Raw genomic sequence first — 215292 nt, 5'->3', positions numbered from 1 at the left:
ACTGGTTAAAGCTTCCTGGTTCACTGGAGCTGCAGTTACAGCATCTGAAGAATGTCCCATGTGTTATGACTTCCTGCTCTTGTGAATTAGGCTCAGATCTTTGAATTACCTTTATTCTTTTTGTGTGTGTGTGTGTGTCTATATTTAGCTTAATTTTTAATGGTCTACTAGGCTTCTCTGCAGTTAGCTAATGCAATCTGGTTCAATAGGTTACTGTGCTACATCCTCGTCTGATGCAGCTTTGCAGCTATGAGAAAGTGGGACCAGGGAACCTTCGTGCTTGGATTTGCACAGGGATTGTTCCATGCTACAGCAGTAGCAGGCATCTCTGCTATTGTTACTGATTACGTCCCGTCACGGAGTCCAGGTCGTATCCAAGCTTATGGGCCCAGGATTTCAGCTTGGGGTGGTGAGGATGTAGCACTGTGTAAGAGATACTACCATATATTGGCTGCAGTGACATAACAGTCTGCTCCAGCTTGCATCTTGTGCTCCTATGGGGGCTGGGGTTGCTGAGTAGCCTGAAATCTGCTTCAGCAGAATCTTGGCCAGTGCTAAGGGAGGCATTATGGGGCATGATATGGGAGAAGGGGGAGATGGTTTGCTTGCCATAGCCAATCTGGCTCTGATATATGGGTTTGGAAATGCATTGCCCTATTAAGGGCAGGCAAATGAGAGGGTGAAGACTTATAAATACCCCAGAGGTACGTGGGCAACCTGCCATCAGCTTCTGGACTCAAGAAGATGCTGTTTATACCAGCAGTCAATGTCAGTACATAAACGTATGTCCAAAACAGTAACTCCAGCAGGAAGAACCAAAAGGGGTTAACCACAATAAAAACCTCTCTTGGCATTAAAACAACTGAAGGAAAAAAAAATCTCTTCAGCATTGCCTTCAGCTTCATGTAGCAATACGTCAGAGAAGGAGCATAAATTCAGCAGGCTAATGGGGACAAAGGGTCATGGGAGTAGACCTTGGCAGATAAGCTGATGCAGGGAAGCCGGTCAGTACCTGGGTGGGTAATATATCACTGGTGCTGCAGAGTAAGAGGCCACCTCTACTGCAGCTGAAATGGAAACCCCTGCAGGAAGGGAGGTGGGGTTTTATGGTGACGGCGGGGCCACGCTGGTGTGGGGCAGTGGAATGGTGGATGTCTGGAAGTGGGGGGTTTGGAGGGGATGGTGCCTCTGTTTGTTCACTCAGGGAACTGAATCTAATCCCTAAAATCATCTCTTGATGTCAGCTGGAGTTGCTAAATTCAGGATTATTTGTCCAACAATTTGATCCCCCGAGAAGATTTGTTGCCTTGAGAAGTAGAACCTGTTTGTATTTGGGACAGCAGGCCATGGTGCAAGAAGCCAAATCTGTGCAAGAAACCATGGCTTGATTGTTCTCTGTTACAAGGTTAAATCAAAAAGGAGGTGTCACGGTATCCCAGCATGGCTGATATGGGAAGGGTCCTCTGGGCTCATCTGCCACAGCCTCTGTTCCATCAGTCACACCAGAGCAGGGTGCCCAGGGCCATGTCACAGAATCACAGAATGAGCCGGGTTGGAAGGGACCTCAAGGATCATGTAGTTCTAACCCCCCTGCCTGGCAGGGCCACCAAACATACACATTTACTAGATCAGGTTGCCCAGGGCCCCGTCCAACCTGGCCTTGAACACCTCCAAGGTCGGGGCATCCACAACCTCCCTGGGCAGCCTGTTCCAGGGCCTAACCACTCTCCTAGTGAAGAACCATGTCCAGGTGGCTTTGGAAGATCATAGGACCATAGAATGGCCTGGGTTGAAAAGGACTACAATGATCATCTAGTTTCAAGCCTCCTGCTCAGAGCCACATCTAGCCTGGCCTTGAATGCCCCCAAGGAGGAGACCCTGCTGCCTATCTACTCTATGTACACCTTCAAGAGGTGGTGTGTGTTGGTCTGAGTGCCTTGACTTTGATAGTAGAGCCACTTGGATTCTCGAAGTAAGGGTCCCTCGAAGTAAGGGTCCCTCAAAGTAAGGGTAGCTCTTGCATTTATGGTTTCTTGGAAATGATGCTGATATATGCTCTGCACAAGCACTGCTGTTGACAAGTATGTCTGATAGGGCGGTATTGATGTAATATGTAATCCATCATATAATTTATGTCTCATCCACAACTGCTTTGCCAAAGAAGCTGTGGATTCCCCAGTCAAGGCTAGGTTGGATGGAGCTCTGAGCAGCCTGAGCTGGTGGGTGGCAGCCTTGCCCATGGCAGGGACAGTCCTTAAGGTTTATTCCAACCCAGCCACTCAGTGATGTACATGGGGCTGTTCAGTAATTTAGTGAGGGGATTGCATCAAAATGCTGCTTTAAAAGTTGAGCCTTGGGACTTCTGTGCTTCCCTTGCAGCGGTATGTTGTTGTCTGACAGGCTCATAACCACCCTCTGCAGACCTCTGAAGCTAAAAGCGAGTACTGGGCATGGTTTATATGCCAACAGCTCAGGAAATTTATCTTGGAGGCCCTGAGCGATGCTCTTGGGAGTTTTTTTTTATCTCAGTGGGGTGGGGGCATGAATACAGAGGCTGGAGGGCAGAGCAAGTCCTTGCAGGCTGAACAGTACTACTGGTCTTGGCAAGAGAGTCCTGGGTGAGAAGCCATTGATAATTCACTTCCATAGCAGTCCTTCAGCTCCAGTGGGACCACAGTTGAGATGAGCTCTGTGCCTTTCTCTAGCAGGTCCTGAGAGTAGAGTTGGTTAGAGCTGTTGCTGAAACCTCTGAAAAACTTCCCCCTGAGCACTAAATTGGAAAATGAGTCCTCACAACCCAAATCAAAGGAGGCTTTATAAGTAGGAAGGAGGGTGGGGAAGACCCTCGGGGGCTGTGGCTTCCTCCTTGCTGTTAGTGTTGCTCAGTATGGCACGTACAGCAGAGAGGCTGCAGTGTGCCTCTTCTCCCTCCTCCTCCCATCAGTGCCACAGCTACACCCAGCAGCATGGCTTCCCATAATAGCAGCTATAACCGACCCTGTAAATCGGGCCTTGTAATTATGGGACCCAAGGTGGAACAGCAGGATGAACGCATTGGTCAAGAGTGACGGCAACAAAAGCACGTAAGTATGCTGAGGGGCCTCAGGGGATGCTGGAAAACAGTTTATGCTGGTCATCCTGGTGGTTTGCCCTAGTGGTGCTTTTTGCTTTTCTCCAATCATAGCTGAGAATCTGCTCCCTCCCTCTTGCCCTCCTCTGTTACCTTCCTGAAGGGCAGCCACCACTGCACGATGAGCATGTCTCCTCGCAGCAGAGTATGGAAGTGAAAACAGCTGCTCAGGTGTCCATTTCCATCTCCGTCTTCTGTGATCTACGTTTGCAGAAGTGTCCTGACAAAGAGCTCCAGCATTGCTCCCCAAAGTTCAAACTTTGTGCTCTCAGGCTTTCAGCTGTCAATAAACAAAGCAACTATATGCTCCTCCCGGATGAGTGCTCCTCTCCTGCAGCGAAATTGTTTGTTGCCATGGATATTGCTTAGTCTTGAGAGACATGTAACCAAAATGGATTTAAACAGACCCTTGTGGGTCAATATTTCCGTAGGAGCAAACGAGTGTCTTGAGGCTTCCTTAATTTCTTCTATTTGGGCATGTTGCAATAAGCGTAAACCTCCCAGAGTTTCAGCTGGAGGGGTAGTAGTTGTCCTCTAACCATCCAGGAATGCACTTTGTATATCATTTTTTTTTCTTCCAAATCCACGAGGATATGGGATCACAGAAGCCTAAAAGATCAGGTAGAGGTTTCTCCGTTGTTTGTTCTTGATAATTTGAAACTGCTTCTTCTTGCCAGCCCTCACTTCTTTTTTTTTCCCCCTCTTTTTAGAAGTGCCTTTCAGTCTGGGGTTTCCACGATGTGTCGTATTGCAGCTCATAAATGGACTTGTGTTCTGGGCAAACAATAGTTGTTACTGTTTAACACAGATTTGATAAAATTTGCTCATGACGACTGCAGAAAATGGGCAGCTCAAGTGAAGTTTTTGGTTTCTACCCAGGAGCAAAACTCCCACTCCCTGCCTTGTGAATTTCATTAGGTGGAACTAATTAAAGGGATGTGTCTTATTACTGAGATGAGAATCGGTCCAAGAAGAGTCCAGAGAGGTTTGTATGCTGCGACACAACTGCTCTGCTTTTAAATACCGCGAAAGCCTCGTGTCCTATTTAATTTGACATTCCTTGTGTTTGTTTCCCTTCATGACTCATAACACAACACTGGCAGCGGGCCTAGGAAGTAGGTTATGGGATCTGGCGTGGGGACACTGGTGGATTGTATTCCAAGTGTTGTGCTTACATTGCACCACCGGCCCTGAGAGCACCCAGCAAACTGAGTTTGTCCTGCCCTGAAGGCTGGTGGCTTCAGAAACTGGGGAACAGCTGCAGCCGCTGTCTGAGGCAGCCTTTGCTTTGCATTTAATCTGTAGTATCTATTAGCCTGGTTTGTTTGATATGAAACAGATTTGCTTTGTGAATGGAAAAATATGTCATGTGCTTCTGACATCCTTTTTATTCACCTTTTTTTTTTTTCTTTTTCTTTTTTTTCATTAGCTGTCACGTTTTGTTCTTAAGAAATGCATTGATTGCCATATAGAGACATACCATACAGAGACATCTCTGGATGGTGAGACAAGAGACTCAGTATGCAGAGACAAACTCTGCAATCCTCAGTCCATCACAAAACCAGGATGACCACGTGGTTGTTGACAGAACTTGCTTGAGGGTTCTGATTTCAATCCTCAATGGGAAGAAAGCACACTCATTTTCACATTGATGGGATGGGGTGGCTGGGAGTAATTGTGAGTGGCTCAGCTTCAGCTCTTGGTGTCTCCTGTGCAGAGCAGAAGCTCACATCTTCCCTTCCTCTGGCTCAGGCTAAAAGATCATCATGCCACATTAATGGACGCCAAAGTGAAAACACTAGTGGTATGTTTTGGGGAACATTGGGTAGTTCACCTCGTATTCTGGGGTGTTAGCTGATAGCTGGTTCACCTCATATTCTGGGGTGTTAGCTGATAGCTGGTTGAACATGAGCCCAGGTGGCCAAGAGGACTACTAGTATCTTGGCTTGTATCAGTGCAAGCAGCAGGGAGACCATCACCCCTCTGTTCTCAGTCCTGGAGAGGCTGTACCTTGAGTACTGTGTTCAGTTTTGGGTCTCTCTGTATGAGAAAGACATGAATGCCTTGGAGTATGTCCAGAGAAGAGCAATGAAACTGTGAAGGGTCTGGAATACAAGACTTATGGGGAGCGGCTGAGGGAGCTGGGATTGTTCATTCTGGAGAAGAGGATGCTCAGGAGTGACCTTGTTCCTCTCTACAGCAACTTGAAGGGAGGTTGTGATAAGGTGGGAGTCAGCCTCTTCTCCCAGGTAACAGCTACAGGATGAGTGGGAATGGCCTCAGGTTGTGCCATGAGAGATTCAGGCAGATGTAGGAAATAAACTATTCTTTGAGTGAGTGGTAGTGAATTGGAAGAGGCTGCCCAGGGAGGTGGTGGAGTCACCATCCCTAGAGGTGTTCGAACCGTGTGGATGTGGTATGGAAGGATGTGGTGAGTGGGAATGGTGGGGATGGGCTGAAAAAATGAAATTGAGCAAGTCGTTGACATATTACTTAGGTTTTTGCTTTTATCACATTGCATATTGGGAACAATGAAGAAAGGCAGCACTGTGGCACAAGCCAGCTGGAAACAGGCCCAAACCTGAAGCCATACACCCACAAACTTTCAGTCTCTTCCTCCTTTTAAACTGTGGATAAGATTTGACAAAGCTTGTGAAACAGCTGTCCCTTTTTGGAGGGGAGGAAATCTAAGATGGGAGCCATGGCCAAGGCTGTCACAAGTGTAACAAGCACGGATAGGCCTGACCCCCTCCTGCACCCACCCTGCTTCTCCATGTGAAGTCAATGAGTTTATCCAACCGAGGATTACTTATCTTCTTCCTCATTCTTCTCCCACAGGGAAAGGTGCTGCGCCACCAGGATGTGCATTAAAACATAAGTGCGCTTTGCTTTGCATGTTTTACCCAAGGTCAGAAGTACCCCACTGATTGCTGAGTTAGCGGTAGCAGCCTGTTGACACTCCAGTCCAAACCCAGCACTGCTCACTTGGGAAGACACATGTGACAGTAACTTATGCTCTTCTGCTGGATGGTGTGTTTTAAAAGTACACCTGGATAAAGAAATTATGTCCTATAAGCCATTTTTACCACCTCAGTGCAGTACTTAGGAATAAGAGCAATTCCTGCATTTCTGAGCCAGTAGGTCCATCCGTATGCAGCCTTGTCACACTGTTTTAAGTCACACACATGTCTATATGCGCGTGGTTTCAGCATGAGAGCAGGCTGTAAACTAGTTTAGCTGTAAGCTCATAAGAAGCTCTGTCTCACCTGAAGGCATAATCCTTTGTTTGTGACATCCCGACAAGTTACCGCTGGAAAGGATTATGGCTCCATGTGAGAGATGAACAGGACTGGTGGGACTTCAGAGGTTAAGAGGTGCTTTTTTTCCCATGCATTACAATCTCTAAGACACATTTATTAAAAATTAAAAAGTAATAATAAACTTGAGTGGAATTTTGCCCTCAGGAAAGCTCCTGAGTAAGTTTTTACGTGTTGCTGATGTCTTCTGTTTTATTTGGACCTTATCGCTTAAAAGAAATAGGTAAGCTACGTGATTTTCAGTGTAAGGAAAAATCTGACATGACAAAAGGTGTGTGTGCTTTGATCCTGAAGAAGCAATGATGAGTGGTGTTCATGCTGTCTGTAGGTTAATAAGCCCCACCAAGCTTTGCTTGTTTGCCAAGGTATGGGTAAGGTGTGCCTGGTAGCATTGAGGGGAGATGTCCTCCCTGTCAAGCTCTTCAGAAACCAAGTGGACGTGGCCCTTGGCACCCTGGTCTGAATGACCCTGCTGGAGCAGATGTGTCCAGATGTCCGTGCTGGTGTTTTTTTATGGTCCCATGTCCCTTTGGAGCATCTTCTAGTTATTCTGGAAAGCACAGCCTTTCCAGTGACCTGGCCCTGCTCACTATCTCATATTACAAATACAGACTTGACCTTGTGGCCTGACTCTGTCCTCGTATGTTCACGCCTGAAGGGTTCAACTGTAACACTATACCTTCCCATAGAAATAGGGTAGGAGGAGATTTCTTGGAAACTGCTGGGACAGACACCAAAAATAAAAGGCAACAAGTGGAGCTCCGCAGCCATGGTTCTGTTCTTCTTTGTTTGTTTTTCTGGTTGGTGTTTTCATGTTATCTTTTCCTCTTCAGGATGTACGTGGGAGGCTATAAACATATAGAGAGTCTACAATTGTTACCGTGGAAATGAATCTCTACTTTGTCCCTTGGCTTGTGGCTGTGCGCCAAGGTGTGTACCAGGGATTGATGCCCACGAATGGGGTTTTCTGCTGCTGGGCTGCTCCAGGAAGCCTCTTCCAGCTGTTTAGAGAAGGGTGAGCAGGAGTTTGACTTTCTAATGTTGATACTCCCTATGTGGCATAAGTGGAGATGCTGCGTAAAGACTGCGGACCTTTGTCCTAATTCAGGATTGTTACATCCCTGCCTCATTGTGATTTGCTTGGAACTTCCCGTGTGCCTGAGGCAATGAGTGACTGGGGGAGAGACATGGCTTGTTTTGAAACATGCAGTGAGGCATCATTACAAGGCCCAAAATACTCAAGTCTGGGAAGACTCCAGCCCAGAGACCCTCCCACATGGCTGGAGGAAGAGCACACAAAAAATTTGCTTGTGCTGGTTTTACTGAGAACACTACTTGTAGCTGTGAGCAAAACCACAAGATTAGTGATGAAATGCAACCTCTACTGCTTTTCATGGCAGAGTGCTGTAGCAGTGTATGGTTTTAATTACGGTGCTAGGACCCAGATCACCTCTGCAGGCATGCTGGGGATGATGCTTCCTGTGGATTCTGGGGAGCAAGTGGTAAATTAAGCTCCTGCCTTCCAGAGCTTGTTGCCCCAATTTTGTCTGGGGCTGGTGTACACTTGTGAACTCTGCTACTCTGAACTGACTCCAGAGTATCCATTCCGCTCAGTTTCTGGCTAACAAGAGATTTCTGGTTTACAAGAGGCCATGGGCAGAAACCAGGACACAGGATGTTCTCTCTGAACACTGGGAGCTCTTCTGTACTGTGCAGTGATGGAGCACTGGCACAGGATGCCCAGAGGCTGTGGGGTCTCCTCCTTGGGGATCTCCTAGAGCTGGCTGGATGTGGGCCTGGGCACCCTGCTCTGGGTGTCCCTGCTGGGGCAGTGGGGCAGGGGTTGGAGCAGAGGGACCCAGAGGTCCCTGCCAGCCTCAGCCATTCTGGGATTCTGTGATTTATGAGTCTGGGGAGAATAAAACAAGTCAGAAAGGTGACCAAGCCAAGTTTGTTGACTCTGAAGCTGGGAGCTGGTGCTACCAAGCAGTGTCTGCGTGTGATGTGTCAGGTCTTTTGGATCTGGGGAGAGAAGGCAAGGGAAGAAGACAGAGAGATTTTGCTCCACAAATATCTCTTCAACTCAGTGGAACAGCCCAGGCAGTAAAATGAGGCTAAACGGAAAATTATAGGGTAAATTTGCCCTCATAATTACACACACATAATTTGTTTCTTGAACAGAATTGACAGAATATAAACAAGTCTACAATGTGCCTCATTAATTGGAGATATTTTTTCTAGCAAGCCCCATGGAAATATGAAGTGGCTTCACTCTGCAATTTGTGATATAGTTTGCTATTAAATGCATTCAGCTTAATTGTGACAATGTGTCTCATTTTGGAAGCATTCACAGCCACTGTGTAAAAATAGCAGAGGACAGCAGAAGCGGCTCCCAGCACAGATGTGCTCCTCCATTTGCTGCGTGCTGTTGGAGCAGACAGGTGTGCAGGGTGGACCTAGGCTGCATAGCACAACAGCATGAAATGCCCCCAGAGGCATTTTGGGACAAGTGGCTTTCTACTCCCAGTGGCACTGCATGAGATAGGATGTCTGGTTTTGACTGCCTAGAGAGTTGTGGTGCCCTGTCTGACCTTCATCCAGCTTAGGCTTTCCATCTGTAGTCACAGTAACAGATCTGTGCATCTCTGTGCATGCATACTGCCTAATATTAATCATACCTGACCATTTTATGCACGAATTCCATGACCTCCCAACAATGAGATCATGCTGGGCTGCCATATATCAAACCCTCCCATCAGCCTGATGTTGACTTTGGCCATAGGGAGTCCGAACAATGAAACGAAATCGGTTCTAACCTTGACACATTGGAGCTTAAGGCAGTAACTTAAAACATTTCTCTCTACTAGGGGGTATAAAACCTTCTCTCTAAATGTACTGTTTGTTCTAATCTGTGTGCTTTAGTGTGGACTGAGTAAAGGCCAAAGGTGCTTAGGAGTATGATGAGCTCGTCCAGCTCAGAGGTCTTTGTTTTGAAGACAGAATAGAGTTGCCACATCCCCAGCCATAAGACTTTTACTTGGAACAACCAAAACAGACCTGCACAGCAGCTGAATTATTTGGCTTGTCAATCAAACTTCACGGATGCAGGCTTTCATAAGTCTGAATATGAGCGAAAAGTGATCATCCAGCCCTCTCCAAGTGCTCCACTCCCAGTGCTGGCAGGAGGCACACAGCCAGAAGAGGTGAACAGGAATGCGAGTTTGGGAGTGTGAAAATAGCCATTGGGTATTTCAGCACAAGTTGCCCTTAAGGTCATTGCTAGTGGTGTGGGATGGCTGTGCTCGCCCGAAGCAGCTGCTGGATGTGAAGGAATCTGTGATACATGATGAACTTGTGGCTTCACACTCTGTGGCACAAAGGGCAACTCTCATTCATGGTGGAAACAGCAATGCAGAGATAGCTGAGGGAAAAGGTGCCCAGAGGTCTTATCTGTATGAGTCAAGCGTAGTCATGGTTTGGTGATGATCTGTGAACTCAGTGACATTTGGCAGCGGGAAGTTTCACCCACTCTTAATCCAGCCTTGGCACAGCGACCCGCTGAGTGGTCTCTTGACTGAGACCTTCCGCACGCTTTCTCTGCACACGAGAGCAGCATGTCCTGGAGGACATCAGTGCAATTTCACAGTACATATTTCTCAAGGACATGCACCGTGATGACACGTGTCATCCAGCATCATCTGTGCCTGAAAAAATACGGCCTTCAAGAGTAAACACTTGGCAGAAGCAACAGCACGGGCTCAAATTTAGACAGGAATAATTTACGCTATGCAGACCTGGCATGCTGGAAGGGGGCACGCTCTCTGGAAGGCAGGGAAGGAAATGTGCTACTAATTTTGCGAGACAACTTCTTCCCTCCATTCATTTTCATTTTGCAGTTGCCAGACTTCCTAGTTCCTCCTAAAAGAGAAACATCTGAAGTTTGGCTTTGTTTAACTTCTGCTAGGGGAAGCGGAGAGATAAATCCCCCTGTGTGGTCCGTCAGCCTCTTCCAGAAGCTCTGCTGGGAATCTCACCCCAGCTTGCCACCTGCCTCACTATAGAGTTGTTTACATTCAGTTAACCCTCATTCTCTTGCCTCAGTTTCAGTACTTCCCTACCGCCGTTCCATCACCTCCTACTTTAGTCCTGATGCATCCTGGGCTCACTGAGAGGTGTGGAGATGTTGAGAGCCGCCACAAATGGGACACTTCTTGGTGCTGCATGGGGCTGGGCAGCACTGGGGCACCTGTAGAAGCTCAAAGAAGCAGGAGGAAGGGGTATTTCTACACAGTGGAGGCATCTGCGATCCAGCTGGGCTCTCCTTGCATGCCAATGAGCCCGTTATTGTTGCTGTTTGTTTGCACTTAATCTCTCCACACGGTATTAGCCTAAAGAGGCACCGCTCCGTCATGTTGCCATGCTACTGAGCTCAATGAGTCGGCTGCAAGGAGGGGCCAGGCTGTGCCTCCAAATAGTTGGAGTGCCTTCCAATCCTGGTGCGATGACCTGTGTAATGGCTGAGGTTCTCCTTATTCCTCCCTCCCACGGGGAATCTCATTACCCCTCAGTATGGATGAGAATCTCAGCTTGATTTTTGCTTTTCCGAGGGAAATACAGAAAGAACCTGTAGGAGCGTTCTGTGGACTTCCTCACAGGGAGGCCAGATTTCCATCCTTTGAGGAAAACACAGGAAGCCCTCGGTCAATGTGAAGCTTTGGGTTGCTATTTGTGAGCCCACTGTGGCAATGTATCCTCCCCAGAGGGTGCACTTGTGCAGTTGCACACAGTGTAGGAGCTCCAGCCCATAGGACCATCTCCCCACAGTCCCATTGGAGCTGTGCCTTCCCCCACCCCATGTGTCCCAGGGATGGCACAATTCTGTGGAGCAGGCACTCTGGCTTGTACGTGATTTGGAGGCCGCTGTTGCGATGCAGCCACAATGTCATCAGGCGAAATTCTGTCCAAGCCACATCCCATATAATTTTCTAGTCCTTGTTGCACTGCCAGCTTGTTTGTTGTCTGGTCTTCTAAAATCCCCAGCTACAAAGCAATGGGAAATGTGTTAAAACATAGAACGTGACAATGAGAAGAAGAGAATATTAAGAAATGTATGCTAGCAGAACTGCCCTGCACTCTGGAGATACAGGAAATTTCTCTCCTCATTTTGCCTCTCTTTTCACTGTTTGACAGACTGCTCCAAAGCTCATTTTCTGACTCTAGCTGAGAAGCCTGCGAAGGCCTCGGGAATGCCGTCTCTTTGTGAGCATTGCTTCTTTGTTTGTTTTCTCATGGCTTTGTGACTAGTGCCGAGGAACAGGAGGCGAATATTAAGGTCCAGCCCCAGTTGCATTCCCACCGCTCAGCTAAGGACGACTTCAGCTTTGCAAGAATTAGCCAGCATCCATGGGAATGTTTGTGCACCCTGACGGAGACCTGCAGAGCATTTAGATGTGCTAGGACTGAAATGGCCAGCTGACTTCCACTGCTTAAAAACCAAAGCGACGGTAGAAATTTCTAATGAGATAGGTAGTGACAACACCAGGAGCATGTCACAAGCCCATCCTAGCTCTGCTCCTGGACTGCACTCACATAGTTTGGCCATCTGGCACCTGAGCTTTCAGGAAGTTGAAATTGGGTTTTAATAATACATTGTACCGTCTGACACCACGACAGCTCACAGGAAACCTGCTTTGCTTGCAGCTTGTAAAGTGCAGCCTGCGCTGAATCCCAGAGCGGGGAGGAAATCTGCTATTTCTTTTCAAAGAGGTGTCAGGCACTTTGCTGTAAGAATATAAAGAAAAAATAAAGCAGGCACTGAAAGCAAATGACTTGGGTTTGTCATTTCTGTTTTACAAAGGAAGCAGCAATTAGGTGACAGGTGTGTAAATTTCCTAGGAACGCTGCTGCACACAAAACACGGGCTGACTTGAGTCTGTTCTTGGAAATCCTTTACCAACCCATCTCCTACAAGGAAACCATCAGACTAAACCCATCATTTCCTCTCGAGCTTTGAAAAGTTTTCTCTTTTTTTCCTTCCTTGTTTGTTCCTCCAGAGAAACTGAAAGGTTTTAAGACTGAAAATGTAATGATGGCTCTTAAAGGAATCTGAGTTTTAAAATTAGAGACCAACATAGAGACAGGAGAGATGAGTCATCCTAGCTAGTAAGGCTTGCTGCTCCCTCTAGGCTTTGTGGCATTCCATCCTGCGGCAGCTGTAAATCATCCCCACATCTGACCCATGCAAATCTTCATCTGTGGGCCTCAGAGCAGGGTGCATGGCTCGCATGGTAAAGGCTTCAAGTCCTACATTGCTGGGTATATTATTAAACACATGTTCAGCTTAACTAGCTAATACAGTCTTCACCTTTATAATTGGAGATAGTTTGAGGTATTTACCTGGGGGATGAATATATGCCAGGATGCAGTCATGAGGATCTCCTTGCAGCTTTTGTCATGCTTTTGTTAAAGGAGGATGAAAACATTGCTCTGTCCCTCTCTGTCCTCTGTGCTTGATGCAGCTTGAATCAGAGACCACAGTGTTGCACGTTACTTTGAGGTTTCACCAGGGCTCCCCACTAGGGCAGTAGCTGTGTCCAACCACCTCCACCTGGTGTATGCTGAGATCCTGATCTAGTTTAGGACTAGATGGACCTGGTCTGAAGTCTGAGCAATCAAACACTTCTGCTGTATTACTGACCCCTGATGAACACCACTGGTGACCAGCTGGATTTAACTCAATTCATCACTGCTTTCTGGGCCTGCCCTCCAGATGGTTTTCACTTTGCGAAGAGTACACCTGTCTAAGCTATGGGTTGCCAGCTTCTCCACCAATTGGTGTTCCTTGTCTGGTTGTGCATTGGCCACACCGGTGTGGAAGGGAGATGGTGTAATCCCTGAGCCATAATGTAGAAACTGAAGAAATGAGTGGATGGGGAGAGGGAAAGTGAAGGTACCCACACTGCCCTTTAACCCACCTCTCAAAGTATGTGACAGTCAGTAGCTCCCTGGGAACACTGGCCAATGGAGGATGGAGGAGATCTACAGCATGCCTTGCTATTTTATCTTTCTGAAGGGAGGAAAAATATTTTCCTCCTTTTGGATACTTTCAGTTGCTTATTTTCTTTTATTTTATCTTATTTTCCCTGGAGCTCTTCACATCAGTGATGATTGATATCCATGTATTTTAGGTGCATCAGTCAGCTTTTCAATCAGCTGTGCGTGAAGCCCAAGCTGACAGCTCTCTGCTATGACTGCTATGTGCAATTGGATCCTGCTTTGGCTTTCATTTTTATTTGGCAATGAAGAGGTAAAATAATTCACTATATATTTAACTTTATGAGGGCTCAAAGGCTGCATCACTTTGGCTTCACAGTGTCCTTATTGATGTTTATGGAAAAGGATAAGAGGGAGTACTGAATTTAGGAATGACTGGGTGTGCTTCTTCAGCGGAAGAATCAGCAGTGTATGTTTTATGATGTGGTACAGTCCTCCCCCAACTTTACATTCCAGGGGACACCAAAGAATCAGCACATCAGCTGTTGCCTTCTTTTATCCTGCTGATATCCTTTCTTCTCCATCAGTACCAACTACATTATCTTTTAGAGGTGAACTTTCTGCTCTGTGTTGAGTATATAACTGCAGTGACTTACACACTGATCTGAAGTTAGGGAAGAGCAACCTCCACTGTGTCTTTAAGGATTATCCTCTGGTTGACTCGAGCTGGGAGTCTATACCACTCTCTAACCCCCCCTCCTACGCAAACAAAGAGGAGGGGGAAATACAATGAAAAAGGGTTTAAGACATGGTTTAGTGAGAAATACTGATGGTAGGTGGATGGTTGGACTGGATGATCTTAGAGGTCTTTTCCAACCTTGGTGATTCTATGATTCTAAGGGCTGAGACAAGGACAAGGAGTTTGCTCACCAGTTACCACCATGGGCAAAACAGACTCACCATAGGGAGATTAATGTAATTTATTGTCAATTACTAACAGAGTAGAGCAGAGAGAATGTAAAGCAAACCCAAAACACCTTCCCCCCATTCAACTTCTTCTACCTCCTCTCCCTGAGCAGTGCAGGGGAATGGGGGATGGGGCCTGCAGTCAGCTTTTTATTAGTGATGAGGTACCACTGAATTATGCCCACTTCCCCAGAGCTGCTCCTGTCATGGTCTTTGCACAGTCTATTTTTGTGAAGCTGCCTTTTGCTGTGCAATGCAGAACTTTGCTTCTCGCTAGTTTAAACTGAATCATGTTTTTCCAGGGGATTTCCTCACTATATGTATTTTTAATTCTTAATCTATGCACTGTTACATGCAGCCTCTTTCAGCTTCGTAACACCAACAAATGTCCCTTCTGTTCTATTCCCAGGTTGTTTTTGGAGACGTGGAATACCATCAGACTGGGACAGACTGCACAGACCACTGCTTGCACGCCCTTGGAGCCTGACTGTGAGGTGAGACCACAGCACTGAACTACTCTACAACTATGATTTTCCAGCCACTCTTGTAAACCACCTGTAATAATCTAATATAGACTGCACTGTCCTTGCTTTGAAAAATGAAGATTTATGGCATCTATCAGTTTTCCCACTGTCCTGTAACAAATTTAGGTTGGTCTGACATAGCGCAATTAGATTGGTTTCATGCATGCTGAATTTGTTCCAGGGATGTTTATGGAAGTGAGGTGGGAATGCATGAGCTGCTTGACCTGAGTTAATCCTGGAGTCCCCAGGACCATGCAATGGGTGAAGTTTCCGCCCAGACTATATCATAGATTCATAGATCATGGAATATCCTGAGTTGGAAGTGACCCAGACTTTGAGAGCAGTGGGTATGAATTCATTGTGCTTGTGCTGCAGCAGGGTACCTACCGACCTGCTAGGCACTCACTAGAGCACACTAGCAGCTGTGTAGATGCTAGGGGAAACCTCAAGGCCAGTACACAAGCACTCAGCGTCTTCAGAGATCTGATGCCAAGAGCATGCTTTAGGTCATAGATATTTCAAATTTCTCTGCGTCATAAAATAGTGTGATATTTGACATTTAATTAAAGCAATTATCTTTCCTATCCATGCAGAGACGTGCCATAAATATTTTACTGGTGGAAAAGGACTAGGTGCTGTTTAACATGAAACACTGCATCAATTCTGGTGGCATAGCTGAAGTCACCTCCTTGTTTACCTGGACAAAGCCTGACCCTGAGTTTCTCACTGTGAGGCTCCTCGAGACCATGTGCAAGAAGAGATCTTTGGGGTTCTCCAACAAAACAATGTTGGGAGATGAGGGGGTAGGCAGTACCTGCAGCTTTCAGTTAGGTTTACTGGGAGTTTAGGTGTCCAGTGCCGTGGTTCATAAAGTCATAGTGTCATTAAGGTTGGAAAAGACCACTAAGGTCGTGCAGTCCAGCCATCAACCCATCACCACTGTGCCCACTAACCATGTCCTCTGTGCCACAGCTACTCATTCAGACTCATACCTGTGCTTGCCCACCTTGCATGTAGATTTGTATTTCCAAAGCACTGCAGTCATCCATGACATGGTGGGGATGGGCTGACGGCTGGGCTGCATGACCTTTGTGGTCTTTTCCAACTTTAATGACTCTGTGATTCTGTGTCAGAGAACTGGGCCTTGAGATATGAAAAAAAAACACCACGCAGCTGCCTGGCTAAGTGTTGTAAATGGGGGGGGGGGGGGCAAGCATACTTGTGGACCTGTAGGCAAAGAGGAACCTGCTGGCTGTGTCCTACACAGCTGTGATGTACTGAGGGCTTCTGAAAAAGATGCAGTTCTCCCCTTGGTGCCGCTTGGACTGTTTCCCTTTTTGTTAATCTCAGAGCATGCCTTGGGTCTGAGAGCACAGCAGGGAATACTTGGTGTGGGTAAATCCCTCTGCAGCTTCATATCTCTGATGCTCAAAGCGCTCTTCGTACAGCACATGCAAGAAAACAGAGTGCTTGTTTTTCATTCCCGATGTTTTCCCACATGAAGTCTAGGTACTTTCCCTTTATTTTTTAATGAAACCCTACTACATGGTGTGTTTTTTTTCTCATGTATTTTTCTCTGAAGACTGCAGTGACAATGACATGAAAGGCCCTGTGCAGCTCCAGCCATGACAGGTGTGCTCAGCTGCTGCTGGAGCTATGTGAGGCAGCTAAAAATAAGTGAAACCTCCAAGTTCTGGGGTGAATCCAGCTCCTTTGTATCTGCTGCAGCCAGAGAGGAGGATGGGGACTGGTGGCAGGGCTCTTCCCCTTGACATGCATGGGCTGGTGCATCCTGAGGGAGCTCTGCTTTCCATCGTGCCAGAGGCTGAGTTTGGACAAGCCAGGCAGTGTCCTCCTGGTGTGTGTGCCTCTGCACAAGCCTTCTGGTTATAATCTTGGGACGTGCAGAGATCACGCCTCAGCTATGAGAACAGCCCTGTTCCCACGTGAGAGGCTCCAGAACACGAGCACGTAGGAGCACTCCTTCCCTTCGAGCTGCGCTGTTTTTTGTCAAAAAGAAAAAGAAAAAAAAAGGAAAGAAAAAAGGCTGCACTTTTGCTTCTGCTATTGCTTAAGCCACTCTGCCTGATGCCAAGGACAGCTTGTGTTGAATTTCTAAGCACCCTTTCTGCACAGGCGTTGCTGTGAGTGGAGGGAGCAGCACCCATTCAGCCCTGCAGGCAGGTGGGTCCCTTCTGCAGCTCCAAAGTGCTGTACAGGGCATGTGGCACTGGGGTGGCTGGCTTAGCCCAGCCTTTCTACTGAGGTTTCCCTTCCTCTTCTCACATCCTCTGTGAAAATCCACTTCTTTTTTTTTCCCCCCCATTTATTTTTAATCTTTTTCTCTTTTTCCCCACGTGAAATATTTTAGATAAGGCTTGTGCAAAATAAAACCTAAAGTATCTGATCCTATTTAGCCCAAAGTGATTATTTTTAAGGGATAATTCAAATAGTGAAAGTTTAATTGTATTTCAGGGAACTGTGTGCCATTGTGGCACATTATTTTTGTACCTCACAGCTTGTGCTATTAAAAGATTGCAGCTGATACAGAGCGATATTTAATCAGATTACAGGGGCTCTGAAATCTCTTCATTGGTTAGTTATAAAATTTCCTATTAATTTTAGAGCGTTCCTGCTCACTTTCGAGGAGTCTAATAGAATTAGCGTGAGTGCTCAGAAATTATTTGGGGAGGAAGAGATATTTCATGTCGATGTCCTTACTCTGTCTTGCTCTAGCCCTTTTAAAGTGAAGTCCTAACTTGCATAATGTTGGGATGGGTATTGAATACATTCCGAAAACATGCTGGAGCACATCCTTTTAAATACTGCTGTCCTCCAGTCTGATGGCACCTCTCTTCACGGATGTGAAGGGCTTGACTGCATTCTCATTTCTAACTCCTCGGATGGCTTTTACATTCTGAAGGTGCTTCGTCTTGTCAGTGTTTTAATAAAGAGCATGGCAGGGGCGCAGGGCTTAAAAACATGAGTGATAACTGCATCTTTTCACCTGCTGATGCCATTAAAAATCAAGCTGAGGATACCGCCTGGCTGGAAGGAATCAGCTTCTGAGGGTGGGAGTCACAAACAGAGACAGGAGTAAGTGGCTGTTGCTTAAGAGAAGCACGACAGAGCCCATGTTATTGGAAAGAAATGCCTGTCGGAAAGGACATCAGATAAAGGAGTACTTTGCCAGCAGGGTAATTATGATCCATACAGACAATGTATTCAAGGCAAGATTAGATAACCTCTCTGGAAGTCTAACAAAAAAAAAACCCCACAAACAGAGAGATTTTGAAGATGGGGCAGGTAGATACACCAAATAAGAATGTCTGAGACCCTGTTCCCAAGTGCTTAGGCTTTATTTCAGGCACGTCTTGCCCATAGGCCCCAGGTATCTCAGCACAGCTGGCAGTGAGTTCTCCCCCTGCCCTTTGCCATCATGGTGGTGGATGTGCCCCAGCCTGGCCACTCAGCAGCACCCAAACATCGGTGCTCTGCCAACCCTGAGTAAATCATCAATATTTTGGTTTGTTTGTGACTCTATTTGCAGTCAGCATAAACATGACTTGTGCATATTCGAATGGACTGCACAGAGCTGCAATCAGAAATCCCATCGTGTCTCTTTACCAGGTTTTGTCAGACCTGTCTTAGCAGAGAAATATCCCTCACTTCCATTACATTTTGTTGTCACATGCCATAGAAGGCATTACTTTTGGAGTGATCCAAGACGATTTCTCTGCACTCAGTGAGGCTTAGGCAAGCCAAAAGGTTGGACACCTATGATTTATTTCATGGTGAGTCCTGCCTCTGAACCTGGCTTCTTGCTTCTGTTCACAAACTGGTGTTCACAGCCATGATTTTCTCCTTCTCTTTATGGAGAAAAGGGAACTTCAGCTGTGTTTAAAGAGCAGAGGTGGGAAGAAAACCCCACTGATGGCATATGCATGTTAGTTGTGGAAGTGATGGGTATCTAATACCAACAGTGAAGGAAAAAAGTTGCTTTTTTAATATATACATATATTTTTTCTTTTCTTAAAAGACTTCAGAAGAGGCTTCCAAAACAACTCTACTTTTTAAGTTAAAAAGCTGTTGGGAGTGGGGGAGGGAGAAAAGAGGAGGAGAGAGAATTAGCGCCAGCTGGATATGAAATCAATTTGGCATTTCAAAACAACAAAAATATTCTTTTCCCATTCATTTGATCTGGCACATCAGCACTCAGTTAGCGTGCTGGAAAGGAAACACCAGCAGGGACTGAATTGTCACTCAGCCCCCTGGAATAAGGACAGTACTGTGGGATGGGGCAGCAGGCAGAGCAGTACTGGGAAGGATGCTCATCCAATCTAACCTCTGTCTCTCCCCAAAGGAATGGAATGAGCTATTTAGGCTTGGGAGGTGGTGGGTACAGAATCATTGGGTATGGACTGGCTGTTGTTGTCTAGGTATGGAAACCCTAAGAAGTGTCCACTTGAGATAAGTGAGGCTCAGGGACAGCCTTCAGATTTGGGCAGTGCCTGGATGGTTTGGATAGAAGGTCTGTGGTGGGTGAGGAAGAGCTGTAAGCAAGGGGAGCAAACCTTGAGGTTGCATGAATTTCATTCCCACCCTGTCTTCTCCCATGTGGGTAGTAGGTAATGTCTGCGTAAGCCTTGCAGCAGACTATTTTATCTGTGCTGTATCAATGTTTATCTCATTTGCAGAGGAAGAAAACAAAGCTGGGAAACGAGCATTTCACTCCGAGGAGAAACACGGCTGTGAAGGGCAGATTTGACTCTGGGTTTCGGCAGGCTGTTCTCCAGCCATCTTCCATTCATGCTCCAGACATCACTGGGAACAAGAGCTAAACAGTTCCTGGGCTGTTTCATAACGCAGAAATGAGCCTCTGTGAGAGGTAAGACACTTCCCTTTCTTTGCTTGAAACATCATGAACTTTCAAACTTGGCAAGGCTCTTTCGAGTTCGATCTAATAATAAACCCAAACCTTCTATCGTACAAAAGCAATGAGTATGAACTTGCCTGAACTTGCCTCGGGGAGCTGAGATCCAAAGCTCTGTCATTCCTTCAAAAGCCATTCTCCTCTCTGCAAGGACAGGATGTTGTTGACATCCTCGCTGTTTGCTCAGCCTCCTTTCCTTGTGATGAAATCCCTCTATAGCGACTCTGGAGGTCCTCCTCCAGCTCTGCTTTGGGCTTACAATGTGCTGCCCAACTGAATCGCCGCTCTTTTCTATGAGTGATTTATGGAGACTCCAAGGACATTGAGACTCAGCACATTCTCTGTATTCCAAATGTTGGTGCATCGAGTGTGGTACTTTTCCTGCCAGTGGGAACCTGAAAGACCTGATGGGCTTTTCTGGCAGGACTCATTGCCCGTGGAAGGGATGCCAAGCCGCCTGCAGAGCTAGAGGAAGTACAAATAGCCATGTGCTCTGACCTCCATTGGGAGCCACGGAAAAATATTTTGACTTGATTTTACAGCTCAGTTTCTCATTAGCACAGTGCGAGCGCTTGACCGGCGATCAGAAATGCACTCGCTTGATTTGCATCATCTGCTTGGTTACCATCATTAGGCACAATTGATGTTAAGACCAAGAACAACAGGAAGAAAAAAAAAACCACAACCAACCCCACCAGGCTCAACCACCAGATTTAAGGCTGACTGAAATATTTCTTCTTTTATCGTATTTATTTTCTTGTGGTATGATGGCATGGTCTTATGTCATCGTGAGCTATTTCTTCTGAGAGAGAGAAGGGGAGTTTGCAATGTTTGTTCAAGCTCTCTAAATTTAAATGACTAACTTAAGCACATAATCTCCCTAGGCTGCCTATAAAAACCAATTGAGAAGGAAGGGCTCCTCTAGTGAGCAGTTCAAAGGCTCCTGCTTAAGTGAGCAATATTTTATTACTGTGCTGTGCAATATCACAGGTATTTAGGGCTACATTTCTGTTTTATCTTCTTGCATGCTCCATTTCTCCAGGATGATAAGTATAAAAAGGTCTCTGTGTATCTGTATTTGTTACATGCTGTATTTCACTATGCAAATCTCATCATTAATAGGGCTCAATTGAATAAAATAGGTGTCTCCCCTTCCCCCTCCTGGAAATCCTTTCCTCTATATCTAGAGGGTAAATGAATAAAAATGAAATAACAAACAAACAAACAAACAAACAAAAACCCCTCAGCTGCTGACTCTGAAGTCCGGTAGCTTTATCTATGCAGCAGTAGAGGTTGCTGTTGGGTTAGGGTCTAATGGGCCTAATCCAAAGCTCATGGAAGTTGGGAAGCCCATGATTTAGGAACCATTACACTAAATTATTCCCAAGTCCACCTTGCCCTACATCCTATTTGCAATGGGCACCACCAGTAGATGCCTCTGGTGAATGTTGGAATGGGTTTGCAATGGGTTAACTATGACATTTGGTCACATACTAACACTCCAGATAGAAAACAGCTGAAGTCAGGTCTGACGCATGAATGTTAGTTCCCCTTCTACATGTTACCTTAACATTAACTTTGCAAAATACAGGTTTTCTTGCTGCTGTATCTTCAACACCTTTAGAAAGGCAGTATTTTTGTAAGAAAAATAGGGAGAATTAGGTTAGACAAAATTACTGAGTACTCAGGGAGCAGTTATCAAGTGAATCCTGTCAGACTGGAAGGATTTATTGAGCTGCTTCTCTAGGGATATGGCCTAGATTCAGGGCTATTCAGCATTTTCATTAATAAAGTGGATGAAGGGATGGTGAGCCCCTTTGTTAGTGTCGGCTAAGAGCATGAGACACTGGGGAAGAGGGGATTAGTGCTCGGGAGTGCTCAGCAATTAGGAGAATGATCTGGAAATCAACAGGATGCAATTTAGTGAAGATGAGTACAAATCTGCACTTAGGTGGAAAGGACTAGCTACAAAAGTACAGGGTGGGACAGAGCAGCCAGGTGGCACTGGGAGCTGGGGGCTGTGATGGACTAATGGCATCTAACAACATGGCTGTGGAGGGAAGAAGTATTGGACTGGGCTGTTCAACAGGGATGCTGTGAGAGTTAATCCCTTCAGCTGCATCACGGGGACCCATTTCTGGCATTACACCTGGGGAAATATGCAGTCCCTAGGGGAGCACACTGCAGAGAGGATGTCTGCAGAGCTGTGCCTGTGGGGAAGGAGGGAATGCATTTGTTTTTAGCCTGGGGTAAGCAAGGCTGAAAGGAGACTGGATAACAATCTTCATGTTTGCTCAGCCTGCCAGAAAAAAAGAGGAAGGTGGTGAACTATTCTGCATCCAGAAATTATCCTCTGTGGTTTAACCACGATTTTGTGTGGTTAGGGGAAAAAATAAAATAAAAATAAAATGAAAAAGAGGGAGAGAGGAATTGAGATGGTAGATAAGTTGACTTTACTGCTTTACTTATGAATCACCTTAGGGCATAAAGCACATGATCAAACATAGTTGAGTTACTGTAGCTTAATGAGTTATTGCCTGTTGGCTGAACTATACTAATTAACCATGTGCATGCTCTTAGCGTGTCTCAATTGCCTGATAAAATAGGCTCACTTAAATACTTGTGTTTTACATTGCAGCCAGGGCAGGCTGGAAGCCTTGCTTAAGATCAGTGATTACAGCTCATGAAGGGGGACTTCTAAGGGCTGGAACCTTGTCCTTGGTTCTCAGCAGCTCTATCTGGGCATGTAAGAAGGGAGGTGGCAAGGGAGGAGAAGCAGAAAGCAGACCTGAACAAGTGAAGTGTGCTCATTCATAGGCAACAGGAAAGTGGCTCCGTATGTAGAAACACTGAGTTCTGTAAAAGAACCCACTGTTTTTTGTTTGGTAAGAAGCGTAATTTAAATATGTAGCATTAAGAATGCTACGGAACACTGCATGCTATCGCATACACACTTCAGTTTCTCCCTTGGTTTTTTAGTGTTTGACAGTATATTGTTCTTCTATACTCAGTTCCTCGTGCTCCCTCTGATTGTTCACCACCATAATGGCTGTTGTAGTTTCTCCTTGTTATGGTCCTTCTTCCTTTCACTGTGATGATGGATCGGAGCCTTCCTGGTGGTTTTAAGTATGAAGTATTTAGTGCTACAGCTTTCTTCTGATACACTTTCTCCCTTCCCACCTCCCATTTCTTCCCCTTCATCCTTCTTCTTTGCCCTTCATAGAGGTTTTCCCACTGATATCACTGGTTTGAATTACGTTGCTAAGGACAAACATTTGGATTTCACAGTGTTTAGGGAAGCATTTTGTTTGTAGCAGTATTTATGTTTGGAACCTATAAGTTGCCTCTTTGCAAACAACTAGCTCATATGCTTATAATATGCCATGAGGCATATATATTAGGCAGCAGACTGGCAGCTCTGCCTAGCAGACATGCTTGACAAGTGCCATGGGAAACAAAAACAGAGAGGTGTCCTTTCTTAGTTTGTTGCTGTTTAACAGACTCACATAAATTAGTCTGGAAAAGACTTGGAGAGTTTATCTCCTTCCTTTCTCTGCTCAGGGTGGGATCAAATACATCACTGCCCTGTCTGATGGGTGTTTGCCATGCTACATTCATTTGCTGCTGCAAATACTTTCAGTTTTCTGTAGGAAAAAAAATAATGCTTAAAAACTGAATAAAAATGTTTGACAACATAACTGTTTCGTAATCTAATTTAGTCTGAAGTTGATTGTTTTCCCTTCAGGACATAAATTTTTGCACTGGGAGAGAATCTACAGACAGCTGGAGCTATAATGCAACAGCAATGTGTATACTGCATTTCACGAGTGCCTGCCACACAAAAACAAAGTTTCAGTCACTCTTTTTCTAGTATATGAGGAAAGAGGTGCTGTTACACACCAAGCCAGTGGTAGGGCTTTGCTTTCCACACTCTGGACCAAGGATATAATGTGTGACTTAGTTGAGGTTGAAATTTTGTCGGGGTTTAGGGATTTTTTCTACAGCAGCATAAGGATAATTGATATCTGTGCAAAGTTCATATCCAGATGTGGATCTGCAATGGGGGAAAGCCTGTGGCCAACTGGAGCTGGCATCCATCTTATCTGTAGCATAACTGCAGAGAAATTTTATCTCCAAGCAGTCCTCTCTGCAGTCCTTTCAGTGCTGCTAATCCCCCTCTGGTATTGCCAGGGAAATATCAGACAATAACTGCTCCATAGAGATCTCCAGTGAAAGAGTCATACAAGAAGAACGTGAGAACTGCAGAGCAGACTGCATTTCCGGTTATGTTAGAGCGACCGTATATCTACAAGTAGCTGAAAATCGTGCTGCTAACACAATTCTGTCACGTCCTTCAAGAAGTACTGCTTATACGCACAGACCCCAGTACAGACAGATTAGAAAACAAACAAACCATTTTCTCCTTCTGCATGCAACGAAGAACTGTATGCAGCTTGAAAGTGAGATGGTGCACTAGAAAAATGATGTTTGAATGAGGATCTTAGTTGAAAGAAAGCCCATTTATTCTACAAGGAGTAGTGACCCTCTGAGGTTTATCCCTGCAAAAAACTACGGGTCTGGATAGTATTGGTATGTTCAGGAACAAGTTAGACAAATTTATGGACAGCTGAATCACGGAATCATAAAACCACTGAGGCTGGAAAAGATCATTAAGATCATCCAGTCCAACCATCAGCCCATCCCCACCATACCCACTAACCATGTCCCTCAGTGCCACATCTACGCTGTTCTTGAACACCTCCAGGGACAGTGACTCCACCACCTCCCCAGGCAGCCTTACTTAAATCATTGTGCAACAACATATAAAGAGAAAGGCAGGTGATAGCAAAACACAGCCTGGGAACACCTCGCTGTACCAGGCTGTGCATCTGGTTTCCTCATTTACTGCTGTAGAAGAGGAGAGGAGAGACGCGCCATCAGGCATACAGCCTGTCTACTTTTGATTTCAGCACATTTGGTGAGGGCTGGAGTTGTGATGTATTTTCCAGAGCTCACAGCATCAAATAATTCTCAGTAGTGTCACAAATATTGTTGTTTCAGGTTGTGAGGGATTTACAGACAGGAGCCAAAGACCCTTGAAATCGATATCAATAATTCTGCTTCTCAAGCCGAAGGCAGATCTCCCACAGCTGTCAAGGGCTGTGGCTTTTTATGTACCATTTATCCATGAAGAGGCAAGACCATCGTAATTAGCTGCTAATTGAGGAGTTTGTCTCTGAAAAGCACAAATTCAGAGAACAAAGAGCCAGAGAGGCTCATTTCTAGGGCTAATTGCTATTAATTCATAGCTATGAGTGGAAGGGCTCCCACAGTCCTGGGACTCCCTCTTGCCCTCTCCTGAAGCCGTGCTCTAAACAAATGCATACCAATCATAGAAAGCTCAGCGTGACTTGTACAGCTCTTGTGTGATACAGAAATTGTGCTGCTGATTAAAAATTACTATGATTTTTATTTATTTTTTTTTCAGCTCTGGTCTCTGTCTTCCAACTGCTGCCTCCAGGACTGCAGTCCTCACCCAGGCTCATGGTGAGCACCCAACCAGCCTTGCTACTTGCCCTCCTTTTCTTTCCTTTCCTTGGTCCGTGCACTAATGAACAGTTACAAACTCATCACTCTTTACACTACTTCAGGAATGGAGCTTTTATATTATAACACAGAATGGCCTGGGTTGAAAAGGACTGTGATAATCATTTAGTTTCAGCCCCCCTGCTGTGTACAAGGTTGCCAACCACTAGAGAAAGGTCTGCCATATCAGGCTATGCTTCCTACCACATCCTAAGCCCTTCTGAAGATGGCTCAGGCACAGCTAACTTCATGTTCCTCTTTGAGCTGCTCAAGTCCATTTATTTTCATAGAATTGTAGAGTTTCAGTTGCAAGGGACCTTTAAAGGTCTCCTGGTTTAACTCCTCTGCAATGAACAGTGATCCATGGCAGTTGCTTCCTCTGCCTGAACAGGGCTTCAGCACAGTCCCCAGCAGCCCTTCATGTGGTGCTGACACAGGCTGCAGCTTGCTGTCTCGATGCAGTCTCTTGAATGCCTTCAGGAGCCAATTTTATTCTTTAAGGACAGAAGTTAAACAAAATTCTGTACAGTAAACATCTCAGTAATAGGTCAACCTACAGCACTTATATCTTGAGATCACCTTCTTTGTGTTTAAACAACTTTCCAGCACCTCCCACTGCTTGAGGACTGAGTCAATAGAAGAGCGCTCAGAGAGGAAACAAACCAAACTCTTTGCTTACAGCAGTCGATGCTTTCAAAACACCTCTGTTTTTGGTTGCCCAGAGTCAGGTGCCTGTAAAATGAGCTTAATTTGAACACCTACCTTTGGAAGACCACATTTACTTCATATCACTTGAAGGTAGGGACCCCAAAAAAGAGCAAGATTAGAACTGATTTGGAAAAATGCAGGATAACACGTTCTCATTAGTGATGATCCTATTGTGGAGGAGGTGGCCCCCTGAGTTCTGCAGTGCTGGTCTCCCTGCGGAAGGATGTCTAACGAACCTTAGGAAATTCACAGTTTAATTGTGGGTGTCGGAAGCTGATGGTCCTAAAGCAGACAAGTCAATTTAACAGGAAAAAGGAGTGCGTGCTGCTCAGTAGTTGTGATGTGCCTCATTTGTGGCTCCAAATATAGTCGCATGTCTATATCTTTAGTTACCCACCGCTGAAAATCTGTTCTCTGAGAGTGTGTGCTGGGGTGCATGTGAACATGAGGTTGTTGAAATCAAGAGACTGAGCTCCTTTAGCACCTTTAGACTTCCTGCTGAAGGAAACTGATTTTCCAAAAGCAACTTGAATGACAGAGAGCTGGTTTGTACGAGGTTTCCAAATGCAGCATTGCTCTTTACTTAATGGCAAAATACCTCAGACCCCCTTCATGCAGCTGTTGCTCTTGCCCTGCCACCACACACTGGTGCAAGAGATCTTCCATGCACTGCTTCTGAAAAGGTCTCAAGTAGTTCCCTGTTGCCAAACAGCAGAATTTCCTTCCCTGCACACATCACATTCTTGCTGCATTGCCTGCAATCCTACCTTGAGCTGCTGCTTCAAAAACTGAGATATGATCTCAATGGGACTTGTGGTTTTCCATTAGGTCTCAGTGGCTCATATTTGTCTGATTTGTTTGTGTCTGCAGTGGATTACACCTCTTGTACTAGGTCAGGAAAGCTAGTTAAGTTGGACAGAAGTCCAATTTGAAAGACTTGAAAGCTCTTTGTATTTAACATTTCACTGACCTACTCTAGCAGAGCAGTCAGATGACCACAGAGCCAACTACTCCTTGGGCATCATGCTCCTGGCCTTAATGCTCTACCTCTTGAAGGCATGAAGCATAGTATGGAATTCAAACTCTTTACACAGGCTGCAGAATTTTCTTTAAGTGCCTACTTGGTGTTCTTATTTTGTGCACAAATGAACTGTCTGTTTGAGATTAGAAGTGGAATCAGAGATATCGAAGTACCACTACAGTGGCGCTGGGACTGCACCGTACCTAAGTGATACCATATGTTGGCCTGCTTCTAGCAGTTTGCTGTGTGACTACATCAGCTCAGTAGGGATCTGTCTGGAATAACAGTCAGGGTGGAAAAGAATAGCTGAAGAGAGACTCTTGGAGTAAATGCTGACAGAGCTGCTGAGGGGCAGCCCTAGAACCATCGTCTTTGATGGCTTTGTTTCCAAGCCAGGCAACCTACAGAATTGGTTACAACCAGGCAAGGAAGAAGACTGTTATAAAACACACTCAGGAAACGTCTTTGCCCTTCATGACACAGTCTGTAGGCAATGATTATCATCAGCTTTGGAGAAGGCACTCGGCCAGAATACCAAATACTTTGTGGTGTCATAGTGCCTGCCAGGGAACTGTGACCTGAGACAGGATAGAAACCGAAAGTTTGCAAATGGTTCCAAGTTTCCTATCTAAATCTTGTCTACTGTATGAAGGAGTGACGTAGATTTCAATGCCTGCATAACCCCTCTTTCTGTAGGACAGACAAACACCCTACACCCTGTCTGAACACCAAAGGCAGCAATAACAACAGTATCACTGCCAGCTTTGGACACAGGCTGAACAATCATCTAGCCACAGTGTGGTCTGTTGTAAAGGGAAATAAATCCAGTGGATTCCTTATAGACAGGCATGTGTGGAGCATGGCTGATGCCTCATTTGCAGCTTGTAATTACTGCAGTTATAACATTTCTAACTTTAAGTGGAACTCTCCTCGCGTTATTCCTGTAACATTTATTTCTGAAGTCTTTTGTTTGTTCCCCTTACAGGGCTCAAAATGTGTTAGGATCTGAAAGATATTGGATCCAGTACTGCAGCTGCCATCCCAACAAACATGTAAATAAAACAAGAATTCTGTGAATGGGAATCCGAAGCGGCTGTGGTGAGGATTAGCAAAGGATGAATCTGTCATTGTTCTCCTAATTGATAAAAGACGGACCACTGTTATTTTGAATAAAGCTGTTACCACACAAGCCTCAAGCAACTCAACAGAAGATCCTGCGTAATGGAGAACGTCTTCTGGATGTTGACCGTGTCCCTGTGAAGTTACTATACTCTGAGTACACAAGAGTTAGGAGCAGAGTAAGGCTCCCTCTTTTTAAGCTTAACTGTCCCTCCCCCAACTCAGAGGACTTGGAGCCAAAGCAAAGCATCCCTGTGCGATCTCCTCTTGTGGCAGCTTTTCATCCAGCGTTTCTTCAGCACCTGAACTTGATGTCAAGCACACGGATGTTTATAGCAGCAGCCAAGTCAGTTGTGTTAGATTACAAAGAGCTCAGGATAGCTTTACAAGGTGTACTTAGAAAGGTAGGTCCGTATTTACTCTGAACATCAGCACTTCAGTTGAATATCGCTGCACATTTAGATCGTATTCAAAACATAACATATAAAAAGGAGAAGCACACACAATGCGTCAGCATCATCCTAATGCAGAGGTCATTTTTTAGAGGACAAAAAGGAGGTGCCTGGCAACTCAAAAGAGTCATCTGTTAATTCCGAGGGGGTGTAAAGATGGGATTCAGAAGCAGCTGATCTCTGCAAGGCCTCTGAGCACATCTTTGCACAGACCTTACTAACCTGGCCTTCTTGGAGTTCCTAAGTCCAACCAATTGCTGAGCCCCACAGCCTCTCACAGATCATGTGTGCTACACATCCCAAATGGGGGTGGTGCCCTATGAGCTTTGGCCAAATTCCACTGTGCCAGCATTTGGAGATGATGTGTAAGGTGAGGACCAGCCTTTGAAGTTGAAAGGATGACAAGTTGGTTTAGATGTGGTACCTTCTGTCTGGTTGAGGAGAAGGAGAAATCCTTCCTGGGATAAGGAAGGATGAGAGCCACCAAAGAGCCTGGGAGGTTTTACTCCTATGCATGAATACTGTACACAGTTTGACAGCACTCAAAGTATGTTCTCATGAAGCAGCATGTCTTGCCTCCTTCCCAACTCCATCATGGAAATATTCATGTCCTCCCAGGGCTGCCAAATTTGCTTTTAATACCAGTGTATAGACTCAAAACCATACTACATCCAGTTGAAGCTGTCTTTTGGGTACAGGCTCTGAGGAAGTTTTAGGCCAACATGTACCAGATGACAAATGGCCATCTTTGAACATGAGCTGCTCTCCTTTCCTTCCTCCCCAAAAGCACGTGTATAAACAAACCAGCCCAAGGAAGAGGCTCTGATTTTCCTTGCATTCTTCCAGCTTGAATCTCCTGTCTTTTCCCCCATGTCAGTCAGGGGGAAAAAAAAGAAGAGCTCAGTTTGTTGTTGTTTGGCAGCTGCTCCCAATCCTGCATGAGAAGCGAGGAGGGCTGTGCTGGAGAAATCTGATTCCAGTGCCATGAGAACCTACAGGGAAACAAGAACTGCTGGATATGTCCAGAGGAGCCAAATGGTTGCAGCAGTGCCCTACAAGTCCAAGGGGAGCATTTGGTATGCTTTTAAACCGTCAGCATGAGTAGTTGGGTGGAATTAAGAGAAGGAAGCTCTCAGCCTTGCAATTGGGGAATATTTGTTAGGAGTGGAATTCACACTTCCTCAGAGCTCCCTAGGGTAAGAACAAGAGCGGTGTGAACTTTAGAAACTTAAACTAGACAAGACAAAGCCCCGGTGGGTGAAACAGTCAGTGATCCTGCTGAGGGGCAGAGTGAACTGCTGGCCTCTCATCATGTGTCTCTTCCATCCCTCACTTCTGTGATGCTATAAAAAAGCCTGACCCAATCCCGGGATTACACAAAGAATGCACTGCAACAAAGAGAAGCCCATGGCCTTTCTGCTCACCCTTTAGTGGTATTTAGGACCAGAAGAGAGGTTGGTCTGAATAGTCAGAATGACATTCCTGGCCATGTTTAGCAAATGCTATCTGGGTTGAGTGGAAAAATATGTGCCCTCGTGTTAGAATATTTTCTCCACGTTCTCTTTTATTCCAGGTGTTAAATGGAAGAAGTGTCAGCTATTGAAGCCATTCTTGTGTGTCTGAGAAGATATTTCTTTCTGCCCCTGTGTGAGAATGGGCCAGTCCCAAGTGCCGCTCTGCAATTAGGATATTAATAGCCCCATTACGCTGTGCTATCTAGTTTGCTTTAAAATTCACGGTGCAGTTAGATGATATTTGTTCATAACAGGAAAAGTACAGAGGTGCAGGAAGACTGAGTCAGAACAGAGCTTTGAAATGCATCAAGCAACCATTTAATTAAAGAAGGGCGCTCTAATATTGTGTTCCAAATGATTACTTATTTATATACTCCTCAAATAGTGCTATTTTTAAACTGGATTTTGAAGAGAAGACAATTTATATTTCGACGTACGGGCAGCCTTAAAGCTAAATGAGCTGCCAGCACTGCACTGCCCAGGAGGAGCAGGAAAAGAAAATACTCCACATCCTCCCTAGTTCTTCTGCTGCCTTCCATCACCATAGTGCCATTTGGAATTGTGCTGCTTAGGGTCTACAACCTTGCCACCATATCATTGAATCACTGGGGTTGGAAAAGACCACTAAGATCATCTAATCCAACCATCAGCACATCCCCACCACATCCACAAAACAATATCCCTCAGTGCCACATCTACATGGTTCTTGAACACCTCCAGGGATGGTGACTCCACCACTTCCCTGGGCAGCCTGTTCTGGTGCCTGACCACACCTCCTGCCAAGTGTGGGGATGTTTTCCAAATGCTGAATATTCCGTGCAATATAATGCTCCAGGGAACAAAAAGATGAGCCATGTGTCTTGATGCAGCTCTCTCCAGTTGTTGTAAGGATGCGTTTGGAGGTGTTGGTGACCATAAGCCTAGGTAGATGGATGGGAAGAACTGTGGGCTTTGTGGGGAGTTGTGCTTTCTGGTGAGAAAGGTGGATTTTAAGCTTGTAGATTATGAGCTTCCACAAACTGAGGTGCAGGCAGGACTTCAAGCTGAAATAAAATCAAAGGCAAACATTGCATCCAAGTGATGATCTTCCTCCTTTCCTCTGATACTGCATGAGTGCACCACTGTGGGACCTGAACACAGAGATTTAGCTGTACACCATTTTACATCTGTTCTGCACTGGTCTGAATAACTACAAGAGTTCCAAGGAAATAAACGTTGGCTCCCATAAATCTTCAGAAACTTGACTTTTTCTCAGTCGCAGCTGAGAAAGGCTTCTGTGGGAAGGCATGAATGTTTGCTGAGTTCCCGAAGAAATCTTAGCCCAGTTTGAGTGAATCAAAAGAGCAGTGGCTTCTCCCAGTTCCTTCCCAAACAAAGGGCTGGACCCAAGTGCACTGAAGACAAAGAGAATGAGTCTCATTGACATCAAAGGGTGCTGAATCGGATGGGATGAAGGGCAGCCTCAGCCAAGGACCAGCAGAAATGAAAGCATGTGATGTACGTGACCAACAGCCACTAACCAACCGCCCAGATTCCAGCACTGAGCCCTGCAAACAGTGAACTTGCAAACAATTCATGAAGATGTGCCAAAAAAAATTCAAAGAAAAATATGTAAGGAAACTGCAATGTGTTTGTGGGTATTCTGTGAGCAGAAAAATATGTTATATTTGTGGAATAAATTAGTCCGTGGGAAGTATTCTCTCAGCTCTCTCAGCTGTGTGCAGCTAAGCCAGCTAATCGAACACAAGCTTTTCTTCTGCTGCCAAAGGAAGCAGATAAGTATGGAGACATGGATGAAACAAGCTTCAATTTGCTTTCAAGAAAGGAGTTGGTGGTCACATCTCGTTTCAATAATTCTCATCTTCTGGATGGTCATTTTTTGCTGCTATTTAAATGCTTCAGTTTATTCTCTCGTGAATTCTAACAAGCCTTGGCTTGTGTGTATCAGCTTGTCCATATGGCTTGTTTATCCATATCAGATGCTGCAGAGCTCATCCCATCTCTTATCTCCATCTGATTAGATTACTGCAGTGTCCCGTTTTGGGCTCACTGGGCTGCTTCCTCTCATGGGGAATGCCACCACTGTAAGGGCATCGTGTGCCAGCGGTGACCCAGAGCATTTCATTCTGACACCACCATGCCTTTCTCTGGCTGCAAAGGAGCAGGATTAACTGAGGATGAGATCTGGGTCCAGATGGATTAGAAAATGAGGTAACAGCAGGAGCAGACCTCTCTGTCATGGTGAGCAAGAGCTGTGCAGAAACAGAGTAGTGAAGGACTGAGAGTTAGACTCAAATCTGCTGCTCATGTTTGGTCCTTTGCAGAAGGACATGTTAGGGCTCCCTGGGGACTGATGCGTGCTTTGTTTGTGGGATCTCAGGGTATCAAAAGGGTTAGGGAATATTTATTCCCAGTAAGGGTGGTGAGGCAGTAGCACCACTCCAGTGGTGGAGTCACTGTCCCTGGAGGTGTTCAAGAACTGTGTGGATGTGTTGCTGGTGACATGGTGAGTGGGCATGGTAGGATGGGCTGACGGTTGGACTAGATGTTCTTAATGGTCTTTTCAGACCTTAATGATTCCATGATTCTGTGATTTAGATATTCCCTCTGAGGGTCTGAACTTCAGTTCATCTGGGCTTCTAATATGGGGCAGTAACCAGAGGCAGAGTACTCTTGGCTGCCCCACTGCTGGAAGGCCAACACCAGCATGTGCCCTCATTGCCTTTCAGCCACTCAACCAGCTGCTGCTGCTTGCTGCACATTCAAAATCCTGTTTGATATGGTCCTTCTGCTGCTGCTGCTGCTGTCATTTATGACCACTCTTACCTTCAACCAGACTACTATTCTCTGGCCTTTTTTTTTAGTGCCTTTTTACTTCTTTGCATTAAGTGCAGTGAGGGTCTTTGTGTGGCAGATGCTGCTCAGCATTAATTGCTTTGCCTTGCAATTATATTCTCATCATTTTCAGGTGCAGCAGTTGATGCATTCGGGCTGTCACTTTTCATACCCTTTCAGAGAGCACCATGTTTTAATTGCTCACAGCCAATGCTTCCTCACTCTTTGCTCCCCCTAGCATAAACTATTTTCCAGTTTCCGAGGCTTGCACACCAATACCTCCACCTTTTGTCTGCCACAGACAAAGGGCTACTGAGTGCTGCTCTGGGGATCACTGAAGTTCACAGCATTGGTTGTTTAGAAGTGTGGGGTTTTTTGTTGAAGCTACCATATCCAATGTGCTTAGTGGTGCATGCTGGCTTGCTGCAGCAATGCTTAGTTCGGGTGTCTGCGTGCTTGGCCATGCTTCTGCTGATCAGGGAAATGCCTGGAGGGGCCTTGGGATGGAAATCCTTTGGCCCTACTGGGCAGTGCTGGGGTTTTCATGTTTCCATTAAGCCCTGGGATGGCCTCGATGCAAGCAAGCAGCTCTCTCTCACTGCCCTGGTGATAAGAAATGGGACAAGAGCAGACCAGCCCGAATTGCGACCCCCACCACAGGCCTTTCTGCATTAGGATGAAATGCTGAAGCAAGCACTTGGCCTGAGTGCAAGCAGCACTAGTGTGAGGAGCAAGTTTACTGCAGTGCACTGAATGGGCTTTTGCCATTTGTCTCAATTAACACCATGGCTGGTGATGCAAGATGGCAACTGCTCTCTTTGTGGTTGTATCCACCACTGACATCCTGCTTCAGAAGCCAGGCTGGTGACTCAGCCCTAAATTCAGATTCTTCAGTCTGATCTGACTGAGTGGGTAAACACACCTAAAAAATGCGTATCTACTTAAAACAGCTCTACACACAGCATTTGGGTTACTCTGCCCTGCAAGGGCTGTCCTGGAGATTGTGGTCTCTCTCAACTGATGCAGAGTGATATTGTTTCTACTTCTTTCAGGGCTCTGAACTTTAAGTGCAGCTTTTGGTCTGGTAGGTTACAAGATCTCCCTGGGCTCATCCTTTGCCTGGGGATTCCCTCAAAGTCCCTTCAGTTCTTACACAGGCCTGAGGAGAAAGAGTAATTGTTCCCTTGCGCCTTCCTGGTGCAAAGGAAACGCTGCTGGCCACATCTACTTACACTCCATTTCACTATTTTTAATGATGAATTGATCTTCAACTGGCAATAATTTATACTTACTTACAGTAATTAACATTCAGAGATTGGAAGATGTAGGAAAAGTTCATTTCCAAGGGCATCAAAACAGTGCACCTGGACAGGATGACGGGAATTAGACTCAGAGGTGGACAGAACTTAGACTTACTTTCATTTCTTAAGGGACTTGGTTAGCTCTGGTCTATTTACTGGTTGGCTGCTCCATTCTGCTTTCAGAAGCTTTTCTATGCTTCTCACTGGTGCTCCTCCTGCATCGTCCATTTTAGTCCATGGCTAAGGTGGATTCCATGAGCTTCTCCAGGGATTTCTTTTGCTCATCTCAAGGATGAAGCTGGGCAGAGTTCAGTGGCTTCAAAGAGATGTGCAAATCTGCCATTGCAAACAAAGTTTTTTTGGTTTTCTTTTGCTGAGAAAGAAAGAACATCCTCCATTTCCAGATGCCATTTGCTGCCAAAGGTATTTGTCTAATTCAGCAGAGCTCCTATTATGTCCTTTCCTGCCTTTGCTTTTTCTTTGAGTTATGTGGGGAAAATATGTTATTTTTATAAGAGCTCAGACTTCATAGGTATAATTTTACACTGTGGTAATTGCACTGTAGTAGGAATGACTGTGGGTTTTGAGCTCTGTGAATGGAGGGTCTGGGCTACGGGAGGTGTGGGAACATTTTTTGTATAGAAATCTCCCTCAGAAAAAAAATAATCATTTAGTGTTTTGGAAAGATTTTTGTAAGGTTTTCAAATTAGTATTATTAAATCCAGAGGTTTTTGGACATTCTTTGTCATGCAGGCCGCAAAGTTGCATTTTCATCATGCTGCTGAAAAAAGAAATCCAAAGGAGACAACTACTGTCCAAATAGTGCAGCCATTGGACACGGGCTGATAGCCAGTCCTAGGGGAAGGTAAGCATGGGGAAATGGGAGGAAAGTCAGAACTGAAATGAACAAGATAATGCCAGCACAGCAATAAAATCTGAAATATACTTTTTTTTTAAAGACTTTGGTGTTATGGATCTTACTGTTATATGCTGAGGTAACCATGCCATATAAAGTCCATTGATGGCTACCACTCAGTTATGCGTAGATTCCTCCCAGTAAGATTCCTGTTTCATGGTTTTGTAGTGCTTAAGTGGTGAGAAAATGGAGCTGATGAGACCAAGGCTTAGACTTACTTAACATAGAATCAGAGAATCACAAGGTTGGAAAGGACTTACAAGATCATCTAGTCCAACCACCCTCCCTTTACCATACCTACAGAAAACCACTAAACCATATCTCCTAGCTCCTTATCCAGACGCCAATCAGCAGATGGAGAGGAGGGATTTCCCATGCCATAGGCTGGCTGAATTATTTCTCATTTTTCTTGCAGATCTCCTAATTCCTGAAATGCCAAGAGTTTTACATGGGGATTCACATAGGAAACAACTCTGTGGGTGCTCCGGGAGGTCTTGCATTCTATGCAGGTTACTGTGTCTCCCAGAGGGGAGAGGGGCAGATGGACAAATAGTATGCAGGGCATGAGGAAGCCTCAGGTTTCCTCTCAGACTCTGCCACTTCCTTTAGTTCTGTGTTTTGCATCTACAGAAACACATGAGGTAGCCTGCCTGCTTTACCTGAAAAATGATGAATTTCTATTTTAAGCATACTTGGGTCTGCTGATGCTAAGCTTAGCTGAAAAGCTATTGAAGACAAAAAAAAAAACAATTCACCTAACCTGTAGCTACCCATTTGTATTATGATTGAATTCATTTTGCATAGTACTTAATAGAAGAAGGTCTTGGAATGGAAACAGCAGAAAACCTTATACAGTTTTGGCATGGGAGGTGTCAGACCAGACTCTGTACCTGTCTGCACAGTGCCCTTATCTATTTGGATTGCACAGTATCACCTCTCCCTGCACCCTTGCCCAGCTTCCATCTTTTGACCATCAATGCTATGACTGAATCTTCTTGCCTTTGCTCAGAGCCAATTGCCTGCCATCATCCCATCAGGCACTTATACCTCGTTCTCCTAATGTAATTTATATTAAGCCAATTTACATTACACAATGAGTGCTTGATGGAGAACGTACCCACAGGAGGCTTATGTGCTGCTTTTTCTCAGTGGTATTTGGCTGATCTGCTGACAGGTATTACTTCTCCCCATAGGCTTTGCCTCAGTTATACCCTCAGGCAATCAAAGCTGATGCAATGCAGTCACTCCAAGCTCAGCTCTTGCTTCTCAAGGATTACTCTGCTGTCCTCCCTTTGGGATGCAGGATGAATACCTGGTCCTCCAAAAGCCCCCAAAATCTGCCTTGGCTTCATGAAGATGCAGAATTGTAGAATCACAAAATGATATGAGTTAGAAGGAATTTTTAAAAGTCATCAAGCTCAGCTCCTCTGCAATGAACAGAGATACCTACAGCTAGACCAGGTGCTCCGAGCCCCATCCAGCCTGATCTTGAATGTCTCCAGGGATGGAGCATTCACCACCTCTCTGCACAACCCGTTCCAGTGCTTTTCTATCTACTTTAGTTCTCATTGCATTTGATTCTCTTTCTCTACTGCAGCTTTCTCCCATCTCCATCCAGTTCATAAAAACATAAAACCAACAATTGTCAATACCAGTATGAACAAAAAGGACACACGAGAGTTGCTTAGTGGTCAGTAGTGCCCTGCTGTCACAGTGTGTTAGCAATCCCAGCCAGGATTTTCATCCACATGTGCTATTTACCACTTACACCACTGGAATTTTGGTGATAGAAACTGACTCGATGCCAGCTCCACCAAATCCTCTTAACCTTTTGTAGGTATAATTCATCTTCTTCACCTTTTGTTCATATTTCATTCTATCTCTTAGATCTGTATGGTGCTCTGTGTGCTGGGTGTTTTGGGAGTACTAGAAAATGAACCAGCAGACAATCCAAAAATAGATATAAGCAGCATCAGGTCATTCCTTTTCAGCACTGGTGAGGCCACACCTTGAGTACTGTGTTAAGTTCTGGGTCCCTCACAACACAAAAGACATTGAGGCCCTGGAGCGTGTTCAGAGAAGTGCAATGAAGCACTGCCTAGCATCATTTGCAGAGGTGTCTACACTCTCCAGAGTGGGTTCCGGGGCAAATTTCCCCTATGTTCTGGTTTCTGCCCACTGTGAGCAGTAGGTCTTGCCACCAGTTGAACCCCAGCTTAAGGACACTGCCCATACAAGAGGCTGCAACAAACCTGCTGTGCAGAGAGAGCTGAGTGTGACATCCCCATGTCCTGCAGGCTGCAGCAAGAGGCTCAGCCCTTCTTTCTTCATTGACCAATTTTCTGAGCAACATTTGTGCTTCCTTTATTGTTCTCCCCCAAGTCACAGCATGACAGCCTCTGGGCACTGAGGTCCTGCAACACTCCACGAACCTCCCCAGCAGCTGGATGAAATAGCTCTGTTTGCAAAGCCACTTTCCAGTAAGCATGCTCTGCATGGCAGGGATAGAAACACTATACAGAGTCCCACTCAAGCCGGAGATACAGATGTACCCTTTAGGGTTTTGTTTTGTTTTTTTTCAGTGGCATTTATTCTTTGCTCTGTTGAGTTTTCCAGGCGGGTGATGGCTGCCAGCTGAACTAAAATAATTGTGTGACTTTGCAAAAACAATTCATTTTTCACTGCTTCCTCAGCAGTGCCAGCTTTCTGTGGCTTTATAGCAAATGTCATGCTCTTTGGTGATCTGCCTACACTTACATAGGCTTAACCACAGAAGCTCAACCTTCACCAAAGAACACATCCTTCGCCCAGGGTGCCCAGCTCCCCTCCTGCAAGGTGTAGCCCACCAGTATGCCCTGTATCAGGGTACAGCCCTGCTAATGGCACTAACAACAATCTTCATTGTCGTCGTGGTCTGCAGGGCTGCTGGGAACAAGCACAATGAGACATTTACCAGCACAATGGGACCTTTACTGCAGGGCTGCCGGTGTGTGTTGGGCACAGCTGGCACTGCACGTGCTGCCCGCTCACCGCGCGCACGCTCACAGCTGCACATCGGCCAACTCTGCCCTGCTGGGGAAGGAGCAAAAAGAAAAGAAGTTCAGCAAAGGAAAGATTAAGCCTTCCAGGAGGAAGTAAATTATTTGAATGAAAGCGTTTCAAGGAAGTGATTTTATCGCTCTGAAATTTTATCCATCCTTTGAAAAATAAACAACCCCGGTAACTACTTTTTCAGGCTACGTTTTGCTGGCAAGTTTTATCTGCAGAAAGGATTAGCTTATCCGTGGATGGGACGTGCTGCACACACCCTGTTCCCATGCAGATCCACGCGGAGGGGAGCTGCCTTCCAGAGCAGTGCTAGGACATTTTAATGTAGCTACATCAAATGACTGCAAAGACCATTAGGACAGTTTATCGTTGGAATCTGCAGGAACGTACTGTACCCAAAAGGAAAATGCTCGCTGATAGGGGAAGTGCAGAATTTGTGATCCTTGTAATTATGCAGATGATCTTCTCCAGAGGGCTGCAGTATGTGAGTGAGTCTGCAGTGAAGGCTCCTGGATGCAGCGCTTCCACCGTGCTCTGACACCCAGCTGCTCCTGCTCCAGGTCTACTGGCTGCAGCCCAGCCTGGCACATCACCATGGAGGGGTTTTTTCCTCACTGGAGGTTCATAAAATTCCAATATACAAAAGACTCCTTGAAATGCTGCTTTTTTGGAGGGCAATTTCTGCTGTTGAGCCCTTGTAGAAGTTTGCAGCTTGCATCTCACCATGGCAGAGACACTGGACACAACAGGAAGTGATCAGCTTTCATGGAATCATGGAATTCATAGAGTCAGTAAGATTAGAAGAGACCACTAAGATCATCTGGTCCAACTGTCAGCCCATCTCCACCGTACCCATTAACTACATCCCTTGGTGCCACATTTACATGGTTCTTTAACACCTCCAGGGATGGTGACTCCATTGTCCTTGTTTGGATACACTCCAGGGCTTCAATGTGTTTCTTACAGTGAGGGGCCACACCTTTCAGAGCAAGGTGCCATTGCCACCACCAACATAGGCAAGCACTACACAGGTCAGTCACTTCCTCCAAAAGTATTCCCCAAGTAGCTGGCCCAAGGAAGTATCCCTTGACATAAATACCAAAGGCAAAAATAAAGCCTTCTCTTCCCACTGTGGTGTTTCAGCTTGGAGTGCTGCCAGGTACAAAGAGCTGCATGCTTCCCATCATGAAATGAAACTCACGTGCTAAGAACCTGGAAGGTTTCCAGGCAGGAAAATCACCCTGGGATATTTGCACTGTAATTTCTTATAAGAGCGCTGCAGTCATCAAAAAGAATTAGGAACTCAGTGATGTTCTCCTCAGCGGTCTGGGAATACACCAGTAGGGTCAGTGGGAACCACAGAGGTGTGCAACCCTGCAAGCTCTGCCACTGCTGTCCTACATCACCATGTGAATGCCATGCTCCTCCCATACACACTCTGTTCCCATAAAAACCATGTCCTGCTGTGTTCCCATAAAAACCTGATAGAGAACCTAGATGTTACAGGGCTGCACATCTCTCACAACACCAGGGCAGCTTTTCAGTGCAGAGTACAATCTGCATATACCACGTGATCAGAAAAAGTAGAAAGTTAATTACAAATATGTGGGGCAGAGTATGATATTAAAGACACAATGTCTGCTTTTAACCTGATAGCTGATGGTAGGGTTTAGGATGTGGACCTCTCATCCCACTGCCCTTGTGGGACCTCCTTGTGCTGGGCTGCGCTCTATCATGTTCAGCAAAACTCTTTTCATTAGCACTGGAGCAGGCAGGACAGAAGGGAGTCAAGAAGCTGCTGTTCCAGTTTTCCTGATAAGGACCCGGAGGGAGTGGAGAAAAAGCATTTTGCACAAGGCCATAAGGGACGACTGTTTCATATCTGGGAAACAAGCCTGAACCTCTTGACTCCCAGTGCCTTTTTGTCAGTAACCTGGCACAGCTTTCCAGGCTCTGGGAGCTGAGACTTCCTATCTGCAGGGCAGAGGGCAGCCAGACTGATGCAGAGGGAGGCTTTGCTGCCCAGCCCCTTGACAGAGCCCATGGGACTTGTGCTGACTGATTTGTGCTGACGTGATTTGCACGTGCAACCCCAGCTGCAGTGGGGTGGCACTTTTGGTTAGGACACAGCCTGGACTGGCTTTTGGTAAAGTGTCAAAAGCTGTCAGTTCTTAGTACGCCAGGCTCTGCATTACCAGTGCAGGTCTTCTGGGAGCAATGTGCTATTAATAGCTGCCCATGCAGCTATAAGCTATAGAGGGGGAAAATGAAGATTGCACAGGAAGAATTTAAATAGCTGGGAACGTTCAATGGGCAGAACAACAAGTGCTGATAGGCTACTACAGGTAGCATTGCGGGAGTCAGAATATGGAGGGCAGGGAACTTCTGCAGTGCCAACTGCCGAACATAAAACTAAATACATCCCATTCCCACAGTATAACATTGCAACAGACTGACGCAAGGCAAGAGTGAAGGCTGTTATGCAAAAGCATGGTTGGAAGACTTGTTGCTGAAGGGATAGGTGGATGTTCAGAGCAGAAACCAGCATTTATTGGCAGAATGCAGCCCCTGAGCATGGTTTATGTTCCGATAGGCTATTTAGATGAGAAAAGACTTAGCTGAGCTGGTTCTAGTGCTGGAAGCCTACAAGATGAAAAGCCACCCATCCAGGAGTGCCCCAGAGAGATGTGAACCTGACAAATGCATTTAATGGGGTGACACACTCTTTAGTAGCTGTGATAGGACAAGGGGAAATGGCTTCAAACTAAAAGGTGAGAGATTTAGACTGGATATATATAAGAAGTTTTTTACAATAAGGGTGGTGAAGCACTGCAACAGGTTACCCAGAGAATAGTGAGTGCCTTATTCCAGGAGACATTCAAGGCTGGGCTGGACAGGGTTCTGAGCATCTGATCTAGCTGTTGGTGTCCCTGTTCATTGCAAGGGAGCTGGACTAGATGAACTCTATGGGTCCCTTCCAACAAAGAGTTCTATTATTCTGTTATTCTCTGAAACATTTTCTTGTATCTTGGGCAGCATTATTGTTAAGGTGTTCAGTTTTGCAGCACCAGTGAACCTCCCATTGCACAACCCTGGGACTGCAGGATGGGGCTCAGAGGCCCCATAGCCAGGACTTACAGGGATGGGCACTGTCATGCTGCATCAGCAGCCCTTCACAAACATGGGGCTCTGCTCTTTTTGTTCTGCAGATTGCTATGTCCAAAGCGTAGAAACATATATATTTGTGTATGTACGTATATATGCCTGAGCCTATAAGAAGTCAAACAAAGCATTACAAATGTACAGTGAAGAAATAACAGTCTGCCTTCTCTGATTATACAGCCTGATTTACTGGGCTAAACAATAGGTTTATTGCTCTGTGCTACGTAATTGTTATTAGAGGATGCATCTGGTCTCCGAGTAGAAATGAACTTTTGTGAAGGCGAAGTATTCCAAGAAAGAAAACAATTATCAAACCAGACCTATATAAGTACAGAAAAATAAAATAAAATAAAATAAAAAGCTGGAAAAAGTCAAATAAATTGTAAATGATACATGCTCATAAAGGCTGTAGGAGAGTGTGTGGCTTTTCAGTATTACAGTAGCCAAACCACGACTGCCCACTGGAGACTCCTTCATTTCTTTCTCAGATACAGAGTCACAGGCACTATAGAGATTGCTAGAGATTGTCAAAGCTTGCAAAAATAACAAATTCTACTAAGTACGTGGATAAATATCCAGGGCAGAAAGTGGGTCTGCAGCCTGACTGAGCTAGAAGGTGCCTCCTAGGCGGCAGGCCGCATTAAGCCACGCTGCCTGGCATAGAACTGGGGACTCAGCAATGTTGTCGCATGGCTGTCAGCACTTATTGCTGTGACACGTTTGTGACAAACCAGAGGAAAAAAAACCCAAACCCAACAAGCAAGCCCACAGCAGACTTAAGGAGATTAAAAGGACTGAGTGGTTAGACCTCACTTGGGTCTTTCTCAGTTTTTTAATGAGGCATGAAAGGGGCCTTTGAAGGTAGGCTTTGATTTCTCTTTTTTTTCCTGCTTGTATTGCTACATTAGATATTTAGATTGCCCCTTGCTTTCCCAGGGAGGCCTTGCAGCCACCAGCAGCCTCTTTCTCTATGCTGCCAATGGCCATGGCACCCAACATGCTGCCTTCCTCATAGCACTTCCAAGAGCAGCACTTTCAGTAGCAATGAGCTATATTTGTCACTCATCCCACAGCATCTTCAAGGGAGGTCAGGATTTTGGAACTGATGAGCATGCATGCCATGAAAGAAGTCAAGTCTTCCCAAGGTTCTTCAACATGGCAGCCAGAAATGAAGGCTTTCCACACAAATGGCCTATGTAACCCGTAGGATGATTGATAGGAAAAGCTGTGGTTAGAGGAAGACTTTGAACAGCAGACTCTAGGAGAATAATTTTGCGCCATTTTTAAGCATATGCTCACTCACATGTCTGGATGCCTCACACTGCACAGGAGCACATCAGTGAGTAAGATGAAAATTGATGGCTTCTTCCATGAACTGGGGATTTCAAGCTGTCACACTCATGTCTGTGTCCTACCAAACTGTACTGTCGTGTCCAGGCATGCGAGAAAATGTGAGTCATGTCCCTTTGAAACTAGGAACTGAGCTTGGAAAAGTACCCTTTCTCTGAAAAGAAAAAGAAAGTGCTGACATTCTTATTTTTCTCTTTCTAACTATTGGAGTTATTTGGAAAAAAAAAAAAAAAAAGTTAGTTTTTTAGGAAAAAATCAAGTATAAAATTTGTACATGTTCCTGTGATTCTACATGATGTCTTATGAGATCCATCCTGCTGTGATACTTGCACTTAATTCATGAGGCTTAGAGACTGAAAACTGGATACACAATTGTCTTATAAAAATGCAAACAAATCAAAAAGGTCTTCAGTTTTTCTTCACAGCAACAAAGAGCTTAATAAAGAAAAGATGTTAATACTAAAACGCCTGTGCTTCTGCCTCGCTCTGTTTCTTATACTGGCCTCCATAAGTTTCTAGTTTCCTCTATTGAAACAAAAAGAGCACAGAAGGGCATTTCTTTTTAACTTCTTCTTTAAGTTCTGTGTTTTTTCCCCTTTTCTATGTGAAGAAAGTTCGGAAAGGAAAGGGGGAGGGGGAGCACTTTCTGGGACCAGGGGATGTCTCAAAGCCAAAGGCAGCTTGTGCAGATGCTCAAGGAGGCCCTAACACTCCCACCAGCCTCCCCTCAATCACCACACTAGCCCTAGGTGTCAGTGATGGGCAATTTGTTTTTCCTATCCTCCTGAAGTTGCTGGAAAATGGTGTTTTATGGACCAGTGGTTGATACACTGGGAGGTTGGAGACCTGTGCCTTGTTACAGCTCAGGGGAACTGTTGCATTCCTTCTCATCATCTGTTTCCAGCAGATGGTTGATATTAAGGAAAAGCAGAGCAGTTTCTGGTGTGAGGACTTGTCGCTCATTACCTTTGGAGTTACAAATGTGTATTTTCAGCTATGGCAAAAATTCAGATGGAGAAATACTGAAAGGAAAACTAAGCACGAAACCTTTTGGAAACTAACAGTGCTGCTTAATACCTGGTGCTGTGTTGACCATAGTGAAACTGCCACCCAAGCAAATCAGAATATTTAGAGACCATGGAATAGAAGCATAAAGAATGAGGCTGCTTAACATGGAGCATGAGAAAAGCCTTCAGGAGCCCTGAGGGAAGCTCAGAGCATGACTCCACTGCATCTTGATTCCTGCTCTGTCAGCAGCTCAGGGACCCATATGCATTTCCACGCCTCTGTCCCACCACCATCTGACCCCTTGGTGGGATGAGCCACCAAGACAGACAGGCTGAAAACCACTCCCCATTCCTCGCAGAGATGTTTCTTGGAGGTGGAGTTCCTTGAAGGTGCACACTGTGGGGCCAGGCATGCATCATCCCTTGCCCATAGAAGGGGTTGGAGCATAGAAACGGGAGCATGGGGGCAAAGGCGTTGGCAGAACAGCAGCATCCCCATCTAATACTGATAGCTGTTCTACCCATAGCAAGCAAAAACACAAAGCTGGAGCTGTATCCCCGCCTGATGTAATGATTTGCCCTGGGTGCTGCACTAAATCCATTAAGCAATGATTAATATACATATTGGAAGATTAAATATACTTCCTAATGGAACTTCTCACTGGCAACCTTTTCCTCTTTTGCCTTTGAACTCCGCAGCTGAACTACTGCTTTTGGTTGGAAAAGCCTTCTAAGATCATTTAGTCTAACCATCATCTCGTCACCACTGTGCCCAGTACCACATCCCTCAAAGAGTTGGGTTCCAGCAGCAGGTGCTCAATCCACCTGCTAAACATTGCAGCCCACCCTATCCCTGTGGTGAATTAAATGCTGTCTTTTGGAAAGAAGCAACAGCTTCATGATGTGACGTTACAGGGATATTTATCCATTCAAAGATCTGACAGTAGGTTGGGGCCTCCATGTGAAGCTGTCCTTCACAATGGTTATCTCTAGCTTCAGATAGGACCAGGAGCTGGTGGTGGGTCTCTGAAGAGATGACGATGGTAGGCTGGGGCTTCTTTCCAGTACAGGGTACTGACTGATGAAGATGAAGGGCGGTGAAGACAACCACAGAGTGGTCCTGGTGATGATGAGTGGCTGTGAAGGGCTCCTGCCCACACCACAGTATAAAGCAGGAGAAAAAGGGAGAAAATTATAGCAGTAGGATGTGCTACCACATCCACCTCTTGGGATTTTAATATAAAATATGAGAAAATCATCAAATGAAACAACTCCTTTAGCAGTTCCCTAACCCACCTGGCCCTTGGCCTTCCTACCAGAGCAGGGCCAGCTGGAGGGCCCAGTCCCACTGCTTCATCCAGGGTGTTTTGGGGATCACTGGCAACATGCAGCTGGGTCTGCTGATGGATGAGAGAAAATGTGTCCTGGTGCCTCTGTCCTTAAAAAGAGTGCACCAAAAGGATGAACCCTACGGGTTTTTGCTGTGCTTCCTCAGACTCTTATGCCAATGACTACAGCACAACAGCTTTACTGCAGAAAGCTGGAAGCCAGGACAATGAAACAGGAATATTTGGAGATAGTCAGACTCTGAGGCTTTTTATTTATTTATTTATTGCCAATATATAAGAGAATTAAGGGGTTTTAAAAGTAGGAAGATGAGAGGATGAGTCAGACGGTGTTGCTGACCGCAGCTTTGCCCGCAAACTGGGAACTGCAAAGAAAATAATTTCTGTGCTATAGAAATGTCTAATTATCATCTGCCATCTTAAATGCCTCCAACGAGAAACTCCTGCAGAGACCTTTGAAGCTATTTTAATGCAGAAAGTAGGAAAATACTCTGTCAAACTGAACCAAGATGCAGAATGTGATCACATAAATCCAGTGTCTTGGAGCACAGCCCAGACGTTTCTGACTTTGTTGTTTTTCACTGCAGTTTAGCAATTCAGCAGAATCACGTTTGCAGCCCTGAATCTACTGGTTTTGGTAGCGACGTTTCTTGAACTAATCGCTTATGTAAATAAACATTTAAACTTACAGGCAGGCTAAGGCAACTGTGAAAAATAATCACAATTAACTTCCACTATTATATTAGGGGGTTGCAAATTATCATTATTTTTTCCAGTTTGCCAAGGCTTTATTTTTAGAGGGGATAAAAAGCTGCTAAGCTTTCAGTTCCTGACATACGTTTCTTTTTGGAGTGAGAACAGAGTGATAGCAATTAATGGGAAGGTCTCAGGCACTGCCAATGGGCTGAGGCTTGTCTGGGCATTTTCAGATTTCAACCCCCTCAGAGAAAGAAGAATTTGTGCAATGCTATGCAAAGAAAATTATTGGTAACAAAAAGAGAAGAGCGTCATTATGGTTTCAGAAAAATAAATGAGCCCAAATATGAGCTCTGTGACCACTTTAAGAGACTAACCCCTGGTCACATGCTGCCTTAGTTGATTTATTGCATGTTGTTTTAGGAAGTGGCTGTGCATACTGTACCAGAAGAGAACACTGCCTATTGGTGACATGCTCACCCAAGGCATCGTGCACACCATGAAGAGTGAGGAGATGCTGATGGCGTGGCTGTTCATGGGCATCCCAGGTCTGGGAGGGGAATGCTCCACACCTTCTCCTCCATCTCACCCATGGAAGATGAGGATGAACTCATTCAGTGCCATGAGCCCACCACAGCCCAGCACCGGCCCCAAATTAAGCAGAATATGGCCCAGCTGCTGGGTGTCCGTGAACTCATTTCAGACCTTCAAGAAACTGTTGCCCATGTTCCCAGGTTGCTCAGAGAGGTGGTGGATGCCCCATCCCTGGAGACAGCCAAGGTCAGGCTGGATAGGCTCGGAGTGCCTGATCAAGCTGTAGGTGTTCCTGTCCTTTGCAGGGGAGTTGGACTAGATGACTTTGATTCCTTCCATCTCAAATGATTCTATGACTCCTAGGAAGGAGCTGGAATGATTCCCATGAGACCTCCACCATCACCTTTCCCACTGGCAGCGGCACTGCAAGAGCTTCAGAAGAGCTGCAGGTGAGGGAGCCTCAAAAATGAATTGCACTGAACATTATCTTCGGTGGAGCTTTGTCCCTTGAAATATCTTTTAAATTCAGCATCGCCAGCGAAAGGAAGGGAGCAAGGAAGGGTTTAGAAATGTTTATTAAATAAAGCAGAGTTTCAAATCTGTATTATTGTTGCAGGACACAATGGTCGTTACTGTTTTCGCTGGTAAGTGCCAGTGTGATTTAAAGCTGCTGACAGCACCAGACTCTCACAATGAAATCATCTCTCCCTCTCCTCCGCACAGCTCGGGCAGACACTCATTTGTATGTATGGGTTCAGCCTGTCTGCTTCGTCTGGCCAGAGCGACAGATACTAATGGCATATGTTAATTACAGCCCAACAACTTCCTTTCACTCGGGTGTTTATTGACAGCCTCACTTCTGCCCATCAAGGCAGCTGGCGCGGGTTACTGGGCTGCATGTGGCCAGAGCATCACCTCCATTCGGGCTCTGGTGTTGCACTGCTCCATCAGCTGGTTGGCAAAGCTGGCATTCCAGGGAGAGGTTTTGGGTTCTCCCCACTCTCCTAACTTTGCAGAAGGGTTTTAGAGGATATGGGAGCTTGGGAGGAAATTCCCTGTGGTGGTAGCTGGACTCCTGACTGCTCCAGGTGCAACTCAGATCCAATTAGCTGGAAAATAGCTCAATAATTCAGAACTTAGAGAGATTGCAAACTATTTGGTATAGCTGGTGAATGCAGCCAAACAGGTTTTGACATGAGTAAAAGCCATCATCATATCGTGCAGAGCCAGGACCTGTCGACTCTAGGGCCGATATTCAAGAGTAATCAGGGACAAATGTTTGGAGAGTGGCTGCAAGAAATGTTTAAAAGAACAATTAGAGATTAACATCTCAGGTGAAGTTTCCTTCTTATTCCCTTGACAACTGGTTTCCGAAGTTGGAAAAATGAGATTGTTTTTAAAAAGAAATGACATCAAATTCTTGTCTCTAAACATTTTATCCTTCTCAAGGAGTATCTAATCCTACCAATTATTTTATGGCACGGTGATCCAAGATGGTCTCTTGATTTTACATTATCTCAGAATCACAGAATTACAGAATCTCTAAGATTGGAAAAGACCATCTAAGCCCAACCATCAGCCCATCCCCGCCATGGCCACTAACCATGACCCTCAGCACCACATCTATATGCATCTGGGGCCCTCACATAGTGTTGTGCTGCTCCAGTGACTACAATGTTAAGTCCCTACATAATTCCCTACAGCCTTCACTTATCTGGAAGCAAAGTGTAATTAGCAGGTTTTGCCAACTTACTATTTAACCCGCTTATGGACTTTTTTTGCTTGCACATGTGCTGTTCGTTCACAAATATCCAGGCCAAAATGGTACATCTGCTTTTATTTGCTGAGATGTGTGAAGTTATGATAGATGAGTGAAATACAGCTGTCCTTTCCACAATGATATTGGCTCCTCTTCCTTCTGTATATGGTTTTCCTTCTTGAGGTTAATTATTTTAGCTACAATTCTCTTGAAAACATTAAATAAAGTCCAAAAGATGCTTTTGATACTGTGTAGATCATCACATAAACGGCCTACTGAACAAGAGATTTTATGAGTGGTCAATTCTCAAATTCCAGCAACTTGCTTGAGTGAGTTCCTGCTTGAACCTGGAGGCTGTTACCATTCAGACCAGTGCTGCCCAGTGGCCAGGGGATGCTTCCATGTGTCCTGTAGAACATTCTACCAGAGCAGCTGCAGAACAGCTCCTTTCCTTCTCCTGTGAGACATGGGATGAGGGCATGCCTCTGCCCACAGGGGGCCATTAGTGTGCTCTTTCTTCTTTGTTTGGGGTCAGGGCAGAGATGAATGGAGTTGCCTATGATCTCTGGCTGTGAACTCTTAACAGTGTTACCCATGACCTTTTTAGCAGGACTGGAAAGTCCTATCTGGGATGAGTAACCCAGAATAGCAGAATACACAAGGTGTTGTTGGGTTTTCTTTCCCCCCCCCCCCCCAGTATTTGCATCCAGCAAAATCCCCACACAATCACTTGCCACATAACACAAAACACAGTCCAGAAAGCACGTCAGATGAGCAAGGGCGCTTGGTTTAGCAGCCTCTATTGAAAATGGCTTTGTTTCTCGTTTAAAGGCAAGACAATTAATTATCTGATCATACATTGTTCTCAGTCCCCATGCTACTGGACTGATGGAATATTTTAGCTATTTATTGAGATGCACAAAAGCCAAACTCTTTGAATACCATAACAACAGAAAGTTTGCAGGCATTGCACTATTCCTCTGTCACTCTCATAAAAACAGAGAGACTGTGTACAAGACAGAGAAAAACAACAATTTCTTTCAGGATGAAAAGAACACAGTAAATACTATATCTGTAAGCAGGAGGTGCTCAGGGGGTGAGGTTTGCACTCAGGGATGTGGATAGTGGGCATCGTGGAGATGAGCAGATGGTTGGGCTAGATGATCTAAGTGGTCTTTTCCAACCTAATTGATTCTATGATTCTATGAATTAAGAAGGGTTTGTCACTAACCATGGCAGAGGAGTCTAGCAAAGCCTGGTGGCACTTTGTGGTCACTTTGTCATCTCTTCTGGCTGAAGTCCTTGCAGGGCACAGGTGGAGCCAGATGCTTTGATCACCAGAAGGTGCTGCTTCTTCAGAAGCCCTTTAATCAGCTGCTTAAAGGAGTGCTTCCATCACAACTCCATGCTCCTGGGAATGGCCTCGGAGGCTGAACTATGGATGTTGTTTTCCAGCCTGAATGCATTGGAAACTTGTTACCCACAACCCCCTTTTCTTTCCTCCTTCCTGCACTGTGTATCAAACAAGCAATTACTGGAGCCAATGTGAGATCGAGTTGCCAGCAAAAACATCCCTCTCAGGTCCTAAAGGAATGTGGGATATTTTTTTCTCTGAACTGCTAAGACCCTCCAAAGCACAGTGATTGTAGCAATCTTTAAAATAAAAGCTGAGGGCCGGGAAGTCTTGAATTATGAACAGGAAGCTCTGGATGAACTGATAACCGAAATGCTTCTTTAGTGCAACCTGGTGAGTACAGCAGGACAGCAGCATGGCCTCTGCAGGGACAGGCATGTGGGTAAAATTCTGTCCTGGATAAAAACTGCATATGAATGTGAAACTCAAGAGTGAAATCGGAATGAGGCAAAGATAGAAGGGCAGAGCTTTCCCATCGTAATTTTGGTATCCGTTGCATTGTAGAAGACCTTTAAAGGACAATTTGAAACAATAGATGGCTCTTTGGCTATTTCCATGAATGAAGAAAGGCTTGGGAAATGTTGTCTGGTGCAATAAAGAAGGGGACAAACCAGGTGATTTGCCCACATTAGTTGAAACTTGAAAAACCTGTGAGATACATCAGGCCAAAAAGGTCTGAAGGGCTTAGAAAGAGCAATAAAAAGGTTTGAGGCACAGACAGACTGAAAGGCAAAAAGACTCATGTGGGAGTGATGGCAGGTATGAAGGAACCTGACAGAATGACTCGAGATAGTACAAAACATGTCAGCTGGAGTAATACAGAGAATTTCACCTGAACACGTTGTTTGCTTTTGTTTAACGCCAGAGCAAAGTGACATCAGATGAAAATGAAAGACAGCAGGTATCAACATTCAGAAGTTAAATGCTCCTTTTGGAGAACAACGCATACTTTGATTGCCATGAGTGAGCAGATGTTTTTTCATTCTGCCCCGTGTTCTGGGCCAGTCCATGGATGTGGGACTTGTTTCCCATGACACTCACAGCAAATGCACCATTCGTGGGAAAGCTTTCCATGAGGTGGTGTTGGAACTGACAGTTCAGCCCAGTCCCACAACCAGCAGGTGTTTGTATGACTAACAGGCCCAGCAGGAACATCAAGAGAAAGAAATGGTCTGTGAGCCATCCCAGTCTGAGGTGTGATCCAAACGCTAACTGCCAAAGAATAGGAAAAAAATCCCATAAGTACTGAACTCCAGGTCTATCTGATCCTTGCACTTCTGGAGTTAGGCATTTTTGGACACAAGTGACTGATCTAACTAGCGCATCCACCTGGCTTGGCTCCTGCGTCCTTTGCCAGTATCTGCAGGCAGGTGGAGATGCAGCGCACATACTACACATACTATGGGAAACCAAAGAGGTTTTAAAAGCAAATCCAGGGGCTGGGTGAAATGGAAGAAAGACCCAGCGGCCAGGGCTGGTGCTTGCAAGCAATGCATTACTCCATTAGATAGAGATGCACACCTACTTAAACAGCAGGACATGCAGGAAAGCTGATGATTGCACTACTGTGCACAAGCACAGGCCAATGAAATCTTGCACAGAGAGCCTGAGGTGTGTGACTCCCCCAACCTAAACCTGCAGCTTTCAGCATCTGAGCTGCAAAGGGAAGACTGGACTCTTGGAGAGAGCAAATGCAGGAGACCATGTGTTACCATTACTTAGAAGGGATATGGAACAGGCAGAAGCCTCTTCAGAGCTTCTGTAATCAGGTCCCAGATCTCTGTGATACTTCCCAAGAGCTGCAGTGGCAGGAAGTCCCCACAGAGCAGCAGGAGACACACTTGCAGAGCAACCTTGCTCTCCTGTAAGAGGAACTTGGTTACGCAGCAGCAGGAAAGCTGCCAAGCAGTCTTATCCCAAAGGAAGAGAAACTGAAACCGATACAGGCTAGGAATTCATTACTGTGACAGTGTTTACTTACCTCACTCCACTTTTCTCCCTTTAGTAAGCATATTTTGTGTTGCTCATCTGATTCCTGTTGGAGAAAGTGTAGGGATGACCGACCATCAGGCAGCTGAGCCTATTTCCCAGGTGTGAGCTCACAGTGCCCTCATGCTTGGACCCAGCTTTCACTGCGGCCCATGCAGCCCTTGCAGAAGGGTTATATACACATGACTCTTATTCACATCTCTGGACATGTTGGACAGGCTTCCAAAGACAGGCTCCAGGAGCAGACACAATATCTCATTATGGTCTGGAAGGATCATTCTCTGAGATTCAGTGCTGGGATGACATATCCATAAACTCCTTGGGGATCTGTTTCTTTGTAAACACGCAGACATGACTCAGATTAGACTAATGGAGTTACGTGTGAAAATTCTGGGGGAAAATACAACCCCAAACCACCTTCCTAAGAAAATAAGCTGTGAAGCCAAACGTTAATGTACGGTCTTTGTTTTGCCTGGCTATCAGCAATTTGCAAGTCCTCTCTTGTTGGCCCCTGGGAAACAGCGCATCCCAAGGCTGTGAGCATCATGCAGTTCAAAGCAGAACCAGCACTCTCCAGTGTAGCTGAAAGAAAAAGCATGGGGAAATGGTTGGTATCCTCCATGGGCCTTGATGGTGTCCCAGGTTTCTCCTGCAAGGCACGCTGTCAGCTGGGCTGCGTGCAGCTCCTGTGCTTGTTGGAGGCTGCCACATCCCATCCTGCTCCCCAGCAAGCCTTCCGAGGCCTGGATGGTGCAAGCCCTCTGCTAATGGGCTGTGTGCTGGTGTTAATGAGCTTCAGAGCACTGACCACAGGGAGGATGGGCCGCTGTTATTTTTCTAATTAATCCAAGAACTAATCTCATGGCAGCATGCTCTGGGGGGCAGCCCCTCTAGCGAGAGAGGTAAGAACTCTGCACAAATCCATTCCCTCTGCATTTTACACAGAGTGCTTTTCCCTGCCTTTTGTAACTTGTTTAAGAACAAAATGAAAAAGACACCAAAAATCTTGCTTTGTGAGCTGCTTGTGCTCTCCCCCATGGCGGCTCGTCCTGTACATTAGCTCCTTCTGCTATTTAAAATCTGGCATTCCTTCTGGGCCCACCCATCCTGCATGCGCTGGGCTTGCATTCTTGACCCCTACTGGGAGATGACATTAGCTCTCCGCTCCACTGCCGCTCCCTTCTTACTCGAAGCTTATCTGAAACCAGGGTTGCTCTTATCTCTGATTTTCCTTTTTTTCTCTCAGTCGTAACACCCTAATTAGAGCCCTGAAGCACACAGAGATGGGATTTGAGTGAAAGGCGAGGTTCAGGTGAAACTGGACCCCAACTTGTGCATTTGAGATGCAGCATTTGAGGGCAGTAAGGGTTATTTTGAGCCCTCCCTCCCTTCTCACCTTTATTTTCTAAACCACTCAAAGCCCCTTTTTCTTCTCTGAAGGATCAGAGCTAGTTTCTCTAGTTTTTCTGGAAGAGTAACAACCTTGTATCTTTGTACGGTATTAAATAAACCCTCAAAGAGTTTCCACATTCCTCTCCAGTGTGTATATATTTACTGGAGCGTGTATCACCTGCTACCCAGCCCACAAGGTGGATGTCTCTCTTGCATGTTAAGACACTAAAACAAGGCCACTACTACAAACAGTGATGCTCACCACTTTGCTGCTTCTCCAAAGCTGCTCATTAGAGGAAAAAATAGATGGAAGGTTAGTCATATTGGATTGGCAGACAGCATTAAAGCGAGGCCCTAATAGAAAAACGAATAACCCTAATAACAGACAAAGACATCTCCATAACATTCATTATAGCTAATGACCGTCATTAAATATTAACTGTAACATAAAATATAGCAAGTTTGTAAATACCACATCTACATAACAGAGTGATAGTCTTAACTTGGGAACATCTGATGGAAGCAACAGCAGCTCCTGTCTGCTTTACCTATGCCCAGAGCTTGTCCCACTCTTTGGGGCCAGGCTTATGGTTCTGTATAGCAGACACTTCCAGGAAGAGTAAGTGAGAGAATGTGTTAAGGGAATGACTTCAGAATTCCTGATAAGTGCATGTAAATGGGGATGATTGCTAGTGATTGCTCCCAGCAGTGCCTCCTGGACCCCACTGCATTTCCATCCTGAGCTGTTCGCTCCTCTCTCCAGGCTGACTGTAGTCATTACCCAGCAGATATAGTGGAATTTCACTGCCAGCCATTAAAACCACACTCTAGAAACGAGCTTCCTCTAAATTTACTGCAATTTCCTCACAGTCTGAAGACACGTGGGACTTACCCAGACCTCAGTCCCAAACTCAGGTAGGAATGGGTTCTGAGGAGGGCTCATGCTTAGAGGGAAGGGAGAAGACTTCTCAGAAGATACTGGAGGTTATTCTAGCCAGGTGGCAGAAGCTGCCTCCATGACTTTCAAATAGTGAAGTAGGAAGGGGAGAGAAGATGGGAGGTGAAGTGGAAATGCATTACCCAGAGATGTTGTAGGCTCTGGAGATCTTCCAAAGCCACCTGGACGTGGCCCTGGGTACCCTGCTCTGGGTGTCCCTGATGGAGCAGTGGTTGAAGCAGAGGGACTCAGAGGTCATAGAATCATAGAGCCACAGAATGTCATGTGTTGGAAGGAACCTCAGAGATCATCCAGTTCCAACATCTCTGCTGTGGGCAGAATTGCCAACCACTAAATCAGTCACCAGAATGGGTAGCTCAGGGCCCCATGCAGCCTGGCCTCAAATGCCCCCAGGGGTGGGGTAGATCCCTGCCAGCCTCAGCTTTGCTGTGATTTTTTTTTCCCCTGTAATTTGAGTTTAAAAGAGATGATTCGAAGACCTTCCTGAAGTGTTTCACCAAATAAATCCTGATTATTTGGGCTTTGTGTAGACGCAGTGATTGTTACCCTAACTTCTTAAGGCACATAAGCATTTAAGCCCCCTTAAATCTTTAAGGTAGCACAATGTAAGCATTAAAGCCAATTTAAATCCCTACTAAGTCTTCTGTGTTCCTAAAACATTTAAGCCATTTTAAAGTCTTTTTAGAGTGACTTGTTGCTTCATGGGAAGGATGCGAGGTTGATAGACACTTTGTATGGAATGTTCCTTGAAAGTTCATGCTATCAGAAAAGCCATCATCTTGCACTCAGCCTTATTAGGAAAAAAAACTTGAACAATGCCTAGAACTGTTATTTCATTGTCATTTTAAGGCTTGCTCCTGGGTTCACAGCAATACTTATAAATGTGACAGGGTTCTGACAACAGCCCTTAATCTACCAACTCAACCTGGTGGTCCACGGCTTTGCAGCGCTGGCCTTTGGCATCTACTTGGGAGGACAGTGGAAGAAGCTGCAAGTGAATTCCTTGCACATAGAGGGACAGAGTTCATCACCAGCTGAAACATTTTGATTTGACTTTACAGCAGTGACCTACGGATTGCAATCAACTATTAAATGTCCCATCTAAAAACACAACATTTTCGGCATGCTGTGATAGCAAGGTTATAGAGTAGAAACTACTTTTGCAGCTTTTACTGTGTGATTGCACTCAAGAGGGTGCCCTGGCAAACTGCTGTGTGTAGGAACTCTTCCCATGAAAAGGGATCCAATCCAGCAAACACTGTCCTTTACACACAGTCGAAGAACTGCTTAACTCCATGAATAAAGGCTACGTGCGGCAACTGTTTTAGACGACAGAGTCCTTGGCTGACAGAGAGCTTTACCAGTAGCTGCTGCTATAATTCTGACCTTTTCTGGTTCTCAACTTCCCTTGATCAGTTAGATTCTTTGTATAAGAGAGGGAGTGAAGGAGAGCTCCTGTATGCTTCATTTTGGACTGGCAGAGCCTGGGAAGCTTCCTTTGGGTCTTCAGCTTGCACTGACATTGCAGTCACCCATAGGAGCTGTCCTCCAAAAGTCAACAGAGAGGAATTTGCCTTGAAGCCTCCTACTGAGGGCAAGATTAATGTCTCATCTAAAGGTAGACCACTGTGTTGAAATCCTTTCCAGGGCTGACACTGTAGGAATTGGGTATGATTCACCTTTCTTAATTGTGTTGTAATAAAATCTATTACTTCGCTCACCTGTGCCTGACCCAGTCATATGCCGTAGTCAATGGTTGAGACTGGGTGCATTTTGGAAGCCATTCGCCTTGGACGTGTCACACATCTCACTTTGTAAAAACAAGTTAATTTCTTTCCTCTGTGAATCCAGTCAACAAGATGCCGGCACCCATTGTGCCCATTCAGTCAGATAGACCCATGCACCTAGGTACAAGTTCAGAGCTAAAATCAGGCTGTCAGAGTCTTACCTACTGCTTCAATGTACACGCAAAAGTGAATGACTTCCTTACCCATATCCCGAGGTCAGTTTTGAAGCCTCTCTTACACTCTGTAAAACAACATCACTGTTGTATCACAGGGTCAGTCTATTTTTCCTCCATGTACTTAATTGCAGACTTTCAGTGTGTGCCATAAAAGGTTTATGCAAGCATACCCGAGTGGGTTTGAATGCTTTCCACTTCCCTGCATTTGCATGTGAGAAGTTACTAAACTCACATTGCAGGTTCTCAGCAGATCCGGGGTTTGTGTTTGAATGCCTCCAAGTTGGGGTATTCAGATGGACGTCAGTGTTTGGACTCAGTGACCGCACTCATACCCACATAATCACGAGCACATACAAGCCATGGGGAATTGTTAAAATGGAGACTGATTTGGCTACAACAAAAATCTTGGCTGTATTTTCTTATAAAGTGCCTCATTAGTCTGATGTTTTTTGTGGCATCCCATTGGTGGTAGATATGAATAGAGGTTTTTTTTTTTCCTTTCTGTTTCACACATGAGCAATAGGCACAAATTCCCACGTCTGCTGAAAAACGACCTGCCCTCTGTGCATAGGAGATGTATATGTGAGCAGCTGAACCTGCAGGATGCTGAATGTCCCCTGCTGATGAGAGCAGGCAGGTAGCTGTGTGCCGCAGCCTCTCGGATAATCTAGCCCAAAAAGGGAATGGAAAGTTCAAGAGCTTATTTAAGAGCTCTGTGCCCAAACTTAGCTCGTGCAGAAGGAATCTGTGGGCTGAGCGAGCGCATTTCGCTGCAGCTCTTTCTCCTCCTCACGTCCTGGGATGAGCTGAATATTCCAGCCTGGGTGGAGGCCACACCTGGCCAAGCAGAATGCAGATGGATTAGTGGGCATGGCGGTGGTAGGTTAGACTAGATGATCATAGTGGTCTTTCCTAACCTTATTAAGCCCATGATTCTATGAACTGCTACGCACAGAGCAACACACAGTGGATGGTGTAATTATAAGCAATGTGCTTGATTTACAGCAACCTTACTCCTAGATAAGTCAGCACGGGGATGGAAGAGAATCCCATGAGAAGCAGTGAATGCCATCAGAGATGTCACAGAAACCATCCCCTTGGCTCTGAAACCATAATTCACACAAGTGAGGAGGTATAAATTATTTTTAGTGGGTTACAGATCAAAGGCCCTACAACTATCCTGGGTGCCACCTCACCTACTACTTGGCTAGAGAAAAGAAAATATCCCTGGTACATCAAGACATCACTGTCTATCTGAATGACATGAAAGAGAGATTTGTACTCTCTGCATGCTTAGCTATGGTGGAGATGGAAGGCATGTGTATTGTTCAGCTGCTGATCACCTGCAGAGACCTCTGCTCCATAGCACCCCCTTAATAGTTAATGTGAGTGATACTTCATGATGGCAGTCAAGAGCTCATTCTGTTTGCTAAGCCATTACCATCATTATTCTAATTACCTATCGGGTCCTATTCTTGCACGTTGTGCTGCACAAAAACAAAGGGAATATTGTGTGTCTCCCAAAGTTTGCACTCTAAATCAAAGAAAGAGAGCACTCAGGCACCTAACAAATTGCAGAAGCTGGAGAGGGGTAGAAATTACCTGGTGAATTAGCCAGGCAACACTCGTAAGAAAAATGGCTGGACGAAAAACATGCAGTGCTGTCAATCCCAGGCTCCTACAGTCTCACAAAGCAGAGTACGGGAAGGCTGTGTGTCTGGTTGCCTGCTTCACAGGCAGAGATTCTTTTGGAGTATGTTGACCAATTTACTTGACATTTCCTCGCGGTATCAGTGGTGTAAAGATGATCTGCTAATTTCTGCTCCATCATGGCAGGAAGCTAATTTGCTCCTTTCTAGTACTTCTTGATAAGGAACAAAAAGAGGTGAAGTAGTCAAATCTCTCTGAAATGTAACATGATTTGGATGCAAATTATTTTCAATAGTGTGAAATAACAATTTATACGATTCCCTTTTCTGTTTCATCAATGAAAGATCCTGCTGGAAGTACCCCAAAATAAATCTGAGGTCTGGCATAATATGTAGATGTGACTATATAGAGAAATATTTTTAATTTAATCAATAATTTGCCTTTATATGGAAATCTTGTCAGAATGTAATTATGTATCCCAGCAAATGTCTTGCTGCATGCTTCTTGATAAGACTATTGCTGTGAACTGAAAAGGACTTCAGATACCCAAAGTATGTTACAGACCCTGTGCGGATGAAATGCTCCATGTTAACATGGCAGAGATAGAAAGTCAATGTAACTCTCCTGAATAACATAAGCAGCTACTTGGGAGAAAGAATACTCTTCTTGGGTTATGGCTGAGTGCAGGCCTGTCCTCACTGATAGATCTGGTTCAATGGGCTGCAGCCTCCTGGCTTGGATTCAAACGAGTTTGTAATGGATTAGATGGCTTGGCCTGATTCACTGACCCATTTGTTTTTGTTTATGTGTTTAACCTTCCTGTTCCTGCTTTTTGTCACCCATACATCTCTCCAAAGTCAGTGCTTCTCCCATGCTTATTGTACTTACTGATGCTCAGCTTGGCTTTGCTCAGAGCTTCTGCTGTAGTGACTGTTTGCAAGAGCTCTCTTGATAGCCTGCAGCTTTCTGTCCTCGGCAGTACAGCTCTTATCCTGATTTCATGGACCGAGCACAAAAGAAGAGGTTGATGCTCGCTGTGCTCTTACTGCTGTGTCCCTCTCCTTTCTATACTTCCACCATCTGCTATCACTCTCTACAAACCTTGATCTTTGGCACAGAGTGAGCATGCCTTGTTACAAGCACCATCCCACCATTTGAAGTGCTTCATCCGAGGTGCAGGTCAGAAACACGAAGTCACAAACTCTTTCCTACATGCAGGATCATGAAGACATTCAAGGCCAGGCTTGATGGGTTCCTGGCAGTCTGATCTACTGGTTGGCAACCTTTCCCATAGCGTGGGTTTGAAACTAGATGGTCTTTGAGGTCCCTTCCAACCCAAGCCATTCTATGATTCTATGACTCTATAACCCAACCCGGCTGATTATCTCATGCTCATATCTGAGAGCTGCTTCTGCGCTACATAAAGCTCAAACCTCCAAGCAGAATCTTCTACTCTACCCAGGTCCTCTGTATTGTTTCGTCACTTGTGGATCCCAAATCCCTTGATATGCCTGCAAATGGACAGTTGACCTCACTCATTCTTGAGGCTCAACAAAACAAAGGGCCCAGGCATGGAGACTAGAATGGTTTGGGTTTGGAAGGTGCCTTAAAGGCCATCCAGTCCAAGAACCCCATCAGGGGCAGGGACACCTCAGCTCAAGTTGCCCCAAATTCCTGAGGTGCCACCATATAAGAACATAAGGTCTGCTCTGCTCTTTTATCAGTGAATATCAGTGCTTGCTCAGTAAGACCAGTTCCCTATGGAAGCCCAAGGGATAGTTCACAATTTCTTAGATTTTAAAAGCTGTGTGCTGTTTAGCCCTTCACGTTGTAACACTTTCCAAAAAAATACGGTATTTTTCCCCCTCCCTTCCTGTTTAGTTTGAAGGAAGAAAATATCCTTGTAAGATTGAATTAGACTGAGCCCCAAATGTAATCTGATCATGGACTCAGACTTTGCTTACAGTTAGTGCGGTGCAAGTTACTGCAGCTGAAGGAGTGTGCCGGCTCCTGCTCTCTCTTGCTCTACGTGGCACAGCTTGGAGGGCGTTTAAAGGCGTGCACTGCATGCTAAGAAAAGATGGCAGTGTACTGATGAAGGCTGCGCTAATATGTTTATGCAAAGCGTGTCCTTTGATTCTCCTGGGGCACGGGCAAATGCATGCAAGCAACGCTAATGATTAGCTGCAGAAAGTGTCAATGACTGAACACTCTTGTTTTACCAACATTGTTGGCGTGTGTAGGCAGGCCTGAAGCCTAACAGCCTCATTAGGAACAACCAAAGGGCTCAGATCTGTGCAGGTGCTCAGGCACTCAGGGCCCATGTGGGCAGTGGTGGCCAGATTCTGCCCACCTACATGATGGAGGTGCCTGTGCTTGGAGTTTAATCACCTGGGACAGTGGGAAAAGTAGGCATTTTGGGCATGATTCAGGCTCAAACCACCTTCAGAGGCGCGCATCTCCACAGAGGAGCTACTTGAAATAAGCTGCTGGGCTGAGCACCTGGAGGCTTTCAGAGCAGGTTGGGTGCTTTGTGAGATGGCAGGGGAAGATAGCCATGTCCTGGGGAGTCCATAAACAAACCTGGAGAGGAATTTCATGGGAGAGACTGGAGAGCAGTTCTGTTCACAGCAAGAAGTTTGAAAAAGTGTGGTGCTTGACTCCCTGGGGGTGGCAGCAGGCATCAGCCTAACCCAAGCCTGGGAGATGAATGGCTCTTGAGACACCACTTCTGCCAAGCATGCTATTTTCATTTCAGTCTTTAAAAGCCTCACTTTTTGTTTCTTTTTCTTTGTTTGTTTGTTTGGAGCCCATTTCTTGGCACAGGCTGCCCAGGGAGGTGGTGGAGTCACCATCCCTGGAGGAGTTCAAGAACCGTGTAGATGTGGCACTGAGGGACATGGTTAGTGGGCATGGTGGTAAGGGGCAGATGGGTGACCTAGATGATCTTAGAGTTCTTTTCTGCTCTATTCTGTGATCCTCAAAAGAGCACTGACTCATCTGCAATATTCATTCAGTCTTTCATTCTGAATGCCACCTAGCATGGAGAGGAGGCAAAAAAGCACCTTCAGGTAGCACAGAATAATACCTAGCAGGTTTAACCCTTGATACATCACTTGCTGTTTAATTAACTTATGTCTAGATCTGCGCTAGCCAGTTTTAGTGCATCCCAATGCCAACATTTATTTGCAGTGCTTGCAATGAGGTTACAAATCAGCTAATGATATAATATTTTCTCTTGGAATTTATTCTATGAAGATGATTCATATTGGACAGCTAAATGCCATCAGTGTTGTGTCAGCTCCTACTGACTAAAGTATTTTTCCATATGTGATAGTGGCCTGTTCTCATTAATGGTTGAGCTGTAAAATCTCGCTTTCCCTCTTATTTATGATACTGGAAGACATCCAGTGTAGCACAGAACATGTGTAAGTCATTACTCTCCCTCTAAGCTCCCCCCTAAGTATGGAATGTTGCTGTATTTTAATATATTACAGAAATAAACAAATGCTATACATGTGGGGGATGAGTATAAATCAGACGTTACTCGAAAGGCAAAATGGTCAAACTGAGTTTTCTGGGCCAGGAAATCTCTGGAGAATAGGAGCTGTGTGGGGCAGGGTTGGCTGTGCTGATGCCCCCATCTCACCCTTTTATCCACGTCCAGCCCTACATGTTACCAGGTTTCCAGTCCATGCAAGCTTTCTGCGCTGGTGGTTTTCAGAGAGCCCCTCAGGTGTAGGTCTGAATTCATGGGCTCTGTCCATTCACTGGCCTAGCTGTAAGACACCAAACTCACCACTAAGCATGCTGTGCAGGCAAGGTAGTTCCTACCTTGGGTCATCAGACAGAGCTGGTTGGTGGGCACCCAAGTGCTAAGCATTGCAGCACCTCTCCCCGCGATGCCCAAGTCCCTCTGGCTCTGACCTCAAGTTTGCCGTGAGACGAGCTTCCCAGCCCAAATATTTGCACTTTGATCAATTCTCTGTCACAGAGGGAGAAGGGAAAAAAAGTGTATTCCTCCCGCAAGAGCCTTTTCTTCTCTCTGGATCAATGCGTACAACTTCATTCGACATCAGTGGGAGTTCTGTCACAGCTCAAGAGCAGTAAATGGCCTAATGGAAAGAATAATAATGCTAGCATGCATCCGTACCGCTTCTCATCCATCTTGTGGTTTTACAGATCTTCTTCCAGCGAGCTTGCTGGCCATAATGCTCACCCTCAGCTAATTCAGATCTTTTAATTATCTTTCAAAAAGCTCTACTGAAAATCAGGTTGAAAGTGGAAAAGCACAGAATACTCTGATTGCGAGCTGAAATGAGAAAGCTCGAAAATTGGAGCCTTTCTGCCTTTGAAGCGTAATAGGCAATACAAGATTAAAAACAAAAAAACAACAAAACCAGCAACTTTTATTGAAAGCACCACTATTTAAATGTGGTGAGCCTGAGGTTTAATTCCATCCATAAGCTGCAATGCCATACTTTATTGACCCCGAGTTGTTTCATACTGCATTTTTCTTCTACTTCTTAATACTAAGAAGCATATATTTATAAGCCACTAGATTACTTGCTAAAGCAACATTTTCACTGTTTTTCAAGTGGGATGCAGATCTATTTGTTGTAGGATTTTATTTCTCAAAGGGATTTTTCCATCAATGTTTCTTTGCAGGTACCTGTTGTCTGATACGATATTAGTATTTACAATGGGGCTTGCTGCTTCGCTGACATTCACTGAACCTGGAAAGCAAAGTGGGAAAGAGTAAGAGAAGACAATAGAAAAGTCTTACAGACAGGTGATGGCTGCTCGTCTTTCAGCATCATCATCACATCCTAAAGAAACGGTGTCTCTGTTTGAGGTGTAACCCTTGTTTTGATGATTTTGTGGCTCAGTGGACACCTATAATACTACTATTACTACTGCTACTAATATTAATATATTCTTTTTTCTTGTATAACAAAAATGTGCTGACCTTCTCAGAAATGCAGTGGTCTCATGCATTTATAGTTCCAGAAGTCAAATTGTCAGAAAATATATTTTAGGATACTGTGCAGTGATCCAAATAGTGCACACAAAAGGGACATGAGTCGAGCTCATATTTCCTCTATGCATTTTATAATCTAGAAAGATATAAACCAGCACTTTGTTACCCTAAATGGTAGCTGCAAAGCGAGTTTCTTGATCAGATAACTGATGAATTCTTTAAAATGTAGACATCAATTGAGTGTGATTGTGTTAACAATTTGATTGATCCTCAAGAAATATTCTATGTCAGGTATATATATTCACATCCTGGAAGACTTCCTACACAGTGAATAAATAATATTAGTCTGAACTTGTGGAATCACATTATAAACATTTCATTTCACAGTGTACCAAAGAGCTGAAATTACAGCCGTGCTTCCCCTCCTTCATCAGCTGATTCATCTCAGTCTTCAAGAACAAAGCAGGAGCGCATCTGTATCCAACACAACAAAATGCAGAAATTGAGACTATTGGAAGAAGATGATTTGGGGGTAATTACTGTTTGCATTTAGCCCACTCCATGGAGATGAATGGGTTGTTACTAACCAAATGTTCGACAAGATTATGTGTAGGACTGCATTCCTCACATGGCTTGTGAGATGAGTTTTGGATGACACAAAGGGTTACTGGGACGAGAAAGGCATTTTAACAGGACGCCTGCTGCAGTGCGCCATGGTTCTCAAATAAAAGAGACAACTTCTTTGCAGCAACGGAAGAAATTCATTCAGAAATTCTGAATTTTTCAGAGAGGGCAAGTAGGGCTCAGTGCACACAGTGAAGATGAGGAGTGTACAGGGAGGTGGGATACACAGTGGTAGGGCAGGGGAGAACTCAGTATCTCAGCAAAGCCTCGGGATGAAGGCAGAAAGATATTGAAATGTTTGGTATGCTCCCTGCAAACATCTGGGTGTGAGAGAGCACAGGGCACAGTGCCGAAATGCCACGTGAGCACGGGGGCCCTGCCAGCCCCATGGCAGGAGATGCGCGGCTCCCACGGCTCCTCACGAAGGCCCAGAACAGGCAGGTCAGGTAGCGGGGCACAGCACAGGCATCAGAAGGGATTATCGGGGTCATATGCTATTTCTTTCTCCACTTTTAACTCCGTTGAGCTCTCGCTAACGAGCAAAAGCAGCTCATTCCCAGCTTCCAGAGCACTTCTTGCGTGAGGCTGTGAAACAATTTCTTTCACAGAGGTCACAACTGAATCTCAGGGAGGTTAAGTGCCTTTCCCAGGACTTGAGGGCGACAGCAATCAGGGCTATGGGGAGCGATGACGGAGATAGGTCACGGAGCAGAACAATTGCAAGTCAGGAAAGGAATCTGGGCCATGCGATGCTCAGACCCCCGCATGGCCGCGCAGCCGGACGTACGCTCACCATGGTGGGAATCTGAAAGAAGACATTGTTTCCTCAAGCATCTTGGGCCCAAGCAGTTATTAACGCTGAGCCGTCTTCAGAGTTTTTTTCCTCCCCAAAGCAAAGTTAAGCTTTACTGGATACCAGGGGAAGGCTTGGAAGGAGTTCATAAAAAGACTGTGAGCCTTCGATAGGCCTGAATTCTTCATTTCAGTGCTGCTACCCTCCCCTGGGTAGGTGTCTGCGTATCAAAATAGTTTGGAAAAACTCTCTTCTCTAATCAGAAAATAGAACTGTGCCACAAAAAACATGCATCTGACAACACAATCCAAGCTTCTCTATAGAAAAGGAGATCAAAGGTAGCTACGCCAACTTCCTTAAACCGTGCTTATTATACATACCATTCTCAGTTCTGCTTTTAAGAGTAGATTAGGATGATGGGAAGTGATTCAAAAAATGATTTGAAATGAGTGAAAGCGTTCTGAATAGGAATACAGCTTTGGGAACACCTGCACCAGGATGAGGTAATTCTCCTCGAGAAGTCTGGGTGTAGATGGAGGGTGTTGTTGCAAGACCCTCACAAGCTAAAGACATTAGGGAAGACATCCAGACATCCAGACATGTGGACACAGGGAGGGCCTTGCATCGTGAGAGGTACAACCAAGAAAGAGAAGGCTGAGGTTCTAGTAGAGAGAAATGAAAAGAATCTTGGTGTAAAATCTCTTCTTCCTTGTGTATTAAATTTTGGGCACAAGAGTGAGCATTTGAGTTGCCTTTTAGTATGGCTTTCCTTTTCTTCCCACCCCATCCCGAGGATACTCATACACAATAAGCTGAGGTGGGGCAGGGAAATGAGGAGCCTTACCCTCTGCATTCCTCAAGGCTGGGATTCATGGACATTTTCTAACTTCTACAATTGCTGTAAAGGTACATCAGTGGCCGTATTTCATCAAAAGATTGGAGTGTGCTAGATTATCCCCAGGGATTGTTTAAGAGCTCCTCTGCAGACCTTACACACGCTGTCTGGGTTTCAAGGGTAGGACAGAGAAGCAGATAATAGGGAAAGACATCTGCTTGGAGCTTCACCCAGCTCCATGGCCCTGGCACCATGCTAAGGGGAGAAACCTTGTGAGCTGAAGGCTCCAGCTTGTGCCACCACCAGACCCCATCACCTCAGGTGTCACGTAAGCATGGATCAGCATCACCTGGGGTGTTTCCTTCAGCTGCATCCTTTGCTTCCCATCACCCCCAGCTCTCTTCCCAAGCTCCAACTTTCTAGGATTCTCATCCTCTGGAACATCTGTGTTTCAGCTGCTTTTTTCCCCAGATGTATCATGTTTCCTTTTCTGAGTGAATGCCACTTTGTTATTTTTCAGACCGTATGTGCAGACTCTTTCCATCCCCACTGGTGTTTGCAGCGGCATCATCTGTGTATCTCAGTGAAGCAGAGCAAGGCTAGTGTGTGGGGCTTGGAGAGCACAAGCCTTCACTGAGATGTGGAAATGGGAAGACCCTGCCCATGACCTCAGTTGTGGGCTCTGATGGCACCAAGGGTATTTGAGCTGAGGTTGTGCCTGATTGGTGAGGACAAGGTTTTAATCTGAAAAGAAGACAACAGCAGTGATGACCCCCGGCTCCGACTGTTTGTATAAATGCATAGGGGGTAAAGACAGAAAGCACTGCAGATGGAAGAGGAGCAGTAGGCAGGGCATGTTTTTATGAAGACAGCATTGGCGTATCACTTTAAGAGACGTTCCTTCTTCCCTTTTCTCCTCACCTTTCACATCTTTCTTTGCTGGCTTCAGGGTGAATGGTCAAGGGCAAACTCAATTTCACAGGCTGGGTATTATGTATGGTAGGCTGGAGAGCAACAGCTTTCTAAAGCAAGTATAAATACGGAAGATCTCGTGGGAAAAGAACGCAGAGCACACATATAGCAAAAAGGAAGGCTAGGATGAATGAGAAATGAAATACTGGGGGTGATTTCCTTACTGCTGGCGAGTGCTTGTTTAGTTTTAGACAAAAGGTATTATTCTAAAATATATTAGCTAGCGTGTTCTAACCGGTACCTTTTAACATTCATATTAAAGAACATTTTCAACTGTAATGCATTATCATAAATTTAAGAGCACAGCTCAGACTGAAACGAAGGCTAATGAGGAGGCAGCTTTTCTCCAGCTGGCTGATCTGCGCTGGGAGAGTTTCCTTGCCTGGATGAAGGGCGTAGGTCCGTGGCTGTGAGCATCTGGAGGAGCTGCCCTCCCTCAGCTGACCTGCAGCACTGGTTGAATGCCTGCCCTGAGCTCATCCCGACATCGAACTCACCTGATTTTTCCAAGGGGACCCTTATGGAAAGCCTTAGCCACAGATTCTGTCGAGATGAGTGGGACGGGAGGTCACTGTGGTCCTGTTAGGCACTTTCAGCTGAGGTTCTACCTGATTTGTGTGCCAGGGGTACATCTTCTGATGCCTTAAGGTCTGGGATCTGGATCACTCATCAGTGCTTTGATCCTTTAAGAATCACAGCTCGTATGTCAGGCTCTCCTGATAGCAGTCTGAATAAAGCCCCTTTCTCTATCTAATCTGACTGGACTGATGTAATGCACGATACGAGCCAGCATCTTCATGAGATAGGAATCTAGGAGCTGCTTATGTGGCTAAGCCTTATACCAGACACTGCTTGGTAATGCCGACTGGGTGGGGGAATTAACTAGAGGAACAGTCAAGGTTCTTTGATGAAGGGATTGCATCAATTGTCATAAGATAAATTTGCAATAAAATCTGTGGTTCCTGCTAGTAGGTCGGTATCACTTCTGGCTAAGAACACTATCTTGCCATCTGTTCTTGGCAGCAATTGTACGATCCTTTCTTTCAAGTCGCAGATATTATTACACTTACTCAGCCTTTGTCAGCTCAGGACTTGACCATTATAATGCTCTCCGCAGGATGCTGCTTGCTGTGGCCATCTGGAAAATGAAGCCAGATTAGTATACAGCTGCTTGCTTATTCAGTAGCATTTCATACTGCAAATATCTTACACATCTGCCTTATTGACTGTCCAAGCTATTGGGAGGGGGAATCTATACAGTGCTGTGCATACACATACAGAGCTGTTAAAAGAGCCCTGAGTTGCAAAGTGGGGTACTTCTAGGAAACGTCAGTGTGAAAGCTGGCTGTGAAATCTTTCCATTAATTGTGTGATCACTTACGAAGGAGTACTCTCACCTCCTCCTAAGGTACTTGGGCACAGCCTCTTGCTACTGACTTGACCTCTAAACTGACCCTGAGTCAGCTTGCTGTGACATCTCCAGCCACTGTCAATACTTGTCACTGAGCCCTTCCCTCTTTGCTTGCACAGAAGGGATGGTGCCCATTAACTGAGCGCAGCTTAGTGTGCTGTTTTTTCACCATGCCCAATGCGCCAATGACCTTAACAGAAAAAGTCTATGAGTATCGGGAGCTTCTCAGGGAGAGGAAGGGAGGGATGTTTCAGGGGAACAGAGGTTGTGAATGGGGCAAGGTTTTGCAGGCCAGGGTTGGGCAGAAACCACACCAAGAGCTGGGAGGAGAGGACAGGCCAAGGGTAAAGAGCTCACAGCCTGGAAAACTGGAAAGGCTGGAAAGGTTGAGAGGCTGGGAAGGGAAATCAGGAAAGCAAAAAGAAACTGAACAGGGACCAGAGGAGGCTGGAGCATGCTCTCCACCAGGCTCTGGGATAGACAAAGCACATCCTGGCATTCCTCCATTGGTAAGAAACAGCCATGAAACTCACCCACTGGTTGCGCTGTCACCTTCATCTTCTCACTGGTCCAAGGATTAGATGGAAACCTTCTGCTGCTATCAGTTTCTCTCTCAGATCAAATGTCTGAACAACTCCAACTCTCAGAGAATCAATCTACCACGGGCCACACCTAATCTGCTGGCTTTTCAAGGCAGATCTCACCAGTAGGCACAAAATGGAAGCTCAAATTCAATCCACAGTAGAAAATCTTTGGCTCTATGGCCATACTAAATGTATTTTCCCAATTAGTGCTCCTGTAAGTTGTAGCAGCAACGAACGCGAAGCTCTCCTGTATGCAGTTGCAACCGCGTAAGGAAATCACACAGTCTATTTGCACAGGCACTTAGCTGCATAAATGGTCTTTTGTACACAAAATCTCTGATTCAGCAAGTTCTTTAATCGTGTGTCCTACTTTAGGCATGTCTCTGGAAATCAGGAAATCATGTATCTTGATAAAATCAGCTTTTAGAACAATTCACAACCTTTTCTGTCATATTAGCCCTCTTGTTGGATGTGTCTAAAGTTCTGTGCCTGAAGCAAAGCATCGAGCAGATGTAAATGGTCACAGAAACTAATAAGTCTGTCAAACAATCATCTTTCCGATGGCTTAAATTAACACTATAATCACTTGCCTTTGTTTTTCTGCATTATTACCCCTCAAGAAGGGAGGAAAGCCGTAAAAAAATCCGCTCGTAAGACTACTTGGTGTTTTTAACCTACTGGATGTTAATGGTTAAATCAAACACCTGCAAAAGCCACATTTTATGAGATCTGTCTGCTTCTGTGGTTGTAGGTTTATGGGCTTAGCGTACAAGTTTGCACTTTCCAAGCATGTAAGCTGGCATGTTATTATTCTAGTATTTTTTCCTACATATTTTCAGCCATTAATGATAATATTTTTTGACTGGAGTTATCTAAAGTGCATTCTGATGCCCTACTCCTTATTATGAGCATTAAGCCTTGCTGGCTTCCCCAGAGATAGCTGATTGTACCTGGGTAACAGAGAGTATGTTCTCATGTTGGGAAGCTTTGAAGGCAGGCAGCGTGTGGGTCTCCAGGTGACTCTCAAAGGATGTATAAGGCAAATGTGATGGAAAGAAGAGCTGACCTCTCTTATCTTCAGAAACTTTATGGATCTGCCCATGGAAAGCCAATTTGGGGAAATCGAATAACCTTTGCATTCTGTAGGCTGTTGCCTGAATAAGCAGACAAGGAGGAAACCACTGTCAATAAATGCAAAGCTAAAAATAGGCAGACCGAAAGCTTCAGCAGAGCCCTGGAAAAAATCTGAAGGTGGAAGTAAGAGTTATTTATAAGGTTGGGAACTGAGAGGGGAGAAAGAGGTCAGTAGAAGATTTTATTTACATAGTTTGGGTTCCAGAAATTACTTTCTAGTACATGCAGCATCATTAGGAAGTGTTTTTGCTCATGTCCCGAGTCCTGGCTACTTTTTTTATGCCTGCACTACATGCTGTGCTGTGACAGGAAGCAGGACTCAGGAGCTGTGACTCCACAGAACAGAGGAGATTATTATTTGTGCATGCACAAGTTGTGCAAAAGTACTTTCTGAAGTTTGGAAGCATGTTAAGCTGTGCCCATGGGCGATAGATAGATAGATAGATAGATAGATAGATAGATAGATAGATAGATAGATAGATAGATAGATAGATAGATAGATAGATAGATAGATGGATGCATGCCCAAGGCTGTGTATGCCCCCTTCCTGGAAACATTCAAGGCCAGGCTGGATGGTCTAGACCTGGTCTAGAGGGAGGTGTTCCTGCCTGTAGCAGGGGGTTGAAACTAGCTGATCTTATAGGTCCCTTCCAACCCAAATCATTCTATGATTCAATGATATTTAGCATTGACTTAAGCCACAGAAACTTTAGCATGCAGTCTGGTGACACAGGAGTGAAGTGCAAAAGGGAGAAGTAGTGCTGAAAGTCTAATGTTTACTGGTGTGGGTTGCTTTGGTCTCACTCTAGTCTCATCCCATTGTCACATCAGATATGTCCCCAGGGAACACCTTTTGGTTTAGTTTCATAAGCAAAGGATTCAGCTGGTGGCTCTGAGACCGCTCCATGGTGTGAACTATAGCATGGTCAACAGGGGTGATGGGGAATTGTATTCCAGGAGCAGTCCTTCATTGCTAACAAGAAATATGCTGTAGACACATCCTGTGATGAGTAATTTTTATACAACTAAAATAGCTGCCATCGTATCTATCCCCCACTCTGAGTAGTCCAGCACAGCTGTGAGATCTGAGGCAAAAGCAAGGAGGTCAATGTCACGTCTGAAATTGGAAAAACACTTAGGCTTTCCCTGTCACATTTTCAAAGGAATATAAGGAACATTTATTTCGCAAGATATGATCTGTATTTTTGTTTTATATTTTTACTCTTGCAGGTAATTAAAACAGTTGGCTGTGTTGCTTGGGGCAGATAATCAACATGGACAAAAATCTCCATTGTAACCACTGTTACAATTTTATTTAATGAGAAGTCTTGGGCAAGCTAAACAACAGATGGATCTCCCAGACTAATGTAACGCAATACGATATAATTGACCTGAAAGTGTGCATTTAAATACGCATCTCCTCTTGGGTATATATTAAATTGGCTATTTACATTAATTATGAGCTTAATTGTGAAAGACGGCTAGCTAATTTCACGAGGAGTTTCATCTAGTTTGTCACATACAAGGAAGAAGAACAGCAGTTGTGGAGGTGCTGTGTCCTATTGGTTGGTTTGGGTGGATCTGCTCAACAGTTGGAAGGGCCTCTTTGAGAAGCTGCTGCACAGGTGGGCCAGGTTAAAACCACTGAGAGCATCCCATGACCAGGGAGTTGCGGTTCTCTTCTGGCTCATGATAGTCTATGGTTGTAGGATTCCATGATTTACCGCTTGATCCCATGAATGATCACACTGGTGCATATAGGGGGACAGTGAGTGGTGGCCTGGGTTAGGTGTCACCTAAACCAGCCTTGTTGCACAAGGACCTGGAAGAGCAAAGCAGTGATGAAGTGAGAATTGCCCTTTGCTGAGGCTGGAGCTGGAAAACATCACTATGTCCATCAGCAGCTTGTTTAGCAGTCTTCGTCTGCACCAAAAGGATTTGCTGACTTTCGGAACACATGGAATAAATAATTGATACCTCATGAAGGGGACTATAAGGTCTCAGCCATCAAACTGATGGGAATTATCCTCTTTGGAGGCTAAGGCCAGACTGTATGCAATTCTGCTGCTACGTGTCTGACTATGACGTAATGCAGGAGAGTTAATGATGCGTCAATATTTTCATGTACCATTTTACTGTCTGCTCTTCATTAAACCCTCTTAGTGTCTGAAAAATCATTTCTCCCCAGTCGCTAAGGAACTTGGTAGAGCTTTCTGTTCAGGGCTCATTCTTGGAGAGGTTCTCCAGACTTTACTGCTGGAACAAAGCAGTGTTTGTGCAGGCAAGAGGGACCCAGCAAAGGCCACCTCCAACTCTGCTGTGAAGCTTCTCAGACTTTATAGTGTTTGGGAATGCAAAGACTGTTGCCTAGCAGTTGCAGATGAAAAGCCTGTATCACAGAGGCTTCATCTCAGTTAGGCTGGGGAGGGACTGACCCCCGTGAGGTATGTGAAAATAATCTGTGAACACCACACAAACTGCAGGGAACAGCTGCGATCCAATGGGGCCAAAGCTCGGTGATGAGGGGCAGAATGTCCTGAGCCACCATCTTCAGGGCTGAGCAGTCCCAGCACTTCTCGTTCACATCTCATGAACCACTGCTGCAGCTCTTCACTGACAAAAGCACCCCAGTCATCTGCTGCACCTGGAGTGTGCCCCAGGGCTTGGCCCTGCATGCCATGCGTGCCTCCAACCCCAGCAGGGGAGGCTGCGGGGGAACCAAGGGTCAAGCCCATCCCATGAACTGCTAATGAGCAAACAGGCAAGGAGAGGGGAGTTTTTTGGCTTCCTCCTGTGTCGTGTAACTAGATATGAGGATAAAGGTGACAAGGTCATTCCTTCTTTTAGTGGAGACCCGGTCAGCCTCGAGTCACGACTCTTTCCATTGGCAGCCGGTGCAGGAGGGAGAGCCTGGTTAAATCCCTGCATTTGCCTCATGTCAATCACAAATGGGGCTGGGAAATGCCATGCAGTCCTCTATGCCACGGGTGCCGTGTCCCCTGTGGTGCTGCTCATCACTGACAGCACTGCTTAGGTGAGCTCTGGAGAGAGCTTGAATCTGCAAATTGTAGAATCATTAAGGTTGGAAAAGATCATTAAGATCACATAGTCCAACCATCAACCCATCACCATGGTGCACGTTAACCATGTCCCTCAGTGCTCCATCTCCTTGTTTCTTGAACACCTCCAGGGATGGTGACCCCACCACCACCCTGGGCAGCCTGTTCCATTTCACTACCAGTCTTTCTGAGAAGAAATTTTTCCTAATATCCAACCTGAACTTCTTCTGGTCCAACTTAAGGCCTTTACCTCTCATCCTGATGTTTTGGATTCAGGGAGATGTGTGTAAAAAACTGTACCATACCAGGAAACTGCCTCTCCTGAAACACTGTCCAGCACCTTCATAGTGACATTAATTGTTATTCCCAACTAGGCTGTGCTGTCTGGGATGGATTTAACCAGTGATGGAGAATGTTTGCACTTCATAATCTGCCTCTAAATTCTTCCAATAATCCACTATAACCGCTGTAATAGACTCTTCAAATTAAAATGCCTTTTAACAGGAAAATGAAGTTCTAGAAATGTATTGCAAAATTAGAATTACACACAAAATGAAATAATTTTGACATGACATATCTGGCTGTAAATTTGCCTTGCAACAGAAATATTCATAATTACAGTAATTTGCAGCTCAGCCTCTTGCTGTAGTTCTATGATCCTGTAATTGCTGAGTTGTCTGCAAAGTGCTGGTTGTGCTAGCTAAACCAGTTTGCAGCTTTGAAAGAACAGACAGCGAGCCAGCTCCAGCGCGTCCTAAAGCCATGGAAAACTTCCCAGCCACTGCAGTGAGCAGCAGGCTGGACCCCAGCTGGAAAGACAGATGCCGGCCTCCTGCAGAACAGTGCTTGGAAGGGCAGAACACTGGGATGGAAGCAGGAACTGCTTAAAACCATGCACGCTGATTCTACTGTGATTTGCTCCATCTTATCTGAGTAATTCTGGGTTTATATTGATACAAACGGAGAATACTCTGACAGACATCATGAATTAACTTCTGGCCTGTGGTTAGGATATAACAAAGCTGTTTGTTTCCTCAGACTGAGAACTGAATGTTCACTTCCTAGAAGCTGAAATTAGAAGAGATACAATTCAAGTAAATCCTTCTAGCTTAAAGGAGGATGCCCAGCGAGATCATTGGATGTTCAGGTTCTGCCGTAATTAATGACCTTGAGAAGAAAGTCTTTTTGTTGCTGACCGTATGTGAAATGGTGTAACTCACAGAGGTACATTCTGAATAACATAGTGAACAAGGATAGCATAGGAAAGGAGAGCCTGAGGTTTGAGTCCTTGATCCCAGGGCAGCACCTGTATTTAATGCTAGGTAAAGCAGAACACCTAAAACCTCTGCTCCTAAACTCTTCCTTCAGCACTCCACTATAATCTTGCTTCCATGAACCTCTATGGCAGAGTGATTCACACTCAGCCAGAATAGGGTCTGCAGTCTCCTTGGATATGGACACAATGGCTGTAAACTCCTCTAGTCCGAGGTGCAAAGGGATTTTCCACCTCCTAATAAATGCCTCTTTAAACTGAGCTGGAGGCAAGTTGTGCTGAATGGTCAGACAATAGACAATGCTGCAAAGACCAGAAATAACAGATGATTGGTAGGTTCTTTTCAGCTGGTTTGTTTTTGTTTTTGTTTTGTTTTGTTTTTTTAATAAAGCATGAAGAACTGTGTAGAACTATTCAAGCTATTTTTCTTCTGGTATAGAAAAGAAATCCTGATTATACTTATTCTCATAGTTTATAATATTAGGCAAGAAAATACACGTTTTTATATTTACACCAATGTTTTAGTCAGGCTTGTTCAGTTGTCGTTATGGAGTGCAGTGTTTAAACGATAACTCCTCTACTGAAATACATTGGATAATAAAGATCACCCACTTACAAAGCATTTCTCCCTACAGCTGGCAGCACGAGATGTCTTAGATAAAGTTCTTTGACCAGGGCTGGCAACGTACCAACCTAATTCAGCTAAGAGACATACCCAATAAGAACTGTCTGCTGTGCCTGGGGAAGAGGCAATAACAAGCTAATTTATCAGTGAGTTTAGGTGAGCATCAAGATCCAGTGCCACCATCCCTGCTGGCAGCCTGAATCTTCCCACTGACGGGCCGCCCACCTCCAAGTGCCGTCTCAGTCCTGGCTCATATGTTACACCATTTCATTATGTTAATTGTAACTTAATACATTTCGTAGTGAGAAGGTTCCCAGCACACAAAACATAATTGACTTGCGTGGACTCGCTGCTATGATGAACCCTGAATAAAGTGCATACCACGTGGCTTATGGCAGTTGGGTACAAATACTAGTATCACCAGAGAAATAAAGTAAGGCTCTTCAGCTTGTGTAGACCCTCTCAAAACACTGTTTTTGCATGTGACCTCTGGAAGGAGAGTCCAGGTGCAGGTGCTGCACATCCTCCCTTGCAGTCAGCTGAGCAGGGAATTTGCCAGTCGGGCTTTGTCCAATGTCTTTTAGAAACATGTTCCTTTCTCTGTTCAGTCCCACTAAGGTTTTCTCATCATTTAACTAGGTCTTCTGCTACCACAGCTTGCAAGTGCTGACCTTTCTGTCCAGGGAGCAGTCCAACTTTGGAAGTCAACACAATTAGGGTGGCTCATCCACACTCTGCAATGCACCCCATGCTCCCCAGTCTGCACTGAGAGCTGCTCACCCTTCTTCCTGCTAGTCCTTTTTCTTCTGGAAACATGTCTTCTGAACTTTCTTCAGGAAGCAATGGTCTTTATTGGGACTCCAGTGCAGGAACGTGGGGGCAAGCTGCAGTAAGGTAAACTTTCCCTTCCTGTTCTTTCCTCCCTGCATGCCCACTATCCCAAGTTAAGTACTGATGCCATCAGCAATCAGAGCGGCGTTAAGAGCTGCAGCCTCACCACCCCAACAGAAAACCCTTTTAGAGTATTCAACTCTGTCTATATCTTTTCGCTTTTGTTTTGCTTCTGTTAAGTCTTTGTGATAGCAAGAATCCCGATTCTTCTTTTAGGACATTTCCTTCATCCTCTTCTCCATCTTTTTAATTGTAAGAACCTTCCTTAACATGAAGAGCTGTGGATACGGATTCCTGGTGCCTAATACCACGTTGCCTATGTAGGGAGACACGGGTGCCTGCAGAGACAAAGCTCATCACCCAGCTGGGCTTTGTGATGGGTCCCATGATGACCTACAGCACATGATACCAAGGATCTGTCTTCTCAGCAGTTTTCCTTGGCTTGATTCCAAATCCTGGCTCAAGTTTATGCTTCCCCATGGACAACCGGCAATCACTGCATTAAGTTATCGTCTTCTATCATCTCTGGTTTCCACCCTTTTAAAAAAAAAAAGAAAAAGGAATAAAGAAGAGAAAAGCGACATGACAAGAGGGTTGTTATATCAATAAGGAAAGCAATAAAAACATTGACTTTATGGAGTCTCCTGCCCTGGGGTGTATGTTTTGTAAAGCACTTTTTCAGTCGGTGCCAGGCTGGGATTACTAAATGTGATAACCAGATTCTGATAATCTGTATGTACAACAAGCTGAATAGCTGGACAGTGCAAATTGCACTGATTTTTGTCATACTTAATGGAAGTTATTATTCTGTCCTTAACGCTTCCTTAACTTTCAAAGCAATGTGTGGCGCTTTAGCCTGGCCCCATACTGCTCCTGTTCAAGACAGTACGAATTTTATCTTTGATTTCAAAGGGAACAAGCTGAGACCAATGGAGCCAATAGCAACTGCGCTACAAGGCTATTCTCCTGGTGGAAAAACAGGCTACTGTATCAGATTACTTCTAACTGTGAAGCACCACGGTGGTGGTACCATTCAAATATTTGCCCTGTGACACACCATGTGGCTCAATGCACTTCCAGCTGGTGCTTCACAGCTACCGTGGTGCAGAGTAGGTGCCCATTTCCTCTATGTCATAGCCAAAGTCCAGCTCCGTTGGCAGTGACTCCATAAAATGTCAGTAGAGCTTGCTCTTCTGTGGTCAAAGGTAAATTGAGTCATTCTTGATGAAGTATCCCTTAATTTCCTTTATTTCACCGAATAACACAGTAAACAAGCTATAAATTTCATAAAGAGATTATAGAGAAGGAGAGTTGCCAATACAATCTTGCAAATGCTGAACCTGAAATTGCCTTTTGTTTGCTGCTTTATAGTACATCTTTTCTTCATGCCCTCTAGAGCTGACAGAATAGCACTTGTTTAAAAAATATGTGACAGAAAATGCCATGGGAAGAAATGTATTGTTAAATCTCAGCCAACCCGCAAGAAGGCTCAAGCCGGGACTGTCAACACATGCAATCCCGATTTAACGTCTGCTCTTTGCAGCTAAAGAAGGCAGGGTAGCTAAGCACAAATTAATTAAAAGGCTGAAAGGAAAGAACAGAGCAAATTTTATTCTTTCCTAATCCCAGCCCAAATGCAGTTGGCAAATACCTATCTAGCGTGCAGGGAAGTGGCTTCATTTTGTAGTCGCTACCTAGTGAAAGCTATAACCCAGTTTATGGCGGAATCATCATTTTGTTTGAAGTCACAAACAAAACTCCTGCTGATTTCAGTGCAGCGAGGCTTTCATTTGAGAAGTTTATCTTGTGCTGTTTCAGCAATTCCAAGAAACCAGTATTAGTATTTTTTTTTCCAGAATCATGTGTTTCTTGGTCTGTATATTTCAAGCAACTCATCATAATCACGCTGCACATACAGTGTGACAATATTTATTTCTCAGAGCTGCGGGATGCTGTTTTATTGCTTGGCCCTCATTGGAAACACACTACATCAGCCAGGCAAAAGACTCTGGCACTTAGACTGACCTTTCCAAGAAGAGATGTGCTCAGGCTCTTGGTATTGCCAAACTCCTCGATGACTGAAGGTACCCACAAGGTCTGCCTGCGAATGCCTCTTTGTTTGGCTTGGTTCCACCATAGAAAACAACGTGTGTCACACCCCATCAGAATCACTCAGACCCATTCTGGACACTCTGGACACTTGCCAAATGAAAGCAGCTAGTTTCGCTATAGCAAAGCAGAGGTTTCAACTTGTGGATTGAAGACACTTACAAAGAAGCAATGCATAAAATCAAAACAACCAAACAGACAAACAAAAAAGCACGTCAAAAGTTAAAGGATGTTTGATAGCCACCCTTGCCCATGCCATCGCTTAAACCTCCTCTGAAGCATCACTGAGCACTGGAGACTAAACCCAAAGCAGGGAGCAGCCCATTTTGGAGGTGCTTTTTTTTTTTGGCACTCCAATATTCCAAGAGTGCCACTGAACCTGACTGTGTCGGGGTTTCACTGGGTGCCAATTAATCTCAGAGTTCACAGGTTCCTTTCTTCTATTAAGCAACTGAAGGAAATCTACATTATTTTTGTGAGAATTAAGCATGTTTTAGTAGTGATCTGGATGCAGGATGTTAGTGCCATGCTAATGTTCCTGATCCAGAACTTAAACTCACCCTAGATTGCCCTTCACTGACGACATGACTTGCCCAGAGAATTTCTGATAGCGTCACAGCAATGTACACTCTGCTTATCATAGAAAGAATTACACACAGTGTTATGACAGCCTCTTGGATTTGTAGGAGACTAGTGCTGGCTTTCCATTGACACTGCGTATGAGGTTATAGTAGGTGTCACCTCCCCACCCTCCTTACGTCAGTATTACGAAGCCATTGTAACATGTGCTATTGTATCATCAATGGCTGTACAGTCACCTTCTGCAGCTGCTGCTGTGCAGGGCTGCAGTCAGTCTGCAGCAGGGCTAGGAAAGCCTGGTCCCCTGTAGCTCTGTGTCTTCAAGCTGTGAAACTCTAGAAAGCTTTGACTATGGGGTTTTCATGCAACATCCTTACCTTCTCTCTCTGTCTTCAACTCTTGTCTCCATCCTCATGTGGTATCAGGACAGGATATGATTGGGACCTCTAAATTGTAGAAATTGCATATAGCTCAGAAAGAATTGCTGGAGGCTGGAAGAAAAAAAAAAAAAAAAACATGGAAAAAAATAGGCATTTACAGAAGTCAACTATCCAAATTTCAAGACCAATGGAAAGTAGGTTAAAAAGGTAAAATACTAGATGCAAGGCTTTCGCTTTCTACCATATTGCTGAACAAAGGGAGTAAAATGGTAACAAGACTTTATAGCCAGTGCTAGGGCAGTGCTGCTGGGTACCTCACTGGCAGGGATACTTGTGCTCCATAGCAAAGAGCCCCATCATCGGGGGCATCTAACAAGTTACCAACTCAAAACCAAAGAAATACCATCAGAACAGCCTTTCAGTTCTCTAAGGCTCTATGATCCTTGCCAAAGTAGGTCAAAGTGTTGCACACCAGTTTTAGCAAAACTCTTGGAAGAGTCCTGAAAGAGGGAAGAAACCGAAAATATTTTATTTCTTGATGACTTTGCAATCTGCTTTGCCTTACTTGAAGAAGCAGTTAAATATATACTGTAATAACAATTATGGCAATTGAGGCAACAGCAGTTGTCATGAAGAGAGAAGCAACACGTTCATATAATTATGCAATGGTCTAAATTATTTTTCCAGTAGGTTGCAAACACTTCTGATTGAATCCCAGATGTTTCTTGCATTCATTACAAACTTTTGCCTGAAGATCTAACAAATAGGAAACACTTCTTTACAGAAAGGGTGGTTAAACACTGGAATAGGCTCCCCAGGGAGGTGGTCGAGTCACTGTCCCTGGATGTGTTTAAGAGCCATTTGGATGTGGTGTTCAGAGATATGATTTAGCAGAGGGTTGTTAAAGTTAGGGTACTATGGTTAGGCTGTGGTTGGACTTGATGATCTTTGAGGTCTTTTCCAACCTGAGTAATTCTATGATTCTATGAAATTAGGAGAAATGTCAAAAGCCAACACTAACACCAACTACTCTAGAAAAAATATTTGGTTTACCTGAAGCATCCTCAAACAACAAGAAGAAACAGATCCAAATTCCAGTCCGTATCTAGGAGCATTTTCTGCATCCTGAATATGCTTAAGACTGGATGTAAAGCTTCTGATAAAATACTATTATAACATACTACGCAAATTCTCCAGCGCCTTAATATTTTCTCTTACAAACTTATATACTTTATACAAAGACTCCTAAATTTACTCCTGCTTTTCCATCCTCCTGCAGCAAAATTCAATACCTTACCTACTTTTTTTTTTCCCCCAGCTCTGTTAAACAGCTGCAACTCATAGATTATTATAATTGTGAAGCTGTGTTTTTTAGCTGAAGAGATGGGTTTCGGGCTCTGGAATGTAAAAACTCTACCAGAGCATTTGTATCACATATGATGGCAAGCCTTCCCTATAAATAGCTGGAGCAGGAGAGCACCTGTGCTTTTTCCTCCCAGCATTCTGATGGTTAGCATTGTTGGCATCTCTGCAATCGACACTACACTAAATTCAAAAAAGAGGCTGAGTCAGTCCTAAGTAATGGAATGTGTCCAAATTCTCCTTGGCTTTGATTCTAACAGAAAAAGACATAATTTTCTTGTATCCTTCCAGATTAAACTCCATTCCATTTTCTGCTGCCCTCAAAGATCACTCCTGAAAATCCCACAGATGCATTAACATTCAGTCAATGGGATATTTCTAGCAGCTGGACTACTAGGATGGCTAGGTTTTTCTGTAGATTCAAGGCCTTGATTTCACCCTGCCCTTGTAGTGGAAAATTTGTCTTTAATCTCAGCAGCCCATAATGTCTTGTACCCTCTCTAGCTGCACTGTCCTGTATTTAATGCTGTCGCTTTGATCTGACATTGTTTCCTGATGGGTTTCTTTAAAATAAGTAAATAAATGAATATAATCACCATCCCAGTCATGAGGAATCTGGATTTTCATGTTTGATCATGGAAATTCATGAAGAATCTTCCCTTTTTCAAGGGTAAATTGTTTGGAAATTACTCGGAATGCAGTTGAAAAATCACAGCGTCGATGTGTTCTTTCTTTTTCTTTGGGCATGACAGAGAAACCAGCCCCAGCAGGCACTGGGGGAAGCAGATGAAAGGAGGGAGGGTGTATCAAGGGAAGCCTGAGAGTCGGGTTCAGACCGTGAGCATAAGCTGTATCTGCTGAAGAGTCCAGATACGAACCACCTAACATGGCTGACCTTTTAAATCCTCCTTTTGAGGATTCGTGTTTTCATGCTGCAAAAAGTACAGACTATTCTCCTGATGCTTGAAACCTTTGCTTCAGCTGCCTGCAGGCTTGGAAAGATTTACTGCACGAGGTTGCAGAAGGCCAAGGTTGTTGGTTTTTTGTTTGCAACTTCAAAAGGCAGGAGGGTACTTCAGGCTGGAAATGGACAGCAGCAACAGTGCTAGCTTTGGACTGTGCCAAGGGGTGCTACTGTCCTGGTGCAGCCCTTCAGGACTCTGCAATATTCTTGCTCTAACTTTGTGTTTGTCATTCTGCATGTGCTAACATATGCATTCACCTGAGCCCGGGACAGACGTACCAGACAAGAAATTATCCCAACATTCAAGTGTGTTCTTCTCTTGGTGCTCAGCTTCAGATTAGTGCACTTCTAGGGATCCCAAAGCTGATTTCGTAGTAGCAACTTGCACACACATACACATGCCCACAGTGGTAGGGATTATTTGCTACATAACATAAACACTGTATATGTTCAAAAGCATGTGTTAGTTCTTGGTGGCCTTCTTTCTGCTTAGGATTCAGTTCAGTTGATGTAATTCAAAGGGCTGGACACCATGAGAAATGGCAGCACACCTTAAGCCTGACCTTAACATTCCTACTTCAGACTTTCCCAAGACCATTCTCTGGCACTAAAGTCAGTTGGCAATGAACAATCCATGCCAAACAGTTCTAAAAGCTCCCTCTCTCCAGACAGGATGGCCTAATACGGACTGCCTGCTGGAAGTGGCTTTGACCTAAACTTCTTCCTAAGCTGTGTACAGGAATTGTTTGGGAGATTGCTGAGGAACAGAGGCCAGAACAGTGCCAGGATTCATTTGGACATCTTAATAGCACATATGAATGAAGTTCAGTGGCCAGCAAGGTTGTCTGGTACTATTCAACTACTCAACTATTCAACAGCACTGGCAGAGAAACACTCCAGGAAATAGGTAAGGTGTGCTCCATGCACAAGAAAATCTTGGCTCAAGGTTGGTTCCATATTAGACAATGGAGAACCCAAGTATGAAGTGCAAATCCCCAGGAAATAGGCCTCATTAAAGCTGTTGCTGACAGAATGACTTGTTTAGCTGATGGCACCTTATTTAGAATGCACTCCCACTAGCAACCCACTTCAGATATAATATAGCAGCACTCAGGCCTGGATGCCAGATGCATGAGCCACATTTAGCTGTTCATATTTTGTTCCCTGGTTCATTTGTATTAGTTGCTACTGCTATTGGTGTTTTAGACACTGCAGTTATGTGAACCTTTATTGCTTAACATGTGAATCAGATGATTTATCGTATTTGCTATTTGTGGCTATGACTGAGAATTCAGACCATGACCTCCGGAGCTAAAGCACAAAGATGTTAAAATCTTAGACTATGAAATCTGTTAACCAGCAGCTGCAAAGTCTCATCTTCCACAGCACAAAGGAAGACAGAGGACAAATACTAAGTATCTGGTCACTGGATATCTGGATACTAGCCTGCTGCAAGAATAAACAGCTGAAAATTGTTTCAGTACCGAGCAGAAGATTAAGAGTTAGAGGAGATGGAAACTTGAATGCCCAGGAGGACTCTGAAAATTGCAAGCAGTAGGCAACTTCTCTTGGATACCAAAGGACAGAGTCTGACATTCCTCCTGCAATATTATTAACATCTCATGTTTGTATTTCAGAGGCACCTAGTGACCCAGATCCCAGACTGAGCCATTCAGCAGAAAAATGAATACATACACACAGTGTGAGTCTATTACACGCACACACTCTTTCCAAGAAAAGAAAGACTCCTGTTATAAAAAAACCAAACACCTTTTAACATACTTTGTTTCTTTGTCATAAATATATACATTTCACAAACAGCAGCAGTAATGAAGCTCAGTTGCATACACATCTTTGTATTCCATACTGAGCAGGTCTCCTTGCTTCCCACTTTGTTGGTGCTTTTCCCTTCTGCAACAGAACCCTGTTCCTAGGGGAGGGAGATGCGGTGGCTGGTCATAACCAACAGACTGCAAGACCATGGATGCTGCTGCTGCCCAGAATGGCTGCAGGGATGCCCGTTCCCTACAAGAGCAGGGTGTCAGGACTTTGTCCACTGCCAAACTGTAGAAGTGCGTGAACTTTAGGGTGAGCATACCTTTATGATCTCTCTCTATCCCAGGCTGAAATCAGCCAACAGGTTCAAAGTTATTAAAGAGAAGCTGACAGACAAGCAGATGGACAGCCAGGCAGAACAGTTGTGTAAGCTTTGTTTTCTTAGGAAAGCGGGCTAAAAAAAGAAACAAAATGCAGTATTCACTCATCATTGTCTACAAAAACACTGAAATCAGCTATTTAACACTTTGTAATGAGTGTAATGGCTCAGCAGAGTTATTTATTCTGCTCGAAAAACCTGTTTCTAGGCCTCAGAGGATTAGCTGAGAAGCGGAGAGGCAGCATAACCTCTCTGTGACCCTCTCTGAGAAGAAGCTGGTCTGACTGGAAGCCTGAAAGCAGCACTCTGAAAGTGATGGCAGCTACGGGTACATGAACTACAGCTGATCTAAATTGGAGGGGGGAAAAGTTTTACAATGAAAGAAAATGACCCAAGCAACAAAAAAGAGAAAGAGTCAAAGTGAAAAGTAGGATAGAAGATAAATGAGAAAAAGAAGAAACTAACAGCACAGCAGTGAATGCACTTCAGTGTGCTTGGGAACATGGTAAATAATGTAAATGACAGGTCAAAGGTATGTTAGGACAGTAGATACAAGCTGGGCAATGAAGAAGTTTGAAGAATTCATTTTTGGTCTTCTAAAGTTTTTAAATCAACACAAAGCATCATCAGGATCTCCAAACACAGCGGACGTGTAGCAAAGAACAGGCAACAAGAAACACTGGAGCCAGAGCTCAGCCCACAGGTCTGTGCTCATCTACCTGCCAGTGTTTGCTTTGGGAGGTCATGTTTATGTGGATGGTGGTGTTTAGTGTGAACGAGGACAAAAAACAGAGGAAGGAGCTCTCAGGTGTCCAGGAGAATCTGATCCTGACTCAGAGAAGATGTTTATGACAGCATGAAGATGCAGAAGTGTCAGTTAGCAGATGCTGAAAGCACCACCAAGTTGCAGTTAGGAAATAAAAAGTAGGTATCTTTATTATATATGCAATATAAAAAACCACATTTTTATGTATATATATATATTACTGTGTATAAAGAATGTGATTTCATACCTCAGCACTATGCTGGTGAATAAAACCCCAGTATTTCCTGCACTGGATAATCACCTGTAATCCTGGTATCAGGCAAGCGCCTTTAATTACAGATAATTGTTCTCTCCCAAATAAGATTATTGCATTTATTAATAATAGAAATAATTTTACAGATTATATAAGATCTTTCTTAGTACAGGATGGCTCTCTACAGGAATGTTTTATTGTTTTATTCTGGCTGATTTTGGGTGCCTCTCTAGTAGATTTTCTAGCACTTTCATACAGGCTGCGTTTGACTGTGAGTGTCTCATGTATCTTCAAAACACTTTGTTCTGATGTACAGTTTAAATACCTCCCACCTTATTCTAGGTCCCTGCTTAGATGCATACACTAAACACCTAATTACCCTGGACTCTCCTAGCAGCTGATGGAGATAAATGAGCAGCTCCAGAAGATTAGAAGTTGCAGGTGAAGGTTCCTGTCCCTTACCACAATTTTTACAGCAGTGGTGCTCAATCAGGTACTTTAGTGGGGATGTGGGGCAGCTGAATCCGGATCTGAAATATTTTCCTGCTTTGACAGATCTCCCCTCTCCTTTCAACAGCCAGAGATTATTATCTGAATGCTTCGACCTGCAGCCACATGCAACACAAACACAGATTATCCCTGGAAAACTCCAGCATTCTCCAACATCACGTATGCTGTATTTCTCTGGCTGGACATCTAGTAACACTGTGTCCTTAAATTATTACACTTTTTAGGTTTACTAGCAACATCTTTGCAGATGTCATCAAACATTATTATTTATTATAAAATCATATCTAATTTCATGTTTACTAAATGCGTGAACTAAGCAATTGCACTTTTTTTCCTGAGAATATTAAGTACCCATGTGCTATCCTGGACCTGTCTGGTTTCCACACTGCCTCAGCTTCATGTCTGTGAATATCATTTATATCCTATAAACTCCTTTTCCTGTTCACAGAGTAAAAAAGTACTGCATCCTAAGCCAATAGAGAGCTGCTAAAAGCCATCTCACCCAGGATTCCCCATTGACCATCCTCAGTAGCTGCTGAGAAGACACCTGCCAATTCAAAAGGAAGCACTCTGGGTGTTTCTGAATGAGATTTAATGAGCAGATAGTCCATGTTTCTCTCATTTCTAACATAAGGTTTAAAAGAGACAACAGAGTCACTGGGAGACACCAGTCAGGGAGTATTAACTGCAGGAAGCAATGCCCTCAGTTAGGGCAATGCAGTATTTTGTCCCACAGGATAGGTGCAGAAGCATAGAAGTAGGGTGGGCTACTTGATCAGCATAATCCTAAGGCTATAAAAGGCCGCACCTAAGCAAATACATCATCTTTTTGTCTTCTGAGCCTGCAAATATTTACATATTTTATATAAGATTTTAGGTGTTTGGTGACTGAAAATTAATAGTCAGAGACTAGTGACATAAGTTAAGCCCCTGACTATAACGTTTGAATCATCAGCATTTTTCTTTTTTTCCTACTTAAATTGGTAAATTTTTTTGGGGGGAATCTCAAACCTATTCGTGGCTTAGAAGAACATTTAATTCAACTTTTTAGTGCTTGTGAGTGAATATGTGCAGAAGCAAAAGTGTCACAGCAATTTAAAATGCTTGGGATAATCCAAGAGAGAATACCTGAACAATTATAAAATAGGGAAGCAAACCAAAGACCTCAGACAAGTGGAGGAATTAAATAGTCTGCTTTTACTATACACTGAACAAGCCTCTATGTCCTTCAGTAGTGAAATAACAGCTCAGAAATAAATGACTTTTATTAGTTTATGCCCACAAAAACTATGTTTACTTCTGCTGTGCTCATGACCAGTCTGTGCTTGCTTTCAGTAAGCTGTCCACTTGTGCTACGACTAATGCATATACAAAGCAAAGTTTAAGTTTGCTCAAGCACAGTCCAATAGAAAATTCGGGATTTGAGCAAACAAATATTTGCCTTCACAAAATATGTTTTAGGTGGGAAGACACAGTGTTGGCGCAGCAGAAAGGGAGATGGAAATGAAGATACACAAGTTTCAATTAAATGAGTTCAAGAAGAAGCGCTCTGTGCCTTTCACAACTAGGAATGATTATTTGCCACCAGTTACTAAATGATGACAGCGCAAATTATGTGACTGTGCTAAATACCAAATGGTATCACATTCTGCTTCTGTAAATAATTCTGTATTAAACAAGCCTGGTGTTTGAGAGAAAAATAATAATCTAAAAATTTTACTTACTTACTCCTAATTCTAAGATTTCTGCCTCAGTGTAATGGATATACTCACCTCTGAATCACAGAATCACAGAATGGCTTGTGTTGGGAGGGACCTTAAGGATCACAAAGCTCCAACCCCCTGCTGCACACAAGACCACCAACCTCCCCATATAATACTAGACCAGGCTGCCCAGGGCCCCATCCAAGCTGGCCTTGAACGCCTCCAGAGATGGATGAGGTGTCCACAACCTCTCCGGGCAGCCTGTTCCAGCACCTCACCTCTCTCATAGAAAACAACTTCCCCCTGACATCCAAGCTAAATCTTCCCTTCTTCAACTCAAAACCATTTCCCCTTGTCCTGCTATTATCCACCCTTATCACCTTATTACCTTACCAGAAACTGCAGAACTTTTACACATCACAGAATTTCTAGTGTAATCAAAGGAAACGAGCACATTCTTAAACTAATCTTTTTCTTTCTTTTTTTCTTTCTTTCTTTTTTTTTTCTTCTGAAATGCTTTCCTCTGTCAGAGAAGAAAACAACTGTGCACAGTCTTTGTCACAGAGAACTAAAAGTGCTCCACTTTACGATACTCTTAAGCAGTATATATATATATTATATATATATATTACATACATATTATATATATATATATATATATATATATTTATATATATTTATATTTCTGATGAACTCAAGAAACGAAAGCTAAAAGACCAAAAAGCCCCAAAATCCAACAAACCAAACCTGTTGGACTTTCCACTTTGCCCCCAGATTTTACAGAGGTATATAAAAGGGTAGGGCCTATTTTAGCAACAAGACAATTTTTCAATTACTTGGTCACTGTTCTATTTGATCTTCAGTTAATTATCTATACCACTTGGCTGACTAATCGAAGATCAAACAGTTAACAATCTACAAACTGTATTTTACAAAAACGTAATTAAATAAATGACCTCAGACTACAATGGAACTGAACCTATTATAGTTATAGGTTAAAATACCTGAGAGAGACTTTCCAGATCCTGCTTCTGCTGTAGGTTGCAACCAATGGAGAACTGAAGGAAAAGAAGACAATAATAGTGATGAAACCATGGCATTGGTTTAGTTGGTAATGCATTGGACATGGAATGGCACTGGATTTATTTCATTCACTGTTTCTGTACTGTTTTGCTGTGCATGTGGTCTGTATAGTTTAAAGTGATAATAAAAGCTTCTATAAGTCTTGCATAAAAGCTGGACTTGAATGCAGACGTTAATTAAAATAGAAAGGGACTACCTACTTGGCTCCATTCCCCAAGTGCATCTATAATGAATGTTTTAAAATGACTTCTTCAGATCAAAGATACGATTTGGAGGATATTGGTATTGGCTACATCTTTTTCATCTGAAAAGTGAGTTTTCTTATGAGTACTACTCTAAGAAGGAAGAAAATAATTGCAAACACCTTTGCAAATCAACTTAGGAGACTACAGTCAGCAATATTAATGAACATTGAAAAGCTTTCTGTTTAAAGTAACAGTAGATTCATATCATAAAAAAAAATAATCTTTTTAACATTGAAATGGAGTTTCAATTCAATTCATTTCAAAGATTTTAACATTGAAATGGAGTTATTCCAGACACTCACTCTCCCAGTCTGGCAGCAAGGACTCCATCAGTCCCACCTGCTCTTGCTCATTTGGGAAGTGTGTACATACCAGGTTCAGTTTGAGGGGATTCCACTACACTTGAACCCTCCAGCAGCCTTCAGTCTCCAGCTGAGTCAATGGAGGCAATGCAGGACTATCCTGTGGTCACCAGCACTGACCATGGTGGACAAGGTGCCAGATCCACCTGGCAAAGAAGCATCTCTGCTTCCAAAATTAGACTGATACAGCTTGTTAAAACACAGCAGGTGGATTTCTTTGGAATAACTGCAGAGAAATGTAACTAACAATGAAACAGCCCCTACTTGAAGGTGGCTAATTTTATTGTTGCCTGATTTTGAGCTATCTGGCATTTTAAATTAGAAACTTCTTTTCCCACTTCAAACAACAACTGAACAAATGATCAGTTTCAACAGTTTATTTTTAAGCCCACAATTCCTAATGAATACGAAAATAAGTCTTTGAATTGAGAAATCCATTTTGAAACAGGTTTGCAAAAAAAAAAAAAAAATAATAGTATACGTGTAAGCATGTACCCAGGTGAAAAATGGTAAGCAAGGAAAAATAATGTCTTACATGACATTAATTTTTATGGATAGCACTTACAAAATATTTCCATCAGGCTACTTCAGATGTGCTTTGTCTAGTTGAAGTTGTTATTTGGATTGTTAACTGACTGTTGATCATATAATGCAAGTTAGTTAACACTTGTCTAAATATCATTTTCTATTTCTTCAGTTCTTCTTGTGGAATATGGTAACTACGTGGAGCTAATCTAAAGATGTTTCACACGCTGTACTAAGAAGTGTGTAACCCAAAACAATGACAGGTAACTTACCTGAATAACTTATTGATGTCTACTGGGTGCACACAAACTTCATACCTCAATTTGAGTAACTTTTGCACAGATTTTGAAGGTTAAAAACAGATTTATCCATCTTCATAGAGCACGTGCTTTTAGTTGGCCTTTGTTCAAACACTCAAAAATAACATCTTTGAGCTGAGACTAATCATAGAAGGCTTAATCCCTCAAGGAAATTGTTCTGGGAAAGTTGTAAGCAGACAGAACAGGAATTTATAATGGCAGTTGGCTTGCAACCTCAGGCTCTCATCCCAAAAATGTTTACGCACACTTAGCATCTCAAAGACTTTGTAAGTCCTCAGTGTTGCATCAATTTCCATGTAGATAGACTGTGGGCACCTTTGTGACTTTTCACTAAGTCTGTGAGGGTTACATGAAAAATGCCTTCCTGTATGCAGCTCACAACATGCTCAGGTAGTTCAATCTGCTCTGATTATCATCTTTAAAAAAAAAAATAATATTGCTTCGTTCTCAAAAAAAAGGAAGAATTTCATCTAATTACATGCCAAGGGCTTCAAAGAGTGCATTGCTGTCTGTATATAGGCAGCACGCTAGAGGCATGGAGAGAGCAAGGGCTACAGGTCTACCTTTTAGGTACCTGGAGACATGAGCTGAACATCTGCATTCCAGATATAAGAGCAATTAGGCTGCAAAAGGTGGGATTTTCTCAAAACTACGTCTTCTACTCTGAACGAGAACTGAATAATCTACTTGACAGGGATAGCCGAGATGGAAGGCTGAAATTCAGGGACAGCAAAAAGCTCCCACTGTGCGTGACCTTGAATCCTCACCCTTTTCATGAAACAGAGCTAGAAAAAAACAGCTTTTTTAGTACCCCAGTGATTAAGCACCACACATTGAACACTGGGAAACTCAAATCTCCTCTGCCTGAAGGAATGAACATTTACATCTCCCACAAGAACTCTACTGACTCAGCTATGTGATATCATAGTTTGGACTCTCCCAACTCCTCCCGTTAAAGCCCTACTACTCCTCACAATTTATTTACACATTCACTTGCAGTAAGCATCAAATTCTTGTCTTTTTCCCCCACTTGTCCTGTTGACTGTCAGGTTATAGAATTAGCCTGTGTCAGTCAAGCTCTGCCCTTCATGAAACCTAAACAGTTTCAAAGCGGTGACTGAGACAATACCAGCTCATGAAAATCTACATTTGGAGATGAGGATGTGCTGCCAGAAGGTGGGAAACATGAGTAGCTCTCCTGGCACTCCATCCACCTCAAGAACAAGAGAATCATAGATCATGGAATATCCTGAGTTGGAAGTGACCCAAAAGGATCACTGAGTCCAACTTTGACAAAAGTAATCTGCAAAGCCCTTCCACTCCTAAGTGTGGTCTCCAGCAGCACAGAATCAGATGGGATAAGGCTAAACCTGCATGCTTTTAGAGGATATCTTCAACTCCCACCTTTAACTGAGACACAGAGCTTTCCCCTTCTATAGGAAAGCAGAACACCCAACTTATGAAGCTCTGCAAGTGCTCCTGGAGATACTCCTGTTGAAGAGAGGTGGAGCAATGACTTGGGGTATGAATTCATTGTGCTTGTGCTGCAGCAGGGTACCTACCTACCTGCTAGGCACTCACTAGAGCACACTAGCAGCTATGTCAATGCTAAGGGAAACCTCTAGGTCAATACACAAGCACTCAGCGTCTTCAGAGATCTGATAGCAGCCATGTCAGGTTGAGTTTTGGGCAGAGGAGGGCTAAAGCAGCACTAACATTTAGGTTGGATGTTAGGGAGAAGTTCTTCACTAGGAGAGTGGTTAGGCCCTGGAACAGGCTGCCCAGGGAGGTTGTGGATGCCCCGTCCTTGGAGGTGTTCAAGACCAGGTTGGACGGGGCCCTGGGCAACCTGATCTAGTAAATGTGTATGTTTGGTGGCCCTGCCAGGCAGGGGGGTTGGAACTACATGATCCTTGAGGTCCCTTCCAACCCGGGTCATTCTGTGATTCTGTAACATGACAGGATAAAGGTGGCCCAGGCCCATGTCAGGTTTCATCACCTGACTCTGGGATGGAATATGGAATATGAACTCTTTCTTCCCACACAGAATCACTCCCTGGAGCTGTGCTCAAGAACCGTACAGATGTGGCTCTGAGGGTCACGGTCAGTGGGCACGGTGGGGATGGGTTGATGGCTGGACTAGATGATTTTAGAAGACTTTTCCAACCTTAATCATTCTATGATCGATTCCACAAAGCCACAGGCGTAATTTAACCCAGAATACGAGCTCTCAGCTGCCTGCACCCAGCACTAAGCTCACCCCATCAACCCATCACCCTCGGGGGTACTGAGGTGCCGGACCCCACGGCATCCATTCCGGGGGACGGTGGGACGCTCCGGCATTGGGATGCGCACAAAGGGAACGCAGCGGCTCCAGCTTCCCCGTGCACGGGAGGGAGGAGGATGGAGGGAATATTCTGGACCGAGGGAGGGGAGGAAGACGAAGGTGATGAATAACTTGAATAAATCTGCGGCGGAGAGGGGGGGGGGGGGGGGGGGGGGGTAGCCGCGTCATGTGAGGCAGAGTCATGCTGCGGGATTGAGAAGCACCTGGGGCGTGAGGCGCCCGCCATTACCACAGCATGTCACCCCCCCACCCGCACCTCACGCCCCCTCCCCACTCAGGAGCGCCGCCACGCGGGGACACCCCCGCCCTTCCTCCTCCTCCTCCTCCTCCTCCTCCTCCTCCTCCTCCTCCTCCTCCCACACGGGGCTCGGCGCCGCTCGGCAATTTCCGCCACACGAGCCGATCCTATTTCCGTCAGCCCGAGCCAGACGGGCTTTATGTCTGCCAGCCGGGCACGCATGCGCGGCCGCCGCCATCTTACGTTGTCTCTCGCCTGCCCTCCCCTTTGGCGAGCTTTCCCCTCCCCCCTGCAGCCCCGCGCAGCGCCCTCCTCCTCCTCAGAGCTCCGTGAGGAGACGGGGCCGGGCGGGGAGAGACCCGCGAGAGCCCGAGGGGAAGAAGAAAGGAAGGCGAGGGCAGGCCGGGCGTTGCGGAGGAAGAGTGGTGCCGCCTGTTATAAAGGGGAGGAGGCGGAGGGGGAAGGAAGAGCGTGTGGAGCGGAGCCGCCTCCAGAGACAGCCAGACACAGGGAGGAGAGCAGAGCGGCTGCCCGCCTGGCTCCCCTCCTCCCTCCCTCCTCCTTTTCATGGACTCTCTCGCTGGGCTGCCGTCGCTTTTCTTCCCTCCTCACTCCGTCTGTCTCCTACCCAAAATGATTGGGCTCCATGGCTGCCACTGACGGGGATGTCCCTGCCCGGCTCAGCCCGCCGCTGCCGCCCCGCTGTGCGCCAGTCCCGTACGTATCTCCGCCTCGCTCCGGCCGCGTTGCCCCGAGGCCCCGCCGGCTGCTCTCGCTCCGCTGAGGCGGCGGCCCGGCGCGGGGAGGGCGGTTCTGCCGGTTGCCGGTTCGGCCCCGGGTTTAACGCGGGCATTTCCTCCGGCCTCAGCCCACCCCGCCGTGAGGCGCCGGCGGTGTGTGTGTGTGTGTGTGGGGGGGGGGGGGGGGGGGGAGGTGAGGAGGGGGTGGTGAGAGTGAAAAGGGGGGTGGGGGGCGGCGGGGTGGGGAGGGGGAGAAAGAAAGTGAATGGCGGAGGGATTGGAAGTGTCACATTCAGAGGCGGCGGAGGAGAGCTCCTCGCCCCCTCCCTGTCTCGGAGGAGGAGGAGGGTGGGGGGTGGCGGCGGTGCCGGGGTGCTGCGTGGCTCCGAGCCCCGCTAACTGTGTGCGTGTCTGTCTCTCTCTCTCCATGCCGGGGGATCGCTCTTAAAATACGCCCGATACAATGCACCAGCCTGACTCAGCCGCAGACATTAGTGCTAGGAAGATGGCGCACCCGGCAATGTTTCCTAGAAGGGGCAGCAGCAGTAGCAGCGGCAGCAGCTGCGTTACTGCTCCCACTGCACCAGGTACCGGCGTCGGGAGCTCTGCCCTCTCCGCCGAGGATTACCAGCCGCCCCTGCTGGTCCAGCCGCCGCCTCCATCTCCTGCAGCATCCTCATCGACGGGCCCGCAGCCGACACCCCCTCCTCCACAAAGCCTGAACCTCCTCTCGCAGTCTCAGCTCCAGCCGCAGCCTCTCGCGCAGACTGGAGCTCAGATGAAAAAGAAAAGTGGCTTCCAGATTACCAGCGTGACCCCTGCTCAAATATCTGCCAGTATGAGCTCTAATAACAGCATAGCCGAAGATACAGAAAGCTACGATGACCTGGATGAGTCTCACACGGAAGACCTGTCTTCTTCAGAAATCTTGGATGTTTCTTTATCCAGGGCCACTGACTTGGGTGAACCTGAGAGGAGCTCCTCTGAAGAGACTTTAAATAACTTCCAAGAGGCAGAGACTCCCGGGGCCGTTTCTCCCAACCAGCCTCATCTTCCTCAGCAGCACCCTTCTCTGCCTCATCATCCTCAGCAGAGCGTTGTGATCAACGGAAGCGTTCATCCCCATCACATCCATCACCACCATCATCTTCACCACCACCATCATGGACACCATCACCCATCGCATCCCGGGGTGGGCAGCGCCCCAGTTTCTGGAGGACCACCACCCAGCCCATCGTTTAGAAAGCTCTCAACAACTGGAAGCTCTGACAATGTTATATCAGCCGCACCGGGTTCTGCTGCATCATCCACTGGTTCCTCTGCATCTGTCGTGTCTAATATCCGCACTACGAGTACTCCTGGCAATCTAGGTGTAAGTTCTGCCACTGGAACTAGTACCTTGAATAACATGGGTGGAGGTAGTTCTAGCGTGGCAAGCAACGTGCTTGGTACTATGAATTTAAGCAACATCACAAGTGCTGGTAATGTAAATGCTTTGTCTGGAACTAGTGGCAATGTTAATGTGAATATCTTGAGTGGTGTTGGCAATGGTACGAGTGCTTCCTCTAGTGTCGTTAACAATGTTACTAATCCGAGTGCAGGAGTGGCCGCGGGATCCAGCCAGCAGCAGCCCGCATCTGGCACCTCAAGGTTTAGAGTTGTAAAATTAGATTCTAGTTCTGAACCTTTCAAAAAAGGTAGATGGACATGCACTGAGTTCTATGATAAAGAAAACACTGTTGCAGCTTCAGAAGGAGTAGCAGTAAACAAAGCAGTAGAGACGATAAAACAAAACCCGCTTGAAGCGACTTCTGAAAGGGAGAGCACCAGTGGGAGTTCTGTTAGCAGCAATGTAAGCACACTGAGTCACTATACAGAAAGTGTGGGAAGTGGAGAAATGGGAGCACCTCCTGTGGTACAGCAGCAAGCGTTTCAAGGTGTGGGTCCTCAGCAGATGGATTTTAGCAGCGCTGCTCCTCCAGCGATTCCAGCATCTAGTATACCACAGAGTGTTTCCCAATCACAGCTTGCACAAGTCCAGCTGCATTCTCAAGAGATAAACTATCCACAGCAGAAGCCAGGGGTCCAACCTCCTGCACAGGCCAGTCTAACCACTGTTACTGGGGTTCAGCCAGCCCCGGTTAATCTACTAGGTGTATCCCCAGCTCTGGGCCACCAGCAGCCTGCCATTCAAAGTATGGCTCAACAGCAGTTACCTTATTCTCAGCCGGCGCAGCCTGTGCAGACTCTGCCAGTTGTACAACAGCAACAGTTGCAGTATGGACAGCAGCAGCAGCAGCAGCAAGCGGTTCCTACGCAGATGGCCACAGGTCACGTTAAATCGGTGAACCAAAACTCTGTTACGGGGGCCGTGCCAGAGTACATTCAGCATCAGCAGATCCTTCAGCCCCCGGCACCTGCCATGCAGCCTAGTCCTGCGGGAGTAGGGGCAGGGCCACCGGTTCCTGTTGCCCAGGCCCCGAGCATGCAGCCTGCAGTCCCGACGCACCCAGCCGCTGCCCCGGCTCAGCCTGTTGCACACGCCCCAGCAACGATACCAGGTGTGGGTACCGGTGGGCAGATGCTGAACGTTGGGCAGCAAGCGAACGTGGCCGCTGTGGTGCAGCCACCACCTGCTGCGAACCAAATTCCACCTCCAGTTATGCCATCAACCGCTGCTCCTCCATCTTCACAAGTGGTGCAGCCTGTGCAGACAGGAATAATGCAACAGGGATTACAGGCTGGCGCTTCAGGCCTTCCTCAGCAAATGGTTATTGCTCAGCAAAACACTTTGTTACCTGTACAGCCGCAGGCACAAGCGGTGGAGTCAGTGGTGCAAGGAATGACTGGCCAGCAGCTGCCTGCAGTTAGCCCCATACCTTCTGCTAGTACTGTTCCTGCACCGAGTCAAGCTGGTTCGGCTGTGCCCCCTGGCATTCCTTCTGCTTCTATAGGCTTGGGACAGCCGCAGAACATAGCCCAGGCTTCAGCTGTGCAGAATGGGAATCTGGCTCAGAGCGTTAGTCAGCCTCCTTTGGTATCAACGAGTATAGGTATGCCAGTGGCACCCAGCGTGCCGCAGCAGATACCTCTGAGCTCTACCCAGTTCCCAGCACAATCGCTAGCCCAGCCAGTTGTAAGCCAAATGGAAGATGGTAGGCGCCCTACGGAACCTTCTATTGTTGGTTTACCTCAAGCTGCCAGCGGGGAGAGCAGCGTTGGAGCATCGGCCATCGCTGATGGCGGTAGCAGTAACGTACCAGCCTCGGCCTCCCTCTTCCCATTGAAGGTGCTGCCCCTGGCGACGCCCCTCGTGGATGGGGAGGATGAGAGGTAAGGCCACCTGTAACTTTATTTCAGTGACGTATGGTTTAATACGCGCTAACTTAGAGCTCTCATTACAGCTGTTTTATGAGATGGAGCAATGGTTTTGTCTAAGTAGAAACTGTGCTTCTCAGGTCCCTGCGTATGCAGGTATCCTGTGAAAATGCTTGTATTTCTCATGAGGGGGTGGGTTGTGTTGGTTACGTTCTGAAACTACTGCGTGGGTAAATTGTGTTGAACAATCTGTGACAATGTGTATATTCCCGTTGTATAAAGGAAGACAAAAGAACACCGCGGAACGTGGGTATGTTGGTGGTGATTGTAGTTTAGATTATTTATTGTACTGAAATAATTTAATTATGCTTGGGTGGATATATACATATTTTTTTCCCCTTGGACTTCATTCTGCCCCAGCTTCTCTTTTCAAGTGTTGCCTCCACTCAGGTTGAACTTGTTGCGAGGCTGTGGTGTGCCTTCTCTTTGACAGCCATGAGGTTGAGCGGGTATGGTGAGATAAGGAAGGTCAGCAATGCTGTTATGGCTCTTCCAGTTGAACGTGGGGCAATTTTGGTCATGGTGGTTTTGCTTGGAAGCATTAATCCATTGCCGGAGCAGCTCAGGCCTGTGAGGGGCGGTGAGCATGTGCAGTCAGTGACAGACTGCACACCTTCCCCCACCTCCACCTCTGCAATAAACGAGGGTTGGTTGGTCCTAGTGGTACGTGCTCGTGAATATTCTCATTTCTTTGACAGCGTGTGCAAAGGAGCCGTGTCAGTTGCGAAAGGCCCTTGAGTCTGCAGGATCAAGTGATCTCAGCAGCAGATCTGCAGCGTGATTGTTTAATATTAATTATGTCTGGAAATTCCTTACTCTCTCAGGGGCCTCTTGTGATAGAGCTTACAAGTGGACAGGAAGGCTGTGGTGGTTTCCCAAAAAACCTTGTTTAAGAAGAAACTGTGCTAATGGGAGGAGATAACTTTAAAATAAATGACCTGCCTTGGAAATGGGGGAGAGGACAGAAAGGAACACTGAAGAAAAAAATAAAAAGCTGAGGCTTGAGGAAGGAGACAAAACAAAGAGCCCAATGCATACAAGGTGAGAAAGAACTGTTATGGTGATGGAAGGCGAGGTAATGCTTAAATATTTCCTTGGTGCCGTAGCTTAAATCAGAAGAAATAGCAGTGGCCAAACTTGATGTTTAAAAGTATTAATAAACAGGTTTCTGGGAGAGGCTGGGTTCTTAATATTGAGAATACTAACTCTATCAGCAGTCTCTGATTATGTTGATCATGAGGTGTTGACTGTCTTAGTGGCTTTCATCACGTCTTCCTGAGATGCCAGAGAGCTCTAATGAGTAGCAGCTTGTCTTTGAGGAGTGCTGGGAGACAAGTTCCAACACTGCTTCATTTGGATTCTATTTTTTAGTCAACAAATACGTGAAGGTGGTAGAAGACAGATGGAGGCATTGCAGCTCACAGTGTCACCATTGTGCTGCTAGCAGTCCATTTTCTCAGGAACTTTTTATTTGCTTTTCTTTCCTTCGACCTTTCTAAACTCAGACACTGATTTGCTGGTGCTGGTTTTTGGTTGGTGTTTATTATATTTTATTTTTTATTAATACCAACCAGTGAAAACAAACCCCAAACCCTCAGCTTTCATGGGATCCCTGCTAAGTAAGAATTCTAAGCTCATTGATACTCATTGTTTTGGAAAATCACATCCAGCATACGACTGTACCCTGATTTTAAGAGCATATGTTGGCTGCTCGTCACTATGGGCAGTTTTTCCCAGCCTGTTTAAATCCCTCTGGGTAACAATAGCCAGAAATACCTCCTTCCTCTGTTATTTAGCCAGCTAAAGATCATATCCTTTCTTCTCCCATACGTGTCGTGTCTTTGTTTCTATCTGTCATCTCCAGGTAGACTGTACTTTTGTTTAGCTGCAGTTGGAAAATCATTTAGATGCTTTACATGGAGCAGGATATGGCTATCAAACTGAGACCAAAAATAATCGTTCTGCAAGGCAGCGGCGCTCAGTTGGCTTTGGGTAATACACGGTGGTGTTTCTCCCTGTATATCTGCCTGTAAAATTAAAAACCTAGTGAGATTTGCTTCTGTTTGTGCTGCCAAAGAGTCTCGGGGCAGGGGATTGTGTTGTCTCCACTGTGGCATTTCTTTAGCTCTGGAGCTCAGTGCTTGTCCCTCCCTGAAGGCAGCACAGGGTGTTCTGCTGCTCCCTGGCTTCTCGCATGTATCTCTAGCCAGTTGAACGTCTCTAACCGGAGCTCTCTTGGGAATGTTGTGCTGATTAGTCAGATCATTCCCTCTCTTTTCCAGGAGATAAGGGGTAGCATGTTGTAAAATTGTACGTAATTATGTAAAATTGTTGGAAGTGCATAAGCATTTAAGGAGATGTGCTGTAAATATGCATGTGAGTGTGTGCATATGAAGTCTCTTGTACACACACGTGTGCACGTATTTATATCATTTAAGATTTTATCAATACATCCCAAGTGATTCTGAGCCTCGCAAGGCAAAGGAGGTAGGAGAAAAAAAAGCGAGTGATGACATAATTGGGGCAGTGAAGAAGCTGTAAAATTCCATGTAGTGTGTAGTGTGCCTTTGAAGAAACATCTGACCCATGTAATACCTTGTTTAGATTAACTCCCAGCTTTCCTTAAACCTGTGTGTAATTGCATTTAAAGACCGCTATCTTTTAAGTCTCTGGCCCCGTCTGATTTTAGAATACAGTTTGCAGCTCTTTCTGTGCCTGTTATCAGGATGTGTCCTTTTAATTACAGGCACTATGGAGCCTGGCTGCTTTGAGAAACACTCAGCTTTATTTCCCCTGTACAGATCAGGGTTTTTCTCTTTCTCCTCACCGCTGTGACTTGAAGAGATATTAAAAATGAACTGCTTGGCAGTGAGTCCTATGGAAAATTAATTTGCAAACTTCATTTATTACAGAGGATACAAATAAGAGTTGGTGTCTGTATTTAAACAATGAATTCCACCAAGTTTTTTCTCAGCCTGTCAGGTATGCTGTCATAGTCATGCATTGGTGTATCTCTTCCATTATTTCAGTCTATAAAAATGCCAGTTTATTTATTTATTGGATATTAAATGTCTTCTTTAGCTTTTTAGCTCGAGTTCCAGCCTGAGCTCCTTTTAATGCATGATTCTCATATGGTTCCTCCCTTAAATTTGCTGCAGCTACCTGAGTCTATTCACTTCTTATCTCAATTTTAGACGTGGTAATTTGAGATCAGTATTTCGTCTTAAAACCAAAGAGATCTAGTTCAAATTTCAGTGCTTTTGAAATCTTTTTAGATATGGAAACATTTGCATTTGTATTGCAGCACATTCTTTTGTGCATTTATACTGTGTTGCAAAGCTGATTAATTTTACATCTTTATAGACAATGCTCGGTGGTACTATAGATAGTTGCGATGAGGGTTTGCATGGATTTGTTTAATTCTTTAACTGAAAAGTGTGAAAACTTGGAAGTATTTTTACAGCATTTATATGGGCTGCTGTAAATGAGGTCTGAAATAACTTCATTTGAGTGCCATTACTCAAAAGCAGATTTTATGAATGAAAGATGAGAGCTGTCTCCCCGTCCTTGATGCTTCCTCTAGAACTGCTTTCAGTCTTTCATCTGATGTAAGTTGTTCTCACCTGTTTATGCATTTCATCCCAGAGTAAAGCAAAATAGGAAGGAGGAAGAGATGATAAACACATCAAATTGGTATAGAGACTGGAAGTATTCGGTATTATCTGCCAGCCTCTCCTATGATTCGCTTTCTAAAGGGAAATTTGAATTGGAAGATCTCTTTATCACTGGGCAGACAGCAAAACAAATTCTTGGAGGATGTTTTTCTGTGTCGTTTGTGTTCTGACAGGGGAGCAATGGCTGGGAGCTTGTAGCTGAAGGCAAGAATTAAAAGGCTTGTGAAGAGTATTGTGAGACTCACAGAATGACCTGGGTTGGAAGGGACGTCAAGGATCATGTAGTTCCAACCCCCCTGCCTGGCAGGGCCACCAAACATACACATTTACTAGATCAGGTTGCCCAGGGCCCCGTCCAACCTGGCGTTGAACACCTCCAAGGACGGGGCATCCACAACCTCCCTGGGCAGCCTGTTCCAGGGCCTAATCACTCTCCTAGTGAAGAACTTCCCCCTAACATCCAACCTAAATCTTCCCTCTTTTAACTTAAAACCATTTCCCCGTGTCCTGCTATTGTCAGCCCTTTCGAAGAGTTTACTCCCCTCCTGGGTGTAGGTTCCCTTCAGGTACTGAAAGGCTGCAATGAGGTCACCCTGCAACTTTCTCTTCTCTAGGATGAACAAGCCCAACTCCCTCAGACTGACTCCGGTAGTAGTAACTAGTAGCAGCAGCATCATGTAAAGCAAGTACACAGGAGATGGGATGAAGTTTCATGCACACGAGAGTACAGTAGGAGGGTTGGTTGGATTTTTACAGATGTGATTTAATACTTGTTGAAGATCTTAGCAGCAGCACATTCACTTTGCTGCAGTAAAACTGGGAGCTGCAATTAAATGTCATTTTTGATGCAGTAATTACGTGCCTTTTATTTTGTAAGTTGTTTTGGTGCTTATGTGAGCTTCATTATTTGCTGTTAGTTTTGCTTCTGTACATTTAAGGCAAAGAGAAGATTTTTTTTTAGAAGATGCTTTACAACTAAGGATTTGTGGTGGCATAGCATGGATATATGGGGGGATTTCTGGGTGCATCTGAATCACTTGTCTTCCATTTCTCAGCAGTTAGGCTTGCTTTAAAGTCTTACCACCAATTTGGAAATGACATTAAAAGCCACTATTCTGTGCTGTCGTTACCAGAAGATGTTTGTTAGCTCTGTAGTCTTCTCTCTGGATATTGGTGGTTTACACACAGGCTAAATAGCTACGGATGTGGAAACAGAAAAGGTTTTTAATTCAATACTGAAAAGCAGCTTTTTATCAGGTGCATTCCTTAAGCTACAGGCTGAACTGGAAATTAGATCCATCAGTCTCTTGACAAATTACTGTGGTCCAGATAATGCTATAGCAGAACAGTGCCATTAAGCAATGGTAGCTTACTGAGCATGGGCTGTGGGTGCAGTTAGTCGGTAAATTATTTCATGGTAATGCTCACTGTAAATAAGGAGCTGTTTTATTCTCAGTGTGCTTGTGTAAGATGCCATAGCCTAAAAGTAAGACGGAATGAGCTCCTGAGTGACTGGAGACACCACTGTTTATTTCAGCCTATTCTGAAACATTCATAGGCTTATGATTGGAATGATGGAAGTAAGGAATAAAGTATGGTGTCATGTTGGGCTCCTGATCCCTCTGGTTTTGATTTCTTACCAAAATTGAACTCTTGGCCTGTATCAGGGAATTAACTAACAAAGACTGGAATGGCACCATTGTCTTTTGTGGTGTAGGAGCCTTTATCAGCTCATTTTGTGCGAGCTTCCTCACACCTGCCCTGAAGTACCAGTGTTTGAAGCAGGATTTGGTTTGTGGTTGCAGTTGTACGCAAAACTCTCAATCTTCCTTTGAAAGCCTGACTTTGCTAAGGGAGAGACTGAGTAGTTACTGCTGTTTGACAGGCAGGGCTTGTAACCATCCTTTCCATGCAAATGCTGTGATATTTTGGATATTCTATCATTGCTGGTTGTTATGACATCCATGTTATATAGATGGAATGACTTGTTAACACCTACTGAACGAGGGTTTCTCACTTTACGTCATTGCTCAGTAATTCCTTTAGCCTGGTGTGTGGTCTTAAAATGTTGTTTTGAAGTGTTTATTGTACTGTTATTGTGAGATGCGCAGTGTTGAGGAAAGCTGATGCATGGAGTGCCATGCAAGAACATACGGATGCTGTTTCTGGTAAGGTACAGAATCACAGAATCACAGAATGACCCGGGTTGGAAGGGACCTCAAGGATCACGTAGTTCCAACCCCCCTGCCTGGCAGGGCCACCAAACATACACCTTTACTAGATCAGGTTGCCCAGGGCCCCGTCCAACCTGGCGTTGAACACCTCCAAGGACGGGGCATCCACAACCTCCCTGGGCAGCCTGTTCCAGGGCCTAACCACTCTCCTAGTGAAGAACTTCCCCCTAACATCCAACCTAAATCTTCCTTCTTTCAACTTAAAACCATTTCCCCTTGTCCTGCTATTGTTAGCCCTTTTGAAGAGTTTACTTCCCTCCTGGGTGTAGGTTCCCTTCAGGTATTGAAAATGGTTCAGTACTGGCTGGAGGTTGTTTGTAGAGTATTTTCTCATGTGCTGTTTATTGCACTAACTCGTTTGGCCAAGCAAACTGCTGGAGCTTTTGTGCCACTTGTCCAGCCTCCTGTTTGTAGGCCTATTGTTGCAGCTTTAATTAGCATGGTTATCCAGCAGGAACCTTTCAGAACTTTTCAGGTTTCTTCATGTGCGATGGAGATTTGAACTTCTCTATCAGTTGCTTAAGCAACAGTGCTAAATAATAAGGACAGCACTTAAAGCAGCTGAAAATATAGAGACACATTCAGCAGTGCTCTGTCTTCATGCCTTTAATAGTAGCTTTTTGTTTTGTTGTTTTTTTTACTACTCTACTATATCATAGCTCTTAAAGATGAGTTAGGAGGGTAAGGTTATTTCAGTGCTTGTGTATCTGCACAGCAACCCTTGTAGATCCTTGAAATGTGAAGTTCTTAGTTCCTGTGGTGAGTTTTGTGCTCGGTTTATGAATGGCATTTTCCTTTACGTGGCTGTAAACGTATGGCGTAGAAAAACCTGCTCGTGTTCATCCAGCAACTGTGAACTCCCTGTGCACTGCAGAGGGCTGAAATCCCTGTCAAGATGAGAGAGAACTTAAATGCCTTTTAAGCTTCCCCTGACCTTCTCTTCACCCGGCTCTGTCACAGTTGTGTATAGATAGAAGAGGGATGATGACTGGCAGCCATAACTGATGTGGAAGAAACAGAAGAAATCCGTGTTCGGAACTTAAACACATGCTTCTTAATACTTAGTGCTGTTAGTAGGAGTCTGTGATAAAACCCAGTCACTGGTGTGACTGCTCTGACTTCCCTTGTGGATGCAGTTTTGAAATCTCTTTTTTTTTTCCTCAAGGAAGATGAAATAAAAACTTTTCATGCAGAGACAAAATTGTGCGCGCCTTGTTTGGCATGTATTGCAGCTGAATAGGGATAAACCCAGGCAATAAGTTAATGTCCATAGGATTTCCTGAAAGATGATTTTCCACTTGGTAATTCTATTGGATGTTGTGTTGAGGGACATGGTTTAGTGGGAGCTATTGGTAATAGGTGAACTGTTGGACTGGATGATCTTTTAGGTCTTTTCCAACCTTGGTGATTCTATGATTGATTATCCCTATGGAAAGCAGAGCAGCTCGGTGTCCTTAGTTATTGTATGTGTGTGTATGGAGACTTGGCAAGGGAGTAACTGACATTGTCCCCCTGTGTCACTTGCAGTTCCAGATTCTCACGAACTCTGAGTATCTCTGATATCTGGCAAGGAAGGATTTGGTGGTAGTAATAAGAAGCACCAAAGCCAAATAAAAACCCCACAACAGCAGAACCAGCTGGAGAGAAATGAAGCGATTGCTGCTCATACAGTTTCATTTACACAGAATCACAGAATGACCCGGGTTGGAAGGGACCTCAAGGATCATGTAGTTCCAACCCCCCTGTCTGGCAGGGCCACCAAACATACACATTTACTAGATCAGGTTGCCCAGGGCCCCATCCAACCTGGCCTTGAACACCTCCAAGGACGGGGCATCCACAACCTCCCTGGGCAGCTTGTTCCAGGGCCTTCACTTCTTGTATTTGTACAAAATAAGAGCAAATGAAAATAAAACAAAAGCAACCATGAGTTAATGAGTGCATATTTTAAGTTCTTCTTAAATAATTTACTGTACTGCTTGAATTCAAGGCGTAAATGTACCTCTTTAATCTATTGAATGAGGTTATTATGTTAAGAATGGATCGGTGCATTGCGCTGCCAAGTGTTTCTTTAGTAGGCCTAATATCCTAAATTAGGTGAAATGGCAAGTTACTCATAAATGCTGAGGGAATGGGGCAGGATGTGCGTGTGCTTCCATGTTCTTCTCTTTCTTTCCAAGTTTTGAGGGCTTTTTCCAATTCTGTAATTGCCTGTAAAAGAGAGGAGTTCCCGAGAATGGATTTGATTGGAGAGAGAGGAGGGAGGAAAGAAGGTGTGAAGTGTTTATGATGGTTTTGGTTTTCTTCTTTTCTTAGCAGGGAAGGAGATTTCAATCTTGTGAAACTGTGTCAGCCTTTATGTGTTTGAGCCAAGTGCACGCAGTTGTTGGCAACGCGGCTTCTTACTGGTGGGATAGGAGCTGAAAGGCCCCGTCATTTGGGATTTCCTCATTGCTGCCTGCTTTATAACCGAGGGTGAGGAAAAGGATCATAAAAGACTTGCTGTCTGATGTCTGTGTTCGCTTTGAAATGATTTTAAGATAGTGATGCTTTAAAGCTGGGAAGATTTTAAGAGTTTTCTGTGTTTTGTGGGGAAAAAACAGCAGCAATGCAAGATTGTAATCTGTATATTCCTGTCGAGGTGTATCCTGCCTGCAAGGAAGGACACAATGTAATACTGCTGCACCACAACTGCATTATTTCAGTTGTCATTTCATCCTGAAAGCATGGGATAGCCTCTTCTGTAAGGTTGCACTGCCTTGGTTCTTCACAGAATCACAGAATTATCAAGTTTGGAAAAGACCTAGAAGATCATCTAGTCCAACCATTACCAATACTTCCCAGCTAAATCATATTCATCAAGACAACATCCAAGTGTTTCTTGAACACTCCCGTGGTCGGTGGCTCCACCACCTCCCTGGGCAGTGCATTCCAATGCCTGACTACCCTTTCCAAGAAGTAATACTTCCTAATGTCCAGCCTGAATCTCCCCTGGTGCAGTTTAAAACCATTCCCTCTAGTTCTGTCATCGAACTCTTGGGATGTATGTTCTTTGTGCTGAGGCACAGCAATGTAATTGAGCAGTCTTCTTATTTTGTTGGGAATTAACATGTAAGTGGAAGATGATGACTTGCGTGAAGATATTTTCAGCTTCTGAAGAGAACTGTGATCTGCGGAAGAGGAAAAATAAATATTAACAAGTTGTAGCAGACAGTTGTGGCTAGCAGGAGTTCTCTCTTTTGCATTCATCTGACTGATGATCTGCTTGCAGAGAGTCTTCAGTGTGTGTGTGTAACTTGCTGTCAAAATACTTGAACTACTTAGAACACGCATTTCTAATGCATGTGCAGCTATTGGATGGAAATGTTTTGACCAAAGGTGTCCTCTGAAGAATTCTTTGAGGGGTTTATGGGCATTTCCATTGTAATTTCTTCACTAGGAGAGTGGTTAGGCCCTGGAACAGGCTGCCCAGGGAGGTTGTGGATGCCCCGTCCTTGGAGGTGTTCAAGACCAGGTTGGACGGGGCCCTGGGCAACCTGATCTAGTAAAGGTGTATGTTTGGTGGCCCTGCCAGACAGGGGGGTTGGAACTACATGATCCTTGAGGTCCCTTCCAACCCGGGTCATTCTGTGATTATGTAATTTCAGTGTACTTCCAAATAAGTGCCCTTTGGTGCTGCTTTCTCACAGTTGCTTCCGTAGTTTTGTTGCTCTGGTTGCTAGAACAGTGACTCAGATCTTATTGAGCAGTCGACAACATTAAAAGAAGAGACTTCCAGAAGTGTCCTGTAGGCCTATGAGGTGGTGAGGTTGCCAGCCCTCCATTCAGATCCATGTTATGGAAGAGTTTGTGCGGTGGAGTTTCTGAGCCTGCTGCCTTCTACAAGAAAGGCATTGAGAAATGCACATGCTTTTCTTCCTTTCATTATTGTTTCTTGGGAAGGCTGATATTTTTTCCTCTCAATGTTTTATGAGCTCAGAGGCCCACTGCCTTGAGAGAGCTGAATTCTAGAGAAGCTTTTGGCCAGCCAGAGTGGGTGAGTGTTGGTCAGTCTGCTGGTATGACATAGTGCTGTGAGGGTACCATGTGTTTCTGGGGAGGTGCTGTTTTGATTGCTTGGCTGTTGCGGCCAGCACCTTCACAAATTGTAGCTGATGGAGACAATTGTCAGCATTAATTGGAGATCTAGTGGATTAACATATTTGATGTGCACGCAACTTGCATTTTAAGACTTCATAGAATGGCCTGGGTTGAAAAGGACCGCAGCGATCATCCAGTTTCAACCCCCTGCTATGTGCAGGGTTGCCAATAACCAGACCAGGCTGCTCAGAGCCACATCCAGCCTGGCCTCGAATGCCTCCAGGGATGGGGCATCCACAACCTCCTTGGGCAACCTGTTCCAGTGCGTCACCACCCTCTGTGTGAAAAACTTCCTCCTACTATCTCAGTTTAAAACCATTCCCCCTTGTCCTATCACTGTCCACCCTCCTGTTTATACTCTCCCTTCAAGTACTGGAAGGACACAATGAGGTCTCCCTGGAGTCTTCTCTAATCTAAACAAGCCCAGTTCCCTCAGCCTTCCCTCATAGTGGAGGTGCTCCAACCTTCTGATCATCTTAGTGACCCTCCTCTGGACTTTCCAGTTTATTTGTGTTTCTTCACGTATAATCTGTTTTAGCTCCAATGTATTGCTCTGAATACATCCTAAATACTGGCATGCAGCCTTCTTTCTGCCCCTTCCCTTATAACACTGCCAAAAGGTAGAACTTGTAGAGCTGGATTATGCTGCTTGTGGGAACTCATTAAGAAAAATAAAGTCCTCACCATCCTGTTTTTAAGCCTGGAATAGCGTCTTGCAGTATGTCACTACTGTGTGCTTTTTTCTTTTGGGATTTGGTTCAGAATCTCCTGTTCTTTGCTTGGGAGCTCTCAAAGAAGAATAATAAATGCTTTGGTTCAGGAAAACTAGGCTCTTTGATGGTCTTTACAGCAGAAGCAATGAAAAGAGGTAAGAGAAAGGATAACGTTTGTGATTAAGCAAATGATATGTTTGTGTCAGCTAGTTTGTCTTGTCAGATGGTGGGAAGGCTTCCTTTTGTATTGTTTTCCTGTCTTTGTTTTCCTGGAGTCACTTTTACTTAATCAGAACTCCTTTGTCTTGTCCTTTTGGGGTGGGCTTGCTTGATTCTAACTGAAAAGCAAAAAGCTGGAGAATTGCTGTTGGCTTTGCTTGAACGCTGCAGAATTGGGTTACTGTTTTATTTTGTCTTAATGACAGAGTGTGATGTACTGGGATTAAAAAGAATTCAAAATGACACAAAGTAAAAACCTAAAACAAGGAATGTAAATCCCTAAAGCTGAATAGTAAACTTGTGTCAGACTTCTGGTTGAGGTGGTAACTCTGAAGGAACCTGAACCTGTCATAACATACTACTTTTATACTTTAAATTATAAATAAACTAGTTTAGAACAAGATCTGGATCTTATGTCCTGTCACATAATTCAGGGATGAGAGGGTGTAGGTAAAATTACCTTGGCTAATTCCAAGCTGATGGCGTAAGGACCATAGTTTTTGGCCTATGGAGCTCATTGGTGCAAGATACTATGCAGGCCAAGCAACTAGTAGTGCTAGAGAATGTATGTGTATATGCATGTATGGTTGCAGAGGGAAGTATACATGCAATGTAAGCATGGAGTAGGATATTTATGGTTTCATTAACAACAAAAGCACTCATTCACAATCGTTATTTTTCAGGAAGTGGTTCTCGTGCTTGAGAAATGTAATGGTCAGCACAGCAATGGCTTAAAATAGCGCTTGGGATGGTACAGCACTGACCTTAGAGCCCCATTGGCAAGCATTCAAGAGGCCTGAAAAAGAAGAAAAATGCTTTAAGTTTCACAAGGCAACTTGTGATGTGTGATTTCCCCAAAACGTAGAAATTATGTGCGTGCTTAACAAAAATACTGCTAAGTTTAAAATCCTATTAACAATCAGTTCATAGAAACCATTCTTATTGGCAACATGAGAATACCTTGACCATAGACAGGTATAGTATGTAGGGAGGTAACTGCAAGGTAGTGCTGGAGTTGTTCAGAGTGAAGTGACACTTGCAGCTGTAAGGGAGGTCAAAAGAAATAAACTTCAGCTGTTCTGTTTCTTTGTTTTCCCTCCTTGCACATATTCCAAATGCTTGCTCGTCTTATCAGAGTGTGCTGTAGGCATTTCTAGGCAAATTCATCATCTTGGAGGTATGTTTAGTGTGGTTGTATTATAGAATTGAAGTGTGCTGTCTGTCCTTCTGCGTATCAGGAGGTGGGAAGTCCTTCCACATCCTCCTTTCTTGCTCCTGTCCCACGCAAGGGAAAGATGCCTTCTGTTGGTTGATAGCCCCTCTTCAAGCTCCTGCGAATAACTCCAGTAGCTGTTGCTAATGCATAGATAGGCTGGTAGCGAGCATGTAAAATTGCCTGTTTCTAAATTCTCCTGTTGCACGTAGAGGATTCTGAATAGAAGATGAAATGCTTCTCGTGCTTCCCTTCCTGATTCTGCCAGGTAAGTGCTGATCCAAAGCTGCTGTGAACTGTTTTAGGAGTGAGAAAGAGAACAGGCTGTCTCTGTTTGGTTGATGACTGCCTGCTTGCTGTGGGAAGCGGACTCTAATAGTTACTTTGAGGACACTTCAGAAGCAGTTGTGTTTGGAAAAGGTACTTGATTCTATTTCGGTGTGATGCATGCAACAATAATGCAATTACTTTGCAAGTTAACAGTAAAACGAGTGACAAATTCAGATATTCTGGAAGCCTGTTGATATAATTCTTATGTCAGTGCTTTCCACATACAGTGTGTTCTTCTCTGCAGGAAGAGGGACAGATGTGAACATAATACATTGTGCAAGATAAAATATGCCCAAAGGATTGGGGGAGAGATGTGACCAAGTGTATGAACTTCTGTGTGGCTCGATTCTCAAGTAACTGTACTTGCCCCTCTATGTCTGATACAACTTTACTTATCTCTGTAAAACATACTGGGAGAAGGAGTTTGAAGATGTTGGTGACTTCATTAATCAGTGCTTAGATGACCTGATCTGTGCCATAGAAAAGACAGCCATTTTATTTAACATTGCTGAGCAATGCAAGACTGAGCCTTTGAAGATCAGAAGTAAAAGCTTTTAGCTGTGGGGGGGGGAAGCTGTCCTCTTGAGGATGATTAAGTAGCCAAAATAAAGGATGAGGAAGGGGGTGTCAATGATCTGGTATGTTCTTAGGAAATAAATTTTCTGGTGTGGAATGCTGGTGGGTAAGGAGGGGTGAGCTGGAAGATAAAGCATGTCCATTGGCTGTAAATACATCATCTTTGTCCAAATATTACTTTGTAGGAGCAAGCTTTGTTTTTAACCCTTTGAGCTGTGATACCTACGCAGTGTGTTTCAGTCTATCAAATTAGATTGACAAGCTCCTTTTCATTTTCATTCATTTTCCATTGCAACATTGACTACAGGCTTTTTTTTCCTGATGTTACAAGCTTCAATCTTTAATTAATACGATTAGAAACATTTTTTAGACATATATGTAGGGATTGTATGTGTATGGGCTGATTGTTGTGTACTACAGGATATTCCTGTGTTGAGTGAATGGTTCCAGAGTAAAAATGGGCTGTACTGCTCTGATGTGTGTTTTACTTCACAGAATGAGTTCCTCCTTCCTTTAGCCAAGTAATTCTGTAGGTCATTGTCTGCTGGGCTGGATGGGTTTATACATCTAATTAGCCTAATTAATGCAGTGCCAATAATGTTAATAAACCCCTATTACCCAATTGGTTACGATTTCATCAGCTGTGATTGCTTGAAGTATGCAGGATGGTTGTGGAGGTGAACGGAATGTTATTCCTGCTGCATGAGGCAAGGTGCTCCTGACACACTTAGTTGTAAGTCATTATAACTAAATAAAATCTAGTGACTCTGTTTTGCCATTGAAAAGAATTGTCACATCTGTTTGCATTTGGGAAACGATCCTAATCTTGTAGTCGTGAACTGGAGCCTAATAGAAGAAAATGATAAAGGGAATCACTGAGTCTTTCGGTTAGTTGGTGTGGTTTAGGTACTTCTAAATCTATACACATCAAGTGGATGTAATGGCTGTAGGTAGAGCCAAGGGAGGTTCAGGTTGGGTATTAGGAAGAGTGGTGGTACTTTGGAACAGGCTGTTATTGCCATCGCTGGAGGTAGCTGACATCTACATTGCTGCATAGATGTGCCACTGAGGGTTGTGGTTTAGTGGTCATGGTGGGAATGGGTCAGTGGCCTGGTTTGATGATTCTAGTGGTCTTCTCCAATCTTGTTGCTTCTGTAATTCTATGTTTGTTGAAGTGAGACTGAAATGCAGATAGATTTTTTGCACTGTTAGAAACTTATATGGGAAATGTGACCTGTTCTAAGGACTGTTGAAGCTGAATCAAGTTGCTGTGTGTTATGTTTTCCATTTGCATTTGGATCATCTGATCTCCCATATTATCTGAGCTTTTTAGTCATTGCAAAAAAGAGCCCAACATCATGTTCCAACATCAAAACGAGCTGTTAAATTCTTTGTACTAATAGTTTGTGTCCTTTTGAGGTTAATATAATCTGTTCAAATAATTTACCATGTAAAAAAGAAAAGACAAAAAAGCTAAATTAAAATCCCAGCAGCTGATATTAAACACATGGAAGTTTGGATTGGAAAGAGATCAACGAACAAACCTGTTGCTGAACCTTTTAATTGGTGCTTGATCATTCTTGCAATCCTGCATCTATGTAGGAAAAGGCTTGCTAACATATTCAGGATATGATGCGATGGTTATTTCTGTGCTGTGTCAATGCAGGGTTAATTTCAGAGGCCCTGGCGCATGCTTATTGTTTCTAGATATATGGGACCCATTTTTCTCTGGAGGATAAGGAAGAGTGACGTAGCCAGGGAAGAATTTTCAACTGGAATTTGTTCATAGCAGTCTGAAAACTCACAAAGCTTTTGCACTGCATCGGCCTATTTATGCTTTTATCTAGGGGAATGTTAACAGAAAGGTTAAGAAAAATGTGAATTGCCATAATTTGAGCTGATTCTATTTGTACTTTGAATCTTACGTGTTTACCTTTTTGTGTACCAGCGAACTCTAGGAACAAGAAGTTGGATGCCTTTCTTTAGAGGCTCCTCATTTTTCACACTTTCGACCATTATTTTGAGTGGTTTCTCATTACTGTTCACTCTACTGAGTTAACATTTCGGTTCTAAAACAAACTTTATGTTCTGAAGTTTTTGAATGACGTGGCTTTAGCTTAAATAACAGTTGTACCCAGTGAGTTTCTGATGAAGTCAGTGATTTCTTGGCTTCATGTCTCTTCCATGTTTGCAATGTTTGTTTTCTCTATCATTAATAAGACTATTAGCTTTATAAAAGCTAAAACAGACTTCATGCTGTTGTCTCCAAATCTTTGATGTTTAAAGCATTATTTTATAGCAGTATAAAAATGGAATGTGAAATGTGCATGTTAAGGAGGCTGAAATTAAAGGGTCCCAAGTGCTTGTAAGCATTTACTTAAAAAGCAGAGATGAGCAATTTATTCATCTGTTTTTAATAATCCTTTTAATTCTGCTTATGGACTTTAATTAACAATAATTAAAAGCACAACACTTGAATTGTAACTTGAATGAGTTACTGTTAATCCCCGTTGAAGTATGAATATTATGTTATTTGCTTTCTTTTCTCTTTTAGTTTATCTAGTGTTCTTGGCATGTTCTCTTTCCAAAAACAGCGAGTCCTGAAGCCGTCCCAGTGAAATTCAACTGAATATTATTACTTGCTGCCTTTTCTCTTTCTGGAACTGGCTCTTGAAAGCTTCTGCTTCTGTTCACTTCTGTCCGTGTATTTTGGTGTTTCCTGGGTTAAGCCACAAGGATGGATAAAAGATTCAAGCTATTTTCTATAGCTGTCTCTTTGGCTCTCTTCACAACAGGTAGTTAGCAATTAAGAGAAGTTACTGGAGGAAGGAGAGTGGTTTCTTCACTAGGAGAGTGGTCAGGCCCTGGAACAGGCTGCCCAGGGAGGTTGTGGATGCCCCGTCCCTGGAGGTGTTCAAGGCCAGGTTGGACGGGGCCCTGGGCAACCTGATCTAGTAAATGTGTATGTTTGGTGGCCCTGCCAGGCAGGGGGGTTGGAACTACATGATCCTTGAAGTCCCTTCCAACCTGGGTCATTCTGTGATTCTGTGAAGATTTGTGGTCTTCACTATGAATTTTACATTCCTAGAATTAAAGCTTTAAGATGCTGCATTTTGTGTGAAGCCCTGGTCTTGTTGGATGTAGATTTTTGAGTTAAGAATCAATAATAGCTTTTCCCATCAGTTAAGGTCTGATGTGTTGCCTGGAATTGATTCTCAGCAAATAGAAAAAGGCTTCACCTAAATTGGGAAATAGCAAATTGTGACACTTGTATAAACAAGAAAGTTTACTGATTTGATAATGAGGTGTCAGAATGATATGTTAAATATAGGTACTTATACAAATGACCTTGTGACACACTGTACTTCACTGAATGGATGCTCATCCCTGTAAAGGAAAAGCTTTTCCAAAGGTTGAGATACACATCTCCTACCTGCAATTTCTGCTTTTGTTAATGAATTGCTTTTGTTACACATCTTTAATGGGCAGGAGGAGGGGAAGGTAGGAGCTGGTTTAGCTCCTCATTATATTTGTTTCTCAGTCTTAATGATATTCCACTGTACTGATTTCTGGTTTGGATATTTGGAGAAATGTCTTCTCAGAAAGCGATGAAGCTTTGGCACAGGCTGCACAGGGAGATGGTGGAGTCACCGTCCCTGGAGGTGGTCAAGAACCATGTAGATGTGGCACTGAAGGATATGGTTAGTGGGCATGGTGAGGGTAGAGTAACTGCTGGATTAGGTGATCTTAGTGGTCTTATTGAACCTTAATGATTGTGTGAAACAGAGATGCCATTCTTTCTCCATCAGATTGAAACTGGAAATCTTAAATTGACGTGCAGATGTCAATTTTGAATGAATTTGGTTTACTGCTCTTAGCTTGAACAAGGAAGAGTATCTAATAATCAGTAAACTGAACTTTCCTAAAGGGCCATAAAGAAACCAACTATTTTGTCTGCTGTCCATAACTCTCCCTTGCTTATTGGAGCCTTTGCATCCTTAGAGCCGTATCATGTTCCCCTTCCTGGCTCCTTCAGTCTTGGAATTTACAGTGCAGTCAACAAAGCTGCCTTCAGCTCAGCTCCTTGGGATTGAGGGGTTTTTAATGTTTTTAAGGCAGCTTTCAACCTATGCAAGCACAAAATTCCTTGTAGAGGAAGCTGCAGCCGGGTATGTGTAGATCAGCTGCAGGAACAGAGAGATGTACTCAATGGACTTGCTGTATGCATTTAAATAAAGGCCTAGGGTGACCAATGGCTACATCTAGCACAGTGTTTTACACCTGTTTCAAGCTTGAGATATTTTAGCATTGGAAAGCGTCTGGTTATCACATTCCATTGCCCTCTTCATATATTCTGCGTAGAATCCGATTATTACCTTTTCATGAACTTTTATGAAGCTCTTTGAAAATGCTAGATTGCCAAATATTAAATTAAACGAGGGAGAGCAGATATCTGTAACTCTTGCCAGGTCCTGTATTTTGTATCCTGTAATATCACCATGACAGCAGGAGTTGCATAAATGATAAATCCGGTTTTCTCCCGTGATGCTTTTTTAAGATACACTGCTGTTATGGCTGAGAAATTTCTTACACTTAAATGCCATCCTGAATGTAACAAGGTGAAAGTGAGTCTGAGGATAAAGTCAGCTTGAAAAACAAACCACTGACTGCAGCAGAGTTGCATTACCCAACAAACCAAACTGTCTGAAAACCAAAGGAGGGGCCCCTTTTTTTGATACGCTGCTTCGAAAGCTGTGGAAAGCTTTCATAAATATTAGTATAAATGGGATTTTGCTTCTCTAGAAATATTTTGAGCTTTGATTTGTGTTAGGTACATAAACATAAGGTAATAGCGAGGGGCACTTGTTCCCCTCGGCTGAAAGGTTGCCAAGAAACATTGCTTCAGTGTAGTTCTCATTTGTACTTTTGACTCATTTGTTGCATTCCATTTTATCACAGCTTCGCGTTCTCATAAAACCTTCTTTGTTTTTAGCTAATTGTTTTTCATGCTGTCTCTAAGAAGTAGTAATTCTAGCACAGAACACTTCTCACTTCATATTTTCCTGAAGTCCGCTTCTATTGGTGGTCTCCGAGGAGGAATGCTACTGAAACCGAGCCAAGGATACTTCAAATTGGGCTCTTGAAGCCATTTGCAGTTGGGGGATGCTTTCAAAATCTATCTGTTCTTTGGTTGATCGAAGGTGAGGGGATTCCTGACAATGTAGGTACTTAACTTTAAATATTAGTGACCTTCTCCCCACAGAATCACAGAATGAGCCGGGTTGGAAGGGACCTCAAGGATCATGTAGTTCCAACCCCCCTGCCTGGCAGGGCCACCAAACATACACATTTACTGGATCAGGTTGCCCAGGGCCCCGTCCAACCTGGCCTTGAACACCTCCAAGGACGGGGCATCCACAACCTCCCTGGGCAGCCTGTTCCAGGGCCTAACCACTCTCCCCCAGTACATGCACATAAAGCAGTGTGGAAGTTCTCTGGCAATCCCGTCAATGTGAAATGTTTTCATTCTTGTTAATGATTTTCTTCTTTTCACAGCTTTCATTGTAAGTAGCTGTGCTTTTTATTTGTGGAGTGTGTAACTCCGTGCTGGAAAGCATCAGGGTTTGGTTGCTATGATGCCTTTTATGTTTTTTGTAACATGATGCATGACTTTCCATACTGTTGTTCATGCAGCCTGAAGAAGTAAAACGAGAGCAGTAACAGAAATAGTTTTCTTCAACCTATCCTCCTAAGGAATATGTAAAGTCAGTGTTAGTATCTCTCTTGTAACAATTACTGCTTTTAATAAGTGATTCCAGCAATTGCTGCATGAAATTTGTCGCAAAACTGTTTGGCAGATGAGCCGAACAAACTGCATTTGAGCAGTGTTATTTAATAAGAGAAAACACCCCCCCCTCCCCCAAAAGTATGTTTGCATAATGTCATGAAAGAAAGGCTGAATTGTACTTAAAAATAGTAAGGGTGATGCAACGTTCAGGTTTGTGTTCAAGCCTAAGTACCATACCCATAACACGGGCTCCAGTTGGCTTAATACATGGAGATGGGCTCTTGTGGCTGTAGCTCAGTGAGGTTCAATCAGTGGCTCTGCTGCACGGGGAGCACAGGATGTAGAAACCCAAACGAAAGGATTTGGCTTCCATGCGTCAGCTTTTCCCTTCCCTTTGCCCCCCATAGTTTCCCTTGCATCCCTTTCCCCTTCCTTCCCCCCTGCACTTTCCCTCTGGCTCTGTGTGCCTCTTGGCTCGCAGCTGCCCCAAAGCAGGCAGGCTGTGCTGCTCTCAGCTCAGGGCATGGTGCCCAGCTGCTGCGTGCTGTCACGCAGGAGGAGTGCTGCCCTGCTCCTTGCCCTCCCTCCATGGAGCAGGGACCTGCTTGTCTGCTCTGTTGTCATGCTTCATGCAGCTCCCCTTTTCTTTCACAGAATCACAGAACAACCCGGGTTGGAAGGGACCTCAAGGATCATGTAGTTCCAACCCCCCTGTCTAGCAGGGCCACTCTTTGGGGCATCCCAACTGGATGTAAATTGAACCGTGGATTCAAAAGCAGCTGTTCTGTTGTAAAGATGCAGCAGGAATAGTCTGTTTATTTTATGACCCTCTCAAGGTTGCAGTAGAGTGACACAAGTGATAATCTTGTGGAGTCTGGGATGGTTTATTGCTTGAAACCGTTCAAGTGTGGTGTCAGCTAACTTGCAAGTTCATCAAGTTTTAAACTGTGCATGTGAACTAAACTCCTGGTAATGTTTAGTCCCTGGCTGAATAAAATGAGTAAATCTAATAAAACCTGTAGAAGGGTTTATAGCTACAAAAGCTTTGAGCCCACTCTTCTTAAGATCTCTTCTTTATGTATTTAGAGGGAAGGTGTCCCTGCCTATAGCTGGGGGCTGGAACTTGATGATCCTAAGGGTCCCTTCCAACCCAAACCATTCTATGATTTTCACATCCATGCTCTCAATTAACAATAGTTTAAATTTAGTTTCCGGTGGATGGAAAGCAGGGGAGTCAGATGACACTCTGATTGTTGGCTGCTAAATAGGCTTAATTGTGTTTTACACTAATGTGTAGGACACTTCTCAAATAACCATTTGCTGTGGTAGGACTTAGGTAATAAAGAAGAGGGAAGAAATATGCATTGCATCAATGCATGCTGAGGAATGGGCAGGGAAAGAAGACATAGAACAGTTGTCTGTACTGGGGGTTTTGATGCTGATTCTCTCTCTTGACCTTCCTTTTAAAATGCTCATACTTGATCAATAATATCTTCTACCACTGCCTATAAAGTGGCAGCTAGATTTGTCATACGTTGGTATAATTTTTTGGCTACAACTGGTATTATGAAAGCTAAAACAGCTCTATGTAGAGCTCAGAAATGTACGCACCCCATTTAATGATCCCTTTCCATAAAGGGCAGGGTTGTTGTGTTTAATTTGCTTGCTCTTTAACAGTGCAACACTCTACTTCTATTTGTGCTGCTGAGGGGTGGTTAAGTGCTTCTTCTGCAGTGGTGGAGCATTGCTCGCTCCACCTTCCTCTTCCTCCCTCCTTCCTCCACTTCAGAGATAGGAACCATCCTCCCTCCTTGGTTTGTTGAATTCAGGATGTGCTTCACTGCATGGTTTTGTTTGTAACCATCTGCAGAAAGTATGAAAACAAATTCTTACTTGCTCGCGGTGATGAGAGATGATCAATATTTTGTTAGTGCTTTTGTTTTTGCTCACACACCCTTCTTTTCTGTCTACATATTTTCAATGTGCAAGAAGAGGGGAAAAAAAACTGAATCAAAATGTTGAGTCATAACGTCAAGATACGTTGCTTGAAAACCAGACTTCTGCTCAGTGCAGGCTTGAGGATGTTGTATATCTGAAAGCTACATTCAGCTCATGTCGTAAAGTCTGTTTTGGTGCTGTATTTTAACTTGCCACTGAAATAAGTCCTGCAGCTCCTCTTCAACAAAATTACACACTTTCCTATCCAAGTTCCATTTAAAAGGCTTTTTATTGGGCGCTGTAAGTCTTCTGTCGTCCAGACTGCTGGAATATTGCTGTGTTTTATGAAATAGAGTGCAAGGACTTGACTGGTAGAAGGCATTTCCCTGATGACTTTGGGGGGTGGGAGATGATGGGAGCCCAGAAAAGCAGAGATCAGTTTCCTTTAAGCTGGCTGTGTTGAGCTTTGTCATGTGTGCCGTGCTTTCCTTTTTGGCAAACCAGAAGATGGAGTTCTATTTAAGTAACACTTTGAGAGTCTGGAGGATCAGTTATCTGATACAAACTTTCTTTTATGCAGAAATAATGGCGTCATGCAGTACTTGAGATTTAAAGCTTTTACTTGGTAGCTGGGAAGCCCTTGAGCTGAAAATAAACTACTTTGTTCACGTATATCATACAGTTAAAACCTAATAACTTCATTGCAGACCTTTCCTGATCCTGGTGCAGACTAATTTTAGAATCTTGCCTTAAAAAGAAAACGTGATGGAAGGAAAGGAGACTTGCTGGTCTTTTATAGGAGAACTGACCTTAAGAACTTAGAGACAGAAGCATTTTATTAAACTTAACAGCTAGTTTGGAGAAACACTGATTTATTTATTTATTACTTTTTGGTACAGAAAGAAACAAGTGATCAGAGAACTATTTTTATGCTGAAAACGAACCTCGTCTCAAGAATTTCTGCTGTATGTGGTTATCAAACTTACTTTCAAGTTAAGATGCATATCATGTATCTTACTCACATATAGAGGTGTTTGGTAATGATTGAAGTTATGTTTTATTATCAGAAGAGCTGATAGTCTCTACGTATTTGCCTGAGTGTGTGGGAAGTTCTTCTTATATGTCCCAGATCACAGTTTTTTTTTGTCAATGAAGTCTTGACTTAAACGAAGAAAGGAGGGTCCTGTGAGATTCAGGGTGTGGTTAAACATCTCCAACCCGGGTCAGTCAGTGGGGTAAGTTTCTGTTTTGATATGGACAATTTGGTGTTTGTTTTCCATGTTCTGTATGATTCTGTGAAAGCAGTGAGTCTGGCCTAGGAACCGATCTGTGTGTTCTTCTCTGTTTTAATGTTACACGTGACTTGACGCTGTTTTTCTTTCTTTCATGAGATGTAAAACAAGTGCTAATATTTCAACAGATACAGAGAGACAGTCAGACATTGCACACTGGAATGCCTGTGAAGAGGCACTGGCAAAGTTAGTGGTGTCTAGTGCAAAAGCTGATGAAAGCAGGTAGGTGTGAAGGTACTTGTGTAAAGAAAAGACAGGGGAAACAGGAAAACACAACCCTACTGAAGCAGATACAAATAATATGTTTCAGGTGTTGTTTATTTCAGCTTAACTGTAAGTGTATTATGTAGCGTGTGGTGGTCTTACTTCAGGTAATGTTTGGAGAGAATGAGACAATTATAAGTTGATGTTAAGATATGGGTGAATTTGGGGCACTGGCATAGTAAGGAAAGTAATCACCAGCAAACCTTAAAAAGTGTGTTTTTGTGTGGTGGTCCTATCACTAATGACACGAGAGAAGAGGCCAACTCCCAGCTCACTACAGCCTCCCTTCAGGAAGTTAGAGAGAGCAGTAAGGTCTCCCCTGAGCCTCCTCTTCTACAGGCTGAACATTCCCAGCTCCTTCAGCCTCTCCTCATACGGCCTGTGCTCCAGACCCCTCATAATTGCCACGGGATGTTTTTGCTTGAATTTTGACCTGAATGGCCAGACTTCACATTGTGGAAGTACTATGGTGTGCTTGCACATCATTTGCAGGTAATGACTTGAAGTTGGTGTCTGTCTTCACTGTCACTACCTCATGTTAGACAAAAAAATAAGCCTTAGTTACATCACACTGCTTCTCAGTACTGGAGAGCTGACACAGCTTACAGCAGCATTTGGCATCAGGTTGTGCCTCAGCAATAGGAGTGTTTGTAGGGCACTCAGTCCAGTTTGGGCTATGGAGTTCTTATAGCTGCTAAAAATACTGGTCAGATTGTGCTGCATTTGTGAGATCAGGAGTTAGGAACATCTAACAGAAAAAGATACAGCAATTAATATTTGATACGGAAAGTAAAATAGTAAGGATTCAGTTCTGAAATAGGTTCTTTGAATACTTCCTACTGTAGAACTTCTTAAAACTGAGGACTTTATATTTAAAGTAATAATAGCAACAAAAAAAAAATTGTTTATTTAGCTTTCATTTTTTTTTCAGTGCATCCATGTTGCCATTTACTAATATTAACCCATTAAATTTCTGTATGTATTTGAGTTAATACCTATGTGAAAGAAGTTTCATTTGTGTTGTGTTGTTGTTCTCCAGAGACCATATGTGCTAGAGGAGAGCTGTGAGGAAGAACAAGGGTCAAACATACAGGGAAAAGCCTTGAGCCATTTTCACCTGAAAGTTCAGAAAAATAAAAGCCCACACCAGTTGCCTGCAGATTTAGCTTTTAATGATGGGTTGCATGATGATTTTGTTTGTAAATCAGCACTTTGATAAGTTGTTCTTGCCACCTTCTCTCTTTCCTGCGGCTTGATAGCAATGTTTCCTTGTGCAGCTGTTGTGATCTTCAATGACATCTTCCTTTCTGTCCCCTCAGTTTTCTCCCTCCCTTCCTCCAAAACTAAAATTCAGCAGGAGGCTTTGGGAAACCAGTCTTTGTTTTCCTTAGTGTCGGGGGCTTGAAATTTACGCAGATAACGCTAGTGATGTGAAGCTGACATTTCAGTATCCATGTCATGTTGATGCTAATTGCCAGAGAAAGGTACTTTGCTAAACGTTTGTTGTTGTAATGTTTATTTTCTATAACATTTCAACCAGATGTTGGTGTGTAGATCCTGCAGCTGGTTTGCAGCCTGCATGTGTCTAGAGGTAGGACCAAACCAAGGAATAGCAACAGAGCAACAATGACTCCTCCTCAAGGTCTAAGGATCTGTTTTTGCAGCTGCAAGTATTTCATGTGGCCAGCACCACTTCAAATATAAACATTTGCATGATGTATAAAACTTGTATACATCTTGTATCAGGACTGAGAAGTAGTTGATCGAAGGTACAAGTATCTTGAGTAGGATGAGGCAGTTTGCTTTTGATTCTATGTTCTTTGACTTAGATCTTGAGTTAAAGCTGCAGTGTTGCAACAAAAAGAAAAGTGTTGCTGCGTTTGCTCTGTGCCACTTAACAAATGTATGGATTCAGTGTTTCCTGATAGGTAACCACTGTTACCTTGGGGTTTCTATAATCAGGTCACCCTGGAAAGGCAAAGATGCTTCAGAGATTCCTTTCTTCCCTCAAAGAAGATGAAAACATTTGTTGTAACTGCATTCCGCATGCTCATAAATGAGGACATAAGGGCCTTTCCTGACTCCCATCTTCTCCTGGAGATTATCTGTATAAGTTGTTCCTGTGTCATCTCAGCCAGAATTTCCCCTCTTCCAACAAGAAGGGTCCCTTTGCTTCAGGTGGATCAGTAAACGACAGCACAGTGACTGAGAAAAGAGCTGTGTCAGTTCAGCTCCTTATGCTGACCTAACATCCCATTTCTGTAGCAGGAATCAATTACAATTGCTGAGGCAGCAAAAAACCTCTCCCAGCATTCCCCTAACAGGGCGTTCACGTGTTTTGGATGATCTGTTCTAGATTTGTTCTGCTCTTCTAAATCTTGGAAGAACAAAAGAGCATTTATTAGCACTTATCTCTTCAAAATGCAAAGTGATGCAGTGATTTCGGCCCGAGGTTTGTATTTGTATAGAAATCAGGCTGGTATTTTTCAAAGCTACAACACAAACATGACCGATCTTTAGTGTTCAATGCAAGTGTATGAGGGAAGAAAAACATACCAAAAGATAAAAAGTAAAAGTAAGGGGCTGGCCCTTCTTGGAAAAAGAAATAGTATGACCTTGATGCAAGGAAGCCTGAAGCCTGAGTACATGATTTCATAGTAGGCAGTATACCAAAGGTTTTCTGGAGTCTTTTCCCAGTGAATGAGATCTTTCATTACAGAGGATCCGTCAAAGGCAGCTTTTTGATCATACTGGGACATGGACAGATTCCTGTTTCAAGCAGCATGCACAAAGCTAGGTCATGCTGCTTCATCTGGGTTGTCTCTGATATCTTCTGTTGCTTTCAGCTGGAAAGGAATCTTGACTTAAGAGCATTATTAGCTTTTCCAACTTCAGCACTTATCATCTGAAATTAAGCCTGTATTGCTGTGTATGGCATTGTGCTTGCACAGAGTGTGTTGGCAAGTAAGTAGTAAGTATTAGCAACTTGAAAAGTTACCGAATCAAGGTATTTGCAATTTAAGAACCTTATTATTCACTGTTTTGTTTAGGAGGAGAATTGTATTGTCCTTTTGTAATAGTTTCTTTTTCAGTCAGAGAGTTGATAGCAGTAGAAATTCTTTGGGCACATCCTGTGCATTGCATTTTTCTCTCCTGTTTTATCTTGCACCACCTGCTTCACTGGGAGCAGGGAGCATAAATATAATCCTAGGGACATCTAATGGCCAATTACATTTATGTTTTGGTCAGTTACTGTTCTTTGCAGACAAACTCTGTCACAGAAGCATGCATGTGGAACGAGAAGACTGAACCCAACTCTCTAACCTTTTGACAGCCGATCTTTATAGAAAAGTCAGTATCTTGGCAAACTGAAAGATGTAGGAACACATGGTCTCGTGTTAAAATAAAAATAGATAAGCAGATGTCATGGAGTTCCACTAAAGGATAATTAATCCTACTTTTTCATTTTAAAAAAAGTCTATTTAGAGCAAAAACTCTTGCCTTAAATTGAAATAATATCACCATGTTTGTTGTCCTTGGAGGAATCAAGAGGCAGAATATCTTCCTGTGTGCCCAAGTAGTGTCTTTGGAACTAATTTACTGATTTTTATTTGGTTGTTGTAATTAGTGCGGGATATCAGATTGTGCTAGTGCTTTAAAAGCATCTCTCATGATGCGTTCCTGTTTACTACTCTAATTGCATAAAGCTTAAAGATGCCTTTTGGAGAATATATTATTGAAGTGATTTGAATGACAAAACCTGGCTTTCGTTCCAACTTCTTATGTTATTTATAGCAGAATGGAGACTTGTTTTTTGAGGATGGGAATGCTTAGAATTGAAGGGCGCTTCAGGTATCTAACTATACAGACCATTTTGGTTAGATTATATAGTCTGAAAGAGAGAACGTGAGGGGAAAAAAGCATAGTAAAACTTTACATAGATGAATGATCATTGAAAATGCATCAAACATGAGTAGATTACCTTCTTTGTTAACTATTGGATCACGTTTTATCTGGTGTCCTGTAAGCACTGCAGATAAAACAGTAGACATGAAGCACAACAGCTACCCTGTATACAAATACCAGACACTACTGCTGTTGTTTAAAAGCTGATTGTAATGGGTAATAACCAGTAAACAAATACTAAGCTATACATGCAGTTGTTTTAAGTGCTGACACTTCTACTTCCCTACTATTCTATTCCTTGTTGGCTCCGTGCTACTGATAAAATTTCACTGTCAGTTTTCAGGATTTGTGAAGAGGAAAATTTGTGCTCTTATTCATTAATGTTTTATTTATATAAAAGTTAACTCTCAGGAAGAAGTTAATATTGTACAAATTGAGAAACTCAGTAAGAAATGTGGGTAGTTTCTCAGCTTCTACAGCTGTATCGCGATGAACCTACGTTGAGTAAAGAAGTTGAGATTGGAGTAAGGCCTTTTACAGAGGATCTGGAAGTAGGGTTAGGAAGTCATCGATAAGGGAAGCATCCAGGTAAGTATGATGGTTTCTTCTTAAAGCGCCTTCTGTCTGCGATCACGGGGAGGTATTCACCACATTGCAATAGATGCCATTTTTAATTTTCTTGAGAGAACAGAGGAGAAATGTGGACATTTTTTTTTCCCCCAGAAATAATCTCGTATATTTTTTTTTTTTTGCCCACTTTACGTCATCTTGTAACAAATGAGAGAACTTTCTGGACCAAAAAAAAATCTTCTTGATCTCATCGATCGGTAGATGTCTGAACAGTCTTGAAAGTTCACAGTTCAGCACTTTGGGGTGGGTTTGATTGTGTTTTTTCTTTTTGGCATCAGAGCATGAAAAAAAACTGCATGTCTAGCCCTCATCTCTTATCATCCTCCCCTATGGCAGTGACTATGTGTATGTCTCTGTGTGGCCGAGAATGAGGGAATGCAGGTCATTATTCAAGAAGTTACCAACTAGCACTTTTCCTTCCCCTCCAGTCTTTCTGCCTCCCTATCCTGGAAGTATGGAGTCCCTGCCTCAGCCTACGGCTTCATTCTTTTTCCAGCTGCCCACAAAAGTAAAGAACCAGTGTGAAAGTTTGAAGAAAGAAACCACTCAGAGGATTGAGTCTCAGACTTCCTTTGGGGAAGGATCTGCTTCCAGGATTTGCTCGTCTCTTTTTCCTTGGGCAAACAGAGTTCTTGAAGCAAACAACAGGGTTGCAGGTAGGTAGGGCCCCTTTAAACTGCCTTCCACTCAGGTGTGGAGGATGAACTTTATACTGTTTCTTAATGCTTTTTTTGTTGATGTTGTCTTCTACTTCTCTAGGCTGCTGAGAGGAGAGAGTGTGAGCAGTTTAAAGACAAAATGTGGGGGAGAGAGAGAGAGGAGAGGAAATATTACCTGGGTGCTTGGAAAGGGTGTTTTTATACCTCTGAGTAATTTGCCTGTTCATGGGGTCATATTTGCACAGGAGTTCTTTAAGGCTCTGATAATGATCTTCTTCTGACCCTTTCCTATACAGGAATACACAGAAATTGGTGGCGAGGACATAAATAAGGCCAGTGATTGTATATGACCTCATGCCACATAACTTTCATCTCCTCCCTGTCTCTTTACACCAGCGTTAGCTTTGGATACACTGCGAGGTGAAGGTCACCAAAAGGATTCGAAATCCTGCTTGATTCCCAGTGGTGACGATGTTCCCCATTTCTGAATGTGTGAATATGCTCTTCCTTCAGAGCAGTCTGTGGCTGTTGGGTCTAAGTCCAGTTTCTTTGTCAGTGTGAAGGAAACAGACTGGGATGCTCTGAGTAAGGAAGGGGATGTGCTGCTAACAGTCTCAATCGGCAATTCCTGAGGCCCAGATAAGGGGTATCAGTAAAAACAGCTTTGGGATAATTCTGCCTTCCTTGCTTCATGCTGTGCAGAGCAACAGCCTCTTCCTTGCAAACATCAGTAGCCCAAAGTCAGATTTCTCTTACTCCAGCATGTCGTTGCTGACACAGGAAGTTTATTCTAGATTTTTAACTTTTTTAGCAAGTGATGTCACCTAAAAACTGGCAATGAGATTTATGGACTTTTTCAGGTCCTCTTTCATGCTGAGTGAAGTCATTTGGAACTATGTTACGTGCATTATTACTTTGGTGCATCTTATGACTATTCTCTCCTTCTTCATTCCCTCCAACTTGCTTCAGGACACCTTGTAACCTTTATACTGCTTCACAAGCCTTCGGCAGAAGATTATGAGAGCCATTTATGTTGCTGGAAGATGACTGGGTTTGGATCTTGGCCTTCCTTAAGCAGGATCTCCTGACAAAAATGGGATTGGGAAAGAAATGACTCCTTTTTCCATCATACAGAGCCACCCTAGAAACGGAAGCGTAGGCAGAACGTTACTTCTAATGCGTGATTCTTTAGGGAATTTGTTTGGCTTTCCATGGTCCTTTTGATACGGTGTCATAAAGATGTTATATAAAAACCTGAACCTGGGATCTTGCTGTCTGATGAAGATCAAATGGGTAAATCCAACTTGAGGAGTCTGCAGGTCTCACAGCGTGATGAGATCTCGCTAACTCCTGTATAGGTGATGCCATGTGAATCTGTGAAACTGGGTTCTGCTGTGGTTCAGATTGATACTTTTGTGAAGCCTTTTCTGCTTATAGCCTTTTTAAATGATCGCCCAACGTATTGATGAGGATTCTTATGGAAATGGTATTTAATTAGGCTTCTACCTCTTCAAATTTATTTTAATTAAAAGAAAAAGACAAATGTCCATGGCTGTATGGAAAGTATTGGGCCTTTTGAGGTTACTTCTATAGGAAAAAAAAGGTATATTGGAAGTGCTGAAGGTAGAAAAACATAGATTTATCTTCAAGACTGAAAAGTTGTTAGAAAGCAGAATGCTTTAATTTGGTTATTCCCCCTCAGGGATTCTGTAGTCAAACTTGAATTTCTTGCGAGATCTCAAATAAAAACCTTATGTTTGGCCGTAGCGAACGACACATTCGTGTCCATCTGCTCTTGTTCTTTTCACTGTAGGAAATTGATTTTGAACAATAGGACTTAGTTTTAACATTCAAACTAGGAAAGAGGAAAGCTTAGGAGTGTGAGAAGGGCTGGCAGGAGGGTGAACTGGACCCTCTGGCAGGTAAATAGCTCTTCTATTTTTCAGTTTTCTGCTTCTGGCAGGTGGAGTAAAGTAGACACTCGTGCTTGAATCCAATTAATTTCTTACATCGGTTACTGTGCTAATGCATTTTATAACTACTGCCTGGATCTTTCATTAAATGCACCAGCGTGCTCACATTGTTGATTGGTCTTAACGTAGCCCTGAGGCTACCGCTTCATGGCAGTTGTGACTTCTTATTATGCTGGAATGCCTCGCAGCCTTAGTATGTTCTAAAAATAATTGTTCAGATGGTGCTGTTTAAGTACATTCTTATGTAGTGAGCCGTTTTCACTGGACTTTCTGAAATTTGGCTGTCTGTCGGATGCCTTTAATATCTTTTATTTCTTTCTCCGTGAGTATCAGACTTTGTCTTGCCGCTTCTGTAGTTATCAAGTAAAATGCGAATGTTATGACCTGGTATTTTTAGAGAACAGTCTGATATATGTGTGAAACTATGCAACTGCAGTAACATTTGTGCACTTGGAAGTTTAAAGAAACTGTTTTAATGTGACAAATGTTTCTTATATAAAAAAAAACACCAAACTGAAGTGTGTGTCTGTGCATATGGTGACTTCAAAATTGAGTAGCTGTCATAGGTATGGATCTTCGGGCATAAATTGCGTGCTTAACAGGAGTAATCTGGAGGTTGTAAGCTGAAGATCTGCGAGTCTTAGAAATAAACACTAACATCTGTGGCTTGAGATCTGTGCCAGCACTTTTCTTAGTTGAAAATACCTGTACGTTTTTGGTTTCTAGTCTGCTTCAGGTTTGATATGGTTTGTGCCATCCTTAAAAGGTACGTCTCCTCAACTGCAGGTCTTGGTGGTTTTGTTCTGTAGTGTTACACGAATTTAAGACCATTAAACACTTGTGGAAACTAAATACTGATAGTAAAAGAGGAGGTACTGAGAACTTACTAATATTATTGTCTCAATTGCTGTCTCTAGGGAAACATAAAATGACTTCGCTCATCTCCCCCTCTCTCCATAGTAACAATTAAAAAACAAAAAAGAAAGAAACAACAACCAAAAACCACATACAGAGGAAAACTCTCCCAAATCTGTTGTTTTTATTAAGTCATCATTTTAATACTACTTGTGTATCAGCATTGTTAGCGTACTGCTGTTGTGCTCTGGGCTTTGCAGCTGGCACCTTGGATCCTTAATAAGTTGTTTAGAGTGACAACTGCTGCCTTTGTGTTTCTTAAATAATAAAGATGTCTAAAACCCATTTTCTTCTCGTTTATATTGTACCTAATGTAATTGTATGAGTATTGAGTGACTCTCTTCTGATTTGCCCCCAGGATGTCAGGAAACATGGAAAAGCACGGCGTGGTTTAGGGTCTATGGTTTTAGTGGTTTTTTAATCCCAGCTACTAATGGAATTTCAGGAGATAGGCTTGCAGTATTTCTGCTTTTCCTCTTTCTGCTCCCTTTAAGATTCCTTGAGCATTAGAGCTTCCTGACTCACTCTGTGTAATCCTTTACATCTTCTTTACCAGATGCCAGCTCCTCCTCACTGTTTTATATCCAGTGAATAAAATCCTGGCTGTTGACATATCTTTTTCCTGTCCCAGAAAAGCTATCTTGTTTATAATGAAAGATTTGCTTTCTTCTTCCCACCTTCTATCTCCACCCTTTCTGACTCCGTGTTGCAACTCTGTTATGGGGTGCTTTGAAAGTAATGGAGCCTTCTGTAAAGATTGAGAAATTCCAGGGGGGAAAAAAAACCCAACTTACTAACATTGTTGCTTCCTCTAGAGCTAAACCTGTTTCTTTTCTGTGTGTGTGCATGTGAGATGAGTTGCCAATTCAGGTTATGTCCTTCAAAGGAAAGACTAAAGGCATTAGTCCTTCCATAAGAAAAATAAGAATAAACAGCGTGGAATTTGGGGTGTTTTTCCTTGCTTTGCAGTGAGATGCATAGCAAAAGCATCAGCCGACCGGTTCTGTCAGCAGTAGCGTACTGTGAACTGGATTAGATTCTCACTTTCATCTCTGCAGACAGGACTGAAGAGCATTGAGATTTGGTCAAGTAGAAATGATGAAAATATATATATATTTTCAGCTTCTTTTTTGCCTGTTGAGGAAAGCAGATACCTTGGTTTGCTTGTTGGCGAACCCTGGTAAAAACGAATGTGATTTGAGAGTTAGCTGAGAAAGGTGTTTTTCATTGAAAACTGGGAAAGGGATTATCTGAACAACAGTGCTGACAAACAGCTGAACTGTCCCAGGTTTGTTTCTTACATGGACTTTCTGAAGAACTGGAAGCAGCCCAGCTCCTAAGCCAGGCCTGTAAATGATACAGGCTGATATCAACAATGTGAGGTGAGTTGATGAGTTGTTTCAGGAACTGTCGGGCCTTGCTGCTTAAGGAACTGGATTGTTAAAATGGCATGCAAGTAATTATAAACCAACTCTTGGAAACATGGCTTTGAAGACCTTAATAAGTTTGGGGCTTTCTTTAATTAATGAGAGTGAGGCTTCCTTGATACCTCCCAATACTTTTTTGTTTGTTTTAAGACTATATTAGAGTTCTAACAAACTGTCCTGTGTTACTTCATACCTATGGTCTATACTCACAAGTGGGTGGTTTGCCTCTTCTCACCAGCAGAAATGGATGTTTCTGCTTTTTCTATGTATTGAGTGGATGCCAGGGAAATATGTGGGTTTGGGGCGTCTGTCACAGAACAGTAAATGAAGAAATCTATCTATCTTGTACAAATGGGTATCACTTTAATGGGGAGCAATGGTTGTATTTATTCAAACAGAACATTGGAAGGCTTTTTAATACAAAGTAAACTATACTTGTTTCCCCCCTTTTATGTGGGGCTGCAGAAAGATTGGAAAGACTGAATATCAGATTTTACAGAAATTACTATCAAACAAGAGAGTTCTGCCCGTTCTTCTCATTTGATTCCTATTCTGTATTGCTATAAGTCTGATGCCCAGGTGGAACAGGTTGCCCAAGGAGGTTGTGGATGCCCCATCCCTGGAGGCATTCAAGGCCAGGCTGGATGTGGCTCTGGGCAGCCTGGTCTGGTGGTTGGTGACCCTGCACATAGCAGGGGGTTGAAACTGGATGATCATTGTGGTCCTTTTCAACCCAGGCCATTCTATGATTGTAGGATGTTTTTCCCCCCATACTTGCAGAGTTTTCCCATCTATCCTCCTTTAATAAGAGCGTGCTGGTCAGGTCTCGTACTTCCCTCAACCAGTTCAAATTGGTTGTTTCATTTCTTATTAATTCAAATTTGAATGGGAATGATGAACAGTGATACCATATTTTTTTCCCAAGAATAAATGCTTAAGAAAAGTCAAAGGAACTTTTTCCTTGTATCCTTTCCTCTGTATTTTCAGAGAACACCCAGCTTGCAAGACTCGAGCTTTTCCCTGTGGCCTGCAGTCAAACCAGTGCTTCCAGCGTGAAGTGCTTTGGCTGCAGGGCAGTCTGCTTCCCTCCCCATGTAATCTTAGCACCCTGATTCCTGCTTATTGTTGGACTTGCGTTACTGCTTAACATCAACTTTGCCTCCTTCAATACAGCAGAGCAGAACAGTATCTTTGTAGCCCTTGAATGCTGTACAGGGATGTGCACGTGTGCCGGTATATGCAAGTATGTGTAGATGAGGTACTGAAAGGATCTGTAGTTAAGTAACACTATGTAGTACATTATGTTTTTACCCTGCGGAGTTTTGACAGTGAGGCAGTGCAGTGTGTGGGATTTATATTGAAGGGTAGAAGTGGTACGTGTTGTCAATTTAAGATGCATTCAAGAGCTGCTGTGGCGTTGCACTCGATGCTGATGCTTATGATGACCGTTTAGCAATAGCTAAATGCAACAAAAGCCCGTGTTAAGTCATGTTCTGCTATGAGGATTGCTGTGAAGCTGCACCTCAGTTTAAGGGTAAGATGTGCTAAGGTTGTGGATGACTGTTATTAAAGTGAGGGGCGTTGTGAGAGATACCGTTGCTTCCTGCAGCTTCAGAATCTTTCTTCTTGTGTATACTTCTAATTGTTCAAAAGTTAAGAATGTGAATTGATATCGACTTCAAACTCCTGTGGAAGCATATTGGAGCATCAGGTGTATTTTGTGTGCACGCGCAGTGCTGGTGCAGACTGTTGTATGGGCAGCTTTGAAGGTTTCAATTTGTGTTTCTTCCTTCTGACTTTAAATTCCCCCAATACCAGGATGAATTGTTAAATAGAACCTTTAAAGTAACTTATTTCTGGCCTCCTGCTTTGTTACTGTGCTACATCTGTCTTCTTAATGAATCTGCAGTAATGTTTAATGGCTCTGTCCCTGCACAGAGCAGTGCTATCTCTGCAGTGGTGGCACTCCTTTGTCATCAGATACTGCTGTAGGAAGCTTCTTTGTGCCATCTGTCACTCCTGCGTGCTGCTTTTTTGACTTGACCTGAATGCTCTGGCCCTGTCAAGGTTTAAATGCTGAGCACAGACTGATTAACAGGCATTAAGTCATTTAATTCTTTTATTTTTTTAAATAAAGTATTAACATAGTTTTGGTAGCCTCCAATTTGCATTTGTGGGTATTTCTCAGTTACATCCCCAGCAGTCTGTGAGGTTGAAGGTCCCACTGCTGGTGGTGGTGGTGGGGAATGAAAGTATTGAAATCCTCCTGCGTTAGAAGTGGATTTGAATGCTGAATTGGCTCTTCTACTTGTATATTATATTTACAGGAACGTCATCTCACGGTTTTTATTTTGAGGAGATGCTTTTGAGTCCTGAAGCTACCTATAGAAAGACTTTCATAAAGGATCTTTCCTTCCTCTATGAACTCAAGAGGATTCGTTAATACTGCTTTGATGTTCATGGTGGGGCCATAAGAGCAACTAAACTTCTTGTTCCCTACAGGGCTCGGCCAAGGACCATTCCTGAAGCACACCCTGGCTCTGGGGGATGGCCTGGCTGCTCCCTTCTCACCCACACCTTTGGTCTTTGTGGACTAGCAGGTCATCTCTAACACTGCAACCAACCCTTGGGATCTCATAGGTCTCGGTTTTTACATTATGAACTGATGTGCTCTCAAAAGCCATATTGGTGTGGCTCTGGTAGTCATAGAATCTGGCCCTAAATATGCTGATCCAACGCAATTTGGTCAGCTCCTTTATCCAGATGCTTTGCTGAGCAGTCCTTATGCTGTAGTTGTTCTGGCATCTCAGCTGGAGATCCCAGGCCTCTCCTCTCTTCTTGTGGTATGTTTCAGCTTTTGTTTCATACTGAGGTTTTTGTTTCAGCATGTCAGGGTAGAGATGGTGCGGTTAGAGCATATGTAAGGAGAAGCAAGATGCGAGTTTCCAGGAGAGGCTTTTCATGAGAACTCTTCTTAATGATTGTTCAGGGCTTGATACTGTAAACAAGTACACCAGTTTCACCCTCCCCTCCCTGGCTGTGTATTTCGTGTATGCAGGGCCATTACACTGATAGCATGAGCTTTGTTTTCCTTCTTCCTCTCTGTAATACTGAAAAAGAATGTATTTTTGTGATGATTTCAAGGCCTCTGTATGGCCTAAGTTAAGCATATGTATGCATTGAAAAGGGTCTTGTACTGCTTCCTTCTGTATTCGTTGCGATGCCTGGAAACATTCAGAGTTATCTTCATACTTGACGTATTTAAAATAAGAAAAGTGGGAATATTCTTTCTATTTGGCTGCCCATTTCCACTTGGTGGCTATGACACCTCTTTGCCATTTTCCTCCCTCTAGCTTTGCTGTTACAGTGTTGACTTTACCAGTGAAGTAGAACTTCCTCTCTCACGTTCGGTATGAAAACCACATTGTTTCTGACAGGCCAGTGTTCGCAGGAAAGGGGCTGAAGTCTGTTGTATATCCTCTTGCATGGTCTTTGTGTGTGATTCTTTGTGGTGCTGGTGTGGTGCCACAGCTTCCCTAGTCCTAGTTACAGGTGATCAAATGTTGGAGAAGGATCGATCCAAAGGAAAGGCAGTTTATATTGGAAATATCTGATGTAAGCTAAGCATATGGTTGTGTGGGTGGTGTCGATGTTCTGAAGCTCCATGCTTAGAAAACTTGCCTAACTAATATTTGGGTTAATCTCTAGCTAGTAGAGCATTCAATTCCAGACGCTTTGTAATCACAATTTTTGCAGTCTCACCCACAGCTCCAGATCAGTATCATTCATCTGCCTATTTTAAATGCCTCTCTCATGGAGTAGTTCTAAAATTACCCACTGCTTTGACCTGATGGGAACAGAAACACGTGAGCTCCTCCTGCCGCTGTTCAGCCAACGAATGGCTGCTTGCACCATTCATCAGTGAAGGTACTTTCTTTCCTTTGTGTGTGACCAGATTTGCACCTCTGTAGCTGCTCTATTAAGGCAAGCAAAGGATCCCTCATATTTGAGGTGTAAAATGGTGCTTTGGAAATTCTAGCTAATGCCTTTGATTTTTGTTTCTTCTACCTTGCAAAGCTGCTGTATAATTAAAACTTCAACTGTCATCTCCCATGCAACACAAACCTCCCATCTTTTAAGTCTTTACAGTCCCAACCTTTTAAATCTTAGCCGTGAATGAGTTCTTGTGAGATGATTTAGATAACTTATCGGAAGTCTAAGAACAAACAAACATCTGCCTAGTGTTAGTTACATGTAATTGTGTTGTGAATTGTGAGTTAAAACAGTTCTAAACCATTTGTTTGCTGATACAGCGCTGCACAATTAGTGCGTGGTACATAGTCCAGTTGCTTAGCAATAACATTAACAGTCATGAGTGTTTATAAAGCAAATATAATGTGATATGTTTAACAAGGTATGTGATGCTTTTGTATTGCTTGAGTGTCCTGATAACTGTTGGAAAACGTTTATTGGGATTACACACGAGCAAGCACCTGACACTTAAGAGCAACAACTTGAGTAAGTAAATCCAATAGATGATGTGCTTGAGGTTATTTCATCTCCCACCCCCGACGTAAGGCAAGTGGTGAGCATGGTGATTTTCCAAACACACTGGCTTTGAACTTTGAAGTACTGCTTGCAGGGGTTTGATAAATGCTCCTGGAATAGCTTTGGATGTTCAGTCTGGCAACGCTAAGAGTGGTGGGCTATGTGATGAACAGGCTCATCTCAGGTTATGTGTGTGCAAAAACCCAGAGGTACATTGTTGGTAGGGATGATCCCACCCTGCCCATAACCCCCCTATAATTTCAACCCCCCTGCTGTGTACAGGGTCACCAACCACCAGACGAGGCTGCCCAGAGCCACATCCAGCCTGGCCTTGAATGCCTGCAGGGATGGGGCATCCACAGCCTCCTTGGGCAACCTGTTCCAGTTTTGCTGTGAGGATGTTTCCAGATGTTGCAGGTACTGTGTAAATAGGTTGCTATTGTATTTATCCATACACATATTTATTCATACTCTTGTCACCTTCAGCAAGTACTTTTTTTTTTATCTTTTAAACATAATCAGTTCTCTGAAGCTCAAGGTGAATGCTAACACATTGTTTTAAATCTCAACTATTTCAGAACTGCTAATGTAGGGTAAAATGGGGAGCACTGTTTGCTCGTGAGAGGGAAAAAAAAAAGCTTAAAGCCCTGACTGACTCCTGCTATTTGGGGATTGGTATGCAGCCCAGTGACTGCATACTGATGTAGCACTAGAGAAGAGAGTTAAAGGTCTCTGATATCTTAACGTGCAGCGTGGAATAAATAAGGCAATGGTACATAGAGAAGCTGAGAGGGATCCGAATCTGGATAGAATTGGCTTCAGATAAAATGTGTAGGGTGGAAAGATGTTTGCATGCCATGAAACGGAAGGGTCATCTTCTGAATTTAAGATGAAAAAATTAAGTTGAATTTTGGAAGCTGAAGGCCAAGCAGCCTTATCTTTAACAAAAGAAAAACTCACGTGTTTATTTCAGCAAGGGAGTCTTTTGAAAAGAATGTGTTACACAAACCAAGTTTCCAAGGAGTCTGTAGACAAAACAGACTTTAGAGCTGGAATACGCAAGATAGCTTGTCTTCTAGTGCGGTTATTGGGGCAGATGTGCATTATCAATAAGCTAATACAAAGGGTTATATGGAGCTTGGGAAAAGGAGTGCTTAGAAAAGCTGGCATTTGACCTTGTGTGGCACAGTAAGATGATGATGTGGTTTGGATGACTGTATCTTTGGAATATGGGGCGGATCTTTGAATGCTGTGGGAAGACCTTGATTCTAGACAGTAGTGAGCTATTGAAATGATTCTGGTAGCCAGTCTTTTATTGGTATACTGAGGATCCTAGGGAGTGTGCATCCCTTTGGTCTTTATACACTTTTTTCCTCTGTGGGTACATGGCAGTTCTTGATTTGGTGTTGCTTCCTGGCTTGCTTAACACATGAATTGCCGAGATGAATCCTGCTTGTCCTTAGCAATTGAACATTAGAGGATTAAATCTTTGATTCACAAGTCATTAGCTTCATCCTCTTTGACCACTAAGTACCAAAGTAAATATTTTCCATTGTATGTTGTTATCTTCTACACGATACAACTTGCCTTCTAAGGCACCTTAACGTTTAATCATCATAAAAAAGTAAACCCCTTAGCTGAATATTTAGATAAGGACCTTTTCTTCTTGTCAGAGTAGTGTCTGCTTGCTAATTACTTTAAAATACAAAACACTGGAGTATGGGAACAATTGTCTGCCGTGGTTTTGGATTCTGTTCCATGATAATATTTTCCCTTTTACTTGCTAAGACACCTGCATGTCTATTCCTGCCTTCACTGATCTTACATAAAAGCTATCGGTTCTTTCCTATTCTTGCTTGCCAAAAAGTCTTAAAGTAAATTAGCTGATGAAAATGTTTCTATTCTACTGATGCTGAGTCAGAAGTGTTTATTTAAAGATGATGAACTTAGTAATCATCAGACCATGTTTAAATCATCAGGAATGCTTATTATAGATAGGCTAACCTATATTTCTGAAATCTTAATGACCTGACGCCCAAATCCTTCCCTCTCGTGTTAATGAATGAATCAGTTTCAGTTGGAAATGGGTGATGCTGTTATTTACATACAAACTATAGCAGTTATATAGAAGAAAACATGAAACTTGTGTCTTGTGAAATGTGCAGGAGAGAATCCAAATGAGATTCTCTCTTCTGTAGGTTCTTTAGGGCAAGAACTGGAGTATTTTTTAATATGGTAACATTTTTCACTGCATGGACTTTTCCACATCAGGCTACCTGATGATAAATACAACATAGAGCAGGTACAATTACTTAAATCACTATTAGTGTCTGTATTCAGGGTGTCTAGGAATGTTCTCCCTGCTGATGTCTCCATCCCTTGCAGTGTTAAAGAGGCGTCTGGATGAGGAGCTATGTGATATGGTTTAGTGGCTTGTGGTAGCAACGGTGATGGGAGAACAGTTAGACCAGATGATCTTGTAGGTCCTTGTCATTCTGTGATTATGAGGTGGGATTTTTCTATGGTAGTAATGGAGATAGGTTCAGTATGCCAGATGTATTGGTGTGTCGGCCTGCCTTTGAATCACTGTGTCCAGTCTTACATGCATTGCTGTGACTCTCCTTTCCCTACTGACCCATCCCCTTCACATACCATATGGTTTATGGCTTACGTGGAAGCATTAAGACTTCCTTTGTGACACAGAGAAATAGTTTTAAGTTAAAAGAGGGAAGATTTAGGTTGGATGTTAGGGGGAAGTTGTTCACTAGGAGAGTGGTTAGGCCCTGGAACAGGCTGCCCAGGGAGGTTGTGGATGCCCCGTCCTTGGAGGTGTTCAAGACCAGGTTGGACGGGGCCCTGGGCAACCTGATCTAGTAAATGTGTATGTTTGGTGGCTCTGCCAGGCAGGGGGGTTGGAGCTACATGATCCTTGAGGTCCCTTCCAACCCGGCTCATTCTGTGATTCTACCTCCTCAGGTCTTCAGGAGAGAAATTGTGAGGGATGACTGCCCTGAAATGAGTGGGTACATTTGAGCTGTCCTTTAAATCCTTCCCACAATTCAATAATCGAATTTATATGACTTTTCTGCCACAAGCTTTCTCTTTTAATGCTTTTTTAAGGAAAAAAAAAAATCCCAGCTCCCATCACCTGTTACTTAAATCCCTTCCTGTTGTGTAAAATAATGTGGTTTTTTTTCCTTCTGTGACCTGAATCTCTCAATACTTTGTGACAACAGAGGATTGTCACCTCATTAAACTTCAGCACGGCTTTGGAGCCGGGACAGTCAGCGTTGGAGAACAAATGAGTCTGAGCATCAGAAGAATGTTTTGTGCCTGTGTACAGTCCCAGTTCATTACTGCCAAGTTTAGGCAAGTGCTTATCTTTGGGCTATTCTTAACCTCTGCAAACATGTATTGCAAACATTTCTAGCATGGCTTTAACCTTGCTGTAAAGAGTTCAGGCTGGGGGTTGATTTCTGGCATTAAATGAAGCTCCATCATAACTTTTCTGACCACAGAGTTACCGAAACTTCGATCTTTAACTCATAGAAGTGGTAGGAAAATAGATTGAGTTAAGCAAGTGGCTGTTGTCTGTCCATGCAAGCAATGTTCAGTATTATATAGTAATATCAATAGTAACTGCATCTTCACACTGCGACAAACTTAATGGTGGTTTAATCCAAGCACTTGGATTGAAGCAGCACTTTGTCTGCTTGTAACTTCATGTGAAGTGGACAGTAGTGGAGAACTTGACTACCTGAGTAATTAGGGAAGATAAGGCAGTTTGTTGAGATGAGTAAAACACTGCTGTAATAATTAACATTGTAAATGTTCTTGCTGGGAAAGCTGATGGACTCTGTGCAGTATTGAAACAACAGCAGACAAAGCTCTGGCTTAGCACAGCAACAAAAGAATCAAACTCTTGTGTCAGCTCCTGTTATGGCAGTTGATTCATTACTGAATGTGGAGCGTAGATTTCATGAAACTCCTGGTTGTTTTTGTTGACTTCTCAGTGTTACGGGGTCAAACTTATGCAGGACTCCACGTTCTATTGCACGTATAGGTAAGTCAGCTGGGGTGGGGTCCAGAAGATCCAGAAGGTCAAAGGTTTCATCACTTTCGTATGTTTGCTTCCTCAACATCCTCACACGTTTTGTGAATCGGATTCCCGATGGTGGGAACTGAGCCGGAGCGGTGAAGCTTGAGGCGATCCCAGACCTTTTCTGATGCTGCCTTGTTTTACGAGCTTTCACGCTGGCTGGGCTAAGTAAACTAACAATAGTTTCCATTAATGCTTGACCTGGCAAAGCGTGCGCTCTGCCTCTTGAGAGGGAAGGCCAGCTCCCTAACAAAACACTGCTGACATCACTTTTGCACCAGTGATGCTTTTGGCACTCGGAGGACGAGTCTTTGCCATGTTGGCCGATGCTCTCTTCAAACAAACAAACAAGGGGGGGGGGGGGAGGAATCCAAAACAAAACTCAATACCTTCAAGTGTTTCCGTGGTGGTGAAGGAAAAACACAGGGTAGTGCACCTCGGGGTCGGGAAGCGCAGTGAGGCCGCGGCCGGTCCCGGAGCGTCCCCTGGCGGCACAGCGGGGATCGGCGGCGCTTCCCTCCGGTTACAGCCGCCAGGTGGCGGGGTGAGACCGCGGCCCGGGGAGCTCCGAGGATCCCTGAGCCGGGAGCACCGAGCTCCTGTGCCTCGGGCATTGCGGCTCCGAGATGCAGCTTTGAAGCTCCTGGGAGGTTCACTGGGAGGAGCAGTGCCGCCCCAAGCCCCCAGACCCCAACAGGAGGGAGGGAAGCAGCAGAGATCCCCACCTGACGAGGCAGGGCTGCCTTATTTATAGCTCAAGCTGCAGCACCAGCAGCATAGCGTATTTGAATTGTATTCTCTTAGGTACGATGCTCTCGAAGCAGTCTTAATTATTGCTGCAGTTGAATAACGCTCCCAGATGATACGATGCTGGGGGGAGAAATAGGTGAGTGATCTTCTCTGTGCTGATACAGCTTTATCTCTCTTGTTTCAGGTTCCCAGCTGTAAGCAAGGAGGCTTTGCTGACGTAGTGTGCTTGTAGAAGGGAATTGCAGGATGGCAGGAGGCCTTTGGGGGCAGCTCAGTGCGGGCAGAGCTCAGCCGTGCTGCAGTGAGACCAAGGGCTTGTTGGTTACATAAGCCCTGTGCACTGCTGATTCCTGTTTGTGTGCTGTGGTAGGGAACATGAAAATATGCGCCTTAGCTCTTTGGTTCTCCTCAAACATTGTGCGCGTGGTCAAAGGGGATAGGCCCTTGTTTTAATATTTAAAAGCTGTGTGGTTATTTTATATGCTGTTATGAGATCAGAGGCAATTTTAATGTGCAAAATCCAGCTGGTGCAGAAGAATAATACCCTTCCCCCCTCCCTCCCCCCCTGAAAGCTGGCTGTGTACATTTAGTGGATTGTTCATCTGCAGCAAAAATAGATATTTTTGTCTTTGCTTCTTTTTTTTTTGGATGGTGATGTGTGATGTTCTGTAGGCAGCCAAGCTGTTACATAACGTGGGCCTCAAAGGAGAAAGCAGCATCTAAAACAGAGTGAGAACGAGTCTCATGGAATAGCATTTGATTCTAGTAGGAGCTTTCTTTTAGACATGTGAGCAGCAGTTTTTGACTGAAGTCTGTCTAATTTCCTCTTAATTTGGGTCAACAAGGAAATAATTGAGACTAATGATGAAAGACTAAGGACTACAAGGTAGTTCCTTCAAATAGCTTTCTTTTTTTTGGGGGGGGAGAAGGACATAGAGAAGAGCGTGGAGAAAAAGTGGATGGGCTGACAGCCAAGAGAACAAAGCAGAGGAACAGCAAAGGTGTGACTCAGCTCCTTCCCAAAAAGAGCATCATCCTTAGTTACCTGGCAAAGTGCCTTTAGATTTTGTGCCTGATGGTTTTGCCTGTTAGAGGTTTCACTTTATCCATTGGTATTGGTATATATCACTTTATCCTTTTTGGTATTAGTTTAAGAGCTTCCCATTCGGAGGTTCCCCGAGGAGGCTGTGGATGCCCCATCCCTGCAGGCATTCAAGGCCAGGCTGGATGTGGCTCTGGGCAGCCTGGTCTGGTGGTTGGCGCTCCTGCACATAGCAGGGGGTTGAAACTGGATGATCATTGTGGTCCTTTTCAACCCAGGCCATTCTATGATTCCACGATCTTGACAAATCACAGATCTATTAAGGTTGGAAAAGACCTCTGAGATCATATGGTCTTTCAGCCCATCGCCACCACATGCACTAAACCATGTTCCTATAGGTGTCCTTTGTATGGACCAGACAGTGTAACAGTTGTTATCAATATGTCTTTGTTTGGGAAGGCAGAGATGATTGACTCACTTGTCAAATAACCTTGGAATATCCACCAGGCTTAATTTTATTCATACTTGCTGTTTCGTTTCTGCTAACATGACAGCTTTGATGATAATTGTTTTTTCTCTCTTGCTGTTCTTTCTGCCTGTTTTTCTACTTATCTTCTTTGGAATGTGACTCTTAACCGTTCTGATAATCTTCTGACACAGGTAAATATTAGTCTGTTGATATCAATATTTACTGAGCATGCCTGCTGCTTGGCAGTGCGCAATGAATCTTTAATCAGATGTTACATGCATTTAGCTGCAGACTGGGAAAGGGCAATCCCCTGCCATGACGAGCATCCTTAGAAGAGGAGATTAGTCAAGGAGATGCCCTGAATGTTTCCTTCCTTATCTGCTTTCCTCTTTCTAACCTCTTTCTCCCACCCCCTCCTTTCAAAAACGTCTGAAGTGCTCTGGAAGACTTTACCCCAGCAGTGTAGATGGTGTAAGTGTGACAAAGAGGAAACCAAACCTGCCTGGAATGAGTAATGTTGATATATTTGCCCTTTCTCCCTGTCAGCCTCTCATTTCTGCCTTTACTTCTGTCCCATCAGCATGGTAGGTTGTTTTGCCCTGGATCTAATGCAAAAGAGAAGGCAGGAGAAACTTTCGCATGCGACAAATTTGAGCTCATTGAGAAATACAATAGTGGAATACATTGATGGAGTGAGAGGAAAAGAATGTTATTTAACTTGTCTTGTTAGGTATGTTCGTGTCTCTTACTAAAACATGGAGTTCAGCTTCTGTCAATGGAAAGCTTGTTGACATGAATGCCTGAGCAGATTGTTTCCTGGGCCTTAGATCTGTATGTATGTACCTGCAGGGACCTCTGCAAATGTTTAATGGGATATCGAACTGTTCAGCGAAGGAGAAAATAATAAACTTGGAAACAAGAACTCACAGTTCTTATACCTTGATAAATTGACATTCAGAAGCCAAAAGCACAGAGGCTTTTGGAGTGCATTTAGAACATACAATCCTTACGTCAGCTTTATTTTTATTGAGTGTTATGAAGTGATAGCCGTTATTAACTTAAACCCAGAGTGCAAACGTGGTTGTAAGCTTTGTGTCTGCCTCCCCATGGAAACGCCTGCTCCCTCCCTCCCTCCCCGTGGAATTAAGATGATGCTGTATTATGTAGAGCTCACACAGTGCTGTTCTCTTGAAAATCCTTGTGCTTGCTGTGCCTTAATGGGTTGTGATTATGAAAAGACACGTGTAGGCTGGCTTTTTGCTTCTAATTGCTGCTCGGTGTAACCCACCTCCACTGAAGGACAGCAGCTGTAGTGTGTTAAGCCCAGGACTGCTGGTGTGGGGCTGACCTGCACCTCCTGGCTGCCAAAATAGACTGCGGGAGGGGTTTGTGTGTGTGGCTGTGCAGTGCTGGACAGCATGGGCAGGGCTCTGCGAGGCATTTGGAGATGAATGTACAAGCATTTAGCCCTTTCTGGTGGGATAAACAGCAGTTCAGGGGTCCTGGCTGACCTCTGACATCAAAACTATAAAGGCTGAAGTGTTTCTTTAGGATTGGAGCATGAACTAAAGAGTCAATGTTTCTGCTCACTTAGAGAAGGGAGGCAGAGCAGTGTACCTGTCTTTAGCTCTCACTGCAAGACAGTGATGTCATAGCTTCAATTCATTGCCCAGCACTCTGCTCTGCCAAAGGAAATTACAGGGCTTTGGCAACTGCTTATCAGAGATTTAGTCTCTTAATCCTTTGTTCCCTATATTTTGCATTTCCCAGAAAAATCTGGAGTTTTCAGTATTGTTTTATTTTTTCCGCTGTCGTATTAAATGTACTAAAATATAACATCCTCTGTTACCTTTCTTTTGGGTATTTTTAGCCCATAATTCCTTTATCCTCTTCACTCCCACATACAGTTCCTGACCCTTCTTGTCTTTAATGCCTTGCTCTCCTTGCTATTTTCTCCATAGAATCACAGATTATCCCAAATGTGAAGGGACTGTGGGGATCTTTGAGATCTGATTTAGTTTCATGTATCTCTTGGTGTACAGGAATATTTGTCATTGGTTACTGTTAGCTCACATCCAGTGATGCACGTGGGTTAGAGGCTGTCAATGTTTTGGGTACTAAGACGCAACCTTGGCTTCCTCATAGATCAAAAAGTGCATGTGCATGTTTTGCTGGGGGAGCGCCTACTCCAGTCTAGCTGGTATTCATAAATCTATCATTATTGGTTTTGTATTCAGCTGATGTAACATGCCAAAATAAATTGACAATCCCCTGCAGCAAAAAGTGCTGTGTCAGTCTGTTAATCAAGGTCCTCGTTAATCAGAGATGCTGCTGGCTTGAGTTTCACGGGTGCCAGGGACAGCTGATCTCCTGGGCTAGATGGGGTTTGATTAAAAATATAAAGCACGCCTAGCAGAGCAGATTAATTCTGTGCTATTGTAATGCTCGTCTTTAACTCAAAGCATTACCTTACTTATCACTTGGTGGCTATCAAGTTGTTCAAAGACCATTGCTAAAAGATCCACAGCTGGGATGTTAATTGCCAAAGACAGTGTTTTGTTGGGGAAGGGTTGCATAGTGGTGAAGTCTTTTTCTCTAACTGTGGTTTATAACATCAGCTCGAAACACAAGGACAGCAAAGGTGCAGCCACGGCTATTGCTGCTGGCATTTGGAATAAGGCACTGCCCAGGCTTGGCATCCACATGCTTGTCTTTCACTTCAGTGCCAATGCGCAGCCTCTTGTGCTTTTTCAGTTCTTCTCATCAGCTTAATTTCCCTTGATATTTCTGCACGCATCTCTTCGCTGCTGGGTACTAATGAATGTTTTCTGAAGTCAGGTTTGTTTGTGTGCTGCCGTCCCTGCTGAGCAGCCTTGCGGAACACGCCGTGCCGAAGTGCACCGTGAGAATTGATCGAGGTGTGGAGTGGGAACCAAGCATACAAAAATGCATAAATTGTGATGCAAATGGGATCTGGAACACCTCTTACAACAGCAAGCACTGCGAGTTCATTGCATTCTATTTTTCTAGCTTCTGGAGCAGCGTTCTCTGGAAACTGTTGTAATCACACACCAGACTTTGGAGATCCAAGTGGTGGCTTTTATCAGTCTTACATCACTGTTTTAGTAAGCATTAAAACTCTTAAATATATTAAGGATTGATTGGAGGTTTGTAATTTTAAGACTTTGAGAAGAGCTGGAATGCTTTGTTAGGTGTTTGTTCTGCTTGAACAAGCACCAGTGTTCACATCAGAATTTGAAATCCCTCCTTACTTTGCTGCTTCATATCAAAACTTATATATATATATACATATACCATAGTGCTGCATGGTAAAGATTAGCTGCCTCTTAGTTAGTTTCACGTTTTCCTATGGTGAAGGCTGGGTTATCAGTGCTGACTCAAAGCACTCCATGGTTAAATAGAAGACAAACCAAAGCTGCGCAGTGTTTACTCCCTGGCATAGGGCAGCTAACTTGCTGACGTGTGACGTGTGCAGGGATCAGTGTTTGAAGTGCTGAGCTTCATTTGGACTGACAGAAACGGTAAATGTTGCTGGCTGAAGGCCAGGTTAATTCACTTAGGTTGAATCCAAACTGAGGCTGCTGTGTTATTTTTTCTTAAAGCAAAACTGTTGAGGAGCACAGCAAGCAGAAATACCTTGAAATGCTCTGCCTCCTCCCCTTGGGGTATTGCAGCTACTAGGGGGGAGACTGGGTACCCTGATGTGATCACGCATGAAATCTTGTTGTTTTTTGTTTCATTAAATGCTAAAACTTATCCGTATCTGACATCCTGGTGTACCCACAGTGATAATTCATCTGTGCGCAATCTGTCACTTTATATAACAGCCAGAATGGTTCAGGACAAAGGAAGGAAAGCATAGCTCGGTGCTGAATACTTGAATGTGACAGGAGAAGAAAGAAGATCCTTGTACTTTGGGCTTTTTTTTTTTTCAGTTGCAGCTAGAGGCTATTTTTCAAAGCAGTAAAAATGTTCCGTCACTTAGTTAATCCACTTGACTTACAATTTCTTTGTGGTCTCTATTACCTGCGAGTTGTTGACCTACGCATAACTTGAGCAATATTTTTAATTGCTTGTGTAACCAGAATCGGGAAATTTATGGGAATGGGTTGGAAGAGGAAATCAGTTATTGGAATACCTCCCTCTGAAGCAGTGATGTTTCAAATGTAGTTTGGTCTCAGTCCAGTATCTGACAAAGCAAATCCTTTGCTGCTTTCTCTTGAAGGTGATAAATCAAACTGATCAAACTCCTTTGGGTCTCAAGCGCCCCAAATAAAAAGGTGATGCCTTGGGATGATTAAATTTGTGCTTTCAAACCGGGAGCGAAGAAACAATTTTACTTGGAATAACTGGAGAGGATTAGTATCAAATGGAGTTTGCGTGTGTTGCCTTGCTGTGAAGTTGTCAGCACAAATAAGGCTGAAGCATGAGGGAAGGCACGCAGCATTATTATGGAGCTACTCCTCTTTGTGAGCCCAGCAACATAGCTGCTTTTCTGCTGGACAAAGCAGCTGAATGTATTCAGTAGTCCTGCATCATATGTGTGCGTATCTTATATCTATATCTATATAAAGATATCTATATATAAGCATTAAAACCTGTGTGTCCATATAAAATCTATTTTTCACCTTCTTTCAAACTGTCTCTGCTAGGACTTGTAATAATCAGAGCAGATTTTAACATTAGCTCGCAAGGAGGAGGATGATGAAAAGATAACTTTTACAGTATCCTTTTATTTGTGTGGGCATTGGTTGATAGTACATATGGCTGTTTATATGTCATGAATTATATTTAGCACTTAAAGGTTGGCCTCTGAAAAATGGGTTTTTCAGAGCTAGCGCGTCATGATCTTTCTGGCTACTAAGGAAACCCAGGTTTGAGTCAGAGCCAATATTGCCCACTAAACTATGGTCCTTAATACCATCCTGGAGACACTCAACATCAGACTGGGCTCTGAGCAGCCTGATCTAGCTGTAGGTGTCCCTGTTCACTGCAAAGGACTGGAATAGATGACCTTCAAGTCTCCCTTTGAGCTCAAACAATCTTGTGATTCTATTCTATGATATATATAAGGTGATGTCTTATTCTTTAGGGATCGTTTCCTGTGATAAGCATCTTGCTGTCACTTAATAATGTCACTTGAGCTGTAACTTCCATCTTAGTTCAGCTTTCTGGAGTCAGTTTTGCACGTTTCTCTAGTCAGCTTGATGTTTCAGCTCATGAAAGAAGGAAGCTTTCATCTTGACTATTGAGGTAATTCAATAATCTTAAGTCAGACTTTCTCATCCTTATAGTTACTGGCGTCAATCATTGTTGATTCCTTTGTTCCCAGTTTACTGCTGAAAGTCCAGCTACTTCTACAAATTCTTCCCTCTATTTTTTTTAATGCACCTGTACCATGTTAGTCTTCATTTGAAGTTTTTGAAGGTAGATTTGTGCTTTCAAAGCAAGCAGCATTTTGGTAGTGCCTTCAGACCTTACTGTTTCTTCTCTAGCGATCAAGGTACAATGCTCTACAATCTGATCCAACCTAAATGGGTTTTTGGTGGGAGTGCAAGGAGGAAGCTGAAGTTTCCAATGGCTATTCGTGTTTTAAGTGCTGTGGTGAGGGAGATAGACTTGGTGTAACAAGAGAAAAACAAATATTTTGAAGTGGAACTTGCCTATTTCAATCTGCTTGGCATACTTTGAAAGAAACACGATGCCCTGTCCTTACAAGCAAGGCTTACCAGGTTCTGGGAAGACCAATTAGATGTATTCTGCACTGTTTCACATGACAGCTCTGATGCCAGTTTAACTTATCTGAGCTCCCCCTTGGCTTTGGGAATGAGCAGCTAATCCTCCCTCTGGCCAGACCAAGGTGTTATTTCTGTTGATTTGCTTCCTTTCTGGTTCCTAGCCAAAATACTGCCTGTATGTGATGGCTGGTTTGGTTGGTAACAAATAGGTGGGGCTGGGCTTCCCCCTTCACTGTGGCAGAGGATGGAGAATACTGAACGTCCCTGTTCAGTGCAGGGGTGTTGGACTTAGATGGCTTTCAGAAGTCCCTTCCAGCTCTAAGGGTTCTAAGACTATGAATCAGGGTTAAATGGTGGTAGGTGAGCAAGTAAGTTTGTAGTCAGCTTGGTGTTACATTTGTACTAGAAGGCGCTAACCTTCCTTAGGATGATGTGTTTCTGTGAGGGGGAATATACAGTATTCACTTGGGTGTCCAAGTGATACGCAGCTTAGCCCAGCAGATGAATCATCTTAATCTGGTGTGCAGAATGCTTGGTCACATCGTGTCTGTGGCTGTCATCGATAGTGTTTGTGGTGATAGCAGCAGGGCTGGGATTTGCCCGGGTAACACATTATTTGGAGGGGCTGACCCAGTACTGTTAGTTCCACGACTAATTACTGTTGTCATTAAGTGCTGGATCTTGGAGAAATAGCGTAGCTCAGCTCTTTCTCTAATCTGCGTTATAGCAACCTGTAGCAATTACCATCTGCTTTACGGAACGTGGGAGCTGGCTGCATTAGAGAAGTTGGCACCGCTGCAAGCAGATGCGTTGCACTGAGATGTGAAAACCTAATCGAGAAGATTTTAATCGCTCTTGATGCTTTATGTAACAAAACCACGTGATCTCGAGACCTGCGGTGTCGTCACCATTTGCCCTTCTTGTTTTTTGTTGATCGTGACCAACCAGTGTTAAACTGTGCCAATTTTGAATAGAAGCAAGTGGATAATCTTTAACGGGCGAGGCTTTGTGATTCTTGAAAGTGCTGCAGAGCTCAGCACTCGCGGTTAATAGTGGAATGCTAATACTTAATCTCACGGCTGCCAAGGATTGAAAGGTATTTCTTCAGGCTGCGGCTCTGGGAAAGCTAATCAGCAGGTACTAAATAGATACATCAATGAAAGTGACATTTCTCCAGAAACGGGGCCGTGGCAGAATAACCATGAAAGTGTTATTCGTGGAATTGCAGCAACACCTAAAGAGGTATTTATGGTCTATTTAGATGCTTGGTTTACTTGTCTCTATCGTGTTATTGCAATGGTTTCTTAAGCTGTTTTCTTTGAGCGAGTACGTAGAAATGCTTCTTCTGAACTTTAGTGCTTGGCACTTATTAAAGCCATTTCCAACTGCATTAGTGGCTTAGAGTACTGTACCGTGCAGAGAGTGGTTTGCTTATTTACCAGCCTTGGAAAATCCTTACTGTCATGTACTCCAAATTTAGTTGTCAGCCTTGTTAAATGCTTGGAAAAGTGATAGAATACAGCTTGATCTGATGCCTTTCTAGCATTTGAAAGAGATATCATGCGACTCGGTGAATGGGGAGAGCTGCTTTACACTGCTGGTTTCAAATACATGGTGAGGTGAGAAAATACCTCACGTTGCAGAGTTGTGTGCACAAAAGGCAAGCAGCCTTCAGTGGGTGAAAATACAATGTGTTCCTCATAGCTTCAGCCCTCTTACTGGTGCTCTTGTTATGCCACACCTTGCTCTCAAATCTTTGACAGGTACTTAGTGCGTTTCGCCTTGTCACGCTGTTTGTGTGAGTGCCTGCAGAGAATGGCTTTCCTCTGTCAGTGCTGCTGCCTTATAATATAGATGTTCATACCCTGGAAAGCCTCTTGTCTGAGTTTTAATACTTTACTGTGGCTGACAGGTTCTGAAAATACGCGTGAACTTTCAAATGGATGTTCAGCTATGCTGCATTAATTCATCTGGATGCCTGTGGAACCAGTGTAATGGAAATCTTTTATAATAGCAATTGAAAATAACGATGATGAGTCTTTAATACTTGAGCAATGTGTGTATGCAGCCAATAACGTCTGTCACTGTGTTACCGAACAAGAAATGTAGTACTGAGAAGGTGGTTTCCTATCAGGACTTGGTGTATCACACAGTGTGTAGTGAAAATGTGTGATGGCCAGGCTGGATGTGGCTCTGGGCAGCCTGGTCTGGTGGTTGGCGACCCTGCACATAATAGGGGGTTGAAACTCGATGATCATTGCGGTCCTTTACAACCAGGAGGCAGAAGTTGTGTGCAACAACAAATCCCAAGTCTTATTTTGAGTTCTCAAGATGCAGTAATGCTATTTGGATGTGCTGAGTGCAGGAGCCAACTCCTGGGTTTGCTAAGGTGCTGACTTGATTAAAATACATGAAGAAATACTGAAGGCAGGAACAAAAGCTTCAGTATGTCCTGTGCTGCTGTATTTCAATTGCTGTTGTCAGGGCTTGAGGATCTTCAGTTTGTTTAAAGTGTACCTCAGTGAAGGGCATCCAGACTTTGTGGTGATAGGCCCTGTCTGATACCAGTGGATAGAAATCCCACTGTGCTTATAGGCTGGTCCTTCCTACTGGTTCTAGAAGGAAGGCTTTAATTCATCATTAGACAGATACTAAGCAGATGCCCTCTAGTATTAACCCAAAGATCTGACAGGCCCTTAAACTTCTCCCTTTAAAGGGAATTTTTCCCTCTACCTGAACCAGATCTCAATCCTTCAGGCACTCTGACATCTTTCAGTCCATCAGTGTAAATCAATTCCCTCAACTCCAATCTCTAATTCATTTCAGTGATTCTTCTTCTTCTTGTTTCAAAATGCTGAACTCTACAGAACCAGAGCTGAGAAACAGGTTTTGGCTAATGAACTGAAGGTAGGAGCCTACTCAGCTGCACCAGTGCTGCCCTGTGACTCAAACATTCACTTACGGATATTTTTGTTTATAACTTGTCATGCCTGCTTGTACTCAACATACTGATTGATGGATCTTTTTTCCTGCCTAGAACCTCCAGCGTTGGGCAGCAATTGGGAAGAGATAGAGGAATTCCCCTGCTCTGTACCTTGCAGGGCATGAGTGGTGCCTCCCTGCATGGGAGGCTGCCTGAGATTGAGGAAATGGACCCGGGAGCTGTTTTGGACTCCCATGCATGACTAAGTGGGGTTGCTTGTCTCACCCTTCCGATGCTGGAGTTGGTTTTGTTTTCGTGGTGTTTTTGTTTGGAGGGTTGTGTTTTCAGCCGTAAAGATTCAAGGTGTTACCTCAGTGACTGGTTTCTAGAGGATTATGCAATTGTTTCGTGCCTGGTGCCATATAGGAAGGAGTTAAGACCTTGCTTTGTACAAAAGGCTCTTCAAATAGCTTATGAAGTATATTTTAGGTAGATATCTACCAGAAGAGCGTCACCAGCAGTATTGAGGCAATGGAGTGGACTGCTTCATAAGTAGGACGCCATTCATAAACTCAGCCAGCTCTGCGCAAGGACGATTACCCAGGTGTTGAATATGTATGAAATAATATGCTGTAATCTTTCCTTCGCAAGTTGTGTATTAAAAGATTAACTTTATCTTCTGCTCTTTGCAGAACGTCTGGCTCAAGGGTGGCTAAATGTCAGTGCTCAGGGTGCTTCCACCGGTCTCCATCTTCCAGTTTGTAAACTGAGAGCTTTGTAGGAAGTTCCTCATTAGTAGCTGTAGGGTACTGGGTGATGCTAAGCCCCCAGCTGAAGGGGAGTGAGATCTATGGGCTCTATAGGCTTTGTTCTATAGGTGATGTGGACTTGTGCCAGCTGCTCACACTCTGGCCTGGAACGGGCTTCAGGGACACATTCAAAATATGCTGAGCTTGCACATCTGTGTTCTGGCTGCTCTTTGGTTTGCATGGGGCAGAACTTTAGGAAAGAAATGCTGTGATAGAATGAATGGCCCCAAGGCGAGGACAAGATGGATAGAAAAACTTATTTATCTATCTTCAGTTCATAGTTTTCAGCAGGTATTTTTGCATTCTTCCAAATCAGCATTGCTTCACAGTTTCTTCCTTGAGCACGGCAAACTGAAATGGAAGTACCTATGGGGTTTCTTGCAGTCATGAGTCAGTGGGACTCATGCTTCTAAGCCCCTGAAATGAAAGTGTGCCCAGAGTACTTTCCCTGTGCTGGCTGATTCCTCAGCACTCAGGTCTTCTTGTCCTCATTCCCACAGGGACAGGAAAACAAAAGCAGGAAAAAGGCAAGAAAAAGGCATCAGTTCAGCAGATGCCTGACTCAGTGATCGACGAGCAGAGCCAGTCTTCAGGGTGCACTGCACCGTGTAGTAAATCTGGTATTTCTTGCATGTTTGTGGAAATTCCCTCCCGCTTCCTGAATGGGTGGAGGTACGTGGTTTTCGGTTCCTGTAAATGAAAGTTTCCATTCAGGTATGAGCACACCAGAGACTGAAGTTGTGGGAGTACAGGACATCTGGAGGGAAGCCCCATCGGTGTATCTGCTCAGGGAGAAAAGCAGCATTGAATTCACCTTATCTTCAGATATCATGTATGGGAGAGAAGGCTGTCAGTGGGCAAGTTGCATGTAGAACTGTAATCATCTCTACAACTAACTCTGGTCTCCAGAAGGTATCGTAAGATATCTCTCTGTGAAGTACAGGCTTGGTTTCCAGCACTGAATTAAGTGTTACCATCAAAGGAAAAACAATGTTCCATGAGAAGTATAAGCCAGCTGTTAAGCCAAATAACTTCTTCATGAGTGTGACTGAATTATTAACTTGTCTGGGATTGCTAATATAGCTTGAAGGGGCTCAATTAGAAAAAAAACAAAGGACAGGAGGTGGGAGAAAAGAGGAAGGAGAGGATTAGTGGTATAGAAAATAGTATAAGGGACACAGGCTTTACAGGGCTTAGGGACAAGGGAGGTGGAAGGAATAAGGTCTGTGCCTCCCTCCACTAAGCACCAGCAGGTGCTCCCATAGGTGTGACTTGACTGTGGCCAGGTGACTTTTCAGCAGCCTGAAGGGAAATGAGCAGTAAGAGAGTTAAAAACAAACTAAACATGGCACAGTGGCCCTTCTCAGTCCCAGGTGAAATGGGCTGTTTGGTTTGTTAGTGAAACCTGTGATTCCCAGACTGTGCGTTGCCGCAGATGTGAACCTCCTTAAAGGTATGTGCTGTGTAGCAACTGGCTCCAGTTTCAGGTTGTGGATTATGATAAACCTTGCTTGACTCTGAAACACAAACAGAACCCACTGGATGTATGTGGGACAGAGTCCTTACCCCAGCTGTGCTGCTGCTGAGTTATGTGGGTGAGCTCATCAAATGGCCCAGGTCCCTCTCACAGCACCAGAGTGGCTGTAAGGTGGCTCATATTTTCTTGTGTGGTGCAAGAGTGGATTCTCTGTCTATATCCAAGTATAATACAAACCTTATCTTTTATTTTGCCAACGTTAAAACCCAGTTGATTCATTATAATTCTCTCATTAAAACAACCGGGGTTGACTTTGCAATTAGTTCCCTGTTAAAAAAGAAAGGAGATATCCTCAGAGGAGCCCAGTGAGCACCGCTCCTTGTTCATCTTTTGATCTTCCACCGCTTTCTCCCTGCCTCTCAATGCACCCCGCTGCCTCCCATGCGGTGTGCACAACAGGATGCCTCTGTGTGTGTACCGCAATCGGAGATGCTGCCGGGTTATTTCCAGCAGCCCAGTGGGACATATGTATTCTTTCTTCTGAATATTTATTTAGCTTTGCTTGCACATCTGGCAACAACAAAACAAAGCGCACCCGGAGTCCATCACTTTGCTAGCAGAAGATCCTGCGTAGCTTTCCTCTTTTCTTGTGTGTTTTTCTTAGGTGGAAAACCAGCTTCCTCAGAAACCGAGTTATAGATGCAAATAACTTTACTTGGAGCAGCTTCCCTAAGTTTAATACCTCATCCTGTCTGTATCTATGAGATGAAGGTGTGCTGTGATGGGATCTCTCATGTGATCCCCGGTGTGGTCTCTGCTGTATAGTCTGAAGATGAGGTGTAGATGGCATTCAGGAGCTGCTTGCGTGGGATGATGAGAGGTGGCATCTGAAGGAAGCACCCATTGATGAGGTACTTGCAAGGTAAAGTGCTTTGTAGGGAGCACCCAGGGTGTGCCAAAGCAGAGCTGTGTAGAGACAAAGTGGTTCTGTGCGGCACCTCATTATGTGCTTACAATGACAAGCACTTCAGAAGGACTGCTTAGAGTGATTAAATTGAGATAAGAGGAGATAATGGGAGCAACAGAGCTAAAACACTGCAAGTGGTGAAGCCACTGCTGAGCACACTGTGTGGGCCCAGGGATGTGCAGCCTGGCTGTGTGTGGGAGGGGAGCTGTGCTGAAGGAGCAGGGGCAGCCCTTCTGGTTTCTGCAGCCTGGAGGCTGATTGTAAAGCCCTTGTGGGAGTCTGTGTCTTAAATGCTGCCTTCTGTCCCTGAGTGAGGTGTTGGGGATGGTGAGAAGGCTTTTGGGTCACCTCCCTGCCTCTATTCTGGTGCTGTGGGATAGTGAGTCCAAAGGGTATAATAGTGCAGCGTGTGCTTATATCATGGTGGGATGGCAAGAGGGGAGGCAAATTTATGAGCAGGTAAGGAGAGTTTGGAGAGGTTAGGGAAAGGTTCTGCCCCACAGGGTGGTGAGCATGGGATAGGGCTGTATAGTGCAGTGGCCCTATTGCAAATTGGGATATTCTGTGGTTCTCTGCATGCTGTCCTGCTCCTCCTCCCCACCAGATGTTTGGGATGGAAGCAGCACGTGTCACGTTTGCTATTCCCCAGCTGATTTGGAAGCTTGCTGCCTTCCCAGCCATAAAGGGACACTCGAGGCTGCCTGTTCTATGGAGTGGGCCATGCGTGTGCGTACACAGCCCTGACAGCTTGGTTGAATCACAGCTCAGGCTTGTAGGCAGCTAAAAATAAGGGAAGGAATCTGCTGAAAGCCCACTGAAGTTAATGGGACATGGCTAATGCCTTTAAGTGGGAATGGGATGGAGGATCCTATCTCTCAATCATGTGGCAGTAGCAGCAATGACAGCGAGGATTCACTTCTCATTGTGGTGCGGTGCGGGCAGTAATCCGGGCTGGATGATAAGCTACGCAAGTGCTATATTAGGCCTTAAGGTGATTATTGGGTGCCCGGTGGAGCTGCCGTTCAGCCGCTGGCCGATAGATGGCGCTGTGGGAGCGGGGCCGCCGGCCGGGCTTCCCCTCTCCTCCCCGCTGCCGGGCTGTGTGTGTGTGGGGGTGTTCACTGCTGATGGGCGGGGCGACCGGCTAATGAGATTCGAGGTGGGCGGGTCTTCGCGGTGTCTCAGCCAATAGGCGGCGGCGGCCCCGCATAAATTATAGTGTGGGCCGGGATGGCCAGGTTTAGTGCGTTGCGGCGCGGCGGAGCGCTGACCCCGCAGCTCGCCCAGCGCAGCCCCGAGCCGGCCGCCCCGCCCCAAGCGTGTGCCCGGGGAGCAGGGCAGCGCTCCCGGCCGCGGTCGCATGAATGCCCAATGTTGTAGACCGGTGGCAATGGATCTAGGAGTTTATCAACTGAGGCATTTCTCTATTTCTTTCCTCTCGTCCTTGCTGGGCACCGACAGCTCCTCCCTGAGGCTCGACAGTAGGTAAATAACGCGGTGCGGTCGGGCGGGCTGTGCCTTTGTCCGCGGGGCCGGCCCGCAGCCGGGATCCCCGTCCCCGCTCCGCCTCTAACGCGCCCCGTGCGCTTCTCTCTGTGTCTCCCGCAGCTCCTCCGGTGCGAGCGTGGTAGCCATCGACAACAAGATCGAGCAGGCCATGGTACGTACAACCGGGGGGATATGGGGCTGCCCTCCGCTTATTTTATTACCTCGGGTTTATGTATTTATTTTTTTACTGAATTTAATTCTTTTTATTACTCCGATTATTGTTGTTATTCGGCGCTTTGGTGCTGTTATTTTTCGAGCTGGCCCCCCTCAGCATCTCTCACCCTCCCACCGTGCCCGGCCGCCCTTTGTTGGCGGAGCTCAGCCCGGAGCCCGTTCTCACGGGAGGCTCCTCCGACTGTTGCTAGGCAAACTACCAGCCTTTAACTCCCGGCTATAAATAACTCGCCTTCTCATTGGACGACCCGCGCTCTGACGTCACCCCCGCTTGGCGGGAGGGAGGGAAATGCGGCAACCTGCGCCCAGAACTGGCTGCAGCCGGTGCGCGGGGGGCGGGGCTACAGGGAGGGGGCGTGGCCTGAGCATCCCCCCCCCCCCCCAAGGCGCACGTGTGCGATGGGACCACGACCCCCCCTCCAAACCCACCCCCCCAGGCCACCCTGTGATGCCCTGCTTGCTTTGAACCCTTAGGACCTGGTGAAGAGCCACCTGATGTACGCCGTGCGGGAGGAAGTGGAGGTCCTGAAGGAGCAGATCAAAGAGCTGATAGAGAAGAATTCGCAGCTGGAGCAAGAAAACACGCTGCTCAAAACGCTCGCCAGCCCGGAGCAGCTCGCTCAGTTCCAGGCGCAGCTGCAGACTGGTTCACCTCCATCCTCCGGTCAGGCACAGGGCACGGCGCAGCAGCCAGCCCAGCCGGCTTCACAGGGCTCAGGGCCCTCTGCGTAGCCATGGGTGGCACCGCCGCCCCGCCGGCCTCTGGACTGCCTGCAGAAGGGGCTGGTGGTGGCGTGTGGCCCATCTGCAGCACCTTGCAGGACTCCGCACCCCGCATCGCCACGAGGAGCTCCCCGCACTCATCTCCCTTCCCTCTGGTTCAAAGGAGGCTCCGTTCGGTTCTTAGCTTGATCGAGTGAAACAAACTTCCACCAGAGAATTAGCACAAGGACGCTGGGACGTGAGCAGCTTCTGCAGGTGGCTGAGAAATGAAGCTGCATGCCTGAATTATTATTATTATTTTTTTTTTTCCCCTTTTGTTTGTTTTTAAATCTGCTCATCCAGTGATGCGATCCTTACAAGTGCTTTTTCAGCTCGGAAATGTGAAGAAATAGACTGGAGTGAAAAACAAAGTGATGGCGCAACCCCCCATAGAGTGCACTTGAGTTCCGAGTGAGGACCGGTGCATAGGACCTCAGAGGAAGAGGGAGAAAGGTAAACTCAGTGTTTAACACTTAACTGTCACCTGAAACCTTAAGTGCAAATATTTGCACCGTTTTCTGAAGCAGTGGACAGGTGCATAAAGCTGTATTATATATATAGAAGGCAGGTAGGTGACGTACAGCCGGGTCATAGGAGAATTACAATGAAGGTTATTTGCCTACTGTATATTTGTGTATTTAGTGTAATTACTTTGTAAAATAGCAAACTGTAACTATTTAGGTTGTACAGATTGAGGTTTAGTTGTTTCATCGGCTGATCTGAAGAAGTTTGGGAATTGTTTGTTTGTTTTTTCTTTTTTTAATGCTACATAAATAAGAATGCACCTACGCAACTGTTCAGATGGCAGATTTATGCTGTTTGTGTAACTTCTGAAGTTCCCTGGCTGCTGATTATCTTGAAGTAAATCTCTGTTCATTGTAGTTTGGTTCAAGACAGGAAAAACCACTCCAAAAATTACCAAGCCCCGCTAGCAAAGAATTAAGAAACAAAAATTGGGATTTCCCAGTATGAATTTTTTTTTTTGCATATGATCTGTATAGTAGTATGCATATGTTTTTGTGCATGTTCTCTAAACAGTTGTAACACGTCAATGTATTTAACTGTTGCACTTGTCAACTTTCAATAAAGCATACAATGTTGATAAATCCGCTGTTTGCATATTGTAATAATGTTAACTGCAGTCATTTCAACGTGTTGCAATTGGGCTTGGCTTGAACAGGCCAGGAAAGCGGTGCTGAGATGCCAGGAGCCTTGAGTGCTTTCCCCAACCTGTGAGCAGAAGAACATGAGCGTGGCCGGTGTGGGGGCATCACATCTACAGCACAATGAGACTGGGCTGAAGCTCTTGGATGTCCAAGGATACCTCAATTTCCACAGCCACAGCTCTCACCTTTTGATTCTTTGCTGCTGTTTGTGAGCTGAAATAGTGTGAATTTGATACACGGTATGACAGCTACGTTTTTGGATTGTGGAGGAGGACTTCCAGCTCTGCATGAAGAAGAGAGTTTTCCTCCATTTTGAGGGGGGAAAAAAGAAATGCTTCTTTCCTCTTCAGTAGTCATGATTATAATATGGCCAAACTTAAACCTACAGCTCTACAAGTGAAAGACTGCAGATATGGCATGGCTTTAGCCTGCAGCTGGGATAGCAGAGGGGTTTGCAGTTTTACAGTGGGTCCTATTTGGTGGTGTTAAGGATATGAATCCCAGGTACTTGCAGTATTCATCGCTGATGGAATTAAACCTGAAGTCATCTCTCCTTGATGGAGGCACTTGAAAGCATCCAGCTTAGAGGACAGTGCTGGAATTTGACTTAAAACGTAAAGGTTAATTAGGACAGTGCTGGAATTTGACTTAAAACGTAAAGGTTAATTATAAAGTTGTTAGAGGGTTTCCTACATGATAGCGTATAGAAGTATGGAAGAGATATATTTCTTGGGGAAGTCCCAAGAGAATAAGTAGGTGTAGCAGAGGAAATGAGAAGGCAATGGGGTTCGAAGGCAGGATAGACCACCTTTTTTTCCTGTGACTTAAAGCTAAATTCTGTTGGGTTCAGGTCATGAGGAGGTTGGCGCACTGCTTTGCTGTGCTGTCGCGTTACCCTCCCTGGGATCAGTATATCAAAGCAACTGCATGAGCTTGCCCCTGTGGGAATGTGAGCTTTAATTCCTAACTTGCATTCTCAGGGTTTCAGTATGTAATTTAAAAGGATTCTTAATGAGCAAACAACAGAGGGAAAGGCTGGATGCTTTTTTAACGGAGGGATTAAGCTAAAATTAGAAATTGATGATAGCCTTTGTGGCAGAACAGCACTTGAATTATCTGAATCTGACAAAAGGAATGCTAATTCTGGTGCTTTGTAAGTGGCTTAATTGTCTCCAGTTGCCTTTATATTCTGAATGTCTCGAGCACTTCCAGGCGGTAACGTTGAGTACATAAGAAGTTGATGTTAACACAGATAGGCCTTTTCACCCACTTCGCTCACCAGAATTTGCAAACAACGTTTTATGTTCAGAAATGCGGTTGACCTCTGGATTTATCGCTCCATTTAAAGAACAGCCTGAGCATATTTGGGATTTGATTGTATTTTTGTTCTTTCATACGGTGTCTAAAAGCTTGAAGGCTTTATGTTAGATAAGACGGCGATCGTTTTAGGACGCTGTGCTTCAGTGTTGGAGAATCTGGGCAGTTGTTCTTTGGAGGGTTGTTTTAATTGCTTTCAAACCACGGAGCCAGCTTCTGGAGCTGGTTGTTAAGTTGCTAAAGTTAGGCAGCAGGGCTTTATGCTGAGATGATGTTAGCAATCACTGTCAAAGGAAGGAACAGACCCCCGTTTGACCAACATTTCACTTGAGACCAAAACAAAGAGTGGACTTTTCATCTCACTGTGTTGTGATACTGCAGGGATGAATTGTTTTGATATATATATATTTCTTGTTTTTGTTCTTTTTCAGAGCACTTTAAATCTTAAAGTGGACTCAATAAGCCAAGATCTGGGCAAGTAATTTTAAGACAAGTCCAGATTGTCTGCGTTCTGAAGGCTTTGTAAATGCTTCAGAAAGAGAAGTAGGCTCCATTACTGTCTGAAAGCTGTCCAGAGAGCATGGAGACCAAACCTGCAGCACTGCAGTAAGCACAGTGCCTTACAGATGCCTCTCCCTAATTCTTTTGGGAGAAATCAGTGCCTGGAAGGCATATTTCTATCCTCCAGCTGAAGAAAAAAAGACCCAGTGAGGTTATTTGGGAATTACCATCCTTGGTTTCTGTAGCTCCAGTGAATGTATTGAGATGAATTCAAACAATTTTAATTACTATTTATTCTTTGTGGGGTGCAATAGCACTGGAGCTTGCTGGCTGTAGGCATGCTCATTTAGTGTAACATAGCATCTTGAGTAGTATCAATACATGGTGTGTGTTGAAATACTTCTTGTTTTTCTCTTTTGGATGATGCTTTTTAACATTCTGGAGAGTTTTCTGCTGGAATGGACCTGAAACAAATCCCAAGTCAGAGGAATGAGGCTGGAAGGTCCGCCCAGCTCCAGGCCTGCCGGTCAGCGTGGCTTCAGATGTACGGAACTGAGCTGAGCAGTGACTGCTGGAGGGAGCTGTGGGGAGGCCTGGAACAAGATGTGGAACTGCAAGTGCATGTTTGAGGAGATCAGAAAACACTTGCCACTGGCCAAACTCTTCTGCTGTGATGAGTAAGCAGGAGACTTCTGACTCTGCTTTGTACAGAGCTAAGGCCAATAAACAGCAAGGCTGAAAATCCCAGGGCAAGGAGTTTCCAGCAGACACTGGCAACTGCTGTCCTGAATCTGGGTCCAGTTTCCAACAGGAGCAAGGCCAAGCTCAACAGTGAAGTTAAAAGACAAACTGAAGAGAAACTAGCTTCCTTATATTGGAAATACATCAGGAAAGGGCAGCAGGTCAAAAGGCAAAATGAGCAAATCTGCAAAGTCTTTCCTTGGAGCTCAGCCCCAGGCTGTTGTTCCTTGAGATGACCCCAGGAGAGCAGAGTGAGAACAAGAAGCAATGAGACTTAGCTGAGGGGGCCCCCAAAACCTGCTTGGGTGCAGCCAGCTGAGCACAAGGAAAGCAGTTCTCTGAAACCTTGTTCTTGGGCCTTCCAGAAGGGCAGCAGATCTGTTGTTGGTCAAGGAGTATGGGAAGGGGGGGGGGGAGAAGAGTTTGTGGATCATTTAAATCGCAGTCAACTGCTTTATAGCTCTGCATATATTCAGGATCTTCAGGAGCTGGAAGCTGGGTATTTGTGCCAAGCTTTTGAATCTCAAGAAGAAAGTCTTGTTTAGAGTATCTGCTTGCTTTGTGCTCCCTGAGGAAGCCACAATAAGTGGCAGTTCTTCCTTCCATTGGTTTTATTACCAAGAGCAAGCCTGTTCTGCCTCTCTGTTGCTACTGCTTTAATCAAAGCTTTGCTTCCAGATAGCCATCAGAAAAGACATCTGCAATTCAATTAGATCTGTGCTTATACTCACAGACACTGTGAAGCCAACTGCTGCCAGAGCACCATGCCCTCCATGTTGTGCTCGCTGTGGCTGCAGCCTGTAGGGCTCTGCTCTGATACTCGGCTCCTTCTACCTCCTCCGTGGGCTCATTCTCCTGCTGGGCCTCTGGCTTGCAGGTGCATGCAAGGCCTTGAGACAAGGACACATGTTTCACAGGATGCTTTTAGGAGTGCTTCCTCCGTACCCGCACAAGTCTGACTCCTTTTTTCTCATGGACTTCAGCCTGTAAAAGCATCAACCCTGTTGGTGGCTGCCTTGATCTCCTGCAGGGTCACCAGACTCAAAAGCTGAGCATCTGTGAGGAATGGTTCTTCAGAAGTACTTTCTTGACCTCCCTCTGTGAGCTGCTACCCCAGAGATGAAGGTTCCCTCCCAGTGGCATCAGGCTGTCCCCACACACTTATCACAACCTTGTATAAAAGTGTTCTAAAGGGCGTTATTGACTGACTTAATGGTCTCATTTGAAGTGTTTCTTAGTGTTGGTTATAAAGGCTCACAAAATCGCAAGTGAAGGGGCATCAGAAGAGAGGTTTGTGTGGGCTTCCGTTTAGAAAAGATACAGTTGTTATAAACCCCAAACCAGAAGAGAAGAGAAGAGGAAAAGTAAAGGTGAGTGGTGGGAGTGGATGTGGTTTGCAGCTTGCTGTAAGCTTTGCCTCCTAAAGTTCTTTTGCTTGGTGGAGATGTGGATGGAATGCTTCCTTGGGAGAAAAAGCAGATGTGGCTCAGACCAACAGAGCTGACCTCACTGCTACTGGCATTTGGTGGCCTTGGTAGCCAGTGAGGTCCCCTTCCTAGGGGAGGCACAGTCTGGGGGACAGGGTCCTGAAATGCCACCTGGCTTAATGAGAACAGGTTTCTGGAGCTGCTCTGAGCTCTTGGTATTCATATTGCCTGGGGCAAGTGAGGGTGCAGGCTTATCTACTCCAGGACTGGCTCCCAAATCCCTGTGGGATAAAGGGATCTTAACATTCTGATTATATTTTTACTGCCTGGACGTGGCCTTGGGCACGGGATTGGACCACTGACAAATGCCACAGAAGGTATAGTCCCAACCTCCTTGTGTGATAGCCACAGCCATACTTCCCTTGTTGTCCTAGCCCATCTTTTTGATGCTGCTCCTCTTTTGGAACAGGAGAGAACTTTAGTTACTGACATTGATTTGCTCTACTTTTTGTGGGCAAGGCATCAGATGAGATATTGTTAAATGGGTCACTTTCATTTCTGGTTAAAGTTTTACTTTCTCTCTCCGATGAGAATGTAATCCTGGCAGGGCTGAGAGAAGAGCCCAGCCAAGGAAAGCCTTAAATGCCCACCCTTTTGAGATGATGCATGTGAACCTCATAGACATCAGTTTCTCTTTTCTTTCTAAAAGGAAGGAGAAGCAAAACAACCCTCACTTTTGATCTAAACTTTCACCAAATGCAATTTCTACTTATACTTACCTCCAGTATGCTGCTGAGGCTCCGGGTGATGTCGGTACAGACAGATATATATCAGCTATGATCTGTGTTAGAAGGACACCCAGGGTGCACCTTTGGTGTTGCTAAATTCTGATGGCCTTATCACAATGCCAGGTGCATTTGATGTTCCCATGATAGTCTGAGCTCCTGAAATCATGTCGCTTCTAGCAGGCTTTTATACTTGTTATATACTATACTTATACTTTTATACTATTAACAATGAGTCAGCTTCCAGCCTTTGGCTTCTGAGTAGAAAATATAAATGAGCTGCAATGTACAGAGCTAGAAACCTAAAAAGAAAGAAAAGAAAAACAACCCCAAATTATTTGTTAGTATTAAATGACGCATTAGGCCTGTAGGGTTTTTCTTGATCAGTGATAGCTCTGTGGTATAAGATCACAAACCCTTTAAGGTCAGAAAAGAGCACTAAGATCATTCAGTCCAACCATCAGTCCATCCCCACCGTGCCCACTGACCACGTCCCTCAGTGCCACGTCCACATGGTTCTTGAACACCTCCAGAGATGGTCACTCCACCTCTTCCACCGTATCCTTATGTTGGATCCTTATTCTTCAGTATATTCTATCAATTTCTCTATGTCAGAGGATACCCACGGTATTTTCTCCTGTGACTCATATTGTATGCACATAATCACGCCAAAACACAAATTGCTTTTGTAGAGGGAACGTATGATCACGTAGTTCAGAATCATAAAAAGCAGTTGGTACAGCACCAACCAGTTCCCATTAGATGGCTTCCTTGCAGAAGGGGCTCTCTCTAAGCAGGCTCACCAGCTGGGGATGGTGTCCTTTTGTCCCCAGCGGGATGATAACCATAATGTCCTCAGTGTTCTCTCATGGTGCCATGAATGGTGAGGGCAGCCAGAACCTTCTGACTACAAGTTTCTGAAATCTTAGGCTGTTTCACAATAAAAGATCGAGAGATCTTGTTGTTGTTGTTTTTCTCTTGAAACCCACTGGCTAAATCAATGGGACAGAAAAATAGCAACAACCATTTCCAACAAAAATAACCAGCCACAATAAGAACTCCTTGAGACTTGAGTCCTTTGTGCTTGCTGTAGGCTTTGAAGGGCAACATCGGGAGCGTATTGAATGAGGGAAAGCTATTATTCAAAGACACAGAAGTTAGACCTATTTCTTCCCTATAAAGCTTCTCTATCATGAACATGCCAGGAGATTTGGTTTATCTTGAGTGCCTCAAATGTGTGGACATGGAGGTTTCCAATGGGACAACCCTTTAGGCAGCCGTATTTGACTGTCATCAGAATGATTAAGCAAAACAGCCCAACCCTATGATTCCACGTAGGCATTCCTCATGTAACATGTTACGTCTGGCAACTGCTAACAAAGGTCCATATTCACATGGGACCTCTCCATCTGGAAGGTGGCTGTGTAGGCAGCCTGTTTCCTCAAACCATGCAAATAGAGAGGCAGAACATGCCGTACGTTACCGCTTGGCAGATGCCTCCCAGCCTAGACAAAGTGCTTTGCTGGAGCTTATGAACACAAAGCACTTCCTCCCCTGTTTGTTTAGGGGGGCAAGGCACTTCAAAGGGAGCAGTGGAATGATAGACCAGTCCTTCTAGGGATGTCTTTGGTTCTGGGAAAGGCACAAACATCGTATGAGAAGTTGTGTGTGTCACTCATCTATTGCTACAACACCTGCAGACCTCAAGGTGCTGAGTTTTAACTTTGGCTCCCATTCCTGGGATGGCTGTAACTCCACGACCATGTTTAGTCCTCTCTGGTTTGGAGGACAGGCGGTATTAGGAGCTCCTAGGTGGAAGCTGAGGAACATGGGGTGGTTTGGAGCTGGTAAACAGCCATTCTCTTTAGGCCACAGCTTCAGAATGTTTTTATTTGGGAAGAGATGGGATCTCTGGAAGATGTAGTTGTCTTTTCCAGGTTGTTTCCCTCTCCTGGTGAAGAGGGAAGCCCTTGGGCACACTGGGCTCTGTGTTCTCCTGGGTCTTTCAGCACACAGGATACTTGGAGGGATAGCACAAGCTAATGGATAACCCTTTGGGGTAAGAGGGCATCACGGGCAGTGAGAAGTGATTTTTACCTATTGAAGGAGGAAGAGATGCCAGCGGACAACCAATAACAAGAAACAGCCCTTGAAAGGTGAGTTCTCTTTATAGGGTAGAAAATACTGAATTCACGGTTTTCCAAAATTAAGTAAAACTTTGCTTAGTGCTGATGAACTTTAGAAAGCAATCTTCTGGGTAGAAAAGCATGGAAATGGTGAGCCCTAGGGAATGAAACACCCAACTTGATTTCCTTCTGGTTGGACACACACGCCTAGCCTCCCAGTCTGGATTTCTGTCTTTTTCTCTCAATAGTGATTTACTGCATACTTAAATACTACTATTGAGTTGAAACAGCAATTGTACATGATACTACAGCTTTTGTTTCTAAATAGCCTGTTAAAAAAGGGAGAAGACGAGCTAAAGCTCAACACTTCTTATGCAACGAGTGCTAATGCAGATGCTGGAGTCATTCTCAGGGCAGTGACCTCCCCGACCCAAAGCATCAGGGGAGGAAAGTAGACCTAAATGTGGAGTGTCCATGCTTGGCCTATGTTTATAATGCACATACTGACACCAAACCCCGGGGTGTTATGGCAGGGCTGTGTGCTGAACGTGCTCTGAGTGTTGACGCTGCACCAGCATGTGGCTTTATTGCTACAAACACTTCTAGCGATGAAACGCCTGAAGGTCAGCACGCTGCCTGTGGTCTCTTTGTGACCTTATGCTGTGTGATATGAGTCCTTCAACCCGAGGCTGGTTCCAATACATGTTTGAAATACATGTTATCTGAGCAACCAAGGACTTTGTCTCTGGAGGGTTGAGTGGTGTTCCTTGAATGACGCATCTGACGTTGGGTGCAGAGATTCACACAGCCACCAGTACAGCCTACATCAATTCTGTAATGGGATGTGGACAGGGACCTGAACCCAGGGTCAAGCACACTTGTTATCTCCTGAGCTGGAATCCATCCCACTTATATTTAGGTGTTCCCTAACACAGATGTAGAATAGCTGAAGCTGTCAGAGATCTGTGGAGACCATCTGATCCAAGAACCCATTCAGAGCCAGGCTAACTGTGATATTAGAACAAGCCACTTAGGGCCATATATATGGTAGATCTGGGGATCCCTCCAAGGACAGTCTATGCATCTAGTGTTTGTGAATGTTTCTTTCCTAATACACAACTGAACTTCTCTTTGATGCATCTTTTGTCCAGTTTCTCCTACAGAGACATCTTTGGTTCCTCAAAATTGTTATACAACTGAGAACAAAACTTAGGACACCCACAGTTCCTCCATCTGTTAAGGTGTGGCAAGTGGATGTCTGAAGGATCAGTGCCCATCTCTCCCCACTTGTGAGACAAGCTCTCCTTGTCCACGCTGTTGCCTTTCTGATACCATTTTTCTGGGCTATGGAGACCCATAGGAGACAGCCAGCCCTTCCAGCGATGCTTGTCCCCAGAGAAAACTAGGATGGCACCTGTTGACAGGCCAGGAGATGACCTGCATTCAGGAGGAGGGAGTGGAGCTGGTCACCTCCACCTGCTCCCCGCACAACTCCCATGTTCAGGGCCATGTACCCACACTCATGCATAGCCCCTCTTTGGTGCCCAGGTGCTTGGTGCCATGCAAAGGGACGGGAGATATATACATGGCTATGGAAGAGCCCTTATCAGCATGCAAATTAAGACAGAAATAACAATGTGTGTGTTTTTTTTTCCCTTGGTGTGTAGCTTCAGTATTTGTTATTGCAGAGCCAGGGGCTCTCTGTGGAGAAGAGCATCGCAGCATAAAAGGAAAACACGTGTATGAGGGCCAGCGGGGAGTGCTGTGTTTGAGAAACACTGATGGGATAATCGTAAAGCAATTAATTTATTTAGGAATGACAAAACAGCCAGCAGGTGATTGTTTTGTTCTCTGACAGGGGCGATGATCTTTTGTGTATGAAGAGGCTTTCAGGAAAAGCTATTTAAGTTGAATCCATCAGGATTTTTTCAATGGAATATTTTTGACAGAAGACACTATTTTGGTTTGTTTGCTAAGGGTTAAAAGTGGTTACAAATGCTAACAAAAAGTCAGAGTTACGTGGAGGCAAAACGCAAAAGGCACGCTTTCAATTAATGCATTGCTTGTTTTAATGAAATCTGGAATTTCACAATGATATTTGAATGTTAAATGTTATGTAGGGCTTTTTTTTTTTCTTCTTTAACGTTACTGCTGACATGTAATGAAATCATCACAGCGCATAATAACATCTTATCATTTCTAGCTCAGAGTGTTGCCTGTTTGTTGTAGTGGAACAGTTTGGCACCTGATCAAAGTGTCTCCTGACTGTCTTGTAAAAAAAATAATGTCAAACTTCCACTACAACACAGACAGGAGACACTTTGATCTAGAAAAGAAAATATGTTAGTGTTTACTAAGTGGCAGATGGTTTTAATAGTTTTCAAATAAAACAGAATAGAAAGAGAAAAAAACACACCAGTACAATATACTTATATAATGTACAGTACTAATGAAATGCCTCAATATACTGTGAAAATAAAACAAAGGAAAAGTGAGGCACTGGCACAGGTTCCCCAGAGAAACTATGGATGTCCCATCCATGGAGGTGCTCAAGGCCAGGATGGATGGGGCCCTGAGCAGCCTGAGCTAGTGGGTGGTAACCCTGCCCATGGCAGGGGCTTGAAACTGGATGGTCTTTAAGGTCCTTTCCAACCCAAATCGTTCAATAGTTCTGTGATTCTATGGTTCTATAATTCTGTGTATGAAAGAACATTTCCAGAGAGAGCTTCTCTGGACATGCCTTGCCATTTTCTGAGTAACTCAGAACCACACGAGAACATATTTTTGGTGAACTCATTCCTGAAGAGAAAGCAAAACCTCAAAGAGGTGACTGGTCTGCTGTTTACAAGAACAAACTTGGGATTACAAACTATGGCCCATTGAGGTCTGTTCCAGTAGGTGCCTGAATCAGCAGACTGACTCAAGCCATCAGGCACCGGCTATCTGGGAAGCGGGCGCAGACGTCACAGGGTTGTGCATAAGCATTCCTTTGTAATAACAATAATATTTTTAAAAGCACCAGCGTCAAACAGAATGGTGTTGTTGTGTACACACAGCGTCATCAACACAGCCCAGGGGCAGCAGGGGGGGAAATCAGAGCAGTGCTGGGACAGAGTGCAAGCCTGTGATGCACAAAGGGTTACTGCAAGAGGAAGCGTGGGGAAGAGGAAAAGCAGATTTCAAGCCCAGCATCAGCCAAAAAGTTGAGACTGAAGGAAGCTGCACTGGAAAGAAAGAAAATAAAGGGGGATTGAATAGATCCAAGCCTGCTGAGAGGGACGGAGAAGGAGAAAAGCACTGCAGGAATGAAACCGTTCCAGTACTTTCCGCAGACAGAACAGGGTGAATTTGTCACAGGAAAAGAACAGAGAAAGGGACTGTGAAGGGGACAGGAAGGGACATGGTGAGGAGGTGCCGCCAGGGTGCTTCCAGCCCCTTCAATGCATCAGGCTGAACTTTGGCTGCAGCCAGCAGTGGATTTTGAGTTCTTGTGGGGACACGCAGTGAGGATGCTGATGTGATGGGGTCAGGTGGAGACAGCTGATGGGGCGTCACATCCCAGCATGACATCCTCTAAGCACTGGCAGTGAAAATTGCTAAAGGAATAGGCCTGAGAGAAGCTGAGAGTGGAGTGGGTCTGGCTGTCTGGCCTGACGCCTGCAGGCCTTGAATGTGCTGTGCCCCCTGTGAGCATCTGGGAGAAAGATGTTCCTCATTCCTTGATGCAGAACATGCTGTAAGAGCTGTCAATCCCTCCCTTTGTGTGATAGCTAAATTAGCAAATAAAACAAATGGAAAGGGAGATATCGCTGGATTCCCTCAACAGCTTCAGTTCACTGAGTTGGGCTTCAGTTTCCCGCTACCATCCAGGCACTTGAGGAGATGTTTAGCTATCATGGCATGATACATCCACAAGCTCTTATGCAATTTCATAATATCATAGAATCATAAACCCATTAAGGTTGGAAAAGACCACTAAGATCACTGAGTCCAACCATCAGCCCATCCTCACCATGCCCACTGTCCATGTCCCTCAGTGCTACATCTATGTGGTTCCTGAAGGGGTCCTTTGCTTTTTATGAATGACATATGAAAACTATCTTAAATGCATAGAAGTCTGACACAGTTTTTGGTGCTATTAAGAGCCCTCCATGAGGGGAAGAGAGGATAAGAGAGGGGAAGAGGATGAGAGAAGCTGTAATGGCAGGTACTGATGGAAATAAAGAAGGAAATTACTCTGCTTGTGGATGAGGAGCAGTGCCAGGAGAAGCATTAATCAGGCTATACTTTTGCAACAAAGCTCTTGGAAGGTCAGTGGTTGGGAGAATTCCCAGCAAAGGAGATGGGCTCCAAGTTGAGAAGCTTACAAGAACCAGGTGGAGACTTGTTCTGCAAAACACAGGGTGCAGCTGGTGTTGCCTAAGTGGAGTTCCTCACCTACACCATAGGCTTTGTGCCCTGTGTCCCTGCACACAGCCTCAGGACAGCTCTGTTGAGGTGGGTGCCCAGCAGGCATCATGACAAAACCATTTGAGAAGGCGAGGGCCAGGCTGAGGTTGGCTGAGGTCACCGAACTCAATGTGCAGTTCAGAAAGTGTTTCCATGAGTAGGAAGTGTTTGTCCAAACACAGCCCCTGTGGCTATTTTGCTCAAGAGAGAAGTCTGATTTTCTGAGAGCCAGAGCTAAACAGAGGCAATTATGAGCTCCGTGTTTTTGAGATGAGCCTCAAGATAATGAAACTTATTCAGCTTCTCGTGCAAAATTCCCACGTAACTCACTGTCAGCTGAGTGTGAATAATGAGCACTTCTTGGGGTTCGATGCTACATGTGTTTTTGCTCAGCAATCAATCCACTGATGGAGGCCATCATTTACCGCTGGAACAATCACGTCGTCTCGCTCCTGCATCTGGATGTGAGTTTTAGGAGATGAGGCTGCCTTTTTGGCTGTGCTCTGGATTTCTTTGAGCCACAATGCACTCCTGCTGTCCCTGCATCCTTTTCCTCCACCTGACAGTGCTCCAGTGCTCTGGGGTGGGTTTTGTGCCACTCATCCCTATGGAGTCATGGTGGTGGCTCCAGCACTACCATTGCCACCGGTGATATAGTGGACACGTGGGAGGCAATGTTTGATCTTCCTGCCCAAGTGCTTGAAATGGCCATATGGCTTGTCATGGAAAGGAACAACTGTTTAGAGATAAACAGAAAGAGTCAGATGTGCTTAAGAAGCTGCTTCCTTCCTTTTTTTTTCTTTTTTTCCTTTTTTTTTCCTTTTTCTTTCTCTACTTAGTTGAAGGTCACAGAGATAGAAATCCACGGGAGACCAAGTATGACAGGTGTTAAAAGCGAATACTAATGACTGAACCCAACTTTGTTGAACCTAAGCAATTCTGAGAAATACAAGGAGGTACTGGTATATATCTAGCATGACTATTGGAGCATGTGGAAAAAATTGCCAACAAAACACACTTCAAGGTTCTAAAGATGTGGGTTGGAAAGGTCTGTAGGTACCATAGTACAACCTGCAAAGGTGTCCCAGTTCAGCCCAGTTAGAAGTGTCTTCTCCCATATGTGCCTCAACTAAAACTGAACCTCAGAAGCAAATTTTGTTACCTTTGCTCACCCCGGGGTCTGCGTCCCAGTGGTTACCAAAGCTGCTGCAAGCAGTGACCCACATGCAGCAGACTCCCAGCTGCAGCCCTGTGCCCTGCAGTGAAGTGCTGGGGCAATTTGTTAGCAAGATTTGACAGCAATAAAACAACAAGCACTGAAGTGGACTATTTGCCTTCTTCTAGAGCTTTTCCCAAGCAGCGGACAGTGGTTTCAGTGGAGCCATGCCAGGTGGTGACTGCTTTCCATCCATCTCCCAGCTCAGCCCCTGCCTGCAGCCCTTCAGAAGTCAGTCCGTGCTTGGTCTGCAGGCAGCAAAACCTGCAGCTGGGACCTGCAGGGCTCTTCTCCACCCATGGTCTTGGTGATATGGGTGGGAGAGCAACTAAAGGAGATTTCAGTTGTTAGCGCTTTGCTCTTTTGCCCTGTTAGCTCATTCGAAAACAGACGCGGAAAGACAAGATAAGAAACTGTGGTTTTCAGCTTCTAACCTCAAACAGCAAACACTCCTCAAAAACAGTTTACTATGCGGTCACGTTGCTTCAAAGAAAGGATGAGGAGCCCAACTGAAATAAATAAATAAAATATAGTAATTGGAAAATAGCATTTAGTCACAGAGGAGCTGTAAATACAATAGAGGATGCTCCGAGATCTGAAAGCCTTTGTGGTTCAATAAGGTTTCTCTCCCGGGAGGTTTCTTCTTATTCACACATTGAGGTGCCACAGTCACTGTCAAGACGGACACCTCCCGCTGACTCCTACTCCCAGCCAACAGCCAAATTGGTAACCCCCAACCTCAGACCCCATTACAATAATTCTTTCTTTCTTTCTTCCTTTCTTTCTTTCTTTCTTTCTTTCTTTCTTTCTTTCTTTCTTTCTTTCTTTCTTTCTTTCTTTCTTTCTTTCTTTCTTTCTTTCTTTCTTTCTTTCTTTCTTTCTTTCTTTCTTTCTTTCTTTCTTTCTTTCTTTCTTTCTTTCTTTCTTTCTTTTCTTTCTTTTCTTTCTTTCTTTTTTTTTTTTTCTCAGCCATTGCCAGGAATATCTTCATGTGGAATTTGCTGAGATGTTGCAACTTCTATTCAGTTCATTTCAAGTCAGGACAATGAAACAGTGCAAGGCAGGGTGCTGAAGCTGGAGAGGATGACAGAAGGGAGAAGTTCATACGTTTATGGTCGCTTCGGACTGCTGAGTTTCACTTTCACACATACTGCAGCACAGAACTCGTGGAACAGGTTTGAGATTTGTATTCTTAAGTATTGGAGTTAAGTTTTAAATAATTTATTAAATATTAATTAAGAATGAATACAATTAACATGAATCCATGTAACCGTGACAGTGGTTACAACTCAGAGAAAAAAACAGATGTTCTTTCAATGTGGGTGTTGCCAGGACTGTAAGCTAACAGTGAGTCTAACTACTTGTTAGACTCAAGGCTGTTTAACAGGCTGACTTCTTTCTCCTCCTGTCTAAAGAGCGATGGGATTTCCCCTTTTTTCCCTTTCTTTCTGTTTTTCACTGGAGTCAGCAATGAGGCAGTGGCACAGGCTGCCCAGGGAGGTGGTAGAATGACTATCCCTGGAGGTGTCCAAGAACTGTGTAGATGTGGCATTGAGGGACACAGTTCGTGGGCATGGTGGAGATGGGTTGATGGCCAGAATAGGTGATCTTAGTGGTCTTTACTTTTAAGGCAGCATTTCAGGTTGTCTTCAGAGCTGTGAGGGTGAAGCAGCATTGAAGCTTATGGTGGCCAAGGGCTGCTAAGGAGATCCCCTCTGCTGAGGGCTTTGCCTCAGTGGCCCAGGGAGACAGCACCCAACTGCTTGTCTGTGAGCTACTCTGCCATAATGAACAACAGGAGAAAAAATACACGTGTGCACACATAAAATATATATAGACATACATACACATATGCTTTCCCTCCCACCCCCCAAGCAGGTCTGACACTTCCTCTGCAGGCTTTGCTCGGGCAAACAGTAAATAGGCAGCTATGCAGTGAACATGCAGCTTCCCCCTTCCTTTTCAAAGGGTGTCATGGAATAGTGTCCAGCTGAGAAACCCTGTGCATTGCTTCCTCATCACACCTGCCCACCCCTGGATGTCCCCCCCATGCACCCACCTGTCCCTTGTGCCCTCCTGTTTTGCTGCATCCCCTTGTGTTTTGTTGTCTTCCCACACCTATTCTCCATGCTCTTCTGTATGTCCTCCCAAGCTCCTGTGTCCTGTCACACTCCATGAGTGTCCATCTTCCCCCTCATGCCTCCCATTCCCCAGCATACACCTTCCACACGTGCCAACACACCCTGTCCCCCAGCACCTTCATTTGTGTCCCTGTGTGCACTGCACACCCTCTGCACTGACAAGTGTCCCACCAAACCACCCACCTCACCAAACCCCATGCGTGACTCACCAGAACCCATACATGTATCCAGGATGTGAAATTGGAGTGTTTTGGTGTAACTGGCTCCTTGTGACACACTGAAATGTTCTCGAAAGGAGAGTGCAGGTGTCTCTGCAGCTCGCTCAGTCCAGACTATCTCAACTTTCAGGATCTAACACATCTCCAGGAATTATTTCAAGCTGTAGTGAGAAAACCACATGGTGAACTGTCCAGATGCTGGTAGTAGCCCTGCAACAAGATCTGTGTCATAAGTGGCAGAGTGCCCCAGTGGCATAGCTGTATGACCAGGTGACTCCTGCCTTAGCCAAAATGAGTTGCAAGAAACAACCTAAAGGCAACAAGCCTATTGCTAAATGCTTTAAGAATCAGCTTTTGTCTCACAAACGAAGCGACAGACCCTCCCAGGTCAATTTTCTGGTGTTTGGTTTGGGTATGGACATTCTAAAGCATGTCCTTAAAGGCTGGGGAAAACTTCAGCCATTAGTTGGGGTTGTTCTGTCTTTGTGGAAAGACATGCTTGAAAATGTTCCCCTTTCACTGGGTGAGATGAAGACCATGTCCATGGTGCTGCATGACGCAGGGTCACCCCACCATAGGCATGTGCCAAGGCAGCCACATGGGTTGAACCCTGCTGCATCCTGTGGCCAGATAATCCAAGAGAAGGGAGAACAGGGCAAACGCTCACAATACTTCTCCCTCCTTCTCCTGGGCTCCTGTCCCCAAGGCTCCTGCTGTCCAACTTTATTCTTGTGATCACTGCTGAGTCCTGTGATCAAGTATTGGTGGGCACCAAGCACAGGATCCAGCTGTTTGCTGGCAGTCATCTGTGCAGAGCCTATAAGAGGTAGGGCTGCTCCCTGCCCCCCCAAGCCCAATTTTGCAGTTCTCTGTTGACCTTCATCTGCTCTCTCACTGTGGTTCCCACAGCATGTCCTTGCCCTCAGCTAACATCTTATCAGCAGCCACCTCTTTCTCTTCACCCCTCACCCTTTTTAAGCACTTCACCAAGATGCTGAGCTGCAGGATCCCTGTGGAAGGTCACTGCTGTCACCCTGTGCTGTGAGAGCTGCTGTTTACTCCTGATCCCACTTCCTGTTTTTCAGCCTGTTATCTGCACACAGCAGGACCCACTTTCTGGTGCCTGAAGGGCCGTGTTTCCTGAGCTGACGGAGCTGTTGTGCCCACAGGCTTGGATACACCAGTCCAGAGTCACCCCAGCTGGTTGGGGACACCTCACAGCTGCCTGTGGTAGGAACACATCAGCTTTAGGTGCTCTAAGTAGTCAAGGAGGGTAACTCGGTACCCTCAGAGGGGCCGAATTTCACCCCTTTTAGTGCTGCTGTTTTGTTTTCCATGGGGCAGCAAGTCAAGTCCAAAACCTTTTCTGGCTTTGTTCCTACTGTGACCAGTTCCTGCTGGCCGCCATTAACTGCTCAAGGCACAAAACCAGCAGTTGCATTGAGTTGCCCTGCAATAACAGCATGAGAAGTCTATGCAGCACCTATAATAGCATCAGACTTTTCTTCACATAACACATACCGGACAAGCCCAGCTTATTTCTCTTCACTCAGCTCTGGATGACAAAAATAACATGAAATGGCAACAATTCTCTTATTGTTTTACTTAATGATCATTTTCTTCTCCCTCCTCTCCCTGCCCCCATGAGGGACGTTTTGGCAGTTTGAAAACATCCCCCTGTTCACATTCAGTGAGTGTTACTGCAGGCATTTCTTTCATGTGACAGCTTGAAAAAAGGGATGTGAAAGCTTTCCTTCTTGTCTTCCTGGCCTTTCCCTCCATCATCTGACCCTCATGAATACTATCCAGCAAACAGTTTGCCTTTCTTGCACGGTAAGATCTGGAAATAATTGCCTGCCACAGCACTTATTTCCATCACTGAATAAGCTTGTGTAATCACACTGTGGTCTTTGCTCCACAGTTCATTTTCTTAAATCAAAAATGTACTTTTATTTTTCTTCTTGCACCATTGCGTGGATTTTGTTTATGCACACATTTCACCTTTGCCAATGAAGCAAGAAAAGAAGGGATAATCACTCAAACACTTCACCATCCCTGGAAGTGTTTAAGAACTGTATAGGTGTGGTACTGAGGGACATGGTCAGTTGGCATGGTGGGGATGAGCTGATGGTTGGACTGGATGATCTTAGTGATCTTTTCCAACTTTAATGGTTCTATGATTCTAGGATTCCAAACAAATGCCATTATATGGGGGGGAAAATCCCAAACCAAATAAGAAGTGATAGCATCCTCAAAAGAATATACAGAAATTGGTTGTACTCCAGCTAAAGTGCCCATTTTGCCTGATGGCTGATACTAGTACTCAGAGCCCTGACAAACCTGATAAACCACCTTTTGTTTCACCAAATCTCCAGCCACGGATCAAAGGTTGGCTCAGATCAGTGTCTCTCTGGTTATGGCTCTTCCTGATCATTTGTTTGTGATTGATAGAGCAAGCTCTGGGAATGTCATAATTTTGTGTCATTGTAAAACTCCAAGGAGACTGCTGATAAATAACGATAATATACACACATGTGATGAACAGAGGCGGTAGCCAAACAGAAGAACAACTGCTATCTTGATGGCATTTGTTAACATTAATTAAGCAGAAACAAGTTTTGGGGGTAGATACCATCTTTTTTCATTTCCTGGAAATAGAAGGGCCAATATACATAATTCAAGATTTGTGCCCTGAGGAATTTGTTTCCCATTACAGGAAAAGAGCCATGCATTTGCATGTGCTTTCAATGATGGGTTCCAGTACCTGACCCAGGACCAACCCCTGGGTCGACATGGACATTACTGTGACCTGTCCGCCATCCAAGCACCTGCCAGGGGGTGATGAGCATCCCCCCTGTGCACTCATCTTTATGCATTGACCCCACAGAGGTGACCTGGGTGTTCTGCCTACATCCATGATGTGCCAGTGTCCTGGGATGGCCCCAGGGAATGAAATGAGGATCCCGAGCATGGGAAAGTTGTTTCTACATCTCCACATCTTCAAAACCATGGGGCCTCTGCCCCACTTTCACACCTCATGTTTTGCTATAAACAAAGAAGTCCTAAAACACAACTAAGTTCCCAAACAATTTCATTAGCTTCAGAATTCACAAGAAACCAACCAGACTTTCTATGAGAATTCTACTGAGAATGAAAGGATAATGATTATGAGTAAATAATTCCAGCTAGCAAATCTGATCATGCTTTGGCCATATTCAGCTCAATAAGCTGGCTGCTTTTGGACAGTCCATTTATGCAAAACAGTGGTGCACCCTGATTGAGTAACTACTTGTTGAACAACTTTACTTATTACCTCAAGAGTCATCTACAGCAGGATAGCAAATCTGTCCTGAGTGCATACAAGCTTTCTCCATCAGAAGAGGCGTGACCAGCAAGGATAGGGAGCTCATTGTCCCTCTTTAATCTGACCATGTGAGGCCCCATATGCAGTACTGCATCCAGGTCTGGGGCACTCAATATGGGAAAGGTGTGGAGCTGTTGGAAGTGTCGCAACTATCAAAGTTGACTTCAAGTCAGATTTTGATCTCTATTAGCTGGTGTGGATGTGAAGTCAGAGGAGCTGTTCTCAGTACATAGTAGTTTAATTAAAATGAATCAAATCCTCCATGAGTGGAAATCAGCACAGGGGGAAGTGTTAGGGAATTCCTTGCTGCTGAACTGCATAGAGATGTATGCAGCAGTGGGATACCCAGCTCCCTGTGGGGCTGATGAGGCGTGCACATGGACCAGGTCCCCGTGACACCACCATGGGATGGTCCATACAACCTGGAGCCACACGCCTGGGCCTGCAGCGCTCCCACACCATGGTTTGCATCGTCTCCTATTCCAAGTTAATAATAAACACGGCCCAGCGAAGTGATATATGGGACACATTTATTACCACGTCCTTTAAAAGTAATTTCCTTTCTGCTCTGTTTTCTCACAGCCAGTGTAATTACCGAGTTAAGGAGACAGGGGAAAAAAATAATCCAGATTTGATCCTTCCCAGGTGAAATGACAAAATTAATGAACCAGTGTATCCTCTTCAGAGATGTAAGGAGATATACCTTGGGGTTAACAGCTGCATTTCAGTGGGTCTTCAAATGCACAGACACAGCAAAATCAACTCCATAAAGGTGTGGTTTAGCAACAGGAGACTTCTGAGTGGTGATATCCAATGCCACTGCCTCGTGTTTACATGGAAAGCAGGCACTGTGGCATATCCAGCCCTGCTTTGCAAAACAAACCCAGCCACCATCATTCCTCATATAACTCATATTACAGAAATGTAAAGAAAGAGTCATAATCCTGACACTACTGAAGCAAGCTGCCCTTTAGCTTCACCCTAGCCAAGATTGCAAGGTTGCTGCCTTGATGTGTGTTGTGCAGGGAAATGCTTTGCGTTTTGTGTTGCATGTCCTCTCCTGCTCCATAGCCCCATCTCCAGAGGGTCTGTTTAACCAAGGGACAGAAAATAATCCCTGCTGCAAATCACTCACCAGCAGGTGCCCTAAGCTGTATTAACAGTCACAAAAGCCAGAAGGCTGAGAGAAGTGTAAGTGAGGGTGTGCAGGCGGAAAGCATGGGACTGCAGGATTTCTCCACACCAATCTACCCATTGAGAAATAGTTTCCATGCATGCTTTCAAACTCTTCTGCTTGGAAAGAAAGGACACAGCCTTAAGGCATGATCCTTACAATGGGCCCTGTGTAAGATGCTGCTTATATGCATTTGTCAAGCTGCGGTGAGTGCAGGACAGCAAGGCAACGTGTCCTCATTCAGCAGCGCTTCCCATGGGCAATGGGTCATGCTGGGAGCTGGGCAGGCCACTGCTTGATGCCGGCAGAGGAAGCAATCCAAGGAGCACCCCGTGACTCTAAGAGCCCTGTTGTGTGGCCCTTTTTGGCCTAACCAGCTGGTCGTTCGGCCTGGTGCATGGCTTCTGCTTTTCACTGCGGTGGTGTTGTGAATGGGAATATTTACTATAGCTGAGGGGAGAGATGGGTGCCCTCGGGTTGGTGCTGCTGGGACATCCTCACTCTGCGGGTCAGGCATAAAGAAGTAATTAAGCTTTGTCCTTCCGATCAGGTCAGATTTCAGCTGGTGTAAATCAGCACGGCTCTGCTGGGGTCCATGGAACAAGCCTTGCCTGTGCCAGTGCGGGTGCTGGACCGGTGCCTCCCATTGTGCACAGTCACAAACACTGCTGAGTGCCATGAAATAAGAATGAAAGTTTAATAAAATCACATTTTGCATTGTCCTCAGTGCGGGCAGGCCATTGGGAACGGTGCAGCAGCCACGTATTGCCCATGGCTCTGCCCCATGTTGTTTTCAAATCTCACTGGTGTGTACAGAAATTAATATTAATGTGGCTTGGTGGTGAAAAGTATTATTCTCTGAGCTCTTCATTATTTTAGCCTTATGGCTAAGCAATTCACTTAATTTAGCCTTTTAGTTTTTATCTTAATTTGCACATGGCAGTTCTGACTGCCTCTCATGAAGACTTAAGGTGTAGGTTGTTTTACAATGCAGCCCCTCAGGATTCTGCACTACCCTGATCCTCTTTCCCCTAAGTATATATATACATATATATATTCTCTTTTCTCCTGAGATCCAGTCATTTGCTGCTTGGAGTTTAGACTCCCGCCCCAAAATCGTAATTAAATATTGCAAATTCTGTCATCTCAAACTCAGATGATTTGGTGCTGCTTGAGATATTACCTAAAAAACAATAACAGTAGATTCGATGTTTAATCATATTACACATCTGATTTTTAACAGAAGCAGTGTTGTGGTCCAACCGAATAGTAGAGATGAAAGAAAGCAAATTAAATTCTATTCCTTGAAAATGTAATAGCCTTTTCTCTTGCAATTAGTCACCTATGTCTTCTCGGATTAGAGTTAATTGCTGAAAAAGATAAGCTGTTCTTGCTTTCACTGCTACAGATTGGACAGTGCTGGGTCAGGAAGATGTGGCGCCTGTTCATCGTCCTTAGAAAGACATATTCTCAAGTGAAAGGTGACAGCAATTTCAGCAGCCATAAAGCCTTTTCCTGAAGCTGAGCAAAGGCCTTGCAGATGATGCTGCTGCAGAGTAAGTTTTTGCTATTGTTTGTTTAAAGATGGATCAGCAGAATTGAGGGAGTGATGCTGTCTTGTGAATGCCCAAATGCTCTAGCACTTCAATAGTCCTTGTCAGGCTTCAAGGTGGCTCACTCTATTTCCACATACAAAAGAAGCCTTGCTAGCTCAAGTAGATGACAACAGACACCTTCACAGGCACACATGGGACCTGGTAAGTGGTTGTCAAGCATCTATAGTACTCAAGATCCGAGTTTGATTTATCCCAGGCTGGCAAAGACTTCCCAAACTAAGGGATTTCCAAATACCTGTTGCTGGGACACAAGTCCCTGTGTTGCAAAGAGCACCTTATGAGCTCAGATTGGAAAAACGTGAGGTCTTCCCGTTCCATGTCTTACAAGGTAAGAACGGTATCCGTCGTTTGGGCCACTTAGTCTGAACTTCACGGATTATCCCTACCCCAGCAGGTGTGTGAAGACAAAGCATGAATCCCTTTGGTAAGATTAATGCCTGCACTTCCAGAGGTTATTTCTTGATCTTAAGGAACCCAGTCTCTTTTTTTCATGCAGGGAGGTAAAAGAATTGTCAGAAGGGGAGAAGAGGTGCCCGTCTCCCCCTGTCTAGTGACTCACATGGAGCAGAGCTTTCACTCAGCTTTGTAAAACCTTTCCTACTACAGGTGGACAGCATTTCCCAGGCATTTCTACATGGATTATCACCCCAGTGTGCTTGGCTTCTCTTCTGTCTTCATTTCAATCCCCCTTGAACACTAACTCCTTCCAAGAGGCCTATAAATGCTAACCTATGTCAAGATAATGTCATTATCGCTACCATCTATGGAGTAACTCATCAAGTGCTGAAATAAATCACTTTCCCTGGGGATTACTGCCTAAAAGCCAAATGTAATCAGTAGAGCTTGGGTTTGACAAGGCTGTCACGGATAGAATTCATTTACTAATGAGTTGCAGCCTGAAGTCCACACTGGTTATGTGGCTGTGGTTTTGATGAAACATTAGAGAGGCCTTCTTCTCCGAGCATTTGTTGCTTGTTAGAAGTGCTGTCTGTCAGATCTGACTTCCCCCTTGATGGGAAAGTTTTTTTTCTCCTGTTCACCCAGCAGAACAATGGGGCTCTGGATGCTGCATCGCTAAATACTGTTTTCTAATACAATTTTTGGTCCTTTGGAATAATGTACCTCTCCTGCCCAAATCAACACACCAGCTCAACTGTTGCCTGTTTGGGGAGGGACGTTCCCTTCTGCAGTGCTTTCTTAATAAAATAGTTTATCCTGACAACTGCCGAGAGAAAAATAAAGGTGTTCTCCTTTTACGATGCTATAAGGAGAAAACTTGAATCATCGATAAGGATGGTTCCTAAGCAACCAAATGCAGACTACAACCATAATAACATCACTTTGAAAGTAAATCACTTATTCTGGTACACTTGAAGCCCCACTCTCCAATTAATGGTGAATTTGTATCAGTTCCATTGTCTGGCAGACACACATTAACAACCCTGGAGTGATTCTAGAGCATCACTTTAAGCAGAGAACAAAACTGAGATACATTTGGATCTCCCAAAGACTACCTGTTCAAAACAGGTTTCGCATAAAATGTCCGAAAGGATTTAAAGGAAAAGAACACTTGTTATGCTTATCTACCCTACAGAATACCATGAGTTGTGACACCATTCAGGGAGGGCTCCTAAAAGCTGTTTTAAGTTTTTGACTATTTTGCCTAAGTTTCCTGATAGAAAATTGGCTTGAATACCATTAATTGGAGTGTTTATCATGGTGTGGCATTTTTCTGAAGAAAACTCACTCTTTGTAACAGAACCATATGCTGCAGCATTGTTCTGCTGAAGTGTAAGCAAACACGGAAAAGGGTGAAAAGTGATGTTTTTGAGTAGGGAATAAGTTAATCCATGAAAAATACATTTCCCTGTCACAGCTCGTTGCCCAAAACCATCACTCCTCAGCTCTGTTCCTTGACAATAATCTTCTTTTTCATCTGCTCCTCTCCTCCTGTGTTATGTCTGAGAAAGGCTCAGCTGAAGGCTACTCCAGGAGGAGATCATGGGGGAAACAGTGGCTGGGGATGGAGGCAGAAACGGTTTCTCTTAGCTGAAGAAAGAGCTAAGGAGTTTTACGTGTTCTTCCTCACACTCCTGCTGCACATCATTTGCAGAAAGGGATGGCTGGACTTGGAGAACGTGATGAACCATGAACGTGAGCCAGCAGAGTGGCCAGGTGGCCAAGAAGGCCAATGGCATCCAGGTAACAGTGTTGAGAGGTAAAGGCCCCACGTTGCATCAGGGGAGGTTCAGGTCGGATATTAGGAAACACTTCTCAGAGTGAATGGTGAAGCAGTGGCACAGGCTGCCCAGGGAGGTGGTGGAGTCGCCATCTCTGAAGGTGATCCAGAGCTCTGTGGATGTGGCACTGAGAGACATGCTCAGTGGGCATAGTAGGGATGGGCTTATGGTTGGACTAAATGATCTCAGTAGTCCTTTCCAACCTTAATGATTCTACGATTCCCTGGCTCTGTAAGAGAGAGGCAACATTTGAACATGCCCTGCAGATGAGAGCATCCTCCAGTCATACTTTCTCATGCTTTGTGTGGAGAGGACATGGGGTGCAGTGGACACATCACTGAAAACTGGACTGTGCTACCACAGAGCTTTGGAAATGGGGGATCGGGGCTGTAGGCAGCCCAGGAATTCTGCTCCCTCCTTGGTGTGCAGCACTCAGAAAGTCACAGCCACGCTGCCCACGTGGGAACAAGGAACAGGGCTTCAAAACACCGGAAGATGTTTGCTGGGAAACACACAGGCCCTGCGGCCACCCAGGAGATCCAGCAGCTTACAAAGAGCTTTTCATGCTGCAGTTTGGGGCCTTTTAAGTGGTGTGCTAAGAACTCCCCGTAATTTCTCTCTGCCTAGCTGTGAAATGGGGGTGGAAATACTACAGCTGCCCTTTCTTTGTTAGATGGAGTCTGGCACAGTGATAATTCTGTACACCACTAAAATACTAACAACACCAAGTAAGACCAAGCTAGATGAGTTGTAAAAGCTGAAGGATACAGCAGACAAGAGTGGAAATCTGGGTCTGGCAATGAGGAGAGTGCAAGTTTTAGGTGCAGACTCCTCTCAGATAACACAGCAATGACAAATACTCAAATATGAATGATGGTTTCACATCTGTCCATTGGTACAATAGGTCCTTGAGCCCATGGAAAGGTGATCAGTGGAGGAATCAGAGACTTGGTGGAAATGTTAAAAGAGGAGGAAAGCAGTGAGGACTCTTTTCATGGCAGAGCTGATGCCATCCTTAGCTGAACGTCCTTTAGTGCAAACTGAGCCAGAACAGACAGATTTGGAGACTTGAAGAGAAGCCAAAGGTTTCAAAAAGAGGATTTTGGATATCAGTATGTGTTTTTCCCTCTTAGATCTGTGCATTTCTCATACTGCGTGGATAAAGGATGTATTCCGAGTTACAGACTGAAGTGAATCCTATGGGCACATATGAAAGAAAGGAGCCTGAGGAATGTTTGCATTTGTCTAGGGATTATTTCATGGCTGATTGCTCGTGGCTGTATGAGGAAAGGAAGCCATTTAGCATTGCCCATGAACATTAGGGTACAAAGGACACAGGCAAGCCCATCCAAATGCTACTCATGAATCCAAGGGCAGGATATTCTTCAGATGAAACTCAAGAAGGAACTTGTAAGAGTGACTTCCCTGTTACTTCTGCAGCTATACCTGGGCCATAAAATCCAGCCTGGGTGTGAGTCTTGGCCCTAGGCCATCCCCTGTCCTGCTCTCTGCTGGAGGAACTCCTTGAGGGTAGGAGTAGGTTAAAAATCAGTGACTACCAGCTGTGCTGGGAGTAGGGAGAAGGACCAAAAGGGCTGCTCAGAAAATCAAATGGTATCCCTAGACTTATGTAAGAGGAGGGGATGTAGGAGATGCTGGGGTTGGAGACTCTATCTAGCATTGCAGACCCATCTCTGTTGTCCCAGACCAACCATGGTGATGCAAACCCATGCGAGGAGTGGCTGGTATTTTTGCCTATTCCTTGTCTGCAGTGAAGGTGTTCTCATGGCACAGGACCAAAACCAAATAGCATCTGGGCTGTGGAGAGGCCACAAGGAGAGGAAAGCTCTCACTCCTATACCCCCATCACTGTCGTTTGTGTTATTAATTACCTGCAAGTAGAAAATTCAAAAGTGCAGACATAAGAGATCTCTGGGGTGTCCACAGCTCTTGCACAAGCAGAGTTAAAAAGCCCAGAACATCCTTCTTGGGGAGGCTTCAGAGGTTTCTTTCTTAAAAAAAAATAAAAGAATAAAAAAATTCTATGTCAGCTTCTCAGCTGTACTTGCATATGTGGTACATATGGAGGGGAAAAAAAAGAAATGTCTGGCGCCAAATGGGGCCTGCTGCAGTTTTTAACAGTCCTCTCCACTTACTATTAAAATGCAGCTTTGCCCAGTGAAAATGCTGCTTTATTGCTGCAAAAATACTTACCAAAGGCACGGCCCTTGGAGCACAGCCTTCATGTCAGCAGGGAAATACGCCACAAAGCAGACGGCCCCAGTCGTGCTGTCCCTGCTGCCCCAAAAGCATAGAGCCCCACTTTGCAGGTTCCCAGCAGCCTGGGAACACAGTGCCAATGGATGAGAAAGCCATGGGATGCAAGGTGTGAGTGCTGAGGTTTTCCTGATCTAAGTGCCTGGAGCATGCTCAGATCTTGGAGCTGGATGATCCTCCCCATGGCCTGTATGCTACATGAATTACATGATAAAAGCATTCTGGGAGAACGATGCTCACTGCTTGACCTTCCCTGCTGCCTGGGAAGGGTGCTGATGTCACTTTTGGTGTTCAGGTGGACACTGCAGCAAGGAGCTGCCCTGCATCCCCCAGGTCCCACCCAGTGGGGTGCCCCCATTTACAGAGGTGCCATCTGCTCCCCTCTCCGCTGCCTGGAGGTCTCATCCCTTTTCATCACTAGCAGTGGGAGTGGGAAGTGGCCGGCAGCCCCTTTGAAGCCTCCTGCCCCATCTGCCCACCAGCTGCCCTCTCACCCAGCAGCGGGGGTGAAAGGCACAGCAGGGAGATGCTGCAGCCCAGCTCCAGCAGCACTGAGATGGGGTTCGCCAAGTGGCCACTTGGGTCTTCATCCCCACTTTCAGTGTGGCTGGTAGGGAACCAAATCTTGTGGCGACTATGGCAAATGGCAGATGGGTGGGATGCTTCAAACATTTCAGAGAGGATGTCTGGCTTGGAGGTGCATCAGTGCAGTGTTGGTTGCAGCATAAACCTGCGTTGTGTCTGAGAGGTGACCAGCAGCAGGGAGCAAGGTGGGACAGGTGGTGAGCAGTGGGGTTACTCCCATCAGCCATATGCAGCTCACATCCCTGATGGCATCCCCAGTAGTGGCTGCACTCCCTCCTGAAACACAACGGGAGGCTGTGAGGTGCCTCTTTATCAAAGCTCAACCTTATAGCAGCACCACAGCTGTGACCAATACCCATTTTAAGGCATCCTTCATGGCCCTACAGAGTTTTCTTCGCCGAAGAGGACGCAAAGTAGATGGGAAATGATGCACTATTTTTTTTTTACCATTTTCTTGACTCCTGTGTTGCTTCAGCACGCATATTTTTTGCATTCCCCATTTCAAACTTATACAACAAAGCTTATGCCGTAGTGCCATGGCAGTGTTGTACTTGTCTTCTGTAGCAACCCTTCGGTGAAGAGCTGAACTTTTTAAGGGTCACAGTCAGCTACTTTTTTTTTCTGAAGTTGTTTCAAAAATGGAAAAAGAAATTAGAAGTCAGATTTCACCGGGGAAGTGCTAATTGCAAAGCACTAAGTAAAAAATAGGGAAAGAAAATAACGAGCTTCAGGAAAACTTTTTATTTTCTTGCCAGCGTTGCCAAGCTTTCAGAGCATTTTGCCCATGCTCAGAGCTCCCTTTCTGGAGAGCAGAAAAGGATCCACTCTTTTTGGAACAGCCTCTGGGAAACTGTGAGAAATCATATATTTGGTCATCCCAGGCACACTGAGATTTCTGTGGCAACCACAGGCAGAGGAAGAGATCAACATCAGGTTGGAATGAAAGGGTGTGACCGGCTGCTCTCGGGGTATCAGAAAATAACACAGGTGTTAGAGTGCCCACCAGCGCCAATCCAAACAAAGTGTGGTCTGGTCTTAATTTTCCTTCGAGTTCCAAGGGTGTCGTTTCTAGCCATACGATGATTTCTTTCCATAAAATTTAGCTTAGGAATCGAGATGATGGTGAAATTTTCAGCTGAAAAATTAACAAGTCCAGGGATTTCTGGGCCCACACTCTTGGCAAATGAGATCGGTTTTAATGGCATTAGCACTGATTGGACAAATGGGACTAATTTGCAGTATAGAGGATTCCAGATATGTAAAAAAAAAACCAACTCGCTGGTGATAAAGATTTATGAATTCTGTGTCCGTGCTGATGAAGTGCCTGGTTGTTGCTACTTATAATTTAATATTAGTTCCTCTTGGATATAACTTCTTTTTTTTTTTTTTTTTTTTTTTTTTTTTTTCTCCCATCCCATTGCCTTTTTGGAGGCAGGAAAAGAAGGGGAAGAGAGCAAAGGGATTTAAAGAATGCCTGTGGGGTCATGCACTGCTTGTGCTAAAGAAATAAGAAATTGTTTGGGGGCACAGACATTGTTAAATCACGCTCAAGATGTCCAGTACTTCTGTCCCAGCTGATATCATCAAACAGATGTTGGGTTGTTTATTAAAGGGACAGATAAAGCTGAGCTCGCACAGGAGGACCTCTACCAGCTAACAAAGCTTGCCAGTCTCCAGCAGTTCTCCGGGTAAGATTTGGCAAGCTCTGAGCTCTTCCAAACACAATTTCATTGGCAGTCTATACCAGGGAATGGAGATGGCTGCCCATTGCTTCAAGAAGCATCTTGAGAATCAAGAACCCCCCTGGGTCACACAGCCTCCAGAAACCTCTTGCCACGTTGGATGTGAGGCCAAGTTGTTTAGGGGGAATTTCTGTGGTTCCTGACATACCCTGACCTTGAAGGAAACCTTGTTCATGCACCAATGACTCTCAGTTTCTTATCTGACTCCTTTTTTTTTTTTTTTTTTTTTTTTTTTAATAATTTCTGGGATCCAGAACAAGGTATCTGTTCCAAACTGACAACATTTCTTTAGGCTTATCAAAATACACTGGGAGGAAAGGAAAGCAAGAAAAGTCAGAGGAAAGATTGACTGGGCAAGTAGATTCTTATGCTTGATGTAATATTCCCTTTGAAATGTAGGTTTGCAGTTTCATTTTGTACCATAAGCTGTAGATAGCTCATGTGCCCCCTGAAGGCTACTTTACTCATATAAATCTGTGTTACATGCTCTGTGTTCAGTCTCTAACCATTTCTCCTCTTTTCCTTGCTTTTCTTCACACACATTTTTACACATAGAGATTTTTGGCATAGTTTTATTGAGATTTTACATAAAATTATTTAAGGACTGTGGCAGTTGTTCAGACTCTAATCCCAAAGCCATGAATGTCCCCGTTCACTGCAGGGGAGTTGTACTAGGTGGCCTACAGAGGCCCCTTCCAACTCTAAGGACTCTATGATTCTGATTCCAAAGTAGAACTATACATTTCCTCTAAAGGGAGGTGATTTCCCTATTTTAGAGACTGGAAGATCCTTACATAGCATCTGGTAAAATAAAGTCCAGGAGACAATAAGCTGGCAAAACATGCAGAGACAAAGGTGAAAACAGACAGCCAGTGCCTTTTTCCTTTCATCTTCCACCACACTTACTGCATGACTCTGTCATTTGATGGGATAATTTGAAGAACTTATGCTGGTAGGCTTAGTTAAGTATTTTGAGGCTACATGCTAGATCAATGGCTGCATTTATCCTGTACCTTTAGCATCAGATGTAAGCACGCAGTTGACAAATTTCCCTGGTCTTTCAGAACTGGGCACCTGCAGAGATTAGTTCATGTGTTAGATGGGGTGTATCTCTACCTTTTCAAAGCAGACTTAGGCCAGATTTACGAAATAGTTGTTCTTATCACAGCAATATTTGTTGAAATAAAGAAATTCAAGAAGTCTTGTAGCGCAAAATGATCTCCAACTCACCATCCCGAGAGGGAGAGAACTTTTAGAAAAGCACCTTCAAATCAAATTGTAAAGGTGTTCTATATGCATGAAGGTGAAGGTGGGTGCTCAGACTGTCAGATTCCAGCGGGTGATGCATTTCCATTAAGATCAATAGCAGCTGGCAATACAGTGCTTCTGTAAAGTCTGATAAGCAGAAACTCCTTTCCCAAGCTGGCCTTTAAATGCTCAAGAATCTAAATCTCCTTGAAAATCCCGTTCCTAAGAAGCTAAGTTGCTTTTCAAAACAGCATTTGGGAGCCTAAGTCATTTTCCAGAATGCCTTTCTGAAAAACGTTACAGTAGATCCTCTTAGATGCTGTGTGTGGCCAAAAAATGTTGGGGAGGGGTTTGTCATCAAATGAAATTTGATTATAGATTCATTGAGAATGTTCTAAGGCAGATCAAGTGCAAAGAATAATTTTATTTAGCTTGAAGTATCTGGTAAACATAAAGAGAAAAAGAGCCGTGTGGTTGGACAGGTCTTATCTCAGTATCTTTATTTACATTTTCAAAGAACACTGACGCAATAGAGCTACCAAAAGAGCTGCTTTCCATCAGCCTGGGAACAGAAACAAATTAGTCTTTAATAGTGTTGTGTGAAAACTATGGCAAATGTTATGTAAAACTGTGCAAACAGAATGTTTGTGTTCTGGTTCCAGGTCATTTAGTGGGGAAAAAAAAAAAAAAAAAAAAAAAGATATTTTCTGTGAAATAGTCATGAAACGTCTTGCTGTTATATAAGGATAGGAACTGCTAGGTCAGACTAATGGTGACATGCCCAGGACCAGATGCTTAAAAGGAAAATGGAAGACATCCTGGTGTGGATAATTATGAAATAGTCTGACCACGGGAGAAATTTCTGCATAAACGACTTTAGTCCTAAAACACTAAATATTTATATTTCTTCCAAAAAGGCTTCAGTGCAATTTCCCATGGACACAGGACTTATGCAACCAGTGCGCTGCCTGGCCATGCAGATCTCTGACTCCCTCCCACTCTGTCCACCCTCCTGCCTCCAGCAATCCTTGAACACATCTGATCTCTGCCACCAGGAGCACAGGTCTCACAAACAGCCTATGGCTTTCATGAGTGCAAGCTGCTCCTTGGTGAGGAGAGGCAGCTAGTTGTACCAGCCCAGGTTGAGCTTACACCTCATTAGAAACCAGAGAAACCACATGGGGGGTGATCTCACAAATGCTCCAGCTGTGGGAAAAGATTCAACTGTGCCTTCTCCATCAACATGAGATGCAAATCCCAGGTAATCAGTCACTTATGGCACTACCTCTTTTTCTTATGGATTATAACTTTGGATATCATTAAGATCTGATGTAAATGCTTAATACTTTGTGACTGAGCATATTCTTGGCTTTAATAGCATCCAGAGGCAATGAGCACTAAGCTAGAAGTTGAATAATGTGCAGATAGGACATTTCCTTTTGGTACCTGTAATCTACGGATTTCATTGTGGTTTTTCCCATAAAGCAGCTGGGCTTAATTAGCTCATGATGCTCTTTATGGGCAAGCAAGCTAATTTGTAAATTAATTAGAAATAAGTTGAAGGCAGTCTGTCTCCCCCTGGGAACACTAGAAGTAATCATTCCAAGGTATTGAAACCCTGCCTTTTTTGCCATGCTGGGCTATTTGATTGTTCTATGGAGCTAAAACCATTTTAGAATACACATAGTGTCCTTCTTCTCAGACCAAGGTAGCTCGTTCTTTTCATACCAAACATCTACACTCAGGATGGATGTATTGAGTGTCTTCAAAGCTCGGCCATCTTCTCAAGGACCTGGACCACCAACGAGCCACCCTGTATCAATCCACTCCCCTTGAACTGCCAAACCAAACACATCTTCCACCGCTTCCTCCTAACCTTCCCAACAGCCTGAGTTATGGAAAGCCACATTGAAGGAGATTCGTGGTAGAGCCTTTGCCTTAGTTACTGCATGGGATAGCGTTTAGACATTGTAACAAAAGTTATAATAGGAAATTCTAAGGTGGAAAGTTCAGCCTCCTAAAACAGGAGATACACGAGGTTCCTACGCAATTCAGTTTCTGGTGTAACATCACCAACGGGGAAATGTATTTGGAGATATTTTGGCCACTTCTCAAAGCTGTCTCATTTCAATTGCAAATCTTTATTTTTCATTAACACGCATGCAAGGAGAGTATTGTTCCTAAGCGCAGCACTGGGAAGGCACTCGGACACACCCAGCTCCAAGTTGCTTGCTCCTAATATAAAGTCAGATAAAATTGGTGAAGGTCTGAATGAATTATAAGATGAATCAACCTGACCAGGACAGACAGGGCTGGCAAAAAACATGTTATCTCTTAGACAATATATTACAGACTTTACCTGCTTAACTGCAAACCTCAAATGCGTAGGGAAACTGAGTGGCGGAGTATGCTCATGCAAGATGTTATTTGAACTAACTCAGACACTTACACTGTGTATATTTCTCCCCTCAGGGACCTGAGCTTCACTTTCATTCAGGTTCCTGGAGAGGTGGCCTTTGTTTGCACTGGAGAAGAGGCAATGGCAGGGCTCAGAAAACTGGAAGAAGAGGAGTAGGAAGACCCTGCATGTCCAGTGGAGCAGGGACCCTACAAGTCCAAAGGGACTGACAGCCATTCTTACTAATTTCTTTCTAAAATGTGGCTCTGGAGAGTTTTGTGAAGCTGGAGAGCATTATGTGTTTTTAACTGGACCTCATACTCGAACATCTTGCTTCCCTGAGCTGTTATATCAGCACGTTATTTTCTATACCTTTCCCTTGCACTTTAGACATTTATTTTGTGTTCCAATCTCCTCCTCCATGTCTACAACACATCCTTAACCCTCATTTCCACACTCCCACATAATCTACTGGAAGGGTGATTTTTTTGGCATTTGTGAGTGGTGTTAACAAGGATCAGATGCTGCCATTGTTTATGAAAGAACTAGGTTTCCTTTACCAGCTGTGGCAAGCAACAGTAAAAAAAAATCCAGCGGTGTGGACGTTACAGTGGAGTTCTTGTATTTAGCAGGTGAAAAGTCAATACTCTACCTGTAATGAGATTCAGTCATGGAAAACCCCTTGAAGTTGTTTTTAGCAACGAGGCATTAGTCACCCTTGGACAGCTGCTGGCCACTCGGTGCTTCTGGCTCGCACGGCGCCGTGTGCAAGGGCTGTTTTGAAGGCTGCTCAGTGTTAACGGTGACTCTTGCTACGCCTCAGGTGTTGAGTTTAAGCACATGGTTCCTGGTTATTTTAGGAAAACATGAGCTCATGTTCCAAGCAGCCTTCCCTACAGTGAGAAGTTCATTGCAGCCCATCCGTGTGCATGGGGCTGGGGATGGTTATACCCCATGTCTTTGGGGAACTAGTGTGCTTTGGGTTTTCTTCTAAGTTTGAAGATATGGGATGGTGTGATGATGAAATGGTGAGATTGTGCAGCACCATGATGGGGTTGTGCTGGGGAGCACCTCCAAAATTGTCACCAGAAGCCTGATGGCCACCCAAAGCATTTTGCTGCACCCAGTGCCCTTATGGGTGGTAGCCTGCCAACACTGGGGAACTGAAGGTGTGTTTGGAGAATAAGAAGAGTTTGGTCAGGTAACTCACGGAAATGCAAGTGCAAGAGCTGAGAAAAAGATGCTTTCTGTGTCAGACGTAGGTTAGGCAAAGAGGAGACAGAGGAGAGGTGAGCTCATGGAGCAAGGTCTGAGGAGTGGAATCTATTAGTGCATCAAAAGTGCTGGATTAAGTCATACCATGTGAAGTCTAAGGCAGCTCCTAAAGAAAGGGAAAATACAGGTGATGAAGGAAGAAGTCAGTTTAATAGACCTGAAATCTGGCTTGCCTGCAGAAATGCGGGCTTGGAGCAACAACCTTCTTAAGGAAGAAAAGAAGAAGCTGCTGCCCAGTGGATGCTTACCCAACTCCTCCACCCCATGGCTTCCTCCAGCCTCCTGCATTCACCAAGTAAGGAGGGGACTTTTGCTCAGTGTTCAAGGAGAGTGCTGGAGTTTCTGGTTAGTGGGCAAGGGCAAGGAAAGCCCAGTGAGGACAGTTCTTGCACTAGGTATGGAGAGTGGGGATCCAAGTTGACGTGTAGCAGGAGCTAGTGAAGGGGAACCACAAAAAATGGTCAGCAAGGGTCCCTTCTCTGGGACCAGCCAGACCTCTCCTCCCGCTGAAGCTCAGGCAGAGTTTGCAGAGAAGAAAGTCTGATAATACATCATCTCCACTTTATAAGCCAATATCTTGAAATAATACATACAGCTTTTGCTGGTATCTTTATCATAGAGCAATCTAAGAGTGCATGTAATTTGAATCTGACAAGCAGATCTGAGAAAACTTTTTCTGATAAGGCGTACATTTAAATGTAGCACTGGAGATGACAAGGAGAATTTGAAATTCAGTTTCTTCTACAGATATGACAAAAAAGCCGAGCGTGTGGAAGTGTTAGAAAAGATACAGAGTTTCATTTAGACATCTTGTGTTGAAACACTGTGGTATCTTCCTTTGAGAACTTTCAGGGCCACAGTACCCTTCGTTTGAGACACCTAGAAAAAATAAGACATGAAAACAGCAGAAACCAGGGAGAACAGAGTGTTGTTTGATACGAGGCTTCTTGAGAGAGGAAAAGTGGTTGTTTCAGCTGTTGAATTATTCCTTCAGTTTTACTGCTCAGGTTCTTCTGAATTGCTCCAATGGCATGATGGAGTCTTAAACCAAGGGATTCTCTTGGTACAGGGAAACCCCAGTGTGGCCTCAAGCCAAGGAAGTTGTTTAAGTGAGGCTACAGTTGTGTTTAGACCAGGAATGGTTCTCTGTATGGGGCTGGAAGCAAGTGGAAAGGAACAATGCAACTGAGAATTTCCCTCCTATGTTTCCATTTTGTGGTTTCTGCAATAATCTGTCAAAGGAACCTTATAAACCCCTAAATAGTGGGTTTTAAAAAACATGGCTGTTATGGTAATGGATTAATGTTGCCTCCTTTGTTATGTGTTAATGGTGCCTTCCTCTTAAGTCTACTAATAAAAGAAACTTAAACCTCAATGTGAAAGTCCTTGTAAAGCTACAAATCAAACACATTTGCGCTGTTTCCCCTGATAGGCAAGACACTGGCAAGCCTCCGTGTGGGGTTTAGCATCAGACCTTAACCAGCGAGTTGCATGCCCACTGCTGTGCATTTGGGGTCACCTGTTCCACATATGGGGCAGAGCTGTAAAGTAGCGTTTTACACAGTGAAAAGTCTCTTAAACTAGGTGAGAAGGGGAGGAAAGGGAAAGGACTGGGGAAAGTTTAGACAAATGAGGAATGATGGAGATGAATCCGGATAGAATGATTCACCATCTCTATCACACTATGGTGATCTCCTTAATATAACTTTTGAATCAGACTGTGGAATATATTCACGAAGAAGTTTTTCCTTGTAAGTGAATTCTCCAGACTTATTCACGGGTCTATGGAAAACCTTGCAGTTACACTCTAATTCTATAGCTCTCCATAAATAAATTAGTAAAAGAGGGGTGTGAATAGTTTTCCAAAATTGGCCAGGGTTTCACCATACATACTGCACAGGGCAGCCCTGTACTCAAAAGCACCAGACTGCTGCTATCTTCATAAGGAGGTGATGAGTGCATGAAGATAACTACAGAGTCTGAGCACTTCTGGAGAAATCAGAGCTTTGGATGACATCTTCAGAAGGCTCCCGGCTTTATTTCCTATGGTATTTATGAGCAGTTACTTATTAGGGAAGTAAATGTAAGAAAAATATAAAGGAGTGGGAAGTGTGGACTGATTTCTGGAGAGAAGTGCAGTGGAAAGGACAGGAAGGCTGGATTTAAAAAGACATAGAAAAAATGCAGAAATTAAGAGAGTCACACCTTTCCTACTGCCAAAACACTTTGCTTTTATATACAGAGAGAATGAGGGTCCCTGTAACCTCACTGAGTCATGAAGAGGCGATGGCTTCACTCACCTAATCTTGTCTTTATGTGCTTGTGTGCAAAAACGAGGACCATCCCTTGTGAACACTGTGGAGGGCAACTCCTGCTTAGCCACAATTAAGTCCAAAGATAACTTTTAAAAGACAGTCTCCCACAGTCAGAGATCTCACGCTGGAGATCCTCTGAGCTTCTGAGGCCTGCCACATTTCCATGAGATGCCCACTTAGGAGCAGATAAATTGAGGGTGGTTTCATTGTTCTTACTGGGAGCAGTTTTTTGACCCCTCTTCACATACAGCATCTCTCATCTGACCACCAAACCCTGCAGAAAGCTACCAGCTGGTACCTTCATGATGCTTTTCTGGGTGGTGGGGACTGTCTCTGGTATCCAACCCTTCTTTGAGCATCACATGGATGTAGCATCCCTGGTGACCTACTGTTTTAAGCATTTTTGGAGTGATGACATACATATTCTTGAGGATTAGCCAGGCAAAGGCAGTTGGCCACTGTCTTGAGGCCAGAATCCAACCCACCAGTCTTCACATGAGCCATGCTGGTGAAGCCTATGTGTAGCCTATTCCTCTCATTGAGGCCTATGTGGCAGATCCCCCTTCCCACATACGCTGTGGGTTTCTTAGGATGGCAGAAGGAAGTAAAAAAAAAATTCTAGGCACAGAGAGAAAGTTCAGAAAATGCATTTTTTCATGTCAGGAGGAAGGCAGAAAAATTGATCTTAATAGACTTCAGATGGATCTTTGTTTTGGTTGCCATGAGCGCCAAGATGGAGGCCAACTCCTGCACATGCCCATCTGGTTTTCACCACAGGGCATGGCATGGATGATGGGTTTCCACCAGGAGGGTTAATTTCTGCTAAAACAGCGTTTTCTCATGGAAAATACTTTTGGTTGGAACACTTTTGGCTAACTTTTGGTGTGAACGTGAACTGCTCTGGCGGCAATTCTATGGTTACCTCATCCATTAAAAAGCACAGGGGCTGTGAAAGGGATGGGAGGAGGATGAAAGCGCAGCCCTGGCCTCTCTATGGTGATGCTGAATGTGGGCTGCCCTGTGTGCACCTCTGGCCACCCCAAAACCTCACAGTGGTGAAAGCCTTGGGGCCTCTTGCAAGCAGCATGTCTCTGAGTCTGAACAGCCAGTCCTCGCTCCCTGTGGGCACTCCAGCTGTATTATGACTTTCAGCTCTGTTTTAATCCGATTGATGGAGTGGCCGGAGATGCTGATGGGATTAGAGCTCAGCATGATGACGAAGCAGTCGGGATTTGCCCTTGCACTGATCCCCAGCAGTACACCAGTGGGGAATAGCTGCTCCTGATTTACGAGCTGTAGGAGCCCCGCTTTGACATGGAGCACTTCCTCCAGGACATGGGTCCAACCCAAACACATCTCACAGTACGCAGGCCGAGCATGGTCTGACTTTCTTTTGACTGCGCCCAGTGTGTTGTGTGTGGTCTCAGGCACTGTGGGACCCAGAGGCACTACGGGGCCAGTGGGCATTTGGCCATGCTTCCTATGAGACGACCACACTCTGAGCATACAGCTTCTCTACACTGGCCAAAAAAACACCAATGTAATTGTTCTTGGGACTGGTTGGCTCAGAGGGGATTACGGGTGTGAGTGAGTGTACATCATCTGATATTCAATGACAGCAGCAGAGCAAGTGGATTTGTAACAGCTATAAATCATGCTTAAATAGACTCTTCTTTTTGTAACCTATGTGGAAGGAGAAAGCCTCTCATCACTTTGTTTACAGGAGCCCTCTCTAAATGCCCTCTCTAATGCTGCACTGTTAATAGGGTAAATTGCAAGCACAACTGCCAGAGTCATCAGAACTGTTGTCTTGAAGATGGAGAGCTCTCCCTCTTGAGAGAGCCTGGGATTTTAAGCCCTGAAAGAGCAGCTTGACACCCTGTGACCTGCCTTGTAACGTTCCTAATCCACCTCTTTATAAATACAGGCTGCTAAGAGGAGGGGGAGTGCAGACGGGATCTCACAGCCTCGGGTGCTGCTTGCAGGAAGCGGATGAAGGTGCTCACAAGCTAAGTGGATTAAGCCTGACTAATGTCAGTTCAAAAATAGGAGCTGCAGCCTGACATAAAGGTCTGGGGAAGTGAGGTTATTTGTTGATGAACCATGCCAAGCACCAGGAGGATGTGAGGGAGGGTCTGGACTTGCCAGTGTTTCGTATGCGGGCTGTGGACACAATCTGGGAGTGCCCAGGGGATGCCCCTCTTCAGGGTACAGCTCTTCCAGGCTATGCAGTTTCCATGTACTCCTGTGAGATGCATCTGGCAGAGCAAAACCAAGCAGGCTGCTCCAGCAGCAGCTGGGTGCTCCCTGTCTGCTCCTCGCCCTGCCCTCATTTAAATCCCACCAAACATCTGTGTTGGTTGGGAATTGGTCAGTGTGTTTGCCTGTCCATATGGAGCATCAAGCCCTCCTGCAGAGCAAGGCAGAGGCTGGATTTAAAAATAAGATGTAGAAGTATTAACTTCTTTAAAAAAGGTATTAATAACTAATTATATTAATAAAATCCCTGTTAGAATAAGAGAATAATAGGGTGTAAAATTCTGAGTTAAATAATAGGACTTAGGAAGCCTTTCTTATGTCTCCACAGGCTTTTTATTTCCTCATTACTTGATGCACAGACTGATGCACAAGGGGCTGGTTTTACCCCGTGCTGTGTGTGTTGGAATAGCATCTCTAAGGCTTTGCTAGTCACAATATCCAAGCCAATGACAGTTCCTACTCCTCCATTAGATGTGACATGTTCAGACTGTTCCTCTTCCCCTTTGCCTCTATTGTTTTCTTCACGAACATCATAGCTAAACCTTTCTTGAACAGTACTTGCCCTTGTAATCTGAATTATACGTTAATTTCTTGTTTGCTGACATGTTTGCTAAGAAGCTGAATGGGCTTTTGAACAAATATTAAAGAAATGATCACTTTTAAACACAGTTTTAATGGTTTCAATCATTTTAGGAAAGAAGGGTGCACAAATTGAAACACCAAGGGCAGGGCAGTGGTTCTTTCTAGCTCTTAATGCTGTCATGATAATAAGCATATCTCGCTTTCTGTATTTGTATTTCTAAATTTGCAAAAGAAGCCCTCATGATTTTCACATATGGGATCTATGGCACCTACAGCCTCGCATCTGTCTCTTGACCTCAAGAAAGCCCTCTTGCTTTTTCTTTTTTGCCATAATACAGCAGGAGTTAACAGCTTAGGGGATGGAAACAGGTCTGAAAGTCTCCAGGAAGATAATGCTTGGGAAGACAGGTTTAAACTAAATAAGAAAGCAGATTTCATCAACCTTCTTGGAAACAAACTGACCAGACTTGTGATCTGTTGCTAAATTTGGCCTTTGCATTTTCCACGTGCAGGAAGTGACAAAAACAGCGGCAGTAATCCGTGATGAGTTTGGACACGCACATAAAGGACCGAATGCCTTTGTCTGCTATAGGTCCAAGGTAAGGTGGGTGTTGTAAACATGACTCATGGTGAGTTTAAGACAACAAGCATGGGAAACACAGCAGAAGGTCACGCTTCTTTCCACACAGTTTTGGAAACCCAAGAATTTTTCCAACAGATCTGAATGTGCTGCAGGGACAAAAATATAAACATGGTTTTTATACTGATTTTCTGTTTCCTAAAATGCACCATTTCTGGATGATGTTAAAAAAAACTTGAATAGAAAAAAAAATAACATATATATATATATGTATACATATACATACTTATACATATAAAGTGTGATTCTAAAGCATTGAGCACATTAGTTTTATGGCAAGCCAAATTCCAACTGATGAAAATAAAAGATGTTATGAACATACGATAAAACTCCTACAGTCGATTTGGTCCTGTCCCAACAATGACAAATTTACTCCTGGGTGAGTCAGGCTGAATGTATCAGACATTTAAGTACCCGCCTGCCAATGCAGAACCCACCTGTTTCTCAGACTTTCACATGCTCATTTTGTGTTTCAACTAGCACAGTCATGCACGAGCTGATTTTTGTTCCAGAAGCTTTGCCTCCCTGTGGATGCTATCACAGAATCATAGAATCATACAATCTTTTTAGTTGGAAGGGATCTTTAAAGGTTATCTAGTCCAACTCCCCTGCAATGAACAGGGACGTCCACAGCTCGATCAGGTACTCAGAGCCCCGTCCATCCTGATGTTGAATGTTTCCAGGAATGGAGTATCCACCACCTCTCTGGGCAACCTGTGCCAGTGCCTCACCACCCTTACTGTAAATAACACTTCCTTATACTCAATACCTAAATCTCCTCTCTTTTAGTTTGAAACTATTTCCCCTTATCCTATCTCAGTAGACCCTGTTAAAGAGTCTGTCCCATCCCTCTTATGGCCCCCTTTAGATATTGAAAGGCCACTTCTGGATCTCCCTGGAGTCTTCTCTTCTCCATGCTGAACAGCCCCAGCTCTCTCAGCCTGTTCTTGTAGGAGAGGTGTTCCATCCCTTGGATCATATTTGTGACCTTCCTCTGGATGCTCTCCAATAGCTCTATGTCTTTCCTGTACTGAGGACTCCATATCTGGACACAGTACTCCAAGGCAGGATCACCTCCCTTGCCCTGCTGGCCAAGCTGCTTTTATGTCCAGCTTCCTATCCACCAGTACCCCCAGGTGCTCCACACCTTCCAAATAACACAGGACAGTTTGCTCAGGAAGACCTCCACTTACTCCAGCATCAGCCGCCTGAGAGCCAAGTATCCCACCAAGCCATCTGGGTTCCTCCTATAATCGACAGAGTAAAAGAGGTAGGTAGGGATATCTGGAAGGAATTGATTTCACCCTGAGCTACATATCTGCAATAGATGGGGCAATTCCGTACACAGATACTTGCTTCTCTCCAGTGAAGACATGCAAGGGAGCCCTGCTGGTGAGCTGAGATGGGTGACCTGACTTCTAGATGGCTGAAATGAAAAGCTTAGGAAAGCTCATAAAAATATTTGAAAAGTCTATTATGAAATAAGATTCTCCTGAATGTTTTGAAGCCCAGTAAGAACAGATTGGTACTGGTGTGGAAAAGTAGCCCTTAGCACGTGAAACTGTTCAGCTAGGAGGAAGCTTTTCAAAATGTGGATTCAAAAATCCATCTAGATGAAAGTGCCCAAAACTATGAATAACATCACACAGCCATTCTTTTGTTACAGCATCTTTGGAAATGTACCCCTTAGTTTCTACCCTTTCTCGTTCTCTTTAATTCAAAGAAGCAAACATACCAAGAGGCTGTAATTTCTGATTGCCTGCTGGTTGCTGTGATTAAAACTTCCCCTTTGAGTAATGCAAATATAGGTGTTAGAGTGTAGGTTTATGCATGGTTTACTGTCTAAAATGAATGTTTTTGATCATCGTTCTGCTTACCTGTATGGGTGGATTTATCAGAGGATTCTCCATGAAATTACAACACTATTTTATTCTACTTTAATATCCTTCTAATAACTAAGAGACACTGGAATGGACTGCTCAGGGAGGTTGTGGAGTCACCGACCTTGGGGGTGTTAAAGGAATGATTGGATGTTGCATTGAGGGACATGGTTTAGTGAGGGCTATTGGTAATAGGTGAACGGTTGGACTGGTTGATCTTTTAGGTCTTTTCCAACCTTGGTGATTCTATGATTCTAATAACTAAGAAACAAGATCAGTCTCATTTTCAATTGTAGAGGTTTTGTCACACAACCCCAGCGTTCTTATGACGTGTGATTGCCAAACAGAAATGTGTGCACATGGCCAGAGTGAATTTCTGGAGGAACTAATGATGGGTGATTTTGCCACCAGGTTCCTCAGGAGCCTCTGTGTTCAGTTTATTCCAGGGAAGAGGCTGAGATGTCTGATTATCTACAGGGACAGAAAAGCATTGCAAGTGTGGAAAATGAAGTCCCATTCCATTGTGCAAAACTCCCATAAATTCATAAAGAATACAGAAAAGCAGCTGTGGGGAAAGGCTCTTTCTTCAGGACTGGCAAAAAGGAGCTATTACTACATCCTCCAGTCACCTCTGTTGCAAGATGCTGTATTCTCAACACTAGGGTGGGGTTAAACAGTGATCGCAAACAGATTAACTAAGGGACAGCCACAGCCTTGCATTGGGGACCTTGGCTGGGCTGGTGAAGGCAATGTATTGCACTACCCTGTGTTACATCTGTGTTGGAAAAGTGGTGGCAGCTGTCACAGGGCAGATCTCACAAGCAAAACTTTCCTTCCTGGGTGCTTGATTTTCAGTGTTGAGTATTTCAGCTCAAAAGAATAACTGGGGACCCAGAGCACTGTTGAAGCCCAGTTTTTTCACCAGCTTTGGTTGCACTGCAGTGAACCCTGCAACCCACAGGATTGCATCCGGGCAGCCTGGCTGTCTCAAGCCAACAGATTAGCATTGACTCATTAGTCTAACGGCTATCGACTTTAATTTCCTATGAACTGCTCTCAAAGCTCGTTTAAAACCCAAGAGCTAAAGGGCAAATGAATACAGAAGTGAGGGGAGGAGTATTGTATTCTACCACCAGCTTTGAGAAAAAATCCTATTCATAGCCCTTCTGGGACCACACTGGCTTCTGAAACATATATCCCCTTTAGAGCTGGGCCAAGAGTGCAAGTCAGAATGACATGGCTTTTGTGAAATGTGCATTTGCAAGGGGCAGAGGGAGAGAAATCTTTACAACCACATGAAAGTAGATCAAATACCAGGGCAAGGATGCATGAGTAGAATTTGGTTTCACTGCTTAATTATTATTATTGTTATTATTATTTTAATGTGACTGGGTTTGGGGTTTTTTTTGCTTTCATTTTTGTTTTTCAGAGAGTAGAGGACTTTTCAGGATAAAGAGTAATTTTGGATGATGAAAATAAGCAGGTCTTGCATCAGAACAGTGACACTGGCAGCTGTGGTCTGGTTGGTTTATTGTCCCATGCACTTTATACAACACAGAATTGCAATAATTCATGACTAAAGGACTCTGAATCTCCTACTGAGTCAAACCTGACAAAATTCTCCTTTTATATAAGAAAATTTTACCTGAGTAAGAGCTCAACATAGACTGTAAAATCTGGTCATGAAATCCTCAGCTAAGCTGATAAGAAACCAAAATCCTTCAGACAGACAAGTAAAATAGGATTTCCAACCTCCATGGTTATTCACATCCTTCTAATGAGCTCTGGCATCTGTGGCAGAATTGTTAGGCAAGTATTGATCTCCTGCAAAATTTGGTGTGTAAGAATGGTTTGCAGACACACAGAGAATATCAAACCCTCCTCCCCGCCAGCTTCCTGCTGGATTGACCACTTGCATTTCCATTTCTCCTCTTAATCCACTGAACATCTATTTGATGGTCCACACAATAATGTGAGTTTTCTTTTTTCCTTTTCCAAAGGAAGGTTACTGAATGTTGATGTTGGATGCAGTCAGATCTTATAATGTGAAGGGTTAATGAGGGCAACCGCTGAAAACCCAGTTCTTGCTCCCAAGTAAAATGAAAGCCATTTATTTTCAGGCACTTTTAAAAACAGCCAGCACTGTTAAATAGATCTGTGTTTCAATGCACATTTTTCCTGCTCTTTCAAACCTTGCTGCCTCCTTCAATGAGAATGTTCTGCAGGCAGTACTGCAGAGCTATTTTCCAAGAAGAGCGGCTAAAAGCACACCAGCACCACCTCATCCAATTGGGACTCGGCATGGTCTAACCAGCTGACAGCAGAGTTGGCTGCAGTGGGTAAGAAGCTACAATTTACCATGTCACATCCAGCATTTCTACCTCTCCCATCAGGGTCAGATCCCCCTGGTACACTCTGTTGGGCTTATCTTGCACGTGTCTCAGAAGAAAAAAAATAAGATTTATTGCCCTCAGGGAAAGCCACTGCTGCCTTTCCTTTAGGACTCCTTACAATCTGGAGCGGTGAATTGGGGTCAGCAAGCTTGTGTGACACATATGACCTCTTCATCTCCTTTGGAAAACCTACCCAAATTTGGCCAGTAAACATCTATAAAAAAATCCATTCCTTTATGATCCATGGTGGCTTCTGACTCAGGGTCAGGATTTGAGAAGCAAGCAGTAAAAATGAAGCATGAGACTATGTGCTGGAGAAGAAAACAAGATATTGAATAGCTGTTCATTAATCAAACGCTGGGAACAGAGAGAGGGGCATGGTGGTAAAAAATAGCATGAAGTTCTTATAATTAAAATCCATTTCAGTATATAGATGGGATAGGGGGAGGTGCACTGATACCATACAAACAGCATTAATTCACACATTCCTGAGTACTGAAGTGTTTGGCTTGGTAATTCTGTCGGAGATCTGTGGGCATAAGGTTTATCTTATGCCCACAGGTTCTACTGCCTTTTGTTTCCCTGTACTTCTCTGGCTTTATATGATGTGGAATATTTGCGACTGCCTTGTTCTGCCGTGATGTGATCACAGAGCTTTTTTCGGTACTGTGGAAGAAATAAAAGGTTGAGCTCACTGTGAGCAGTTGCTAAGATAGAAAAAACCCTGCTATTTTAAGCTGTTCCACAGAAGCACGCACTGGCTTGATTGGTTATTGATTCCAGTTTCATTATGGAGAAAGCACATTTTTAGGCACAAATATGTGCGGCCACATGTTGATCTGCAAAGTGAAAACTGCATTGGCTCTAAGGCTCTGCACTGGGCTGTGCTGAGCCTGAGCATCTAAAATGCTGAGGAACCACACTTCCAGCTGAAGAGCATGGCACCGGTCCCTTGAGCAAAGTCTTCTTGGCTTCTTCATCTGTACTGAGCTTTGGATTCACTTCAGTTATGCTGTGCCTTGGATCTCGCAAGCTGTCCATAGGCTCATAAATTAAAGGCATTGACTGCTCAGAACATTGGAGCTTAACTATCTATACTGTTGGACTGATCCAGGGAATGGGGAACAAATTATGCAGGGCTTTCAGGCAGTGCCTTGACAGAACAGTTCAGGAGTTTAAGAGGATGCTATAGGCTCTTCTGTTTAGGATGGCTTTTGTGCCAGACAACACACGTGGGCTTGTTCAGTGCACTGAGAAGAGATGCAACCTTACTTGCTGTATACACTTGAGATGAACACTTATGTAATGCCTTGGATATGTCTATGTAGGTTGCTCCAAAAGTAATGTTCCCTGTTTGTTACCATGGAAACTACAACGGATGCAAAGAGCACAATAACACTATTTGATAGAGCAAATTCTCAACAACAAAACACTATTTTTCAACACAGTCACCATGATGAGATCTGCATTTTTGCCAGCTATGAACAAAAGCCTGCACGCTGTGCTCATAAAAATATGCATAGCTGTCTGGAACGTGGTTTGTCTTTCACATTGCTGTCACCACTGCTGAAACACACCACGCACCACCTCACTGCGCTCACATCCACTGTTTGGTATCCATAAACATTCAGCAAGTGTCAATGAATATCAATGGGTGCAGTTTTTTTCCCCCGCAGAGTAGCAGAAAAGACGAGATGATGTGTGGGCTGTGTAATTTTTGTTCTGCTTTTACCCCAGCTGACCCAAAATGGAGGCTTTGTGGCAACTTGTGGTTAGCCAGACACTGGAGGAATATGACAGGGAGGAGAGAAGCCTGCGGCCACCAGGCTTCTCAGATAATCCTTCTTCAGTTGTTAGCTTAAAATAAATAACTACAAAGAACCTTCCTGAATAAATGTTTGTAGGAAGAGAACCAAAGTTCAGGCACATTTATAAAGGACATTATTTTCCCCAGAAGAAAGCCAGAGTCTGTAAAAGTGGACAAGGGAAAGACTTGGAAACTGTTAGCTATTTCCTGGAGGCTTTTCCCATTCCTTCTCTTGCATGTCAATGTGTGCTTTGCCTGAATGAGAGTGGGTAATTCATTTTTTTTCAGTAGTGCTGAAGATATCTTATTTTCCTTTGCTGGGAAGAGCCAAGTCCCCCTAAATTTTAGCCACTTCTTGGCTCAAAAGAGCTGAAACATGGCCATTTGTGAGGGCTCGCAAAAGTCATCTATGTGAGCCCTTTTTCAGAGGAGACCTGAGGCGCGCATTTTACAACGAGAATAGGAATCCCATCAATGCCCACTGGTACCGGCATCCTACTGGAACAATTCCTTCTGAAATGATTGGTCTTGCCCCTCACTTGTGTAGCTAATTGTATATTTGGTGCAATGTGTGCACATCCTCAAAATCCTTGTTTGGGAATAGGTTGCCCAAAGAAGCTGTGGGTGCCCCATTCCAGGAGGTGTTTTAGGCCAGGTTGGATGTGATACTGGGCAGCCTGAACTGGTGAATGACAACCTAGCTTGTGGTAGGGGATTGGAGCAAGATGATCTTCTTCTAATCCCTTCCAATCTAAGCAATTCTATGATTCTATGATTATATCTATCTGTATGTCTAGATGAGCTGAGTACCTCAAGCAGTTCTGTAGATATAGCTTGATTTAGGCTGAAGTCTCTTTTCTGTATGATTTCATATAGGAACTACAGACCTCAGTCTATTCTGAACTGTGGATTGATACAGCTATCCATCCAAAGTCTGTTGACCCATTTATTATCAGCAGGATTCTGGCCTAAGCGTGTGATGAGGGTTTTCCATCTGTCGCTGGCAGAGAAAAGTTGAAGTTATTGCTAGAAACTTGCTCTATATAGAAATGAGAGTTGTCCAAAGTGTACATCTGGATTCATGTTCCCCCATTTTCTCATCCCAGACAGGGTCCTTGTTTCTCATCTCAGTTTTCCTAAGTAGTATTTTAGTCAGACTTCCTCTTTGGTCCAATGAACACTTAATTGTGCATATAAAGTCAGACAGTTCCAGCACTGTAGATATACTTGGGGTCCCCAAATCTTCACAGGCATTGCAGAAGGGAATCCTGAATGTCTGCCTGAGGACTAAACACTCGCTAGGCAGCAGTAGGGTGAGGAGCATAGTGTTGCAATGCTGATGTGGTCCCAGGGTTTTGTTACCTGGCACCTGCACTTGATACCATCTCAGTTAATGCTGAAAGATATATAGGGTTTGTGGGACATATAGGCAGTGGGATCAATTTTATGTCAGAAATATAAATCTAGAATTACTTGTTTATACTGTGTTTGTCACTACAAACAAGGAAATCTGACTATTTGCTTTTATTTTGAACATACTGTAAGTTTGGTTTCTGGATGTGCTTCTTTTTAACATGCTCCAAGCAAGTGAGGCACCATGGGGAGAACAGGATCAATCTTAGTGTTTCACAATTCTCACCATCTCTCTAACAAACAGAAAATACATTTCCTAAAGCAAGCTTAGGCAGCATCAACATTGTATCGTCCCATGTCCATTTCTGCTTAATGAGGCATCTTCACGTAGATCAGTTAGCACAAACACTCATTCATCCTTTCACTAAGCAGTCAACCACAGAAATATAATCAGTGTTTAAATGGTGCAGGAGGAGTGGCAGACAGGTTAGTGAGTCTGGAGCTAGGGCAAGTAATTCCACAGTGTAATACGAAGGCTCTCAGATGAACTCTATTTGAATTGAGGCTGAACTGAAAAATATGGTTATTGCTAGGGTTAATAACAGCTGATAGCTTGACCTATTCTTGTAGTTTGCCATATCAGCATCAGTCCCAGGCTCTGCCTGTCATTTCTCCTCTCTTTAAATACCCAGTGCTGGATTAACACTGCCTAGTGTTGGGAAGATACACCATTGGCAGGTCTTCCCCAGCTGTGGCACTCAACACTGGATGTACCCAGCACGTATTGGTGTCTTCCTCTTAAGGCATTGCCTCCCCAGTGTTGTCAGTCCCTGATGTAAGAAGTCAGAGCATGGCTGACAGTGTTGCTAATGAGGCATGAGCATGTACTGACATTTGTCTTGTGGATATTATAGCTTCTGAGTGTGTTTACCAGCTGCTTCCACATCCTGGAATGAATCACTGTCTACAGGGGTCCATTAGGAGAATTTTCATACCATATTTATTCTCAGCGAAAAGACACTGAAATAACATGACCCCAAATCAAGTAACAAACCTGAAAACTGCAGAGCAAATTATTACAAAAAGGTACTTTCTACTTAGCACCTGCCTAGTAATGATGTTTTCTTCCTCTTCTGTTTATCTTAAACTAATGTTTCTATGCAGGAAACATAACGTCATGGGCAAAAGCATCTCACAAGTATCCACTGCCTCCAGATGTGCCAGGTCACTGTGGATTTCACAGTCGTTATCACCTTGTAGCTTAATTAGATATAAACCAGAGCAGCTTGAAGTCTCGGATGGTGTGTGTGTTTGCAATGCATACTTAAGGCCCCATTCTGAGCTGTGGATAAGAGCTGAATGCACACACCAACTCCTGCCAGGTGGTACCTGAAAAGCAATCTTAATTGCCACTGCCTCTGATATACACAGACCAATTGGAGAGGAGCAGAAGAGACAAAATGTGGGCAATATTTGTTATGGATGCCATTTTTCTTTAATGCCAGGCTTGAGTCTCTTCATCTAGGACAGCACACGCACCAGTTTAACCGTAAAAAGAGATATCAAACCAAAAGTTACTGAGTCTGTAGGGAAGCTGCTGGTGTTGGGAATCTCATCAGCTGGGGTTGTGATTTCCAAAACACAATGAGAATAACAATTTCTTGGTTCACCAAGTAATTCACTGATCAGAATTTATCACATCACTCTTCATGTGGCAAAGTCTGATGCTCCCCTTGCCATCCATGCAGAACAAGGTTAATTTAACTAAGCTTAGAAATCTTAGGATTGAATGATTTTTTTCTTTGCTTTGGAGGCATCTCCCTTCCCTTCTCAATTAGAAAAATATATTGGAAACAACTTATTTGACCTGGATATATCCTACAGATGTCTAAATGAGCCCAGATGGTTCTTATCATCCATGTGGCAAGGAAAACTGCACAGTGACTTATAAATGGATGTTGATCCTTGGCTTGTACTGCTTAATCCTCCCATGGAGCTGGCCTTAGCTTTCCAAACTGCAGCAAAAGTGCAACTGGCAGCAAGTGCGATGTCTTTAACACTTTGAATCAGGATATACTGAGCAAAACCTGCTGGCATTCAGGGATATTCTGGGAACTTCTTCAGACATTTTTGTTCTTAAAGTCTAGTAGACAGTTTCAGCTCTCTCCTCTACTTACAGGATATTTCCCCTTGCATGCTAAATTGACTTGGCTTCCTTTTCTTTGAGCATATTCTCTCCCCATTCTGCAGAATGTCAGTGCCAGAATACAAGGGCAGCAGCAGAGCTCTTCATGCTCTTTGCTTTGCCTGCCTTCCTAAGGCTCTCAGTATTATTTCAGCTTTACACTTGCCCCTGCAAGCTCTCTCTGATGCAGGTCTTCCACCAGCTTTTACATCTATGTTACAAGGCAAGCAATTATAACTAAATGTAACAGCAATGCAATGATATTTGTAACAGCAGAGCTCCATGTTTTCTTCTTTTGTAGGAGTGAAAAATATTAAGTCTCTTCTGTATATATTCTCAGTCTTTTGCAGGAGCACATTGTTTACTTCCAAATGCAAAGATCTCTCATACCTCCTATGGATCTCCTTGAGATCTGCAGGCACTCAGCACTTCGGATTAACAAGCCCTAATTATCTCACATCCTCGTGAAGCAGATGTTTACCTCTATCCATTGTGCCAATCTGGAAAGAGCTTCTTCCAAAAGTCATCCTCTCTTAAAGGCCCTAAGTCTGTGTAGGGGGCTCCTGTAACTTGATCAGGCTTTGCATTTATTTATGGACTAAGAGAATCATATTTTAGTCACACCTTTTATGAACCAAAACAAAGCTGAACATCTCCTCCCAGCGTTGCCCAAATGGTCCTATTGTACAGTGGTGTTGCCAGCAAGTTACACAAAGACCCTAATCCCTTTTGACTATTAGTGAGTCTCAAGGGCAGAGAGAGGCTGGAAACAGGAGTGATTTTCACTCAGATTTTCATTTTTCCTTTTCCTTACTGCTGAAACCTGATGAAGAGGCAATGGTGTTTCACAACGTGCTACTCCATTCACTGCTGCCTGCTTAAAATGAGGGAGGTGGAGAAGTAAGAAGAAAAGACTCCCTTAAGTCCATAGAGAAGCATGGGTGCCTGTAAGAGCTTCTGAAAGGAAAGCCACTCCAGCCCGTTGATCTCTTTCTGTGCTGCAATTCATGCTGCTATTCATGAAGTGTCAGAAGGCTATTGTAAACCGTTCTATAAACCCACACTGTAGTCATGAGGGGTTCCAGACCACGGTTCTTGACACCACTGGTGTATTGGTGATAGGATAATAGCAGATTTCACTCGCTTGCTTATTTATTTATTTATCTATCTATTTATTTATTTATTTATTTATTTATTTATTTATTTATTTATTCATTTATTTATTGTTGTGGTTAACATAGAAGAACAAAAATATTAATGATTCCCAACAGACCGCCCACTCAACTAAGCTTAGATACTAGCAGTAGGAAACCTATGGTGGATGCGTCCTGGTAGAGGTGAGTTTTGAGAGGAGATGTAAAATAGATGTGAAACATAAGCCAGAGCTTTCACAAATAATTTCTGGAAGGCACTCCACAAAATACCGCATCAGTGAGATATCTCAGTAGACGGTGCAGGCTGGGAAGTGGCTTCTGAGTAGCAGCTGGGGGAAATATTGCCACTCCTATGGGAAGATCTCATGGTTTTGGCTGGGACAGGGTTATCTTCCTTTGTAAAAATCTGTAGGATGCTCCTACTGATTCTGAAAGAAACTTGGGACATGTAGCACAGATATGGACACCTGTATTTTAGATGTGTGAAGGGAAGTGAGGCAAATCCTCCTTTGCATGTAGAGAGGAGGAAAGCATAGCCACAGGATGTCCTCTGAATCTGAGACAGCATCCAGTCACCATCCATTCTTTTCTCTGGGAGAGGCAATGAAGGACGAAGACAGTAGATTGCCCATAGGTGGAGAAGATACTAAAGAAGCACAAAAAAGGACTCATGGGGAATCCATGATGGACCAGGTAGTACCAAGATGATGTACTGGGATGATAATAGTGAAGTTGATAGTGTTTCTGGATGGGATGATGTGAACAAGTCAAGAGAGAGCATGGTGGAGGCACAGAACAAATCTGAAATATCACAGAGATTGATAGTCTGGTAATATTTATCTATGGCCAATATATGCAAGATCAGTGAGCATGTGGAAGAAAGTATGTTTTTTGTTGGGTTAGATTTTGAAAAACATCAGGAAGAGAATATTGTTAGAAAACAAGAAGTGAGGGTGAAAAGACCATGGAGGTTAAGTTCATCCATGTTATGTTTCATCCCTCATCAAGAGCTTCTGTAAGTAGCAACACAGATGTAGGCTGAGGATAATAAGACAAGAATATGGAAAAATGAAATTAAAAGCTTAATTAAGAAGAGGGTTTCTTCAAGAGCAACCAACATTACTGCAACTATCAACTTAGACAACAGTGTTGCTTTCTCATTTGTATTTTTTTTATCTGAACTTGCATTCAAAACTCTGTTATCAACAACCTTAAACTTGCTGAAATGCATATTTTGCATTGTAAAGCTGGTTTTGCATGGGCAAAAAGGAAAGCTTTTGAGGTGACTGCAGCACAATTTTCTATGAATCGTTTTTAAGCATTTTTTTTCCTGAAATACTATGAATCTGCTTAGAACTCCAAAGAAGGGAAGTAGTTTCCAAGCTCCTCATTCTGCTTTTTCAGCCAAAATAGCCATTTGGGTGTATTTCACATGAAAACATGGTTTCAGAGCTTGACATGTCTTCATGCTGGGTGTTGTTTTATGCCAAGGATGTTCTCAACACTTAGCAAGCAATAATAGAAATAAGCTGTGTAAGCTTTGCTTTGTAAGCTAGCATGTACAAAAAAGATCTCATAGGCACATAGGAAATAGGGCTGATGGATGGTGTGTTGGACTAAACTCAGTCTGGAGACTAAGTCTCCTAGACAATAAAAGTACAAATGCTGGGCATCACCCTCCAGCTATGTACACAAAGCACGCCTTATGAACTAAGATAGGGGAGCACATATCAAAACAGATTAAGGAGGACACCTTTGATCTGTTGTTTTTCCTCCTATTACTGTAGGATGAAGTACTGTGATCTGTCATTCCCTGTGCGGACATTCAAAGGAGTCTGCACTGAAACAGCCCTCAGCTGGGTTACTGGGAGATGGGTAGCTAGCTGCCTTATTCAAATAAGAATATGTGGACTTTACATTGCTGCTCACTGCCCTCTGAGTCTGGCTGTTTAGGCAAAACATCCTATCTATCTGCCATGTAAGTGGCTCTGGATAAGGTCTTGTATTATAGCTCTGCCACTTCTTTCCTCCAGAGAGCCTTGGTGGAGACATATGAATCCTGGCTTGTATTCCTGCTTCAAAGCTTGGAGTTCCCTCAGTGATCAGTCAGGTTGCAGCTCTGCACAGGATGCTACCAGCAGGAATAACCACGAACTACTTGAGTTTGGAATGGCTGATAAAAGAGAAAAATTGAGAAACAGAGCTCATATCAGACAGCAAGGAAGTTCTATTTTGTGTATTAGAGCGAAGCAGAGAGCAATGGAACATTGTAAAAGCAAAATAAGCAAACAAAGCCTCTTCGTGACATATTCCTCACCAGATGGTTTATAGATAAAACAAAATCTGCACTTCCTAGGTCTGTTAAAAGAGTTAAGCTGAACTGAAAGGTGCCTTCAATAATATCAGTGTAAATATTATGAGTGCAGATCAGGCCAGTTAGTAGCCCCTGATTGATGCTCAGCATTAGATTAATGTCTGCCTAAGGAAAAATGTTCTTCTGCTGTCACATCAGTTTTTATTCTCCTTTCTCTTTGCTACAGGATGCCTGATCAGATATTCTTGTGTGCTAATTACAAATCAACACGGTGCTCTATTAGATATGCTTCTTTTCACTGAGCAGACCAACTGCTTCAGAGACCAGGCAGACTCATGTCTGTGTAGTGGCAACTTCCACTTGTAATAACAGCAGTAGCTTTGGCACAATCTGAGTTTTCATGGGAGAATTTAATTAAAAAATACTATTAAAGTCTTTTCCTTATTTATTTATTTTAAACTGTAGGCAATACATTTTCTTCTGTAGTAATAATATAAAGTATTTTCAGTGCAACGAAGGCTGTTTGAAAATGGAATACCAAGCAATGAACATTATGTATTAGGATGCTGAGATCCTAATGCTGAGATGCTCTGAAACAATAAGGCTTAATTTATTGTTAAGATCAGCTTTTCCATTATTAGGCTAATATATTGTTTTAAATCCTTGGACTATAGAAGTCGGGGTCCAGATTCTGTTCCTGGTAAACCCCTCTGCATTTCTGTTTTCTCAAAGGTAACCCAGAAACAGCAGCATCTCCTTGCATGATAGAGTTGTTTGGGCCACATTATTTAGAACCTGTGCTTAGAGTCCACATAGGAGAACGTCTAACCTCACTTATTTGAACTATGCCAGTATGATTTCAAATAGCTGCCATGGAGTAAACTACAAAAAATGATAGGCAGTTTTTTTCTGGTGCAGACTAGTAGGAGGCAGAGAGGGAGGATCTGGGAAGCACTGACCTGAGTGGAAACTGCCTTCACCCCCAATGACTTGCCTTGCTGATATCTGGAAGGGGATTTTCTGAACAGAAAACCCAAAAGCAACATGAGGAGAATAATCCATTTGACCCCTGCTCTCTCCTAAGCCTTCCATTTTCATTGTGACATCTGATTTCTCACCAACTGCAGGTCCACATCTGGGGATTCATCTCATTGCAAGGCAGGGTCAGCACTTCTTAGCCCAGGAGGTGGGTGAGAACCAGACGGGGACAATGAAAACAGGACATTCCAGAGTGAGGTTCAGGTTGGATATTAGAAGATAATAGCTCTCAGAAAGAGTGGTGGTGCATTGGTACAAGCTGTGCAGGGAGATGGTGGAGTCAGCTCTGGAGGTGTTCAAGAACTGTGTGGATGTGGCACTGAGGGAAGTGCTCAGTGGACATGGTGGGGCTGGTGGTTGGATTAGATGATCTTAGAAGTCTTTTCCAGCCTTAATGATTGTATGATTCCGTGCAAGTGAGGACATTGCAATCATATTTGGAGAGGGTGAGAGCTGGTTGCAGCAAGGAAGATAAACAGGGTGTGTTTGTGCAAGTGACCTTTCTTATATTAGCATGCCAAGGAGGGACCAAATGTACTGCAGTGAAGGAAGTGAGTCCACACGCATATGGGAGCGGGTCCAGCACTACAGGGTTGGCACAGGCTCAGAAGCTGCCTCTCATGGTGATGGTATGGAGCTTTAGGGGCAGCTGCCATTCACAGCACTGGAATTTTGAAGCTTTTCAGACTGCAGACTGTGCTGAAAGGGATGAAGCACTTCCCAAATGCCAGCAGGCAAGGCGTTCTGCTCTGGCACCCCGCAGTCCTCCAGCGGGCATCAACAATGGGGACAGTCCCACAGCTCCTGCGATGCTGAATGGAGCCCTGCGAGTGCTTCATTGAAACTCATAATTTGTTAGTTCAAGATTTGGCTGCTAAATTATTTGTGGACCAATCTTAACTTTTTTATTTTGTGTGTGTGTGTCAATACTGTACTTGTTTTTCTCTGAATATTTTGAGCGGGTAATTATCCAGTGTATACTGTATGCTGCAGAACCCAGGAATATTTGCTTTGGCTTTTCTTCCTGGTTAGTTTGAATGTGCATTTGCTGGCCTAGATCTCGTGGCATTGTTCCTGACTGCATAAATGAAATTTTTAAACAAGGGAATAATGAATACAGACCAGAGAATAAGGCACATCCTGTGGCAGTTTCACAAAGGCAATTTTTCTTGCTAGGACCCATGAGGAGCTCAGTGGTTGTGATTATTTACACATGTACTTTAAGGGCTGGCTGCATACCGCTGATGCGGGGTAGCAGGCACCTAGTGATCAGAGCTCGCTGAGGCTGATGGGTGCTTTGAATCATCCATCCTTTTGTCCGTGTGTCCTTTCCCTCTCCTTCTTTCTGTCTGAAAATAAACGAGGAAGAAAACCTTCACTTGAAACTGCCTGGAACCAAGGGCTGGGTGTAACCAGCTTCACACGCAGACAAGAGTCAGAGCATGGTGTTGTGTGTTGCTGTTTCCATAGCTCAGCGTATCACATAGATGGGTGGCATTTGGGAGGCCCAGAGGATCGCCATCACACATGCACACACCCACACGTGTACACCCACGTGGTGTGGCAGCAGGTCAGTTGTGGTGCCTGAAACAGCACCTTTGTGGTGAAGAGAGCTTCAGAGCTCACTGAATGTTCCTTCAGCTTCTCAGGTGGGTTCTTACACCCTGGGCTGAGACCAGCGGTGCTGGAGCAAAATGGCACCTGGGCTGCCATTATGTGACCATCAGAGAAATGACTGAATTCCTCACAAGAGCTCAGTCTTTCTCTCTTTTTTTTTTCCAACTCTTTGCATAAGATCTTGTAGTTACGCCAACACAGGCATGACTTCAGGAGATCCACATCCAGTGCCACAAACGTGTGCACGCACCCCAGACTCAAGGAGCAAAGAGTTAACAGTCTATCACTTCTCATTCTGCATGCAAATTGCCAGAAAATTTTCCTGGTGTTCTTTTCAAAGTAAGTGGTTTGAAAATGCAGCCCCTTCCTCCACGTAACCTCTGGCTGTGATTAAAGAGCTTCCAGGCTGGGCAGCCCTGGCCGCACCCTTTGGACGATTATTGCAGTGGCTGCTGCATTCTCTAATCCCTGTTAATATCACTGCTTGTCAAAGGAGATTTGTGACTTTCCTGGAAGACGGCCGCCTATTTTGTACCAACTGGGGGAGAACGAGACGCCTCATCAGCTCGTGCCGGGAACAGCGAGTGGCGGACAAGAAAGGCTCCCTGTTCGCTGGGGAGAAGGCACAGGAGGTGGGCGAGATGCTGGCTCCTGCTCGTCTGCTTGCACTGCTCCTGCCCTTTTTGGATGCCATGTAACCCTGGGTTTTAGCTGCCACAGTCCCTCTACCTCTTGTGGCATCATTTGCTGGAGGTGGGAGCTTTCATATCCTGGCCAAAATGCAAGACAGATTATGTCCTGTTGACCTATATTCCCCTACAGTCCTTTTTAATTAGTACAGCAATTTGCAGCATTACGTTTCTCCAGGCCACATCGCTGAGCTGAGCCTGTGCTCTCTGGGGGGATTTTGCAGGCTCTTCTGAGCAGATACACAGAGGAATGCCAACCTGACACAAGGGTCTCCTCACATCCTCATTGCTTCCTCCAAAGTCCTGTCCTGTTCCCCAGAGAGCCCTGAGGGAGAGACCTGCCCCCAGCTTCCCCTCTGCTTGGTTGATCCTCCCAGGGGCAGGAAACCGGATCATGGCTTCAAGGGGGGGATTCACATGGGACCATCTGCACAGCTGGCACAGGCAGCAGCCTGAAAGGCTGGTGGAGGTGGAGTGAGGAAGGCTTGCAAAGGGAAGGGAGGGATTGCGAATGAGAGGAGCTGATTTCAGAGACTGACAGAACAGCTGAGGCTGGAAGGACCCTTTGGGCTTACCTGCCCCTTCCCCAGCAGGGGCACCCAGAGCAGGGTGGCCCAGGGCCACGTCCAAATGGCTGTGGGAGTTCACCATGGGCCAGTGATGTGTCAAAGAGGCCAACAGTCTCCTGGGCTGCATTAGGCAGAGCATCACCATCATGCCAAGGGAGGGGATCCTTCCCCACTGCTTAGCACTGGTGAGGCTCCTCTGGAGTGCTGAGTTTCTCAGTACAAGAGAGATCTGGAGATACTGCAGTGAGTCCAGACACAGAGATTGAGGACTGGAGCATGTGGTGTGAGGAAGGGCTGGAAGAGCTGGAACTGCTCGGCTCAGAGAGGACCGTATCCATCAATACCTGACAGGAACTAATAAGCAAATTTTCCCTTCCCTTCTGCCAGTCTGGCTTTCCCCTGATTTTCTTGCTCTTGCACCTGGTGGTGTTTGTTTGTTTTATTTCATTTTTACCTGTAGATGCTCTGACATTATTCTTTTCCCATACATTTATTAACAGTTGCAGTTGTAAAGCAATCGTGTATGGACCTATCAATGCAATGTGAATATATACAGAATCCCAGTCTTCATTCTTGTGATATGAAATGTAGAAAATAGATACTTCTGCCAGTTATTCCTTCAGCAAAGGAATCTACTGAGACTCATTGTTCTTGCTTATATCAAAATTGATCTACATTACCAATTCATGACCAACCATGAAACTATTCCAAACAACTGCACAGTCACTATTCATTACAATGTCTTCAGTATATCAGCAAACATTTGATATACTCTTAATTTTGTGGGTAGTGAAATTATTTGGCTGAATGTTTTTAACAGCTCTAGCCACTTTTATTCCTTTTGTTCATTTCCATAGACTCGGTGTTGTTGTTTAGAGATCATGGATTGTTTCTGTTCTTTTCCATCTCTTTAAGAATCTGAAGGGAAGTTGGAGAACTTCTGGTCATGAAATAATGGCACTCTGGACTTCTCCCAAGCTGCCCCACGGGCCAAGGATCCTCAGGTCTGTGTTTACACCAGTGCCATGCATAGGATAAACATGCTCTAGTGATGAGTCAGAGCAATAACAGAGTTATTGCATCCTTCAGAGGATGGTTCTCACAATTGCTTGGTGAGGTGTTTTTTCCCTGGAAAGCAATGATCAGTCACACACAAAAAAATGAGTGCTTATTGCCATCCTGAGTTCCCAAGAGGGGAAGATGTGACCAGGTAGCCAAGAGCCAAGGGACTCCTTTGCCTACAGCTGTACTGAGCCTGGGTTAGTGCTGTCTTGCAGCAATAATTGTCTGCCAGCATTATTATAAGGGCATCTTTGCCTGTGCCTCTGAATGCTCTGATTTTATAGGTCTGGGAAATGAGAGATAAAGGCCAGTGGATAACTCAGCACACTTTGGAAACCAGGTTTTTATAACCTTAGTACTCCTTCTTCATTTCCCTGCTGTGTCATCTAAGGGCACCTTAAATCCAGAACAGGTGTGGCTGGGCAGAAAGGTGTGCGGAGCTCATTAGCTCCAGCAGGCATTGTTTCCAGGCCAGGTGCCAGTATGCTATTGAGTGATATGACTGCTGGGCTGTGGTTGGTTTCTGACCAGATCAGGGCCATGGCAGAAGGAGTGTGTGTCTGTGGATGGTCTCTTTGAGCAGAGCCCAGGCAGGAAACACAGTCCTGGGAGCTTACTCATGAGGCTGCTGAATGGGCCACAATGAAATGGAGGTGGAATATATATGGTTTGGGCATTGTTGCCCTGAAAAGATAAAGACACTTGGTATTGTTAAAGCTGGTGCCTTTCTTTCTGCCAAGCTTGAGAACCACAATTTTCAGCCCCAACAACTAACCTGTTACCTTGCTGTTAGGGATTCCTGCATGGGACATGAAGCATCCATCTCTGCCTGAGCCATGGAGGAATGTGGTAGCACATCAGAGGAAGATGCACCAGTCCCTTTGTTAGCAGGAAACCTGTGATGTGGGGACATTTTTTTTTCTCTCCTTCTCTAATGTCTTACTTGCTGCTGGTATGGGGAGAGACACTGACTCTGCAGACTTGCACCAATTACAAGGGAGGCCGAAGATCAAGACTGCTCTTAAATGGAAGGAAAACACTGCAACAAGAACTTATCAAGCCTCATGCCATGTCTCTGACCAGTGGCATTTCTGCCATGTAGCTTTGCATTGCAGCCAAAACCTGTTAGTTTCAATCAGGGCTTCATACAGCTGCTTAGTTCAGTGGCACTTAGGTGGCCACAAGGTTGGTAGCAGCAAGTGTCAGGTCAGAGCATGCCCCATCCAACCAACCTGACTCATACAGGTGTTCTGAAAGGTTAGGGTTCCAACTGGTCCAGAAGAAGCACTGCTCAGCTGGATTCCACGGGTGCGTACTGCATCCTGTGTCAACAGGCAGGCTTTCAAACAACTGCACTAGCATCTCTTTACTCCAAGCTCATCCACAAATTTCAGACAGGTCAGATGAAAGAGAGCTGTGGCCTGAAATGGTGGAAGGAAGAAGGATGCTTTCCATGAGATTCATATTCTAAGCTGTGCACCTCCTTTCCTGCCCAGCACCTGCAGGTCCTGCCTCAAGCATGTAGGCAGCTGTAGAGGAGGAATCTGTTTGATCTTATGTTGTGAAGTTTAGCATTTCCTGATGAAATCTCTATTAGATGATTGAGAGAGTCTGGCCATGATTACAAAATGGAAGTAAAGGACCCCAAGGGCTACTTAGTCTGTTTGCACGGGCAAGGCAGGATTATGTTTGACAACACACACAGAGAGTCTTCCTTCTAGGTCATCACTTCTATTACTATCTCTTTCCTGGCTGCTGCTCATGCAACAGCTGAGAGGTAGCTAATATAATTAGCAAATTGTAGATAGGGACAGCACCGCTAGGCAGAAAAAACACAGGTTAAAAGGCAGCTTAGTGATGAACATGTTAAATCAAAACCCAGAGTATTAACAAACTGTTGTCTTGTAAACTTACTGAGACTTTAGCCTTCAGCTTCAAGTAAATGATGAAAAGTAGTGATAAGGAGTAGAACAGAAAGTGTTAAGGGGAGAGCTGTGTTTGAGAGATCTCCAAGAGGAGTGATGGGAGTGGACATGATAGAACTGGCTATCAAAAAGAAAGTCTGAGAAGCCAAGAGATCTGTGCTAAGATGATAAGTCTGTGGTGCCATCCATTGGTAGGGATCTTTCTCCCAGCCTGCACAGGAGAGTGGGGTTAGTGTTAGAGCTGAGCAAGAAAGAGCGTAGAGGTGTAGCTGGAGTGGGGCTGGAACTGAGTGTCCAAAGGAAAGTTAGTGAAGGCAGGAGATCTGTGCTGAGAAGTTTGTATTCAGTATTCTAGTTTAAGCCTAAGCTACAGTGTTAGGATTGAGAAAGAAAGAGGGTCTAGAGCTGCTATTGGAAAGAGGCTGGAATTGGAAACCCAAGGGAAAGCTAGGGCAGCCAAGAGAACTGTGCTGAGAGGAAGTTTGTGGTTTAGGGCAGGAGCAGGAATCTTCATTTGAGCCTGAGTGGCAAAGTAGGGTTAGGGTTACGATTGAGCAATCAAGGTTCAGTTGTAGTGGGACTGGAATTCATTGTCCAAAGAAAAATTAAGGTATCCAATAGATCTCTGCTGAGAGAAAGTCTGTGGTGCAAACCAGAGACTGGATCTTCATGTCAGCCTGAGCAGGGCTAGAGAAGAGAGATCATCTAGAGCTGTAGTTGTAGTGGGGCCGGAATTGGTTGTCCAAAGAAAAAGTCAGGGCTTCCATGAGATCTGGTCTGGGATTAAGTCTGTGGTGTGGGCTCACTGTGGAGATCTTAGTCTACTCTTCATCTTTAAATAGTAACAGGTCATCTCATGTTTACTTCCTTGTCCATTTTGGATTCAAACATTAAATGACACAAAATGTTTTAAGCTTAAAATTGTGTAATTAAACCAAAGCTCTGCAAAGTACAATGTGCAGCTAAACTGAATGATCATCTGGAGTTCAAGCACATGAGTCTAGAGACCCAGCCTAGCCACTCAGGAACTATTTTTCTTCTCTCCTCCACATGTTCATGCTTTGAGTACTTCCAATGAATGAAATTTCTTGTACAAGCTCAGAAGTTTCTTTCCATGCCAGTTTAACTGGTGCAAACTCAGTTTCACTGCTGTGGTAGTTACTGGGACAAACTTCCAGAAGAGGAGTAGAGAGGGGAGGGAGAGAGGACTGTGCTTCACCTTAGTGAAAAAGTAATATTAGAGACAGAGAAATAAAACATCCACAGTGAACATGAGGAATTCATTCTGATTAGAAACATTCAAAAGCATAATCCATAGCTTTCTGATGATTTAAAACTCTAAAAAATATGCCACTTTTAAATAATATTGTCTGCTGTGGTTATCTTGGATATCATTCCTCTTTGTAGATATTGCCACAGTGGTTATGGTCAGTAGAGACACCTGAGCTAAGACTAAAGCAGTTAGAAAGGGAACAACATGCTGGGCAAGAGATTTCAGTCATTCTCCTTTGTGCTGCATGAAAAACCAAACCTGGAGATGTATCAAAGGTTTGTTCAAAAGATATACTTCCAGCCAGTGGATTTGTTCAGCTCACCAGTTACTGAATGGACATAGAGGGAAAGCTCATGGCTACAGGCAAGAGCAATGAGGCTCGATCTGTATGGGACAGAGTCTCAGAGATTTTGTCAGAGCTTACATGGCTGAGGCTCTATATATTATAGAATCATTAGGGTTGAAAAAGACCTCTAAGTTCATGTAGTCCAACCATCCACCCATCGCCAATATTGCCCACTAAACCACATCCCTCAGTACCACATCTACACCAGATGTTACCAAGCTAAACATAAGTTTGTCGACATATTGCTAAGTAGGATCATCTGGTGAGTTTATATGAGTTTCTTAGACTACTGTGGATGTTATATTATGTAAGAGAGGCAGGGTGTCCCCACATTATTATTGTAATTAAAGAATATTGTGCTTTTAATCTGAACAGTTCCTTCCTTAGCATTGTTTGATACAAGTGATGATAACAGACTAGTTATTGTGAGTTATTAATAACATATTACTTACTCACCATATGCCTTGGAGCCAAAGCAGTAAGCAATGCTGCTTTGTGCTAGTTGTCCCTCCCCATATAGATATCTTAGCACATCTCCTTTGATTTTCCTTGCCTCCCAGGCCTTGCTTCAGTTTGGACTTGACGTTTACTGGCCCCATTTCCAGTTTCCTCATTCTTTAAGGAGTCTGGGTTCCAGCCAAAAAAAAAAAAAAAAAAAAAAAAAGAAAGAAAAACAGTTTGTCTTGCCTTCTGCATTATCTCTTGCATTTGTATGGCATGGATGCTCTGGTCTGTTTCTAATTTTCACGATTATATGGTGTTTTTGAATCCAAGGTGCTAAATATAGAGCTAACCTCTAATAGCCAGATTCCTTTTCATTTCTGTCTCATAATTTTCTGCTTTTATCATTTAAGCTGAATAGATTTACGTTATTAGGAGCTCTCCAGTAAGCACAACTGGGTTATGAACGGGATGAGTGCCTCAAAAGTTTCCAGGAACATTTGTCTGATTTAAAAGATATGAGCCATGTATAAAAATATATAAAAATGCATGAAAGATAGGCTTTTCCAGGCTCTTCAATAAAAAAGAACTTGTTCAGTGCAGGGTGGCACCTTCCCTCTCCCCTCCCTATCGTTACTCTGTGTATGCTCTCAGGGCAAGACAAACACATCCAGCACTCCGCTTAGGAAAATGAAACCCTGGAGAAAAATCAGCAGACAGCATGAAAAACGCTGGCTCAGACATCTCATGTTGGTAGACTCCTGCCAAAATTAGTTCTGGGTGAGCCAGTACATCTGTAGTCAGAGCAAAGTATTCTTCTTTATCCCTAGCCCTAACACAGTCGTGCCCAAAAAACACAAGTCAGGAAAATGTTTGGGGAAACTATTAAGGAGCACAGAGGGAGAGGAGTATTTATGTATCCAGACAAACACGGAGCCATTTGAGATGAATATGAAGTCATGTGCAATAAACAGCCTGGATTTATAGGGACTAAGCGAGTAAATATATGTGATTGATCCTTGGAAATACTTCAAGATCCGCCAGGGATCTGCAAAATATCTGAAACAAAAAGGAAATAAAAAGGAAAAAAAAAAAAGAAAAAAGAAAAAAGAAAAAGAAAGAAAAAGGCTGTGTGGTAAGAACGTGGCAAGAAACCCAACTGACACGTTGCTCTGTGGATAATGGTTCAGTGGCTGCAGGCAGACTGTCCTCCAGACCACGATCCTTTGTGCCTTGTCCAGTACTCCAAACTCTGGTCCCTAAAGTCAGTGGTCCAAAGGGCCCACAGAGCTGGACCAGGAGCTGTGTCCATCACAGGTCTCCTGTGCCATGCTGCTCTGGCTGTTTTTGTACACCAGTAAACAGAAAGTGGTCAGGGTATGAGCCTGAGAAGTGCCCAAGCTCATTTGCACTACAGATTACGGGTGCAGTCTTTGATATGG

The 215292-nt window shown here is 44.3% G+C and overlaps 1 protein-coding gene and 5 long non-coding RNA genes across 20 annotated transcripts; 4 read left to right on the top strand and 2 right to left on the bottom strand.

Annotated features, from left to right (window-relative positions):
* Nucleotides 1–70204: 70204 nt before the first annotated feature.
* Nucleotides 70205–90530, bottom strand: LOC107308122 (uncharacterized). Its single transcript, XR_001552649.3, has 4 exons — nucleotides 86551–90530; nucleotides 77831–77944; nucleotides 76791–76991; nucleotides 70205–75302 (listed from the first exon to the last, which is right to left on the bottom strand). It is a non-coding gene; the product is annotated as an uncharacterized LOC107308122 (long non-coding RNA).
* LOC146762789 (uncharacterized) lies at nucleotides 82501–86109 on the top strand. The gene is made up of 3 exons (XR_014942107.1): nucleotides 82501–83238; nucleotides 83676–83826; nucleotides 83911–86109. It is a non-coding gene; the product is annotated as an uncharacterized LOC146762789 (long non-coding RNA).
* Nucleotides 90531–91158: 628 nt separating the features above from the next.
* TSC22D1 (TSC22 domain family member 1) lies at nucleotides 91159–153108 on the top strand. 11 transcript variants are annotated; one of them, XR_014942097.1, is made up of 5 exons: nucleotides 91159–91383; nucleotides 91879–94739; nucleotides 122198–122357; nucleotides 151127–151178; nucleotides 151715–153108. XR_014942097.1 is itself a non-coding variant. In XM_085536114.1 (4 exons), the coding sequence occupies exons 2-4, from the start codon at nucleotides 91912–91914 to the stop codon at nucleotides 151970–151972; spliced, it is 3138 nt and encodes a 1045-aa protein (XP_085392240.1). In that variant the 5' UTR covers nucleotides 91159–91383; nucleotides 91879–91911; the 3' UTR covers nucleotides 151973–153108. The 11 variants fall into 11 exon arrangements, 5 of the variants coding, with proteins under 5 accessions (XP_085392240.1, XP_085392241.1, XP_085392242.1 ...); XR_014942094.1 differs by having other exon boundaries at nucleotides 122130–122357; XR_014942098.1 differs by lacking the exons at nucleotides 151127–151178; nucleotides 151715–153108 and adding an exon at nucleotides 123330–125533.
* Nucleotides 153109–166773: 13665 nt separating this feature from the next.
* LOC146762787 (uncharacterized) lies at nucleotides 166774–181313 on the top strand. Its single transcript, XR_014942105.1, has 3 exons — nucleotides 166774–166905; nucleotides 174036–174183; nucleotides 176357–181313. It is a non-coding gene; the product is annotated as an uncharacterized LOC146762787 (long non-coding RNA).
* LOC146762788 (uncharacterized) lies at nucleotides 166907–170043 on the bottom strand. Of its 5 annotated transcripts, XR_014942102.1 has the most exons (3): nucleotides 168757–169048; nucleotides 168081–168250; nucleotides 166907–167509 (listed from the first exon to the last, which is right to left on the bottom strand). It is a non-coding gene; the product is annotated as an uncharacterized LOC146762788 (long non-coding RNA). The 5 variants fall into 5 exon arrangements; XR_014942103.1 differs by lacking the exon at nucleotides 168757–169048 and adding an exon at nucleotides 169059–170043 and having other exon boundaries at nucleotides 166907–168250; XR_014942104.1 differs by having other exon boundaries at nucleotides 166907–168250; nucleotides 168967–169084.
* Nucleotides 181314–183013: 1700 nt separating the features above from the next.
* LOC146762786 (uncharacterized) lies at nucleotides 183014–187390 on the top strand. The gene is made up of 2 exons (XR_014942106.1): nucleotides 183014–183596; nucleotides 184808–187390. It is a non-coding gene; the product is annotated as an uncharacterized LOC146762786 (long non-coding RNA).
* The last annotated feature ends 27902 nt before the right edge of the window (nucleotides 187391–215292 follow it).

This window comes from Coturnix japonica, chromosome 1 (genome assembly GCF_054131305.1).
Source record: "Coturnix japonica strain WE chromosome 1, WE-NBRP24, whole genome shotgun sequence".
Lineage (NCBI taxonomy): Eukaryota > Metazoa > Chordata > Aves > Galliformes > Phasianidae > Coturnix > Coturnix japonica.
This window is presented reverse-complemented; position numbering and strand designations above follow the sequence as displayed.

What these genes read in the sequence shown, in the direction of transcription:
- TSC22D1 (XM_015851744.3), top strand. Translation starts at nt 91,870, where the DNA reads ATGCACCAGCCTGACTCAGCCGCAGACATTAGTGCTAGGAAGATGGCG. An exon ending in GTGGATGGGGAGGATGAGAG is followed by an intron (nt 94,740 to 151,126) that starts GTAAGGCCACCT and finishes TGTCTCCCGCAG; the next exon opens with CTCCTCCGGTGCGAGCGTGG. An exon ending in ACAAGATCGAGCAGGCCATG is followed by an intron (nt 151,179 to 151,714) that starts GTACGTACAACC and finishes TTGAACCCTTAG; the next exon opens with GACCTGGTGAAGAGCCACCT.